Source organism: Leptodactylus fuscus, chromosome 1 (assembly GCF_031893055.1).
Source record: "Leptodactylus fuscus isolate aLepFus1 chromosome 1, aLepFus1.hap2, whole genome shotgun sequence".
Lineage (NCBI taxonomy): Eukaryota > Metazoa > Chordata > Amphibia > Anura > Leptodactylidae > Leptodactylus > Leptodactylus fuscus.
In genome coordinates this window covers 339434736-339707235 of record NC_134265.1, presented here as the reverse complement: position 1 = coordinate 339707235, position 272500 = coordinate 339434736, and the positions used below count along the sequence as shown (strand labels likewise).

Sequence of the window (272500 nt, the reverse complement as noted above, 5' to 3'; positions counted from 1 at the left end):
GTTTGGGGCTTTCTTTGCCTTCCTCACGGCGCCTCCTCCCTTCTCCGGTCTGGCGCGGCCCCATCTCGTGCTACTGCGGGGGGGAGAGATGGTGGGGCAGCGTATCTGTTCTCGGCGCTGCGGCGCCACTCGTCCGGCTGCTGGGGAGGAACTGTAGATGCAGTTCCTTGTTTCGCCGCGGGCACTACTTGCGGTGCTCCGCGGACTTCCTCTCTTCCCGCGCATGCGCGGGAATCCGGTTCGCGCATGCGCGGACCGTCGTCCCCGCTCGGCCGGACTTTGGGGGCGCTGGAGCAGTGCTCCCACCCCGCTTTGAACTAGATTTAAGGGGATAGTGTCCCCCTCCGCTCCATCCTCCTAGCCAGCTTAGGCTAGGAATAAAATGGTGCCCCCAAGCCTGGCTCTGGCCGAGGCGCTGGAAGGGGGCGGAGCTAAGGTTCGCCCCGCCCCCGTTTCTCCCTATTTCTTCCTGGTCTGCCCAGAGTAGGTTGCCTGTCTGCTTAGCTTGCAGGTTCCTACTCTCCCTGGGCAACCAGAAGGTAGAAGAAATTTCCTGACTCTACAGGTGCTCTGAAATTCCTTTCAAAAGGTGATGTATGCCCCCTGGTGGGCCCTCAGGGTAGAGGCTGCAAAGGTAAGGGAAATAATGAGTAATATGTTTTTCCTTAGATGTCATCCTCCTCTTCAGTGGCGGATAACCCTAAAAGGAAGGCTTCCAGTAAGCGTCGCCACCTTGCCTGCGCCAAATGCGAAGTCCCCTTACCTGATGGCTACGCTTATCAATGTTGTCGCGGGTGTCGGGGTCCCCCCTCAGAAGACACTTCTGTCCGTGACGTGGTCGGTTGGGTAAGGGAATTCGTCGAGGAGTCGATGAAAGAGATGAAATTCTCAATCTCTCAATTGGCCAAGAGACCACGGCTGGATTCGCCTCCTTCTCTCCCACCGATGGAGGGTCTCCAGATCTTGGACGAGGTATCCTCGGGAGAGGACAACCTGGACCCATCTAAGCCGGTATTCTCGGTGGATAGGATGCCCAAACTGCTAAGAGTGGTTCGGGCTAAGGAGTTGGAGGAGGCGGCTGAGGAGGCTCCATCTACCTCTCTCAGAGCCTTCAGGGCGGACCCAGACTTGGTAAGAAGGCTGGAGGCTGAATGGCGGTTCCCTGAACGCCCATTCATTGCGTCTAGACGCTTTAAGTCTCTTTTTCCTCTATCCGAGGCACAATCCAGCTCCTGGGGCCCTCCGCCCAAGGTTGACATAGCCGTCTCCAAACTGTCAAAGCGCACGGTAGTACCAGCGGAGGATGGCTCTAACCTCCAAGATGTGATGGATCGCAGGGCGGAGGGGTCCCTGAGGCGTGTATACGCCTCTTCCTCGGCACAGGCCTCAGTGGGCATTGCGGCTAGCGAGGTGGTCGCTAAACTGCGGTCAGACATCTCTAAGCTGGAGAGAGATATTGACTCCGGGGTCCATCGGGACGACTTGCTGTCGGCCATGACAAATATTTCCCTCATGTCTGACTATCTCTCGGAGGCGGCCTTCTACCAGGTCAAGCTGGCCGCAAGATCCATGGCATTGTCCACCGCCGCAAGGCGCCCCCTCTGGCTTAAGCCCTGGAGGGCAGATAATGCCTCCAAGTTTAATTTATGCGCCTTGCCATTCGAGCCCGGCAGGCTATTTGGCACCGAACTCGACCGGATAATGGAGGGTCTGGCCGATTCTAAGGGTAAGAACCTGCCCCAGTCCACAGGATCCAGGCAACGATCCTTTCGGGGCTACGCCCCCTCCAGAGGCATGTCTAGAGGCCAGTTCCGTAGGCGCCCCTCGGGCCCAAGAGGCGGTCGAGGTTCCTCCCGTGGTGGTGAGAAAAAATCCACCTTCTGACTGTCACGACCCCCTTGCCTGCAGGGCCAAGGTGGGGGGTCGTCTCTCCTTACATTTAACCGCCTGGCACCATCATATCCAGGATCCTTGGGTTCTCCAACTTATACGGGAAGGCTACAAAATAAACTTCCTTTCCCTTCCTCCAGACAGATGCAGGAGGACCCGCCCTCTTCAGGGCACCAAACAACTTCATCTGCAAAGATCTGTGTTGGAGTATATCGACAAGGCTGCATTGGAACCCGTCCCTCTAAACGAACAAGGGCAAGGCGTCTATTCACCCGTGTTTCTAGTGCCAAAATCGACCGGAGGGTGGCGCATGATTATCGACCTAAGGTATGTAAATCAATTTATCCGCAAGGTCCGGTTCCGGATGGAGACCATAAGGTCGGTTCTCCCTTTCCTGCAGCCAGGAGATCTATTCGTCACCTTGGATTTGAGGGACGCATACCTCCATATTCCTATCTATCCTCCACACAGAAAATATTTACGGATTGCCACTTATCTAAACGGAAGATTACATCACTTCCAGTTTACAGCTCTCCCGTTTGGTATAACCTCAGCCCCCCACACCTTTACAAAGGTAGTGGCCCCGGTCATAGCCGCCCTGCGCCTCCAGGGGATATTTATTGTCCCATATCTAGACAATTGGCTAATAAAAGCTCAGTCAAGGGAGCTCCTCGCCACGCAGTTGAGCATCACAGTGGCATTCATAAGCGAACTGGGCTGGCTAGTAAACTGGCAAAAGTCAGTAGTGGTTCCATCTACCCGGATTCAATTCCTAGGGTTCAACCTGGATTCTCTCAGTATGACGATCTCCCTGCCCTCTCCTCGAAAGGAGAAGATTGGTCGAGCGGTTCACTACCTATCCCGAACCAGGAAGGTTACAATCAGGACAGCGATGAAGGTCCTAGGTCTCATGTCCGCGACCATCGAGGCAGTTCCCTGGGCTCTATGGCATATGCGCCCGTTACAACTCGAGATCCTGAGAGTATGGAACCACAGTCCCATGGGACTTCAGAAGCCTATTCAGCTTTCCATCAGTGCCCGTCGATCACTACAATGGTGGTCCCAACTCAAAGACGGGAGGTCCACGGTCCAGACCTCCTGGACCCTGTTGACCACAGATGCCTCCCTAAAAGGCTGGGGAGCGCATCTGGGGGAGACCCTAATACGGGGAACATGGAACCCGCAGGAGAGAACTCGCTCCTCCAATTGGCGAGAACTTACGGCAGTTTTTCTGGCACTACGGACTTTGACTCCCCATCTCCAAGGGAAGGCTGTCAGAGTAAGAACAGACAATTCTACAGCCGTCCAATATATCAACAAGCAAGGGGGCACCAGGTCCCCCTCCTTGATGCGGGTGACCGACCTGATATTTTCATGGGCGGAGAAGAATTTGTCCCGGCTGTCAGCGGTGCATATCAAAGGCCACCTCAACGTCCTGGCAGATCAACTAAGCAGGGGACTAGTGACAACAGCCGAATGGTCCCTGTCCCCGGAAATTTTCCAACAGCTTACCAGGATATGGGGTCTCCCCGAGGTGGATCTGATGGCCACCCAACACAACGCCAAGGTGGGACGGTTTTGCTCCCTGTACCGGGACGGCAATCCCTTGGCGATCGATGCCCTGTCAATACCCTGGAGCTTCAAACTAGTATACGTTTTTCCTCCCATTCCAATGATTCCCAGGGTGTTGGCAAAACTCAGGCAGGACCAGACATCGGCCATTCTCATCATGCCGTTCTGGCCGAAAAGGGCATGGTTTACCCACCTCATGTTAATGAGTCGAGGGACCTACTGGAGGCTTCCGTGTGTCCAAAACCTGGTAACTCTAAACAGTCAGCTCTGCCAGGATCTGGACAGGTTCAACCTCACTGCCTGGAGGTTGACCGCACCGTACGTGGAGACAGAGGATTGTCCCAGGCCGTTTTAAGAACACTGGCCCACTCTAGAGCGGACTCAACCAATCGTAGTTACCAGAGGATCGCCCAAGTATTTAACGATTGGGGAGCCAGGAGGCAGTGCGATACAACATCTATCGAATCAGTCCTGGAGTTTTTACAAGAAGGGTTGGACAAGGGATTGTCCCCAGCCACCTTGAGAGTACATGTCTCGGCGTTATCCGCTCTATTGGGGACTAGACTGTCTCAGAATCCTCTTATAAGGCAATTCCAGAAAGGGGCCTCCAGGCTCCGACCCCCGGTTCGGCCCCCGGCTCCCCAATGGGACTTAGCTGCGGTCCTGCAAGGGCTATGTGGCCCTCCATTTGAACCTTTAGCTGAAGTGGACTTCAAGTACCTCTCTTGGAAGGTGACCTTTTTGCTGGCAATCACATCTGCCAAGCGAGTGGGTGAGCTCCAGGCCTTGGCGGCATCAGAGCCATACACAGTCTTTTTTCCAGACAGAGTCCAGCTTAGGTTTGTTCAAGGTTTTCTGCCCAAGGTTCCGTCAGTGGAAAATATAAACCAGACTATAACCTTGCCCACCTTTTTCCCCTCTCCTTCCTCGGAGTGGGAGGAGAAGATGCACAGTCTGGATCTTGTGCGAACATTGCAAATATACCTGGACCGAACAGGCCCATTTCGTAAGTCAGAAAACCTGCTCATCAATTTTTTTTGGTCACAACAGAGGGGTTAAGGCGTCCAAACCTACTCTGTCAAGGTGGATCAGAGAAGCCATCTCAGTGGCCTTGCAGACACAAGGGCTGCAGGTTCCGGAATTTTTGCGAGCCCACGCTACCAGGTCGGTGGCTGCATCATGGGCAGAGAGGCAGTCCCTCTCAGTAGACCAAATCTGTGCGGCTGCATCTTGGTCTTCCCACTTGACGTTCGCCAGACACTATAGGTTAGACTGGCATGTTTCCAAGGCAAAATCTTTTGGTTATTCTATCCTGACCTCTGCTTGTCAGGATCGCCCTCCCTAGAAGGGGTATTACTTGTTAAGTCCCCATCTTGTGCTGCTGTTTGGGCGTAGGGGGAATGGAAGATTATGTAGATAATCTGTTTTCCCTTAGCCCAAACAGCAGCACAAAGCTCCCTCCCTTTCTTGTTAAAGGATAAATTATTATAGTCGGTATGGTACTTGGAGACTAACACAGGGAGGGGGAGGTCTCCTGGACCTTTTATGGGAGGGTAACTAGTTAGTTTATTAAAAGTTCCACCTGTCCTAACAGTACACAGGGGCAGGAATACCCCATCTTGTGCTGCTGTTTGGGCTAAGGGAAAACAGATTATCTACATAATCTTCCATTCTAAAGGCTATTCTGACGTCTTATCCACAAAAAAAGAGGTTTTAATGGTAGAATTCCTGTAAAGTTAGTCTGTTGGGACCAAAATCAATAGTGTCAAGTAGGGGTCTCTAATAGTAGTTAAACATAGTGAACACAAGCCAAAGAAGTCATTATATATAAAAAAAAAATTAAAAAAATAATGGTTTTAATGGTAGAATCCCGAATCGGAAACTCAAATTTCCGACATATATCATGGTCAGTCTGTCAGGCAAGGGGAGGAACCGTTCCTTATTAAAGGGATTATCCGCGTTTTGGTTTTCTTTTTACAGCCTATCCTCAGGATAAGCCATAAATATATGATCAGTAGGGCCCGATAAATGGCCCCCGGACTGATCCTCTGTACAGAGCCGCTTCCAGTCCCTGTCTAGTACGCAATACTGGGCCAGAGACAGAAAACTCTATCCGCTGTACAGCGGCCCAACACCTTAGCTGTCAGTGGGAGCTGAACTGCAATGAACGTCGTGAGGTCTCTATACAATGGATGGAATTTCTGCTCCGCTAACTTTTCATAAAAGAGACAAGTTTTGTTTGTTTTTTTATAAACACAGTCTTGTAGAAAAAATTGTGACACACTTCTTGATGAATTCCATGTGCTTTTAGCCTTCCCAGGTCTACATTTATAGGCATTTAGAATTGTCCCCCCCTTTATAGTAGTATCACACTTTCTACAGTGGCATCTAAACCCCTTTTAAAGGGGAACTCTATTAAACACCAAAGACTTCCATGTGATGTGTACTTTTGATCACTAAATCCAGCACTTTCTTCTGGTTTCCTGCATAGCAAAATATCTGCCGGCTGCATAGCGTTCCATGCATACATCTTGTGCCAACGGCAGAACTGTATCATCCTGTGTGATCTGCTCTTGTCTCTGAAAGATCCTCCAGGCTACTTCATTTCTCTCGTACATGAAGGATGGCTATTTCTATACAGTCATCTGTCTTCCCCCTTCTTTATAGCTGCAGCTATGTGCCAAGTAGTGATGCAGCCCACTGCTGTGGAGGACCAATGTGAGTTGAGATTAGTAAGGGCTCGTTCACATCTGCGCCCGGTCTCCGTTCTGCAGGTTTCCGTTTCCTGCACAAAACAGAGCAGGAGACGGAAACCTGCAGGACTCTTTCATACCCATTCATTTGAATGGGTGAGAAAGATGTCCGGCCGTGAGCAGCCAGTGTCCATTTAGTCTCGTTTTATGCTCTCCGCCGTGAAACCGGGTTTTTTAATCCGGACACAGAGTCGGACATGCAGTACTCTGTGTCCGGATTAAAAAAAACAGTTTTGCGGCGGAGAGCATAAAACGAGACTAAATGGACACTGGCGCAGACAGTGGAGCACCGGGGACAGGTGAAGCCGCTTTTTATGTAATTTTTTTTTATTTGACACCTCCCACCCGGCACATGAGTTTCTCCAATTCCTAGACAAATCTTTAAAAGATTTATCCTTCTTTATAATATTGATGGTCTGTCCCTGGGATAGGCCATCAATATTACATCTGTGATGATACAACAGCCAGGACCTCTGCAGATCAGCTCTTCCAGGACAGCGCGGCTATAGGTAATGGTAACATTTCTAGGAGCCATGCTGATCACTTTCCATATAGTGTGTAGCAGTAGGCTTAGGTAGTGCGTTGTTGCACATAATATGGCGGGTGAGCAGCATGGCTCCAGACATGTTATTACCTTTAGCCTCCCTGTGTCGGTATCGCTGGTCTGCAGGGGTCCTGATGGTGGGCCCCTAGAAACAATTCCACTGGTGGGCCCTAGACACCCTAGTCCAACACTGTGTGTGTGTCTGTCTCTCAGTAACCTAGGGGCAGAAATGGAAGGGGAACATGAAACGGGGGCAGATGGAGGGGGGGACATGAAACTGAGGGCAGATGTAGGGGGGAACATGAAAATGGGGGCAGATGGAGGTGGGAACATGAAACTGGGGGCAGATGGAGGGGGGAACATGAAACTGAGGGCAGATGGAGAGGGGGACATGAAACTGGGGGCAGATGGAGGGGTGGACATGAAATGGGGCAGATGAAGAAGGATGTGAAACTGGGGGAGAAATGGAGGGGGGGGACATAGATGAAGGGGGACACAAACTGGGGGAGATTAAAATGGGGACAACTGGAGGGGGCATGAAACTGTGGAGGTATTTGGAGGCAGACCTGTCTGCCTCAAGTTGCCCCCAGTTTAATGTCACCCTCCAGCTACCCCTACGGTTTAATGTCCCCCTCTAGTTGCCCCCAGTATAATGTCCTGCTCTAGCTGCCATTACTTTATTGTCCCCCTCCAACTACCCCACTGTTTAATGTCCTACTTCAGCTGCCAATAATTTATTGCCCCCTCCAACTACCCCCACTGTTAATGTCCCCCTCCAGCTAGTTTCCACCAATTTAAACTGTGGCACCAGGAGAGGGACTTAATACTGTGGGGCAGTTGGAGGGGAACATTATAATGTGGGGACATATAATGTATGGGTGACTGTAGGAGGATTATACTGTGTGTGGGGTACATGAAAAATGAATGAGAATGGGCGGGGGCAACATAAAAGTGGGCGGAGCCAAATTTGCCACAGCACGCTAAGTTGGGAGGTATGGGAACGGCTCCTCCCTGTCCTCCTGTCTTCTAGTAGTGGTTGGAATAGGTTAGCCATGGAGACAGGGAGAGTGGGAGGGGCTAACAATGGGCGGGATCGATAGACTTAGTGAGATAGTGAGGGTGGGAGGGGCTAGTAATGGGCAGGATCCCTAGTCAGTGAGAGTGACCCCTGAGTATAATAATGATGTTTGGGGGGCAGTAGATAGCCTAATTAGCATAATGGGTGGTAAACCTAAAAGCACTGATTTTTTTTTTTTAGGAATAGCAGAGGTTAGAGCCAAAATACAACTGCCCCAGAATCACTGGAGCGCTACCTATTGAAAGATGGCCAATGCTGGAGTTGGTGAAAGTGATGAAAGGTCTTCTTCAATGCTGGCTCTAGACACTGGACAGTTGGACAAATGTTTCGATGACAGCTATAGTATATCACTACTTATTGTCCAAACTACCTCTAGATAGAGATTAGTAGGCACCCGACACCTAGGATTAGACAGATGGAAAGTCAGTGGATACAAGATTGTTGTTGGATTGTCCCAACAATCTGGATCCTCTGAATAAAATCTCACATGTAGGAGAAGACCCTGGTGCCAGATATAAGTGTGGTATTACAGCCAAGCATATTTGGGTTCTTCGGATCAGTGTTCATTCAGTCTTATTACCCAGGCCGATGCAGAGCTCACTCAGAAGGAACAATTGCTTTAGCAGATAGTTTTGTCCATACTGCCATAATAGTACTAGCGGATGTCAGTACAGCCCTTATTAGACTGGACAATGTGCTACCAAGGAAATGCAGATTTATCGAGAGATTATCGGCATTATTAGACAAGATGACTATCGGGAACGGGCGCTTGTATGAGTATCATTCCCGATAATTACCTGGTAAATTGCCCTTTCTAATAGGTCCTTAAAGCAAAGCTTTTATCAACATGCGGCATTATCAAAAGCTTGTAAGAAATTTAAAGTGACTATTCATTTAAGAGCGCAATAACAATATGTAAGTCAGGACATACAAAGGATTGTTACCTGCTTTTTCTTTAATTTGCACCTATTTTGCCACTTGGCTGCTTTGTAGCTCCATTAAGGCAGAGCTGTGACTACAACCTGGCTACGGTGGCTACAGGGAGACTGAGACAGTCTGATACCCCCCCCCCCCCTTCCCGTCTCCTGATTGGTTCAGATCTCTGCGCCTCCCCCCAGCCCTGCCGCTCTGCCCCTTCACATTGGCTGCTGTGTATAAAGTCAATCACTGGCAAATTGATTTCCAATGCAGAATGAGTATAAAGTACAGATTACTAAGCCATCCTGTAGGAGAAGATCATTAGGCAGTGTGACCACCGTACTTTCATTTTAAGGAGTTGCCTTCCGCACCTATACCACATCGAAACTATAACTACCCCTCGTTTACAAGTGGTATGTGCTGTCAGAATGATAAATGACAGTACGGTTATAAGATCTACAGATGTATGCACCATCATAGATCCACTCGCCGGATAAAAGGTTGAGCGAGATTGAATTCCTTTAAATAGGTGCACATTACTGAATGCCACCCATCCCCCGAATCTCCATTACCTATTTATCTATCTGTAATCAATCTATCCATCCATCTGTGCATCAATACATCTTACAATTCCTCCTGACTAGATATAAAAGTGGACGATCATTTATGCAGATGCATTCATTATACAGATAATGTCAATGAAAGGCATCAGCGTTACAAATGAAATGTGTTAATTCCTTTATCTGATTCTTCTACACAAAGGATGTGGTAGAAACATTGTATCTGTATTTCCAAGAAAGTAATTTTCAATCTCTTTACAGAACACCAGAACTGACATGTAACTAATCATATCTATGGTAATGTTCCTTCAAAATAGAATCCACTGGGGAGACTTTTTTTCTGCATTGATTTGCAAATACTCTTTAATTCCCGGATGATTATATTGAGTGACATGCAAAACGCACTGGAAAATAACACAGTACTTTTATTATTAGTGCATCTTAAAGAAACCTTCCACCTTAGAGATATGGTCTTTCAGGCCTAATCTCCCCCTTCCCTAGTCAGCCGTCTATTGTGCTACAAATTCTCTGCAGCATAGCAGCCATTTTCTTCTATACAATGCAGGGATAGAGCTGGTATCTGGGGTGATCTCACTTTAAGGAGAGTGCACACTAATGTTGTCAATGTCCACTGCTGTTTTCCATCATAGGATGACAACCAGCACCGCACCTCTCATGAGGCGACCTGAAGCGACCGCTTCAGGCGGCGCTATTCCGGGGCCCCAGGGGGGGCGGCATTTTTACTGACCTAAGCGTCACCGTTACTGGCTTAGCGTCACCGTCTCGGCAGCTCGGCAGGGGAAGCGAGCGGTGGATTGGGGCCCTGTGGACGCAGCGCTGCTTTAACTCATCTATTAGCAGCGCTGCTCCAGCGGTCGCCCCTCACGCTTAGCAGAGAGCAGGTCCTCTCCCTGCCTGCTCTCTGCCTGCTAACGCCGCCCCCTCCGCTCCTCCCCACACGCCGGGTGACATGGCCACGTAATCAGGCCTGCATCCGAAGTGTGCCTGCGTCCTACGCGGGCTGGGGGGTGGGGGGGGCGGGGAGTTGCGGGGGGGGGGGGGCGGCTTTCTGTCGTCCGCCTCAGGCAGCAAAAGGGCTAGGTTCACCCCTGATGACAACATGCATGCCTTTATCTTCCATTACTAAAGTAAATAAATATGGGGAAACGGATGTCATGAAAAAAATAAAAAAATAAAAAATTTAAAAACAAAATCCCATCTGTCGATACTTGGGGATGTCCCATTTGGACCACCGGCTAGCATGACTGTTCAATGTGGCCGCCATCATGCATGGTGAGCATGGTCATCCTATGCAGAACATGCTCAACGCTTGCGTGTAACGTCTCTGGTGAGATGCTGCGCACTTCCAACATGATGCGATCTTTGAGGTCAGGCAGGGTTTCCACATTCCCCCGATAAACACGCTCCTTTAAGTGTCGCCACAACCAGAAATCACAAGGAGTGAGATCCGGAGAGCGCAGTGGCCACGCTGTAGGGAATGAGTGGCTCAAAATCCTGTCACCGTTCCATTCAGGTAAAAATGCGCTTCGTCGCTCCCAGGATATTCCATGGCCAATTGGTATCCACTTACACTCTGGCCAGAAACATTAATGCAAATGTCATGCGGGTGTCATTGTCACGAGGAAGCGGTTGGTGATGATTTTTAGTTTTTTTTTTTTTTCATGCCGTCCGTTTCCCCATGCTTTGATTAGCATACATACAAATTTTCAGACAATTCCGTCCATTGGGTCAGCCTGCACACGACTCCAAACACCTGAGGTTATATTATGGCCACCCTGTATATTTGTCACATGGCCGACGTCTAGTTCAGTCCCATTCAAGAGAATACAGCTGAGTTCTGATACGGGGGCTCTTCCCATGCATTACATGGTAAAGTTATGGCATTTCAAATTCTTGTTATTGTGTCATTATTGGGTGTCAATTTGCATCTTCGTTACCTTGCAAGATTACTGACTATGGTTTATGGTAGTGGCTTTCCACATTTAAAATACCAGTCATTGCATTTATATTGCCCCTATTGCAGTGAATTGTGTCAGTATATACCATACGTACCTGAATGCTGCTCCATTTGTATGTGTTTTTTCCTTCTTTCCTTTTTTTCTATTGGATATTTGTGTTTTAACATTTTTGTTAATAAAATTTGGACAGATTTGTAATATTCTTTGTGGTAGTCTTGCCTTTTTGTTGGCAAAAGAACGAGTAGTTTATCATTGGTCTACTCTATTACATGCCCTATGTTTATACGTTTTGTGTGTAAGCGTATACAATGTTTGGCACTGTGATTGGTGAACAGTGAAGAGACCAGGCTGTAGGCTTGTCAAACAGATAACAGGGGTGCTGGGTGTCGGGCCGCTACTGATCTAATATAGCTGACCTATACTAAATTTAGATATCAATATCCTAGTGTAGACAACTACGTTCACTATATACACTTTACTGTAGATTTGTTATCATCTTATGGTGTGAAACCGCAAAGAATAGTCAAATCTCACTGGCACATTCTATTGCCTATAAAGCCATACTGCTGCAGGTAGTTTTGGTCTTGTTCAACCCCTTCCAGTAGAATATAACCTCTCCCCTTAACTATTTGGCTTCAAGTTATCGCATAGGTTGAGTTTAGTCCAGGATCTGCTAGTTTCATTTACCATACACAGTATTCTCAAGGGTCTTCCCAAAATTCCCAAGGTATCTACCCTTGCCCCCCTTAGTTTTCCCGTCTACAAAAAGTAAAAGAAATAACCTGGAAAATATGATCCTTGTTTTCAGAGACACATCATTATATTTTCTGGATCTTTTATCTTTGCTTTGCCGAGTGCCAGTCTGTATCATACCTCTTGAAAGCTAGATCTTTTGATGTTAATAATTGATCTAAGTAGACAGAAGATGTCTACTTCATCTAGGTCTTCACCATCAACTTTAAAGTTAGATTTCTTCCCGTTGTCATAACCTTTGTTTTCTTTTTATTCTTTCTGTTCCCTAGCTTTTATTGTAAGAAACTTTAGATCTTCTTTATTTCTGTAATCCTTTTCAAAGGACATATAGAATATCTGCTATGAAAATCCTGTTATATACTATTTACGATCCTTATACAGTTATTATCTATCTCCTATCTATCTATCTATCTATCTATCTATCTATCTATCTATCTATCTACTGTATCTAACTCCTATCTATCTATCTATCTATCTATCTATCTATCTATCTATCTCCTATCGATCGATCAATCGATCTATCTATCTACTATCTATCTACTGTATCTATCTATCTATCTATCTATCTATCTATCTATCTCCTATCTATCTATCTATCTATCTATCTCCTATCTATCTATCTCCTATCTATCTATCTATCTATCTATCTATCTATCTATCTCCTATCTATCTATCTATCTATCTATCTATCTATCTCCTATCTATCTATCTATCTATCTATCTATCTATCTATCTATCTCCTATCTATCTATCTATCTATCTATCTATCATCTATCTACTTATCCATCGTTTGAACAAAAAGTTTGTGAACTCTTTAGAATTACCTGAATTTCTGCATCAATTTCTAATGCGATGTGCCCTGGTTGTTATCTTAGTCACAATTACAGATAATCTATGACTAAGTTCAACTCTGTGTCGGCCTGTCTGTTGTTCTGGTCCATTGGATTTCATTTCATTGGTTCAGGTTTTGTTAATGCAGTTTTGGAAGCCCAAACCAGGAGCGGATTTAGGAAAGAGAATATTATCTTTCCTTTATAGGTTCTCACCCTTTATGATCCACACTGAGTTTTGGCTTCAATAACTGCACCAACCAAACATGAACGTATGACCCTATCCTGACTTTTTCTTGCAATTACATCTGCCTATTTGTCTGTCTAAATGGTTGTGTGTTAGATATATCTGGATTCTGGAGCTCTACATTGTACAACATGTGATTCCAGCCTTTACATAAAATTATAGTACAAGCTGCTCTGTATTGATTTATGGGATGGCATAGCGGCTGATGTGAAATGTGTTCAGAAACCTGCTGTCTTTTGGGAGAGGTTAAGTCTGCAGTAATCTATCTATTTATCTATCTGTGAGAACTGTGAGAACTGTCTGGCAAACCATTCATCCAAGATCTCTTCTATCTATCTATCTATCTATCTATCTATCTATCTATCTATCTATCTATCTATCTATCTATCCTGTATTTCTATCTATATAGGCTGATTCCAGCCCTTGCATAGGCCATGTTATAGGACAGGCTGCTATGTATTGATTTACGGATTAGTTTAGCAGCTGATGTAACATTAGTTCAGTGCCCTGCTCTCAGATGGGAGAGGTTAAATAGTCTGCCCAACGACATAAAATGTTTACACGAATATAAATTCGGTAAATGCACGGGTGTACTTAGATTTCTCAATGTAACTTTTATCCCAATTTCAGTCCCTTTTCTGGTCCCGGAGTCTACAAGGAAAAATCTAAGATATGTTTTTATTATACTATGAAATTATTATTATGCTATGAAATAAAAGTAGCAGTTGTCAGCCTTGCATATGTATTCTGTTGACATAGGGTTGTGAACCTACTGTGCCACCTAACCAGTTTGGCTTTGGGCCACCCCCAAGTATAAAGTTATAGTCTTCCCAGTATCCACCATTTAACCCAGTGTACATGAAGGCTACCTCTTGGATAGGTCCCCGTCAGTGGCGTAACTACCGTCATAGCAGCAGAGGCAGCTGCCACAGGGCTCGGGACATTAGGGGCCCTGTGACAGCTGCTACCGCTGCTATCATTATACTCGGAGGTCTTTTTGGACCCCCGAGTATAATTATTGGCGGCCCGGGAGAGGTAAGAAACATAAAAAACACTGTTACCTCTCCACGATCCTGCCAGGCCTCCTTCCTGACGTCTCTGACGTCACATGAACCCGGCCTGCGTCCCGGGTCATGTGATGTCCGACGTCATTGAACATGAGCAGCAGCGGAGAAGGCAGCGTAAGTTACAATAGATTTTTATGTTTTTATTCCCCCGGGTCTCCGATTATTATACTCTGGGGTCTGAAAAGACCCCAGAGTATAATAATTGTTTATGGGTGTCCACAGTGGGACATAATACTGTGTGCAGGGGCCACTATGGGGGATAATACTGTGTGCAGGGGCCACTATGGGGGATAATACTGTGTGCAGGGGCCACTATGGGGGATAATACTGTGTGCAGGGGCCACTATGGGGGATAATACTCTTTGCAGGGGCCACTAAGGGACATAATACTGTGTGCAGGGGCCACTATGGGGCATAATACTGTGTGCAGGGGCCACTATGGGGCATAATACTGTGTGCAGGGGCCACTAAGGGACATAATACTGTGTGCAGGGGCCACTAAGGGACATAATACTGTGTGCAGGGGCCACTAAGGGACATAATACTGTGTGCAGGGGCCACTATGGGGGATAATACTGTTTGCAGGGGCCAATATGGGGCATAATAGAACGCGCAGAAGGGTCAGGCAGAAATGTACACAGGGCAGGTGGCAGAGGTGTACAGATTAGGAATAAGGAAAAATCAGTGCCAATTTTAAACAGAACTGCATAAGCAGGCAGATATGGAGTTGGAAAAGAGGCCAATTGTTGATACATAGGAAACAGAATGCAGGACAAACCAGCAGATAAAGTTTGAACCTGTATTGCTCAGACACTTGGCTGGGGCTGAGCAGATGTATTGAGAGAGATTGTCAGGGACTGATTGGTGGCAGAATTCATGGTGCGTGCACTGGCCCTTTGAAGGGCTGAGAAATCTCACGCACAGCAGCCTATGAGCGGATGCGGCATAGGAGCGGACGGGCAGAGGGGAGATGCCATGAGGAGGAGAGAACAAATAGTAACTCAAGACCTGCAGTCAAAATCCGCTGCCAAAAACGGCTCCCATTGACTTCAATGGGAGCCACTCACTTCTTTTTTCCGCTAGCTAGTAGCGGAAAAAAGAAGCGGTATGCCCTATCTTGCCGCGGATTCCGCAGCTGACTAAGCTGTGGCGTCTGTGGCGCGAGACTCCCTCCCAATTAGGCCCATTCATTTGGTGCACTGCATCGGCATTCCGTCATGGCTAGCCACACATGGCAGCTATTTGACAGTGGATCGGTCTACATCGGCCAACTACTGTGACACAAGACGCCGGAGGCCTAATCCATGAGTGTGGCGGAGAAGTTACTTATAAGAACAGTCATGATGACCATTGGCTAATGTGTGTGAGTCCGAGTGACTGAATTTACTGGTTAACTTGTGCCTTATTCTAAGTGTACTTATTACTTGTCTTGTCAATGGTAATAAAGAAAAGTAAAGTTTGGTTTCGGTATTAGGAAGTGTCTGGTGGTTTTCCTTCTGACATGACTACACTACAATCCCAGTCTGTGTGGGTGTATCATCTCTAACGCAGAAGAATCACTGGGCTTGAATATTTGCTGAGGCTGCTGTAATCACACTCCTTTAGTAGCCGGTCCCATCTACAGTACAGACCAAAAGTTTGGACACAAATTATCATTCAAAGAGTTTTCTGTATTTTCCTGACTATGACAATTGTAGATTCCCACTGAAGGCATCAAAACTATGAATTAGCACATGTGGAATTATATACTTAACAAAAAAAGTGTGACACAACTGGAAATCTGTCTTATATTCTCGGTTCTTCAAAGTAGCCACCTTTTGCTTTGATTACTGCTTTGCACACTCTTGGCATTCTCTTGATGAGCTTCAAGAGGTAGTCACTGGAAATGGTCTTCCAACAGTCTTGAAGGAGTTCCCAGAGATGCTTAGCACTTGTTGGCCCTTTGGCCTTCACTCTGCGGTCCAGCTCACCCCAAACCATCTCGATTGGGTTCAGGTCTAGTGACTGTAGAGGCCAGGTCATCTGGCGTAGCACCCCATCACTCTCCTTCTTTGTCAAATAGCCCTTACACAGCCTGGAGGTGTTTGGGGTCATTGTCCTGTTGAAATATAAATGATGGTCCAACTAAACGCAAACCGGATAGAATAGCATACCACTGCAAGATGCTGTGGTAGCCATGCTGGTTCAGTATGCCTTCAATTTTGAATAAATCCCCAACAGTGTCACCAGCAAAGCCCCCCCCCACACCATCACACCTCCTCCTCCATGCTTCACGGTGGGAACCAGGCATGTAGAGTCCATCCGTTCACCTTTTCTGCGTCGCACAAAGACACTGTGGTTGGAACCAAAGATCTCAAATTTGGACTCATCAGACCAAAGCACAGATTTCCTCTGGTCTAATGTCCATTCCTTGTGTTCTTTAGCCCAAACAAGTCTCTTCTGCTTGTTGCCTGTCCTTAGCAGTGGTTTTCTAGCAGTTATTTTACCATGAAGGCCGGCTGCTGTACAAAGTCTCCTCTTACCAGTTATTGTAGAGATGTGTCTGCTGCTAGAACTCCGTGTGGCATTGACCTGGTCTCTAATCTGAGCTGCTGTTAACCTGCGATTTCTGAGGCTGGTGACTTGGATGAACTTATCCTCCGCAGCAGAGGTGACTCTTGGTCTTCCTTTCCTGGGGCGGTCCTCATGTGAGCCAGTTTCTTTGTAGCGCATGATGGTTTTTGCAACTGCACTTGGGGACACTTTCACAGTTTTCTTAATTTTTCAGACTGACTGACCTTCATTTATTAAAGTAATGGCGGTCACTTGTTTTTCTTTACTTAGCTGCTTTTTTCTTGCCATAATACAAATTCTAACAGTCTATTCAGTAGGACTATCAGCTGTGTATCCACCTGACTTCTGGACAACACAACTGATGGTCCCAACCCCATTTATTAGGCAAGAAATCCCACGTATTAATCCTGACAGGGCACACATGTGAAGTGAAAACCATTTCCGGTGACTACCTCATGAAGCTCATCAAGAGAATGCCAAGAGTGTGCAAAGCTGGAATCAAAGCAAAAGGTGGCTACTTTGAAGAACCAAGAATATAAGACAGATTTCCAGTTGTGTCACACTTTTTTGTTAAGTATATAATTCCACATGTGGTAATTCATAGTTTTGATGCCTTCAGTGTGAATCTACAATTGTCATAGTCATGTAAATACAGAAAACTCTTTGAATTAGAAAGTGTGTCCAAACTTTTGGTCTGTACTGTACGTAACTACAACAAGTAAACAAAGATACAAGATGCATAGAGAACCTTCTTTATTCTAGATGGAAAACTTGAAGTTAGAAAATGAGGTGTATAGCCTAAGAGATTTTTAAGTTTTTTTAGTGAATATTAACCTTAAATCTGGATTTGTAGAAAAATACATTTAGATAAAGAACTAGAATATGCTTCATAACTTCCAGACATTTCACTAACAGTTTGCTCACATTCACTGCTGTTGCTATGACTTCTAAGGCCTGGTTCATATCTGCAGATGGGTTTCCGTTCAGGGTATCTGCTTGGGGACCCCCCAGAATGGAAACCTAATCCACTTAAAAAAGCGGTTACCTTAGGAAACCTGCAGACCCCATAGACTATAATGGAGTCAGCACGGTTTACATTCGATTTCTGCCCGAAAAGGGTAAAGATAATATGTGTGACAGAACTGAATTTACTGTATCATAATAATAATCTATGATGACGGAAAGTTCTAGTGGACCCCGGAATACTGCCCTGTACTTCCAGCATCAGTATAGGACAGTAGACACACTGTCAGACTGGAACTTCCAGCAGCATAGATCACTAGACTGTAGTAAGTCATGTCACACCGACTATATTCACTGGACCATACACTGCCTGTGAATTTTCCCCTAAGGGCTCGTTCACATCTGCGCCCGGTCTCCGTTCTGTAGGTTTCCGTTTCCTGCACAAAACTGAGCAGGAGATGGAAACCTGCAGGACTCTTTCATACCCATTCATTTGAATGGGTTTGAAAGATGTCACGCCGGTGAGCGTTTTATGCTCTCCGCCGCGAAACCGTTTTTTTTTTAAATCGGACACAGAGTCGGACATGTAGTGACTCTGTGTCTGATTGAAAAAAAAACGGTTTCGCGGCGGAGAGCATAAAACGCTCACCGGCACTCATGGCCGGACCCGGTCTGACAGCTTTCCGTCTTCTGCAGAAGCTGAGAACGGACTCCCGGACTCCGGGAACCTAGCGTAACTGGTATTACATTTATTGTATTTTTCTTCTCCTTATTCTCCTTATTCAGGCTTTATATTTGGATATGAACAGAAGTTTTGATCAGGAATTTAATTCATTTTATTGCCCTATAGATATTATGGACAGACAGTTATGGAGTGTCTGTACCCTACATGCCCATTTATACCAATTTGGTACTTTTTTTAACTGCTTTGAATATGTAGTACTTGTCTATATTGTATATGTAATAAATCCTCTTGTGATTTTCTACCTTGTCTACACTTGTCTGGCGGTTTTTGCCATATCAAGTTTTAGCTGGTATACAGCACCCACACTTCTGTACAGACAATACAGGAAGGAAGTGTATGTCTCTAATATGGCCACCCAAAGGAAACGTATTAAAAATATTAAATAACTAGCTAGAGCATTAAAAAACAGCAAAAACCCCCCAAAACATTATTTCTTTTTTTACAGATTTGCAGCCATTAATAAAACTAAAATTACAGAAGTTACCTCTGATTTAGGATTGAATTTCATTTTTATTTGTGCTTACTGAATTGTCTTAAATAGTCTTAAGCATAGATAGATAGACAGATAGACGAATAGATAGATAGATAGACGGACAAATAGATAGATAGACAGACAGATAGATGGACTGAAAGATAGATAGATAGATAGATAGATAGATAGATAGATAGATAGATAGATAGGAGATGGATAGATAGATAGATAGATAGATAGATAGGAGATAGATAGATAGATAGATAGATAGATAGGAGATAGATAATAGATAGATAGATAGATAGATAGATAATAGATAGATAGATAGATAGATAGATAGGAGATAGATGGATAGATAGATAGATAGATAGATAGGAGATAGATAGATAGGAGATAGATATGAGATGGATAGATAGATAGATAGATAGATAGATAGATATGAGATAGATAGATAGGAGATAGATAGATAGATAGATAGATAGATAGATAGATAGGAGATAGATGGATAGATAGATAGATAGATAGATAGATAGATAGATAGATAGGAGATAGATAGATAGGAGATAGATAGGAGATAGATAGATAGATAGATAGATAGATAGATAGATAGATAGGAGATAGATAGATAGATAGATAGATATGAGATAGATGGATAGATAGATAGATAGCTAGATAGGAGATAGATAATGTGTTTGTATATATATATATATATATATATATATATATATTCTGTACATGTCACATTCGTTTAGCTCTGTCTCCGCAGTCACACACCCATTCCTTCCATACCTACTTGTATGTTTTTAGAGCACCTGGAAGTATAGGAGATGGCGTACATCCCATCTTCCCATTTCTTTGCGCTCCTTGGAGTGGCTGGTGCACCAGGTGTTTTACGAGGAGCCTGACTGTGTTGTGAGTGCGACCGATTTGTAATCCTATAAACTGCTTTGTTGATACGCCGGATTAAGTTAATATTGAATTCTGTGCTTAAATGAAATTTGGTAGAATGATATCATAAAAGATGAGAGTGACTTCGGCTTGTTATGGTGATAAAACTTCATGAGTGATTTCATTGTAAGCTATAAACACTTAATTGGAAGATCCAGGACTTTTAGCAAATGCTAATAAGTTGCTGTTTTCGGTGTAGGTAGTGAAAGCAGAAAAGACAAAGCATGAAATCACAACATATCTATAAATGGAATGAGAACAGTACGGCAAGATGCTGATGTCGGTGTGACTAACACCCCTGGTGCTGCATCGAGGAGCCTTGTCTTTCCCATGGAAATCTTCATTATAATGCCGTCTATTAGGATAAGGAATTGGCCTATCAGTCATACCATAATCATAGATGGGAAGGTCTCCAAGTAGGCCGAATGAAAGAGCAGCTCCTCATATACAGGACCAAGTCCAGAAACCGATCCGTTTTTTTATAGAAAAATAAATGTTGATGTACACCAGCGGTCCCCAACCACCAGTCCGCGGACCAGGACCAGGCCTCTGGTTTTTTTTTGCTGATCCGCAATGTGTCGGGCTGGCCTCATACTTCGCGCTAGCCCACATTGTTATGGTAATGTGTTAACTTATGGGTAGTGTGTGGACATTGCGAATCACTAGACACCGTGGCTGTATATTTGGCGCTAGGCCACATTGCTATGGTGACGTGTAAAGTTTACAAGTATCTAGCTTCGGTGGCTAGCAATTCGCCATGTTGACTCAGATCCTCGTGTCACGCCCGTCTGCCACGCAGAGCATCTCGGTGGAGAGACTTCCCGTCCACACTCCTCCCCGATAACCACTGATGTAAAGAGATGGACATCCATTTGCATCTGTTTACATTTGTTACACAGATGTAAAATAAGTGATCTGAATAAAGACTTGGACAATTTTTTTTGTTGCAAATTATACCCGAATTCTGGTGCGTTTTGCTTATTGACTCTCCCCATTCTGCTTCCTATTTAAAGGGATTTTCCAACCTTAAAGTGTAACTAAACTTTCAGACAACTATTGATTTTCTGGCAGTATTTGAGTCATTAAGACATTTTATAATATATACTCGAGTATAAGCCGATTTGTTCAGCACAGTTTTCGTGCTGAAAAAGCCTCCCTCGGCTTATACTCGAGTCAAGCAAAAAAAAAAAGTTTATTTATTTTTATTTATTTATTTATTTATTTATTTATTTTGGGGGGGGGGGTCTATGACCAGTCACAATAGTAATGTATAGAATCTCCCATAAAATAGTGAAAAAAAAGAAGCTTTAAAAAAATATAATAAAAAAATAAAGTAAGTAATAGTTGTAAATCCCTCCTTTCCCTAGAATACATAGAAAAGTAGAAAATGACTATGAAACACAAACACATTAGGTATCCCTGTGTCTACTGAATATAGGGGATCTGCAGTGCTCCTGTTCTGTTAGGAAGGGGTTAATAGGAGCACTGCAGATCCCCTATAGTCAGCCAGACTGAATTCCAAGTGGGGGGAAAACTCAGTCCTCAAGCTCAGGGAAGGGGCAGACAGACAACCAAAACACCCCCTCCCCTTCCCCAGCACCCAGCACCTACTGCACCCAAAAACACCGACCATTTTAATTTTTGAAATTTTCCAGTAGCTGCTGCATTTCCCCCCCCCCCATCGGCTTATACTCGAGTCAATAAGTTTTCCCAGTTTTTTGTGGTAAAATTAGGGGCCTCGGCTTATATTCAAGTAGGCTTATACTCGAGTATATACGGTACTTTAGTAACACATTTTGTCTCCTATTCCTGAAATCCTGCATCCTTGCTTCTGTATTGAGAGCTGTCAGAAAATCAAAAGTTGTCGGAAAGTTTGGTTATGCTTTAAAAATGGTAAAATCCCCACCAAGCATGTCATGACTAGAGATGAGCGAGTACTGTTCGGATCAGCCGATCCGAACAGCACGCACGCATTGAAATGAATGGATGCACCTGGTACTTCCGCTTTGATGCCGGCCGGCCGCTTAACCCCCCGCGTGCCGGCTATGTCCATTCATTTCAATGCGTGCGTGCTGTTCGGATCGGCAGATCCGAACAGTACTCGCTCATCTCTAGTCATGACGTCTGGTCCGTGATTGGAGATGATATAAATCCACAGACTAAGAGACAGCCAAAAGAGCAGCATATCATAGCCATGTGAATCCCCTGTTGTACTGCCGCCTTTTGATTCTGGTGTCAACTAAGTTTTGCGAGATCCGAAGCCGATAGTATTTTACTTGTACAAGTGGCATAGGTGTTAGCTGAACTGCTGGGAGACGCGTTCGCTCCATTTACTGTTTCATGTTCTGCAAAATGGATCCTTAATTGCTTTAGCAACATAAAACTTTGGTGTAATGCAGATTAAATGGGCTAGTTCTGCACATCGAATTAGCTGTTGTCTTTGTGCTTTAGCTTAGTCGGTGGCAGAAATATTATTATATAAAATACTTTGGTTAACTCTGGCACTGACAGTAATTACATGTATAATTACTATAGGCGTAAAGAGCGAGATGCTGAGCGTGTTAATTATTTGCAGGTAACCTATGATAGCTGCGCTTTGTCTAATGGGTTCTCTTACAAGGCCGGCCGGTAATGATAGGTATGAGAGCTGTCTGTGCTACTCTGCCGGTTATATAGACACGGATTCTCAAATGAATGTACCGCCGCTTTTATAGTTTTGTCTTTTGACACTATAATTTAGCTTTTTGTATTGGAAAGTTGGAGCGGCTTTGTAATATGTCATAGGCTACATATATGGATATACTTTTCTGTGGATTTGACCTTATCCTGTGCAGTTGGCTTAAATCGTACCTACAGTTATAAAAAAAACAAAACAAAAAACTTTCACAAGTGAATAGTACAGGTAAATAGAAGAAACTTTATAATATGTCTTATTAAAGAAATATGTTGTCTTCACTGCTTTTCAAGCAGTTACTTTATCCATATTAGTCTATGAAGAAGGGAGGGATTTAGAAAAGACACTCAAATAATTGCTGCTTTTATACTCTGCTAGTCATTGCTTTTCGAACACTGCTATGCTTGTAGAGAAGAGGCTACTAGTGCACAGAATGAGTCAACAAATCCATATAATATAACCGTTTAGTAGGTGCAACACAAGCCCCTACAATGATATGTGTGCATTTTACAGTTCTGGATATGTATGAGCTGCCGATTGATAGCGTTCTATCTATGCATAGCAATATGCATATACTCATAAATAGGCCTGTGGAAGCAGTAGCACCTAACCACCAACTACTCTATATTTCCAAAATCCGATTCCACCTCCCGCATCGATTGCTTCATAAATGGCTGCAGCCATAGTCAGTCAGAAATAGTAAAAATCCTCTAATTCAAAAAAAAAATCTGAATGATTGAATTTCTATGAAAGTAGATATGCCACAAACTATACATACTGTATAACTGGGTTCACATCTGAAACATTGGAAACTCCATTCAGAATTTCCATCTGGATAAAAAATCCTACACTACTTTTTTGTCCAGGGATTTCAGGACAGACACGGAACGAACCCCATAATAGTCAATGGGGTCTCATAGGCGTGCTTTGTGTCCGTCATTGAGCAGGTCCGTTCTGACTCTGTGATGGACCTAATGAATTGTAACAACTAGGTGTGAACCCAGTGTTATTATACAGTATCAATCATTTATAATTTACCGTATATACTCGAGTATAAGCCGATCCGAATATAAGCCGAGGCCCCTAATTTTACCACAAAAAACTGGGAAAACTTATTGACTCGAGTATAAGCCGAAGGGGGGGGAAATGCAGCAGCTACTGGAAAATTTCAAAAATGAAAATGGTCGGAGTTTTTGGGTGCAGTAGGTGCTGGGGAAGGGGAGGGGGTGTTTTGGTTGTCTGTCTGCCCCTTCCCTGAGCTTGAGGACTGTTTTTTTTTCCCCCACTTGGAATTCAGCCTGGCTGAATATAGGGGATCTGCAGTGCTCCTATTAACCCCTTCCTGACGGACCAGGAGCACTGCAGATCCCCTATATTCAGTAGACCGGGCACTGTCCGACACAGGGATACCTAATGTGTTTGAGTTTCACTGTCATTCTCTACTTTTATATGTATCTAGGGAAAGGAGGGATTTACAACTTATTTTTATAGCTTCTTTTTTTCCCACTATTTTATGGGAGATTCTATACTTTGATATTGCAGCTGGTCATAGACCCCCTTTGTGCTAGAAAACTGCAAAAAAAACAAAACGCATCACTAGAAAATATCAGCACAAAACAAATTCAATGAAAATCTTGAAATTCATGGCATATCTTACATAAGAGGAATTAGTTATGATGTAAAATGAATGAAATTTATTAAAGTTTAGTAAGTTTTGCTTTTGATAAACTACCTATAGGCTAGATTTGAGATCGCATAAAAACATATATATTTCCCCTATATCCATGGAGGAGAACCGAAGAACCCCTGTCCAGATGAGTATCACTGAAATCAGTGAATAGGGAAAGTTGATTGAGTGGGGAAAAGGAAGATAAGAATGAAATCGACATTTTAAAGAGAATGTAAAAAAGATTGGAAAAATTATATCGTTTTCTAGAAAGAGCCTATAGGTTATAGCTGGTATTACAACATATCCCAATTTACTTGAATGAGGCTAACCTGCAATACCACAAAGAGCCAGTGCACAACTGTGGCGCTGTTTCTGGTACAAAGCAGCCATTTTTTCTAATCTCATACTACTGCTTTAAAGGGATTCTACCATTGAAATGAATTTTTTTTTGGCGATCACACGTCGGCATAGCCTTTAGAAAGGCTATTCGTCTCTTACCTTTAGATGTGATCTCCGCTGCGCCGTTCCTTAGATCCTCCCCTTCTTTCTTCAGCAGTGTCCCTCTGTCGGCTCTTACACTAGTAGAGCCGACTACGCATGCTCGCAATTGCAGCCTCGGAGCAAGGCCGCGCATGCGCAGTCGGCTCTACTAGTGTAAGAGCCGACAGAGGGATGCTGCTGAAGAAAGAAGGGGAGGATCCAGCAGAAGACAGAGCCAGCGCTGGATCCTGTTCTTAGGAAGCGGTGGGGACGCCCTCATCGCATTTTCAGCACTGGGGCCCGCCCCCATCGCTGCCAGAGAACTAATTTACATACCGCTAAAAAACGGTATTACTAAGGAACGGCGTGGCAGAGATCCCATCTAAAGGTAGGAGACGAATAGCCTTTCTAAAGGCTATTCCGACGTGTTAACCACAGAAGAGTTTTTTAATGGTAGAATCCCTTTAAGAAAGGCTATTCTTCTCCTACCTGTAGATGTCGTCTCCGCACCGCCGTTCGTTTGAAATCCCGTTTTTTGTCGGTATGCAAATAGGTTCTCTTGCAGCACTGGGGGTGGGCCTCAGCGCTCAAACAGCACTGGGGGCATCCCCAATGCTGCAAGAGAACTCTCCAGTGCGGGCTCCATCTTCTTCAGGATTGGCCTCTTCAAGCGTCTTCTTCCGGCGCAGGTTTCTAGGCCTCAGGCAGAGCAAACTGCGCATGCCCACAGGCCACAAGAAAGTAGCCGCTTCCATAGTATTGTAAGCAGCCATTTCAAGCGAACGGTGGCGTGGCTTAGACAAAGAAAGGTAGGAGAAGAATAGCCTTTCTTAAGGCTATTCCGACGTGTTACTCAGGAAAAAAAGCGTTTGTCTGATAGGATCCCTTTAAGTATTTGAGAAGGGTTTACGATATTAAGATGAGAGTTACAAATAACTGGCTACATGGCGTGCTGTGATACAGAGAATATATGTCCTGTAATGCTCGGCATTAGTAAGGCGGATGACGTTTTCTGCCTCGCTGCGGTCGCTTCCTTATATAAATCAAATATTTGCAAACATCATAAATGAGTAAAAGCGTAAGAATGGATTTTATGGTTTGTTCTCCGTGTCACCAGACCTTCACATCCATTTTATGCTTAGGCTTATATTTGCTTGTCATAGTATCAAAGAAGAAATCTGGAGCTAATGTACAGAATATGTAAAGTGTATGTTTTCCAATGCAGATCGTATAAAGGAAGCCAAGTGCAAGGGAAAGCAATTACTTCTATACATCGCATCTGACACATTTACATACAAATGCTTTTACATGTAAATATGTCTGTGAGATAAATTTATGTACAGAGCCCTTTTATATACAGTATGGGGCTCACTGAGGGTATATAGTACAGGAATATGAGCTCACTGGGTAGAAACGCGAAGAAGGACCTTTGTAAAGGGCAACTTCAGTCACTAATATTAACAACCAATGATAAATGGGACGTGTCGAGATACATCTATAGTATAAGGCTTTGTCTATGATATTGTATGTATTCTCGGTTTTGTTACTATCAAGCTTTCCGATGGAACAATAGGAGATATTTTCCTGAGCTCTCTCTTAAAAGGGTTGTCCAAGAATTACAGATTTTCACCAGGAGTCTGGAAAAGGTAAAAACATAATACTCACCTGTTCCCGATTCTTCAGTGTTGCTGTCCAGTCCACCACCACCTTTCGACTTGCTCTGGTCCTCACCTCACATGATTGCTCAGTGGCCTAAGGAAAGGGCCCTGGCCTGGTTCTTTTCCTTAGGTCACCTACGGCGAGGAATTCCTACAGAACAACATTGCAGCGCCAGGGACAGGTACGTTTTTTGGGGGAAGGGGGAAAAAAAATCTGTAATTCCTGGACAACCCCTTTAATTATAAAACTTTATATGACCTGTCCAGAAGAGAGTTAAAGGGGTTGTCTATCAAACGGTTATCATAAAGAAACTGAGTAACACTCACCTATTTGGAGTCTATGGGAAGAATATGCAAATCTGTCTTCCATGATGTAATTAGGAAGTCAGGTGCCTCAGTGTTGCAAACCAATAGAGGGCGCTCACTGGAATGTGCAAGCCTGTCTTCCCTGATGTAATTAGGAAGACAGGATCTCAGTGATATGGCCTAATAAAGGCTGCTCCCTTTAACATCATGCTCAACCTTCCGAGACGCCTTTGTTTTGCAATGATGCTGGGATTATTACCAGGTATAGTCTCTCAATCAAGGATGGCCATTTCGATGGAGAAACTATACCTGGTAATAATCCCAGCATCATTGCAAAACAAAGGCCTCTCGGAAGGTCGAACATGATGTTAAAGGGAGCAGCCTTTATTGGGCTATTTTCACTGAGATCCTGTCTTCCTAATTACATCAGGGAAGACAGGCTTGCACATTCCAGTGAGCGCCCTCTATTGGTTTGCAACACTGAGGCACCTGACTTCCTAATTACATCATGGAAGACCGATTTGCATATTCATCCCATAGTCCCGTGCAAAGTGGAGTGCTAAAGGCTTAATAAGTCTCCACACACCTATATGGTGGTCTCTCCCCAAGGAGTGATGATATCCCCCTTACCCTATTTGGAGTCTACATTGCAGTGTCCATCAGAAATAGTTGGATGAAAAAGTCCTGCAAGCCCAACTTTTTCATCTGGCGATTTCAGGAACCTAAACGGACACCCAGCAGACGCCGTTATACTCAATTTGGCATGGGACCAAGAAGCAGCGAAAAAGTGGCTGGGATTAATAAGGTGAGTGTTACTCACTTTGTTATGTTACATCATTGCAAGATTTTTGTAAAAAAAAATAAATCAAGGCGATGGGCAACAATGTCTTTGCCTCCACATAGTAGTTTACCTTATCCTTCTATTTCACTACTGGCCTGATAAACTATCACTATGTACTGTGAGGGCAAGAACATGAATATGTAAATACAGATGGGTATAAGGATATTGTTTTCTGTTTTTTGTGTATTTTCTTTTTTTTTGTATTCAAATCTGAATAAACAAAAAAAAAAAAGGAAAAATTAAAGGTAGAAATTTTTTAGAATTAGAATTTTCCATTTTTTTGTGTTTTTTTTTGCATTCAAATCTGAATAAATAATTAAAAAGAAAAAAATAAAGGTAGACTTTTTTTAGAATTATAATTTTCCATTTTTTTGTGTATTTTTTTTTTGCATTCAAATCTGAATTAATAAAAAAAAAAGAAAGAAAAAATTAAGGATATTATTTTCTGACTGTAAGTTCTCTTAAAGGGATTGTCACCTCCTTAACAGCATCACCCACCTGTTGGACAAGGCGCAGAAATTGTTAGAAAGTATCTAAAACACAAAAAAATGAGGTGTAAGGCATGTACCCCAGTTTTCTGGGGCAAATTGCGCTAGATTTTTGGATCATTTTTATTTATTGATGTGCCTCTATGTATGAAGCAGGAAGCAGACTGCTCTGTACCCAGGGGCGTAACTACTGCTGCCACAGGGCCCAGGACATTACGGAGCCTGGCAGTAGCCATTACCGTTAGCCATTATTTTTATTTTTTAATAGACTATTTACTTACTGATCCTGGCTCCTGATCATGGTCGCTGGCGCTTCCCCTTCTTTGGAGGTGGCTGTGAGCAGGAGCCCGGATTGGTAAGTAAGGTTGCAGGCCCGCCAACTCCACAAACACTATCATTCTACTCGGGGGGTTCTTTTCAGACCCCCGAGTATAATGATCAGAGGGCTAGGAGAGGTGAGTTTAACATAAAAAACAGTTACTTACCTCTTCTGGCCTACTTAGGAAGGGAGGGCCCATGTCAAATCCTTTTAATAAAAGTTGACACACCTCTATACACAATACAGTCACCCGGTCCAGCCAAAATTGACAGGTTTGGCCAACTTTGCTCTTAGTGTAGCGTATGGGCACCGTTACTTAGGACGTGACACTTTTCTTTGTGTCATTTTTGATCCTTTCTATTCTTATACGGAGTACTATTATTTGTCTTTTGTATTTAAAAGTGCCTTTACTTTGTGACAAATACATTACTTAGAGTTGAAAGAACTGAATTGAGGTTTCTTGAAGAAAGCGCTTACGATTTGGTGCATGTAGATTTTCTTGCTGTTAATACATGTCATTGTTAATTATGCAAATCAATAAGCCCATAAGCAATTAACTTTACATTGCGGTGAAAGCTTGTGTTTCTTGTCAGACTGAATAACGGGTAATTCTGTTCCTTAATGAGGGAATGGGCCCATGCCGTCTTTTTTCTTTCCCGGTGCTTTTGTAATGTTTTCGTTACTATTTTTGTTCTGTTTTTTTTTTTTGCAGAGAGCCGAATGATTCTCGATGCCTTTGCCCAGCAGTGTAGCAGAGTACTCAACCTGTTGAACTGTGGGGGGAAACTTTTGGACTCCAAGCCTTCCCAGTCTCTGGTGTCATGTGTGAAACAGGAAAATAACGGTTACAGTGAGAGGTCAGAGCAATGTCAGTTTAGTAAAGCCTTTCACAGCCAATCGCCAGACAAACCGGAAGTAGAAATGCAGTACGTTCAAAAAAAGCAACAGACCTCGGCATTTTTGAGGGTCTTCACAGATTCACTCCAAAACTACCTATTGGCTGGCAGCTTCCCTGCTCGTAATACCTCATCTTCAAGTGATTATGGTCACTTGGCAGACATGGATGTTCTTTCGTCTTCTCCAGTGCACACGATGGGTGGATGGGCATCTCCTGCAACCTCTGAATCCCATGGCCACCCATCTTCCTCAACACTTCCAGAAGAGGAAGAGGACGAAGAAGAAGAAGGATACTGTCCAAGGTGTCAAGAGCTAGAACAAGAAGTCATCTGTCTACAGCAAGAGAACGAGGAGCTCCGAAGGAAATTAGAAAGTATACCAGGTATATTATTTATTTCTATAGCCTTTACTATGATGGCTATCTCTGTGTAGTAGGGTCTACTCAATGTCCTAATGCTATATGGTATATTTTGGATTTTCAGGTCTTAAAAGTTTTTGTTGTAAGTTAACAAAATCAGTTTGTCTTAGATCTAAAAACATGGATGACCATTCCCGGGATGACTCTTTCACTGTATATATGTTATTGTTTTGTGGAAGAACTAGAAACATGCCCTCATAAGGAAGTAAGATACACATAGCATTGTAAAGGAATACCAACTCCATAGTTACATAGTAGATGAGGTTGGATGAAGCCATCAGTCCATCAAGTTCAACCTATAGTCCTACAATCCCTTACAGTGTTGATCCAGAGGAAGGCAAAAAACCCCATGAGGCTCATGCCAATGGCCCCATTTCAGGAGAAAAAATTATTTTCCGATTCCAATTCTCCAGTCTTGCCAACGCATTTCTCATTGTGGGACCATAGTGATCTGCTCTAGTCTGACCAATGTGTAAATGCTTAAAGGGGTTGTCCCACGTCACATACTCACCAGTCTTCGCTGCAGTAAATTCTTCCGGCTTTGTTGCGTCATTGGTGGGCGGGGTTACATATGCAAAGTCAGCGGCGAGAAGTCGTCGCTTCTATGCTGCTGGCCCTGCGTGTGCGCTCCCGATGCTTAGGCATTGGACGTACAGCTTTCACAATGTAATAACAGACCCGGCATCCGCTGTAATAGAGAGGCTGATGACGGGGAGTGTAGACGCCGACACAATTGAAGCCAGCAGTGGCAGGAGCGATGCTGCTATTCCGCTCCTCCCCTCCAGAATATCAGCATCGCTCCTGCAGCTGCTGGCTTCACCTGTGCCGGCGTCTACACTCCCCGGCATCCGTCTCTCTATTACAGCGGATGCCGGGTCTGTATTGGTGGCCCCTCCCCCCCTCCCAAAGTGTAAACTACCCCCCCCCCATGCTCGCTCCCGTGCACTTAGCTCCTCCTCCCTCCCCCCTGAGAGTCGGCAGATACATCACTTGACTTATGACCAGATAAGTCAAGGGATGTGTCAACAGAGAAATGAATAAAGTAAGATAGTGGACAAACAAAGCAGTTTTGCTGAAGCAGTGTATTTAGGAAAAGTCTTACATTCACATTAACAAGCAGTATAGATAGGATCCTTGTGATGGGACAACCCCTTTAATATAAAGCATTAGAGGACATCCAATCAAAATATTAGCGGTCCATTTATTTCTTTTACGAATATTCTTCGGAGATGAGGGCAACTTTGGAGACAGCCTTAAGCTTAAAGGGGTACCATCCTTCATGGAATGTTATTATAGGAACTCAAATTTTGAAAGAGGACATTGAAAGAGGACATCTTATACTGCGCCCAGGTCTGGGCACCTGGTGGATCAATTAACTGTGATAATCCAGGGATGTTCCATAATGGAGTCTCATCAAGGATGCCAATATACTCGGATACGTGTTTGGCTTGCCTCCTTTTTGGTTATGCTATGTAGTAGGAAGCAGTCTTCCCCTGAACACGTGGGAATTTTCAAGGACCGAAAGCGATTGAATTAAACTCAAATAGTATACCAAGTGGGCTTCAGAAAAAAGCCATTGTCTTAGATATCAAAGTTGGCCACAGCTTGGATCTCGAACTTCCCCAACAAAGGAGATTAATAGCGAATCCATCTGTTTAAAGAACTTAAGTGGGACCTGCAACTGTAGAATGTTGCAGGGCATATAAAGGGTATCTCCATCTTTAAAGGTTATTCCCATATTGGTCAACCGCAGTCGTGACGGATATAGCTTGTTGCAGGTTCTGACCACCAGGGCAGGTTTCCATAAGTCCCAAGAAGGTGAACTGTTTCCGTAAGCCGCATATTGGTGGAATGGACTTCCATCTTGGCCATGGTTGGTGGGTTCCATACCCATCGGGCATTTATAGTATTTTTATGGAATATTTTGTGGATGTGTCACAAATAAGATGCTTGAGATGGGAATACCTCTGTAACCGAATAGTTAAAGGGATATTACAGGATCTTATTATTGATGGCCAATCATGGCGGCTCCTTTGAACACCTGATGGTGGGGGTAAGTTTCTGCAACAGTAAGGAACTGTGCTAGTTCTAGTGTATTGCGGCTCCTTTGAACGGCGGAGATTCCAGATGTCAGACTCCCACCAATTTGATATTGATGGCCTATACTTAGGATACAGTAGGTTATTATATTAATGTTCCAGAATACCTCTTTAACCAAGAATTTTATCTGAGTTGACGAAGTACAAATTTTTTCCTTGTAAAGACGGATTTCGATAAGGATATAAATTTACGGCGGGAGATCATACACAGTTATCCTGCAGCTCTGTTGTCATTTGATCTTACAAATAATATCCCCGGTTTGTTATTTAGCTAGCCCGTATTCTCCTGTTACCTATGGATTTTCCTTCTGTTGCTTCTCTCAGATGTTCATGAAATTGATGAGTGGAATATTCCAGATTTTATATTGAACTCTGATAGCCCTGCAATGCTCTATCGATCGTCACATGCATAAAGCACTGAAATTTGTCATGTCACCAGGGAAAAGTAGGGCACATCAGCAGACATCTGTAATTTCAGCAAATAACAGTATACCCTTACATTTTCATGATCTTTGATCAGGGTTGTGTTCCAAATGGCAGATCGCAATTCTCTTGCTTCCATCTTGACTGCCTTGCAGAAAAAAAAAAGTCTAAGGCAATATTGTACGCTCTTGGTTATTGTTATTTTTTAATAAGCAATGGATTTAATCTGTCATCCAGTGAGCGTGAAATGTGTATTAATGGGCTCGAAGGTTCAATTGTCAGCGTAGCCCTTATTATAAGTTCCCTGGCCAAGTCAAAGTGGCCTGTTAGTGCCCCCTTGGCACCCTGCAGTCTGACCTTGGTCTGGAGAAATTGATGATCTGACTTGAGCAGAAGACTAAAGGGGTTATCCATGACTATGTCATGGAGATCAATTTCCTCTTCAAAGGCAGAGACACCATGTTCATTGGTCACATGTCCATGTTGTAGCTCTTTCCACTCAAATAAAAGAAGATGGGCTGCAATGCCAAGCACAGCCACTATACAGTATATAGCGCTGTGCTCAGCAAGATGCAAGGAGGCCACTGCAATGAACTTATTCCCGGATAACCCCTCGTTGCCATATTGTTATTAAATGTTATGATGGCTCAAGGTCCCTTCAAAGTAGCCCTGAACAACCATTTTATGTTTCTATGTAAGAAGACCTTCCTCTCATGTGTCTTTTCTTGTTGTGCAGTGAACTTATATAGGTTATTCCTTTTATGACAATTGCCAGACCTTTCTAAGTCTCATAACTCATGGAGCCATTTTTGTCAAATACTCGTATTGACTAAAAAATATGCAAATCTATTCTCCAGGATGTAATTAGGAGAACAGTGCACTCTGTATGCCACTCTCTAGAGGGCAGCATCCTTAACATCATGCATGACTCAGTTAATAAGCCTACTGACATGATGCGGATTTAATTGCCAAATTAGTATTTCTATTCCAAAAGGAACAGATTCCCAGCTATGGACACCGCTGTTTTGGCCTTTTGGGCCTCCTCAGCATAGCGTAGGGATACTGATTTGGCAGAGTGAGAGACTATAGACCAGGGTCAGGGGATAATCGTACACATCAGGGAGAGTGTGTGCCTACATAGGCAGTATGGAGACTTACAAGTCATTCCTGCTCCACTAGGGATTCTGGGTAAAAATTATGCAAATCTATTCTCCAGGATGTAATTAGGAGAACAGTGCACTCTGTATGCCGCCCTCTAGAGGGCAGCAACCTTAACATCATGCATGACTCAGTTAAAAAGTCTACTATCATGATGCGGATTTAATTGCCAAATTAGTATTTCTATTCCAAAAGGAACAGATTTCTAGCTATGGACATTGCTGTTTCGGCCTATTGGGCCTCCTCAGCATAGCGCATTGATACTGAATCCCTAGCAGAGCAGGAGTGACTTGTAAGTCTCCGTACTGCCTATGTAGGCACACATTTTCCCTAATGTGTATGATTATCCCCTGACCCTCGTATTGACTAGACATTTACCAGATTGCTCATTCCTTGTTCTCATATGTTTCAACCAAACCTTTGGCTTCCATTATAGCTCACGTTGAGATCCTGAATGTGAAATTTGAAAGTTGTGTAGTTTTGCACCCACTATTATAAGCCGATTTACCATTAGGGTAAATAGTGAGACTCCAAGAGTAATGGTGGCCATTGGTTGTTATCACTTTTCAAAAACTAAGGAATATCTGAATGAAGTGAATATTTTCCAAGCCACCAAGTATGACCCCCTGGGGCACAGTCAAGGCACCCCAAAACAAATGATCTACTATACACCTACCAAGACAGATATAAGGTGTGTGTCAGGTATACAGGTGTCCAGATATCTGGATGGTGGCCAATGTCAACAGCATGGGCTAGGACGGAAGTCATTGGAAACAGGTTTCATCAACTCGTCCCTTTGTGACTGATCCACTTTAATTGGAAACCCCTTATTTTATCGTAATGTAGAGGCCTGTGTAATGTCTATAGTGTTAAAATATTCATGGATGATATGAAATAATGTGTGAATATCATTATAAGAAAGTTTAGCACTTTTTTGACTTTCCTACAATCGCATTTTGTGAATTATTAACATTGTTGGCGAATCTCATGGTGGCCTTAAAAGAAACTTCCACTTGTCGTGAAACCATGGAAATATGTCGCTAAGGTCAGCTTTGAGAGTGACTTTAACTTCATGCTCGATCTCCAAACATTAACCATCTGGAATGAATCTAATTAAGGTTATAATGGCCTCATTTGCATTTCATTAGAAAACGAGAATAAAAATGAAATGTGGACTTTTAACGGGAATTAAATTTGTTTAAGATTGCCTCCGTTACTTTAAGGGAGATCGCCTCCTAGACAGTGTTCTCCAAGAAAATTGCGGAATTTTTTACGATCTTTGTTGGTTTATATCGTAGCTTGTGACTTTATTTGGTGTGTTTTTGACTTCTTTGTCTTTTACAGTGCCCTGCCAGACAGTATTAGACTATTTGAAGACTGTTCTTCATCATCACAATCAGTTGGTTATACCACAACCTATAGAGCAACCTTCTGAGGTAACGTACCAAAAATATTCTATGTATAGGTAACTGTCTATTAAAAAAGTGTCCTTTTGGCTCGCTACTTTTCTTCATGATAACCAAAGCGTATGCAAAGACGGGTATTGGGATATCCATTCTCTTTCTGTTCGATATGGCATGATCTAGTAGAGTGGGACATTCAACGGTTCATCCTCTCAACTTTTTTCCCCCTGCTTAGGTCGTCCAAGCTTACTTGTGTTATGAATGGGCAGAAGGGAGTAGGCCAGTGGCAAAGTTTTCCAATGGCGCCTTATCTTCTATGATAAGAAGGCTCAGGCAACTCAAATTTACAATCAGAGGAAAATAGAGACATCCCCATACATATTAGATGGTCAACCAGGATGGGGAAGACCATGGAACCATTTAACTAGTCTCCCTAGACTTAACAAGTCTTCCTAGCTTTATGGTTTGGCTAAGTGACTGGGCTTTCCTTACAGTGCTCCCTCTACATCTTTATGCATGCTTTAAAGACAAAGAATACATTTGATATGGAAAATATGAATTTTACATATGTTCGTTGTTACCATGAAAAAATTGCACTAAATTTCAGACTCAACCTGTAAACTTAAAGGGGTATTCCCGTCACGCTTGTTCACCAACCTGCAGGCTGTGTGCTCTCTTCACTTCCTGGTTTTCTCAGCACATTGGTGGGTGGGGTTTCACTTGCTCTGCTATCTGCTATGTTTGCAGTCAGTAATGAGGGATTGGTTGTAAATGAATTACCACAATATGAAGCTGATGTAGAGGCTGATGTAGCAGAGCTGGATTTGAGTCAGTTTGTAATACATACAGAGGTACTGGACTCCCTATCTCAGCCCTTATCAGCCAAATTCAATTAAACCGACTGATAAGTGGAAGAGCAGGAGATAAGAGCTCAGAAATCCTGGAGCTCACACCTCCCCCCTCCCCTATCTGAGGAGCTCCGTTGCTTGTCTGTGGCAGAGACATACACAGCTCAGAGCTGCTCCCAGCACTCAGACCCTGCCTCCCCCCCTGAGAGCAGGCAGATACGTCACTTGGGGACTGAGCAGATAAGCCCGTGGTCTGGGGCCTGTGGTCATAGAAACGCATGTAAACATTGAAGTGAATAAATTAAGATAGCGGCCAAACAAAGCAATTTTGATAAAGCAATGTATTTAGAAAGTCTTATATTCACATAAATTAGCAGTATAGATAGGATCCTTGTTATGGGACAACCCCTTTAATTTATTTTTATACCCCTGAGATACATTTTGCATCCTGCTCTTCATCATATGGAGATGTCCTTCCTACCAATACATGCTGAATGTGAGGTTTGTGTGTCCAGGATTCTGCTGCCTTTACTGGCTCTTATGTACATATCACCATATCATTCCTGTACAGATTTTTTCTTGTATAGTTTTATGGGAAATCTCATCTTCCTTGTGCTGACACTTCCTATGTGTTCACCCTACTCAACCTTCACACTGGCTTGCATTCAACCTTCTTAGTCTCTACTACCATCTCCACAGCAGCAGTGAAAGTGCTGACTCATCCAATAGCAGTATCCTGTTAGAGCTATGTCACATTCAGCAGGACAGCCAACTAGGTGAAGGAGTTATTCAGACTCTCCATCAGCAAAACATATGAAATTTTAAATGAACATGAAAAATGAAAAAAAAAGGTTGATTTTGCATTAAGGAAGTAAATGAACAGTTAAAAAAAACTATGGCAAGTGTGTCCTTAGCACGTACTGTTACTTTGTCTACTTGATAAATGTGTTGAATATATTTTATTACTACATTCAGTTTATGATAGTTGGAATTTTAGTGGAGTTACTGTTCTCATTAAATTCCAAGTAACTGTCAGACCAGAACTAGGATCAATATACTGTCGTTGCGGAGCCAAAAAGTTAAGGAACCCACAGACATTAGATATTTGCTCTTGAGCTTGTATAGTAGTTGGTAAATTACAGTGGTGTTTCTAAAGAGATTAGACATGTTTTTTCTGTCTTTCTCTCTCAATTCTTAACAGAAAAGTTGCACCAGAGGTTTTTGCTTTCTCCGTTGACTTTACAAGTTTGGCTGCATCCACTGCCCATGTTAATGGGGGCATTGCCAGTTTTAATCGTCAATTCAATCGGCATTGGCCAACAATGATTTATGCATTTGGCTACCTTACCTTGGCTATTGATTTATTAATAAATGTCAAATTAAACGACAAATTATAAGTAATGCAGACAGAAAATGCACCATACTGCAACTTGGATGTGTGAACCTTAATAACTCCGTTCCACCAAGTCTTATAAGGAACCTTTGAAGGTTAGATATCCTCTCTAATACTGACCTACCTGTAATTTTTTGAAAAGACTTTCCCTCCTTCTCTTTTTTGTACCTACAATATGGTAATAACATTATTTGTTCACAAGCAATGATGTGCATTTATATAAGCAAGTTATCTCCACAATTCCCCGAAGTCTCCGGGATTTATTGAAGGTAGAGGGCACTGTAGCCTCCTGCAAAGTATCCAACTCTCCTATCACTTTGATGGAAGGTGTCTTGATATGTTAATTGAAGATTACGTCTTATCTTTTGCATAGCTTTTATGGCTAACCACACTTTTTCTCAAATCTCATAGGACATCGCATGCATTATTATGTGTGGAGTCAAGATTCATTTTAAATAACTGTTGACTTAGATACTTCAGTTCTTTAGGAACAAAATGGATGTGTTCCCAATATTAACTATAAATATCTTGTAATAAAAATGAATATTTACTAGGTTACAGTAACCGCATACGATATTAAATAAGCTGAATACGACATGAAATAAGGCTTTGCCGCTGTAATGAGAATATTTTAGAATCATTAGAAAGTCGTCAACTAATTCCTGCATTTATTGATGTAAGTCCAACGTAGATGTCAGTACTGAGCGGAGTAGAGAAGTGACAGGACCAACACATTGATAAAATAGAAGAGGGCAGATTCACTAAGAATCTGTGTCATTGTTTGCATTCAAAATTTTGCAAACTGTTGGTTCTCTACCAGCGTCCCCCGCTCCAATGCCAAACTCACTAAGGCCTGGTTCACATCTGCAATGTTCCTTTTAAATAGAAAACAGGCTTTAGACCCACTAAAGCCCATCTGTGTTCAGTATTCTGTTTGGGGATCCATTTGGGGACCCCCCCAACGGAATACTGAACACATTGTCAAGTGGTGAGCTTATGAAAGCACATGGACCCTATAGACAAGGGGTCCTCGAACTGCGGCCCACGGGCTATATGCGGCCCACCAAGCACTTCTGTCTGGCCCCGTCGACAACGCCGGCAGGCGTGCATTTATAATGAAGCTCCTGGGGAGCTCGGGCCAGGCCATGGAGCGCACTTCACTTTACCTATTGGAGGGCACCGCTCCCGATGTCTGCGCGACCTGCTCTGCCTCCGGCCCACTGTTTAAAAAGTTTGAGGACCCCTGCTATAGACTATAATGCAGTCCATGTGTTTTCCGTGTGGTGTCCACACGGAACATGCGGAGAGAAAAGTACTTTATGAACTACTTTCCTCTCCGCATGACTCATGCAGACACCGCGTGGAAAGTACAAGGACCCCATTATAGTCTATGGGGTCCATGTGTTTTTATTGCTCATCGCTTGTCAATACGTTCGGTATTCCATTCGGGGGATCCACAAGCGGATTCCCAAATGGAACACCAAACGCAGACGTGAACCAGGCCTAACAATCATACCACTTATGGCTCAAATGTCATATGTGCATAGGCCAGTGTAGGATAAATCTGGTGAATCTTCTGCTGTCACACAGATCATTCTGACCGGCATACAATACACTGGTCTTGATAATTCCAACCGTGCATTTTACCATAATACACGTGTATAGAATACACGTGTAAAAATAGCAGTCCCATTGACTTCAATGGAATTTTTTACACGCGTCAAAAACGCGTCGCATTTTTTGGTGTGTTTTTTACACGTGTAAAAATTTCCATTCAGTGATTCCATTCCATTCCATTCCTTAGTTTGCCCATACTTTTTAGATAGTTGTCAGCTGAGTGCTCATTCACTAGCTGTTTCTCCCAAATTGCCCATTTACATGCATGTCCAGATCGGCCATGTTTTTACAATGGGTTGAATGTATTCCACCCCACTGACCATTTGTTTTGGTAAGGCATATCTCCTGCGGTTACAAAGTTTCAAGCATTTTGAAAGCCACTATACACAATCCTTCTTACCCATGACATCTGCCATCATGGAACAATTGGGTGGTCAATCCCATTAATATTGGCATGTTTGGCCAATCTTCATGTAATGTCTGTGTGCACCTTTAGGCCTCATTCACACATGACCAATAGTAGATTCTATTTTGCACTTCTGACCTTATGTAAATTTAGCCTTATAAAAATATTAATTGTAAAGTCATTCACATTACTTGTTAACAATTGAAATGTCCCCTCCAGTCAAATTCCATTTGTTGTATACAAATTAGGTTACATTAGTGTAAATTTAGGCTGGATGGACAGATTATATCAATTAAAGAGAACCTCTTCTTATCATAGAAACCGTGGATTTGGGTGATTTTATGTTATATGTATCTCCAGTGTTGTATACAGTGTTGGCCAAAAGTATTGGCACCCCTGCAATTCTGTCAGATAATACTCAGTTTCTTCCAGAAAATGATTGCAATCACAAACTCTTTGGTATTAAAATCTTCATTTATTTTGCTTGCAATGAAAAAACACAAAAGAGAATGAAAAAAAAAGTCAAATCATTGATCATTTTACACAAAACTCCAAAAATGGGCCGGACAAAAGTATTGGCCCCCTCAGCCTAATACAGTTCTTTGGTCTTCTTTCTTTTCTCCATGCTCAATGTGGTCACACAAGGACACAGGACAAAGGTTGAGTCAATTTTAATCCATTTCAACTGGTTGCAAGTGTGATTTAGTTATTGCCACCACCTGTTAGGTGCCTCAGGTAAGTAACAGGTGCTGTTAATTACACAAATTAGAGAAGCATCATATGATTTTTCAAACAGTGCCAATACTTTTGTCCACCCCCTTTTTTAGGTTTGGTGTGGAATTATATCCAATTTGGCTTTTGACAATTCTTTTTGTGGTTTTCCATTGAAGACAAATTAAATGAAGATAATAATACCAAAGAATGTGTGCTTGCAATCATTTTCTGGAAGAAAATGAGTATTATCTGACAGAATTGCAGGGGTGCCAATATTTTTGGCCAACACTGTATTACAGGTTTGTATAATCCATGAGGCTCCAACTCTGTAACAAAGATGAATATGTTCCTATAACACAACAGAAAAACAGGAAGAAAGCAGCAGATATGTGAACTCAGCATTACAAAATATATTATAAGGCTACATGTACATGACCGTAGTCATGGGTGGATCCGTGAAAAACATCAGGCGGCACATAGATGACATACATGTGCAGTTCTTGACTCTATCAATGGAATAGATGAGACCAAGCCACAAAGACAGATAGGAATAGAACCCGCTCCATATTTGCAGCTTGGTCCTATGAACAGATCCATAAAAAATATGGCTTTGTGCATGGGGCCATAAAAATTAATGGGACCATATGCTATCCATTATTACAGATCCGTGGTAATGGATAGCACACACACAGACCAAAAATATGATCTTGTGCATGAGGCTTATAGTTGTAGAATTCAGTACGGAAGGCTTCACCGAGATAAACAGTTTATAAGGTAGACAAAATATTCCTGAAAAGAAGCCGTAATGGATTGAAGATATGATTGATCGGTCCTCTGGTCTATGACAATGACAGGATCTGTTCAGTACCAGCTGCACATTTCATCTGTTCTTACTGACATAGATTGCCTGATCAATTTCACTGCTATTAATCTTGTGGTCTGCTGCAAAGATTCTGTCGATCAATGATGTTGGAGAGTTCAAACCTATATTTTAGACATATGTATAATCAATAGGCACGGTGCACATAGGCAGTGCTGTCAGGGAAGGAGGATATGGGGAGAGAATGGGATCCTGCTTACTATGTCTTTTATTGCCATTAAGCTGTGATTTGCCATGTATTTTTCCCTTTGTCATAGCAATAGTGCCGCTTGACTTATCTAGTAGTTACCTAGAAAAAAAAATTGCAGATTCGGGCTTCTAGTCACCCTAGGCCCATTGATGTGACCTGATCCTGACACCGTTGCATTTACTGAACTGAATTGTGTCATCTGTGCCTTGTATAGATATATATCAAAGAACATCTTGCACCAAAGCAGCTCTGACCCATACAAGTCTGGACCACTATTTTGGTAGAATATCCTTTATAGAGTTCATTTGGATTTTGACAAAATCAACAATATCTTAGTAGTGGAGCCATCAGTTCACTGTTTGGTTCAGGTGACCCTAAACTACACTATGTGATCAAAAGTATCCAGACACCCCCAAAAACATACATTTTTCATATAAGGTGCATTGTGCTGCCCCCTACTGCCAGGTACTCCATATCAGCGACCTCAGTAGACATTAGACATCGTGAGAGAACAGAATGGGGCACTCCGCGGAACTCACGGACTTCGAACGTGGTCAGGTGATTGGGTGGCACACATCACGCAGATCAATGCCAAACGACACCTCGCTTGGTGTAAGGAGCGTAAACATTGGACAATTGTACAGTGGAAAAACGTTGTGTGGAGTGACGAATCACGGTACACAATGTGGCGATCCGATGGCAGGGTGTGGGTATGGCGAATGCCCGGTGAACGTCATCTGCCAGCGTGTGTAGTACCAACAGTAAAATTCGGAGGCAGTGGTGTTATGGTGTGGTCGTGTTTTTCATGGAGGGGGCTTGCACCCCTTGTTGTTTTCCCCATTCCCCAAGAAACCTTCCAGCACCTGATTGAACGTCTGCCTGCGAGAGTGGAAGCCGTCATCAAGGCTAAGGGTGGGCCAACACCATATTGAATTCCAGCATTACCAATGGAGGGGGCCACCAACTTGTAAGTCATTTTCAGCCAGGTGTCTGGATACTTTTGATCACATAGTGTACTTATCTGTAAGGCTGGGTTCTGATGACAGACTCCTTTACAATCTTAAGATGGAAGATAGGGCATCTTCTTCAAGCACATTCCACAAATATTTGATAACATTGAAATCTTGGAGAATTCAGGAGCCAAGCCAACACCTTGAACCCAGTTCAAACCATTCCTGAACAACTATTGCATCTTGGTGCGATATCTTCCCCTAATAAGTTGCACACATGTACCTGGTCACCCACACGATACACATGTATATACATATGCATTAAATCATGCTTCATCAGACAATGACTAACATTTGTAATGTCCTTTTCTTATGTAGACTCACAGTGACACCTTTTCCCTGTCTTTATACTTCCTCATGAACCTTCAACTTCACATTTTATGGGAAATAGGGAATCATTCCTTCAATCTCTATAATAATTCAGGACATAAATTAAAAGGATATTCCAGTCCATTTATTTTGATGATCAGTGAAAGTCTGACACCTGGGACCCCCACAGATCGACTTGTGTCAGTGCTGTGACCCCTTCACTGTTTACATTGCACGGTGTCTGATTCATGGCAGCAGTGTGACGTGTTCCATACAAATTAATGGGCCGTGTCTGTTATTACATAGCACAGCTTCTTTGAATCAGATGGTGTGCAATGTAAATAGTAAAGGGGTCACAGCACTCACACGAATTCTGCAGTCCCTTCAAACATCTGATCAGCGAGGGTCCCGGGTGTCAGATCCCATCTGATTTTTCATTAATGACCGGTTCCTGAGTCATCAATAGAAAGGAATCTTTCCAAAGCATGCCCGGGTATGTAAAAGAAAAAAAAAATCAGTTAATATAAAAACAGCCTTGGTCAGGGCTATTATGGCAGTAAGACCGTGTGTGGACTCAGCAGTAATGGACTTATCCAGTGTCTATTTCTATGGCTTATAAACTCTAAGAGCACATTTGTTTCCTTAAGAAAAAAAACCCGTTGTAGCTGATGTTCAGGCAGATCGTAAAACTCCCCACAGAGTCCTATTTGATATCATCTGTGCATCATCTTCAGCTTTTACTGCAAAACCAAAGATTCGCTTTATTGTGTATTTTTACGCCCTAATCAGAAAAGCCAGATTTATTTTATAACATTATTTATCATTGATATCCTCCCCTTATCAGAAGGAAAGCTGAGCAAGCCGATCCTTGTCTTGTGTTCTAGCTGACATCTTGTGTCTGTAGATACCGATCACTACTGCCACTTTGCACTTTTATTTGACTTTTATGTTTTCTCTTTTGCTGTTGTTTTAGTTTCATTGGCTTTGGCCTTTCTGCAGTCACTCATGTGATAGCTAGGTGTTGGCCATCTTGTGTACCTGCAACGTACTGATATGGTGTGCATGCAATATGGATATTACTGTTATGGTTCCTGAGTCTTGCTGATCTACAGAGCTTAGAGCAGGGAGGGAAGGGGTTATTTTTAACATATATTCAGGGACATACACTGACTTTCCGGGTCTGGTATGGGAAGGGGGGGTCTATTATAGAATTTACTATAATGCACGCTATAATGCTCTCTTGGCTCTTCTTCTAAGTCCCCTATGTAGTATAATATATAACTCTTCCTATGAAATTTTATGGAGCTGGAACAACTTTTCTTAGAACTGTGTGTTACTTCTTCTGGTTTAATAAGAATAATTTTGGTATAGATGTCAATTGAGATTATCCTTTTTACACACAGACAATATTTTCACTAGTGACATGAGGACTGGGAGAACCACATATATATATATATATATATATATATATATATATATATATATATATATATATATATATATATTACATTCCAGTACAAAGGTATTCAGATGAACAGCACAATACAGACTCCTGAAAACAGTTCTCTAATGTATATGACACTGCATGGACAACACAGCACCCACAGGTGGAGTGACTCGCCAGCTCAACAGCACCCCTGCTGTCAGGCTAAACCATGGGGTTTTGGGCCACCCCAACCCACAGTCTATACATAAACCTATATATCACAGAGCTCAGCTTCTCTCCTCTATCATATAACCCTATATATCACAGAGCTCAGCTTCTCTCTCTCTATCATATAACCCTATATATCACAGAACTCAGCTTCTCTCCTCTATCATATAACCCTATATATCACAGAGCTCAGCTTCTCTCCTCTATCATATAACCCTATATATCACAGAGCTCAGCTTCTCTCCTCTATCATATAACCCTATATATCACAGAGCTCAGCTTCTCTCCTCTATCATATAACCCTATATATCACAGAGCTCAGCTTCTCTCCTCTATCATATAACCCTATATATCACAGAGCTCAGCTTCTCTCCTCTATCATATAACCCTATATATCACAGAGCTCAGCTTCTCTCCTCTATCATATAACCCTATATATCACAGAGCTCAGCTTCTCTCTCTCTATCATATAACCCTATATATCACAGAGCTCAGCTTCTCTCCTCTATCATATAACCCTATATATCACAGAGCTCAGCTTCTCTCCTCTATCATATAACCCTATATATCACAGAGCTCAGCTTCTCTCCTCTATCATATAACCCTATATATCACAGAGCTCAGCTTCTCTCCTCTATCATATAACCCTATATATCACAGAGCTCAGCTTCTCTCCTCTATCATATAACCCTATATATCACAGAGCTCAGCTTCTCTCCTCTATCATATAACCCTATATATCACAGAGCTCAGCTTCTCTCCTCTATCATATAACCCTATATATCACAGAGCTCAGCTTCTCTCTCTCTATCATATAACCCTATATATCACAGAACTCAGCTTCTCTCCTCTATCATATAACCCTATATATCACAGAGCTCAGCTTCTCTCCTCTATCATATAACCCTATATATCACAGAGCTCAGCTTCTCTCCTCTATCATATAACCCTATATATCACAGAGCTCAGCTTCTCTCCTCTATCATATAGCCCTATATATCACAGAGCTCAGCTTCTCTCCTCTATCATATAACCCTATATATCACAGAGCTCAGCTTCTCTCCTTCTATCATGTAGCCCTATATATCACAGAGCTCAGCTTATTTCCTCTAATATATACCCCTATATATCACAGAGCTCAGCTTCTCTCCTCTATCATATAATCCTATATATCACAGAGCTCAGCTTCTCTCCTCTATCATATAGCCCTATATATCACAGAGCTCAGCTTCTCTCCTCTATCATATAGCCCTATATATCACAGAGCTCAGCTTCTCTCCTCTATCATATAGCCCTATATATCACAGAGCTCAGCTTCTCTCCTCTATCATATAACCCTATATATCACAGAGCTCAGCTTCTCTCCCCCTATCATATAACCCTATATATCACAGAGCTCAGCTTCTCTCCTCTATCATATAGCCCTATATATCACAGAGCTCAGCTTCTCTCCTCTATCATATAACCCTATATATCACAGAGCTCAGCTTCTCTCCTCTATCATATAGCCCTATATATCACAGAGCTCAGCTTCTCTCCTCTGTCATATAACCCTATATATCACAGAGCTCAGCTTCTCTCCTCTATCATATAACCCTATATATCACAGAGCTCAGCTTCTCTCCCCCTATCATATAACCCTATATATCACAGAGCTCAGCTTCTCTTCCCCCTATCATATAACCCTATATATCACAGAGCTCAGCTTCTCTTCCCCCTATCATATAATCCTATATATCACAGAGCTCAGCTTCTCTCCTCTATCATATAGCCCTATATATCACACAGCTCAGCTTCTCTCCTCTATCATATAGCCCTATATATCACAGAGCTCAGCTTCTCTCATCTATCATATACACCTATACATCAAAGAGCTCAGCTTCTCTCCTCTATCATATAACCCTATATATCACAGAGCTCAGCTTCTCTCCTCTATCATATAACCCTATATATCACAGAGCTCAGCTTCTCTCCCCCTATCATATAACCCTATATATCACAGAGCTCAGCTTCTCTCCCCCCTATCATATAACCCTATATATCACAGAGCTCAGCTTCTTATCTCTTCCTATTATTTACTGATTTCAGATAGGGGAGCAGAATACAGCTGACAGCTTCTATTTGAGCTCACTTCATCTGTTCGACTTGCAGCCCTTTTTTCTCTGGCATAAACTCCCCAAACTCCAACGCAGATGTGACCCCAGCCTTATTCTGATGAGCGCGATGAAATATGTTACTATTTAACATGGCACCAATTATAGAAACTTCATTTTACCATATAAACTTAACAATTAAAATTCAGTTCTGCATTTTAACATACATATGCTCACCTTACTGTATATGTTATAAAACATAAGGTATATCTCATTACTATGAATTAATTAAAATATGTGCTAATTATATTGGCAACTTAATACAACACCTTAATCCTAATCATTGTAATGAATGTTTAATGTCACGGTATTGTGTTCGTGTTCCTAATCTTTGTAAATTCTGTTGCGTTAATGTAGGTAAAATGGTTGTAATATCTCACTTATAGTACACGCTAAGTACCTATAATTGTGATGCAATTAACTGTTGATTGATATCTGTTTGACAGATTCAGGGAGATAGCTGAAGGCGTATATACTCTGTAGGTACACACACAAGCAATAAAACCGTATACTGTGTAGATCCCCTTCATGTCACTAGAAGGACTCTGACCCATCCAGGCAAGGAATACACAAGACCTCGAAACATGGCCTGTGATATTTGCCACCAAAACAACAAAAAGAAACACATTTTTAAAACGTTTTTGATGATTTTATTTTTTTATTTTCCTTGTCAAAGGACTATATCCTACAATTTTCACCGTGGCCATTAATAGCAGCCTTACATTTGCTAATTCTTTAAGGGGTTTTATTGCATTCATACACTATGTGATCAAAAGTATCCGGCCACCTGGCTGAGAATGACTTACAAGTTGGTGGCGCCCTCCATCGGTAATGCTGGATACAATATGGTGTTGGCCCACCCTTAGCCTTGATGACGGCTTCCACTCTCGCAGGCAGACGTTCAATCAGGTGCTGGAAGGTTTCTTGGGGAATGGCGGCCCATTCTTCACGGAGTGCTGCACTGAGGAGAGGTATCCATGTAGGTCGGTGAGGCCTGGCACCAAGTCGGCGTTCCAAAACATCCCAAAGGTCTTCTATAGGATCCAAGTCAGGACTGTGTGCAGGCCAGTCCATTACAGAGATGTTATTGTGGTGTAACCACTCCGCCACAGGCCGTGCAGTATGAACAGGTGCTCCATCGTGGTGTAAGATGCAATCGCCATCCCCGAATTGCTCTTCAACAGTGGGAAGCAAGAAGGTGTTTAATACATCAATGTACGCCTGTGCTGTGATAGTGCCACGCAAAACAACAAGGGGTGCAAGCCCCCTCCATGAAAAACATGAACACACCATAACACCACCGCCTCCGAATTTTACTGTTGGCACTACACACGTTGGCAGATGACGTTCACTGGGCATTCGCCATACCCACACCCTGCCATTGGATCGCCACATTGTGTCCCGTGATTCGTCACTCCACACGTTTTTCCACTGTTCAGTCAACCAATGTTTACGCTCCTTACACCAAACGAGGCGTCGTTTGGCATTGACCTGTGTGATGTGTGGCACCCAATCACCTGACCACGTTCGAAGTCCGTGAGTTCTGCGGAGCGCCCCATTCTGCTCTCTCACGTTGTCTAATGTCTACTGAGGTCGCTGATATGGAGTACCTGGCAGTAGGGGGCAGCACAATGCACCTAATAGGAAAAACGTATGTTTTGGGGGTGTCTGGATACTTTTGATCACATAGTGTATCATTTACATCACAAACAAGACAGACAAGATCACAATAGAAGTTCATACTTATAAAGAGAACACCGATAGTGACCCATCATTACATCCACCACTGACAATAGATGATGTTACAGCTTCTTGACTCACTCTCTGCACTCTCTACTACACTCTCTACTCACTCTCTGCACTCTCTACTCTCTACTACACTCTCTACTCTCTACTCACTCTCTGCACTCTCTACTACACTCTCTACTCTCTACTCACTCTCTGCACTCTCTACTCACTCTCTGCACTCTCTACTCACTCTCTGCACTCTCTACTACACTCTCTACTACACTCTGTACTCACTCTCTGCACTACCTACTGAACTCTGTACTCATTCTCTGCACACAGCATGTCTAGATAACTTTCCCATAAACCTCAATGATTTGGCTCCAAACTATGGCTGCCTATGGCCATGACTGTACTGTAAAACGTATCACTAACTAGTGTTTACAGAGCAGAGGAGAAGCTGAGGCAAGATGGCCACCCCATAATCATGTACAGAAAAGAATTTAAAAAAAATCTAAAATCAGCAAATAAAAGCCTAATAATAATAATAATAATAATTTGCTTTTAATAAATAAAAAAATGGCAATACTTTTATTTTAAGTTTTTAAGTTGCTCCATGAATTTGAAGGACAAGTCACTTCCTTGAAATACTATATATATATATGTGCCCTTTTCAAACCATTTCTAAATTATTTCTACATTGTAAAAGCGTGCATTATTTTGCAGAAAGATCCTTATATTTGAGATATAAAGAGGACCCGTCACCAACTCCACCCCTTGCATATTTCAATAGATGCCACACTTGGAATTTTTTCCTTAGACCCTACCATTCCTGGTAGCAATCACTGCTGTTAGTTTTGACAATAGATGATGTTACAGCTTCTTGACTCACTCTCTGCACTCTCTACTACACTCTCTACTCTCTACTACACTCTCTACTCACTCTCTGCACTCTCTACTACACTCTCTACTCTCTACTACACTCTCTACTCTCTACTCACTCTCTGCACTCTCTACTACACTCTCTACTCACTCTCTGCACTCTCTACTACACTCTCTACTCACTCTCTGCACTCTCTACTACACTCTCTACTCTCTACTACACTCTCTACTCACTCTCTGCACTCTCTACTACACTCTCTACTCTCTACTACACTCTCTACTCTCTACTCACTCTCTGCACTCTCTACTACACTCTCTACTCTCTACTACACTCTCTACTCTCTACTCACTCTCTGCACTCTCTACCATTTCTAAATTATTTCTACATTGTAAAAGCGTGCATTATTTTGCAGAAAGATCCTTATATTTGAGATATAAAGAGGACCCGTCACCAACTCCACCCCTTGCATCTTTCAATAGATGCCACACTTGGAATTTTTTCCTTAGACCCTACCATTCCTGGTAGCAATCACTGCTGTTAGTTTTGGTACAATTGGGCTGTCTATTGTCAGGTGGGCGGTGGGCATTATTGATTCTTCCAAGGTATCATTTGATCACTTTCTGCCTAGCATAGTGTTCCACAGATACCATTGTATCAGGATAATAATTGTTATTCTCTGGACCTGAATGCCGCCATATTGCCCTTTCCTTCCAGTTCGTGGCTGGGTTCGCCATCACCTTATAAGATGGGAATAATCCTTTATTAGCGAGGATCTCCATATAATAGAGATGTGATGAATGGGGATTATTGACACATGGTCTGTATAAGTGCTATGTGGGTCATACACATCCCAGTAATTAGTCCCAATGCTTCCAGTTAGCCCTGGAGTTTTACAGCTCATGTAAATTATGAGAAGGATTGCAGCTTGACACGGTGACATTTATTTAATGCCGTAAACTGGAAGGAAGATTCTTTGCCTTTACATGAGGCTTTTTAGCTGTCTTAATGCTGCCGTTTTATAGGTTGGAGCTGTTTGTTTTTTATTCCTCCGTTAGATTTAGCAGCACATTTCCCACTACTTAATGGTAATTTAGGGAGCTGATGATAAAGCCTCATCTGCACAGTATACTGTCACCCGTCATAAAGACGACTCCTTCATCAGACACATCCTGGGCACCTGACATGTTAATAGAGGAAGAGGAAGGTTACGGGTTATATTTAAATGATGTTCTCAGTCACTGGATCATTGACACTTTGGCTCCTACCTGCTAAAGTGCAAATTATAAATAACTGCTTTCTCAAAGGTGTTCATTATACCTCATTGGGTCTGGTTATGGAAAATGCAAATGTAATTTAAAAGTGTCAGCCCTTAGAATGAGCAATTACTTGTTCATTTCGGAGCATGTTTTATTGTCAGTGTAATAGTGTGCTTGTTTTTTTTTTCCAGGGAATGACTTGACTACATTTCTTTGTGCGTTGCAATCAGGGCTGTGCCAACATTGTGTTGTGAAGGAACGTTCATGTAATCAGGCGTTAGGACGGATGAATAGAGTACTGATCTATACAAGTGTCTGCAGCGTAGGGAGGGAACCGTGCACTGCAACATATTGTATAGGAGGCTATGAAACACAAGCACTTAATACAATCTACCTAATCTATCTATCTATCCATATCTATCTATCTATCTATCTATCTATCTATCTGATCTATCCATCATCTATCTCCTATCTATCTATCTATCTATCTATCTATCTATCTATCTATCCATCTATCTATCTCCTATCTATCTATCTCCTATCTATCTATCTATCTATCTATCTATCTCCTATCTATCTATCTATCTATCTATCTATCTATCTATCTCCTATCTATCTATCTATCTATCTATCTATCTCCTATCTATCTATCTCCTATCTATCTATCTATCTATCTATCTATCTATCTCCTATCTATCTATCTATCTATCTATCTATCTATCTCCTATCTATCTATCTATCTATCTATCTATCTATCTCCTATCTATCTATCTATCTATCTATCTCCTATCTATCTATCTATCTATCTATCTATCTATCTCCTATCTATCTATCTATCTATCTATCTATCTCCTATCTATCTATCTATCTATCTATCTATCTATCCATCTATCTATCTCCTATCTATCTATCTCCTATCTATCTATCTATCTATCTATCTATCTATCTATCTATCTCCTATCTATCTATCTATCTATCTATCTATCTATCTATCTCCTATCTATCTATCTATCTATCTATCTATCTCCTATCTATCTATCTATCTATCTATCTATCTATCTCCTATCTATCTATCTATCTATCTATCTATCTCCTATCTATCTATCTATCTATCTATCTATCTCCTATCTATCTATCTATCTATCTATCTATCCATCTATCTATCTATCTATCTATCTATCTATCTCCTATCTATCTATCTATCTATCTATCTCCTATCTATCTATCTATCTATCTATCTATCTATCTATCTCCTATCTATCTATCTATCTATCTATCTATCTATCTATCTATCTCCTATCTATCTATCTATCTATCTATCTATCTATCTATCTCCTATTTATCTATCTATCTATCTATCTATCTATCTCCTATCTATCTATCTATCTATCTATCTATCTATCTATCTATCTCCTATCTATCTATCTATCTATCTATCTATCTATCTCCTATCTATCTATCTATCTATCTATCTATCTATCTATCTATCTCCTATCTATCTATCTATCTATCTATCTATCTATCTCCTATCTATCTATCTATCTATCTATCTATCTATCTCCTATCTATCTATCTATCTATCTATCTATCTATCTATCTATCTCCTATCTATCTATCTCCTATCTATCTATCTATCTATCTATCTATCTATCTATCTCCTATCTATCTATCTCCTATCTATCTATCTATCTATCTATCTATCTCCTATCTATCTATCTATCTATCTATCTATCTATCTATCTATCTCCTATCTATCTATCTATCTATCTATCTATCTATCTATCTATCTCCTATCTATCTCTCTATCTATCTATCTATCTATCTATCTCCTATCTATCTATCTATCTATCTATCTATCTCCTATCTATCTATCTATCTATCTATCTATCTATCTCCTATCTATCTATCTATCTATCTATCTATCTATCTATCTATCTATCTCCTATCTATCTATCTATCTATCTATCTATCTACCTATCCATTTCTGTCTAGCTAGCTAAATTATTGATTCTATTATTGATCTATCTATTGATCTATCTACTAGAATAGAAAAAAAAAGGAAATACAAGGCAGTCCTCCAAATATCCAAAAATTCCAAAAGTGTTTGTTTAGCCCATGGGCTATGGATTAAAGAAACATTTTTTGTAATATTTGAATATTTCTATTCATATAGGATCTGTTGCCAGGTACTCTTTAGCTGTGCACCCAGGATTTCGTTTTAATCCCCCTACCTACATGGCTATATATCTATGCTGTGCATTGCTTATCTATCCATCCATCTAAAGTCTATCATTGATCTGTGCTTCTAAATCTTCTATATTTCTATCTATTTATCATATAATAGGACAGGTTGCTCTGTATTGATTTATGGATCAGCTTAGAAGCCAATATAAAATGTGTCTAGTAACCTGCTTTGGGATAAGAAAGGTTAACCGTACGTGAACGGTGTATATTCTGCCTATCACTTTCTCTATGCACTAAATATCTGGAATATCTATCTCATCTTGGTATCATCTATATACAGTACTGTTCAAAACTTTTAGGCAGGGGTGGGAGACTCCTGCACATTAAGAATTCTTTCAGAAACAGAAGTATTAGTAGTTTATGTTTGTCAATTATCCAAAAGAAGTGAATAAACAAAAGAGAAATCTAAATCTCATTAATATTTGATGTGACCCTCCTTTAATAATATAATAATAATAAATTTTATTTATATAGCGCCAACATATTCCGCAGCGCTGTACAATTTGTAGGGTTCAAATACAGACAGAAAGATACATTACAAAGAAAGTCATTTCACACAATGGGACTGAGGGCCCTGCTCACAAGAGCTTACAATCTATGAGGTAGAGGGGGTGACACAAGAGGTAGCAGGGGCAGCATTGCTTATACAGAGGTCAGACACTTTTGTAATAGAGGTGACTGTCATTACACAAACAAAACTTTGAGCCAACACTAGTGGTGTCCTGTAACATGTGGATGGAGCTTGGACAAATAAAGTTAGCATGAAAAGACATCATATCATGTGGGGAAATGTGGGAGCGGGGACAGAGGAGGGTTGAGGGTTTACATTAGGAATTGTGATCGGCCTGTCTGAAAAGATGCGTCTTTAGTTTGCGTTTAAACTGTAGAAATTGGGAGTTAATCTGATTGTCCGGGGTAGAGCATTCCAGAGAAGTGGTGCAACTCGGGAGAAGTCTTGTATACGAGCGTGGGAGGTTCTGATAATAGAGGATGTAAGTGTTAGGTCATTGAGTGAACGGAGAGCACGGGTTGGGCGGTAGACAGAGATGAGGGAGGAAATGTATGGAGGTGCAGCATTATGGAGAGCCTTGTGGATGAGAGTGATAACTTTATATTTTATTCTATAATGAATAGGCAGACAATGTAGTGACTGGCACAGACCCGAGGCATCACTGTAGCGTCTAGCCTGATAGATGAGCTTGGCTGCTGCATTCAGAATAGATTGTAGAGGGGAGAGAGTCTTTGCCTTTATTAGTTCTTCTAGATACACTTGAAGACAGTTTTAGAAGGAACTCGGCAGGGAGGTTGTTCCCGCCATCTTGGACAACTAAGCACAGATCCAATCCTTCTGTCTCTTCATGTAATCCCAGACAGACTGGATGATGTGAGATCAGGGCTCTGCGGGGGCCGTATCATCACTTCCAGGACTCCTCCTCCAAAGGACAATGGTCACACCAAATATCGATGGGATTTAGATTTCTCTTTTCTTTATTCAATTCATTTTGTTAATTGACGAAAATCATCTATTTACTGAGCTTACTTTGCAGAATTTTTTCTGCACCTGCCTAAAAAATTTCCACAGTACTTTGTATACAACATATTTATTTCCATGTCTATTTTATCTCTATTATCTAATATCCAATTATCTATCTTTCTAGCTATATATTTTGTATCTATCTATCTATCTATCTATCTCCTATCTATCTATCTATCTATCTATCTATCTATCTATCTATCTCTCTATCTATCTCCTATCTATCTATCTCCTATCTATCTATCTATCTATCTATCTATCTATCTATCTATCTCTCTATCTATCTCCTATCTATCTATCTATCTATCTATCTCTCTATCTATCTCCTATCTATCTATCTATCTATCTATCTATCTCCTATCTATCTATCTATCTATCTATCTATCTATCTCCTATCTATCTATCTATCTATCTATCTATCTCTCTATCTATCTCCTATCTATCTATCTATCTATCTATCTATCTCCTATCTATCTATCTCCTATCTATCTATCTATCTATCTATCTATCTATCTATCTATCTATCTCTCTATCTATCTCCTATCTATCTATCTATCTATCTATCTATCTCCTATCTATCTATCTATCTATCTATCTCCTATCTATCTATCTATCTATCTATCTATCTATCTATCTCTATCACTGTCTATTTGTGGGATTTCTCAGCGAGCTAAATATAAAATGTACACAAAAAAATAAAAAAAAAACAACAAAAAATAGCTTAAAATGTTATAAAATAATATCAAACAACTCACCTCACCGATTCCTGCTGGTCTCTGTTCCTTTTGCTCACCACTGCAGCCAACAGACTCATGTGCATGCCAATACATCATTGCAAGAGCAGGAAGCGAGAACGGAGACTGGTGGGGGATCGGTAAGGTGAGAATTATTATATTCTATATTTTATTCAGATTTTTCCAAAATTTTAGGTCGCCGGTTAACCCCTTTTATCCTAAATTCACAGTATACCATCAGTAGGACGCTCACAATCATAAGAACAGGGTCAACGAGTGTCCCATGGGAATAGTACAGTGGTATGCATACCTGCTCATGGCAGCATTCACTTCTGGGGTACAGCTGAGATATCTTTTAGTTACCCCAATATCTCCATATTTTGGACTAGAGACTGGTTTATAATAAATTTTATTCTGATTTGGAGCGCGAGTGTTTATAAGACAGTGATGTCCACCCTGTGGCTTTGCAACTCCCAGTTTGAATATGATGGGAGTATTTTTGCAACACTTGCAAGTCCATAGTTTGGAGACCACTGTTATTAGGGTCTGACTGTGGCTATATACCCATGTGTATATGACTATCTCTTCTATTAGAGATGTATTCATGCCTATCAATGTCTATGTTCTTTACCTCCACAGGGCAGCAAACAGCTGTTGAACAACTACCCAGTATACATAACCAGTAAGCAATGGGATGAGGCAGTCAACTCCTCCAAGAAAGACGGAAGGCGGCTCCTCCGATACCTCATAAGATTTGTTTTCACAACAGATGAGCTAAAATATTCATGTGGCCTTGGGAAAAGGAAAAGGTCAGTGCAGACAGGAGACTCTGGTCCTGAAAGACGTCCCCTGGATCCTGTTAAAGTTACATGTCTCAGAGGTACTGCATCTTTTCACTCAGCGTAAATCTTGGCTTATCTCATCTCTGGTGCTTTCCTTTTCAGGCTTCACATGAAACGTCTTTTGTTCTGTTAATCTAGTTTTTGCAGTTTTCTATTTTGTCGTGAAATTGTATTGTTTACCCAAAAATTGCCAATGATATAAATCACATCAATGAATCATGAAGGAGGTTGAACAAGGGTCTAGTAACATTTTGTAGGCCATACATATGAGATAGGTGTCCTCCAATGCTTCTTCAGCCTGGCCCATAAGAAACAAGGAACCGCTTCTAGGAGTGGCCTTCTGTTCTACTTTTTAGAGGAAGGTCCTCAAGGGAAAGCCCTGTTGGTCCATATATCCCAATAGAGGACATGTCTTCATAAGACAGAAGATCTGTCGGGATGTTTGTTATTGAGCCTATGTATGGTGCGTACGGTAAGCGACATGGCTTTTCTGCCTTTCCGGAGGTGTGAAGAGTTTATTCACTACAAACTCATGACAACATATATGTTGGTGTGAAAAGACGTGCTGTGCTTGTCACTATAGTGTTATATCCTGTAGAGAGCGTATTGTGGACGGCTCATAACAACAGCAATAAGCCATGATTTCATGTGCTACACGGTGTATATGATACCTCTATGTTAGTCACTAATACTATGCTTAAAAAAAACAAAAAAAAAACAATGATCTGCCATCGATCAGTCAGGGAGTCCGAACACTGTAGTCCTATAAGGGGTAAAGTGCTGTGCTCCACGTGCTTGAAATTGGGTATATTTGATAAAGTCACGATGTGTGAACCCTGGCCTAAGCTGAATGTTCTTGTGCAAAAATCTGCACGAACCCCACAACAGTATCTCACTATCCATAGACGGCTGTCCTCTAATGTGGCTGAAGACCCTATAGGCATCAGGGTTCAGATGTGACTATAATCCCTGCACACGCTGCATAACTATAGGGGCTGCTGCGACCGGAGTGGATGAGTTTACCCTACGGATTAAACTTTGTGAATCTACTTCTGATTTTGTTTTATTACCCCTCCTTTCTGGTGCACTGCAAGGAGACATATGAAGGTGAATCATAATACACAGTATATACACATAATACACACTTTTGTTGTTAGAAAGGAGAAAATGAAGTGGTCAGCATAGCATATAAAGGGGGTACAATTACTATGTGAAGGGGGCACTGACTTGGTAGGAAGCTTGTGCACATAGACATATTGCATACAAGTCCTCATGGCTGTCTGGGTCCAAGTAGAAAATGAAAGGCAAATGCCACTAACGTATATACAGGATACAGCTGATGGTTGCAAGGGCAGATATACAGGGGACCCAAACTAAGCTTTTGCCCTAGGACCCCTGAACTTTTAGTTATGCCGCTGCTTGCAAAGTCACTGGAAAATTCATAGTGTGTGCACAATAGAAGGCAAATTGGGGCCACACGGTGGCTCAGTGGTTAGCACTGCAGCCTTGCAGCACTGGAGTCCTAGTTCAAATCCCGCCAAGGGTAAAAATCCATCTGCAAAGAGTTTGTATGTTTTCCCCGTGTTTGCATGGATTTCCATCCCATATTCCAAAAAAGACATACTGATAGGGAAAAAAATGTGCATTGTGAGCTCTATGTGGGGGGTCACAATCTACATTTAAAAAAGAAGGAAAATTAACTATAGTAATTTTTGGCTATTTTAGGTTTCTCTTTGGGCCTCTTGAGATTTCTAAGCAGCTCCTTCTAACTATGCAGCAGACTATGTTGAGTCATATGTCTGACATTTGTGATATTGTGACTTTTGAGAAATGATATTGTATGGTTAAATGATTAGAAAACCCCTGGCTGCTTTCTCTCAAAAACAGTGCCACAGCTGTCCATTGGTTTTGTCTGGTATTGCAGCTTGGCTTCATTAAAGAGAAAGGAATTAAGCTACAATATCACATATGGCTTGGAAACGCCTGTGTTTGGCATAAAAGACATAACAGGCATCTTTTTCTTACCCTGGACAATCCTGGTAGGAAATGGTTTTGAAATGTAATCCATGTAAAAGTTTAGGTTTTGCAAGTATATTACATTGTGTGCCTTGCACTTGGATTACAGTCACTATTGTAGTGCAAAGTCTCGACCATGATTTTGCAAGCTTCAGAGCTAGGATTTCTTGCTGGATCAATGTCTGCCAATGATTTGCATTTGTAGTGATGACAGCTGCCAGTGGACAGTAAACTGGTGAAAGACAGCCAGGCTGTGCCAATGTATTACAGAAGTTCTTGACAAGCAGAACTATGAATACAGCTCTGGATTATAACACAGCGAGTACTGCCCTCTCTAATAGCTCTGCCCCATAGGGGTGCCCAATAAGTTTTCTAGGCATAAGTTATGTGACAACATCCCATACATAGTATAGTATAGTCATACAACATTCATGCCATATAGTATATGTATGTTTCTGACATATGACTCCACCTTAAGTAGATAATAATTTTACAGGATATTCAGATCGTAAACTGTATATAAAACCACAAACGGCAGCAGAAACCACAGTGATCAGTAAAGCAGATACTGCACCTGCTGTTTAATGATACAGACATTACATTTGCTCTTTTTTAATCATCTAGATAGATATTCAATGCTATAAATGTGTAAGTAAGAGCGGTGATCTCTAAAGGAAACTAGAAATAGCAATTTATAGTGTTCAGAACATGCCTCAATAGCTAGAAACACAACTATATTCAATAACTGTATTCTAGAGCTGTATAAGAGCTGTGTATACAGCTATGTTCTACAGCTATAGACACAACTATATTCAATAACTATAGCTGTATTCTAGAGCTATACGCACAACTATATTCTAGAGCTCCAACCATATTCCATAGATATAGGCACAACTATATTCTAGAGCTCCAACCATATTCCATAGTTATAGGCACAACTATATTCTAGAGCTCCAATCATATTCCATAGCTATAGGCACAACTATATTCTAGAGCTACAACCATATTCCATAGCTATAGGCACAACTATATTCTAGAGCTACAACCATATTCCATAGCTATAGGCACAACTATATTCTAGAGCTACAACCATATTCCATAGCTATAGGCACAACTATATTCTAGAGCTACAACCATATTCCATAGCTATAGGCACAACTATATTCTAGAGCTCCAACCATATTCCATAGCTATAGGCACAACTATATTCTAGAGCTCCAACCATATTCCATAGCTATAGGCACAACTATATTCTAGAGCTACAACCATATTCCATAGCTATAGGCACAACTATATTCTAGAGCTACAACCATATTCCATAGCTATAGGCACAACTATATTCTAGAGCTACAACCATATTCCATAGCTATAGGCACAACTATATTCTAGAGCTACAACCATATTCCATAGCTATAGGCACAACTATATTCTAGAGCTCCAACCATATTCCATAGCTATAGGCACAACTATATTCTAGAGCTACAACCATATTCCATAGCTATAGGCACAACTATATTCTAGAGCTCCAACCATATTCCATAGCTATAGGCACAACTATATTCTAGAGCTACAACCATATTCCATAGCTATAGGCACAACTATATTCTAGAGCTACAACCATATTCCATAGCTATAGGCACAACTATATTCTAGAGCTACAACCATATTCCATAGCTATAGGCACAACTATATTCTAGAGCTACAACCATATTCCATAGCTATAGGCACAACTATATTCAATAACTATAACTGTATTCTAGAGCTATACGCACAACTATATTCTAGAGTTACAGCCATATTCCATAGCTACAGACACAACTATATTCAATAACTACAACTGTATTTTGTAGCTATAGACACAGCTATATTGTATAGCTACAACTAGATTCTACAGATTCAGCTATATTCCCTAGCTATAGACACAACCATATTCCATAGCTACAGACACAACTATATTCTACAGCTATAGACACAACTATCGTCAATAACTACAACTGTATTTCATAGCTATATACATCTCTATTCTATAGTTATAAACACAACTATATTCTAGAGCTATAGACAGAACCATATTGTGTAGCTACAGACACAACTATATTACTTACTGGATTTAGTTGCCTTTGTGCTGATGGACATTCCAGTTTTCTTTTCTGTATGATTATGAATGTGAATCCTGTAGCTTTGTATATTGGTGGCATACATAGAACAGAGGGGGCCATACTATACATTGGACCAGAAGTACTGCCACATCTGTATAGTGGTTGGACACCTGTACTGCAGCTCAACCCCATTAAAGTCTATACCTAGTCACTATGCAAGGACTGGAGCCAACTGCTTCCATCCCCTTGTTCTGTATAGTACAGATGCTGATTTGTGCGGGGACTGCATGTCGTTCCCCCCATGACCAGATATCACTAAAGTTCTCCTAGTAGCTATATGGTTTGTCTTTATAATATATACTTTATATAACCAAAGTGTTTATACAAGGAGTCTATGGATTACTACCTGCATAAGTCTATGCACTGTATTGCACATATATGGTGATGCTACCTGAAAAAAGCACAAATACTCCGTTACATTGTCATAAGTAAGAGCTCATTCTGTGACCACATTGGGGGCGTAATATTAATACTACTGGACCGGATAAATGCACTTTATCATTTCCAGACACTCCCATTTAATAATCCCATTCTTTACACATTATAGGAAATTTTGCCAAATATCTGTTTCCACATATATTTATGTTTCCTAATAGACAATTGTGTGTAAATGCAGAAGAATCAGGTTTTGTATTAGTTGTGTCTATTGGAAGATTTATACAGTGGTCTGTTAGTCACCAAAATCAGAAACAGACTGCAACATACAGGACATGGACATTGTCCCCGGACCCTTCTTAAGACAAACTCCTTCCATTATAGATGTCACCACGGACTGATTCTACAAACAGTCCTGCCCAGTCCTGAATGGACATTTCAGCGGTCTGCTGACGCGTACTATCTGGCGTCTCTTATTCCATCCATCAGGTGGGTTACAGCTCAAGTCATATGTGGCTCTAAAATGTTTTTCCGCCCAAATCTGCACCTGGGTGTCTGTTGTTCTGATCTGTCAGAGGACTGCTAAAACAGCGGACAACGGTGCCTGACAGACCTCATTGACTATAATGGAATCCATACATTTCCCCCCTCTGCTTATACTCGAGTCAATACGTTTTCCCAGTTTTTTGTGGTAAAATTAGGGGAGGTCGGCTTATATTTGGGTCGGCTTATACTCGAGTATATATGGTATTTAACTATTTAACATAGTGATGGGGTGCTCAGGGACTTTTATATTACTGGCTTATCATATCAGGTCGGGGGGCTCCTATATCCTGCACCCCACAAATCTGCTGACTATAGGGACAGAGGAACTAGTACAAGTGCTGCGGCCTCTTCACGGTATACCAGACACAGCGCTGTACATAGAGTAGCGAGTGTGCTCAGTATAGCATTACAGTTATATTCAGACTATATACTATATATAGCCTTGACCTCTATGCAGGTATAGAGCCCAGATATAGGGAGACTGGGTCTTGCAGCAATTGATTCATGGCTATAGGGTATGAAACTGATAGGGTGCATTCATACAGAGGAAAATGGCGCTGAATTTGGAGCGGAATCCGCGTGGGAAAAAAAAGCTTCCCATTGACTTCAATGGGTTCCTTTTTCTGCTAGCAGTCAATGGGAGGCGCTTTTTTTCAGCGCTGAATCTGACGCGTATTCCGCACCAGATTCCAATGGCAACCAGCAGAGTTTAGAAATCAGGTAGTATGTATGTATAGGACTATGCATAGAAACATATCTAAAGGTGGCTTTACAAAAACTTGTGTGGGGCTTTTGTATCCTTGCTGTGGAGCATCCCATACCGTACACCATGGAAATAAAGCTGTTTGCACATTTACATTTGATCTGTATTTTAATAGGACTTTTGTTCAGAACATTCTTTGCATGCTTTGATTTGAATAACTCTTTTTAATATCCATTTGCCAGACAAAAGGGCCGACTCCGAGATCATTAATTAAAATACAGACCGCCGTCAATGAACATTCAGACGAATCATATCATTCCATAAATACACATTAACAGATGTCTCTTTTGATCATTATATAAAGCCCCGCCAGATGTTACAGCTATATAAATGAAAGCAGTGGAGATTATGAAGTATAAACTAATAAAGTGGAATGTGCGGCGCCGCTCCTTGTCAGGCAGGAGGACGGACGGTATTATACGGAGGTAGTCGCTCCTATTTAATTAATATGATAGCGCTCTAATTGAGAAGATGTAATGTACACTTCATACCGCTTCAGATCCAGGCACTGCGGAGAATGGCATGCTAAATATCATACTAATAGAAAGGTCATCTAAAAAATGTACCTATGTGTTTATAACGGTACGGACATTCCTGTTCTGGGGTCTGCACTTACTAAAGTCAGCTTATACCATACTACAAATGAATGAGCAATCTTTAGAATTAGTCATTACTTGGAGATCAATGGGATCCCAACACTTCCATCAGCTGTGCTGTACACAGTATACAGAGCCCTATACTGTGTAGTGGCAGTTTCATTCATATGAAGGGTTTCTGAGCTGTAATAGCAGGGCTTGGCCACTGCATAGTGTGTGGCGCTGTCTGTTGTAGGCTTTGTATGCTGTGTGTAGGTTCCAGACAGACTAATGTGACCACTTTTCAGTACAGTATTTCATAATAGGTCATCATACCTGCCAGGTGAGGAACTGCTAGATGTGGTGTTCTTATGTTTTAGAATGGTGTCCTATGAAAACGGAGATTCTCAAGAACTGCTGTCTACAAAATTCTACAAAAATTCCCAACTTTGTTTTAACTATCCTATTAATATTATAAATGTGAAAGTTTGTGGGTTTGTGAGTTTGGATGTTCGGATGTTTGTTCCTCAATCACGGAAAAACCGCTCCACCGATTTGGCTGAAATTTTCCACAAACATAGTCACTACACCCGATTGCGCAATAGGCTACCTTTCGTCACAATAGCGCACATATGTTTGTGCCAGGACCCCCACAAAACCCAAACTCACACCACCATCTCTGCAATCTCACACACTTTGGACCATAGCAAGCCACAAAATTCATATTGCCCTCTGCAGCCTCGCCCCTAACCCCACACAATCACATATACATATACTTTACCACTTTGCCCCTCACCTTACCGATACTCCAGGAGGCTACCTCTTTAACGCTCCGGAGCAGCCATGTTTGCCAACCCCCACCGCTCTGACAATCCACGACACCGCCCACCCATGTCAATACCCCTAGGCGGTCTAATAAATGCAAAAAAAAAGTTTAAAAAAAAGTAAAAAAATATAAAAACAAATAAAAAGGATTACAAATTCAAATCACCCCCCTTTCCCTAGAACACATATAAAAGTAGTTAAAAACTGTGACACCCCTACATGTTAGGTATCCCCACGTCCGAAATCGCCCGCTCTACAAAGTTAAACAAACATTTTTCCTGTTCGGTAAACGCTGTAGCGGGAAAAATGGTCAAAAGTGCCAAACCACCGTTTTTTCACTGTTTTGATTCTGATAAAAATTTGAATAAAAAGTGATCAAAGCAATAACATTTCCCGAACATGGTAGAACTACAAAGTACACCCAGTCCCGCAAAAAAAAACGCCCTATACATCCCCGTACACGCACGTATACAAAAGTTACGGCTGTCGGAATATGGCGACTTTTCAAAAAAAAAAATTATTAACAAAGTTTTGGATTTTTTAAGGGGTCAAAATGTAAATAAAACCATATAAATTTAGTATCCCCGGAATCGTAACGAAACACAGAATACAGGGGACATGTCATTTTGGTTGCACAGTAACGCCGTAAAACCAAAGCCCGTAAGAAAGTCGCTGAAATGCATTTTTTCGTCAAATCCGCCCCATTCTGAATTTTTTCCCTGCTTCCCAGTACATTATATAGAATAAATAATGGTGGCATCATGAAGAAAAATTTGTCCCAGGAAAAATTAAGACCTCATATGACTCTGGGAGCAGAGAAATAAAAAAGTTATGGGGTTTAGAAGGAGGGGAGTCAAAAACGAAAATCAAAAAATGCCATCGGCGGGAAAGGGTTAACTTCAAATACTTCTGTCCCAAAGTCACTATGCAAAGTTTCTCACAACACTGTATATATAGCAGCTCAAATACAAATTAACTTCAACACAAAAGTCTCCCGTATTCTCTGAATTACAGCAAAAACAAGATACAAACTTACATTTCATATCCCATACCTTATACACAGTACGAAAACCTTACCCGCGCCTGTATATACCCACTGCTACAATCACCGCAGACGAAGTCGCGGGTACCAGCTAGTAGTTTATATGTAACACTCAGGAGGGCCAGGGCTGGTATCACGGGTGATATATCAGATGTGGCCGACTTTCAGGGGGGTCCCTGGGTCCCAAATGTGCACAAAATCTCCTATTTGATGTCCCCGACTACCCACCCCCACTCTGATATCCGACAATGACAACAGACAACCAGATTTCGGGGGTAGCCGTTGCTCTTTTACTAGCAGGACAAGGTAATACAAATGTACATATGGAGTAATTCTTCACATACAATACAGCAATTTTTGTAGGCAGTGTCCAATTGCGCAAGTGATAGAGTTTGGAGCAGGAATGCTTTGGATAGCTTAATTAGTAGTTGCTTGAGTAGCTAAACTTGTATATACTTGTAAAGATGGCCTGTATCCAGGGGGTTAGTCCTCAACAACTGGGTACACGTATGTAGAAGGGCGAATACAATTGCCAGCAGCGGCGGACCCTCGAATTCTGCCAGACTAGCTATGAGCTTCTTAAATATAGTTTTGTCCCAAAGACTTACTTGAATAGAGAGATACATGTAGAAGTCCCAGATGTATGGATAAAACAGGTCCGTCAACTTTTAGTGCTTGTAGGCTTGGAGCTTCAGAGGAAAACGCTCTCTGAGGAGAATCTTGAGTACAGAGGAAAAGCTATCTCTGCTTGCAGTGCTCTGAGGGTTGGCTGCCATTTTCAGCTTTCCATGTGTCTGTCCCTGCAGCTAGCTCCACACAAAAGAGAGAAAACACCAAAAGGTCCCCAACCCCCCTAGAGGAGGCTGTAACTCCTCCTCCAGGCCTTGATTGGTCCTGAAGGTCACCTGATCATAATGGACACTCCTTCACAATGACAACTCAAATTACAATGGCAAGTATAGGCAGGTGTAGTTCACAAAACCATCCACAAGATGGCGCATTAATAGACCCCCTGTGTGCTGGCTCTGGTAATATAGAATGAAGGGGGAGGAAACTCTTTACCTTATATGCAAATGTCCATACCATCTCGGTCTGCGAGGACTATTAAAGGGAATTGGACGAGCAGCACCGGGACATTACATATAGTTGTTTTTTGTAGCTAGAATTTCAGCCTTCATGTGATGCCAGAACCACTGTTCTAGGTGATATAAAACTGGACATACAGTTATTTGAAGAGAGCCCTCCCCTTTAGCAACTTCACCGTCTGTACATATGGTCAATTCAAATGTTTTTGACTTTTCCCCGCTCAGTTAGGCCTGGTTCACATTTGCGTTCGGTATTCCGTTCGGGAAGTCCATTTGAATGGAGTACCGAATGCATTAAAAAGCGGTGGGCAATGAAAGCACACAGACCCCATATACTATAATGGGGTCTGTGTGTTTTCCATGCGGCGTCCGCACAAATCAGGCAGAGAGGAAAGTAGTTCTACATATAGTCAATGAGGTCCATGTTTTTTCATTGCTCACCCCTTTTTAATGCGTTCGGTATTCCGTTTGGGGGTCCCCAAGCAGATTCTCCAAACAGAATACAGAATGCAGATGGGCTTTAGAGGGTCTAAAGCCTGTTTTCTATGTAAAAGGAAGAAAAATGGATTAATAAAGTATGTTACAAATGGCGGCTTATTTAGACTTAGGAGCCCTTTAGGTAAGACCTGGGCAATGTGCAGCCCCCGGGCCACATCCGGCCCTCTGACTGCTTCTATCTGGCCCGCATAGCTAGTGGAAGGTTTTTCAAGGACCTGTGATGATGTCATCACAGACTATCACAAGGATAGGCTATGACTCGTTAGTGGGCGGAGCCACACGGGACTGTGCTTGATGCAAGCTGCCGGCAATGGAGGCTGCTGGATGATAAAGAGAGAAGAGACAGCATGTGTGAGCAAGAGGGGGGAACTAGGGGCAGATGTAGGGGGGCAGTTACACTGAATGCACATGGAGGGGGGACATTAAACTAGGGGGCAGATGGAGAAGGATATTAAACTGGGGCAGCTGGAGGAGGATATTAAACCATGAAGGGTAGCTGGAGGGGGACATGTCTTCCTCTAGTTGCCCCCAGTTTAATGTCCCCCTCTATCTGCCCCAGTTTAATGTCTCTAGTTTCTGCTGGTTTATACTGGGGCACCAGGAGAGGGACTTAATACTTTGGGACATTTGGAGGGAAACGTTATAATGTGTGGGGGGGGGGGGGTATAATGTTAGGGTAACTGTAGGAGGATTTTACTTTGTGGGGCACATGGAAAAATGATTGAGAATGGGCGGAGTCAGCAGAGAAGTGGGTGGAGCTAAATTTACCGCGGCGCGCATGGCCCTCTAGAACCGTTACAATTTCTCATTTGGCCCCATGGGAAAATTAATTGCCCACCCCTGGTTTAGGTGGATCATTGATTGACAGCTGTCTCTGTATATACAGTCAGTTGGTAGTCTGTCCCCAGGTTCCCTTTGTTCACCTTCACAACTCTTATTTTAGAGTTCCAGTGCAAATAAAATGAAAAATGAAACAACTTTGCAAAATCTCCAATACAGACGCATGTTTCCAGGGTAACAGACAACAAACAATCCTTGTGTAGTCTGATTTTGCAGCCATATTGCTTTACTTCTTGGTAAGAATTAGGGGGCTGATAGAAGGGACTGATAGACTATATGGGGATTGTTTGTTCCCTGCTAGAATGAAAAATCAAATGCAAAATGATAGGAAATGATTTTCCAAGTTGCTTTTCTTCATACGCATTGTAACAGTCAATAAAATAGTTGTCGCTATAACCTTCAATTTTAGGCTTTCATCTTGTCTACCGCAAGGACTATATGACAGATGTGCTGAGGGCTGATGCATTGATGCTGAGGGGTGAGGCATTGATGCAGAGGGTGAAAGCAAAGTATACAAGAATCTACTTTCAGAGTTAGGACTCACCAGTACAGTAATAGAATTTGTGCGGTATTCTTGTGCGAGTCTTTTCTTATTGTCGCCGGCGTGTCCTTGTTAATTCTTGCTTCTATAGACAAAGTTCTCTTAACATTTTCCGAGAATAGTGAAATTTGTAAAGATCTTTAGAATCAGCAGGAAGCTGGGAGCTTACCGAGTATATTATGTAAATTTCTCAATAGTTACTTAAAATGCCACATTTTTCTTTAAAGACGACCTGTCAGCTTTCAGGCGGTGAGGCAATCAATAAGGAATGTCAGCTTACAATGTATGGTGACATTTCTTGTTCGATACCAGCACAGTAATGGCGGATAAGAAATTACCGATAAGGCGCGCTAATCTCCATTTCGATTAAATCTGAGAGGACTTCCATGGAAATGTATTTTCTGACCTGTCATGGAGACACAGAAAGGGTTCAGAGAGCGCAGACCTCCTCTAGTTACCAGTTGTGACGTTCTCAATCTGAGGCTGCTTGATAATTTTCTGTTTCTTGGAACATGATCCCAGACAATGCCATCAGCTACATGGAAGATATTGGCTCTTAGGTTTGTAAACTGGCCCTTCACCTTAGGTCCAGTTCACATCTGCGTTCTGTATTCTGTTTTGGAGAACGGAATACCGAACGCGTTAAAAAGCGGTTATCTAAGAAACCACACGGACCCCATGGACTATACTAACCGGGCCTTGGCTGTTGGACGCACACTTGTTGGGGTGACAAATATTCCTCTCATCCTCCGCCATACATATGAATGTGAGTTGGACTGTCCCCACTGTCCCCATACATACCATACTGGTCCCACCAAACTATCAATCACTCTATGCCAGAAAACTGATATTGCACATCTGGCGCAAGGTCGTTTCTTCCTCCAAAAACACACCACAACCCCCGTAGGCACCTCGCTTGCAACATTGTGTGAATGTGGGTGGAGCGGGCCTGGACACCATGGCCTAACTTATTCATTAACTGGCAGAAATCTCCATTCTGGTGCATGGATAAGTGACGAATCTATGAAGAAGGCAGAGCTTCTTCGTAACTCGCTCATCCCATGCATCAGGGTTGGCGACTCATTGAGTTTAGTAAATGTTGATCTGTTAATCTAATGTCTATGGTTAAGGCTGGTCTTACATGACCGTTGTTTGAGACCGCAAATGGTCCGCAATTGAGGGTTTTCAATTGCGGACACATTATCGTCTTACATCACCGGATATTTTATCCGTGGTGTGCCGGGCCGCAACCGAGGTCTGCACTTTATAAAACTTGGTAATTCACGGCACTGCACGGACTCGCCCATAGAACTCTATGGGCGAGTGCGGCAGTTTACGGGCATCTGCAGAGTCTATGTTGCTGATCAGCAACTTGCGGACCGTAAAAGCATTGCGGTCGTGTAAAACCAGCCTCACTTAAAGGGGTTTTCGGGATAAAGATACTGATAACCTATACTAAAAATGTCACTAAAATCAGATCTACGTGGGTTTTAATCCCAGTGCCCCAATGAGTAGCTGTTCTGAGCAGCTGATCTGCAGTACCTGATCTTGCCACTATGCAGAGATTGGAGCTGTCTGCTTCCTGCTCCATTCTCTGAGTATCAGCTACTGAGAACAGTACCAGAAGTTGGACCCTCATTAATCCAACCCTTAGGATAGGTCATCAGTAGGGGAAACATTACCCTGATACCTTGTGTATGACATGTTCCTGCTAATTTGATTTGCTTCCAACCCCCACTTGAAAAATATATATATCTCCAGATTCATACTTATTGACTTGCATCCTAATATTCGTCTGCTTTTTACCCTTCCAGAATTTATCAGGATGCATTGCACTTCCAACCCAGACTGGTGGATGCCATCCGAGGAGCAGATCAACAAGGTCTTCAGCGACGCAGTAGGACATGCTCGCCAAGGGCGTGCGGTGGGAACGTTCTTCCATAACGGAAACTCCTATTACGATGCTATAGACCACCAAGTATGTCACGAGGAGATATTTAACAGAATCTCCCACGATGGCTCTGGAGATTGATGAAGAAGGAGGACTAAGACGAAACGAGAGATTAAAAAAAATGTGAACGACAAAAGTTAGTCACAAAATGAAACCTTAGTGTAATAGTCCAATTAATGTGTCTTCAATGTTTTGTTGCTGTGCAAGGTGCCAGGGACACATAGTGGGCCCTACCAGCAATACCAGTCTGCCACTAAACCAGTCCAAAGTATACTACAAGTCTGTACAGTGTGTGTGCGTGTAAGAATTTTGTCATCTTGGTAAATGCTTCAGGGACTACCTGTGGACTGTATTACGTGACTGTTACTCACTCTCTTCTCCAGATAGAACACAACACAGATGAGACAAGACATTTGGGGACAGGAATGTGTTGCTGTGTTCTGTAGAATTAGCTTTAATAGAATTTGCATTTTCACCATCGGGTTAAATTATGCAAGAATTCAACTTGTTCATCCTGTGTTCATAAAATGTCGCCACTACTCCGACACTGAATACTCTCGTGCCTTTTTGTGTGGATTATTTCTGCCTCTTATAATATTTATGTATCTTTCTGCTTATGTTGCGTATATTTGATTCCTTCGGCTGCGGAGGCAAAACAGATGAGAGTAGTTTATTCCCTTTCGGAACAATCACATCTCCATCATAATCTCAGGTTTCTTTGTTATACGGCTTATCATGCGGAGTAATGTGCTCATGGAATCAGAAGTCATATCTTCTTTGATTATTCAAGTGTTCTTCTCACTGTGTTTTATTTGGTAACTCCTTTTTCATCAAATATTTTTCTTTTCCACTTCTTTATTCTGGTAGATTAATAAGTAACAACAGACACGGATTCAGCTTTGCATGTAGGGGTTCTCCAGGACTTGATGGCTCGGGACTGCGGCTCGTGCAGTTCACTTGAATGGAACTGACAGGCACATACACATGTAGTTGAGGTAAATCGAACTTCTGCAACTGGTTAAACCACTGTGGGGTAATATCTTATCACAGAAGACAAGAACAACAGCAAATTGTTATAAACATTTTTATTGTCTTCCATGATAAGATATTAGGCAGCTACAGTGTAACCAATTGCAGAAGTTCAGGTTAACGCTGCAACATCTGTATATGGTGCAACATGATCAGCAGGATCTCAGAGGTCAGACCTCCACTAGGGATTGAGATGATCTTGACTTTTCAGGATCGATTTTGAAATCCGATTTCCGATCATTTTTCATTTGAACCCGATCTCGATCCCAATTCCGAGCCCAATGCAAGTCAATGGGATTTTTTTACTAATCAGAGATCGGATTTTAAAAACAATCCTATTCACTATACAGAATGGAATCTAACAATTGAACGTTTTAATTGTTAGAATCCACGCTGTGTAGTGATTTTTTTTTTTAATCACTAAGTAGGATTTTTTTTTATCCTCTGGCTACTTAGTCCCCCCTGGTGTCTACTTACCTGCAGAGATGGCTGGTCGGGTGCCCGGTGTTCTCATTCTTCTTCGCCTCGATGCCCCCTGCCTCCCAGGTTAGGAGAGTGTGGGCGGGTACTGGGAGGGGAGACGTCACATCTCCCCACCCTGTACCCGCCCACACTCTCCTAAGCCACAAGCCCCGCCTTCTTCCTAGCTCTTTAACACTAACCTGGGAGGCAGGGGCAGCGAGGCGAAGAAGAACGAGAACACCGTGCACCGGACCAGCCATCTCTGCAGGTAAGTAGCTACTAGAGATGTTATCTAGTCTTCCATTAGAATGAATGGACGCAGCCGGCGCGCAGGGGGTTAAAGCTGTGTGCCGGCTGCTTCCATTCATTCCTAAGGAACCGCAGCGGAGCCTTCATACTGGAGTATACGCTCTGCTCAGAATGAGCGGAGCGTATACTCAGTGTGAAGGCTAACATTGTTAGCTTTTCCCACAATGCTTGGCCAGTAGCAAAGCATTGTGGGAAATAATCACCGATCTCGATCCCACCTAAAAAGATTGTGTCCGGAATTCCGATTGTGATCGTGAAATTTTCTCGATCGCCGATATGAATCCGATCTTTTCCAAACACGATCGCTCAACCCTAACCTCCACTCATCGATGTAAACAGAAGGATAGGCCATCAATGTTTTAACCCCAGGAGATCTCTTCAGATGGAACCTGTAATAGGCCTAGTTGGAACACTAACCCATCAGTCCATAAGAACACGCCGGTGATTTAGTGCTCCATGTCCATGGTCTGTCCATATATTCAGTATCAGGTATGCAAAAACTGTTATCATGTTCTACATACTATGACACAGGCGCAATGGAGCACATTGATTCAGTTTTGTACACTAATCTTAGACTACATGTACATTAATAGAAAAACGGCATAGATGCTGCTAGATATTATCTGTCTGTTCTCCATGTCTCCACGGGTCCATTAATTTCCTGTAGGGAGACCAGGCTGCAAATTGGACAGAAATAGGACTTGTCTTGGGTTTTTTCCCAAGTCTTATGGACCTGGGATAATACATAAGTGTGTTCATGACGTCATAGAAAATAATGGCTCTACCATTGCACCATGGGAAGAACATCCTTGCAGATGCTGTCCTTGGCTGGATTCAAACTTGGGACCCCAGTGCTACAAGGTGGCCACCATGCTAAGTATTTTTTTGCAGAAAGTGCCATAAGCAGTGCAGAAAGAACAAATGGCGCAGTTTATGGCACAGTTGTGGCATTCTTTTTTTTTATAACAACGGTTTTGGATCCATGAATGTGCCCCAGTAAGTCCATAAGGGGAGTCCATATATTGTGCAAATAATGGATCTTAAAGAATCAGTTTCAAGTGAATTGTTTGCACATGGGGTGTACCCCAAGTGGAGGAGGGGATACTACTAACACCAGATACAAGAACTAAAAAGGACCCGTCACTGCCTTCACCATCTCACACTCTTTGCATCCTTGTTATATAGGCGCTGCTGTACTGTTTTCCGTGTAGTTAGAATTATTTCTCTAGTCCTTATCATTCCCGAGCAAATAATTAGTTTCAGCACCCAATATGCTAATTAGATTCTCTATTGTCAGGTGGGTGGTCCTTGGATGGAGAAGATACTCCGGGACCGCCCACTTGATAGTACAGAGTCTAATTACCATATTGGGTGCCAAAAACCAACAGCACTGATTGCTCAGGAATAGTAAGGGCTAGAGAAAAGTTCCCTTTTTCACTATAAACAGAAGAGTGGGGTCTATTAAGGATACAAGCCTCTTTAGTAAGCATTATAGAAGCAGTGCTGGGGGAAGGAAAGTCAAACTCAACTCTATTGCCTGAGAACTATTTTGCAACATAAGCATCCTTTTCCTTGGCCCTATGGTCAGACAATACCTTCACATATATAAAGAGAGAGGGAGTAAGCAGTGATCTTGCAGCCATTCACTATTAAGTTTGACAAATGCACAGATGTTTTTGCTAATGTAATAGATGGCAGGAGCCAGAGGTGTAACTTGAGGCGGTGCAGAGGGTGCAGTTGCACCAGGAACCTTAAGGGGGCCACAAACTCTAGCATCGGTATGAGATTGCAGCTTCCATTTGGCCCATAGATCAAGGAGATCCACAGATTCCCCTAACCACACTAAGGTGGATTCAACTCCTTAGCACCCGTAACCATCACTATACAGAATTCACTGTAGGGATGAGGTAGGGGGCCCAGACAAAAGATTGCACCGGGCACCACAAGACTATAGTTACACCACTGGTAGGTCCTTGTATTAGCAATGTGAATCTCTGCTCAAGTGAGAGAAGTCTGATGTTGTCCCTAGTTTTCACCATGGTAGTCACTGGACATGTTACCACCAACTTTCATAAGATAAACTCAGCCAAGGCCGCCACTGCTGTCACACACCTGTATGAATGCGCCACCGGGCCTCTTTCCAATAAATCTGTGACCAGGCTCATTTCATTCATCCGCCATCCACCAGCCCAGGAGGAGGCGCAGAGTCTCAGCCAGCCTGCATCTGCTACATCGTATCAGAGGGGCTGCCCAATTCAGTGTAAGTGCCCGTGCCACTATCGCCCACATATCACAGTCTTTGAGTCCAGTCCTGCTTATCCTGTAACCTACCGGCCCCAGACACCCCCACTAGATAAGACCTGCATGTTAGTAGTGATACAATGTGGGTGGGTGGGTGGGTGGGAGTTCAGGAACAGGAGAGCTCCGGAAGCGACTGCCAGCCCCATTTATACCATCCTACAGAACCCAAGCCAGGTTACCCTCCCTGCATCCTCCCTTAATAGAGCCCCGGTGCCTCTGTAAAGTTGTGTTTTTTATTCTACATATCCTCTATACAAACTTCTGTCTACCCCATGCTATTGCCCCTTACCTACTACTTTGACTCTGACCCCTGAGTTCCTATCAGCTTGTGTTCCCTCCTTCCAGTTATGGCGTATATACAGTGTATACTGTACATATGCATCTAATGTATACCACTGTCCAGGAATACAATGGAATATGTCACCCATAGGCTCCCAAGTAAAATAGAAATATATGTCTGTGCCACATGGGTTACATGTTTTATTGTGGGAAGAATATGCAAATCTGTCTTCCATGATGTAATTAGGAAGTCAGCTGCTGCCTTAGTGTTGCAAACCAATAGAGGGCGCTCACTGGAATGTGCAAGCCTGTCTTCCCTGATGTAATTAGGAAGACAGAATCTCAGTGAAATAGCCCAGTAAAGGCTGCTCCCTTTAACATCAGGGAAGACAGGCTTGCACATTCCAGTGAGTGCCCTCTATTGGTTTGCAACACTGAGGCACCTGACTTCCTAATTACATCGTGGAAGACAGATTTGCATATTCTTCCCATAGTCCCTTGCAAAGTGGAGTGCTAAAGGCTTAATAAGTCTCCACACACCTATATGGAGGTCTCTCCCCAAGAAGTAATGATACCCCCCTTACCATGTTTTATTGTGTACATTATAATGGGCTATTCTTGTTATCCTTACCGAGAAATCTCTACGCTGTCATGTTTTTCTTCATGAGAAATAGGGACAGATGATTTGGCTATAGGGGGACCTGAAATGTCTGATATAAAATACATCGCCATGGGGTGATGGAATGTCATAGGATTCTGCAAAAGTGCTTGTGACATTGCAATGTATTTTCCCAGGCATGTACGAATATCACGTGATGAAAGATTCTGCAGCCCGTCCTTATAGGTCGGATTCATACACAGAGTTATGATGTATAAAATGGTATTAAAGAGAACCTTTGACGTCCTTAAAGGGGCTCTATCAGCAAAATTTTGCTGTATAAGCCCCACATATGCGTGAATAGCCTTTAAAATGTCTATTCAGGCAACGTAAATCTTATTTTAAACCCCCGTCCCGTTTTAAAATAAAACTATAAAAACATATATGTAAATCATACTTGAACGTGCACGGGGGGGGCGGTTGTGTACGATCCGACGTCATCTTCTGGCACGCCTACCTCTTCTTTCTTCTTGCAGCATCGCCCTCTGGTCCTGGCTCTTCCACGCCTTCAGCGTCCTCTTCTTCCGGCATGATGGCTTCAAATCCCGCGCCTGCGTAGGAGCGCTTCCCTCCGGAGTGCTACTGTGCAGGCTTCGGTGCCATTATTAGCAATGGCAGTACGCTCGTGAAGTTGTAAGGGGAACTGAGCATCCTGAGCGCTGGAGCCTGCGCAGTAGCACTCCAGAGGGAAGCACTTCTACGCAGGCGTGGGATTTGAAGCCATCACGTCGGAAGAAGAGAACGCTGAAGGCGTGGAAGAGCCAGGACTGGAGGGTGTCGCTGCAAGAAGAAAGAAGATGTAGGCGTGCCAGAAGATGACGTTGGATTGTGCACGACCGCCCAGGGTGCACGTTCAGGTATGATTTGCATATATGTTTTTATAGTTTTATTTGAAAACTGGAGCGGGGTTTAAAATAAGATTAGCGGTGCCTGAATAGCCTTTTAAAAGGCTATTCATGCATATGTGGGGCTCATATAGCAAAATTTTGCTGATAGAGCCCCTTTAATAGTGAGCGGTATTATAAATTGTAGAAAGCACTTCAGCACTGGGGCATATATCGGGAACGCTGATGGTGTGCTTAACTCCACGTACCTATCAGCTTTCTAGTGGTATATAACCAGGCACATCAATGGCGACATGAAAGGATCTCTTTAAATGAAAAGGCCACCAAAAAGTTCCTAAACCACAGATATAATGTATACTCTTAAGCATATAAACATTGCCCTATCAGTATTTATGTGGAGGGAAGTTGGAGTAACCCCCACATATACACAGCCAGAACACACAAGCTCCAGAAGTTGTTGTCCTATTGGTCCGATTAATACATAGGACACAAGCACTGCCAGACTAAGTAGTAACCACTGAGCCACCACAAATAAGACCCAATCTTCCTCTAATGTCGCCCATCACTTGGCCATAATTCATGCTCCATCCATAGTGATTCCTGCAACTGGGAAGTGATGTTGGAGACAAAAGGAAGACATTAAGAGAATAAGAGACAACTGTGTAAGAATTGAAGAAGGTTTCCGGCTATATTTAGCAGGGTGTACACCATGTACACGCTGCTTTCCTGACCTGGCCGCAGTCAGTACAAACCATATCCAAAGCCTTGTACTAGGAGACGCCTATCTGGAATCAGCTCACCAAACTGTTGGCAGTCATCGTAGGAAGTAAAAAGTGATGGACGTATCATACGAGGGTATAGGTCAGGGGTAGGGAAGCTTCGGCTCTCCAGCTGCTGTGAAACTACAACTCCCATCATGCTCCATTCATTTCCATGGGGGGGTCCAAGAAAAACAGAGCAAGTATGCATGCTGGGAATTGTAGTTTTGCAACAGCTGGAGAGCCAAGGTTCCCTACCCCTGGTATAGGTGATGAATGTGACCCAGAAGGAGCAGCTGAAGCTCAGGATGTCTAAAATAAAGAGAAATAATAAGTGAATAGACTGAATTTCTGGATATAATAACCACAACACTACTGTATAGGATGTAGACATTACTATTCAGTTACACTTAAACCTTGTTAGTTTCTAGGTCGGTGGATGCATCAGTGATGGTCTGTGGGTGCCACATCATGGAGGTCCATGTGAAACAAAGGTTCTAGAGTTGTAAGAGGGTGATGGATCCATTGTTCAACCCTCAGCAGAGTTGTAGCGCCGGAAAACATCATCCCTCCAATTATGTCGTGAAGATCTTATATAGACACCAGCACCATTGTTTACCCCTGTAACTACTGAATTCACTGACATCTCTGGCATCATGGAAACTATACTAACTATAGCCATATATAAATTCTAACAACTATATACCAGGCTATATGTCTTCTCTATTATACTGTAGATTGGACACCTACAGATTTATATGATAAAACTTTATTTTATAGGAATCAGACTTGTGTTTCACAAGACATTTAGTTGCAGAATGTGTTTTAACTAGATTGGTGTCTGCAGACTCTGATATATTAGGTCTTAGTTGTAGCCAAGCCTTGTAGTGTAAAGTATACTGGACATTACTGTGACTGTTTAACATCATCTCCCCAGAGGCGTAGTCAGGGGTTCAGCCCAGGGGGATTGCGAACATGTACAAGTGGGCCCCAACTTAGGTATACCAATATCATCAGTATACGGACACCCATATAACCCCCCATAACAAATAATACCCTCAAGTGTATCTTTATATTAATAACTTCCCTGTGTACCCCCCATAAATAGTGACCCTTATTAATAATGTCCCAGGTGTTTCCAAATTAAAAGGTAAAAATGAAATTAGTGAGGTTCCAATACCCGGGACCCCCAAGATCTGCTGTTTGAATGAACTGTGGTACCTGTGTAAGCGCCGTGACCCCTTCTCTGTCTACATAGTGTCATAAATCTCATCGCGGCCATGTCATAGCCCCTTTGTATAGCTGATCAGAGGGGGGGAGTCACTGATCTCTTATTGATGATCAATTCTGAGGACAGATTATCAATAAAATGAGCAGGAAATCTCCTTCTAGCAAATCCTATCCACACACTGAAGAAAAATACAGTAGGTGCAGCAGACAGTGTGATTTACAAAACCATTGCAGTTTTGGAAATCGCAGCATGTCAATTCTATCTATGGAAACACTGTTGGTTTCCCTATAAGTATAATGGAAGCTGAAAGTTCACAGAGGTCTCCTCCTGTGTAAAGCGATGCAGGAAAAATCGTGATACGTTACTGCCGCGGTTATTCCTGCAACAGTATTTTGGGGCCTTAGCCCTAATAAAGCCCAAGTGCCACCTTAATTAAATTAATTTCCCCCTTATATTATACCACAGATTCCCCCTGACATAAATACTGCGCCCCTAATGACCTCTTATATAAATGACCACCCCCTAGTGACCCCTTATATAAATGATGCCCCTAATGCCCCCTTGTATTCATAATGCCCCCTTATATAAATGACCCCACAATGGCGCTAAAAAACCCCAAATATATAAGTTATACTCACCTATCTGTAATCCTCATGGAATAGAGCAGCGCAGCCTCCTCTTCCTGACCTGTGCTGTACACTCAGCGTCTACGCACAGGACATCTGTATTTTAGCACATGAGTTGCGATACTATGGCGTCATCGCACCCGCCTGTGCCAAGAAGCAGACATATTCTGTGTGTGGTCTTGGTGTATTGTAAACCGCAGGTCTGAAGTGGCTTGTGTTTCACAAGACAGTTAGTTGAAGAATACGTTTTAACTAGATTGGTGTCTGCAGACTCTGATACAGTAAATAGTAAAGCATGCTTAAATGGTGGCCCCTGGCACAGCCACCTCTATGCCCAGCTACAGCAGTAAACCATGACCACTATAGGTATAAGACCACTCATAAATGAAACATTTCTAACATATTACAGTGAAAGAACACCAAAGAAACATCTCCTGTACACCCAGATATGTAGATGAGGGGCACTGCCCATTGAAAGCTATGGAGGTAAACATACAGTAATGTATCTGGATTATCTGGCCTTCCACACAACACATATTCTAAAATGCCAGCAGAGATTCTAGTGGACTATAGGCATCACTGCCAACCCAGACATAAAGTCACATCCTCTGCCCCATCATCAGATAATATAGCACTAGAAGAGCCAGCCATGAAGTTCTCCATTCCTCTGCACACTGGACTATAATTCATGATGCCCACATCCTATATGGCGGAGCTGGTACATGTAGTACTGGCAGGGAGGTGGCATCTTGTGACCTGCACACGACTAACTGACAGTCTCAACTGTCGACGGCAGAGATAGGACTGAACTACAGGATTACTTGAGACTCTACAGGAAATGGCGTCCACTGGACAAGGAGGAGAAGGCGAAAGGAAGAGAGAGGAGAAGAGGGAGAGAGAAGGGAGGAGAAAGGAAAAGAGGAAGAGAGGAGAAGAGGACGAGGAGAAGAGAGAAGAAAGGAAGAGAGAGGAAGAGAAGAGGATGAAAAGAATGAATCAAGGGAGATGAAGAGGAGAGAAGAAGAAGCCAGAATATTGGAGGATGACGGGCCAAGACCGGGCAGCAGCCGAGACCCTACAGCATCCAGTCCCTACCCTGACTTTTACATCAGTCGTCTCACCATCCATCAGGTGTTGGGTAGGGGAAGCTTTGGCAAAGTAAGTTTTATAACTTCTTATTTTTTGATAAAAGAAATAATTTTGTATTTCATTTATTGTTCACCTGCATGTAAGCTATTGTTTTCTGTTATCAGCCAATGAATGCATATCAGTCTAACTGTAGTTTTTACAAATTTCATGAATGTAAGGATGTCCAGAAATGTCCTGGCCCCCTGTTCCCCCCTTCATATCTCTTATCTCCAGTAACTTATATCCATATGGGCGACTGATATCAGCAGCCATGTCTATAGCGTCTATAGTCTAATAAGCCTCTATATTAGGTCTAGTCTGCTAGAAAGGGCTATCCAGTGTGATATACAAAGCTGCTCTCAGGGAATGAAGGGCCTGTTGCACATTTGCTAATATTTGGTCATTCTCATAAAGTCCCCAAGCGCAGACCCCACCTTATATTTGCTCACTTCTGCTGTAGGGTCTAGATGCCCCCTGTCTGACCGACCATGCAGTCCATCCCTCTCACAGGCAGCAGAATAGCCAGAAACCCCTGTAGATAATCCCTCAATGTAATAAATGTTATAGAATTTCCCTTGTAGCCATCTTTTTCTTCAGGTCTTCCTGGCATCATTACCCGGCAGAAACATCTTCATGGCCGTCAAGGTTGTCACCAAGACAGGACGCAACGCAGCAGTTTTAATGAGAGAGCGGCAGATGCCCCTGAAGGCCCCAGACTGCCCATTTGTTTGCCACCTGTATGCCGCACACCAGTCTCAGGATGCCGCGTATTTCATCATGGAGTATCTGTCTGGCAGGAACCTGGAGAAATTAATAAGAATGTGCGGCAGACTGAACATCAACAGCATAAGGCGAGTAAATGACATATCAGGAGACGGGGGACAAAGACTAAAAGTGGACTGAAGGGAGGAAAGTATATGGTGACGTGACAGATCAGGTATAGAAGAACGCAGTGACTGGAGGGAATACAAGCGGCCATATACAGCGCCTCCTCTATCCTGCTGGTGACTGACACTGTAATATTAATGTGATATTAAAGAATTACTAGAGAAGATTTCATGTCACTGACTCTATACTCTGTCCTCAGATTCTACACAGCAGAGATAGCATGTGGACCCCACTTCCTCCATAGATGCAACATCGTCCACAGGTAAGCAGAAACTTCCATTGTAATGGTGGAAATAATGTACCCGGCTTTTTCAGAGTTCTGATTGATACCTGGTTTTGCTATAGTACATGCCGCCACCGCCCATGTCACCATCTCCATAGATAGATTTGCCATTCACTTTTTTAATGTATCATCTGTCTTCTTTCATTCCAGAGATATAAAACCAGCAAATATCATGTTGGATGGAAATGGACACATCCGCCTCATTAACCCGAGGATTGCCCCCGATTGTGTCACCTCCACCAGTAAGATCCATGGAACTGCGGGCACACCAAGTTATCAGGCCCCCGAGGTGCTTCTCAGGCAGTTGACTGGTGGAGACTGGGGATTGTTGTTTCCAGGATGTCCATAGGATTCTCCCTATTTTACTATCATCACCAGAGATGAGTCAAAGTTTCCATCTTGGCTGGAGGCCGACCTAGAAGATCTGCTCTGGAACCTGCTGCAGATAAATCCTGAGAAGCGGTTGGATGTGAATAGTAAGATCAGAGACCATCCATTTTATAACATCATTTTCTGGGAGAATCTAGAGAAGAAGAGAGCACAGCCGCCATTCATACCATTCAAGGCCGTTATGGAGAATGGAGATCTGCCGTGGCCAGAGAACCAAACCCTTCACCCCGAGGATGAGTTCAACTATATGTCACCAAGTTGGACCCGGTAAGATCCTTCTCTAGGAATGATATCCATTAGTGCTTACATGTAATGGGGATCATTTCTGTTCCTCGGTCTTCTCCTTCCTGTACTTCATTCTCATTGCTCCTGCCAGTTACTATGTCTCTGCTTCTTCTTAGTGTGATGGAAAGATCTCCACTGTTCTCAAGTCTTCGACCATTGGTGAGTATTCACTACTTCCATCTATACATACATATCTATACACCTACTATATATAAACAGGAAATGTTCTTTATTATAAACTTTCCCAATTATGTAAAATTAATTTACAACATATGGATAAATACATTGTACAATCATTTTATATCATTGGGAAAGTTCATAATAAATAACATTTCTTCAAAAATAACAAAAGTCTTTTCCATCCCTTAGTCATATCTGCTATTGGTAAATCTGACAACCAATACAATACAGCCAACGTTTTGTACCCCAGACTTTTAAAACTTGCAATATAGACCCATTTTATTATTATTATTTTACAGATATTCACACTGTTATAAATGTGATCAGGATACAAGTCTCCTTATTACGGTTTCCCACTTGTCTATATTCTGAATATATAAAACTAACATTTCCATCTTGTGTCTTGCAGGATCAGCCCGTGCCAATGCCCAGAACTCTGTGCCTCCTCACCCATGCCTCTGCTGTTATATGAGACCTCGGCTGCCTACATCATCAGCTTTATCCCATCTTTATGCTGCAAATGTTCCACCACGTTGTTGCCGGCACCTTGACAATACATCCTTCAATATCTGGTTGGCATCTAACATCACCCTCTCCTGAACAGTCTCCACATAGCCAGGAGTGGCCTGTGCATATATTACACCTCTGCACAGGCCAGGTAAGTTATACACCTCACCTATATATTCACAGTACATACACATAGTATAGACACATACCTGTAGATAGATAGAAGTATAGAGATATGGATAGAAATATAGACACATAAATATATACATGTATAGCCACAATCACATAGATAGAACAGATAGACGTAGACGTCGGCTTTGATTCTGGAACTTGGGGTCAGAAAGGAATTTTTCCCCTTGAGGACAATTAGCTCATTCCTCAAGGAGGTTTTTAAGTCATTATTCATATAAAATAAATATAGAAAACATAGGTGTAGCTTTGTAAGATGTAGATCAGCAAAATATACAAAAAAAAATAAAATAAAAATGCCATACTAGTTACAATGTAGGTTAGGTACTGGGATATAGTTATACAGTTTAGATGAGGAAAAATATACAAAAAAAAAAAACATTCCATACTAGTTACAGTGTAGGTTAGGTACTGACATACTGTATATATATGTATAACACAGCAAATAAATATGATAGGTTAGGTATCGGCTTTTGATCCTGGGACTTGCTCTGATCGCCATATTTGGTGTCAGAAAGGAATTTTCCCCCTTTACAGGAGGACAATTGGCTCTTTCTCGAGGGTTTTTTGCCTTGCTCTGGATCAATCACAGTCATAGATTTAATTCTTAGATCTGTAAAGTATTTTGACTGTAGTTGTATTTATTATCTAACTATTTACATAAATAAAATAATATAATTAACATATATAATAATATAAATAAATATAAAAAAAAAGAAAAAAATTAAAAAAATATTTTTTTTCTTATATATTATCTAAATAGCAATATAAGTAATATAATATGAATATATAGAAGAAACAAATAGGCTTATCTTAAAAAAAAACTTAACATTTCTTAAAATAGTTGATTATTATTTTTTTTTATATTTTTTTACTAAACTCCTTTTATCTGTTCTTTTTATCTTTTCTTAGGTTTAGCTTCTTAAAGTATTAGATAATATCAATAAAATAAAATAAAACAAAACACTATTTCCGATACTATAGGTTAAGTACTGGCTATAACGCTGCCTTAACACCCCTCCCCTACTAACTAGAAATATAATGTTATTTTTACCGCCTACATCTTTGTGTCTGTGGCTTTATTTCTATTAGATGTCCATATATTATTCTGATAAAGGAGCAATCATCCCTAATATCGTCTTCTCCAAAACTCAAGATGTGCACGTCCTATACATCTAGGAGAGATTCTTCACCTATGTGTTAGGTTATATCTCACCTGTCCACCAGTCATTACATGATAGGAAATGTTCTGCATATTCGGTTGGCGGCCTTTATAGATATCCAGCACATGTGCACTATACTGTTCAAGATGGAGGCTGAAGAACATATTATAGAGTTCGGGGTCATTTGGCTATATGACCTTCTTACCTGAGAAGGTTGTGAATTTGTCACAACATCCCAATACCCATCTGAGGAGTGGCAGCAACCGAGTCTACGCCCACAAGGAACGTCTAAGCAAATAGGACTGGTGATGGATACAAGATTCAAGGAAAAAAGGACCAGTTGCGCTCACAGGTAGGTAGAAAATACAGAACATCTCTTTATTAATCATCCCAAAATCACAACGCGTTTTGGGGAAAGACTGCCCCTTTATTACGTGCATACAAATTATCTTCAATACACAACATAAACATAAACATTGAATCTTATAACCAATTTGTACCTATATATTATAATAAAAACATTTGCCACAAAATGCGCAGATACCAAGGTGCAGGACTCTCAGGTGCTCAGGTTAAACCATTCAATTCCAACTACATGTATTCACCCCTAGTCTGGCAATATACAGTCCTATGAAAAAGTTTGGGCACCCCTATTAATCTTAATCATTTTTAGTTCTAAATATTTTGGTATTTGCAACAGCCATTTCAGTTTGATATATCTAATAACTGATGGACACAGTAATATTTCAGGATTGAAATGAGGTTTATTGTACTAACAGAAAATGTGCAATATGCATTAAACCAAAATTTGACCGGTGCAAAAGTATGGGCACCTCAACAGAAAAGTGACATTAATATTTAGTAGATCCTCCTTTTGCAAAGATAACAGCCTCTAGTCGCTTCCTGTAGCTTTTAATCAGTTCCTGGATCCTGGATAAAGGTATTTTGGACAAACAATTCAAGTTCAGTTAAGTTAGATGGTCGCCGAGCATGGACAGCCCGCTTCAAATCATCCCACAGATGTTCAATGATATTCAGGTCTGGGGACTGGGATGGCCATTCCAGAACATTGTAATTGTTCCTCTGCATGAATGCCTGAGGATTTGGAGCGGTGTTTTGGATCATTGTCTTGCTGAAATATCCATCCCCGGCGTAACTTCAACTTCGTCACTGATTCTTGAACATTATTCTCAAGAATCTGCTGATACTGAGTGGAATCCATGCGACTCTCAACTTTAACAAGATTCCCGATGCCGACATTGGCTACACAGCCCCAAAGCATGATGGAACCTCCACCAAATTTTACAGTGGGTAGCATGTGTTTTTCTTGGAATGCTGTTTCTTTTTGGACGCCATGCATAATGCCTTTTTTTATAACCAAACAACTCAATTTTTGTTTCCAAAATGAAGCTGCCTTGTCCAAATGTGCTTTTTCATACCTCAGGCAACTCTATTTGTGGCGTACGTGCAGAAACGGCTTCTTTCTCATCACTCTCCCATACAGCTTCTATTTGTGCAAAGTGCGCTGTATTGCTGACCGATGCACAGTGACACCATCTGCAGCAAAATGATGCTGCAGCTCTTTGGAGGTGTCTGTGGATTGTCCTTGACTGTTCTCACCATTCTTCTTCTCTGCCTTTCTGATATTTTTCTTGGCCTGCCACTTCTGGGCTTAACAAGAACTGTCCCTGTGCTCTTCCATTTCCTTACTATGTTCCTCACAGTGGAAACTGACAGGTTAAATCTCTGAGACAACGTTTTGTATCCTTCCCCTGAACAACTATGTTGAACAATCTTTGTTTTCAGATCATTTGAGAGCGGGCTGTCCATGTTCGGCGACCATCAAACTTAACTGAACTTGAATTGTTTTGTAGAAAGAAATGGTCCAAAATACCTTCATCCAGGATCCAGGAACTGATTAAAAGCTACAGGAAGCGACTAGAGGCTGTTATCTTTGCAAAAGGAGGATGTACTAAATATTAATGTCACTTTTCTGTTGAGGTGCCCATATTTTTGCACCGGTCAAATTTTGGTTTAATGCATATTGCGCATTTTCTGTTAGTACAATAAACCTCATTTCAATCCTGAAATATTACTGTGTCCATCAGTTATTAGATATATCAAACTGAAATGGCTGTTGCAAACACCAAAATATTTAGAACTAAAAATGATTAAGATTAATAGGGGTGCCCAAACTTTTTCATAGGACTGTAATCATCAAATACAGCGATCTCTGCCATCCATAAATAATCCCCATTATATTCACCCATCACCAGCTGAAAAAACTGTGCAAACAGTTACAGATTAGGTGCAGATTCTAGTGCCCGAATACCAAGTACATAATGCATCCTTAGCTATATAGAGGTAGCACCTCATAGACCCTTTGACAGCCAGACCATTATCATATAGGTTGCAAGATCGCCCCTTGTGTGATTCAATAAACCACATCAGTAAGAACATCAGTAAGGGTGTGATCAAAAGAGGACGCCAGTAACTATCGGCGTCCTCCCGCTCTCTCCCTTATAAATGTTTCAGGGCAAGCCTGAACTCTGCGCTAAGGACTTCCGGTTAGCCAGCAAGTGTGAAGTGCCTGACTGCGCGTATGTGAGGATAACCCATCAAGCATGCGTGCTGACCACTGGTTCACTCCACTTAAAATGTGCTGGCGCCGCTCGTCCGTTTGCAGCCTGCCATAGATATCACTAGGAGTACTCACACTATGCATGTGTGACTACGCGCTACCTGCCAAGTATTTGGACACCCAGTAAAGGTCTGGGGGTGGCGTTATGGTCTGGGGGGTGTCTCCTGGTATGGACCCTTGGTCCCAGTGCATGGTAAACTCAACGCCGACACCTATTGCACTATTTTAGATATCAGTGTGCTTCCTACATTATGGCGGTTCTATGGGTCGGACCAATGTTACTTCCAGGATGACAACGCCAGCTATCATGTAGCAACGTCTACCATGGCTTGGTACAGTGACAATCAGGTTAACCGACTGGACTGGCCTGCCCAGAGCCCAGACTTGAACTCTATCGAGCCGAGCACCTCTGGGACGAGTTGGATCGCCGAACTAAGGGGTGCAGCAACCGTCCAGGTAAGTGAAAGAACTTACCTGTCTTCTCCAAGACGAATGGACTAAAATATTACTAGCCATCATACAAGGACTTGTGGAAAGCAGAGGGTTGAGGCTGTAATTGCTGCTCGGACCACAGGTGTCCAAATACTTATTGGTAGACAGTGTAGTATATTGGTGCTATACAAGCCCAAATACCCAGGGTCATATAGCCATAGCCTCCACTACAGTACTTGGACTGTGCTTGCTGCATAATAATCCATAAAGAATATTTAGTATATGAGGCAATATTAATACACAGTATTATGCGTTTATGAGTCACTACATGTAAATGAACTCTGCTTCTGTAGACCTTTGCTGTAATGGTAATTCAGGTCTATGGCTTTGATACAACGCACTCCTACTGATATTTTCACATAGAAATGTCCATCACCAGGCTCATTGACCCTATTGTATACAGTATTCATAGTGTGCACCAATATAATGATGTTGAGAGCAGCAAGCACATGAATATTCATCATGCGCCTTGCTTGTATCTTGCAGGTCTTGTGCATGCTTGGTGTTTATAATGTAATTATGCACGACCCTTAGTACACACAGAGACTCACATATTCTCACAATACAATGACCCTCGTGCACTCAGAGCAACGGAGGTCCTTCATTAGAATACAAGTTAGGATTCTTCCAGCAAAAGAAACAATGGAAGTGAAGGGAGACGTAGACAAAGTTATTCTGTATGGATACATGGCTATAAGGAACAGGTCTCTTATTGCCTACTAATAATTACTAAAAATTGATGAGTTCAGAGTTTCTTTGAGTATGGCTCTATATACTATATATATAGAGGGAGTATATATATATATATATATATATATATATATAGAGAGAGAGAGAGAGAGAGAGAGAGAGAGAGTATATCATTAACATATATATATATATATATATATATATATATATATATATATATATATCACATCTAATGAGCTATCACAAATTCTGGACTGTTTTAAGAGGACCTTTCACCACCTCCAACAAGTCCAGCTCTTTACATCATTTAATAGGTTCAACTACACTGATTCTGGCACATCTGGAATTTTTCCTCTAGCCCCCACCATTCCTGAGCAATCACTGCTGTTAGTTTTGGTTCCTGATTTGCTATTCAGCCTCTGTACTGTCAGGAGGGCGGTGTCAGGCAGGAGCAGACAAGGGGTGTGATTCTGAGCTCTGACACTGGCTGATCTGATTGGAGCTCTGAATCACACCCCATACCTGACATTACAGAGCTTACATAGCACATCAGACACCAAAACTACCTGCACTTGTTCCTCAGGAATGGTGGGGGGGGGGGGTAGAGAGAAAACTCCAACTGTGCTGGATCAGAGGTGCTGCACCTAGCTGGGATTTATCTGGCTCTTGGGATTCCCAACCAATCAATCATTCATTCATTCATTCATTCATTCAACGCAAGCAATCTGGGGTATAATCAATATGGAGTCTGGAAGTCTCTTCTCATGAGCCTCACCAGTCTCCCTCCCACTGCCCAGGTGGTTTTGGGGTTTTAGTACTTATCTCCATACTCTTCTGGCCTCCAGGGTTGACGTGAGACTATTTCCTCCACCAGTTTCAGTATTCAAAATCTGGACACCTGATTATACCACCATTATAATCCATTGGTCCATCGGACGCCGTTTGTTACCGCAGCTTTAGTGGTCCGCCTCTCCATTGTTTGGGTCCTCTGCTTTCTGCTTAATCCCAAGCAAAATCCATAACAGACAAAGACTTCACTCTCCTATTCAGAGGTGTCTACTGGTGACAAGTATTAACATGGATGGGAGAACAGGGTGACTCAGTGGTTAGCACTGTAGCCTTGCAGCGCTGCAGTCCTGGGTTCAAATCCCACCAGGAACGACATCTGCAAGGAGTTTGTATGTTCTCCCCGTGTTTGCCAGGATTTCCTCCCATTCTGGTCTGGGTAATATATTTAGAAAAGGATCAAAATGGCGGCAAAAACTGATACCCCACTGATACCCCTTGACCCATGATTAGCGGAGAAGTCATAGGGAGCAGGAAGTAGAGGTAGATCGGAGGTCAGCAAATCATCAAAATGGAATATCATGGGTATCAGTCAGCGGAGTACGATTTCTTTGTCCGCCATCTTGAACCTTTTCTAAATATTTTTTTATCAGATGGACATTCCCTTTAAATTGGACAGGTATCAATGCAGAAACGGGGCTGATTTCAGTGCTGGACAAACCATGTTAGTGGGATACTTGCAGGCATATAGGTTACAGTATGTTTCCTGAGGTGTTTCCAGCGATGATAATAGTGTGTGAAGTCTGATGAGGTAAATGACAAACAACATTTATTCACAATTAGAGAAGTGTTAGCTGTATTGTTCTGTACCCGGGGTGTGAAGGAGAAGGTTACAGCATGGAGGTGGTCGCTGAATGATTTGTTTCACTGTAATTGTAAAATCGCAGAGAGATAGGCCTAGGCTGTCTAGGCCTCGTCATATGGTAGAAATATCTTTATTTGGTTGTAATTCTGTCATTTCTGACAGAGGGATACCTAATGTGTATGCGCTTATTTTTATTTCATTTTTTTTTTTTAATTATTATTTCTTTTTTCTTTTTTTTTGTCAGACCCCATAGAGGACCTGAACCATACAGGATCTGATCATCACTATAATATACTGCAATACCAACGTATTGCAATACATGGTCAAATCCATTCAAGTGGCTTCTGGTAATCTTGGCTACAGGTCACCACCCATGGATCTCATTCAGGGGGTGGTGATTTTGTTAAAGGGGTTGTGCAGGACTTCAAAAAAAATGTCCGCTTTCTTCTAAGGAAGTGACATTATGTCCACTGGTCACATGGCCATGCTAAAGCTCAGTCTCATTCATTTTAATGGGATGGAGATGTGGTATAGCCCTGTGACCCACAGACGCGATGTCATTTCTTGGTACCCACTCAGTTCCCAAAGGGGCGACATCTTTAACCTCCTTAGCGACATACTGGACAGCAGCAGCAGAATTTGGAAACCCCCCTGCTGATTCATTGTGAACGTAAATCAGAAAATGCAAAGCGATGAACAAAAGAGAAATCTAAATGAAATCTGCATTTACTGTGACTGTCCTTTGTCTTCCAACTATTCTTGGTACACTTGCAGAACTCAGAATGGAGAAGGAACCAAAAATAATTTCAGAATATGAAGTGAATGAATAGAAGACAAATCTAAATCCCATTAATATTTGGTGTGGTCCCTCCTTTGTCTTCCATCAGTTCTTCTAGATACACTTGCACACAGTTTTTGTAGGAAATCCAAATCAAGGTTGTTCTAGACATCTTGGAGAACTCAGCACAGATCTTCTGTAAATGTAACCTTGCTCCAATCCTCCTGTCTCTTTGTGTAATCCCAGACAGACTGGATGATGTGAGATCAGGGCTCTGTGGGGGCCGTATCATCACTTCCGGGTCTCCTCCTCCATAGGGCCATCACAACAAACATTGATGGGATTTAGATTTTTCTTTTCTTCTTTTCTTTCACTATTTTATGGGAGATTCTATACATTACTATTGCGGTTGGTCATACCCCCCCCCCCCCCAAAAAAAAAAAAAAATATATATATATATATTTTTTTTTGCCTGACTCAAGTATAAGCCGAGGGGGGCTTTATCAGCACAAAAACTGTGCCGAAAAATTCGGCTTATACTCGAGTATATCCGGTAAATAGAATAAAGCCCCCTGCCTACAAGGTCATGGCAATGTCTACTGTCACCTATATCACTTCTGAAGTGACGTGCGTCATGTTTTCAAGAAGCTACGGAAGCTCCTCAAGGTAATGAAATGAAATTACCATCACTGAATGCAATAAATCTGAGCACAGGGCCCGGTATGTGCCAGACAAGTGATCAAACACTCTTAAAACATCCTTTTCATTAAAGCTAAATTTTCCATTTTTTTTTTTTTACTATAAACTGAAGAAAAGCGGTCTAATATTTAATGACATTGTTCAGAAAGCACAAAGAAATGTTCTTTTCCTCCAAGAGACCAAACAGGTCAAAGATCTGAAGACCATCAACTCTGAGCCGGTGCAAAATTGAAATTGTTCAGCAGGATAAAAAAAAAAATCCATGTTCTCTTACAGAAAGAGCAAAACACCCGTAATACAGGGCAGTGACACCCGGCATGTAATTAGTAGTAATGATCGCTACAAGGCCACTTGTCATTGTTCTAATGCCATTCGCCACTTTGTGCCCTAGCTCAATACTTAAAGGGAATGTGTCATCAGAAAATCACCTATTGGTCACATACAGTTTTTACATTGAACCTACTTTTTTAAAAAAAATCTTTTTTTTCTTATCTAATGTGCTGTCATTCTATCAAAAAGAAAATCCAAAAACCATGAAACAAATCCTGAAATTCTAAAAGACTGACCACTGGGCCTCACAATAGGCTGACACTTCCCGTTCTATAGAGATCGCTTCTCTGCAGTAATCTCATTATCATCACAGGCAGGGGGACTGTTAACAGCGACATACTATACATACCTCTATATACAGGTATCACAGGCGTATAAAATGCAGTATCCGGCCATGTAGTCTGCCCTTACCGAACATCTGTGAAAGAATGGGTCCTTACTAGGGTTGAGCGATCGGGATTGGAAAAGATCGGATTTTGATCAGTGATCGAGTAAATTTCACGATCGCGATCGGAATTCCGACCCGATCTTTTCCAGCGGGATCGAGATCGGAGGTTATCTCAAGATCGGCTCAACCCTAAAAGTGACTTTTCCCATAGAGAAGCATTGACTAGGGTTGAGGATCGGGTTCGGAAAGGATCGGATTCCGATTGGCGATCGAGCAAATTTCACGATCAGGATCGAGATCGGCTGGAATATGATTGGAAATCGGATTTTAAAATCGATCTTGAAATCTCAAGATCGGCTCAACCCTAGTCCTTACAGATGGTATTGATCGACACAATACTCCCGGATGCCTGGTGACACTCCTGGTGTATGTGAGCCATCGATTGGGTGCGGTTTCTCTGGCCAGCACCTGTCGGTCTCTATCTCCCAGTTTCAGGGCTCTGCCAACTTGGGGCACATTCTGACAATCACCGTTCACCTTCCACTTCGTAATCACATAGGCCACTGTCGATTTTGGGTAATTCAGTTCGCTTGCTACGTCCCTTAAGGATAGACCAATTCTCTGGTACCTGACAATTACCCCTTTCTCGAAATCGGACAACTCTGCACTTTGTGGCATCTTGCATGCGACTAATGCCAATGCGGTTTCCTATTTAACGGCGGAAGGCGTGACGTACATCACGACCACAAACTTCAATTACATGGGTGTCCAAATACTTATTGGTAGATGGTGTAATAAAAAGTGGAAGTGTTTAGAAACAAAAGCAACTCAGCCATGTAAACGGACTGCCAAAGGGTGAAGCACATTGGATGGAGCGGTGAATCACTCTTCTATATACGGCAGTCTCAAGGACAAGTGTGGGTTTGGCAGATGCCAGGATAGTGTTACATGTCTGATTGCATTTTGCAAGCTGTAACGTTTGGTGGTAGATGGACAATGTTAGGGGTTCTTCAGGGGTGGTCCTACAAAGTGAAGTCTATAGGTCGTTACAAATTCGACCTGAGCGCAGTGAAGCTGCACAGTACAGCACTCAACTATCTCTGGCACACCCATTGCAATGAATGGGAGTGCTGACTGCTCAGGTTCAATGTGGTGTGGGAGAACGGTCCTACAGATGTCACTTTGTGGGACAAACCCTTTAATTCTAGTGACGTGAAAGCTTAATGCATCAGCACACCAATAGATTTTGGACAACTGTATGCTCCAGCTTTGTGGGAACAGTTTGGGGAAGGCCTTTATCTGACCTAGCATGACTATGCACCAGTACTCTAAGCAATGTCTATAAAGGGACAGTTGACTCCAAGGTCTATGGTATAGACTCAAGGTCTATACCATGTTGCACCAGATATGGATGGTGCAACATGGTATGGTGTGAAAACACACTTCCATATAAGTCACGGAGGGGATTTGTGACAGCTTATTTGCACAAAAAGTAGAACCCTTTGCATTTTTACAGTGGGTGGTAAAGTTCCTGTGGTTAGACCATGCTGCTCATTTACCAGATTTATCAAATGTGACCTTTAAAGAAAAATGTCAAATCTCAGGTCAGGAGTTCAGGATACATGTGATAAATTAGGTGCAAATTACAGTAAATCAAATTGCAGAAACCTGCTTTTGTGATATATCTCTATCACTGAGTCATCTCTAGTGCCGCCATGTGGCTGCAGTAAAGCATATCTCTGAATGCTGTTAACAACTGTTCAGGCAAGATTTAATTTTACTTGATCCGTTCCCTTTAAATACTTGCACAACCAATGCCTCCACTACCTTGTAAACTGGAATAAACTGTCCATGTAGTTTATCAGGGTGTTACTGTGCAGAAGAAAAACCAAAGGCACCACAGTCCTTTCGTTTTTGGGAATGGTGGGAGTCCCATAAGTCAGAAATGTTTAACCCTTTCACTGCCAATCACATAGCTCTACGTCATCCCAGGGTGTCACTTGTCTAGCCAAGGATGTAGCTGCTATGTTCTTACTTCTAATGCCCATATCTCTGATCTCGTTTGGGCTATGAAAATAATTTTAGATTGATTTTAAAGATGAGAATCTCATCTTTAAAATGATACCAAGTTCTTCACGTTATCCTTTAATGTGCCAAAGCGATTCACTGTTGAAAACGCTATTGGGGATTGAGATCTCATTGAAGATCTCAGTTCCCAACAGCATTTTTGACAGCAAGTCGCTAAAAATCTATAAGGGCTACTATGAAGATATTGGTATCATTTGAAAGATGAGATTCTCATCTTTAAAATGAATCTAAAATTATCTTCATATGCCAAAAGAGTCCTGAGATACAGGACTTTAAATTGTCCACCCCATCTTCTGTCTCGGGAAGCATTAGTGAAACAGGAAGGGGGAGGAGGAGCAGCTGCAGCCTGCACACAGACACAGAGAAGCATTTTCTCTGTCTCTGTGCACAACCTGTACGTGACCCCAGGGGGGGGGAGAAGGGGCTTTAGTCCCTATTTCCCCCCTCCTGTCAGAGAGCATACTGTACTATTGTCACATACAGGTAAAATTCCCCCCTGAGCTTTGCTAGTGGGGTATTCTTATTTTATATACCCTGAACATAACCAGGAAGTTTATTGGCGCTGTGACCCAGACATTTACCATTGTCCAGGTCACAGCACCCCCCAAAAAAAGTCGCACCAAACACACAACATATACACAAAATCATTTTAGAAAGTATAATTTGTTGACAGAAAGGGATTGCTTGAGTCACACTTTAGTGGCAAATTTCAATTTTTGTGCAATTTTTGCTAGCAATCTCTTTGGTGCAACGTTGCATGAAGGTGGTTGTATATATGAAACATTAAGTTGTGATTTTATATATGGTATGCTGTGTAATCTGAAAAAAGTTAGATTTTGGTGTCACAGTCACAGTTTGGCAGGTGCAGTATAGATTTTTAACATATTAGTGAATAACAGCAAAATCCTGCCCGTCTTCTGTATTAGGGTTTTTGGGAGTCTGAGCTCTTGTTGTACAGTGTTGGCCAAAAGTATTGGCACCCCTGCAATTCTGTCAGATAATACTCATTTTCTTCCAGAAAATGATTGCAATCACAAATTCTTTGGTTTTATTGTCTTCATTTAATGTCTTCAATGGAAAACCACAAAAAGAATTGTCAAAAAGCCAAATTGGATATAATTCCACACCAAACATTAAAAAGGGGGTGGACAAAAGTATTGGCACTGTTTGAAAAATCATGTGATGCTTCTCTAATTTGTGTAATTAACAGCACCTGTTACTTACCTGAGGCACCTAACAGGTGGTGGCAATAACTAAATCACACTTGCAGCCAGTTGAAATGGATTAAAGTTGGCTCAACCTCTGTCCTGTGTCCTTGTGTGTACCACATTGAGCATGGAGAAAAGAAAGAAGACCAAAGAACTGTCTGAGGACTTGAGAAGCAAAATTGTGAGGAAGTATGAGCAATCTCAAGGCTACAAGACCATCTCCAAAGACCTGAGTTTTAGGTGCAAATATGTGTTTTAGTGCATTTTTTCAAATTATGTTTTGTGTTTGTCACAAAGTTGCATGAAGGTGGATGTGGCTATCGATGACCCATTGAGACATTTGTAATCTTCAGGTTGTCTACTTTAAAAAAAATATATAGGGTTTAGGGGTTGACTTACTTTTCATGGTGTGTAATCCCTACATTTTATAGGATGATACTTTTTTAACATTTCCAGCTTCAAAGCAGATTTTTATTCCTTCCAGTTCTGGTGATTTTCTGGACACGAGCTTGTGGGTGCAGGCTATAGTGATATGAATGAACTCTGCACAGGTTGAACTCTTATTTTTAGGAGGTTTGGTGCATTTAATTTATTGTTTGGTTTCCACTTTTAACAACTAATATACATTTGCATTTTTTCATAAAACATTCACTTTAAATCAAGATCGCATGAAGGTGCCTGTTCGTATAAAGTACCAAGTGGCATTCTGACAATGCTGCAGGTGTCTATGTTAAGAAAATATATAGGTATGGGGGGGGTTGGATGCTTTTTTAATGTTGCAATTTAACTTTGATTTATCCATCTCAAAACTGTGAAAATTGCTCCGGCTACTGGAGGTGCAAAATTTCCAGAGACCCTTGGCAGTGAAAGGGTTAAAGGCTATGTACACCTTTGCGGTCAATTAAAAAAAATTATTGCATTATATTTATCAAATTTAATTTTATTAACTTTTTTTTTTTTTTTTTTATTCTGTGTCATGTATTGCAGGTTGCAGTGTCTTCTTTTCCCATCCTTCCTGATGGTTTGTTCTTTGCCTGTTATCTCTGTTGTCCTAATTGCCCATAAACACTCATTTAGGCAGAATTGTTATCAGTTTGGAGGGGAAGGAACTGAAATTTCTGTCATTGCATTGGATGCCATTATGTAACCAATTTGAGCTCTGATGACAGGACATGGATGTAAAAATGGATAGAGACATGCAATGAATTTTATGCAGATGGTTTGTACTGTAAACATTTGCAGATTTGCTAACACAGATACTTTATCTAAATTAAATCTTCCTTCTAATTTTAGATTTCCCAGCAAAAATGTTTTAGTGCGAAGAATATTCTGCAATATCAGTGGATTAAAATAGATAAGGAAAAATAGATAACAGATTAGATAGGATATAATAGAAATGATTAGACAGATAGGAGAGCCTGATTATATATAGCGAAGGAAGTCGCCTTATCAGGGCAGATGGGCTCTCACAAGAACCTCGCATTGATGTACATAGATATTGCTTATAGCAGTAATGTAGTTTAAACTTCATATACTTACTGTTTGCATGTCTTAGCATCCTATACTTCAGCCATCGCTGCCTTCACTTGTGTACATTTATTTTTACTATGGACTGTCTTTGGCATTGTGCATGTTGGTGGTGACGGCTTCCTCCTTATTCTTTTTGCACTCCTCCCATCTGCCCATGGCTATTCTAAATAGATCCTACTTGCCCAGAGTTCATTTTGTAGGCCTAGAACCCAAGCCCAAGAGAATTATGTCTGTAGAGTGTAGATTCCCATCTGAATTATTATTATTATTTATTTATATAGCACCATTAATTCCATGGTGCTTTACATTTGGGGATAATGTTGTCAGGGCAAATGGGCTTTCACAACTTGATCAAATAATGTGCCAAGAACCTCTACTTTTATTTTATGGAATGACTATAGAAGTAATACAGCTTTAACTTCACCTACTTAAAGGGGTTTTCCAGCCCCAAATCGAATTGTCATACACAGGATAGCCCGACAACTGGACCCCAAAGACCATGTGTTCTAGCAGCCTCTGGTTACAAGAATCTTCAAGTGGACAGGCGGAAAGTGCTTATTCAAGTAAAAGGTGCGGCGCTGCAGTTCACTAGAACCACATATGCCGTGGCAGGGCTGTTGCACCGCTGCTATTACTTGTGTTGCTACATGTGCCGCCTGTCCACTAGAAGCTTTCAGCACCCAGAGACTAGAATATATGATCTATGTGGGATTTAGGGGTCAGACCCTGACAGATCACATACCTATAACCTAGCCTGTAGTTTGGTCATCAGTATAAAATTCGGTTTGGTATAAGGAAAGCACTTTTAACGTTTGTCCAGGTCTTGTGTCCTCTGCACAGTGCTGTTTGTTTAGAGGGGGGTATAGATTTTGCAGCAGGAAGCACAGACCTTATTTTTTTACTGCAGGGTAAATACAACCACCCTTTGTCTATAATTTCTCTCTTCTGTGTGTCGTGGCCCCTGGGAATGCGGTGAACAGCCAAATGCAGCGTTAGATTGATAAGAATATATTTGGACACGCACACCTCCACGCTGCAGTGATAAAATAATAATGGATATTAAATGTCACTGATGATAAGCTGTCACTCTTCCTCATAGAAAATTAGATAAATCCTGTGTTGAGGCAAAGTGCTAAATCTCATCATGAAATGTAACTACACAGAAAGTGGCAAGTTTTTTTATTTCATACATAAAACTCCACCAGTGAGCGCGGCGCTTCTATCCTTGCTTGTTAAAGGGGATCTATCATTGGGAAAAGTCATTTTTAGATGGGCTATTCCACACCTACCTTTTGTATGTAAATGACCTCAGTAGATTTGGAATAAGTCTGTTTTTATTCATATGGTAATGAGCTTCCACGGTGCACCGGAAGTGTCTGTGATCACAGTCTGCTCTATGTGAATGTATAGCACAGATGAATTATCAGCACAGCAGCCATTGCTATACATACACATAGAACAGACACTACCGGTGCACAGTCTAAGCTCATTCACATATGAATAAAAACAGACTTATTCAAAATCTACTGAGGCAATTTACATACAAAAGGTAGGTGTGAAATAGCCTAATGGCTAGGCAAGGATGTGCTTATCTAAAAAATGACTTTTCCCAATGATAGAGCCCCTTTAAGTGACCACCTTAAAGGGGTATTCCCATGTCCCTTGCTCACCAGTCTTCACTGCTGCAAAGACTTCTTTTTTCCTGGTTTTCGAGGTCAATTGGTGGGCGGGGTTTCATATGCAAAGCCATACTGTCTACCTCCAGTTTAGCTCCGCCCACCACATAGTGTGATCCTATGGGACGATTGAAGGGCCTGTGATGTCAAAGGTTCTATAATACTTGGATTTAGCTTGTTCTATATAGAGTTGGCTAAATCCTAGTGGGCTAAGGGACCAGGTCCTTCTATCCACTAGCTTTTAGCCTGCTCTGTATAAGAAAGCTCAATCCTATTGAGCAGAGGGACCAGGTCCTTTAGCCCACTAGGATTTAGACTGTTTTATATAAGAAAGCAGCACTCATTTCCCCCCTCCTTTATCTGAGAGCAGGAAGCTAGGTCACGTGTGGTACAGACACAGGAACAGCTACAGACACAGGCTCACTCCCGTGAACTTAGCCCCTCCCTCCTCCCTGAGAGCAGGAAGCTAGGTCACATGTGGTGTAGACACAGGAACAGCTACAGACACAGGCTCGCTCCCGTGCACTTAGCCGCTCCCCCCGAGAGCAGGAAGCTATGTCACTTGACATTTGAGCAGATAAGCCCAAGGGCCATAGAAACACAGTGTCAACAATGAAGTGAATAAATTAAGAGAGTGGACAAACAAAGCAATTTTGCTGAAGCAGTGTATTTAGGAAAAGTCTTACATCCACATTAACAAGCAGTATAGATAGGATCCTTGTTATGGGACAACCCCTTTAACACCACCGACATAAAACCAGTCACTATACCCCGTATAACGTCCATACAGTTTCTAATAATGTATACACGTTGGGTAAGGAAATAATCACTCTTTCTTTAATTTGCTGGTAACTGGAATAGGCACAATAACATAAGACTCTGTGTTCGGCACCTCACTTGACAGCTTTGCTGTATAGACTGGAACAGAATGAGCAGAGTCATCTCATTATCATTAGAGGCGGATTAAAGAGGACCTTTTATAGAGATGTGCCATATTGAATTCCATACACTGTCAGCTTTCCCCGTATGTGCCCTGGTGCTGCTGCTGAGGTTTATGCCATTATTTTCAGCACTGATATCTCTCCACTGTCAGAAAGGTGAGTCTTACAACTGTATGGGACGACCCCCCCCTGACAATACAAGTCTTGATGAATCCCACCGCCCCTCGAATTTTTGTTCTTTTTCTGCCATGCAACACACCAATGCAGGTAAAGAGGCCAAAATAGTTTTTAGAATTTTATTTGTTTTAAAATATTTTTTTAAATTTTTTTTTATAACTCCAGTATAATATCCAAGTAAATACACAAGTCAACAGTTCATTAAAAAAAAATGATCAGATTTCTCTCTCGACCCATGAGCTACAGTATGCTAACATTACAATGAAGATTACATATTCACATAGGTTATGTATGTCCATAGCAAATCAGCTACAATCAATGCGTACTCGCTGAATGCCGCCATATACCCGTCATCTACTGCCAAGTGAAATGTTATTAGCGATCCTATCAGTCCTCGCCCTTTATACGGCACTATTGCTGCGAGTCTGACGACAGCTATTACACTGTATTATAGGATGGATACTATATGGTATACGGGGATGATGTGAAACGGAACATACCAGCAACAAGGAGGCCGCAGGTACTTGTGCCATTGACTTCAACAGTCTAAGAAATCTAAAAGCAGTTCAGTCTCTTCATCTCTCGTTAGCGGATTCTCTCTAAGATCTAGCAATCGTACTCAGAGTTAAGTCAATTGAAACATAGAAGGTGAATAGATCCTCCTTGCACTTCAGATCATTTCATCAGAATTTAGCACTTCATACAAAAGTGAACCTCCACCTATAAATATGTCCAGAATGGTTTGTGATGATTTTTACAATGTAGCAGTCTGAGCTTCAGTTCTTGCTGATACAGAGTTCCAAATCCTCTGCATAGACAAGAAGCAATGAATCTATTATAAATCCTCTCATTTTTCTTTTGAACCTGCTTTGCCGAATCTTCCTCACCAGACTAGAATGCTAGAATTTTGACCGCCTGCAACCACCACTAGTTGGCGGTATACAAACACATTTTATACCTGCAACTCAATAACAAAACACTATGGGGCCGATTTATCATGCCCAGTACAGACGTTATCAGGCGTATGGGGCATTTTGCATAGACATGGCGACTTTTCCCATTATGTGCTCTATTTGCAGAGTCGGGCTTACATATTATATATATTCGACCTGAACACTGGCACAAATGATAGCCGAAATCCGCGCCGGTTCCAGACTAGTGTTCAAACACACGGGACCTCCAGCAATGTGTCTGGATGGAGGAGAGGAGCCTGATCATTGGAGAATGAAGCAATAATAATAATTTAAATAAAATATATAACAAAGTTCCTTTACGGTGATATACAGGTGCAAAAGTTTTAGGCAGGCGTGGGGTACAGTAAGAATGGTTTCAGAAATAGTGTTAATAGTCAATTAAAGTGAAATGAATGAAGAAAATAGAGATCTAAATAATATGAATATTTGGCGTGACCGCCCCTTGTCTTCATAACAGCGTCAATTCTCATTCTAAACATCTTAGAGAAGGCAGACCGGGTTCACACCAGCGTTGGCTCTCCGTCCGGGGATTCCATTCCCATCACCACTTGAAAAATACAGAGAGAGACGCCCCGCAAATCAGCGGTTTTTTCCTTCGCATTTCTCGTGTCCGCGGGTTTCCATGAGTAAGCGGTTTTTAAAGCAGATTAGGTTTAAATTTGGGGGTCTCCAAGCGGACCCCTTCCCCAATGGAAACCCGAATGCAGGTGTGAATCTAGCGTAAACACAAATCCTTTGTATATAAACTTGCTCAAATCCTTCTGTGTCTTCATTAGAGATGAGCGAGCACTGTTCGGATCAGCCGATCCGAACAGCACACTCCCATAGAAACGAATGGAAGCACCTGGCACGCTGACTTTGCCGGTCACAGGTGCTTCCATTCATTTCTATGGGAGTGTGCTGTTCGGATCGGCTGATCCGAACAGTGTTCGCTCATCTCTAGTCTTCATGTAATTGCAGACAGACTGAATTACATTGAGATCAGGGCTATATGTCACTTCCAGGACTCCTCCTTTAAGGGGCGGTGACACCAAATATTGATTTAATTCAGATTTTTCCTTTTTTTTTTAATTCAATGCTAGCACCTGTTTTTGAAAGCATTCTTAATTTGCAGCAATTACCACACATGCCTAAAACTTTTGCACAATAGTGTATGTTTGATGAAAAGCTATTGACCATTTAAGCTTTTCTGTCCATGTAGGAAATTTGGATCGTTTTATCAAGAAAACTACGGTAAGCATTATGTTCGGACGGGCAGGACAGAATGTTGGACCTAACAAATGACATGGGCTTAAGGATAGACATTCACTTTAAGGCAGAACCCTGAAAGATACTTAATCCAGTACCTGGGAAATATCAGTGCAGTCTGTGGTTTGTTTCAGCAGCGATGGTGTAGTCTGCTAATACACAGACATAGAAGTGGAAGTGTCCTACTGGCGGTACGGTGCCAATCTTTCAGCAGAATACAGGCTGTTGTGTTTGGACAGAACCTCTCTATTTGTAAAAAAAAAAAAAAAAAAACCCAAAAAACTCTTTTCCCACTGTAAAGGAGAGATCCTAATAGTAACAGCATACAAGGAACATTCCACCATGTCTCCTGTAACTCTTATATCCTACTATTTCTCTATATACACACAGGATTATCTACAGATCAATTGAAGTCAACTTAAAAGGATATTCCTAAAATAGGCAGCACCCCAGTTTGGAATGGAGAAGCAGAACAGACAGCACAAGTTGCTCCATTTATTTGAATGGGACCACCAGAGATAGCAGAGTGCTGTGTTTTGGCCATATCTGGTGGTCCCGATGAAATAAATGGAGTAGTTGTCCATTCAAAACTGGGGTGTAAAGCACCCTAATTCTTGAGGTCAGTGGGGGTTCCAGCAGTCAGACCCAAACTGATCAGCAACTTTCTCAGATTGGAATACCCCTTTAATTCTTCCACCCAAACAAACATAGCAGGCATATTGTACAAACAGAATTTAGACAGCTAGGAGATACACGCCCGCGGATCAATAAATAAAACAGTCCGAGATGGAAAAGGATATTTTAAAGGACATATTAAAGTGGGTATCCAGCTTTCAAAAATGATCTGCCAATACAAATCCTCACCGTCCCCTTGTGCACCCAGTTCTTTCTTTTACTTGCTGCTCCTTGTATCGCTGTTATTTACATACTGTGAATCTGTGAACAAACTACATATCCCATGATGCATCTGCCTACTCTCACTGTGTTTGTTGTAGGGAGGGGGGAGGGAGCGTGCAGACGAAACGTCACAGCATCATTTGACCTTCACACGTGGGAGTCATTTATTACCTGTGCTTTCATTGGAGGGGACAGTAGGCAGATGCATCATGGGAAACCGATGCACTGCATGTAAATAACAGCGATACAAGGAGTCTCAAGTAAAATAAAGCCAAGAAAAGGCTGCACTAAGGAACAGAGAGCGTGCACTGCTGTGGATGTACATGCAGATCATTTTTGGAGGTTGGATAACCCCCTTTAAACTTACAGGCAAAATTGAGGGAAAAAATATATTAATGATGTGGTATTAATAGGAGCTTGGGCACCTATAACGGATATTAGGGGGTGCTCAGTGTTATAAAATTGACCATTTTGTTCTAGAAACGGCACCAAACCGGTCCGTGTGAGATTGAAGATTAGCTACAATGATATTAATGTGATGTAAGGGAAGTGCAATACCAGACACAACCTGCGGCCAGCTGTGGCACTGTGTTAGAAAGAAAGCAGTTAAATTTTTCGAATCCTGGACAACCCCTTCATGTGTTACTCTGTAGCCCTTCCATGGGAGCTCCAGAGATGGGAACACCAGAAGTCTTTCAGGCTAGGATATGACATCTGCTGTACACATTAAGGTGACTTTATTGCTTGGGGTTGGGGGGGTACATAAAATTTTATAGGTACTGAGCGTGTGATGATTTAATGTGAAATAAGTAACAAGACGACACAGGTCTAGTGTCCCCCATTTGGAAGTGGCAGCAGTTACGTCCGTGTACCTCCACTCCATTGAGGGAGGGAATAGGTTTAGCGATCTGAAGACTCCATTGAATGTAAGCAAAGATCTTGAAGACAATGAAAAATTGTATCGCTTCTATTACAGAGAAAAATCGTTCTTTGCAGAGACTACAATAGTCTTCTCTTCAATGGAAGCTTCAGGTACAAAACACCCACTGAGATTGGTCAGCCAGCGAGATCAACGCCAAAGTCTCAAAAGCCATCAATGTTTCCAAACAAAAGTACAGAACTGTGCAAAAGGTTTAGGCAGGTGTGGGGAAAAAGGAAGCTTACTTTCAGAAATAGAAGTGTTAATAGTTTATATCTGTAAGTTAACAAAATGAAGTGAATGAAGAGAAATAAATCCCATCAGTATTTGCTGTGACCTCTATTCACTTGCCGTCAGTTTTTGCTGGAACTCGGCAGAGAAGTTGTTCCTGCCATCTTGGGGAACGAAGTTCAGATCTTCTATAGATGTAGGCTTGCTCCAATCCTTCTGACCCTTCATGTGATCCCAGACAGACTGAATAATGTAGAGTTCAGGACTCCGCGGGGGCCGTCCCTTCCAGGACTCCTCCCCCGAAGAGCAAAGGTCGCAGTAAATATTGATGGGATTTAGATTTCAGTTTTCTTCCATCACTTCATTTTGTGAATTGAAAAAAAAAAAATGAACTATTAACCCTTCCATTCTTTCTTTGCAGCATTTTTGCTGTAAAACGCGTTGATAAATGAAGAGATGAAATAAGATGGTAAACGTCAAGCAAACATAGGATATAAAGATGATGGTATATAAACCCCCTCGCTCGCTGGGAAGTGTAAGCTACGCCTGTCACCATGTAGCGTGGAGCCTTGTGGTTCTAGTTTATATAGCAGCTTTCACTCAGAGGTTTCGTAAGTTACGAAAGAACATTGTAACCACTTCCTCAAAACTCTATGTTCTAGCAGAACTCATGATTTATACGATGCGCATAAAAATATAGGATGACGGAATGGCCTCAATGGTTACTGGAGTGCAAAGGGTACTTAGTAAATATCCTATATAAAAAAACACTTCGTCAAAAACCCGAAAACTCAAACCTCCTATTCTTGCCAATGGAATGGAATAAAACAGTGTGGTTTACTGAATTCAGGCAGTTTTATAAATAAATAACATTCGCGTTCCTTTGTCCTGCGCAAAAAAAAACAACAAAAAAACGTACTAATGTTACAAGCGCGGACTGTAAGATGCTCTTGTAAACATGACTTATTATGCGAGGCATTTGCATTGCAGTGCGATCTGCACTCATTTACAATTTAGTCATGGAGCATGCACCCTGGAAAATGAAATGAAGCTTCTCCTACAGCCTTCTCCTCTCCTCTTCTTCTATGAATTGCATGAATAGGAAATTCTTCGCCTTCTATAAAATTTCCAAGTCGACGTGCCGAACGTCAGGATTGCGTTGCTGTAACAAAGGGAGAGATGTAATTAATGACACATAAGGAAACATTTGCATCCCGGCCACATTACTCTGTCTTCAGCGATAGAAAAATGGTCTCTGCTATAGATATCGCCTATGAAAGATAACAGTTGGGGAAGAAATGCCCCCTGCCTGCCGACGTGAGGACGTGCTCTGCAACCTCAATCTGTTCACATCATAAGCCAGGCTTAATGGTCATAATTATCTCCGGAAAGTCCGATTCTCCCCGCTCCCAGCCATGAGTACATGGAAGTTTTGGAGAAACAGACGGCGGAGCAGATGCCGACCGCGGCTCTCGCTCCTGACCGCTCTCTCAGGCTCTACCTATATCAGTAGGAGCTCCGAGTTTTCTCTAGATAGACCCATATGTATTCAAGTAGGTTGGCATACCAAGAATAAAACATTTTCTGACAGCTTCGTCCCCAGGCAGCAATACAGAAACGGGAGTGACTGTAGAACCTGACCGGGTCCTAGGGCTGTTTTCAGACTGAGTCATTCTAATAAAACTTGAAGAGGTTTTACCATCCGCCTATAGAAACTATAGGACATAGGTGTCTGAAGATTCCGATTTCCACTTGCAATGCTCCCATCTACTGTGCGGACTATTTTCTCCATTGTAGTTTAGGTCAAGCACTTCACTAATCCCATAAGCGACAATGGCCGCGTGTATGTACAGTCACCTCCTAACCTCATTTACTTCCTTCTGGAGTGCTGCCAATATTAGGGGCCATACAGTCCACCATTAACACTTACCTGCCCCAGCTACATTTGCCACTCCTCGTTTCTCTGACATGGTACTACAAGTCTACATTGTCTGTGTATACCTCCCAAGTGTCCTGCTTTTAGAGGAACAGTCCCTACTTTTGAAACAAGATGAACAAAAAGACCGGCACACAGATTCGTCCGTGCGTCTGGTTTGAAGGAACTGCACTCCCACCATGAGAGTTGAGATAACGGCTTTATTAACAGAAAAACTTGAACACGACGCGTTTCGGGAGTTATAAATCACCCTCCCTCTTAATCTGACCCAGTAGCGGAGAACTGTTACAGCTGTGGAAGGGCGATTTATAACACCCGAAACGCGTTGTGTTCAAGTTTTTCTGTTAATAAAGCCAATAACTCAACTTTCATGGTGGGAGTGCTGTTCCTTCAAACCAGACTCACGAACAAATCTGTGTGCCGGTCCTTTTGTTCATCCTGTCGACATCCGAGAGGTGTTTGGAACTTTGCAGGTTGACCCCATCCAGAGAAAGGGACCCTCTGGCCAATTTGGTCTCCATGTGTAGTGAGGAGTTGTGACCATCTTCACAACGCCACAAGGTGAGAGCCTCTCTTTTTTTCCTTCAGCGTTGTTTCTATCTTACACAATTACACTATGGGACGCTCAGGGTCCTCTTATTGAGCGTACTTTTGAAACAAGACCTTGAGTCCCTTTTTGCTTCTTAAATGTCCCTCTTTTTGATACACAAAATAGATGTGCTTTAACATATCTGGTCTGGCCCCTACCTGTATATTAGACCCCAACGTACGTAATATGATAGAATTTGGTGCATTTTAGACCTTAAAATATCAGTTATTGTGTATGGAAACAAATTTTTACACTTTCACCCAGTAAACTAAGAGTCCCTCTGACAGTCCAAAAAGCTACAAGTGGGTGGTTGGGGGATGCACAGAATGGCATTACAGGCCCCCAGCCCATCACTGCTGTAGGTAGACAAGGCGTGATAGCCTTCATATACATAGCCTATGACTCTAACTAATGTTCGGATACGATCAGATAATATCCATTTGTAAAATGTACTTTAATTTCCAAAATTTGGTGTACCGTATATACTCAAGTATAAGCCGACCTGAATATAAGCAGAGACCCCTAATTTTACCACAAAAAACTGGGAAAACTTATTGACTCGAGTATAAGCCGAGGGGGGAAATGCAGCAGCTACTGGAAAATTTCAAAAATTAAAATGGTCGGAGTTTTTGTTTGCAGTAGTTGCTGGGGAAGGGGAGGGGGTGTTTTGGTTGTCTGTCTGCCCCTTCCCTGAGCTTGAGGACTGGGTTTTTTTTTCCCCTCATTTGGAATTCAGTCTGGCTGAATATAGGGGATCTGCAGTGCTCCTATTAACCCCTTCCCGACAGAACAGGAGCACTGCAGATCCCCTATATTCAGTAGACACAGGGATACCTAATGTGTATGTGTGTCATAGTCATTTCCTACTTTTATATGTATTCTAGGGAAAGGAGGGATTTACAATTTTTTTATTTTTTTTTTAAAGCTTCTTTTTTCCCCCTCACTATTCTATGGGAGATTCTGTACATTACTATTGTGGTTGGTCATAGACACCCCACCCTAAAAAAAAATAATATATTTTTTTTGCTGACTCGAGTATAAGCCGAGGGGGACTTTTTCAGCACAAAAACTGTGCTGAAACATTCGACTTATACTCGAGTATATACGGTAAGATTTTTTTTTTTTTTACTGATGAGTGACGACCTATCCACAGGATTGCTGATGCGGCCGCTGGAAGTCATATACTAAGTATAAGTCCAGAAAGAGCCCTGTTCCTATTCAAGTGAATAAAAGTGAGGCTGCAGTCCCACCAATAATGTCCAGAGCTTCCAATCTGTATAGTATAGGGGTGGCGTCCGAAAAAGCAGCACTACCTCTATTCAGTTGAACAGGAGCAGGGCTGCTTCCAGCGGTATACTTGTTATATCTACATACTGTGACCTCCCCTCCTCATGTCCTCCAACCACATTCGGCTGTATTATTATTATTAACATCAATCCGCACAGAGAACTAAATGATCCTGCAGTGTGTCTGTGTTTCTTTCCTTTTTAGTTGCTCTGATTCCTAGGATTTCTCCATCTGCCATGAGCTTGTATGTGTTTCTCTCCTGTTATATACTACTGTACCATCTATGAAACTGTATCACTGAAATTTCCCCATTGTGGGACTATTAAAGGATTATCTTATCTTATATGGCTTCCAGCAGCTGCATCAGGTGATCAGTTTGAGTGTCAGACCCCGACCGATATCTATTCTGGGAAAAAATTATCAGTATCAAAAATCTTCAGATCCTGGAAACCCCTTTAGGTGTAACCATGTATGACCCATTTCCGACAGGAACAGTAATGCTCAAGCACAATAGACAAGTGATTTCAGTAGGTCAAGAATTTATAAAATATAGTTAATACAAAAAAAACCCAAAACTTGATAGTCTTCAGTAGTTGATACCTTTTTTAATGGCTAACTCATAATGATGACAGATTACGACGTTTCAGAACTCTAAAACAGTATCTGTTTTATAGCAGACATGATATTAGTACAGGCTGTAATAACATTGCCGGTCATTATAAAACATCCTGTTCGATGTAAATAGTGAACATTAATTGTACAAAAGTAACAAATGCAAAGACCTTTACCTTCAGTACAAGCTCTGTAAAGCCCCATTCACACGACTGTAATTTGTGGGTCCATAATTGTCCGCAATTGTGGATCCCCAGAGTTTTAAGGTTAAATTTTTGCAATAATTTATTGGGTTTTGGGTTGCAGTTTGGACACTCGGTCTCAAAAAGGTTCGCCATCACTGCTCTAGGTAGACAACTTCAATTAAGAAACCTCCGCTGGTAAATGCTGGGTACATTGATGTGAGCTACAGTATATGTCCGTCCATATGTAGATGGTTATACAGTACATCTACCTGACAGCCACCAACACTGTAATGACAGACATCGCTCCGGACAAACACTGTATTCCCTGGAAAATAAAAATCCCGGAAAAGATTTTCTTTAAATTTCTGTGATATACTGATCCTCTGTTACTCCTCCTGAATAAAATCACAATTTGGTACTTCCATCCATTTTGTGACAAGGCATGTCCTTACCCCGCAATGACTGGACACCCAGTGTCAACTTATTGATAAATTACTCGGAGGAATAAAAGAGGGACAATACAACAAAGTGTCCCTACATTTATGTATCTAATAAATCAGACATGTGGCGATACGAGGATGCAGAATTCCAGAATCATCAGACTGGAGAATATTAGTAAAGATTACAGATCAGCTCCTCAGTGATCAGCTCTATAGTCTTGATTTTAGTTCCTTCTTGGACGCGGGTTTCGCCGCTGTCCGAACTTCCATTAACATTGGGTGTGTGTGACTATAGAACATTATGGGAATAAAAAGGCAATAACTGAACTCCAGAGTTTGCAAGTTTCTGTATTCTACACACCTCAGACTTTCAATATAAAAATCTATCAGTGCTGCTCTTCTGAAAGCTACATTTAACATGGAAAATCATCCATCGGCTTAGAAAGACTATTTCACCTTCATATGTAGAGTGGTTATTAGTGAACGTGTGCCTGTGATAGATCTGCAAGGAATTCAGAGAAGGGAGCGAGAGCCATCCAGACAGCTTATACCAGACAGTGGAGACCAGGGGGATGTTTTACCCCAGGGGCAGAAAGATTTAGTAACGGTCACAGAGCCCAAACTCGCCCGAACCACACTATTTCTTTTAGTTAAGCACTAGACTTCCTCAGGTTCCCCAAACACATGCACATTCAACTTGGCTTTGAAGTTCTTAGTAGGATCAAAGGATCAAGCATGTTGACAGTGAACATGTCCAATCCTTCTTTCCCAAAATCTGCGGTCTGAATGTGTATGGTGGTGTCCAGTGGCGTAACTACCGCCATAGCAGCAGAGGCAGCTGCCACAGGGCCCGGGACATTAGGGGCCCGGCGACATCCGCTACCGCTGCTATCATTATACTCGGGGGTCTTTTCAGCCCCGCGAGTATAATGATCAGCGGCCCAGGAGAGGTAAGAAACATAAAAACACTGTTACTTACCTCTCCATGATCCGTGCAGACTTCGGCCTAGTCGTATGACGTCTCATGACCCCGGCCTGCGTCCCGGGTCATGTGACGTCTGACGTAATTTAAGATGGACTACTTCGGAGGCCAACAGCGTAGGAGCCAAGAGATAGGTGAGCAACAGAATTTTTTTTTTAAATGTTTTTCTCCCCCTGGGTCTCCGATTATTATACTCTGGGGTCTGAAAAGACCCCAGAGAATAATAATTGTTTATGGGGGTCCACGGGGCCTAAATCTGTGTAGGGGCCACTATGGGGTACAATACTGTGTGCAGGGGCCACTATGGGGTACAATACTGTGTGCAGGGGCCACTATGGTGTACAATACTGTGTGCAGGGGCCACTATGGGGTACAATACTGTGTGCAGGGGCCACTATGGGGAATAATACTGTGTGCAGGGGCCACTATGGGGGATAATACTGTGTGCAGGGGCCACTATGGGACATAATACTGTGTGCAGGGGCCACTATGGGGATAATACTGTGTGCAGGGGCCACTATGGGGCATAAAATAGCGTGCAGGAATGCATAGGAGGGGGTTGGCCAAGGCCTTTGGCATCTGTGTCGGTCGGGGAGGGGGGGGGGTAGGCGTCATTCCTAGTTACGCCAATGGTGGTGCCCCACTCTCCCTAATGGTCTGCTGGTCTCTCTGTCAAAATCTATAGTCACCTTGACAATCTGCATACATCAGATTTAACTTTGCACATACACGGCCTACCTATAGTGTACATTTGGTGAGTGCATTTTGCAAAGACTATAGTCCTGATAATGCAAATCACCAGAACAAGGGTATTCCAGAGACTCATCGTTATTTACCGTATTTTTCGGACTATAAGACGCACGTTTTTTCCTCCCAATATGGGAGGAAAATGTGTGTGCGTCTTATAGTCCGAATGCAGCGTGTGCAGCGTCTGTGTCCCGTCTGTGAGAATCAAAAGGAGAGCAGCACGGTGCCTGCCTGCTCTGCCCCTCCTTCCCTGTCTGTGTCGCGTGTTTGCAGGAGCGAGATATGAGAGGCAGGGAAGTAGGGGCGGGCCAGACAGGTGAAGGAAGCGTGGTTTCAAGCTTGCCGAGAAAACCACGCCTCCTTATCCCGTCTGGCCCGCCCCTCCTTCACTGCCTCTCAGATCTGGCTCCTGCAATGATGCCACACAGACAGGGAAGGAGGGGCGGGCCAAACGGGGGGGGAGGAGGCGTGGTTTTCTCGGCAAGCTTGAAACCACGCCTCCTTCACCCATCTGGCCCGCCCCTACTTCCCTGCCTGTGTGGCTTCATTGCAGGAGCAAGATCTGAGAGGCAGTGAAGGAGGGACGAGCCAGACGGGTGAAAGAGGCGTGTTTTCAAGTTTGCTTAGAAAACCACACCTCCTTCACCCGTCTGGCCCGCCCCTTTTTCTCTTCTTGCATAGCTTCACTGCAGGGTGTCTCTTTCCATCCATGGATGAGATTAGATAGATAGAGACAGACAGACAGACAGATAGATAGATTAGATAGATATGTTCAAATCACCCCCATATCCCTAGAATACATATAAAACAAAAACATTACTGTGAAACACATACACATTTGGTATCCCTGTGTCCGAAAGCCCCCGGTTCTATTTACATTGGTGAAATATTATATTATTAGGTTATTAAATATTTCACCAATGTTTTTTTCCTTAAAAATTTTTTTTCCCTATTTTCCTCCTCTAAAACCTTAGTGCGTCTTATGGTCCGGTGCGTCTTATAGTCCGAAAAATACGGTAGGTACTGCTTGTGTGTTGAACCCTGGGTCACATGATCAGAACCAGCACCTAGCTCCCTCCTCTTCACTTGTATTACATGTATAAAGGGTCTGGCAGACTCTATCAGTAAAGCCAGCCCCCCTATATACACAGAGAAGAGGGTGGCAAGTGCTAGTTCATATGACCCAGAGTTCAATAAATTAAGAACCCGGGCAGGGTATTACTTAGATTGCAATTGATAATAGCAACAAAGTGAGGTGCTGAATTGTATACAGACGTGCAAATCCTAGACGGCTTTAGAATCATGAAGGGGAGCCCGTCACCAGACCCCAGCCCTGCAGATAGATAGGTTAGGGTCACCTGAATGAGACTGCCTTCCCCTTGTGAATTGATAATCCCTGCCTCTGGAGAGATCGCCTCTTTCATCAACATGCAAATCAGAGCAACAAGGTGGCTGTTGTTGTTTGTCCCTTTGAGCAAAGGTAACACCATTAGATTCAGGTGATACTAACCTATCTATCTGCTAGGATGATATGGTTGGTTCTGCAGACAGTCTCACTTTAAAAAACAGATGCGTCGCAGGTGTATAGAGTATATGATGGAGAAAAAAAAAAAAAATCACTAGGATGATGTCTACATGCTTCGATAATTGGTCTATTGGGCAGCCGTGGCATACGGGCGGCACGTACAGACAGGGCGACAGCTGCTAAAGATAGTATCGGCCATTTGCATGAGCCGGAAATCATTTTATACAGGATAACCTTGTGTTGGAGCATTTCCCTCTAAATGCCTGTAAATAATAAGTCCCTGAGACGTCCTCATCTGTCAGGCTGTTACAAGTCTATTCACCAGGGTTTGTTTGTTTTTTGTGTTATGACCTTTTTGGGAAATTTGGGCGACAGCCAATATGATAATATCACTTCTGCACCTTTCTAGAGTCCTAAATGCCAAACTAACACTGCCGATACAATACAGGCGTCACCGGGAAAGCTGTGGACGTTGTGATGTCAGTCACGTGGTGCAAAATTCAGGGCTTTAAAGGGGACCGGTCACCTCTCCTGACATGGTATTTAAGTAAATACCTGCGTTCTCCATAGAATAATAAATCTGGAGCTTTTTATTTCCCTATAACTCGGGGTCGTGCCGCTCCTGTTATTCCTCCTAAATGGTTATAAATTAATAGACAACTATGGGTTACCTATAGCAAAGATATAGAGAGTCTAGAGTAAGGAACCACTACTAGGCCCTGAAGCCTGAGGCGGCCTCTCTACAACATAAGACAACACCAGTATTATAGATAGCAAATAGTAAGTGGGGGGCCCATTAAAGATTTGGGATTGGGGCCCAGAAACTTCCCGTTAAGCCCCTGTGGGACCCCAACTGTAGTTTGGAATTGCTACTCAGCTCCTCTGTTGTAAAAAGTATGTGCTGGTGAGAACTATGGAGGAGAAGAACAATGGCGGCTATCCTACAGTCTATGGTGACCTGATAAAATACAGGCATTTAGAAGATGTCTACAAGCCAAGTGCCATTGACCGTGCTCTAATAAGGCTAGGTTATATATGAAATATCGTGCCCTGCCCGGCCAATACATCATATGATTGCTACCATAATACCTGCCATAAAGTAAGTCCCACCGCCATGTCCTATAGCATGTAGCTTTGCTGTTCCCCTCCTGTGTTCTGTAATAAACAGGTACTGTAGCAGTAGCCGCCTGGCAATGTGTTTAGCATTGTGTACTGAACATAGCGCACTGTATTCTTACCTCATCTAATGATGCATAACTTAATGTGACAGATCTCATCTCTTCAGTACATGCATCAACAGACTTCCTGGGCCTGGATTATGCGCCACTATAAGACTACATCATAGAAGGTGCATACAACAGATAAGCAAACAAGCCACATTACTGCAAGCTCAGGAGAATAAATATGGTGACAACTACGAGACATAAGCGCCAGGAAATCTAAGAGATACCAAACACCACCTGCTTATTACAGGGGAATTAGCAATGCGGCGCAGCTTTACCCGATGGACCAACCTGTCTTAAAGGGACACACACATCACTGATGGGAAACACACACACAGTGTGTGTGTGTGTGTGTGTGTGTGTGTGTGTGTGTGTGTGTGTGTATATATATGTGTGTGTATATATATTTTCCCCCAAATTTAGCATTTTTGCTCTTCACCAATATCGCATCTTACAATTGTAGCAGTCAGTCTAATTAGATTAGAACACTAATCTCACTTTACAACCTGCTGCAAATGTAGAAATCTCCCCATACGCCATCTTTTAATGTACCGTATATACAGTACTCTGGTATAAGCCGAATTTTTCAGCACAGTTTTTGTGCTGAAAAAGCCCCCCATGGCTTATACTCGAGTCAAGCAGAAATTTTTTTAATTTTTTTGGGAGGGGGGGGGGGGGGGTGTCTACGACCAGCTGCAATAGTAATGTATAGAATCTCCCATAAAATAGTGAAAAAAAAGAAGCTTTAACCCCTTCCCAACATGCGGCGTAATAGTACGCCGCATGTCGGGTCTGCAACTATGGCGACCGCCTGGGAGCCGGGCGGCCACCATAGCCGCCGGGTGTCTACTGCTTTAAGAAGTAGACAACCGGCTCTAATGCCTCCGATCGGTCCCTGGACTGATCGGAGGCATTAACTCCTCCAGCGCCATGGTCAAAGGCACCAGAGGCGCCATTTTCTGCGCGGCGCATGGGCGCCACCATTTTGCCGGCTCCTGGAGCATGCTCCAGGGCCGACGTCACATTAGCATGACAGCCGGGAGCCTTTACAAGGCTGGTCTATGCAGCCTGCAAAAGAGGATGATTTTTTGCAATGCATTAGCATTAACACCCCTAGGGAGTCTAATAAATGCAAAAAAAAAATATATAAAAAGTATTAAAAATTCAAATCACCCCCCTTTCCCTAGAACACATAAAAGTAGTTAAAAACTGTGAAACACATACATGTTAGGTATCCCCGCGTCTGAAATCGCCCGCTCTACAAATCTATAAAAATATTTTTCCTGTTCGGTAAACGCCGTAGCGGGAAAAATAGTCAAAATTGCCAAACCGACGTTTTTTCACTGTTTTGATTCTGATAAAAATTTGAATAAAAAGTGATCAAAGCAATAACATTTCCCGAAAATGGTAGAACTAAAAAGTACACCCGGCCCCGCAAAAAAAGATGCCCTATACATCCCCGTACACGGACGTATAAAAAAGTTACGGCTGTCGGAATATGGCGACGTTTAGAAGAAAACTTTTTTAACACAGTTTTGGATTTTTTTTAAGGGGTCAAAATGTAAATAAAACCATATAAATTTGGTATCCTTGGAACCGTACTGAAACACAGAATACAGGGGACATGTCATTTTGGCTGCTTAGTGAACGCCGTAAAACCAAAGCCCGTAAGAAAGTCGCAGAAATGCATTTTTTCTTCAAATCCACCCCATTCTGAATTTTTTTCCTGCCTCCCAGTACATTATACAGAATAATTAATGGTGGCATCATGAAGAAAAATTTGTCCTGCAAAAATTAAGACCTCATATGGCTCTGGGAGCAGAGAAATAAAAAAAGTTATGGGGTTTAGAAGGAGGGGAGTCAAAAACGAAAATCAAAAAATGCCATTGCCAGGAAAGGGTTAAAGAAAATATAATAAAAAAAAAAAAAAAAAAGTTCTAAATCACTCAATCCTAAATATCCTATACTCAGCCAGGCTGAATTCCAAGTGGGGGGGAAAAAACCTCAGTGCTCAAGCTCAGGGAAGGGGCAGACAGACAACCAAAACACCCCCTCCCCTTTCCCAGCACCTACTGCACCCAAAAACTCCGACCATTGTAATTTTTTGAAATTTTCCAGTAGCTGCTGCATTTCCCCCTTCGGCTTATACTCGAGTCAATAAGTTTCGACAGTTTTTTGCGGTAAAATTAGGGGCCTCGGCTTATATTCGGGTCAGCTTATACTCGAGTATATACGGTATATTGTCCCTATGTAGATCTCATTTACTGACACATAGGACAATATTATTGGTGCTTGTATAATATATCTCATGTGGGTATTATGACATCTATGGGTCGACAGTGTCACCTGTGGGTCAATTATCTCTCTATAGTCCAACTTTAACATCTATAAAAGCCCCAAGAACGCTCCAGTCTAGATCCCTGGTTTATGAACACGGGACTGCGACTCAACAACATCTAAGCCCACGTGCACACAACAGAGTCTGCAGGACAGCTTGGTGGGGATGAGGGTGGATTTTATAGCAGAATGCAATGGGCACCGGAGTGCTTTCTGTCCTCCATTAATTTCAAGGCTCCAATGCCACAGAACAGGATAGGAGCTGCTCTATGGAACAAAGCATTGGAAGCCCCCTCGGACGGCACAGTCTGTTGTGTACATGGGGCCTAACATTTATAGTCCAGCAATCACCAGACTAAATCTTATCTGGACTGCTGGACCATTACTTGTTCATAATGGGTTTGGATAGGCTAGAGTGGTCTATTCATTCTTCTATATCAATTGTCCATTTTTATAATGTCACTTCTCAATTATTTAGGAGGAAAGGTGCTCAAGAAGTAAACACAGAAGAAATGAAAACTTCAATTTTGGGATTGAACGTCTGCCCTCCCTCGATGGCCAATGGCCGCGTAATTTCGGTGCAAATCTGGATCACGCACCACTGGCCACTACAAGAATGGAGACCACGGCCTGAAGAAGCTCTGCGAGAGGAGACAAAGGATGTAATAAGTCATGTGCCGAATTATTAGGTTTTTTGGACCTTAAAGTTAAAATCAGGAACTTTACAATCTTCATTAAAAATAAGACAATTAAAAGTTTGCAATTAAGTGCCAATTACAAGAGGTTTACATAACGAGGATACAGCCACCCACACACAACCATAGTACGCCTGCACTAACAACGGCACTGCCTTAAAGTGCACATGCTGATAACCATTTTAATAGCAAATTTATTAAAAGAGCAGAGCTCATATTTCATAAAATTATAAAGCATTTCAGTAATAATCACATAATTAATCTTTAATTATCGTTATGCCAAAACATGATATATTATTCTGGTAAACGGCAGACCAGCAAATTAATTATGTGCGGCTATTAAAGCTGAAATACAAAAGGTGAGTGCGAGGATCTAAAATTATTATTATATATTAAAGGGAAAGTGCCACTAAAATTTAGGAGACATAGACCGGTCCTTAGAGTCGGGTGCGTTAGGGGGCGGTCACACTACCGCTGCTGTCCGCCTCGGGGTTTCCATCCTAAACCCTGGAGAAACTGGACAGGGGGCGGCTTGTCAGCGGTCAGCTGAGTTTTTAAGGCTAACCGCCGATGTCCGTATGCCGCCTCTCCGCCTGGAAAACTTTTTTTTTTTTCACGGACACAAAGTCCTGCCTAGTTTCTTGCTTAAGAGTATTGCCGGAGTTCTGCTAGAGCGTGCCACCAATTTTTGATCAATCACGGGTGCTGCGGTACAGATTCAGTACTGCCGCCCCTACAAATATTCGCCCTGTACATCCGTTCTTCCACTTCAAATTCAGTGTCAAAATCTGTGTCGGTTCTTGTCAAGCAGAAAAAAAAAATAAAAATTCTGCTTCAAATTCCTGAACAGAAATCTTCTGCTTGACAAATTCAGCATCAAATGCCTACATGTGAACATGGCCTCACTCAGTAAGCAGAGGAAGGGGCTTAAAGATACAAACTCGTTCCTATAGGGCCGTGATGGCGAACCTATGGCACGAGTGCCAGAGGTGGCACTCAGAGCCATCTCTTTGGGCACCCATCCGTGGAACAGATTATACTGTGTGGGGGCCACAGTGCAGCAGATTATACTGTGGGGGTCACTGTGCAGCAGATTATACTGTGTGGGGGCCACTGTGCAGCAGATTATACTGTGAGGGGGCCACTGTGCAGCAGATTATACTGTGTGGGGGCCACTGTGCAGCAGATTATACTGTGAGGGGGTCACTGTGCAGCAGATTATACTGTGTGGGGGCCACTGTGCAGCAGATTATATTGTATGGGGGCCACTGTGCAGCAGATTGTACTGTGTGGGGGCCACTGTGCAGCAGATTATACTGTGTGGGGGCCACTGTGCAGCAGATTATACTGTGTGGGGGCCACTGTGTAGCAGATTATATTGTATGGGGACCACTGTGCAGCGGATTATATTGTATGGGGACCACTGTGCAGCGGATTATACTGTGTGGGGGCCACTGTGCAGCAGATTATACTGTGTGGGGGGCCACTGTGCAGCAGATTATACTGTGTAGGGGTCACAGTGGAGCAGAAAGCTCTATAAAGCCCCATTCATATGACCATATTTTGCAGGTCTGTAAGTGTGTGCAATTGTGGATCCGAACATTATTAAGGTTAAATTTCCGTGTTTACACTTTGTGATAAATTAGTGGGTTTCGGGTTGCAGTTTGGGCACTCAGGCAAGATGGAGCCCTCTATTTATGCACCCGGACAGAGAGCAAAAATATCTCCCTCCCATATCTTGTTAGTGGAATCAAAGGTTCGAGGGGACTCCTGTACAGAATGCATTATATCTATCAGATTATCCAAGGTACGGAGGCTCTATATATATCTATTCACTAGCTACACCACTAGGTTATAACTAAAGTAAGATAAACTCTACATATTCCTCTCCTATCCCTGGGTCAGTGACTATCCAGGGAGCTGTTAATAATAGATAGAGGATAGAACCTTCATCTATTCCTGACTCTATGCATTTCATCCCATAAAAAAAAAAAAATCAATAAGGGATTCATCAGAGAAGAATATTTCCTCTAGTAATGGTAGAGATCAGATAGGTTTGCAGCTAAAGCTATAGTTCACAGGGCCCTGATGGTGGGCGCCAGTACCTCAATAGCTGATCCGAATGTTCTAGCACTTCCAAGCAATGTTTCATAACATTTAAAGGGGTTTTCCAGTCCCAAAATAACTTTTCATACTGATGACCTATGCACAGGATAGGTCGTCAGTATATGACTTGTTAGGGTAACAACTGGACCCCTGATAGATCATCCATTCTAGCAGACTTGCTGGTAATGGACTGGGGAGGGATTATCGTGCAGCATCGGTCCTATTCAAGTAATAGTCACTGCAGGACTGCTATGCAGGATCGATTCTGTCCATTACCAGCTTTCAGTATCCAGGGGCTGCAGGAACAGATGATGTACAGTGGGGCAAAAAAGTATTTAGTCAGTCACCAATAGTGCAAGTTCCACCACTTAAAAAGATGAGAGGCGTCTGTAATTTACATCATAGGTAGTCCTCAACTATGAGAGACAAAATGAGAAAACAAATCCAGAAAATCATATTGTCTGATTTTGTAAGAATTTATTTGCAAATTATGGTGGAAAATAAGTATTTGGTCAGTAACAAAATTTCATCTCAATACTTTGTTATATATCCTTTGTTGGCAATGACAGAGGTCAAACGTTTTCTGTAAGTCTTCACAAGGTTGGCACACACTGTTGTTGGTATGTTGGCCCATTCCTCCATGCAGATCTCCTCTAGAGCAGTGATGTTTTGGGGCTGTCACTTGGCAACACGGACTTTCAACTCCCTCCAAAGGTTTTCTATAGGGTTGAGATCTGGAGACTGGCTAGGCCACTCCAGGACCTTGAAATGCTTCTTACAAAGCCACTCCTTCGTTGCCCTGGCGGTGTGCTTTGGATCATTGTCATGTTGAAAGACCCAGCCACGTTTCATCTTCAATGCCCTTGCTGATGGAAGGAGGTTTGCACTCAAAATCTCACGATACAAGGCCCCATTCATTCTTTCATGTACCCGGATCAGTTGTCCTGGCCCCTTTGCAGAGAAACAGCCCCAAAGCATGATGTTTCCACCCCCATGCTTTACAGTAGGTATGGTGTTTGATGGATGCAACTCAGTATTCTTTTTCCTCCAAACACAAAAAGTTGTGTTTCTACCAAACAGTTCCAGTTTGGTTTCATCAGACCATAGGACATTCTCCCAATACTCTTCTGGATCATCCAAATGCTCTCTAGCAAACTTCAGACGGGCCCGGACATGTACTGGCTTAAGCAGTGGGACACGTCTGGCACTGCAGGATCTGAGTCCCTGGCGGCGTAGTGTGTTACTGATGGTAGGCTTTGTTACATTGGTCCCAGCTCTCTGCAGTTCATTCACTAGGTCCCCCCGTGTGGTTCTGGGATTACTGCTCACCGTTCTTGTGATCATTTTGACCCCACGGGGTGAGATTTTGCGTGGAGCCCCAGATCGAGGGAGATTATCAGTGGTCTTGTAGGTCTTCCATTTTCTAATTATTGCTCCCACAGTTGATTTCTTCAATCCAAGCTGGTTGCCTATTGCAGATTCAGTCTTCCCAGCCTGGTGCAGGGCTACAATTTTGTTTCTGGTGTCCTTTGACAGCTCTTTGGTCTTCACCATAGTGGAGTTTGGAGTCTGACTGTTTGAGGGTGTGCACAGGTGTCTTTTTATACTGATAAGTTTAAACAGGTGCCATTACTACAGGTAATGAGTGGAGGAAAGAGGAGACTCTTAAAGAAGATGTTACAGGTCTGTGAGAGCCAGAAATCTTGATTGTTTGTAGGTGACCAAATACTTATTTTCCACCATAATTTGCAAATAAATTCTTACAAAATCAGACAATGTGATTTTCTGGATTTGCTTTCTCATTTTGTCTCTCATAGTTGAGGACTACCTATGATGTAAATTACAGACGCCTCTCATCTTTTTAAGTGGTGGAACTTGCACTATTGGTGACTGACTAAATACTTTTTTGCCCCACTGTATATGGTTTCTGGTTGTCAGACCATGACAGATCACATACAGATAACCTATCAGTTTGGGGACGGAAAATCCTTTACCTTACGCTAACCTTTTTTGGGGTAGAATGTATATTACAATGTTGATCTAATAGGGAAATGGCAACTCTGACCCATGTTAATCTATTAACTGATAAATTGACAATTGGGTGTTACCAGTGGGGCGGGGGTGTCCCTGCACACTCTGATACTGTCCTATAACTGCTGAAAGTATAAACACATCGTAATAATTTATCCATACATTTCTAGGATACATAACAGAGGAACAGCACAGTGCAGACAATGCTCTGGAATTGTTACTTTAAGACAGGGGTAGGGAACCTTCGGCTCTCCAGCTGCTGTGAAACTACAACTCCCAACATGCTCCATTCACTTCCATGGGAGTTCCAAGAACAGCAGAGCAAGTAAGCATGCTGGGAGTTGTAGTTTTGCAACAGCTGGAGAGCCGTACGTTCCCTACGCCTGCTTTAAGAGAAATACAATTCTTTAGTAATATAAGTAGTGGGGTTGAGCCGATCTTGACTTTTCAGGTTCAGATTTTGAAATCCGATTTCCGATCATTTTTCATTCGCTCCCAATGCAAATAAATGTTTTTTGTTTTTTTTTTACTAATCAGAGATCGGATTTTAAAAACAATCCTATTCACTATACAGCATGGAATCTAACAATTGAACGCTTTAATTGTTAGAATCCACGCTGTGTAGTGATTTTTTTTTAATCACTAAGTAGCCAGAGGATTTTTTTTTTAATCCTCTGGCTACTTAGTCCCCCCTGGTGTCCACTTACCTGCAGAGATGGCTGCTCCGGTGCCCGGTGTTCTCGTTCTTCTTCGCCTTGCTGCCCCCTGTCTCCCAAGTTAGGAGAGTGTGGGCCACAAGCCCCGCCTTCTTCCTAGCTCTTTAACACTAACCTGGGAGGCGGGGGGCAGCGAGACGAAGAAGAACAAGAACACCGGGCACCGGACCAGCCATCTCTGCAGGTAAGTAGCTACTAGAGATGTTAGCTAGTCTCCCATCAGAATGAATGGACGCGGGCGGCACGCAGGGGGTTAAGGCTGTGTGCCGGCTGCTTCCATTCATTCCTATGGAACCACAGCGGAGCCTTCACACGGAGTATACACTCCGCTCAGAATGAGCGGAGCGTATACTCAGTGTGAAGGCTAACATTGTTAGCTTTTCCCACAATGCTTGGCCAGTAGCTAAGTATTGTGGGAAATAATCACCAATCTCGATCCCACCTAAAAAGATCGTGTTCGGAATTCCAATCGCGAAATTTTCTCGATCAACGATCGGAATCCGATCTTTTCCGAACACGATTTGCTCAACCCTAATAGGTAGGCTACGAGGCTATGGCTTGAATGAAAACAAAAGATGACAGTATAAGCTCCATAAGAAGGGAATTAAAAACCAATAAAAAAAAAAGTCAGGATGTCAATTTTTTTGCTCATATTTTGCTAGCTGGCAAGCCCTAAGGTCATAAAGGGCTAAAAAGGGTGAATTTTAAGCTTGATATATGACGTATGGCCACTATACAGAGAACAGACCCATCTCCTTCTCGTTCCGTGCAGTGTATTAGTGTGGGAGTATGAAGTGGCCCCAAAAAACGGACCATTACAGAAGCTGCATGCTGGCGCCCACCTGCAAGGTATTCATATTGTAACCGAAAAATATGCCATAAACAAACATTCCTGGACAACCCCTTTAAATAAGATTAATAAATATTATTTTCAGTATTCACATTCAAATTTATTAGTCAATTAAGATCCATAATTTTTTTTTATTCTGATATAGATATAATAGATATACACACACACACATATATTTAGAGATTCGGAGGAAGCAAGTTTGCATTCTCATTTTGTCAAGCTAGCAAAGAAGATCCAAAAATTAATTTAGAAAGAAGCCCTAAATTTCGCAGGTTTCTCCAGGAGCACTGTGAGAGCACAGCATGGTAAAACACATGTACACAAAACTGAAAATAAACTCTCCGGGGAGCTGACAAGTTGAATAGTGAAGAAATTAGCAACTATAAATTAGCAGCAGCAAAGTCTGTTGTAGAAACATAGAAGTAAATGTCATAGAATAACTGGCTCATTTAGTCAGGGGTTCTCTGACTGTGGGCCCCGCGCCCCCCGACAGGCTGCATTTCCAAAGAACAGAGTGCATTAAATCAGCTGTACTTAGGAAATGTGAAGAGCAAATAACCAGAAATCTGACATTTAAGGAGATTACTAATGTTACAATATTGATGGCCTATCCTTTGTCCTTGAATGGGACAAAGCTGCAATGTGCGGGAAGCTACTGCTAACTCTAGAGACCAATGATATGGCTGCAGAACTCACCAAAGCATCAGGAGTGCAAGAGTCAAAACCCTGCAACCTAATATTGATGGCCTATACCAGGGATCAGTAACATTTGCTGATGTCACGCATGTGCAGTCGGCTCTGCCATTCGACAGAGCCGACCGTGCATGTCTGCAGCCATATGCACAGTACGCTCACGTAAGCGGCCACAAGAAAATGGCAGAGCCGACTGCGCATACATGATATTTAAATCCAGAAGAAACCATCGGAAGAAGACACCGCGGAGAGGCGTGCCAGAAGACGACAGAGGCCGATGCTGGAGATTTCTCTCGCAGCACAGGGGACGCCCCCAGTGCTGTTTGAGCGCTGGAGACCGCCCCCAGTGCTGCGAGAGAACTCCTTTGCATACCGAAGAAAACCGGGATATCTACGGAACGGTGATGCAGAGAAGAACATCTAAAGGTAGGAGAAGAATAGCCTTTCTTAAGGCTATTCCTACGTGTTAGAATCCCTTTAAGCCTGACCCCCACTATCTCAACAAGTCAAACCCCTTATCCCCAACCTCCATGTCTCAAACTGTTAATAATAGCTGTGAAGTATGCACCCCAGTTGTGGTGAAGTGTTCACCACAATTTTAGCGCATTTTCAATAGTAAATAGATTTCAATTCTTTCCTGAACTGTTCCCCATGTCTTACAAACAGGGCTGTGGAGTCCGAAGCTATTTTGGGTGATCAATTCCAGAACCAAAATAAAAATGCTGAGTTATTAATGATATTATACAACTATTAATATTGCATAATGAAATCTATACAGTATTTGTTACATATTTATTTCACACAAGAATCAATTACTGACTTTTTAATTAATTAGAGGATCTTTACTGCATTTTTTTCTTCTTCTTTTTTTTTTTAAATGTAGATTGTGACCCCCACATAGAGCTCACAATGTACATTTTTTCCCTATCAGTATGTCTTTGGAATATGGGATGGAAATTCATGCAAACACAGGAAGAACATACAAACTCCTTGCAGATGGTTTTATGCCCTTGGCGGGATTTGAGCACAAGGACTCCAGCGCTGCAAGGCTGCAGTGCTAACCACTGAGCCACCATGTGTCCCCGATCTTTACGGCTTCTGTCTCACCACAGCAGTCTGCCTGTAATGAAGGAGTCTGAGACAAAGCAGGAGTTGGAGTCAGACTGTGACACAATAGAGGAGTCAGAGTTGGTGGTTTGGCCTCCTGACTCTACAGCCCTGCCTATAATTTACATATCAAGGCATGTAAAATGTTAGGCCACGTCCTGCTACCGTCACAACAGGGAAAGGACAACATGAAGCAAGGAGACAAAGCTAAAGTGCGAGACCCCAGGGAAGCAATTATAATAAACACAGTGGGGGATTTACCAGCTGCGTGAAATTTTATGACATTTTTAATGACGTGTGCCTTCTTAATAATGTGTCTCAAATTGTGAAAACCTATTAAACAGGCGCACATTGCAGGATTCATTTTGTGTGAATCAATCGGCAATTTCCCGACCATAGTTTTCCTATATATATTTTTTTTAAATTACATTTCTTATGTTCTAAGGCAGTGGATGTTAGTGCAAATTTTTTTTTATGAAAAGGAGTTTGTTACAAAACAATAAAAAAAAAAAAATCCAAGAACCTCAACTCCATTTATAAAGGGGTTGTTCGGGGATATTATACTTACCTGGTCCCGGGAATGCTGATGACATCATCATTGCTCTGCCCCCACCTATCTGATCTCACAGGGTTGGCTTAAAATAGTAAAGCCAGCCCCCACAGCACAGGTACCATTTGTATCACATGACCCATAGGCCTGACATTGCCAGAATTCCAGGGTCCATCATTACTATCCCCAGAATCAGGCATTAACACTTTCCGGACAACCCCTTTAAGCCAAACCAACTTTCACCAAGAGAAATGCAAAACAACAAACGCTGTGTAAAAGCTTTGTTTTCTGGTGCAAGCAAAATATAAATCTGGTGAATCTTTGGAAATAGTTCCAAATGGTGCACAATAAAAACATTGCAAATGATTTAATCAGATTTATTTAAACTGACTTCCCAAAGTAACCAATCACAGCAAAGTCTTCATTTGTCCACTATGGCTTAACCACTTCCGGACCACCCACAGACTATAAACGTCCGGGAAGTGGTTGCCTTTTTTTCACAGGACGTGCCGGTATGTCCAATCAGAACACAGTAGCTGCACAAGATCATGCAGCTGCTTTTACTGGGAGCCGGCTGTAACTTCAGCTGGAGCTCCCAGAGAGATGGCAGGGAAGATTTATTACCTCCCCTGTCTTCTCGATCGCTGTGTATACAGCACTCAATGAGCGCTGTATACAAAGCTATGCGCGCCGCCATGATGTGGCCGCCCTCGGACCCAGCGGTCACGTGATCCGCCAGTGTCAGTGTCTTACACGAGCTGCTGGGTCCTACAGGATCCAGATCAGCTCTGTATACTGTGTATACAGTGTGCAGGAGTCTGTATTCCTCCTGCAACTGGGGATAAATGTACCAGCCTCAGTTATAGGGGAAATCAGCCTCAAGTACAAAAAAAAAAATAAGGATCAGATGTCCCCATGACCTTATGGGGACACCATCTGAAAAAAAAAAAATATAAAAAAGTTTTTAAAAAAGTCAATAGCACTTTGTTTTATTAAATAAAAAAATAAAATAAAATGTGAAAACCAGACAATTTCCCTCCTATTTTGTTTTTATTTTCAGGGATATAAAAAAAAAAAATTAAAACACACTCGAAAATAAAAACAACATAAAAATAAAGCCCTATGTGTCCCCGAAAAAAGACGCAGAAATTAGTTGAATGAGACATACGGGAAAAATGTTACAGACCTCAAAACCGCACCAATAAACCAAAAATGTGTCTCATCCTGGACCACAAAATGGCCCGGTACTGAAGTGGTTAAGGAATGAAAGCTGAGCTGTGATTGGCTGGTTCAGGCAACAAACTCTTCTTCAGGGCCTCACCTTGCAAAAAAAGCTAGTTTTTCTTGTAGATTTTGCTGCAGTTTCTTGAACCAAAGCCAATAGCGGATTAAAGGTATGTTCTCACAGAGATTTTTGAAAGTTGAACAAAATTTGCTTCAAGAATTAGGAAAGGTTTTCTACGGGATTTTTTTTTTTTTTTACATGGTGCGGTTTTTGTCGTTTTTCCTTTTGTCCAGCACACTGTATACACCTGGAAAACTCCCTTTAAAAAACGTTTGTGGTTTTTGATGCGGTTTCTGGAAAAACCATGTCACGTTTCAAGAACCGCATCATTATAAACAATGGGAGGCGGATTCCGATTCAGGGGCGAAATCCGCTGAGAATTCCTCCATGTGAACCCAGCCTAACAGAACACTTTACCTTGCTGCATATAGTAACCAATCACAGGACTGCTTTCGTTTTATAATGTAAACAAAAAAAAGCAACCAATCAGAGCTCAGTTTCCATTTCTTATGTGCTGGAAAAAATGAAAGTTGCAGAATGATTGATTTTTTGGGTAAAATTTTCGGGCCTTGTTTAGAAATAAAATTGAACGAAAGAAAAAAAAAAGAGAAATCCCATGTCACTTACTTTTAGTTCCTTTTCAAGTCTGTCTACTTCGGCTCCCAGCGTGTCTATGATGTATTCTCCATGTTTAAGCATAAAAGATTCCAAGTCTTCTGGAGTCTTCACCTGTCGAATTTCCTGCATAATAAACAAGAAAGTGAAATATCACTTCCTATGATCCATAATACTTCAGTAGTGCATGAATAATAAAAGCATTGCACCAACAAGCTCTATGCTGAGATTAAAGGGCACCTCCCATGAGGAAACCAGCCGCCTACCGAAGAGACAATAGTAGATACAGGCGGAGTGGTTGCTTAGGCAATGACATAATACTGGAAGACTCTTATACAGAGGAGCTTAGGAGAGGAGACTTCTGTGTCGTAGCTTAGACCCAGCACATATGGATGGTCCATTCATTAAAACTGAACATCGGTATGGCTGGCTGATTGTATAAGATCCAGAAGATCTTTTGCGACAGTACAGTAAAACACTTACCGTATATACTCGGGTAGAAGCGTCTGACAGTGCCCGGTCTACTGAATATAGGGGATCTGCAGTGCTCCTGTTCCAGGAAGGGGTTAATAGGAGCACTGCAGATCCCCTATATTTAGCCAGGCTGAATTCCAAGTGGGGGGAAAAAACTCAGTCCTCAAGCTCAGGGAAGGGGCAGACAGACAACAAAAAAAACCCTCCCCTTCCCCAGCACCTACTGCACCCAAAAACTCCGACCATTTTAATTTTTGAAATTTTCCTAGTAGCTGCTGCATTTCCCCCCCTCGGCTTATACTCGAGTCAATAAGTTTTCCCAGTTTTTTGTGGTAAAATTAGGGGCCTCGGCTTATACTCGGGTCGGCTTATACTCGAGTATAGACAGTACCCCTCAATATGCACACACATACAAGTTTAGGAGATGAAGGAGATTTCCTACGAAGCTGGTGAGATCACTCTTAGGCCTCATGTACACGACCAGGTGCATAGGCCAAGGGTGTGCTGATGACATTAGGATGTACCTTCTGTCCACCCCCACTCATGTCAATAGGATGCTCCTTTCCTTTATCTCACAACAGGATGGCACCTGCTCTATAGTCATCAGAAAGGAACTGAGCCTCGGATGCCTCAGACGAAACACTTGGTCGTGGTGCAGTACCCCTTAGGCTAAGTTCAGGCGACTGAATACGGAGAGGAGTTTGAGGTGGTGTTCCGCCTCACATTCCTCTCCAAATTCTGGTCCTGTGAATAGAAAGCTTTCTGCAGGGGCTTTGCTCCAGACACAAAAGGGTTACTTAACCTGCAGCTATATCAGTAATCCGCCCGTATATCCGGAATGGATATCACTAGAGACGTATTTTACTGTAGAAAGCTCAGGTATGGACAGGACAGGGTGAAATGTAAACTTTATTCATGACTATATGTTGTGTAAGTGTTTGGTGCGACTTTATTTTGGCGCTGCGACCTGGACAATGGTAAACGTCTGGGTCACAGCGCCAATAAACTTCCTGGTTATGTTTAGAGGGTATTACATAAGAATACCCCACTAGTAAAGCTCAGGGGGGAATTATATTATATCCATATGTGAGAATCAGACAGCAAATGTATAGTATGCTCTCTGATTGGCAGGAGAAGGGTTAATAGGGACAGAAGAGTCCCTGCCACCCCCCTCCTGGTGTCACATACAAGTTATGCACAGAGTCAGATTGTTTCTCTGTTTCTGTACACACTGCTGAGCTGCTCGTGCCCCCCTCCCTTTCCTGTTACAGTTCGCAAATTGCTTGCTTAGATGGGGGGGGACACTTTAGAGCCCTATATCTTTGGACTTAATGCACTAAATGCATTTTAAAGATGAGAATCTAATCTCCTCTTTAAAATGATACCAAGAACTTGATGATACAACTTACAGTTTTAGAGCAATTCACTGTTGAAACACTGTCGGGAATTGAGATCTGCAGTTGGATCTCAATGCCAAATAGTGTTTTCAACAGTGAATCTCTCCAAAACTGTAAGTTGTATCATCAAGTTCTTGGTATCATTTTAAAGAAGAGATTCTCCTCTTTAAAATGCATTTTAAAGCATCAAGATATGTTGATGCAGTCCAGAGATATCGGCATTAGTAGGGAGGACGTAGTAGCTACGTCCTCGGCTACTGATGTGCCACCTTGGGAGGACGTAAAGCTACGTGCTTGGCAGTGAAAGGGTTAATACACAGATTCAGAGGCAATAAACTTACATGTAACACCTGATCGATATCTTGCTTTTCTAAGTATGATCTGGTCACTACGCGTCCGTCAAAGTCAACCTCTGCTTTAAATCGTACTTTACTCATTCCCATATCTGTGGCTTTTACATCATGAATGGCCCTGAAAAGAGACAATAGGAGATATAGAGCGCCGGCAACCATGGAACATGTATCTTACATACAGAAGTCTACTGAACAGGTACATAACATATGATTTTGGCTGTCTGTATTTTTTTCTTTTTGTCAGTAAATGGATTGCAAAACCTGGGCACTACAATAAAGTGCTATGTCCCATTAGTGCAGATTAAATGACTATTAATATACATTTGCTGGTCCCTGGCTGCAATTACCACCATGCTGCAGATGAAATGTGTTCTGGATAAATAGGATACACATTAATCCTGGCCTCTGATGGCTTACGTCGCAGGACAATAACTGTCTGCAGGTTCGGCTGTAAATACAGTACAAGGCCCCCAATAAGACGCACCTTCATAAAAACAAGGTTTCCTATGGGTCTGTATATTCTGAGCTCTGCTGGCACACCGTACGTTGCAGAAGCTTCTGGATTCGAACAATAGACAGTGATTTACCACTACATAAGTTCAGCACATTTCCTAGTAATGATCTTAATGGAGGACTTTTACCTTACCTGCTATTTCTCAAAAGAAAAATTAAGGGGAAAAAAAATGTAAGAAAAAGACTGCATTTCAATAAGCTATTCACCTTATGTAACCCACATCTAAAAATATGAGAACGGGGAACTTATTTTTACAATGTTTTCATGGGGCGGGTAAAAAGCATGCAATCATAAAATAGCGACAGCACAAACAACCATTTCCATAATCTCTCCCTTTCATGGGGTTGTCTTGCAAAGAACAACCCTATTAGGATATACGGACATCCTACACGGAGACCCCTGCTCAGGGCCTCTCTATGAACCAGCATGAGAGACCCTCGACAAGACTTAAGTAAACCAGGTATTATATATTCAGACCCAGACCATATAATATTATATCCAAGTATTCCCTTTGCAATTGCTGAGCGTGCAGAGATTTTTGTTTCCATTTGGAATCTTTCTCACTGCAAAAATTATAGACTTCAAATTGTTAAGAAATGGTCTTCAGTTTTTTTTGTTGTTGGTCTGGAAGGTAAAACTAGGAATGAATCCAATGTAAGAGGAGTAGTATCATCCGTCCTATACACTTTCTCCCCTTTTAGGAGACACCTGTAGCTTTGGCTTCAAAAACAACAAGAAACCTGAGCCTGTAAACCAAGCCGATTTTGTTTGATGGAGGGTTTAGATTCTCCTAATATGTAGGATCAATGTCCTCCCAGCACATGACCACACTAGAGATGAATCCAGAAATGGAGAATAATGTGTACCCAGCCTTTAAATGGGTTTGGCCACATTCAGATCAATAGTGAGAAACAAATCTTATCGTTTGGGTAATAAAAAAGTTGTGCAATTTTCCAATGTACAGTACTTTCTGTACACGAGTACCCATCACGTGACCAGGGAGTGGCTATCCCGTGACCAGGGAGTGGCTATCCCGTGACCGTGGACTGGATATCCCGTGACCGTGGACTGGATATCCCGTGACCGTGGACTGGATATCCCGTGACCGTGGACTGGATATCCCGTGACCATGGACTGGCTATCACGTGACTGTGGACTGGCTATCACGTGACCGTGGACTGGATATCACGTGACCATGGACTGGTGATTTTTATCCACAAGGTGTAAGTAAAAGTGCAAGGAATTAATACAGAAGAAATATTAGTTAATTTGCTTAACTGAGAAATACAACAGAAGAATACTTGGAGAATAAGGCCCGGTTCACATCTGTGCATGTGTTTCTTTTTGGGGAGTCCGGTTGGTGGAGAATCCCAAATGGAAACCTATCTGCATTACAAAGCGGTTACCTTAAGAAACCCGCAGACCCCATAGACTATAATGGGGTCCATGTGGTTTCCACACGAAAAATGTTTGCAGGACTTTTCTCTCCACATATTTCATGCGGATAGGGGAACAAAATCCCCAAATGCAGTTGTGGACCGGGCATAAGCAGAACAAAGTGTATAGATAAGTTTGAGGTAAAGTATCCAAAATATTTTTTCAACATTTATTACTTTTACACAGTCCAGTCCTATTAATGTGACCACCACCTACTAATGATGTCAACGTTAAATAACCAATGGCAGAAGTCACATGTCATCAGCCATCTGGGTGCACTCATCATTGTGGAAGGCACGATGGATCAACACAAGTATGCATCTATCCTTGTGGACCATGTTCACCCCTACATGTGAATTGTTTTTCCTCAGGATGATGACATCTACCAGTAGGACAATGTGACGTGTCATAAAGCTCGCAGTGTACGTGCGTGGTTCGAGGAGCATCAGGATGAGTTTACCGTACTCCCTTGGCCAGCCAATTCCCCAATAGAGAATCTGTGGGACCACCTCGATCGGCCATGGATGTTCAACCATATAACCTAGCGGAGCTGGACACGGCACTGGAGTCGGCATGGCTCAACATCCCAGTGACATCATCACAACATCCCCTCTCTCCCTGCACGTCTCGCAGCGGTCCGCTCTGCCAAAGGTGGTTATTCTGGATTTTGACAGGTGACCACATTAATGTGACTGGACTGTGTATTAGTAAATTACTACTTTTTTTTTGTTATGTGGGTGATCATGTAAAACCAGCTTCTGCACACTGCCCATACCTCACAACAGGGTCACTTTCAAGGAGCTCAGTAAGACGCTGGACTTGCTCTGGTTGTATCGATCGTCCAATAAGGGCCTCGGTGTTGGTATAAATAAGGAATGCCGATACTGCTCCCAATAAAGTGCCCACACCCAGCGAGCCCACACTGTCATAGTAAGGATTCCCTAAAAGACACCAAGGTCACAATAACAGAATAGCAGAAATACTAAAACAAACTAAATCATAGAGAAAAAACAAACTAAATCATAGAGAAAAACCGCACAATCTTGACTCCTACATGTCTGACTTAAGGTAGGGCTCAGGTGGGTGTAAGAAGTAAGTGGCACAAGTTTATGGAGAAGCAAGAAGTCAGCAGAAAGTCATTGTAGGCAGCGCTGGAGATCAGCAGAGCGGATAAGAGTATTAGAAACCTTAAAATTGAACCTGTCTCTGTGACAGGTGACACACAATAAAACAAAGAGACGTGAGCCTGCACTTGGCAGAACTAACAGATGTGGCTGCCGAGATTTATGAGGTGAAAGAAAGCATTAAAAGTTCAGGAAATAGCAGTGTACACACATAATTCATGGAGATTTGCCTTGGGTGCCTGTGTCCAATCAACTAAATGTTTCCAGCAACTCTACCAAATACTGATTTATTATTCCATAGACTGACAGCAGACGCGGCGTATGGGAGATTCGGGCTAATCGTACACAGACATATGACAATGTCAGCCATTTACCTTTTCAGTGTGGATTTCAATAATGCAACAAGGGTACAACGCTGGATATGACATGCTGAGCTGTGACCAGGAAAGTCAAGTCACCTGTCATGTGCGCAGTGACATATAAGAGGATGGAAGAGGATCACTTATTTAGGACAGCGGACTAGTTCCAATTGTTCCTTTTCACTGACTTCTTCTAAGGGCTAGTTCACACGGGGACATGGAGGAGGATTTTGACAGCGGAATCCACGTCATAATCCTCCTCCATACAATGTTAGTCTATGTAGACTGCTAGCAGAGAAAAAGAAGCGACATGACCTTTCTTCAGGTGTTTTGCGCCTGAAGAAAGCAATAGAAGTGAATGAGAGGCGAAAACCGCGTGTTTTTTTGCAAAAAATTAGCCTTTTTTTTTTTTTTGCAATAAAACGTGGAAAAAAACACGACGTGGTTTTTTCAGCCCATTCACTTTACAGGAGGTGAAAACAGCCTGGCTTTTTTTTTTTTTTTTTAAAGCTGTTTTTACAAAAAAAAAAAAAAAAAAAAAAAAAAAAAAAGCTTCCTAATTTGTAAGCTTTTTTTTCCAGTGCCAAAATAAGCCACACGTTCTTTACGTGTGAACTAACCCTTAAGGATTTCTAATATTCTTTAGGTGCAGCTTACGCCGGGTTCACACCAGCGCCCGGTCTCCGTTCTCAGGTTTCCATCTTCTGCAGACAGAAGACGGAAACCTGACAGACCGCGTCCGGACGTGAGCCCCGGGGAGCGTTTTATGTTCTCCGCGGCGAAACCATTTTTTCAAACAGGACACAAAGTCCTGCATGTCTGACTGTGTCCGGTTAAAAAAAAAAAACGGTTTCGCCGCGGAGAACAGAAAATGCTCACCGCCGCTCATTTTTCAAACCCATTCAAATGAATGGGTTTGAACAATGCCTGCAGGTTTCCGACTCCTGCCCAGTTTCAGGCAAGAAACGGAAACCTGAAAGCGGAGACCCCGGGCGCAGATGTGAACGAGCCCTGATACTTGATTTTCTGTTTATGGTAGAATTTTATTTCTTATTTGTAATATATATTTTTAATTTATTAAATATTATTTAATAATTAATTTTTTACATTGTTTTTCTGCATTACTAAGGCGAGGTTCACACCTGTGCCTGATCTCCAGAGATTCCAAAATCCACTTGAAAATGCGGAGAGAAAAGACTCGCAAGCGGCGCTTTTCTCTCCACATGTTCAGACGGAAACCCGCCGGACCCCATTATAGTCTATTGAGTCTGCAGTTTCTGTGGGTAACCACTTTTTTAGTGGTGGATTAGGTTTTCCATTTTTTTTGGATCCCCAAGCTGACCTGACTAAAGGAAAGCGAATGCAGGTGTGAAGCTAGTGTCATATGCACATTGCTATGGGAAGAATATGCAAATCTGTCTTCCATGATGTAATTAGGAAGTAGCTGCTGCCTCAGTGTTGCAAACCAATAGAGGGCGCTCACTGGAACGTGCAAGCCTGTCTTCCCTGATGTAGTTAGGAAGACAGAATTTCAGTGAAATAACCCAATAAAGATTTACTCCCTTTAGCATCATGCTCGATCTTGCATGCACATTGCTACACATAGATCCTAGACACTGATCAGTATAAAGCAAAACTGGGAAACTTCTTACCTGTCAGAGAAGTCAGCCCCATACAGGAGGCCGCCATGATCACTCCCAAAACTGCTGCCGCATCCTCCATCAGGACAACATTAGTACTTGGATCCTTAGACTGGATCACTAGAAGAACAAGGTCAGAGTTTACCCTGCTGCAAAAATATGGAAAGAACGCCTAGATGAATGATTCCCTGCACTATGGATTATGTAAAAAAATAAAAATCTAAATACAGATCAAGCTAAAACAGATTTATGGGGTTTCAAGAGGAGCAAAATAAAAGTACAAAAGTATATATTATGTGCTCAGCTTTAATACTCAATGCCATAGACTTTGAATGGAGCAGCGAGGTGGAGGCCCAAACACTAGTCCATTCAAGCTAATCCCATTCTTTGGATCAGTGAGTGCCCATTTAAAATAAATCATATGAAATACGAAATAACATTTTGTTTTATTTTTTTTAGGTTTTTATTTTTCCTCTGCAGCGCCACTCTGGTCCACTGGCTGTACCTGGAATTGCAGTTATCGTGCACAATCTTATACAAGTGAGATAGTACGGGAGAGGAAAGCTGGTTATAGTGGGGCAAATCATCATATGCATACTTTGTATACAGACTGTATAAGGGGGAAACACCTAATTCCACTTCTGATCTTGTCTCACATCAATACTGCACTTAGGTTTTTTTTAAAAAAAATATGCTGTATGTGAAACCAGCCTAAACAGACCTCTCAGCACTTATTCCTAATCTACGGCTCGCAACCGCCAGCCTGATGGCTCAGTATAGAATACATCAGTCATAGCCACCATTTACAGTAATGATACCAAATTGACAATGATGCAACGACTAACCCAGTGCCAGCTTGGATGGCATAATACCCGCTTCCTAATGTGTGTACCATCTGTACCACAGTCTACCCTTTGGTCTCTAATTCTGAACAGCTGAAAGCCAGATATTTATTGGGTTGGCATGTGCAGAGTGCTAAATATCACACTAAATCATATATATACCTGAAAAACCTTGAATCCCTGTCATTACAGGTGACTAAACAGGGGTGTAGATGAGGCATAACATGATTTCTGGCGATTACATTACTAGTAAAGTGCGATTTCTCTGAGAAAGTGAGACAGCACACAAAGAAGAGGAGATACTGCTCCACTATCTCTCTGCTTATCCTCAGAAGCAGCAACAACAGCATGGAGGACATGAAACAGCGGTACACTAGTACTGGGGTGAGGTACAACACTCACTAGAAGCTGCAGTCATGTCTCTATGTTTCTCATCAGTCCCCTCCTACTCTCCCCATAGACTTCTATATAACTTATATTATTATTGAATGATCACTGAAGTGATTTTAGGGGCATAAGGAGCCTAATACGTGGAAAAACTGGCAAGTTTCCAATATTTGCTTGTACTATTGATCTATTCAAAGTTTATTTAAAAAATGATTGTTTTAAGTTTTGTTGATTTCCCATGTTTAATGCAGTCTATATCCTCCATTTGTGAGCTGAATGTAGCTCCTGCATGTGGGTAGGTCACCTCTGCTTCAGAGGTACAACCTATGGCCGGAGTGTTGGACGTACCGTAGTCATAAAAGGACATTCCTTTTACTCTTGCACTTTTCCGAATCTCATTGACAGCGACCAGCAGCGTAGCTAAATGGAACAGAGAAGAGGTTATTGTAGCAGAACGCGCACGTCCAAAGAGAGCCCAGTTGCACGCGGATATTGGCGTGTGGGCTGGTGACATCTGAGAGTCAGCAGATTAATGGAGCTTTATACATTCTATGGCACTACATGTATTACGTTTTCAGTTTTGGGATCATTCCGTGGAAGCCATATAACAATAGGACCTGTATAATGCTTACTCTTGGATACATCATAGCTAAAGCGCTGGCCTTTGCGTGCGCCATCCTGCCTATGTAAGAGCACACGCTGCACTGCGTCACCAACTAATAATAGTAATGATATAGGATAAAATAAAATACATTCCAACAAGAATCTTATGGCAGAACCGATAACAAGTATGCTTATTATTCTCTCTAATGCCAGTCTATAGTGAAATGTACAGACGCTACAGAAAGCGGAATACAATATGCAGACAATATTTCTTACCTCCTTCAGAAACTAATGATCCTGCCAGAATACAATATGCCTGCAATGAGTAACACAATTCTTTTACTTTCTCCAGGAAGGGGCTGTCTGTCAGAATTAGGTAAGGAAAGATACAAGGCTTACCCAAAGCAGAGACTCTATAGGCTGCGGATGAAGTAAGCCCATGATGCCATGGTACCAAGACAGTCCGGCACCCATCATAAAGATACCAACGCCGCTGATCAATGATGCAATGTAGCGCATGTTGGTAAAGCCATACCTGTGTATTGAGAACAAAAGGAAAAGAATAGGAAGTATGGCAATATTAGGAGTTCCATCTAAGGACTGGGAGACTGTCTGTACATCGGTGCAGTATATAAAGCCAAAGCATTTATCCAAGGGGATGGCCACTTCAACTGGCTGTATCTCCGGTTTTATACATCCTAGAAGAATAGCTATCAAAGAATTGGGGATAGCATTAATTAAAACAGGAATGAGATTTTATAGGCAGCATCAACTGTTGCATATTCAATTCCTGACTGTGGTAGGTATAAGACCGCAGATACATCACCATTTGATGTGACTATACACCCTTTGGTAAAGGTTTCACCTCTGCACATTCACAATACAAATGTGTACGAACTTTCGCTAGTATCAGCTCAGTTACAGGGTTGTCAGGGAGAATATTACAGCCTGTTTTATAATAAAAAGGACGTTAGATAGGATAATAAAAGTACATACAATATAAGCAAAAAAAGGGGGAGTTACACTTTAAGGATCAGACACATTGTTACATCTCGGCTTTCCAGATTGTATTTTTAAACTTTTGCTTTTGATGTACCGTATATACTCGAGTATAAGCCGACCCGAATATAAGCCGAGACCCCTAATTTTACCACAAAAAACTGGGAAAACTTATTGACTCGAGTATAAGCCGAGGGGGGGAATGCACCATTGCTGATAAAGTCTGATCATGTGCATTGCAGCTTAGTAACTCCATGGGGATCATAGTAATAGCAGTTAACCCCATCATGTCCCTCACATTAACCCCCTGTGTGCCTCACATAAGAGTTACTGATATGTGGGACATATGGAGGTAATAATTAGGTATCTTCATAATTAAGGTCCTTCATTAGTCCCCTCATGTGTCTCACATATTAGTAACCCTTATATGGGGCACACAGGGGTTAATAGGAGGAACATGAAGGGGTAACTTATTAATGTGAGGCACACGGAGTTACTGAAACTAAATGAATAACCCCAAATGCCTGACATTACTAGGCAGAGTAACTAAAGGAAGGTCCCTGTGTGTCACGTTACTGGAGCTTCCTCTCCTCCATACAACAGACATCTTCCATAAGACACAATGAATCCTGGCCACTCATCTGCAGGGGAGATGCTAAATCCTAGTGTGCTAAAGGACCTCTGATGACGTCATGACCATGTGATCGCACTCTGGTGTGGGCGGAGCTACTAGGATTTAGACTCCACCTTATCTGCAGATGTTACATACCAGTGGCTATAGGACCTTTGATGACATCACAGTCAGGTGACCTCATGACAAGCCAATCACAGAGCAGTAGCACTAAAGGACCTCCCCCTTCCAGGTCCTTCCAGTTTTCTGTGCTCCGTGGACCCTGACTCGTGTATAAGCCGAGGAGAGCTTTATCAGCATGAAAAATGTGCTGGAAAAGTCGGCTTATACTCGAGTATATACGGTAAGTGAATGAGGATTTTGCCTCCGCTCTGCATGACGTGTTGCACTTTCTATCTTATTTTACCATTTTAGGGTATGTATGCATTAGCCTTTCATTTTTATGAATTTTCTTTTTGCTCAAGTCCCCTATTGTCTATATAAATTTACCGCAGAATGCGGAATATATCAAAAAGAAAAATATAACCTAACGTTTCTTAAATCCTTTAAAATCTAACCATGGTTCAGCCTTTGATACATGAACCCCTAGGTTTTCGAGGATGGATCGGTCTAAGATATATAAGTTTTGCTGACAGTGAACCTAGATGCACCCAGTAAGTATCACTTTCTATTGGCTACGCCATGGAACTTATATATATTGCCTATGAAGTATATACTTCTACTCTCTCACTGTGGAAGTACCAAAGCCTACCATTAGGCAGCGCCACTGCAAATCCATATCAAGTGCAGTTGTGACGGAGACAATATGGGTGCTCTTAATATCCTGTTGTGCCTTCACAAACGCCTTATGGGGATAGACAACGCATAGATAGGTTTATATACTTCACAGACAATATATACAGGTTCTATGGAGTAATCAATAGAAAGTGATACTTACTAGGCCCTTCGTCCTTTAGACCCATCTCTACGGCAATACCCTGGTGATTATACCACTGAGAATTGCAGTCACCGCTACAATGGGGCGCCCTATCTTATAGAAATGATCTGATTCAAGTTCTCTCCTTTGCTGGTAGTTGCAGCAGGATCGCGACTATATGCTCAATTTTAGCACTGATTGTGGGCTATACGGACAGGAACCATATCATCACCATGACAGATATGTATGCGTCTGTGCAAGAACCGACAACCGCCCAAGACATTTTTAAGGTGGGTTTTGACAGAGCACTTGTAGCAGGGTCAAAGTAACTGTCAGGAGATAACTAACTCCATTCTATCCTGTTTTCGGACACCAATTTACAGTGGTCACTGCAACCGAGTCTCCAGACTATGTCTCCGATGCAAATGTGAACCAAGTCTTAGTAGTCATGGGAGTGGTTGTCAGGGGCATAACTACCAGGGCAGCAGCTGCGTTTTTTTTCCTTAATAGGCCTTTACCGACTGGAGTAACTCCAGCCGGTAACGGGCCCTATTTACATACCGATCCTGGCAGGGGCCGGGATCGGTAAGTGACGCCGCGGGCCCCACAAACACTATTATTATACTCGGGGGTCTTTTCAGATTCCCAAGTATAATGATCGAAGGCTCGGGAGAGGTTAACGGAACATAAAAAAACAGTGTTACTTACCTCTCCGGGCAGGCTTCGGGTCTACTTCAATGATGTCCCTGATGTCACATGACCGGGGCCTGTGACATCCCAGACGTCATTGAAGATGGCCGACACCACCGAGGAGTGCAGCAGAGGCAGGGATAGGTAAATAACAGAGTTTTTCATGTTGGTATCCCCTCTCTGTCTCTGATTATTATACTCTGGGGTCTGAAAAGACCCCAGAGTATAATAATTGTTCATGGGTGTCCACAATGGTGCATAATACTGTGTGCAGGGTCCACTATGGGGCATACTACTGTGTGCAGGGTCCACTATGGGGCATAATACTGTGTGCAGGGGCCACTATGGGGGATAATACTGTGTGCAGGGGCCACTATGGGGGATAATACTGTGTGCAGGGGCCACTATGGGGGATAATACTGTGTGCAGGGGCCACTATGGGGGATAATACTGTGTGCAGGGGCCACTATGGGGGATAATACTGTGTGCAGGGGCCACTATGGGGGATAATACTGTGTGCAGGGGCCACTATGGGGGATAATACTGTGTGCAGGGGCCACTATGGGGGATAATACTGTGTGCAGGGGCCACTATGGGGGATAATACTGTGTGCAGGAGCCACTATGGGGCATACTACTGTGTGCAGGGGCCACTATGGGGTATAATACTGTGTGCAGGGGCCACTATGGGGGATAATACTGTGTGCAGGGGCCACTATGGGGTATAATACTGTGTGCAGGGGCCACTATGGGGCATACTACTGTGTGCAGGGGTCACTATGGGGGATAATACTGTGTGCAGGGGTCACTATGGGGGATAATACTGTGTGCAGGGGCCACTATGGGGGATAATACTGTGTGCAGGGGCCACTATGGGGGATAATACTGTGTGCAGGGGCCACTATGGGGGATAATACTGTGTGCAGGAGCAACTATGGGGGATAATACTGTGTGCAGGGGCCACTATGGGGTATAATACTGTGTGCAGGGGCCACTATGGGACATAATACTGTGTGCAGGGGCCACTATGGGACATAATACTGTGTGCAGGGGCCACTATGGGACATAATACTGTGTGCAGGGGCCACTATGGGACATAATACTGTGTGCAGGGGCCACTATGGGGTATAATACTGTGTGCAGGGGCCACTATGGGGTATAATACTGTGTGCAGGGGCCACTATGGGGTATAATACTGTGTGCAGGGGCCACTATGGGGGATAATACTGTGTGCAGGGGCCACTATGGGGGATAATACTGTGTGGAGGGGCCACTATGGGGGATAATACTGTGTGCAGGGGCCACTATGGGGTATAATACTGTGTGCAGGGGCCACTATAGGGCATAATACTGTGTGCAAGGGCCACTATGGAGCATGATAGAGCATGCAGGAATGCTGGGGGGGCGGGGGGCGGTCAGGGAGGAGGGGGGGGGGGGCCATCATGTCAAAAGTTCGCCACGGACCCCCGCCATTCCTAGTTACGCCACTGGTGATTGTCATAATAAAGGGGTATCTGTGATAACACCACCAATGAAAATCCTTTTTTTTTGTGTTTTGGCTAGTGATCGGGGTGTCTATTGCAGCCCCTGCTGACTTATTGGAAGTGCTATAGCCACGGCAATATTTCTACCACTTTAGAACATAAAATGTAATATTAAGTACTGTAAAAGTACACAAATTAAGAGCGGGGCAGACGCATTTAATAGAGTATTATGTCTGCCTGCCCTTTCCAGTGTTTCAAAAAAAAAAAAAAGTAATTTCGCTCTGTATATTTTCTGTAATCCTTTGCCGGCATAGGCTATTTAGATCTAATCTTATTACTTTAATGTTATGCACCGCAGCTGCTGATGAAATTGATTTAATCCCCTTTTTTAATGCATTCAGATGTTTAATGAACAGGGGAGTGTTTAAACATTGGCCAAATCCCGTCCTGAATCTAATTCCTCTTGTCGTTCGCCGCTATTTCAGATATGTTTTGATACATGAAATACATTTTCAGATTTGTAATTTTACAGCATTTAGAAGTCCAAAAAGCTGGTAATTATTATATGGGAACAGGCCGATTGTGGGAGGGCGGCTGCATGGCAGGTGTACGGCGTAGAGGTGGATGACCTGTCCTCTGCAGAACATTGCACCGCACTAGCTAATGCAGTGCAAAAGGAGGGGGGAGAATAATAAAAATTATGGATATTAACAAGCTTAAAAATTGACAACTAAAAGCAGGACATGTTTGATAAAATCCTAAAATTAGTTTAGCAATTTTTTCTCCTAATCTTTGGTCATGGTCACTTTATCCTAAGGCTGGGGGAATACAGTCTGTAATAGCAGCGGGTCAGTGGGTTAGCCACAACGTGCTCGCAACCAGCCAACGCACCGTGTACAGTACCAGCATAGGGAATAAGGTTCCTACAAATCTCATCCACATGCTGCAGATTAACCCACAGCACAAACTGACCTGCCCTGCAAAGAGTTTTTTGGTTAGGATTTTGAGGCCGTATCCACCTCAAAATCCTGACCAAAAAGATGGCTCCCACTGAAATCAATGGGAGCCGCTCAGGTCTTTTTTCCGGGAGGTGCTCATACTTCAGGCCGTTTCGTCTTGCGATTCGGCCTGAAGACGCACCCTCTTCCAGACTAGGCCCATTCATCCGGGGCGGAGTGCCCGGCTGGATGCCGATGCAGTGCACCGGCTTTCAGTCACGGCTACCCAGTTTTTGGTCCGGAACCCGAGGCAGCCTCCACCTCAGGTTCCGGACCAAAAGAACTCTGTTTGAACTTAGCCTTAGAGATGCAGGAGTCCTGTTCCAATTTCAGTTGGTTATTCCTGCGGCGACTTTCCTGGTCACATGACCTTCGTCACTCCAGCGATTGTAAAACTAAACTTTCCAGCTTGCACACTTGCTCAGGTGTTGTCAGAACTCCCACAGAAGTGTCTGGAGCATGCTGGGAGTTGTAGCTTTACAACAGCTGGAGTGCCTAAGGTTGCTGATCCCTGGGTCTAGTATTAAAGGATAATTTAGTGAGTTTCTGAAAAACCTTCTTCATGTGTCTGGTATACCACAAGTAAAGGATGTGTCATCCCTGTAGTGGCCAAGTGTGGCACTGTGGTCACAATGTTACAGAAGCATGCTATGACTGGGTGCAGGGGTAACGTGATATGACATCACTGTAGCTCTTCTATGGTCAGAAGAGCGTCTCTGACACTCAGTCAGAGACGTCCTTCTTCACAGCACAGCCAATCGCGCTGTGCTGTGAGAGCCGGGAGGAACGCCCCCTCCCTCCCTGATAATGCTAGTCTATGGACGAGTACTGCGAGCAGAGGGAGGGGGCGTTCCTCCCAGCTCTCACAGCACAGCGCGATTGGCTGTGCTGTGAAGAAGGACGTCTCTGACTGAGTGTCAGAAACGCCCTTCTGACCATAGAAGAGCTACGGTACCGGACCGTAAGCTCTTCACACCGGGCCCAGATCGGGAAAGCCGACAGTGTGCTGAACTCAGCGCACTGTCAGCTTTCCGGCAGTATATAGAACTGCCTGTGGGCAAAATGGTGGAAGGTCCTCTTTAAACATTGAGGTGGAATGAAGGGGCTCATGACACTGGGGCAGACGAAGGGAGGGGGGAGAATGGCATGACACTGGGGCAGAAATGGAGGGACATGAATCTGGGGGCAGAGATGGGGGGACATGAATCTGGGGGCAGAGATGGGGGGACATGAATCTGGGGGCAGAGATGGGGGGACATGAATCTGGGGGCAGATGAAGGGTGTATATGTAACTGGGGGAAAGATGGAGGGGGGACATATAGTTTACGGGTGACTGTAGGAGGATTATACAGTGTGGGGGCACATGGAAAATGAATGGGCGGAGTCAACATAAAAGTGGGTGGAGCTAAATTTGCCGCGGTGCGGCCCGCCGACTGGCTGGGATCTTTGAGACCCCTGATATAGGAGAAGAGCAATCCATGAGTACAGTTAGTAAAGGAAGAGGCTGTAAGGAAAATCAGCCCCTCCCCTTTGCATTCACTGTGAGAACAGACCAGCAGACAACAGGCCTCCTTTCCATGGACCGTGATCTTTTTTTAACCTCTATGGAGAAGAAACTAGTCTAGCAACATGGAGTGAACTGTAAATTAGCTAGAAGGGAGACCCCTAGTGGCAGGAAATTGAGAGAGGTTTTTCAAGCAGAAAGCAGCCATATTTTTAATTGAAGTGCTTTACAATTTGGCCGAGAATCACAAGTTCTATGAAATAAGATTAAGTCGTCTGAAAAGTCAGTAACCATTTAAACTAGTTTTGTTCAATGTCAATGGCTATAATTTGGTAGAACGTAAATGGCTGTATACAATTAAATAACTGTTCTTACGGGTGTCCGGGATCCGGCGTCCGTGCAGACTGTGAAATACCTAACGCCAACAATGCCTGAAATACACAAGCAGAAAATCACATGATGACATTATAAGCATTCACTTAAAGGTAAGGTTTAATAGATTGTAAGCCTTCACGGGCAGGGCCCTCTACCCCACTGTGCCAGTCGGTCATTGTTAGTATTATATCTACCTGTATATTCTGTGTATTGTATGTAACCCCCAAATGTAAAGCACCCTGGAATTAAAGGTGCTATATAAATAAACAATAATAATATTATTATTATTATTATTATTAACAACCAGACACCTCTCCTGACTTGTCCGTTTTACAATGCATAAACCATCCCTGTTCACACTTGCCACATAAGGCACATATAAAAACATTGCCAGTTGTGGCTTTTATTTTGGTAAAACTCCCCCGGTCCGTGTTTGCTAAAACTGTAAAATCCCATTCACGGACAATTATCGGATTATCAAACATAACATCTAATCTGCTTTTGTTATTTCGTGTTGTAAATCCTGAAAGTCTCATCGCTGTGTTTTGGTTTTTCTTATTCAGTCAATTTTCCAGATAAAAGAACTTTGGAAATTCTGGCTTCACGAAGAAATGAATTTTCTGCATTAAAACTGCTGAAGATGAAAATATCCCATTGAAGCTACCTGTCTGTCCGGCATCATACTGTACCCAATCTGATTGAGAAAGGGAGACCTAGTCATGACTTTTAGCATTGACTGTACACCTTTAACCCTTTCCTCAAAGTTCCTGTCCCACACTTGCGCCCAGGCTCCGCTTTGCAGGTTTCCATTCTGCTCAAGCAAGCAAGCGAGCAGTCCCCGGGATACCACTGTGTATACAGACCACATATCATATTCCCTTATCAGCATGACCAATGGTAAGTAAATTTAATGTTTAGACTATGAGCTGACATATTTCCTTCTCGGATATAACTTGGCATGTGTACCATTTCTGTTGCACCCTTCACTTCTGCACGATACACCATGTAACAGTGTGATAGGCTGCAATTTCTCGTTGCTGACAGATTTGCTCATTTTGACATTTGTGAGAAGCCCAAGCAATGTAAAATTCCTCATGATCACTTTTCTATAAGACAGTAAGCAATTCTTACTCCCCTCCTAATATATCACGTACGCCTCACAGTATAGATGACTCTTTAGATAAGGTAAGCTCTATGTGCAAGTGTCATTGCACGCTCAGTAGCAAACCTATCAGGATCCCTTGACTGTACTGTGAAGGATGTAGAAATAACATCAGGGTAGATAAATAATAATAATAAAATAGTATAACTAGAACACATTGACAAGAGAAACAGCAATTTATACAATACTCGGGATGTTTCGCTCATCACTTGATGAAACGCAGCACCACCTAGTGGTAATATATAGAATATACATTTAGGGCCATGTTAATCGTTTAATAGTCCCACAGTGGGGAAATTTCAGCATAAAATATAATAAATACAGTTCAGCAAATAAATGTTACGCTAGGATCACACTATCATTTGCACTCTGTTGTTCGGTGGAGCCGAACAACAGAGGCGCAGACCACTAACAGCAGTTGCACACAGAGCCCGTCGGACCCCATTGATTTATATTGGGGTCCATCAGGTGTCGCCGTTTTTAAACTGAAAGCGGTGGACGAAAAAGTCCTCCATGCAGCGACACAAACTGCAACTTTGATGTGAACCTAGACTTCTACTTTATATACAATTTTTCAAAGTCATTTTGGGAGATCTCTGCAAAGTAAGCATGGCACAGAGTTCTAAATTTGTGGCACCCATCTGACATTTGTTCCGTTTTCCCATGGACTCCTTTCAGACTGACTTCAATGGGAGCAGAGATGTAGAAGCGGAGCCCAGTCACTATACAGGGAATGAAGCAAACTGCACCGTATAGTACACAGACTGGGCATATCCACAAATCAGGTAGGACCGGCTGTTGTTCCCTCATAATCAGATATTTATAGCTCATCCTATGGACAGGCCATAAATAAAGAAAAATCATGGACGACCCCTTTAGTTAGACTAGTGCTAGTTCCAGTCTTTTGCTTCTTACCTGGTTGCATGTGTCTGCTAAGGAGTGAATAGCTTCAGAAAACATACTAGCTGATCCGGTGTAGACCCAAGCCAAAAGCTTAAAGAAGAAGTTTAATCCATTTCTGCATGACAAGGAAATAAAAACATAGGGATATGTCATGTTCTTTACAGTAATGAGTGCTTGTATGAACAATGCCTTGTTACTGAAACAATACTTCTACAATAAAAGTAAAAAATATGCAAATCTATTCTCCAGGATGTAATTAGGAGAACAGTGCCTCTATACGCCGCCCTCTAGAGGGCGGCCTCCTTAACATCATGCATGACTCAATTAAAAAGTGCATTTAATCATGATGCGGATTTAATTGCCAAATTATTTCTATTCCAAAAGGAACAGATTCCCAGCTATGGACAGCGCTGTTTCGGCCTATTGGGCCTCCTCAGCATAGCGCAGGGATACTGATTTGGCAGATTGAGAGACCAGGGTCAGGGGATATTTTTTTACCCAGCGGAGCAGGAATGCATATTTTTTACCCAGAATCCCTAGCGGAACAGGAATGACTTGTAAGTCTCCGTACGCCTATGTAGGCACACACTCTCCCTGATGTGTATGATTATCCCCTGACCCTGGTCTATAGTCTCTCACTCTGCCAAATCAGTATCTCTACACTATGCTGAGGATGGCCCAATAGGCCAAAACAGCGCTGTCCATAGCTGGGAATCTGTTCCTTTTGGAATAGAAATACAATTAAATCCGCATCATGATTAAATAGACTTTTTAACTCATGCATGATGTTAAGGGGGCTGCCCCCTAGAGCATGGCATACAGAGTGCACTGTTCTCCTAATTACATCCTGGAGAATATATTTGCAAATTTTTTACCCAGAATCCCTAGCGGAGCAGGAATGACTTGTAAGTCTCCGTACGTCTATGTATGCACACACTCTCCCTGATGTGTATGATTATCCCCTGACAATAAAAGTAAAAAAACAAGCAGGGCTCCCTTCTTTGTAATATCTCCTTCCAGGGAGTCAATAGAGAGTAATACACAGCAATGTACCATAAAATCACTTTAAAGACTATGGACACCTATGATGTGCAAAAAAAAGTTTTTTTTTTTACATATAACAGTGGTTAGCATTACCCTTAGTTAAATTAAAAAAAAAAAAAAAAAAGTTGCGCAAAGTTTTTGGTTGCAATCTCCATTCCTTTGGTCATCTTCAGCAGTTTGCAGCCTGTACCTACTTGCAAGCTTTTGTCATGTGGACATGTAGCTCCCAGTAACACAGAGATGTGTGTCCTGGATTCTTCCGCCTTTACTAGCTCTCATACATCAGATCCATATTGATTTCTCCTAATCTACTCTCCCTTACGCTGACAGACACTGATGCTAAGGATTGTCTCATTGCCCTACTGACTGCAGAGTGTGTTATGGATGCTTTCTTTTCTCTCTATACTTTTACACAGCTTAGGGTGCTTCTCTTCCTCCTCCTGCAAATTACCTTGTACGTGCTTTCCTTCCTATCACATATTTACCCTCCCTGATAACCAAGATGTTTTCCTTTCTCTCCACACTCTGCCCTGTACAACATCCACCTACCCTACTGCTATTTCTAAGGGGAGCACAGATGATCCCGCACAGAGCACTCCTCTGTCACATGCACATCCCATTCAACAGGGTAGCCAGCTATGTGTAGAAATTACACAGACTCTGCAACAGCAAAACAGTAGGAAGATTTTTGAAACTTGGTTGTTTGAAGGGGTTGTCCAAGTTATGTCAAAGATTGAATAAATTAGGACAAAAAGGTTACTTGCTTATTGAGCGTGTCACGGTTTTAGCTCTATCACTCCTGTCCCTGTGAAAAGTGATGACGTCCTGCTCTAGCCAATTGGTGGCCTCAGTGATCACGTGCCATTTAGGTCTGACTGACTTCTGTGGTCACGTCATTCATTCACATGAGCTAAAGTGGTCACATGATGAAGAACAGGGTGCCATCACTTCTGGTTAGTAGGCAGATCACAAATTGGGGCTTTTTTAAAAAAAAATTAAAGCAATATTCCTACTTTCAGTCAATTTCAGAAAGAAGTTAAAAATATGTAGTCTTAGGAAGCAGATAAATAATAAATTGAAGGCAAAGAACAAGTCCTGCTCTTTTCTTCTTCCTAGCAAACATGGAACTTGAAATATACTTACATGCAAATAGCTACCATTACAACTTTGCCAGGGCCCTTTAAGAACATGGATGCTGTACTTAACCGGGGCTGAAAGTAAGAAAGAGAAAACCTCATGTCATGAATGTTCACGGTTATACTGTACTTCACATGGCATGCATACACTATGTAATGCTGCAATTTGGGGAAATTGTCCCTGTTTTTAAAGGAAGCTATAGATAGGGTTCTCCTGGTGTTGACAGACTTCCCAACCCCACAACCGGCACTACTGTCTCACATCGGATGCATGGACAGAGGTCTGCTCTTTATGGATTGAATCGGCCAAACCTTGATAAATGTAATAACGTCAAGTCTCCTTTAAAACTTCACTTCTAAGAGTACGAAAAAAAAGTGAAGACTTCCCAGCATTGCAAACTACAAATGAGTTTTACTTCTAGCAAATCAATAACGGTGATTTATGGCTTCATTATTACACAATATCTCAGGTCATTACCCTAAATTTCTATTACAAAAGAGATAGCGATACATTAGACATTTCATTTTGGCTCTAATAGCGTGCATTACCAGTGATACCAACTCTTAGAAGAAATCTGCAGCGGACGCACAGGTTACCATCAAGTTAATGCTGTAGAAAACCGGTATCCACAGAAAAGAGCCGAGCGGATACAAGAAGACGCAGATGGAGAAGGAAACAGCCAAGATTAATCCACACAATGGAAAAGCCTTGGATCAAACAGGGACTAATGCTCTAACGTCCCGGCCAAGTCTTCCCAGCCACACGACATGGGTCAGCATCATACATGGCAAAACCAAAATTATTTGAGCTCTACGGGGGGGGGGGGGGGGGGGGGGGGGGTCAAACCATTTACTCAGAGATTTCTCCTTAATGTCATTGTACCACAAGTTTCAAATTGTAGGGGCCACATGGTGGCTCAGTGGTTAGCACTGCAGCCTTGCAGCGCTGGAGTCCTGGTGTTCAAATCCCGCCAAGGGCATAAAACCATCTGCAAGGAGTTTGTATGTTCTCCCCGTGTTTGCTTGGATTTCCATCCCATATTCCAAGACATACTGATAGGGAAAAAATGTACATTGTGAGCTCTATGTGGGGCTCACGATCTACATTTAAAAAAAAAAAGTATTTGTATTTGTGCCATTAATACCTTTTATAATAAGCTTTATTAATGGTTTAGGACTCCTTTCCATGAAATCCACCCCGTCCCATTTCTGTATTAGCATTAGAAATCCTCACTGCTCCGGAGTTTGGGTGTCATTCAAAGAACCAGAGGCTATCAGGGGGTCACTTCAAAAACATGTAGGTCAGGAGTTATAAAATGTAGAACTATGGCTTTGGTGTCATACACTATGTGATCAAGAGTATGTGGACACCTGGCTGAAAATGCCTTACAAGTTGGTGGCGCCCTCCATGGTTAATACTGGATACAATATGGTGTTGGCCCACCCTTAGCCTTGATGACGGCTTCCACTCTCGCAGGCAGACGTTCAATCAGGTGCTGGAAGGTTTCTTGGGGAATGGCAGCCCATTCTTCACGGAGTGCTGCACGGAGGAGAGGTATCCATGTAGGTCGGTGAGGCCTGGCACCAAGTCGGCGTTCCAAAACATCCCAAAGGTGTTCTATAGGATACAAGTCAGGACTGTGTGCAGGCCAGTCCATTACAGAGATGTTATTGTGGTGTAACCACTCCGCCACAGGCCGTGCAGTATGAACAGGTGCTCCATCGTGCTGTAAGATGCAATCGCCATCCCCGAATTGCTCTTCAACAGTGGGAAGCAGGAAGGTGTTTAATACATCAATGTAGGCCTGTGCTGTGATAGCGCCGCGCAAAACAACAAGGGGTGCAAGCCCCCTCCATTACCGATAGAGGGCACCACCAACTTGTAAGTCATTTTCAGCCGGATGTCTGGGTACTTTTGATCACATAGTGTATGTAGATGTGATTCTCAATTTTCACATGGTACTGCAGTTTCCACTGTTTTATCTACAGATAGATCACCACTTGAAAAGATATTTGGGATATAGATTATTTATATATGTATGTAGCGCTCCTTTCATTTGCCACCAGAAACACCATTCTATGTTATATGATAACAGAAACATAGGCATTTTAATTGCACCCCCTGCCCAACTCAGCTTATCTGTATCATACCTATACCCCCTGTCCAAATCAATGAGGATTTCTAATGCGAATAGAGAAATGGGGGAGCAGAAAGACTTCAGTACAGTATTTTACAGAGAGGAGCCACACTGTGTTTATTAAGTGTATTACAAAATGTATTAATAGCACAAAAACTGCCAGAAAAATCTAAAATTGTTCGAAAGTTTACGTGCACTTTAAGCTAGCCAAAAACCAAAGACACAAAGTGATAAACTGGGCCCCAGAGCTTGTAATGTATGGCAAAAGAGCACAGCTTCGCTTATATCTGGCTTATGGGTTAGCTTAAGGCTGGATTCTTAAAAACTTTGTGCAAAAAGGTCGTGAAAAATATCCTATCTTGGAATTTTTTCTCTAGATTCCACTTTTCCTGAGCAATCAATGCTGTTAGTTTTAGTGCCCGATATGTTATTTAGGCTCTGTACTGTTAGGCTTAGTCGACACAAGAGCGGAATAGCGTATTTTGGTCCTGATTTTGACGCGGGAAGTCGCGTCAAAATCAGGACCAAAATACACTTGTCACGACTGTCAGTCGCGGCATCCGGCTCCAGAGTAGGCTCAAAATGAATGGGCCTAGTCCAGAGGGTGCTGCCGCGAGGCGGAATCCGCCTGAAGAAACGGCAGTTCGCTTCAATATGCCGCTTACAGAAGCAGAGATTTCTAGCGGCCTCCATAGACCACCATTGTGAGGGGGTGGATTAGGACGTGGATTCTGCGCCATAATCCGCCCCCTCTGTGCCCGTGTGAACGAGCCCTTAGGAGGGCGGTGTGTCAGGCAGGAGCAGGCAACGGGTTAGACTCTGAGTTCTGAATTACATCCCCTTCCCTGACACTGTCCATCTGAAAGTACAGAGCCTGAGTAGCATATCAGACACCAAATTGAACTACATTGATTATTAAGGAATGGTGAGGGCTAGAGAGCAATTCCTAATGCACTGGAATCGGTGGAGGGGCACTGCTAACAACTGCTAAGAACTGGATTTGGTGGAGGTGGTGAAACATCGTCTTTGAGGCAGGAATGGCATATGAGGTTTCTCAGGAATGGTTGCCAATTTTGGGGGGCTCTGCTGCAGTAATAAAGTTGTCAATCATAGGCATAAGCTAAATAGTGGACTCTCGTCACAAAACAATCACTCTAACCCCTTAAATAATTCATATGTATGAATGATAGTGGCCAGGGTTGAGATTAACACCAATTGCAGTCATTTAACCCCTCAGATGCTGCAGTCAATTATGAGTGCTCCATCTAAGAAGAACGCTCTATTGGCCCCCTACAATGAATAAATAAAAAAATAAAAAAAATAAGTCACAAAAACATTTCTCTCCATTAAAAAATTGCTCTAAGATGAAAAAAATACAACAAAAGAAACGCTCAAACCCCTTTAAATAAAAAGGAATGGAAACATACTTGATTGAAGGCTGCTGCGGATAAATCCCCGACTGGAGAGGATGCAAATGCACGATGATGGAACCGAAGAAAATAAGATATCCAGCGCCAGAAAAATTTTTTAAAAATTAAAACTTCACTTTTACTTCATGAAAGATAAAAAGATTACAAAAATGGATCCACTGAGTAATACAAAGATGATAGCTTACGCGTTTCGGGGCTTCATAATATGCCCCTTACTCATAGCTATGAGTAAGGGGCATATTATGAAGCCCCGAAACGCGTAAGCTATCATCTTTGTATTACTCAGTGGATCCATTTTTGTAATCTTTTTATCTTTCATGAAGTAAAAGTGAAGTTTTAATTTTTAAAAAATTTTTCTGGCGCTGGATATCTTATTTTCTTCGGTTCCATCATGAAAAAAATACCACTAAACATAAGTGTATTTCCCCTTCCATAATGACCCAAACCAAGTGCTCACAGCAGACACGATACTGTGTTTTTGGTTTACCCAGACTACCAAAAAAACAGAGGGATCAAACTATTTTCTGCACCTCAAGATGATACTAATGAACATAATCTATTTTATTTATTATGCTTACTTATATAGCGCCATCACATTACGCAGCGCTTTACAGACACTGACAGTCACTGTCCCATATAGGGCTCACAATCTACATTCCCTATCAGTATGTCTTTGGTGTGTGGGAGGAAACCGGAGTACCTGGAGGAAACCCACGCAAACACAGAACATATAAACTCCTTGCAGATGTTGTCCTTGGCAGGATTCAAACCTGGGACTCCAGTGCTGCAAGGCTGCAGTGCTAACCACTGAGCCACCGTGCTGCCCACGGTGGCTGATGTAGCTTCATTGCTAGAAATATAAAAATAAAATAAGAACTACCCCCAAAAAACAAGTGCTCATGCATCTACACTGACCGAAAAACCTAAAAAAGAAAAGTTTTGTTTTTGGAATGTAACAATGCAAAAACAGCAGCAAAAAGAGACAGTTTGCTCACCAAAGTCCAAAAATGCTCGGCCATTACAGGATTAAATCAGATTTTTGTTAAAAGAAAAACCCCAAACATCTTCCAAGAGCAACTCCAGTAAGTTATATGGCACATGGAGTACAGGACATAATAGGAGTTCAGTTCAGCTCTTCATGAAAAGTTGAGAAATTCTGAAAATATTGGGGCAAATTCACTACTGAAGATGAATCAGAATGTTGGTGCCTATAAACTTGCGTCCAGATTAAGAAATGATAACAAAGATAGTAATTAGAGATGAGCGAGTAGTATTCGATCGAGTAGGTATTCGGTTGAATACTACGGTATTCGAAATACTCGTACTCGATTGAATACTACTCGCTATTTGAATGGAAAAGTTCGATGCAGAACCAGCATTGATTGGCCGAATGCTATACAGTCGGCCAATCGACGCTGGTTCTTCTCCTACCTTTAGAAGTCTTCTCCGTGCAGCGTCCCCGCGGCGCTCTGAATTCACTCTGCCAGGCTTCGGGCCTGGGCAGAGCAGACTGCGCATGCCCGCTCTACAAGAAAATGGCCGTTTTGACTGTAAGCGGCCATTTTCTTATAGTGCAGGCATGCGCAGTCAGCTCTGCCCATGCCCGATGCCTGGTAGAGTGAATTCAGAGCCGGAAGACGCCGCAGGGACGCTGCGCGGAGAAGACTTCTCGGAGAACCCGGCCCGACCCTCACTCGTGGACTTGGTAGGTATAATTTGATCGAACGTTGCCTACCCCTGAAACCAGCATTTTTCCCCCATAGACTATAATAGGATTTGATATTCGATTCAAGTAGTCGAATATTGAGGGGCTACTCGAAACGAATATCGAACATTTTACTGTTCGCTCATCTCTAATAGTAATCACAACAAAACGAATATATCAAAACCGTCTAAACCCACTTTACCTCCATTGACATACACAGCTTGGTTTTTACAAACAGCAATACTTAAGAAAATAACACATTCGTACCTTAGTGTTTCCAAGAAATTCTTTGTATTCTTTTAATAATTTCTGATTTCTAAATAAATCTAAATAAATGAAAGGCACAAATAAGAATCCATTAATGTGTGTCATACAGACGAGCTATAGAGTAACATAAAAGGGTTTGCAGCGGCTTGTGTCAGCAGAGACACACACTTGATAACTATTAAGTGGTATCCGAGTCTCTGACACCGGGAGGGCACAACATAACGCACCATAATGACGTATTTCTGGAAAAAATTGAATTTTCACTTTTTACCATCAGCTGCACAATCATGTCTGGAAAATAAATTAAATAAACACTTGGGGGTAAAAATGTTCATTACACCCCTTGAAATTCCTTGAGGGGTGTAGTTTGCGAATTGGGTCATATGTCGGGATTCCACTTCTCTAGTATTTCAGGGGCTTTGAAAAAGTGGCATTGTATCAAAAAAAAAACAAAACAAAAAAAAAAAAAAACATCTAAATCTGTGCTTCAAAAACCAAACCGAGCTTGTTCCCTTACGTGCCCGGCTGTGTGCCCAAACAGTAGTATATACCCATACTAGTACCCACGACTTAGTCAGCGCCGCCCTCACTCCCTGCGCCAATCACCACGGACACAGGCAAACACTCCCCCGCGCACCCGTCCGCCTTCCCTGCACATGCGCGGCATCGCCGAGCCAGTTTCCTCACCGTACCGCACCCAAAGCCCGCCATTCCCATCCACGCACAGAATCCGGTACCCGGCCGCGGCACGCAACAACGTCCCCCGCCAGTGTTACACATACCAACTCCCCCGGGTGGCCTCACTACCTATTCCCTCCCCCCACCCCCATCCCCCCTAACACCCCCCTCCCAAAGCACCCCCCCCCCCCCCCCCCGACCCCCTGCCTAACCCCCACTTCACCCCCCAAACCACATCCCCCACCCCCCTTGACCTGCAAACATCCAAACTCACAAACTTTCACATTTATAATATTAGTAGGATATGACATTGTTAAATGAGTTATCCCGGGTACAACAATGATCTATATTTACTATTTGAGGATATAGCAGGGTGCAAATGTGAAAGAGCACTAGGTAACTTTTAGAGAATAGATTTAGATGTTTGGTCGTTGCATGCCATGCCACACCTGCAGAGCCCCCTGAGGTGCCAGGAAAGTAGAATCCCTTGAGAAATGACTCCTTATTGAAAACTGTACCCCCTAAGAGAATTTATCAAGGAGTGTAGGGAAAATTAGGTTTTCCCATATGTGAATGCAAAGGGGAATGATGTAAAGGGAATCTGTGAAATGTGCAGCAAACGCTGGATAAACCAAAATCCTCAGTACTTTTCTACTAGCACCTAAGGTGGGGGGGGAGGTAAGGCATTTTGGGGGTCAGTTCCATTATAATTTTTTCCTCAAACTCTAAACCTGGTGTGTACCCTGCTATACACTTACATTGTTTACACATTTTCCTTCTTGCTACAACCAGCCTTACTCTAAAGATGTGTCGAATTTTTATTTTATTTTTTGAGGGCTTGTTTTTCACAGGATGAGATGCACTTTTTAATGACACAATTTTGAGTTTGTATAACTTTGTGGCTAAATGGGAACTCAGCAACTTCGAAGGTTTTGGCTGCTATACAGAGCTTTCTACATCTAGCCCTGTATTGTGTACAGGACAGGTGCAATAAGCAACTCTGTACAGCTAACAGGTCTGGGGGCCGGCTTAAAGGGGTATTCCCATGACGCTTGTTCACCAACCTGCAGGCTGTTGTGCTCTATTCACTTCCTGCTTTTCTCGGCACATTGGTGGGCGGGGTTTCACTTGCACAGGATTGGTTGTAATTGAATTACCACAGAGTGAAGCTGATATAGCAGAGCTGGATTTGAGTCAGTTTGCATTACATACAGAGGTAACGGACTCCATATCTCAGCCCTTATCAGCCAAATTCAATTAAAGAGGACCTTTCACCATATCTGGGCACAGGCAGTGTTATATACTGCCAGAAAGCTGACAGTGCGCTGAATTCAGCGCACTGTCGGCTTTCCCGATCCATGCCCGGTGTAAAGCGCTATCGGTCCCGGTACCGTAGCGCTTTACAGTCAGAAGGGCATTTCTGACCATTAGCCAGAGACGTCCTTCTGCCTCGCGGCGTCAATCGCGCTGTGCTGTGGAGCCGGGAGGATGGGTGGAAGTTTCATCTCCTGAATTTACCTTTAAAAATGGTTCATTTAGAACTGACCGATAGAGCTATGACTAAGGGGCATTAAAAACCCCGAAACGCGTCAGACTCGCGGCATTATGTTTTTTCTCACTTTTTCTTCCTTTTGTTGCACTTTTTAATGGATTTATGTTTTGTCTGGAGGTCCCTTTGACCTATTTTAATTTGATGGAATAAAACAAGATTTTATACTTACCTCAGTGTTGCGGATCCATATCAAGTTCGTATTAGTATATAGAACTGCCTGTGCCCGTATATGGTGAAAGGTCCTCTTTAAACCGACTGATAAGAGCTCAGAAATCCCGGAGCTCTCACCTCCCCTATCTGAGAAGCGCCGCTACTTATCAGACACAAACAGCTCAGAGCTGCTCCCAGCCCCTCCCTCCCCCCCTGAGAGCAGGCAGCTACATCACTTGACAAATGAGCAGATAATCCCAAGCGCCATAGAAACGAAGTGTAAACAATGAAGTGAATAAATTAAATATAGCGGCCAAACAAAGCAGTTTTGATAAAGCAATGCATTTAGTAAAAGTCTTAAATCCACATAAACTAGCAGTATAGATAGGATCCTTGTGATGGGACAACGCCTTTAAAGATAGGCCATAAAATCCTTCAACCCAGACAACCCCTTTAAGTTTAAAATTGCACATCCTCTTAAAGCAACGCTTCACTATTTGCAAGTATATAAAAAGTTCATAATTCATTAGTAAATGTACAGTATTAAATAATACATGGCTGCAGTATAAACTGATATTTCAACTCACTTTCTTTGTAGGCAATCTCCTCTTCTTTCCTTAACTTTCGTTCCCTGAAAATGGCTTCAGGGCTCCCCCAGACCTCCAGAGCTCTGTGTAAAGAGTTACCTATTGTTATCTACAAATTATCATTCTGGAGACAGAGGGTCCATTCACTATCTCCTGAAAAGTGCAGAATACTGCCTAGTTACAATACATTTCTATACGTAGTCATTTAATGAGAACAGTGTACAACTGGCAGATGAGAGAGAGGATCAGTCACCTCTACTGACGTGTCCGAATTACCAAAGACTAGATCAAACTGTAAAACAACTTTTCATATTAACTCCTAAAGCTCTACTATATCGAGTAAGATAATGCTCTAACAATACACAGAATGAGATATTAAGGCCTCGTTCACACAGGGCACAGGACCGCGTATTTTGGTCCCGATTCTGATGCGGGAAGCTGCGTCAGAATAGGACCAAAATATGCCCACTCCGGAGAAGGCCCAAATGAATGGGCCTAGTCCAGAGGGTGCTGTCGTGAGGTGGACACCGGGGCTGACCCAGCCGCAGAATACGTCTGAAGAAAGGGCAGCTCGCTTCTTTTTTCCGTGAGCAGGAACATACCACTCACAGAAAAGAAGCTGCATAGAACTCTATTGTGAAGGGGCAGATTCTGAGGTGGATTCGGCGTCAGAATCCGCCACCCTCTTGCCCCGTGTGAACAAGCCCTAAATCAATTACTAGTGGGCTGTGACCTCCTGAGGCTGTCCAAGGAGGTGAACACCTTCTAAGGCATGTTATATTGTCTTTGCTATAGGTCTCAAAAGACTCCTATGTATTCAGCTAACCACAGATCCATACAATGTGGCAGGCATCCCCAAGCAGAACCATTTGCAGATATCACCTTGTCACGGAGCAAAGGTATACGTCTTCCTCCGGATGGTCTTTTGAATCAACAGGGACGCAAGAGGTCGGGAGACAACAGCAATTTATTGTAATCCACAAAGTTAGTAGCCGGCGGCGGTCACATCAACCGTAATAACAATAAGTCCACAGAAGTCACAATCCAATGATAACTTTGGTTCCTTGGTCCTGTAACTAAATTCTGGCTCTCTGCAGAGCTGTGCACAGGCCGGCTAACACATACTAACTGCTAGCTACAACTATATACTAAGACTGTTACTTCCTCTATCTGTGGGTGGGGAGGGCCGAGTCACAGATCCTTCCCCCCTCACCTATACCAAGGAGAGCAGACTCCCTGTCTCCTGTGGACAATGCACCGTCCAACATCTTCTTGGAGACACTGATCAGATTATCTCCACCCATTGTCCTCACTGGTCCTCACTAGTTAGAGGTATTTGCATACAATGTGCTAACACACTAGACCCTAATCAGCCAACTACACATTGATGTATATAACAGGTTAGAGAATACATTCCACATGAAATATATATTACACATTGCCTATTGCCGGACTCTAACTATCCCGTGACAACCCCTCCCCCTCTCAAAACATGTGCATGACACAATTGGCCTACACAGGTAAATTGGGGAATGCACATCAGTCTCTATAGCTCATATGTCCTCCTGCCGGGATAACCCATCTGCGTTCTGGTGTTGGTTCCCTCGGCGGTACTGAATGGTAAAGTTGTAGGTTTGAAGGGCTGGCATCTGGCAGAAAATCCGGTGGATCCATGTTGGCGTCTCTCTGAGCTTGGCTTCGGGTCACTGCTCCCACAAAGTGGCACTGTAGATTTCCAACATCGTTGCCTAACAGAACATCGGCCGGCAGCCCGCTCATCACACCAATTGTGCATCGTTTTGGTCCATAACCATAGTCGAGTTCCACGGTAGCTTTAGGAATACGTTTCCGAGTACCCCCTGCCAACTTGATAGAAATGCCAGGGCCCTCCTCTAGGGCCTCGGGTCGCACAACTCGGGGGTCCGCTACCGTTAGGAAAGCTTCCGAGTCCCGGAATCCAACAACTGTTCGGCCATCCAGTAGGACCTCCTGCAAGTGCTTCCTCTGAAGGTTTGCGGGATGTGTGGCGGAAGGCTGAATCCCATAGACCCCTGGAGGTGGAACAGATGTGTCATTCATGGAGTCATCTGGAAATGGGGCCAAACTTTCTGTCCTAGGAGTGGTTCCCAGGTAGTGAATAGGCCGGGATGCCACGGTGGCCCGTGCCCCCATGTTAACAGGGCAACTAGCTTGCAAATGTCCAGGCCGCCCGCACCCAAAACATCTGCGCTCTAGCATTCTTCCAGTAGGTCGTTGTCTAGGGACAGGGTTGTTCATAGCTGGAGGCCGATGGGCTGGGACAGGGGTAGAGGGGGAATTGTAATCCTGAGGCCGGGCACGAAAGGTAGTTGGCTGGCTGAAGGGTGTCTGGCGGACTGTGGTAGTTTTCCGCTCCTCTGCAAACAACCTCTTCCACTGCGGCTTGATGGTCAGGCCCTCATCTGCAAGGGAAGCAGCTTGCTCAACTGTGGCTGGGTTCCGTTCCAGCACCCACTCACGGATCTCAGCGGGGCACTGGGAAAAGAACTGTTCCTTAAGTATGACTTGGAGGACCTTATCGACTGTGACAGCCTCCTCTCCTTCTAGCCAGCGCTTGCATGCTTGCTTCAACTTGTGGGCGAACATGTGGAAGGAGCTTCCCCCATTGTAAGACAAAGAGCGGAACTGAACTCGGTAGGTCTCTGGAGTGACTGCATAATACTTCTGCACCGCTCTTTTAATGGCCTCATAGTCCCGCTGATCACTAGGGTCCATGGCTCTGAGAGCTTCCGCAGCCCCATCTCGTAGGTGCCCCACCAGATACCGGACCCAATCCTTCTCTGGGACTTCCATCAGGCGGCACTGGTGTTTGAAGTCCTGAAAATATCCATCAACATCCCCAGCCGCTTCATCAAAGGTCTTGAAGTGTTTATGGGAGACATATGGTGGTTCTCTCACTGTTGGGCTGGGGGTCGGCGTTTGATTATAATTCCGCATAGTTATCTCAGCCATTCGCATTTCATGCGCCATTCTTTCCTTTTCATGCGCCATTCTCTGTTCCTCCTTCTCCGTTTCCTGAGCCCTCTGTAATGCTCTACTCCTTTGCTCTGCAGTTGCTCCTAGCCCCAGCACTGCCAATTCCTCCTCATACAAAACAACCCATCTGCTCTTTTGGGTCTGTACCTGCCACTCCCGTATCTCTACTGTCTCCTGGGGGCAGCCCTCCTCATGGTCGCTTTGCAGGGTCATCTCCTCCAGTGCCTCGATCAGTTGCTCTTTCGTTCTTCCCTGGTAACTCAGGTTTAGTTCCCGGGCCCTTAATTTTAGACTTGCCATAGTCCAGTTCCTGTATTCTGAGGTTGTGGCTCCATTAATCGCTGGGCTGCTGTAGTCCATCTCGCTGTCCGCTGTTGATCCCACTGCTGCCACCAGTTGTCACAGAGCAAAGGTATACGTCTTCCTCCGGATGGTCTTTTGAATCAACAGGGACGCAAGAGGTCGGGAGACAACAGCAATTTATTGTAATCCACAAAGTTAGTAGCCGGCGGCGGTCACATCAACCGTAATAACAATAAGTCCACAGAAGTCACAATCCAATGATAACTTTGGTTCCTTGGTCCTGTAACTAAATTCTGGCTCTCTGCAGAGCTGTGCACAGGCCGGCTAACACATACTAACTGCTAGCTACAACTATATACTAAGACTGTTACTTCCTCTATCTGTGGGTGGGGAGGGCTGAGTCACAGATCCTTCCCCCCTCACCTATACCAAGGAGAGCAGACTCCCTGTCTCCTGTGGACAATGCACCGTCCAACATCTTCTTGGAGACACTGATCAGATTATCTCCACCCATTGTCCTCACTGGTCCTCACTAGTTAGAGGTATTTGCATACAATGTGCTAACACACTAGACCCTAATCAGCCAACTACACACTGATGTTTACAACAGGTTAGAGAATACATTCCACATGAAATATATATTACACATTGCCTATTGCCGGACTCTAACTATCCCGTGACACACCTCATGCAAATATACAGTTCTGATTTTTTTCTAAATTCTTTGCACACTCACCAACGGAGGTGAAAAGGCACAAAGCTTGGCTACACCGTCATAACCTTCTCTGCATTGTCTAGACATGCATTGTTTTCAAGAGAGAAAGAACGAATAGTCCTGTTTAGCTACTGAATTGTAAAGCAACACCACAGTGTGTTTTATTTTTAGCTCTGCAAGGGAGCTATGGGACCCCTGTTTAGTACCTACACCTCTGTCTAGTACCTACACCCCCGTCTAGTAGCTTCAGCCTGGTTTAATCTCTTTTTCTGCCAAACACTACAGCGCTAATACTCCAGGGGACTCCTGCTCTCAGGATCAGCCGAAGAACTTCCAGTTAACATTTAGGGCAAGCGGAAACGCAGGAAGGTAAAGTAGCAGACAAAACGGTGTATTGAGGGTCCTCTTCTGCCTATGGATGACACCGCCACACACCTAACCACATTGGACAAAAAGGAATTATTGCTCATCTGTCATGATCTTCTTTTAGGCTCATGTTACTTGTTTTGTAGAGGGGATACCTGCACAATGTCCTTATTATAATCATGACGTTATATGGGGGGACTCTATGGTACAAGAGTACAGACTGAGCACCTCGGAGGTGTACGTTCCCTCTGGGTTGCCATCTACCCTCCAATTTAGATTCTACAAACTATAATAAGCCAGGTTTCTAGTTTCTGGGATACATGCCATTACCTTCTACCAGGACGTCAGTCTTTTAGAGCAGGACTACTGACCTGCATTCACCCTACCACACCAACCTGTTTATCCTGTCCCTTTTCCTTAAAGAGATTCTACCATTAAAACGACTTTTTGTGGATAAGACGTCGGAATAGCCTTTAGAAAGGCTATTCGTCTCTTACCTTTAGACATGGTCTCCGTCGCGCCGTTCCTCAGAAATACCAGTTTTTACTAATAAGCAAATGAGTTCTCCCGCAGCGATGGTGGCGGGCCCCAGCGCTCAAACAGCGATGAGGGCGTCCCCACCACTGCCAGAGAAGTGTCTCCAAGCGCCGCCGCCGCCAGGCTCGTAACTTCTAGCAGAGCAGAGCAGACTGTGCAGGCACACAGGTCACGGGAAAATGGCTGCTTGCACAGTATTGTTAGTGGCCATTTTCCCGTGGCCTGTGCACCTATGCAGTCTGCTCTGCTAGGTTACAAACCTGCGCCGGAAGACATTGAACATGACGCAGCAGACGAAGAAGGAGGCGGCGCTTGGAGACGCTTCTCTGGCACCGATGCTGACGCCCTCATCGCAGTGAGAGAACTCATTTGCATACTGGTAAAAAACGGTATTTCTGAGGAACGGCGCAGCGGAGACCACGTCTAAAGGTAAGAGACGAATAGCCTTTCTAAAGGCTATTCCGACGTCTTATCCACAAAAAAAAAAAGTTTTAATGGTAGAATCCCTTTGAAAGTTATAAGTTGCAGATCCGGAGCAGTAGAAAGTAAGACACGCAAGGAAAAGTTTATTAAATCGGAGTTGCTTTAGTACACCACACACTTACTTTGATTCTACATCTGATCTCAGGAACACAGTAAATGATTCAGAGTCGTCATGTGGACTTCTTCGTCTAATCTTCCGCAGTGACTCCAGGTCGCTGATGTAAAAAAGGAAGAAATAACGGGGTTAATGCGGATAAACTGGATTTCACTTGCACAGAACATAATTAAAATGGAGGCTAATCTGTCCTTTACCGCCAATGTTATTTACACAGCTCTTCCGTTTCTTTTTGTACAATCCATTACACTCACAATAACACTCTCATTGTTGCTTCGAGCTTAGTCACTGTATGTCCAGCTGCTAATAGCACCAACGTATTCTGCTTCAATGTACAGAGAAAGCAATGTCTTACCCGATTTCAAATATACACTTAATTTCTTAAGTATAAGGAAAATGTTTGTTGTTGTACCGTGTTAGCCAGTGGGTAGGAAATATAAAAAAACTAAAAACTTGATAGTCTTCAGTAGTTGATACCTTTTTTAATGGCTAACTAATAATGATGACAGATTAAGTTTCGGACCTCTCGGGTCCTTTCTCAAGTAAATTTAAACAATTTCTGAAGGATGCATATTTATATACAGTACACAAAGGGCACATAGGGTGTTAGAGTTCCAGGAGGAAGGGGGGTAGAGTGCTGTTAGTAATTGGTAGAGACAATGTAAACACTTACAGGTCCTTATCAGTTCACAGGTTTCTGTAAAGTGACATAAAACCATGTGACAAATTTAACCCCCTCTCCAGTGTTTGAAGCAGGGTCATAAATTTACACTCATGAATGCGTCATTCTCTCTTTGATTTGAAATTCCCTTCCAAAACTTTCATGTAATCGGTCATATTATGATCCTCATTGCAAAAATGCTTTGATACAGGAAGGTCAAGGCGTACAGAATGTCAGTCTCAATAATCTCCCCCTTCCCCCATTGTTTTTGGTTGGATTATCACCAAGGCATTCAGTTCTCTATTCATATATCATTTTCTTTCCCACCATGACATGGGTTGTCCTGGATAGTAATGGCTTATTCCTTAGGATAGGTTACCCATAACAGATTGTTGGGGGTCCGACAACCGGCTTCAGCATGAAACAGCCCTGTATATATGTAGCTGGAAGAAGATGGCTCTGTACACTATGTATTGTCTGTACTATGGTATTTAGCGTACAGTCAGTTGAATGGGAACAGAGTTACTCCAAGCAGAGTGTATGGATCAGTCTTCCAGCTCTGTACATTGTGCAGATATCAGGTATTGGGTGAAAGTGCCAGATGTGGGACCCCCCATTGCTCTGATAAAGTGACAGGCCATTAATGTTTTATCCTGAATAGTCCCATTAAGTATATTCACTACAAGCCGGTATTACATGACAGGCGTCTATGGTGGCCTTCCACTCTACAAAGAACAGACATACATTTCTCTTGATCCATCACACACAGCCCCTTTTTGAGACATATGCGATACCTGGGTTTAAGGCAGAATTCATTCATTGCTCGTATTCCAGTGACAAAGTTATTCTTCATATATTTGCTTCCATATTCTCTCTTTTTCAGCACTGCTTTCACTGTAATACAGATACCAGCACAGGTTATGGTTTACATATTTATTCTGCTAGATTCACTTATGAAGTTTCGTAGTTGGGACACAGACTCCTTTCTGTACAATGAAAACTCTGTGTTACTATTACCAAATTAAAGGGAGAGGTAGCGTTGTCGTGAGGATACAGATACACATGTCAAACTGAAATAAGACTTGCAACTTTAAGCAAATTTTGCATACATTGTACAAAGTTTCCAATCCCTGATGATGCCATTGGAAACTGAATCCTACAGAGACCCTGTAGGGGGACAATATCATTTATTTTTTAGAATCAGGAATTGGTTAGTTTGGGGTGTTGAACGTCCTGCTTATAAAAATCATGTCGTACCAATAGGATAGGAATGGCAATGATTATCCAGTTAGACTACATATTAACCACTTCAGTACCAATTTGTGGTCCAGGACCAGACACATTTTAGGTTTATTTTGTATGTGCGGTTTTGAGGGCTGTAACATTTTTCCCGTATGTCTCAATCAACTAATTTTTGCGTCTTTTTTTTGGGGACACATACGGCTTTATTTTCATGTTATTTTTATTTTTAAATGTGTTTTATTTTTTTTTTATATCCAGGAAAATATAAACAAAATAGGAGGGAAATTGTGTCTGGTTTTCAATTTATTATTTTTTTTTTTATTTAATAACACAAAGTGTCACTGAAAAACTTTATAATATAGTTTTTCCTCTCCGTTACGGTAATTTTTATTTTGTATGGTGTCGGGGGTGGAGCTATAACCTTTAATAACGGCGTTTTATTAGCGTATTATTTATTTATTTTTTATTATTTTATTTACTTTTTTTTTTTTTTTTTTTTAAACTTTTTTATTATATTTTTATTTTATATTTTTTCCAGATTGTGTCCCCATAAGGTGATAAGAGACCTTTGGGGACATCTGATCACTTATTTTTTTGTACTTGAGGCTGATTTCTCCTATAACTGAGGCTGGTACATTTAACCCCAGTTGCAGGAGAAATACAGCCTCCTGCACGCTGTATACACAGTATGCAGAGCTGATCTGGGGTCATGTAGGACCCAGCAGCTCTGCTCCCAGCAGATCACGTGTCTGCCGGGTCAGAGGGCAGCTGAATTATAGCAGCGTCCATAGCTCATTGAGCGCTGTATACACAGCGATCGAGAAGGCAGGGGAGGTAATAAATCTGCCCTGTCTTCTCTCTGGGAGCTCCGGCTGAAGTTACAGCCAGCTCCCATTGAAAGCAGCTGCACGATCTACGTGCAGCTGCTGTGTTCTGACTGGACGTACAGGTACGTCCTGTCAGAACTAGGCAACCACTTCCCGGACGTATATAGTCTATGGGCGGTCCGGAAGTGGTTAAGAAGTGCCCCCCTCCCAAATGGCCGCGTGCACAGTATTGGAAGCGGCCATTTTCTCGTGGCCTGTGGGCATGCGCAGACTGCTCCACCCAAGGCCCGAGGCCTCAGAAGTTACAAGCCACCGCTAGAAGAATAAGAGGAAGATGACGCTGCTGAAAAAGAGAATTCGGCACTGGAGAGTTCTCTCACAGCATTGGGGCCGCCCCCAGTGCTGTCTGAGCACTGGGCCCCGCCCCCAGTGCTGCGAGACAGCTCATTAGCATACCGACAAGAACCGGGATTGTAGGCGAACGGCGGTGCGGAGAAGACGATGAAAGGTAGGAGACGAATAACCTTTCTTAAGGCTATTCCGACGTGGTACCTAGAAAAAATCATGTCTGAGTGATAGGATCCATTTAAAGTTCTGGTTACGTCCACTATTTTTGCCTGTAGAGGGACGAGAAGAAAGGATTCCAATGCAGGTGTGACTGTAGCGTAGCAGCCACACATAGCAGGGAAAATAACTCATGGTAAGTGGGAACCTACTTTAACCCCATTACAAATCCAGACAGGAATGCAATATTTATGGAGTAAAAAAATTTATTCCATTCTTTTAGGAGAGGTCAGCACCTTAAAGAACCATAGAGAAAGAAACAATAAGCTATGTACAGCCGACGGTTCCACTTCACACGGGCTTTAGAATAGCATCGTTTGCAATAGTATTACTGATGTCAAAACCACCAAAAATCTGATAGAAACCTGACGGATCCCATTAGGTGTCTACTGAATCTGTCTGGCTTTGCTTGAAAGCATCTCCGGCATAGCAGTCATGGCAAAGATAAGAAAGACACAGCACTGGTGTGCACAGAGTTAAAAACAGAAGTGATCACTAACCTTTTACTTGAATAGGGTCTGGGGGTAAAGTGCTTTTTTGATCAGATTTGCCAGGATCCAGTCCTGATGAAGACAAGAAATTTGTTAACAAACCTCCAAATCTCCAAAATATGCATCGGCATCACCATTTTCTCAGAATGAATCACATCTATTGTGGGTTTCTACATAAAACATCCATCTGTAGGTGATAGATACCACATATACAGCCATGTTTTACTAAAATCCTCACAACAGAATGAGATCACAATTAAAAGTGCAAATGACTAATGTGGTTAGCACTGCAGCCTTGCAGCGCTGGAGTCCTGGGTTCAAATCCTGTCAAGGGCAACATCTGCAAGGAGTTTGTATGTTCTCCCCGTGTTTGTGTGGGTTTCCTCCGGGTACTCCGGTTTCCTCCCACACACCAAAGACATACTGACAGGGAATGTAGATTGTGAGCCCTATTTGGGACAGTGACTGACAATATCTGTAAAGCGCTGCAGAATAGGATGGCGCTATATAAGTAAGCACAATAATAAATAAATTTACTGAAAAGTGATGTTTTTGTGTTTACAGTTGCTTCAATGTTTCAGCCATTAGGAGTCTTCCTTCCCTTTAATTTGCTGTTTATTACCTGTTATATGAAATCTGTCTCTAACCAGCAGAGACACTGAGACGGTTTAGAGGAAGTGGGGGGTAGGGCTTTGCTTTCAATGTCCCCAGAACCACTTCCCCCTCCTGTTGGTCTCCTCGCTCTTCAGAACGCACAGTATTGCCTCTAATATTAATCCTCTCCTTCCTCCCTTTCAAGCTACAGTAGGCTGGCTCTAGTTGTAATCACAACTATCCTGTGTGTCCAAGACATACAGGGCACTCTGTGCTGCCATTACTATTACTACCACCAACAGCATCACAGCAAAGCGATACTTTAAATAGTAGTGACTAGGGTTGAGCCAATCTTGACTTTTCAGGATCGATTTTGAAATCCGATTTCCGATCATTTTTCATTCGAACCCGATCTCGATCCCAATTCCAATCCCAATGCAAGTCAATGGGATTTTTTTTACTAATCGGAGATCAGATTTTTAAAAACGATTTTTTTTTTTTTAATCACTAAAGTAGCCAGAGGATTTATTTTTTTTTAATCCTCTGGCTACTTAGTCCCCCCTGGTGTCCACTTACCTGCAGAGATGGCTGGTCCGGTGCCCGGTGTTCTCGTTCTTCTTCACCTCGCTGCCCCCGCCTCCCAGGTTAGGAGAGTGTGGGCGGGTACTGGGAGGGAAGATGTGACGTCTCCCCGCTCTGTACCCGCCTACACTCTCCTAAGCCACAAGCCCTGCCTTCTTCCTAGGTCTTTAACACTAACCTGGGAGGTGGGGGCAGCGAGGCGAAGAAGAACGAGAACACCGGGCACCGCGCCAGCCATCTCTGCAGGTAAGTAGCTACTAGAGATGTTAGCTAGTCTCCCATGGAAAGCAATATGTTAAAAATCCGCCCATTGATTTCAATGGGGAGCGCACATATGCCGGCACCCATAGAAATCAATAGGATCTGTTTTAACGCCGCTCATTCTGAACGACATTACGCTCAGAATGAGCAGAGCATATACTCAGTGTGAAGGCTAACATTGTTAGCTTTTCCCACAATGCTTGGCCAGTGGCAAAGCATTGTGGGAAATAATCACCGATCTTGATCCCACCTAAAAAGATAGTGTTCGGAATTCCGATCGCAAAATTTTCTCGATCACCGATCGGAGTCTGATCTTTTCCGAACACGATCACTCAACCCTAGTAGTGACTAATGGCAGTACAATGTGAGGAGATTGAACCACTCACACAGGACAGTTGTGACTACAGAAAAAGCCAAATTGGGGTGTGCATTGCACAATGGGAAATCAGGCACAGGAAGATCCAGCACCAACACAGCAGACCCGCTCCCAGGAATGGAGAGGACGGCTAGCAGAAGCTTGCCAAGATTGGGAATCTATGAGTGGGATAAAGGCAGATGAGCAAAGAAAAACTAAGACACTATTTAAGTACAGTTTTAATTGCGCAAAAACTAAAGAACATAGGCAGAATTAAAATGAAATCTCTAACAATGCTCATTATAGCTAAATCAATATGACACTGATAGGGAAAATCGTGAAAGAGCTCAAGTCAGGAGCCTCCTTATTAGAAGTACCCTTGAATTACATGTCTGCCTATTACCCATGAGAGTGTTCAGATTTGCTGGCCTGATGGAAAAAATAAGCAGCAGCAACTGACCCTCACCTTGACATTGTGTACCATCACGGGGATGATATACGGTCTTCTGCATATTCTGTAATCTGCAATGACTTATAACATTCCAAATACACTGAACCTCACGCTAAAACGGTTTGCAATCCACAACTATGTATAGTTTTTATGACCCATTGAAATCAATGGGTTTTAAAACGAGCGGTTTGAAATCAGTTTTTGAGGATTTTGAGACTGTTTCAAAAACTGAATTTGTGCAGAGAACCAAAAACTGATGGGAACCGATGAAACTATTACTAATTATAATATGTCATTTCCATGGAAAGACAATTTCCGCCCCATAATGATCTGTTTTCTTGAATGATCACCTATCATGATCTTTACCCTAATTGGAACAAGGCCTATCCAAGCAGAACTTGTGATTTTCCTATAAACGTATACGTCACCCTTTCCGCTTCTGGTTTAGATGTTGATCTCGTATTACGGCTGGAACTGCTACGCCGGGCCTCGATCGCACTCCATCTACGTTTTCCAAGAAACCCCCTTCTGCTCTACCGCATTGGCGGCTAATCACACAATGAATTAATATCGGTTAATATGACAGCCGCAGAAGAATTGGCTCCATAAAATTTGGCTCTTTCTAAACCGAAGATTGAAAATTTGATTTTGTTTTTGTTTTTCTTCATAAAACTCAGGACAATACGACGCTGACAGAAAGCACACAATGAATAATTCTAAACACATACATTTATCACGAAGCATCGCAGGAAAAAGAACAAAACCTCCCCGAAAATGCAAAGAACTGATGGATTTCAGGGAAATTAATATCCGTTTGTTTTGCTAATGACGGCAGATGTTTTTGTCTTATAAATCTTATGCGGGGGAGATGGAGCTTGAAGTATTGCTGCTTAGATATTCAGGATCTGTAATAAGTGACTAGTTTGTTGCCTAAAACTACTTCTAGACGTGGTTGGAATGTAATGGCTTTAACCACTTTGTGGTCAGGCATAGACGAAAAATACTAAAAAATTGGATTTTGATGGACATGGCGATCCTATGGGTTTAGAATTAAAGGGCAATTCCCGTTGTATAAAGTTATTGTGTACGGATAGGATATGCCACCACTTATTGACCAGTGGGATACAACGAATAAGATTCTCTCGTCTTTCTTCGGCATCACCTCCGACGCCTGCGCAGTTGGCTCTGCCAGTGAGACACTAGTAGAGACGACTGCGCATGTCCACGGCCAGAGTTCCAACGCCGCAATTGCGCGCACGCGCAGTCAGCTCTACTAGTGTCTCACTGGCAGATCAAACTGCGCAGGTGTCAGAGGTGACACTGAAGAAAGACGAAGAAAGAAGAGGAGGATGCAGCCTAAGATAGAGGCATCGCTGGAGCCTGTTTTCGAGCAGTAGTGGGGACGCCCCCATCGTATTTCCAGCGCTGGGGCCCGCCCCCATCGCTGTGAGAGAACTAATTTGCATACCGGTAAAAAACGGTATTTCTAAGGAACGGTGCAGTGGAGATCACATCTAAAGGTAAGAGACTGACGTCTTATCTACAAAAAAAGGGTTTTAATGGTAGAATCCCTTTAAATGAAGATTATGAGCCCCACATAGAGCTTACAATGTACATTTTTCCCTATCAGTATGTCTTTGGAATATGGGATGGAAACCCATGCAAACACGTGGAGAACATACAAACTCCTTGCAGATGGTTTTTTGCCCTTGGGGGGATTTGAACACCAGGACTCCAGCGTTGCAAGGCTGCAGTGCTAACCACTGAGCCACCATGTGGCCCCTCCTGACCATAAAATGATGGCAGCCTAGAAACGTGCTTTTTGAACCCATCAACCTAAAGCCATAGACATTAATGTTATTACACTCCCTCTCGACCAATCGGGTCATCGACTTCAGTAGGTCTGTGCAGGTGCAGAAGGCATAGTGTAGCCCGCAGTACTCCAGTACTATACAGTGGATGGCTCCTTCTACTTCTGTCTCCCATAAATTGTCTATTTCCACAGGCTAGTTAGAGTAGCTGACCAATGTCGGGCCCGACTATCAGACTATCATCGACAATGATACTGCTGGATATCATTGTAAGTGCAAGAGTATGTGTTGGGATAATCCTGCCTAGTAGTTTAACTTGGACCAAACACATCCAAAACTGGAACTGCTAACATTATATTCTAATATTAATCTTATAATTAGTGGAGGTCCATAGAAGGTGATCAAATATAACAAACAGTGTTACTCCCCTCCCCTGTGCTCCACTGCTGGTCTTCATCCTCTACCGGACTCCTGAATGACGTCAGAAACCTCTGAGACCTGTGATTGGGCCTCACCAGTCATGTGGCGTCACGTGACTGCTAACGCTCAATCAGAGCTCTCAGTTGTGTCTGATGTCATTCAGGAGGCCAGAAGAGGTCTGAAGAAAATGAAGACCCATGCTGGAGCCCAGGAGAGATGAGTAAGGGTGAATTCACACTGAGTAAACGCTAGCTTATTCTGAACGTAAAACACGTTCAGAATAAGCGGCGTCTAAAGCAGCTCCATTCATTTCTATGGGAGCGGGGATACGAGCGCTCCCCATAGAAATGAATGGGCTGCTTCTTTCACTCCGTGCAGTCCCATTGAAGTGAATGGGGAGTGCCGGCGTATACGGCAAGCTCTGCTCATGCCGGAGCGTACACGCCGGCACTCCCCATTCACTTCAATGGGACTGCACGGAGTGAAAGAAGCAGCCCATTCATTTCTATGGGGAGCGCTCGTATCCCCGCTCCCATAGAAATGAATGGAGCTGCTTTAGACGCCGCTTATTCTGAACGTGTTTTACGTTCAGAATAAGCTAGCGTTTACTCAGTGTGAATGCACCCTAACACTGTTTTCTATGTTTCTGCACCTCCCATTGGCCTCTGCTAATAATGCTCTGGGGTCTAAAGAGACCCCAGACTACAAAAAAAAAAAAAAAAAAGCAGTCATGGTTTGGACATGTTCACTCCGAAGAAATCTACAGTCATGGACTAGCATATATTTTTTGTAAAAAAATTGCCATGTGAAATTAAGCACGTAAACGCTGCGGGAAAAATCGGGGTGTTTTACAATGCAAGCAAAAAAAACGCAGTGCGGACATGCTGCGATTTGCAAAGCCGTTGCGGCTTTGCAAATCGCTGAATGTCAATTATATCTACGGAAACGCCGGCGGCTTTCCCGTAGATATAATGGGAAGAGAAAGTCCGCAGAGGAAAACTCCGTCAACTTTCTCTGCAAAGCTCTGCGGAAAGAACCGCAATGCGATCACGCAGCAGTTCTTTTCGCAGCACTTTAGCGCTGCGATTATGGCCGTGGGGCCTTAGCCTAAATTAGTGTTCTAGGTTTATTAGGCCTGAGCTACAACTATTTGAAGAGACACTCCCGCTTCAGCTTCTCTGTGATATACAAGACTCGTACTCCTAGTGAAAGCAGATTTCTGTTCTCAATAATAAAACAATGAAAGCAATGAAGAAACGCAGAATTTCATAGAAAGAAGCCAGAATTTTTAAATAAAGTACTGTATATACTCGAGTATACGCGTCAATACGGTAATTGAAAATGTCACATGACTGGTCCGCAGTGAAACACATCTGTGGGAGGCCGCTGGAGCAGCGATAGGTGGTCGGTGAGGCAACTCTGCAACCAGGACCGCCCCAAGATGTTTCCAGAGCATCTTCTCTACCTTGGAAACATCTTAAAGGGATTCTACCACTAAAACACATTTTTTTCTAGTTACCACGTCGGAATAGCCTTTAAAAAGGCTATTCGTCTCTTACCTGTGGAAGTGCTCTCCGCCGCGCCGTTCGTTCAAAATACCGGTTTGTACCGGTATGCTAATTAGTTCTCTCGCAGCGATGGGGGAGTCTCCATTGCAGCTCGAAAACCGACCGCAGCGCCGCCTCTCTGGTCTTCGGTGTCCTCCCCTTGCTTCTTCAGCGTACTGTCGGACGCCTGCGCAGTACGCTCTGTTCGGCGAAGATTGCCGAACGTACTGCGCATGCACGAAATTGCGGTCCCAGCCATAGTGCGGGCACCGCAATTTCGCGCATGCGCAGTACGTTCGGCAATCTTCGCCGAACAGAGCGTACTGCGCAGGCGTCCGACAGACGCTGAAGAAGCAAGGGGAGGACACCGAAGACCAGAGAGGCGGCGCTGCGGTCGGTTTTCGAGCTGCAATGGAGACGCCCCCATCGCTGCGAGAGAACTAATTAGCATACCGGTACAAACCGGTATTTTGAACGAACGGCGCGGCGGAGAGCACTTCCACAGGTAAGAGACGAATAGCCTTTTTAAAGGCTATTCCGACGTGGTAACTAGAAAAAAATGTGTTTTAGTGGTAGAATCCCTTTAAGGTGGCCCTGGAGACAGCACTGCCTCACCGACCACCTATCGGCTGCAGTGCTGTTCCAGCGCCCTCCCACAGATGTCTTTTACGGCAGACCAGTGAAATTACCACTCGAGTCAATACGGTAATTGACTCGACCGTATTGATTCGCTGCAGCGGACCTCCGCTCCAGTCCCGGCCCTCTCCCCCGGCGGGTGACGTGGCCATGTTAGCTCAGGCCCGCACCCGGCGTATGTCGATGACGTCTTACAGCGTCTCATCACAGGCGGCGTCATCATGCCCCCTACGCTAAGACACAGGAGAAGATGAGCAGTGGCGACAGCGGGAGCAGCAGCGCGAGGTCGGTAAGTATGAGAACTTAATGTTTGTTTGTCCCCGGGCCTGCTCACTGCCGATCCCCGCGTCACCTTATACTATAGGCCGCGAAGGCCGGCAGTGAGTAGGCCCGAGCTCCAGCTGCGATCCCACTGCCACTATTATTATACTCGGGGGGGCCTTTTCAGACCCCCTAGTATAATAATCGGAGCCCCAGGGGAGGTGAGAGAAAATAATAAACAGTTTTACTCACCTCTCCGGGATCCGATGTTAATCCTAGCCGGCTTCAGGCCTATATGGTAATGCCCAGATGTCACGTGGTCTGGGATATTACCATATAGGCCCAAAGCCTGCGGTAGTAGTAATAGCCTGTTACTTCTAGCACAGGCTTTGGGCCTGTATGGCAACAGGCTGCTACTGCTACCATAAGGCTTTGGGCCTGTATCATAATGCCCCAAATAACACAAATACTGCTGAAAAATTAAAAATTGTTGAAAAGTTGAGCTATGTTTTACCGACTCCAATTTTAAATTTTAGTAAAATCTGTACTTTGTTTTACAAATGGACACAACTGGTAATAATTTTCTAGATGTCGTCACCTCTCTTTACATAACAATGACTTTCCATATCTGCACAGTCATTTATAATCCAGCACAGAGGTCAGAGTAATACTCTGGTGGCCGCAGCCATCGTGTTACCGATTTACTACTCGGCCTATTGACTTCAATGACAAAACAAACATGAAATAGCAATTGCAGCAAAATCAATACAGCGCTAACATGCATTGTACCAAGCCATGCCCCATATAGCAGCTGCACTGAAGTGCTAAATTTGAAGTGTGTCTAAAATGCTACATGTCTACTGGAACGCTCCCCATCTCCACCCGTTTTGGCATTGTGTTTGCAGGATCATTAAGGAAGTCACTGCAGTAACGTTAGAGGACGATCCGGCCCCTCTTCTGCTTTCTATTTTCTCATGCAAAATACGAAACAGATTCATAAATTCATCGTTTTTTTATGCTGATCATGGCCAGATCTGTTATTTCCCATCATTGAAAGTCTACTTTCCCCCTGTCCACCACAGATTGGCTACAAGAGATCCTGCCTATCGGGGAATGGAGGACCTGGTGGCGAATTAAAGGCAAGGGCGGCACACAGGGGAAAACCGGATATCCCCCTTGTGCCACACTTCCGCAGCTGCTTTCATTAAAGGGATAGAAGCCATGGAAGCACCGGCCGCAAAATAGGGCAGGAATGGGACCTGTTCTATATTTCGCGGCCACACACATGACCGTGTAATTCACAGGCCCATAGAAGTGAATGGGTCAGTGTGCTATCTGTGAAAAACAATATTATTGTTTTAAAGCTACCTCCACATATGAAACCACCTTTTATAATTGGATAGTACATGTACAATACATGTGTTTCCACTTATTAGGCTACTCTCCTCCTCACTCATACTGTTTATATGGTATCCAGCTCTGTATTCATTCACACACAGAAGTCTATGGAGAGGGGAGGGGAGGCGAGACTGTTAATTGATTTATTTATTTCTTGTCTGATTCTGTCTTATTTTTAAGATATAGCAGTGAAAAGAGAGCTTCTCACTCAAGGGGTTTATCTTCCTCCTCCCCCTCTCCATAGACTGCTTTGTAAAAAGTAGCCTGGTAAGTGGAAAAGGAAACCTATTTCTTTAATAAGATATACTACAAAGTTTCTTATACTGACCTTATCGACTCATTTATAAGTCAGTTTATAATTGGAGGTTCTCTTTAAGTCACAAAGAACCAGAATTTGTCCTTTTTTTGATATTTGAATATTATAATCCAAGTCAGAAACTTGCAAACGGAAAAAGTCCTAATGTACTCGACTATCCTAAGATCAGCAGCAGAAATTCACCACGGACATTGTCGTACATGCCAGATCTGAAATTCATATCCACACAAGCCCTGAGGATAGAAAAGTCTTTGTAGATCTATCATGGGATCACGTCTTTAACACAGTAATTCTTGGCAAAGTTATTGTGGACACGTTACGAGCCATTACAAGCAATGGGCCTTGCCAATGGTCGCACAATGTCGTAGGTAAAACCAGGGTATTACCTTCAAACTCATCCAGCCATGGGCCACTGAATGTGAGCGGGGTTTTGGTTATTTGGGGGCTGCAGCAGCAGTTTTCCCGCCATTTACATCTGTATTAGTTATCCAACTCTCTGCAGTCTTTACCTGCTGTAGATTTATCTGTCGGGCTCGTGGCACTGGCCTCACTTGGTCCACCTCCTTCCTTCAGCTCATTTGAAGAATAAAGCCGGATTTGTGCTTGTACTGGCAGGCGGCTAGATGGCATCAAACACAAAAGTCCTCTATTCTTCACAGAGTGCTGCCATCCTGGAGAAAAACACAGCCATGTAAATAGTGATAAAGACTAATATACTATATATTAACAGCATATACCGTATATACTCGAGTATAAGCCAACCCGAATATAAGCAGAGACCCCTAATTTTACTACAAAAAACTGGGAAAACTTATTGACTCGAGTATAAGCCGAGGGGGGAATCCACCATTACAGATAAAGTCTGGTCATGTGCATTGCAGCTTAGTAACTCCATGGGGATCATAGTAATAGCCCTTAACCCCATCATGTCCCTCACATTAACCCCCTGTGTGCCTCACATAAGAGTTACTGATATGTGGGACATATAGAGGTAATAATTAGGTATCTTCATAATTAAGGTCCTTCATTAGTCCCCTCATGTGTCTCACATATTAGTAACCCTTATATGGGGCACACAGGGGTTAATAGGAGGGACATGATGGGGTAACTTATTAATGTGAGGCACATGGAGTTACTGAAACTAAATGAATAACCCCAAATGCCTGACATTACTAGGCAGAGTAACTAAAGGAAGGTCCCTGTGTGTGTCACGTTACTGGAGCTTCCTCTCCTCCATACAACAGACATCTTCCATAAGACACAATGAATCCCGGCCACTCATCTGCAGGGGAGATGCTAAATCCTAGTGGGCTAAAGGACCTCTGATGACGTCATGACCATGTGATCAGACTGGTGTGGGCGGAGCTACTCAACCTTATCTGCAGATGTTCCATACCAGTTGCTACAGGACCTTTGATGCCATCACAGTCACGTGACCTCATGACAAGCCAATCACAGAGCAGTAGCACTAAAGGACCTCCCCCTTCCAGGTCCTTCCAGTTTTCTGTGCTCCGTGGACCCTGACTCGTGTATAAGCCGAGGAGAGCTTTATCAGCATGAAAAATGTGCTGGAAAACTCGGCTTATACTCGAGTACATACGGTATACAAATAAAAGCCAACCTACGGCAGATTGCTCCAAGCTGTATCTATGGAGTATAGAAGCTTTCAGATTGTTGGATTCCAAGCAAATATTAAAAATTTCTTAGCACGTTCCACTGGACTCCATTCACATGAAGCTGAGAGAGAAGACCTGTACAAGTATGGCAGCAGAGAGTGCACAGGCCATGTGCCAACAGCTCTGCATGTACACGATCATGTGATTCTTTCTACAACTTTCAGAATTGTGGCAAAGCCATGTTTGCAGGAAGATCAAAAGGTGGCTTATAGAAAAACTAAGAGGCTACTGGCCACAGTCGACCAGCTGAGCCCTCAGAACTGCAGATAGCACTAGACAGAGGACGTATTAAGGTGATAGGTCAGACTAGAAGACTACACGTCCGTCAGTGATCCGACAGCAACTACCTATGCTGATAGAGGAACTGCAGATGAGGTGGAAGCATTTGGTACATCCCATAGTCACATAAAGGGGTCATTTCCATGTACACCGACTGCACCCGGACAAGTTCCACAGCTACTGCCGCGTGACCATCCTGATGTTCAACCATCTGCTGTCAGACTAAGAAATTTTTATTTTTATTTTATTCTGCCTCAGTCACGCCAAAATGCTTTTCCGGGCATTCCCAAATTGTGAAATGTCCTGGGAGACCACTAGAGCCGAAACTCAGAAGGGGGTGAGGAAACCCTGTTTGGGAACATCGCGAGGATACCTTGGATCATGTTACGAAGCGTAATAAATAATTTTTCTTGGTCATGCAGCTACTATAACCATCCACTTAGATAACGTTTTATTTGTTTTACATGAAGGCGGGGAAGAGCGAGGACAGGAGGACGTCGCTGGAAGAAGAAAGAAGAGGAAGGCGTGACAGCAAGATGACGTCGGACCGTGGAGGACCGCCCACCGTGCACGATAGGCATGATTTACATATATGTTTTTATGGTTTTATTTTAAAACAGGGGGGAGGTTTAAAATAAGATTAGCTGTGCCTGAATAGCCTTTTTAAAGGCTATTCAGGCATATGTGGGGCTCATACAGCATAATTTTGCTGATAGAGCCCCTTTAAGTTACAGGTAAATCATAAAAAGTCATTTCTGAGATGATCCCTTTAAGGATCACATAGACGTCCTCCTCATGCAAGCAGCCATAGGTAATCTAATTTACAGGCCTAAAGACAAGGCCTTGCATACCAGTCTAATTTACAGCACTGAATAAAATTCATTTAAAGCCATAATTACCAGAAAATCCCAATATCCTGCAAGCCTTCCCCAGTAAGGAGTATATAGGCAAGTCACACGACCCCACATATTATAACAGGGTCACACCACCATCCCCGAGACTCCAAGTCATGGGAGTAAACTAGTCACCGATTCTGCAGCAGAACAGCCAAATCACTTTATATCAAGAGCGCCACAAAAAAACCCGAAACATACAGCTAAGACTACATGGAGACATGTCACATGACAAAAAGTTACACTAACACCGCCATCCATGCAACTTCCATTGAAGTCTATGGTTAAAAAATGAAAACGTGTTTGGATTTTCGGCGGCTGTCATGTCGCAGTCACACGTTACACTACATAACCATAGAGGAAAAGTTTATCGCACGACCTCTGTGCAATTCTTTGGCCCGCAAAGCCCTAGCGTTACACGAGACGATGCATTTTAGAATTCATCCCGGAACAAATAGCCATCACAAGGGATATTTAAAGGGGTTGTCCCATCACAAGGATCCTATCTATACTGCTTGTTAATGTGGATGTAAGACTTTTCCTAAATACAATGCTTCAGCAAAACTGCTTTGTTTGTCCACTATCTTACTTTATTCTTTTTTTTTTTTTTTTTTTTTTTTTTTTTTTATACATCCCTTGACTTATCTGGTCATAAGTCAAGTGATGTATCTGCTGCTCTGAGGGGGGGAGGGAGGAGGGGCTAAGTGCAAGGGAGCGAGCCTGGGGGGGGTAGTTTAGATTAGGGGGTTAGATGCCGGCAACATCGCAATGCTCCTGCCCTGCATGAAGGCAGCAGCGGCAGGGGTGATGCTGCTATTCCGGGGGGAGGGGCGGAGGAGCGGAATAACAGCATCGCTCCTGCCGCTGCTGGCTTCATGCAGGGCAGGAGCATTGCGATGTTGCAGGTACCTGTGCCGGCATCTAACCCTCCCCGGCATCCGCCTCTCTATTACAGCGGATGCCGGGTCTGTATTCGCATTGTGAAGGCTAGACTGGTCTCACCATCTATGAGCGTGCACGCAGGGCCAGCGGCATCTCGCCACTGGCTTTGCATATGTAACCCCGCCCACCAATGACACAACAAAGCAGGAAGAAAGAAGATTTTACAGCAACGAAGACTGGTGAGTATGCGACGTGGGAATACCCCTTTAAGGATATTGCGCCAGAACGGTAACATCATGAGGGGTACAATGAAATACCATGACATGTCAGGAGAGGTGACAGTAGATTTATGGAGAGATGAGCGAACACTGTTCGGATCAGCCGTTCCAAACAGCACGCTCCCATAGAAATGAATGGAAGCAGCTGGCACGTACACTTTGCCGGCGGCCGGTCGCTTAACCCCCCGCGTGCCCGCTACATCCATTCATTTCTATGGGAGTGTGCTGTTTGGAACGGCTGATCCGAACAGTGTTCGCTCATCTCTATAACCACACCCACAAAATTACAGCAGCCTCAACACCATGAAGACCTGGTAGTACAGGCAACGGGCACATGACTGCCTTAGACTTGGGAAATCAACCTTGTAGTTTGGAAATCTATAATAAAGACAACGCAGCACGCAACAGAGAGTACAATGAGTTCAGCGTGTAACAATACACCATCATAAAAGTCACTGAAAACCGCCCAAACCCTGACTTACTGGTTGTGACTGGTAGTCTCTTGTCCTTCGTGAAATGCTGCCTGGGCTTGTACATGGAAACTGCAGAACTGCATACAAGTTCCATATTGAATACTGTATATAGTATTTGAGAAATAAACGGAAGAAGCCAGATAGTCCCTACGTGGAGTAAGTGGAGGAGCCAGGTGTAGAACCACCATCTTGTGCTACAGGTTGGAAACACCTTACAAGTCACTATTAGAGATGAGCGAGTAGTATTCAATCGAATACCTCCCCTGCATACCGTATTTTTTGGACCATAAGACGCACTATAGTTTTAAAGGAGAAAAATAGGGAAAAAAACTTTTTCATTTGATTGCAAGTCCCATAGACTGCAATACAACTGTATTGCAGTCTATGGGAGATGCTCTATATTACTATTGAGGCTGGTCATAGACCAGCCTCAATACTAATATTCCTATGACAAGCCAAGGCTCCCACGTGGCACAGGAACGGGTCGGCTCCTGCGGGAGCTGGCCTGCTACAGTACAGGTATCAGGGGAGGCTTCTTAACTTTCTGGGGGAAGGGAAGGGGTTAACAAAGGTAGTAATGAGTGATGGAGGGCATTAGCTGTTAAGACTTGTGGCCGCTCTTGCAGAGCGATTGCCATAGCTATCGGGTCTCCTGTACAGTGGAGACACGACAGCTATGGCAACCGCTTTGCAGGAGCGGCCACCATCTTTAAGACCCGGCATCTACCGTATTGAAACGGCAGATGTCAAGAAAGGTCTGGAGTGTAGGGACTTGATAATTAAGTACAGGCGCCGCAGGCCTTCTTCTAACTTGCCTGCCCTGCCTGTAGCACTCCATCTCACGGTCCCTCCTTTGTCTGCTATTAGCTTACCTCCTTTGCTTCGCACCGACGGGACCAACTAGGAAGCAGACTATACTAGACTAGACTTGCGCCGCCTATACCCTACTTCCTACACTACATTTGGACTATAAGACGCACCCCCATTTTCCTCCCATATTTGGAGGAAAAAAGTGCATCTTATAGTCTGAAAAATACTGTAGTTATTGGTGTACCACGCGGTAAACGCAGTAAAAAAATTCGATTCCCCTCCCACCTTCCCTGGCATTTTTTTTTGTTTTTTTTTTTACACCAATAACTATGCAGGGGAGGTGTTCGATCGAATATCCTCGCTTATCTCTAGTCACTATCAGCAGGTCGCACAATATCTGCTATGTACACATCATTGCAGGAATTAGAAACTGATTTTTCCGCTTGCTCAAACTCCGCTTAAAAATCCACATCAAATTCCGCACCCACCAGGCGGTATTTCCTGCCTCTCATTCACCTGAATGGGACTTATCAGGCGGAACTAAATAGTTGAAAAAAATAAGCTAGAGGAAACATTTATGTCCCTACAAACAAAAGGACTGGGAAGCCAAAATCAATGTCCATGTACTGTGGGGGTAGGGAAAGGGACCCCATACACACTAATAACAGATCCTGCTGAAATAAGTGGGATCAGTCCACAAACATCTGATGTGTTTGGCCCCTTTATGTTACATCTGACATCACCTATCTGGTGAGTATGAGCAGGTTAAGAGCTTATCTTTTCAGCTACACAAATATTGGCGAGTGCAGATAATCCTTCTTTATATGGAATGAGTCTCAAGAAAACAATAAGAGTCAAAGTATCAACACGGGTTACTCAAGTTCTCTCTAGATGTTGTAAGTGCTCTTCAATAGTATATTGTGTGAGGAGTCAGCTCAACCCTGCCTGAGACGTTTCTGTTACCTTGACCTACCTACATAAGAGAAGAAGGAATGTTTAACCCCTTCCTGTTGCAGCCCTTTTGGTGATTTTTTTACCCTCCTTCCAAAAGCCAACATTCTTATTTTTCCATTCACAGAGCCATACGCGGGCCTAAGGTTTGTGGGATAAATTGTACTTTGTAATGGTACCATTTAATATTCTGTAAGATGTACTGGCAACCTGGAAAACAATTCAACATGGGGCAGAATTAAGAGAAAAGGTGCATTTGTGCGACTCTCTTACAAGATTTGCTTTTACAGTGCTCAATGTGCAGCCGCTATCTTCAATTTATTCACTTCATTGTTTATACTCTGTTTCTATGGCCAAGGGGCTTATCTGCTCAGTTCCCAAGAGATGTAGCTGCCTGCTCTCAGGGGGGCAGGAACGGGTCGAGTGCTGGGAGCAGCTCTGATCTGTGTATGTCTGACAAGCAAGGAAGCTCCTCAGATAGGCGAGGGGGGAGGTGAGAGCTCCGGGATTACTGTGCCGTCTATCTTCAGCTTTTCCACTTATCAGCCGGTTTAATTGAATTTGGCTGATAAGGGCTGAGATAAGGAGTCTGTATGTAATGCTGCTACATCAGCTTCATACTGTGGTAATGCATTTACAACCAAACCCTCATTACTGACTGCAAACATAGCAGATAGCAGAGCAAGTGAAACCCCGCCCACCAATGTGCCGAGAAATCCAGAAAGTGAAGAGAGCACAGAGCCTTCAGGCTGCAGAACAAGAGTTATAGGAATACCCCTTTAAAGAGATGCTATCATTAAAAAACTGTTTTTAAACTAAAACCACATAGGCATAGCCTTTAGAAAGGTTCTTCATCTCCTACCTTTATTTTGCGGGTCCGCGCCACTGTTTTTGAACTTTTCTTCATTATGGTAATTGTGCTCAGAAAGCATAAGAGGCGTTCCCCCTGTGCTCAGAGCACAGCCTTGTCATCCTGTCTTCTGCGCCCCCTCCTTTTCACTCTTATATGAGACTACTACAAAATGGCAACAGAACATGTGCATTCAGCTGTTCCATCGGCCATTTTGCGATGGACTCGTGTAAGAAGAGGTCTTCTGAGCACAATTACCATCATGAAGAGAACTTCAAAAACAGTGGCGCAGACCTTCAAAATAAAGGTAAGAGATGAATAGCCTTTCTGAAGGCTATTCTGATGTGCTTTTAGTTTGTTTATGATAGAATCCCTTTAAAGATGGCGGCCACCCGGGAGCTGAGCAGCCATTGCTGAATTATGCAGCAATGAGATTGCAGGCATTACCACTCAGTCAAAATGTGGATTGCCATTCCCCAGAACCGATCAATTACCGTGACAGCTTATTAACCACTTCCGGACCGCCCATAGACTATATATATATCTGGGAAGTGGTTGCCTTGCTCTGACAAAACGTGCCGGTACGTCCAATCAGAACACAGCTATTATACGAGATTGTGCAATTGCTGAAGCAGGGAGCCGGCTGTAACTTCAGCCGGAGCTCCCAGAGAGAAGACAGGGAAGGTTTTCATATCACCCCACAGAGTCCAGGTGCCTTCTAAATCGCTGTGTATACAGTACTCAATGAGCGCTGTATACACACCACCCGCACATGGCGTCCTGTAGCAAAAAAGCACTGCAGGAAAAAGCGTGTATAGGGTCTTATTTCATGTACAACAAAATGTACTTCCTATACATGTACATATAGATTTGTCTTTAAAGTTTATAAATTTTATTTTTGGGATACAGAAGAAATAAAACAGTTCTGACTTGACCTAATACAAGTGTATATATTGATAGTATGCTTTACTGTAGGACATTTCATCATCATCTTGTATACCAGATCTGTATGTACTAATAGGAAACTACTTGAGACTGTCTGAGACCTTAGATAGGTTTCTTGCCGTCTCTATTGTGATGGCAGACCCGACCACAAGGTTCAACACTCTCCATTACAAGGGTGCAACTCCTTTTGTACAATGCACCAATTGCAGCCCTGACCAAAAAGGGGGACCATGACCCCAAACATGACACACTGTAACACCTAGAAGGCATATGAGCAGGTCTTTATAACAAAGCACTATAAATGCAGTATTTGTACTATATTCATTCACCTATGTGATGTTATTGTGTCACATAAAGCCATTTCTGCCTCTGTAAACCTGACGGCATGAATTATACTCTATCCATGTGTCCCAGTATAAACTAGTAGAGCAAAAGGAGGACAGAAAGTCACATGCAAACCCAATACGCTGGAGCTGAATGAAATGTATGTGCACAGGGCAGCATTGTGCGCCTTTATATTCTGGAGAGCAGGCACAGTCCAGAATCAGCTGACCCCGGGGCTCATTCCAGAAGCTGCAGCTTTATTCCACTACAGCAGCGCTCAACATCACCGGATTAGAAGGAAAGTAACCTGTAAGTGATAAAGGGCAACCCTCCTCCCAATAATAAGAGGCTCTCATGGAGGAAACAACTCTGCGGGCTCAGACCCCGTCACCTACAGTAATTCAGCCCCAGAGCTGTGGGTCCTTCCCCACCCCCATGCCCTGATTATTACTTAACCCATGATCTGATGGATCCCATTAATGGGGCTTGCTGGGACAATGATATTGGTGGCTCAGAGGGTCGAGGGTTGTCTTCCTGTTTTGCACTGTTGAGAGTTACGAGTCAAGTGATGTCACATCACCATTCTGCAGCTCAGTATCATTCAAATAAATGGGACTGAGCTGCAATATCAAGCACAATCGCCATCTCCTATCCATAAGAACGGACATTAAGTTTAGATCGGCGAAGGACAAACAGTTGCTTCCCCGTTACCGGAAAAGTGGCAGGGTTGACTTGCCATACTTTTAAGGGAGCCTTCACACGGAGTTACACTGCGCTCATTCTGATCGTAAAAACACATTCAGAATGAGCGCGTAAAAAGCAGCTCCCATTGAAATCATTGGGAGGCTTTTTTCCCTATTGCTTTCAATGTGATACGCGCGTATGCCGGCACGCATAGAAATCAATGAGATCTGTTTTAACGCCGCTCACTCTGAACGAGTTTTAGGGCTAATTCACATGTAAAAACCTCCTGGCTTATTTTGGCCCTGAAAAAAACCGCTTCCTAATTAGCAAGCGGTTTTTTTGACCTTGAGGCGTTTTTTTGGAGCTTTTTCTGGAGCAGAAAAAAAAAAAAAAAAAGCTAGCAGTCTCCATAGACCAACATTGTATGGAGACGGATTTTGAGGCGAACTCTGCTGTCAAAATCTGCCTCATTGCCCCAGTGTGAACTAGCCCTTACGTTCAGAATGAGCGGAGCGTTTACTCCGTGTGAGGACTCCCTTAACCTGTTTCTCATCAATGACCAAGAAGAGAGTCGAAAAATACAGGAAAACAGAACATCAATCTGGGTAGCCAACGTGATTTTTTGTGCTCGCCCATCAGTTCAGTTATAACAATATTTGGGAGATTCTACTTTCAGTTTAATTCAAACCGAACACGTCCGAACCGGATCTACTCTTATTATTGGAGTGTCTTCACACCTGGGGACCATAGAAGGTGATCAAACCGAAAAAAAACCAAACAGCGATACCTTCCGTGAGCTCTGGCATGACACGCTGTTCCCTTTCAGGTCTCTTTTTCCTCACGGACCGCTGTGGCCAATCACATGACATCATAGCATCACACCGCCACATGACCACTGAGGTCGAAACACAGGCCAAACCAGTCAGAAGTCCAGAAGAACAGGGAGTCATGCCAGAGCCTAGAAAATGTGAATGACACTGTTTTATATGTTTGCTCACCTCCCATGGGCAGAAGAGTAGGAGTTCTGGTTCAGACGCATGAAACCACCAGACCAGCCTCACCCATCACATATTCTCCGCTGTAGACACCCGGACCCCACAACAGTAATCAACTGCATCAGCGGATGACGACACAGTAGATTGCAGGGACAGATTATAATGGGGGCTCTGGACTACAACCCATTTTTGCCTTATTATAATATGACCCTGGGGTGTGGCTTTTTATTTAAAAAAAAAAAAAAAGCACAGCCTAAATAATCGTTCATTAATTGTAATTGATTTAAAATGTCAAAATCACAATTTTTATTTACCGTATATACTCGAGTATAAGCCGAATTTTTCAGCACAGTTTTTGTGCTGTAAAAGCCCCCCTCGGCTTATACACGCGTCAAGCAATCGAAAAAAAAAAAAAAAAAAGGGGGGGGGGGTCTATGACCAGCCGCAATATCAATGTATAGAATCTCCCATAAAATAGTGGGGGGAAAAAGGAAGCTTTTTTTTAAAAAAAAAAAAAAAAAAAAATGATAAAAATAAAAGTTGTAAATCCCTCCTTTCCCTGGAATACATACAAGGGCTAGTTCACACGTAGGCAAAGAGGCGGATTTTGACAGCGGATTTCGCTTCAAAATCCGCCCCTTTACAATGGTGGTCTATGCAGACCACCGGGCTTTTTTTTTTTGACGCTAGCGGAGAAAAGAAAGGACATGCCCTTTCTTCAGGCGGAAGCCGCGCGGGCTCAGTCGCGCAGCTTCCACCCCCGGCAGCTCCCTCCTATGTCGGCTCATTCATTTGAGCCGACAGCGGAGGGGAAAGCCGTGACCGCGATGGTCGCGGCAGGCGGGTTTTGACGAGAGAGACGCGGCTCACCGTGTCTCTCTCGGTGTCAAAACCCGCGCGGGCAGTTCACGTGTGAACTGACCCTAAAAGTAGAAACTGACTGTGACACACAAACACATTAGGTATCCCTGTGTCTGACAGTGCCCGGTCTACTGAATATAGAGATCTGCAGTGCTCCTGTTCCATCGGGAAGGGGTTAAAGAGGACCTTTCATCAGATCGGGCACAGGCAGTTCTATAAACTGCTGGAAAGCTGACAGTGCTTTGAATTCAGCTTTCCCGATCTGTGCCCTGTGTAAAGTGCTATTGGTCCCGGTACCGTAGCGCTTTAGTGTCAGAAGGGCGTTTCTGACACTTAGCCAGGGACGCCCTTCTGCCTCGCGGCGCCAATCGCGCTGTAGAGTGTGAGCGGGGAGGAACGCCCCCTCCCTCTGCTCACACAGCTCGTCCATAGACGAGTATTATCAGGAGGGGAGGGGGCGTTCCTCCCCAGTCTTAGAGCACAGCGCGATAGGCGCTGCTGGGCAGAAAGGCGTCCCTGGCTAAGTGTCAGAAACGCCCTTCTGACTGTAAAGCGCTACGGTACTGGGACCAATAGCACTTTACACCGAGCACAGATCGGGAAAGCCGATAGTGCGCTGAATTCAGCACACTGTCAGCTTTCCAGCAGTATATAAAACTGCATGTGCCCGATCTGATGAAAGGTCCTCTTTAATAGGAGCACTGCAGATCCCCTATATTCAGCCAGACTGAATTTCAAGTGGGGGGGAAAAAATCCCACTCCTCAAGCTCAGGGAAGGGGCAGACAGACAACCAAAACACCCCCTCCCCCAGCACCTACTGCACCCAAAAACTTCGACCATTTTAATTTTTGAAATTTTCCAGTAGCTGCTGCATTTCCCCCCCTCGGCTTATACTCGAGTCAATAAGTTTTCCCAGTTTTTTGTGGTAAAATTAGGGGCCTCGGCTTATACTTGAGTATATACGGTAGGTCATAATTGCCCAGCCCTAGCTATGACGCATTCTATAATCTGCAAGTGTAGCTTCCCCTCCCTAACTCTTTCTCTCTCAGACACAGCATGGAAGTACTGATGTGAAAAAAAAAGTTAGGGCTCGTTCACATCTGCGCCCGGTCTCCGTACTTTAGGTTTCCGTTTCCTGCCTAAAACAGAGGCAGGAGACGGAAACCTGCAGGAGACTTTCTCACCCATTCATTTGAATGGGTGAGAAAGCTGTCCGGCCGTGCGCGGCAGTGAGCGTTTTGCGCTCTCCGCCGCGAAACCGGGTTTTATAATCTGGACACAGAGTCGGACATGCAGTACTCTGTGCCCGGATAAAAAAATCCGGTTTCGCTGCGGAGAGCCTAAAACGCTCACCGCCGCGCAGTGCCGGACCCGGTCTATGGTTTCCGTCTTCTGGCATGCAGAAGACGGAAACCATAGAACGGAGACCAGAACGCAGGTGTGAACCTAGCGTTACTAGTAGCTCAAGTAGAATCTGTCTGAACATTTCTGCTTCTTTGTCATTCCACCCCTCCCTTTTTCATACACTTCTATAGGGACATGTACTCTTATGCCTTGAGGACCAAAATGGATTTAGGCTATACTCCTCACATCTTAATCCATTTCAGAATCCAGTGATAATTACAGACAGAGTTTCTGAAGCAAGATTTTTCAACTGACAAGATGATTGATGCCATAACGGAATCTCCAGCGCCGCCTCCAACTACTTCTGGAACGCCCTGTCCCTGTGTCTTCTTCCGTCCTGGGTTTCAATCTTTGAGGCCTCGGGCAAAGCAGACTGCGCATGCCCGCAGCCACAAGAAAATGGCCGCTTACACCAGCTTACTGTGTAAGGGAGTACGGGGCCATGTAATATGTAGAGAAAACGAGGGGTGGGTAGTTCACCTCAATCAGTTACATCTTAGGCATTATAACACATAGAAACTTGGATAGGAGATTCTCTTCTTTCATATAACACTAGGTTGCGGTACTATCTATATTATTTCCAGAGATATCACTGCTTGAAAACACAGTTGGGCTTGGGATATTTATATGCAGCTGTATAATATATCTATGTATATCCAAATCCCAACTGTGTTTTCAACCAGTGATATCACTGGAAATAATTTAGATAGCATTGTAACCTTATTGAGAATCTCCTCTTTCATATGACACCGAAAGCAAGTTTCTATGTTTTATAATATTTTATAATGATAAGATATAACAGTTTTAAGTTCCCTTCTCTTCCCCCCCCCCCCCCCCTACATCTTACACAGCCCTTACTCCAGCGCATACACAGTCACATTCAGTGAGAGGCACGGACAGCTCTCAATACAGAATCAGGGAGAAGAATAAAGAGATGTAGGATTTCACAAAGAATCCAAAATGTGTTACTAAAGTATATTACAAGATTTATTCATGACCCAAACACTTACAGAAAATCAAAAGTTGTCTGAAAGTTAAAGGGGTATTCCCATGTACATAATCATATCTATATTTGTAGATAATTAAAAAATAAACATTTTTGCAAATATAAGTAATTAAAAATTCTGCAGAGGTCCTGGGGTAGCACAGCATAAGGGATAGCAGACAGGTCATGTGACATCTCATACAATGCAAGTCAATGGAGCCCTAACCTGCAAGTCACACAGGTTATACAGTCCTAGCACACAGTATATATACAATAATAGACTCTACTAACATGGCCTCATTGCATTAAAAGTTCTAAGTGATGACCAATGAAGTAAACTCCATGCATGGCCTCCTCCAACTCACTGCACAGATGCGGCTACTCACCATGACAGGCCCGGCCGCAGCTCGGCGCTACCACATGAACACGCAGGTAAAGCCTACAGAGTGAGGACCAGCCCCGGCTCCGGGCAGACACCCCCGCCATAGTGCAATCTTGCTCCTTTCCGGCGGCAGACACAGCTCATCCAGCTGTCTGTGTACCTGTCAGTAATCCTGTCACTAGAGGCAGAACAACCCTGCTGAGGTGTGTCCGTACTGTGACGCCATTTTGTTGTAGACACCGCCTTTGTTTGCAATGCAAATTTCCTACTAGAAAATGGCGCCTAGACCCGACTACTCAGCTGTGTTACTAGTTGGGTTTGTGTTCATGTTATGTGACACAGAATAGGAGCGACACGCTGCACGCTGGCGCCATCTATCGGAGAACATGAGCGCCGCTGTTTGACTACAGCACAACTTTATTTACAACAGAACAGAAAAAAACAGTGTGGTGTCGGGGCTGCACAGAAGTTCACATTTTGGCACTGGAAAAAAAAGCTTCCTAATTAGGAAGCTTTTTTCCGAGCTTTTTTTTTATTAAAAAAAAAAAAAACAGCTTTAAAAAAGCCAGGCTGTTTTCCCCTCCTGTAAAGTGAATGGGCTGAAAAAACAGCGTCGCGTTTTTATCCGCGCGTTTTATTTGCAAAAAAAAGTGCGTCACTTATTTTTGTAAAAGGCCGCGTGGAAAAAAAACGCGTGGTTTTCGCCTCCCATTCACTTCTATTGCTTTCTTCAGGCGGAAAACGCCTAGTAGCAAACTTGGCAACACTACTGGATTGTCCAGGAGGCTCCCAAAAAATAGGGGTGACCTCCCAGACCCCTGGGAAAGCTTTCAAGTCTCCCAGTCTGTGTAATGCACTTGTATCCGCCAAGTCAGCAGTCAATTTATAGGTGACTTGGGCACATTATGTGTATGTCATGTCCAAAAAGGTAATGAAGAAAGCTCATTTAACGCTCCCATCACAAGGGACAGGGCAATGGGTACTATTCCGTTATCGGGCCAGCAGCAGCGCATTTCAGCACCAGCTTTCGGGACAGCAGTTCAGTTCAGCAGCGGGAATTACAATGACATCCGAGGACTGCTGGCCCGATGCTTGTGCCCAGTAGCCAGTACATCAATGACCCCCCCTCCATCTCCTCCTCCTTCCAGTGCTGCCCCCCAGCTCTCCTTACATCTACCCCGTACCCTCTCCCCGCCACATGACTAAGCCGATGCTGGCCCGATGATAGAGGCTGTGCTTGTGTGTAGTAGGCAGTACATCGATCGATGCCCTCATCCTCCTCTTCCTTCCAGTGCTGCCCCCCAGCTCTTCTTACATCTGCCCCGTACCCTCTCCCTGTAATAGGCCTCACCGTAAATCTTGAGCAATGAATGCTACTAGATAGCCGCCGGACGCTGCAGAAAGTTTGTCCCTCCGGCTCGCTGTAGCTCACCGTTCCTATAGTCGGCGTGTTTCTTGTCAGGGCCTGGATTGAGCCCCGGTGTCTTTCCTTTCGGTCTCGGTACTAGCGCTGAGGTGAGGCCTAGTCGTGTGGCGGGGAGAGGGTACGGGGAAGATGTAAGGAGAGCTGGGGGGCAGCACTGGCAGGAGGAGAAGGATGGGGGAGGGGGGTCATCGATGTACTGGTTACTGGGCACAAGCATCGGGCCAGCAGTCCTCGGATGTCATTGTAATTCCCGCTGCTGAACTGCTGCCCCGAAAGCTGCTGCTGAACTGCGCTGCTGCTGGCCCGATAACGGAATAGTACCGGGCAATGTCCTAAAGGGTAGGACAGGGCCTCACTGAAAAACTTTGCTGTGTGTTGTTCTCCCAGTCCAAATATTGGCAAGTTTGTGTAAGAGACTGCAGAAAGCTGCTATTAAAGAGGACCTTTCACCACCTCTAACAAGTCCAACTCTTATAACATTCTGATTCTGGGATAGTTGGAATTTTTTTCTCTAGCTCCCACCGTTCCTGAGCAATCAATGCTGTTAGTTTTGGTGCCTGATATACTGTCAGGAGGCGGTGTCAGGCAGGAGCAGGCAAAGGGTGTGATTCTGAGCTCTGACACTGGTTGTCTCTATTGGAGTTCTGAATCACACCCCTGGTCTGACACCAACCTTCTGACATTACAGGGTGTAAATAGCACATCAGGCACCAAAACTATCTGTTCTTGTTGCTCAGGAATGGTGGAGGCTGGAGAGAAAATTCGAACTGTGCTGGAATCAGTGCAGCAGTGCCTATTAACAGAGGCTAAGAACTTAAATTGGTGAAGGTGTGAAACGTCTTCTTTAAATTGATAGGGCCTCTTTATCTACTGTGCTCCTGTGCATGTGCTCAATTTGCACCAATGGTTTGTCTGTCCTGCCACTGTTTTTAAGGGTGTAATCACATTCCTTTTTACCCGCAGCAGACTGCTACATTTTTGTACCAAAAATACAACAATGTTGTTAAGATTCTAAAAGTCACTTAAAAAACAAAAAAAACAAAACTCATGTAAATACCGTACAACATCATACACAACGACTGGACTGAGTGCGAGCTGTAAATATCTATATTAAGTGAGCTCCCCCTAGTGGTGATTGCAGGAAAACATGAGAAGTACATCACTGAGGACCCTCCTCTTACAACAGATTCCAGATCGCAGAGGGATTTAGGCCAAAAGTAGGGACTGTCCCTGCAAAAGAGACACTTGGGATGTAACTGGACAAAGAAAGTGTCGCTCTTTTAACATTGCACTGAGTGGGGGTGGATGCAATGTCTGTGATTCTGACAGAACAACAAATTGACAAGGGTGAACCTCGCCTTACTTATACAGTACTGGAATGACTGCTTAACCGTATACATAAATACTATTATCATACATACACAACTTTAATTGCAGTCTCAATACACTTTTTAACAAACTTTTTAATTCCAACCCCCCCCCCCCCCCCCCCCCCAAAAAAAAGACACAAATTAAAATGGAACGGCACTGATATCTTCCTACTGTTTCATAATATAATAACATAACATAATATCCTATTAATATTATAAATGTGAAATGTTTGCGTGTTTGGATGTTTGTTCCTCAATCACGCAAAACCCGCTCCATCAATTTGGCTGAAATTTTCCACAAACATAGTTAATACACACGATTGCGCAATAGGCTACTTTTGAACACAATAACCCACATACGTTTTCCACACGAACCCCACAAAAAACAAACTCACATCACCATCTCTGCAATCTCACACACTTTGGACCATAGCAAGCCCCTAAACTTCACATTACCCCCTACAGCCTAGCCCCTAACCCCACACAATCACATTCACATATACTTTCCCACTTTCACCCTCACCTTCACCATACTGCAGGAGCCTACCTCTGTCACTCTCTGGACCAGCCATCTTTGCTAACCCCCACCGTTGGGAGGATCCGCGCCACCGCCCACCACACTACTCCGCTAGCTTCACAGGAGCATGCGCACTTTGCACACATAAACAACGTGTTACTAGCACGCCACCATTTTTCGCCTCCACCTCAGACCGCAGCACACGAAATCCTACCTCCAGCCCGCAACACTACCCGACACCGCTATCACCTCCCTGCTGTTTCCTCTGCACGATCCATCCACCAGCCTGACACTGGTAAGTGCACGTACCACTCTAACACTGCCAGGACCTCTGCCCTCTCTACTCCGCTGTACCAACACCTTACGCTCCATAATAACCTTACCCCTCTCCCTCAGTGCCCAATCCTTCCACTTCTACTCCGCAAACACACCTCACAGTCACTTGCACCTCACTTCACCCCCCTTGCTACGGCCCATGCCACTGTTGTTCCTATAGCAACCGGCCGCCATAGCCGATGGTTCCTTGCACACCACCGCTCACACTGCCTCTGCTCTCGGCCGCCATACCCCCTTGTACTACGGCGCATTCCGGCACTTTCCATCTGCCAGGTGGCCGGTAGCCGTACGCCCACCATAGTCCTTCCCTTACACAATCGTGCATACACTGTGCTACCCCCGTCATGTCTCCGGTTCCTGCCAACTTTGCATCCTCCGCCGCCTTCTCTTACCTGTCCCACGGCTCCCGTCTGTCCCTCGCTGCGCGGACACATCCTCCTGCTCATCTCCGCCGCCTACACTGGGCTAGGCTGCCGCCGCGAAGGTTCCTATAGCAGCCGCTAGCTCTCCCACGCCTCACACACAGCTCAGTGTGTCCAGGCTGCTGCAGGCTATGCTACGTAGCCTGCAATAGCACTGGCACGATTATGCAATACATAGCAATACATTACGATTGCAATGCACTGCATTCTTCAGGACACCCCCTGCTGGTGTACAATGGTATTGTTTTGCAAGCTGCTGGATGCAGCCTGCAAACCTCATTAGCATTAAAATAAATAAATAAATAAACAATACTGTGAAACACACACATTACCTATCCCCGCCTCCGAAATCCCCCACTCTAGTAACTGAACTAAACATTACGCCTGCATACACTCACACTATTAGACAATAGTCACATACACTCACCGGCCACTTTATTAGGTACACCTGTCCAACTGCTCGTTAACACTTAATTTCTAATCAGCCAATCACATGGCGGCAACTCAGTGCATTTAGGCATGTAGACATGGTCAAGACAATCTCCTGCAGGTCAAACCGAGCATCAGTATGGGGAAGAAAGGTGATTTGAGTGCCTTTGAACGTGGCATGGTTGTTGGTGCCAGAAGGGCTGGTCTGAGTATTTCAGAAACTGCTGATCTACTGGGATTTTCACGCACAACCATCTCTAGGGTTTACAGAGAATGGTCCGAAAAAGAAAAAACATCCAGTGAGCGGCAGTTCTGTGGGCGGAAATGCGTTGTTGATGCCAGAGGTCAGAGGAGAATGGCCAGACTGGTTCGAGCTGATAGAAAGGCAACAGTGACTCAAATAGCCACCCGTTACAACCAAGGTAGCCAGAAGAGCATCTCTGAACGCACAGTACGTCCAACTTTGAGGCAGATGGGCTACAGCAGCAGAAGACCACACCGGGTGCCACTCCTTTCAGCTAAGAACAGGAAACTGAGGCTACAATCTGCACAAGCTCATCGAAATTGGACAATTGAAGATTGGAAAAACGTTGCCTGGTCTGATGAGTCTCGATTTCTGCTGCGACATTCGGATGGTAGGGTCAGAATTTGGCCTCAACAACATGAAAGCATGGATCCATCCTGCCTTGTATCAACGGTTCAGGCTGGTGGTGGTGGTGTCATGGTGTGGGGAATATTTTCTTGGCACTCTTTGGGCCCCTTGGTACCAATTGAGCATCGTTGCAACGCCAAAGCCTACCTGAGTATTGTTGCTGACCATGTCCATCCCTTTATGACCACAATGTACCCAACATCTGATGGCTACTTTCAGCAGGATAATGCAATGCCATGTCATAAAGCTGGAATCATCTCAGACTGGTTTCTTGAACATGACAATGAGTTCACTGTACTCCAATGGCCTCCACAGTCACCAGATCTCAATCCAATAGAGGAGCATCTTTGGGATGTGGTGGAACGGGAGATTCGCATCATGGATGTGCAGCCGACAAATCTGCGGCAACTGTGTGATGCCATCATGTCAATATGGACCAAAATCTCTGAGGAATGCTTCCAGCACCTTGTTGTATCTATGCCATGAAGAATCGAGGCAGTTCTGAAGGCAAAAGGGGGTCCAACCCGTTACTAGCATGGTGTACCTAATAAAGTGGCCGGTGAGTGTATATACTCAATGAAACTGAAAAAAAGTATGAAAATGGCAGGAGGCAATTATACTCAGGACTAGAGATGAGCGAACAGCGTTCGATCGAGTACATGTTCCATCGGATATCAGGCTGTTCGGGATATTCGATTTGAGTCGAACACCAGGTGGCAAACTCACTAAAAATTCGATTCCACTCCCACCTTCCCTGGAGCTTTTTTTGCACCAATATCTGCGCAGGGGAGGTGGGACAGGAACTAAGACAACGGAGGCATCGGAAAGAAAAAAATCGGAAAAAGTAATTGGCTGGCCAATTAAGGTGACCTCCAATTTATGCGAACAGTGGATTTAAGATTCGGTTCATATGAGACTGTGAGGCAAGGATAGATGTACAGGCAGGGTTAGCTAGGGATTACCTTTATTTAGGTGGGAATGTCACTCACCCAGCTCTTTGGGGCTCTATCTGGTCGGGATCCCTGTCAGCTTGCGATATGCGGCAGCTGACTTTTTCCCATAGGAATTCATTGACCAGCATTGATTGGCCGAATGCCATACAGTGTACAGCATTTGGCCAATCAACGCTGGTTCTGCCGGAGGCTCGTCTGTGAGGAGGCGGAGTCTAAAATCGTACCAGAATGGAGACTGCTGTGGACCGATCTTAGACTCTGCCTCCTCCAGCAGAACCAGTGTTGATTGGCCGAATGCTGTACTCTATATGGCATTCGGCCAATCAATGCTGGTCAATGCATTCCTATGCCGAGATGTAGCAGTACTGGCCGTGCACTCAGCTTGGCTACACCGGAGAAGCAGTCGAGCTGAGCGCACGGCCAGCACTGCTCCCCCGGAGATATGAACCCTGCTGCACACTCAGCTCTGCTGCATCAGAGATGCGCTGAACCCTGCTGCACACTCAACTCTGCTGCATCAGAGATGCACTGAACCCTGCTGCACACTCAGCTCTGTTGCATCAGAGATGTAGCAGAGCTGAGTGTGCACTGAACCCTGCTGCATACTCAGCTTTGCTGCATCAGAGATGCGCTGAACCCTGCTGCACACTCAGCTCTGCTGCATCAGAGATGTGCTGAACCCTGCTGCACACTTGGTCCACAGCAGTCTCCATTCTGGTCTGATTTTAGACTCCGCCTCCTCACAAACGAGCCTGCAGCAGAACCAGCGCTGATTGGCCGAATGCTGTACTCTGTATGGCATTTGGCCAATCAACGCTGGTCAATGCATTCCTATGGGAAAAAGTCAGCTCACACATATCGCAAGCTGACAGGGATCCCGATGTAATACAGTGACTTTGGCTTGTTAGATGCCCCCAATGCTTCCCCTGCTGTCCCAGTTGCATTCCAGGGTGTTGGCATCATTTCCTGGGGTGTCATAGTGGACTTCGTGACCCTCCTGAGTCGAATAGTGGTTTCCCCCTAAATGAGTATTTATTCACCATAGACTATATATAATGGGGTTCGATCGAACAGTCAAGTATTGAGCGGCTACTCGAATCGAACTTCGAACATTTCACTGTTCGCTCATCTCTACTCAGGACATATAGCATGAGAAGAGGAGGTACAGTAGAAGTTACACACAGACGCCTTCCTCCGACACCTCTGAAGTTCCTCTTCTCATGCCACGCCATATGTCCTGAGTGTAATTTACTGTCTGCCTGTTGTATTTCTCATTTTGTCCACATCTTATGTTTTACTGTGTATGTTCATTCTCATTGATACCAGCAATGCCAGAATCACCTTTGATTTCTTCAGGCGACCCTATGACCTCCAGGGTGTGGGGCTACCGCCATTTTCAAACATTTTTTCAAAGTTCCATTATATATATATATATATATATATATATATATATATATATATATATATTAATTTTATGTGCATCATGTACACACTTGAAAAAGGGTAGTCAACCCGAAACGCGTTGTGTGTTAGAATACAGAATTAACTTGGGCCAGCGCGCCTCCTACCGTCTTCTTTGCTTCTCCTTGGATATCCTAGACGCCGTCACCAGTGGTTCGGTGTTACAGAGGTTTGGCTGCTGCTTCTGGAGTCCATTGTTTTAGAGGGGTCCCGTCATCTGTTGGAGGCCCCCAGCTATATGTCTACATAGTGGTTGTGAGCTATTATCACACCAACACAAGGTGAGACTTCCTGCTTTAGCTTACTTTATTCATTGCCACCACAGTATCACACGATAAGCGCTTGGCGCTGTGTTTTTTCCTCTTCTCAGTACATAGATTAGTCAGAGAGGTCACCTGTAAGTCACAAAATGTAACAGTAATGCATTCATCTAAATCGTCTTCAGGGTCCTGTGTAGAGCCAATATATACCACTATATGGTCACCATATAGTGATATCGGTATACCTAAGTTGTAGGCCCACTTGGACATGTTTGTGCCCCCCCCCCTTCCCCCCATACTGAACCCCTAGCTACACCTCTGGCCAGGCATTTTGGTTCAAGCCACTATGGGACATTATGCATACCTCCCAACTTTTGAAGGGCAGAAAGAGGGATAAAATGTGCGGCGCGGTGCAGCAAATTTGGCTCCGCCCACTTTTATGTTGACTCCGCCCATTCTCATTCATTTTTCATGTGCTCCCACACAGTATAATCCTCCTAGAGTCACATGTAAATTATATGCCCCCCCTCCATCTCTCCTCCAGTTTCATATCTCCCCAATTTCATGTCCCTCCATCTCTGCCCAGTTTCATGCCGTTCTCCCCCCCTTCATCTGCCCACAGTTTCATGCCCCCCCATCTCTGCCCCAGTGTCATGCCGTTCTTCCCCCCTTCATTTGCCCCAGTGTCATGCTGTTCTCCCCCCCTTCATCTGCCCCAGTGTCATGCCATTCTCCCCCCCCTTCATCTGCCCCAGTGTCATGCCATTCCCCCCCCCTTTATCTGCCCCAGTGTCATGCCGTTCTCCAACCCCCCTTCATCTGCTCCAGCGTCATGCCGTTCTCCCCCCTTTCATCTTCCCCAGTGTCATGCCGTTCCCCCCCTTCATCTGCTCCAGTGTCATGCCGTTCTCCCCCCCTTCATCTGCCCCAGTGGCATGCCGTTTCCCCCCCCCTTCATCTGCCCCCAGTTTCATGGGCCCCCTACATTATGTTCCACATTAATGTTTAACACAAACAAACACACTCACATTCCCTCGCTCCCCCGCCGCTCTCTCCCTCATACACATAGTTGTAGGCGCGATGTGATGTCATCACATCGCGGCTACAAATGCCGGAGCGATGGTCCGGGGCACAGGCAGTTCTATATACAGGAACGTCCTTCTCCACAGCAGCGCCTATTGCGCTGTACAGTGTGAGCAGGGAGGAACGCCCCCTCCCCTCTTGATAATACTCGTCTATGGACGAGGACTGTGAGCAGAGGGAGGGGGCGTTCCTCCCCGCTCACTCTGTACAGCGTGATACACGCTGTTGTGGAGAAGGACGTACCTGACTGACTGTCAGGAACACCCGTCTGACTGTAAAGAGCTACGGTACCGGGACCACTAGCTCTTTACTCGGGGCAAAGATCGGGAAAGCCAACAGTGTGCTGAATTCAGCGCACTGTCAGCTTTCCAGCAGTATATAGAAGTGCATGTGCCCCGGACCATGAAAGGTCCTCTTTGTCTATGTATTCATCTCATCGGGACATACCTCCTGCCGACCGGGACCGCGGGAAAGGACACTGAAATCGTGAGTGTCCTGCGGAAATCGGGACAGTTGGGAGGTATGCATTATGCCTTGTAGAGGGGCCGCTATGGGACATTATACCTTGTTAAGAGACTGCTGTGAGACATTGTGCCGTGTGGAGGGGCTGCTATGGTACATTATACTGTTTGAAAAGGCCACTATGGGACATTACAATATGTTTAAATGGGGCGCTATACTGTGTGGTGGCCAGGAAAGGGGGTGCAATGTCATTGGGGGACCCAAATCAAGAGTATGCTATGGGGCCGGGTCTTTTCTAGTTATGTCCTGTATATATTTATTGTACCCATTAACAGTTCATTGCAGTGTTAACTGATGTCTGAACAGGTTCTATCTACTTGCATGGAATGGACTGTATTACAGTCAACTCCAGTAGGTCTGCCTCAGCAAAAAACACCCAATTTCGTTTTTTTGGGGGGTTTTTGCCGCAGTGCACATGGGATGCTCCAAAAAGGACCCACTGATGTTCTATCGTCCAAGGGCCCACAAAAACCTGGAGCCGGCCCTAGATTCTAGTATAGCTAGTATCTCAATTTCAGCTTTCTTGTTATTTCAGAACCAGTTTTCTAGGTGTATAAAACCAGAGATACAGCCCTTTAAAGTAACAATCCCCTCTCTGGTAAATGCTTAGTGTCTACATACTGCCAAGTTATATCATTGCTCCTGTTTTCTAATAAAATGAAGTCTGTGTTTAATCAAGGTTTATTGAAGGGTTTTTGAATACAGTGAAAGGGGAAAACAAGGAAGGAAACCAAATAAAAGTAATCAAGGGTGAGGCTCGCAGGCCTCGCAATAACAGGGGCCGACCGGAGCTCCCCAATCAGCCAGATACAACATATTATAAAATATCTGCATCAGACAAGGCACTCAAAGAGTGAAAAACTCAGGGATAATGTGGGACACAACAAGACGAAAGGGATATAGAGAAGGGGCGAGCAAAAATGGAGAGGGGGTATGACACAGACGGAGAGACAAGGACAGGTGACATGGGAGAGAAAGACAAGGAACGGGGGGAGGAGGACCAGTACGGATAAAATTATGAGAAAGCGGCAGAGAATTCGGAAGAGTCTTGAAACACGACCCAGGGCCGCCAGGTATTGTCAAGCCCGGAGGGATCCGGAGAGTCCTCCGCAACCAGGGCCTCCATTCTCCTAATAAGAAGAAGCTCCTGCACAAATTCCAGCATAGAAGGTGGAGCAATACTGCGCCAATGCCTAGGGATGACAGTCCTGGCGGCCGTAAGAAAGTGTCGCAAGAGGTCCTTAATCTTAGAAAACTTACCGGGAAGGACCGAAAGGAGAGCCACCTGGGGAGACGGAGCAATACGGCAATCACACACTTTAGAATGACAATGCACTCCCACCATATATGGAGCATAGTACCTCTCTCGGTACCACAGCGCCATCACCGATCAGAAACAGACAGATAGCTCTTGTGAAGAAGGTCCGGACACCTATACCAACGGGTTAGAATTAGAGATGAGCGAGTACTGTTCGGATCAGCCGATCCGAACAGCACGCTCGCATAGAAATGAATGGATGTAGCCGGCACGCGGGAGGTTAAGCGGCCGGCCGCCATCAAAGCGGAAGTACCAGGTGCATCCATTCATTTCTATGGAGCGTGCTGTTCAGATCGGCTGATGCGAACAGTACTCGCTCATCTCTAGTTAGAATTTTAGAATTTCTCTCCTGCGCACTACAGGGCAAGGCCATTTTATGGGTCAGTACGATGGATTTGTTCCAGTCGGGAGGTGACAGACTAGACGTGAGTTCAGAGTTCCAGGACCCCACATAAGGAGGAAGCCCGGGAGTGGCATCCTCGAGGTGGACATCATACAATAAAGAAAGGACACGCGGAGTAGGATCCGCGCGAGAGAGAGTAGACTCCAGGGTGGACAGAGAGAAGGGGTGGTAGTGAGAACTTCCTCAGGAGGGAAGACAACTGGCCATATTCCAACCAAGAAAGGCGAAGGTCTGGGTGTGATGAACTGGAGAAGAGGGGGATTCCTGGCAACCTGATGAAGACAGACATCATCACCCCTACGCCAGCAGAGAAATCTATCTACTGAGCAGCCTGGGGGGAAAATAGGGTTGTCAAAAAGAGGTGACAAAGGCCCAGGTACACGAGCCAGTCTCCCATTGGAACACACCAGATCCCAGGTCTTAAGAAAGTGATGAGATAGAACCGAGTGACCCGAGGACTGAGGGCGGTAGTGCGGTGGGATCCACGGAAGCAAGTGGAGCGCAGGCATAAAATGAAGTTTGATAGGTTAATAAAGTCTATTACCACTATGCTCACCAAACATCCCTGGCACAGCAGCAAAAATAAATAAATAAATAAATAAAATGGAGGTTACACTTTAATACTAGTATCTAAATGACTCCCCACAAGAATCAGATTCAAACATATTTATTTATTTCACTAAGGGGGCGTTCACACTAGCGTCTGCCGTTTGTCCAGGGTTTTTCATCCTAATTCCTGGACAAACTGGAAACCCATGCAAATATGGAGAGAACATACAAATTCCTTGCAGATGTTGTCCTTGATAGGATTTTTTTTTTTATTTATGTAGATTGCAAGCCCCATATAGAGATCACAATGTACATTTTTTTCCCTATCAGTATGTCTTTGTAGAATGGGAGGAAATCCATGCAAACACGGGGAGAACATGCAAACTCCTTGCAGATGTTGTTCCTGGCGGGATTCAAACCCAGGACTCCAGTGCTGCAAGGCTGCAGTGCTAACCACTGAGCCAAAAATGTTGCCCCCAAAAATGTTTTTTTTTTTTTTTTTTTTGAGGACAAAGCAGGGATCGAACTAACAACCTGATGCAAACAGACATACAAAGTCATCACCATACTAACCGAGCCACAGGAACTCCTAGTACTTGATTGGATTTGTGTGTGATATTGGCATGTCTGGTATCTTCAACTTTTGACGGTGCTGCAGTGCTTGTGCTGTGACCCCTTCACTTTTTACTTTGCATGAAATTTGTTTTATAGTGACCCTGTGACAAAAGCATAGCGTTGTCGCATTCACTTCTATGAGATGAGACTTTGAAACAGACGGCGTGCAACGTATACGGAGAAAGAGTTATGCCGCTTTCCGGAGTATAGTAGCGGCCCCTTACAATAGCTGATCAGTGGAAATCCCGAGCGTTGGACCCTTGCCGATCTTTTACCTGTCCTGAGGATTGGTCATCAATAAAAAAAAATGCACTGGACAAACATGTAGAGACCAGGTTCACATCTGCGTTGGAGTCTTCGTATGGATCTAAAATTGGCAGAGAGAAAAGTCCTGCACCGAGGACTATTATAATCTATGGGGACCGCGGGTAACTGTTTGTTTAGCGGACGAAGTTTCTGTCATTTGGCTCCCCATGCGAACCTGAACAATGGAGAGTCCAACGTTAGTGTGAGCTTTGTGACCATTATGATTTATGTTGCGTGTCAGGATTACGCAACCCTTAAATTCATTTACGCACTGGTATGGAGAATTTGTGATAGTCTACAATGTGATATTGTGAATTATTGCTGTATTAACTTATGCAGAGGGTAACCGAACGTCACGAACGGCAATAGTGTGATGGAAATATTGTCTATCGGAAAAGTCAATTAAACAATTCACATTATATAAAATATATATATATATTTTAACTTGTCAGCATTAACTTTTTACATAGATAAAAACCTCAGTAAATAAATCTCAATAAAGTCACCCCAAATATGAGGCGAAATCACATTAAGCAGTTTCATTTTCTCGGCATCAATAAATCTTGCGTACAACTGCCCAGCAGAGAAAGCGAGCAATTGAATTTGTCTTGAAATATTATTTACCATACAAAGCAAATGCTGCGAAAAAGGGCAACTCCAAATTGCAAGTAAAGCCGTTGTTTACCTCAATCACGCTAGAAAGCCCCTGATATTTCCAATTTTGTACCGTCAAATGCATCATTTTTGCTGATTTAAGCACAACGCTCCACAGATATGGATCCCTGAACTTACGTTGCCGGCTAGTGGTATGGATAATTTACTGCTCTGATCCAATTTTACAATCAGTGGGGACCAGTAAATCGCTGCAAAAAAGAAAAGTCGAATGAGGTCCTTTTTCTTTAGTGTCAGCAACCTGTGATTATTATGTTTATTAGATTTCACTGAATGGGCTTCACATTTTCTCAAATATGCAGGAGAGTTTTATTTCCCCTGGAGTCTTACATTAGCATTTTTGTGCCTCAGTCCCTGAATGGAAAACTACAATAAGTGTTTCTATTTATTTGTGCAGGCTGACGGTGGTTTCGGAGCGCCTGGCAGAATGGCACAGCTGGGGAATCGGAGGAAGGGCTATCCCTAGGCCCTAACCAATCTGCATCAAGGCCCCGCAGCTGGTTTCTGAGGTTCCTCGAAAGGAAGAAATTCAGTATGTTCTATAGGGAAATATTTTTTGGAGCCAGGTATATGTTAAAATCTTAAAGGGGTCCAGGACACTGGGTATAAAAGAAGACATACTCACCTATTCCTGCAATGCTGTTGTCCAATTCCTTTTCCCTCCTGTAACAAGGCTTACCACACCAGCTTACATGACCGCTGAGACCACCAATCAGTGGTCGCTGGTAAGGAATCGGAGACGTATGTGAATGATGTCACTGGTCCTTCTCCACTGATTGGTGTCAGTGATCATGGGAGCCTCTTTGCTTCCAGCGCGGTGAGTCTACAGGCGGCAAAGGTGACCGGGACTGGACAAAAGTGCCTCTGAATTTCCTCTAAGGCTGGTCTTACACGACCGTAGTAAGTCTGCAAATGGTCCACAATTGGGGGTTTTCAATTGCGGACACATACTCAATGCGGCCTCTTACACCACTGGATATTTTATGCATGGTGTGCCGGGCCGCAACCGAGGTCCGCACTTTTTAGAACATGTGCGTAATGGCCAGAATTCACGGCACTACACGGACTCGCCCATAGAACTCTATGGGCGAGTGCGGCAGGTCACGTACATCCGCGGAGTGTAAGTTGATGATCAGCAACTTGCGGACCGTAAAAGCATTACGGTCGTGTAAGACCAGCTAAATCCTGGAAAACTCCTGGCTCCACATTGCATAAACGCAGCTTTTTTTTGTTGCGGTTTTTTTTTTTTTTTTTCAGCCAAAGCCAAGAATAGCTACAAACGGAATGGGACATATATAGGAAGCCACTCCTGGCTTTGCCTAAAAAAAAAAGTAACAAAATCTGCAATAAAAACTGTTTCCACAAAGTGGGGCATTAGCCTTAGGCTGAAGCCCCACATTGCGGAAATGCAGCTTTTTTTTGTTGCAGTGTTTTGAGTCAAAGTTAGGAGTGGATTGAGCAGAGGGAAGGAGTATAAGAACTTCTATATATTTACCATTCCTTTTGTAGCCACTGCTAAGTTTAGCTCAAAATAAAAACGCAGAGAAATCTGCAACAAAAGAAGCTGCGTTTCCGCAATGTGGGGCCTTAGCCTAAGCCAGGAGTGGATTGAGCAGAAGGTAGAAGTATATGAACTTCCTTCATATTTTTCATTCTTTTTGTATCCATTCTTGGCTTTGGCTCAAAAAAACACAACAAAATCTGCAATTAAAAAAAAAAAATTAAAAATCTGCGTTTCCGCAACGTGGCACGTCAAATAAATATCTTTAATGTTGCCTACTATGTGTTTTAATAAAATGACGCTGAAGGCTCAATTTTAGTAATTCGGTTCTCTTCATTGACTTCCTTTCCAGGCAATGATACTGAACTAAGGAGGTGTGTTAAAGACTCCCTTGTAAGCAGTGCACACTGGACCAGTGATCCTAGAAGCCAGGAGCCCACAAGTTACCCTCAACCTGTATACACTTTTCTTTGATTTCCTTCTTTCTAGTGTCCTTTGTTGGCTGGCAATCCATGCATGGTAAATTTATTGCCCCTGCCCTCTGGTGCACTGAAGTGAAAAGATTTATGATAAATTATTTTCTCCTTTCTGACAGAGGAAGGCTAACTCTTTAATGGAAGAAATAAATAAATAGTAGTTGGCCAGTATATATATATATATATATATATATATATATCCATATCCAAGGAGGGATTCTTTTGGGGAGTGCTGTGGCACAAAAGGGGGGCATGATTACTATGTGGGGAGCACCGACAATGGATGGGAATAATGGGAAGCCTGTGTGCACAGATATGTTGTGAAAAAGTCATCAAGGTGGTTTGGCCCAGAAAGAGAAGTTAATGGAAATGTAAGCGCTGTTAAAATGTACGGATGGGAAGCTGTGAACAGTAGGGTTGAGCGACCGGGATCGGAAAAGATCGGATTCCGATCGGCGATCGAGTAAATTTCCCGATCTTTTTAGGCGGGATCGAGGTCGGAGGTTATTTCCCACAATGCTTTCCTACTGGCCAAGCATTGTGGGAAAGGCTAACAATGTTAGCTAGGTCCCATAGGAATGAATGGATGCAGCCAGCACACAGCCTGTGCTGGCGTCCGGCCGCTTAACCCCCTGCGCCCATTCATTCTAATGGGAGGCTAGCTAACATCTCTAGTAGCTAACAGTTACCTGCACAGATCGCTGGTCCGGTCCCCGCTGTCCTCGGTCCTCTTCTCCCCGCCCTGTACCCACCCACTCTCCTAAGCCACAAGCCCCACCTTCTTCCTAGGTCTGAAACACTAACGTGGGAGGCGGGGGCAGCGAGGCCAGAAGAGGACCGAGAACAGCAGGGACCGGACCAGCGATCTGTGCAGGTAAGTGGACAGCAGGGGGGACTAAGTAGCCAGAGGATTTTTTTTTTTTTTAATCACTACACAGCCTGGATTTAAAAAATTAAAGCGTTCAATTTTTAGACTCCACGCTGTATAGTGAATAGGATCGTTTTTAAAATCCGATCTCCGATTATTAAAAAAAATCTCATTAACTTGCATTGGGATCGGAATCAGGTTCGAATGGAAAATGATCAGAAATCGGATTTTAAAAACGATCCTGAAATCTCAAGATTGGCTCAAACCTAGTGAACAGTTGTGAGGAAAAGTTTCCTAGGTGAACCACAGCGGAGCCTTTTCACCGGGCTGGTGAGCCTTAAAGGCGTTGTGCTAATAAGTACACTTATCCCCTATTCACAAGACAAGGATGAGGAGAAGAAGGGATCAAATCCCTTAAAGCCTCCTTGTGAATGGAGCACCAGTCCACTTGCGTGCACTCTCTATAATTTTATAGGGCTGCGGTCTGAGATTACCATTGCAGAAGCCCCATAGCATTGAATGGGTGGCCAATTACACAGTACACTGGTACTCCATGCACAAGGTGACTTTAGCTGCACTTTCCAACACTCATGCTCTGTCCTGTGAATATGAAATAAACGTCCATTGCAACACGACCCCTTTACATTATAGCCCTGGCGGTGGAGCCACACTGTAGTCACAGATCACAGCTCTGCCCTAATAGAGGACAGCTAAAAGCAGCCAAGACCAAGGAAAATAGATAACAGGGAGTCATCCATTGTACATACGGACTTACACTAGAGTCTCCTATTACTAGATTTCACATCCACCATGTCAGGTCTCTTGCATAGAACAGATCTCATTTAAAGAGGACCTTTCATCAGATTGGGCACAGGCAGTGTTATATACTGCTGGAAAGCCGACAGTGCGCTGAATTCAGCGCACTGTTGGCTTTCCCGATCTGTACCCCGGGTAAAGCGCTATCGGTCCTGGTACCGTAGCGCTTTACAGTTAGAAGGGTGTTTCTGACAGTCTGTCAGGAACGTCCTTCTCCACAGCAGCGCCTATCGCGCTGTACAGTGTGAGCGGGGAGGAACGTCCCCTCCCCTCCTGGTAACACTCGTCTATGGACAAGCACTGTGAGCAGTGGGAGGAGGTGTTCCTCCCCGCTCACACTGTACAACGCCATAGGCGCTGCTGTGGAGAAGGACATTCCTGACTGACTGTCAGGAACGCCCTTCTGACTGTAAAGCGCTACGGTACCGCTAGCTCTTTACCCGGGGCACAGATTGGAAAAGCCGATCAGTGCGCTGCATTCAGCGCACTGTCGGCTTTCCAGAAGTATATAGAACTGCCTGCGCCCAATCTGATGAAAGGTCCTCTAACACTGAAACATCATGGAATTGTAGCATACAAGGAGAGAAAGCAGGATGAAATCTAAAATTCAGGATGACGTCTGTTTTCCCACTGGAGTCACATGACATACAATACACTACAAAGCAGTATTTGGTTGTATTGGTGCAGGTATGAATTTTATTGCATCTTTTGTATGTGTACAACTTTGGAAAAAAAAAACAAAAAAAACAAGAGTCTGACATTTCCAGAACCTACATACCTCAAAAATGCTCTAAAATCACGTTGTAAATTAGATTATCCTATGTACATCTCATTAATCTTCATACAAAGGAGCTCATAGAATCAGAAAGAAATATCTCAGAACCATAAAGTAACATTTCTTTAATTGTACAATGGTAACTACTCTGTTCTTGGAAAGCTGAATCTAGAACATTTATTTCCTCTTACAAATCAGTTTGTTCTTGGACAAACTTTGTGCATCTTTTGTAGTTTACGTATTAAAAACCCCCATGCTGCAACCGTCTAAGGCGATCACTGGAAAGGAGATTCCTGACAGTACAAGTATGTACAAACTAGGTTCATGTCAAAGGGTGTAGCATTCAGGCTTACATTCGCCTATGGGGAACAAGTCACAGGGATCACGCTAAGAAATTGTAACAAGTGATGTATAAAAAGGCATAAGAGAATTCAGCATTGTTTACATGGACCTGTGCGGATGCCATCATCATTGTAAACCATCTGGGTAGAGCAGAAATACCAGCTGCTAATGCTCATTTACATACACATTGTATAATTTAATTAAGAATAACTTATGCGACGGTTGGGGCTAGTCGGCTTATAAAGGCAATGCTGCTAAGACACAATCTTCTGACAAAGTCTGGACATGCTGGTTTCATTACAAGGTGCTCCAAGATAATCCTCAGCTCCGTGAACAAAGTCCTGCAATACAGGAGATTAAACATACTTTGTATTAAGTGACTGCAATTTGAATGCTTACTAAAATCGTACATTGCTGTATATAGGAATATAGAAAATCTGGGCTACAAGTGGCATAGACTGGAGGGCAGCAGGTGGCCTAGCGCATGATGAATTGCAGCGTGTCTGTCGGCATCTGCACACACTAACAAATGATACAACACATCCCAAACTTCCATGAGAAAACAATTGTCAACCTACGCCATGTAAGGCTGTGATCATGCATGTGTTGTTTAGTTGTAGGAACAGAAGAACGGACCTGTGTATCTTAGGGAGAGTTCACACGGTGTAACGTGCCGCGTGATGTGGCACGTGTACGCCGCGGGAGCCTTTGCGGGCCGTACACGCTCCCATTGATTTCAATGGGAGCGGGGATCGTATGCGCCGCGCTAGTTTGCGGCCGCAAAGTCACAATCGCAAACTAGCGCGGCGCATACGATCCCCGCTCCCATTGAAATCAATGGGAGCGTGTACGGCCCGCAAAGGCTCCCGCGGCGTACACGTGCCACATCACGCGGCACGTTACACCATGTGAACCCTCCCTTAGAACTACATAGTTAGTATGGTTGAAAGAAAGACATATGTCCATCAAGTTCAAACAGGGGCTGGAAAAGGGCATGACATTCTATACGTTTCCATAACCGTCAATGCTATTTTGATCTAAAAAGTCATCTAGGGGTATGTTCACACGGCGGAAACCTTTTCCTCGCGGGCTCGCTGCGACAGGATGCTGATGCAGTGCACCGGCATCCCGCTCCTGATTAGGCCCGAATGAAAGAAAAGAAAAACGCGGCTCCCATTAAAATGAATGAAAGCCTTTTTTGCAGGAGGATTTTGAGGGAGATTCTGTGTCAAAATCAGTCTACAAAAAAAGTCTGTGAGAACTAGCCCTAAGCCTTTCCTGAAGCTGTGAGCAGATACTTGGGTAGGCTATTCTACAAAGTCACTGCCATACAGTGATGAAGACTTGTTAGCTATTGAGATTAAACCTTTTTTTCTCCAGACAGAGGGAGCGCCTCAATGTCTTTTAGGGGATTCAGCTCACTGTCAGCTTTCCCGATCTGTGCCCCAGGTAAAGCGCTATCGGTCTCGGTACCGTAGCTCTTTACAGTCAGAAGGGCGTTTATGACAGTCGGTCAGGAATGTCCTTCTCCACAGCAGCGCCTATCGCGCTGTGCGGAGGAACGGTCCTTCCCCCCTGATAATACTCGTCTATGGACTAGTACTGTGAGCAGAGGGAGGGGGCGTTCCTCCCCGCTCAAACTGTACAGCGCGATAGGTGCTGCTGTGGAGAAGGACGTACCTGACAGGAATGCCCTTCTGACTGTAAAGAGCTATGGTACCGGGACCGATAACGCTTTACCTGGGGCACAGATCGGCAAAGCCGACAGTGTGCTGAATTCAGAGCACTGTCAGCTTTCCAGCAGTATATGGAACTGCCTGTGCTCCGAACCATGAAAGGTCCTCTTTAACTCCTTTAGCTTCTCCTCATAACTGCAGTCCCCATTCCCCTTATGAGTTTTGTGGCCGCCATTGCACCTTTTCCAACTCTAGGACATCCTTTCCTACAGTTGGAAAAGAGTTACCCAGAAGTGAACTGATAATGCAGATGGGACCGCACCAATGACTTTTAGAGTCGGATTACATCCCTGTCCCTAGAGTCCACACCCCTGGCAGATAACGGATCCCATAGGAATATTTTGGATGATTTCAGATTTTAACATAGCCTTAGGGTCCCATTCACAAAGAGGAAAATGGTGAAGAATTTCAGCACTGGAAAAAAAAAAAAAAAGCCTCCCATTGACTTCAATGCTAGCAGAAAAAGGAACCCACTGAAGTCAATGGGAGGCTTTTTTTTCAGTGGTGAAATTCCAAACCAAATACCTCCGTGTGACTGGACCCTTAGACCCGATACAGGCAGCAGGATAGAGCAATCATTGCTGTTTGCAATAATCCGAAATTCACAGAAAAAAATACCATATTCCTTACCGACAGACAGTTGTAAAAAAAACAATAATTGAAAAAAAAAAACTAAAGCTTAGCCCTCCATCTGTCTTTCATGCGTTTCCATTCATTGTAGTGGAGACTAGATATTTTATATTTGTCTCTTGTCCTCAATGTTGTACTGTTGTTTATTGTCTCCTTGATTAATCTTTGTATTTTTGTGAAATATTAATACATTTACATTGTTTGTATAGGTCTGCCCATAGCATTTATTTTGTTTTTGGTTTAGTTGTAAAAATCAACCAGTTTTATAAATGTGTCCCAATGTGATGGCCTATATGGCACAAGGGCCAAAACTTCACACGATGGCATTTGGTATAGGCTTGAATATCGGCAAAAGTGTGTCCGAAGTGCTTGGAAGAATCCCACCACTGATCTTACTGCAAATTATGCTGCAGAGTCACCACAAATTTCCCCCCTTCTACATTGAAAATAAGGAACTCTACAGTGGAGGTCTGACACTTCCAGAACGGGATCCGCAGCATTCTTATTTTTCTGAGTAGAAAATGTCTGCAGCAATCGGATGAGATTTGTACCACCGCTTGCCTTGTACTATGGTCTACTGTATATAAAACATTGCTTGGTGATGATTTGCATTGGCCTTTACCGGATGCAAACAACGAGGGAAGAGAATTACCGATACTGTGATCTTTCACCCCCCCCCCTATACATTAAACTGGTCGCTGGTCGGCAGCGCATCTTTCTGTATAAACAAGGTATGTGCGAGCATTTATGCCAGAATCTGTTCTTGTGAATATTTGCAAATTGTTGGCCCAAGTAAACCAGCTATGAGGTCTGATGCTCACTGACTTCAGAACGTTGCATGCCATTTTGGAAATGTTGCCAACTCCAAGTAGTAGCAGAAAAGGGGCTCTATGGAACATGGCATAATTTTATTTTTTAAGAATTGTCAAATACCCAGTAGTATGTAGAATGTTAAAAGATAAATTTTAAAGGGATTCTACCATTAAAACCTTTTTTTTTTTTTGTGGATAAGACGTCGGCATAGCCTTTAGAAAGGCTATTCATCTCTTACCTTTAGACGTGGTCTCCGCTGCGCCGTTCCTTAGAAATACCGGATTTTACCGGTATGCAAATGAGTTCTCTTGCAGCGATGGGGGCGGGCCCCAGCGCTCAAACAGTGATGGGGGGTCCCCACCGCTGCCAGAGAAGGGTCTCCAAGCGCCGCCTCCTTCTTCGTCTGCAGCATCATCTTCAATGTCTTCTTCCGGCGCAAGCTCGTAACTTCTAGGCCTCGGGCCTTGGGCAGAGCAGACTGCGCAGGCGCACAGGTCACGGGAAAATGGCCGCTTGCACAGTATTATTAACGGCCATTTTCCCTTGGCCTGTGCACCTGCGCAGTCTGCTCTGCTAGAAGTTACGAGCCTGCGCCGGAAGATATGGAAGATGACACGGCGAACAAACAAGGAGGCAGTGCTTGGAGACACTTCTCTGGCAGCAGTAGGGACGCCCCCATCGCGGTTTGAGCGCTAGGGCCCGCCCCCATCGCTGCGAGAGAACTCATTTGCATACCGGTAAAAACTGGTATTTCTAAGGAACGGCGCAGCAGAGACCACGTCTAAAGGTAAGAGACGAATAACCTTTCTATAGGCTATTCTGACATCTTATCCACAGAAAAAAAAAAGGCTTTAATGGTAGAATCCCTTTAAGTTTTAAAGAAGGAAAATTTCAGCCCCTTACCGGCAATAAGGATTTCTTCTGGAGGAATAACGCAGGGTCAGGAATCTGTAGTAAATAAAAGGCTGCAGCAAGCTTCCCTGACCACTATGAAATAAATGTAAAGAATATCCATGTTATTAGAATGTAATCTAACCAGAGAGAGCACAGGATGAGGCAGAAGCAGATGACAAGGTCACCGTCATCATGTAGCGGCTCCTCTTACAACATACATGTTATGCAAAAAAATATTCCATGTTATTTGTGTCTTGTTTGTTTTATTCATAGTGAAAAAGAATAAAAGACCTGTATATCGTATTCAGTTACTTCTCTTACTTTGCATACAGCTGACTATGCATTTCTTAATAGATGTGATGGGGAAGGGAGGTAACGTCAAGTGTATGGGCAGAATATGGTGCAACAGGAGCCGTGGCTGACCATACGTAAAAGCGTTCATATTTATTTTAAATAGGAAAATATAGCATAAGGCACGCTGAAGTTTAACATGCTCAATCCTCGTTTTCCCTAAGGGCAGACAGCAAGTTGCCCAATATGTACAAGGGTTATCAAATGTGTATGGACAGCATAAAACCAACTTTTATTCTGCAGAAACCAGTATAAGGCCTGGTTCACATCTGCATTCGGTATTCTGTCTGGGGAATCCACTTGGGGACCCCCCCGAACGGATAATACTGAACGCATTAACAAGCGGTTAGCAAAGAAAGCTATAGACTATAGTTATAGACTAGAATGGGGTCCGTGTGGTTTCCCCACAAATCATGCTGCTTAAAGTACTTTCCTCTCCGCGTGACTCATGCAGACACCGCGCAGATAACACACAGACCCCATTATAGCCTATGCGGTCCGTGTGCTTTCTTTGCTAACCACTTTTGAATGGGTTCAGGGGGTCCCCAAGTGGACTACCCGAACAGAATATCAAACGGAGATGTGAACCAGGCCTTAAAAAGAAGAAAAACACTGAAAAATGGTCTGTTCACAAGTATAATTGGGACCTGTGTTGTCATCCTTGAAGGGAGTCTACCACCACCGTAGTCACTTTCTGTAGAGGTGGTCTGTGACATTTTTTTTGTCAAAGTGCCATTTTGTTGCAGGGAATAATCAACTTTTAATCCATATTCAAATCTGTTCAGTGCACACACATTGGCCATGGTATTAGTTTTTACTGATCACTACTAGAGATGAGCGAGTGTATTCGATCGAATACCTCCCCTCCATAGACATTGGTGTTATAGGGATTTTTTTTTGTGTGGATAAGGCGTGGGAATAGCCTTTAGAAAGGCTATTCGTCTCTTACCCTTAGACGTGGTCTCCTCTGCGGCGTTCCTCAGAAATATCGATTTTTACCAGTATGTAAATGAGTTCTCTGACCGCGATGGGGGCGGTCCCCAGTGCTCAAACAGCAATGAGGGCGTCCCCACCGCTGCCAGAGAAGTGTCTCCAAGCGCCGCCTCCTTCTTCGTCCGCCGCGTCATGTTCAAAGTCTTCTTCCGGCGCAGGCTCGTAACTTCTAGCAGAGCAGAGCGCGCAGGTCACGGGAAAATGGCCGCTAGCACAGTATTGATAGTGGCCATTTTCCTGTGGCCTGCGCAGTCTGCTCTGCTAGGTTACAAGCCTGCGCCAGAAGAAGACTTTGAACATGAGGCGGCAGACGAAGGAGGAGGCGCTTGGAGACACTTCTCTGGCAGCGGTGGGGACGCCCTCATTGCTGCGGGAGAACTCATTTGCATACTGGTAAAAAAACGATATTTCTAAGGAACGACATGGCGGAGACCATGTCTAAAGGTAAGAGACGAATAGCTTTTCTAAAGGCTATTCCGACGTCTTATCCACAAAAAAAAAAAAAAATGTTTTAACGGTAGAATCCCTTTAAAAAACAAACAAAAAAAAAACAAAACAAAAAAAAGGTGCCGTGGGGTTGGAGGGGAAACGAATATTTCTCGCCTTTACGCGTGGTATTCGACAGAGTATACCAATAACTATGCCAATGGAGGTTTTTGATCGAATACTACTATTCGATCGAATACTATTCGCTCATCTCTGATCACTACACATCATGACCTATCAATCTTTATGCTTGGAGTGAAAAGACAAAAACTGCTGTTTTCATGCCCTGTGTACACAGGACAGCTCATTTGTATATAATAAAAATACAGTGAAATTGCATAGTGAACATAAAACATACATGTTGGTGACCTAAAATTTTGCTAACCAACCCTTTAACAGCCTATATGGAGTTCAGAAGTGAATCTTGTGGAGTTAGATTGGCGTACAACACATGAAAAATTTAAGCGTTTTACGCCCAAAAAAAATAAATAATTTTTTTCCCCTACTGTTATGACATGCTTGTCACTTTTCAAAAAAGTGGGGGGAGGGTGTAGAGGTGGGCTGGGGTAGGTTGCCTCAGCCCTAAAGATTTACTATAACTTGCGCCAAAATTACTAAGAGGCCAAAGTGTTACAAATTCTTACGCATCTGCCATCAGCCTTGGTAATATCAAGACATTAAAATTTTTTAGAATCAATAGAATTTTTTTTTAAAGTTCTAACCAAATGGATAAACTTGCTGTCATGTTGCAGTTTTACAGCCACTCGCAGTGACATCATGATGGGGTAAGAACCTACCATACACAGAGATCTTAAGTCAGCATTCCTATTAGCGATTCCTACCTGAGTAGCATGAAGACTGTCGCTGGCATTAAAAAGATCTCATTGCAAGCAATGAACTTCAGAATATTTTGCTGATTTGCGTTCAGTTTATCCAGAAGAGACCTGACAAATGGCATACTGTTGGCTCCCTTGGCCTGAATTGGGGAGGAAAACACATAAAAACAATCGAAACTTAGGTTACCGGGTTTACAATCGCACACAAGAACTCCCCGTCCACCTCGCCTGCTGGGGCCACTGGGAGAGGAGATGCAGCAGGTTGGCTATATCCTTTAGGTTAAAGGGTGAGGGTGGTTACAAACTGGACGTACCCCCACCCAAGTTACATTGTGGCCACCCTTGTAATAGTCGCTGAATTGTGATGGATGAAGATTACAACAATGTTATGTCTTGTTTCATATAAATTGTTTAAGCATTGTTCCAATATAGAATATAATGAAAAAAAAGAACCAGGGTGCCGCTACTACAGAGACCACATGGATGGTACCTTATATTGTGATCAGGAGACATGCCTGTATATTATAGAAGACAATGCAATGTAACTGATGCCTGTGACGCCCCATAGTCACATCTAACCACAGAATACTTACATCCAGGACCTTCTTAGTGTATGTGGCCGCATGAAGCAACGAAAACAGCAAAACAGGGAATATGCTCACTGAGAAATAGATTAAGGAATGAAAAGGAAACATTACTCCGTATGTCATTGCCTGATACACGGAACCATTGGTGTAATCTGATTTGTTAACTGTCCTCTACATAGACATGATTCCCAATAACCTTCCACATAACCATCTGACGTCAGTTGTGATCCCTGTTTTCATATGCATTGACCTCACTTGTAAAGACTATGGAGTCAGAAGGCCAAACCACTAACTCTAAATACCTTATTATTCTACAGCCAAACTATGGACTCCTTCATAAATGGCTGACAACCACACTCAGAAGCAGTAAGGCGCCTCTAATTTAGGGAAAAAGTGCGTGATTGATTCCCATGAACCCAAATAGGTAACAAACTATGTATAAAATTATACAATATTAATAAAAGTACTTACTCTAATAATTACTCTTTTTTTATTTGAAGTTTCTAACTTTTATTCCGACTGTAACTCCACCCAAAACCAGCCCCAACTCTGACTCACCAACCCTGCCCAGTCTTCAACCAAAATAGTGATCGGTGGGAGCCCCAGCAATATTTGTGTGTGTACACATACTATACCGTATATACTCGAGTATAAGCCAATTTTTTCAGCACAGTTTTTGTGCTAAGAAAGCCCCCCCCCCTCAGCTTATACTCGAGTCAAGCAAAAAAAAAAAAAATATTTTTTTTTGGGGGGGAGGGGGTGTCTATGACCAGCCGCAATAGTAATGTATAGAATCTCCCATAAAATAGTGAAAAAAAAGAAGCTTTAAAAAAATATATATAATAAAAAAATAAAGTAAATAAAAGTTGTAAATCCCTCCTTTCCCTAGAATACATATAAAAGTAGGAAATGGCTGTGACACACAAACACATTAGGTATCCCTGTGTCTACTGAATATAGGGGATCTGCAGTGCTCCTGTTCCGTCGGGAAGGGGTTAATAGGAGCACTGCAGATCCCCTATAGTCAGCCAGGCTGAATTCCAAGTGGGGGAAGAAAAACCTCAGCCCTCAAGCTCAGGGAAGGGGCAGACAGACAACCAAAACACCCCCTCCCCTTCCCCTTCCTCAGCAACTACTGCACCCAAAAACTCCGACCATTTTAATTTTTGAAATTTTCCAGTAGCTGCTGCATTTCCCCCCCTCGGCTTATACTCGAGTCAATAAGTTTTCCCAGTTTTTTGTGGTAAAATTAGGGGCCTTGGCTTATATTCGGGTCGGCTTATACTCGAGTATATACGATATAGATTATAATTATAATATATAAGATAATCCTTTAATAGTCCCACACACACACTCCCCCTTTACTTCACAACGTTCAGAGGCTTCATGTAACCATGATAAGGTAAATAGCAAAAAGGATACTTGTAACCGGGTAGGAATTGACAAAGATGAGGGAATACAATAGGTAGTGACAGCTGTCCTCTAAAAGAGCCTGACTCAAAAATGCCCTACTAAGCTGGAAGTGAGGTAACCTCTGGTGTAGCCGCAGGGCACTGGTGAGGGCATTGGCCAGCAAGGCACGCTGATAAAAACTGGCAGCTTCATGTAAGCTGTAGAGGAAAATACAAATAGAATTACCAGTGAAATAAGAAATTCTCAGATACATTATTAAGATTAATTACATCTAGAAAATGGAAAAAGAAAAATTCTGAAAACATGCACAAAAATTCAAGAAAATGGATAGATTGATAGACACACTCTAATGCATCACAGCATAAACATAACCTACCCTAAAATAGGAAGAATAAATAACGCCGAGCAGTATACTGTGAACCATCGAGACAGCCACATAGCCGTGTCCAGTTTATTTGCCATCAGGAATTGCTAAAAGAAAAAAAAAAAAAGAAAATACGTTAAGGTCCAAATAATTATTCTACAGCAGATTATTTTCGTTTTTCCCACCATTTTGGATTATACAGATAATATATACGGTATATATACTGAATAAAGCACAGCTTGTATCTTTAATAGATCTTGCCACGCACATTGCTTTTGGACGGCTGTAACATGGTTGTCCAATCGATGATGGTGTTGTCCACACAAATGATGCCACAAGCAACATTTATTAAGATGCCCCATCGGGGGACAGTTTAGTTGTTAAAATTAGTTACATATACTGCCATTGCAAATGGATATCTGTGGTATTTTCATGGCTGATGACAATCTAACATCAATAACTGGTGTTATTCTAAAGTGTGGAGGAGTAAGACACGCAGCAAATTTATTAGGCCATGGAAAGCTCCGTCAGTCCTGCCAAGATCCACCCGTTCTTATAATTGCTCTTAAAACATGGAGAGAGTAACATAAAGGGATATATTTTGTGAAAGAAATTACGTATACCAACATATTTGACTATTTTATACCATATAACTGTTGCAAAGCCCTTGATAAGTCTCATCCCCTCAATACTAAACAAGTTAAAGTGATAACATTCTTCCTACCTACAGCCACCACTAGGGGGAGAACAACAGCCGATTGCAGACACTGTATATACTGAACACAATAGTAAAACAATATGTACTTAGATCTGCCAAATGGTGGCAAATCTGTTCCAATGGAATGGGAGAGTTTCAGGGTGATTCCGCTTCAAAAATCTGCTTGCAAAAAAAAAAAAAAAAAAAAAAAAAAAAAAAAAAAAAACTGTGAACTTACCCTAACTGAGCAGATGCCAGGAAAAATCTGCACACACGTTTTGCCAGCATGTAGTGCTCTAGCGTATTCCAAAGGGGGGCTGTTACTTCAAATGGGTGCATGTAAAATCACATTCCCCACTGGGTTTTTAGATGTAATCAGTTTTTATTGAAAATCTTTATAACAAACAAAGATTGTCAAAAGCCAAAAAAATAAAATAAAATAATAAACAAGGTGAAGGCTGGAACCCAATAGTGTCCAAACCGACAGTATAGAGACCCTCAAACACAGAAACGGAAGAAATCAAAACAAATAAAGAAAACTTGGAGAAGGATAAAATGAAAACAGGGAAAGGGGACATAAAAGAATGAAGACAAGACACAAAGGGAAGAGGGGTGAGGGACCAGGGCAGGCAAGAGCTGAAAGACAGACGGAGTGCTCCTAAAGGCCGAACAGAGAGAAGCAAATTCCGGAGTTTCCTGAAATACGACCCACGGCCGCCACAGGGTTTCAAATTTAGAGGGATCCGTAGAGTCTTCAGCAACTAGAGCCTCCATTCGCCCACTGGATTTTTAACTAGTGATATCTTTAGTCATTTTTTATTTTTTTTCGTTAGCTATAGTGGCATATCATAAGTAAGAACACCAGAACCATTTTTCTAGGTGGTATAACCAGAGATACAGCCATTTGGTAATTGCTCCTGCTCTATGTACTACATTGAGTACAGGTGTACGGACAGAATCTCCCTGGCATTGCTAATGGAAACTTTACAGCCTATTTTTCTATTAAATGGAAGTTTGATAGGTTAATAAAGTATATCACAAATGTTTACCAATTTTTTCACGTCAATTTTTTCAGTTCGGTTATTACAATATATGCAGTTTAATTCGGAACAAAGAAACTGAAACTGCGATTATTATTCAGATCCCAGAGTATGATGATCGGAGGTCCCAGGAAAGTGATCAAATATAGAAAACATGGTTACTCCACTCTCCTAGGCTCCAGCGTGGCTCCCTGTTGTCTTCAGTGCTTCTGCCTGTAGTTATTGACAGCTGACGCCCAATCACAGGCCTCGATAGTCCCTGACATTAATCAGAAGTGCCGAAGACAATAGGGAGTCACACCAGAGCCCAGGAGAGGCAAGTAGCACTATTTTTTAGGTTTCGTCACCTCCCCTGGGCCTCTGCTCTCTCCAGACCACAGAGTAGAATAAGCGGAGGCCCAGGAGAGGTGAGCATCACTGTGTTTTATGTTTCCTCACCTCCCCTGGGCCTCCGCTCATTATACTCTGGGGTCTGAAGAGAGTCCAGGGTATAATAGCAGTTTCGGTTCTGCTATTTGGTTTGGCCGAGTTTGGTCTGAACAAAAGTGCCAAGTGAACTTAACAGAACAAATCACAGAAGGTTCACAACACTGTAAAAGGAGCGTGGTTTAGAACGGGTGTGACCTAAATAATCTCCATTAATCTTAATCAAGGTAAAATGCCTAATTTCGATTTAGGTCACCATCGCCCAGCCCTGACCCGAAGCTACAACTTTTTCCACAGTGGTTCTCAAACAATAGCACAAACACCAGCCAATGCACCCTTGCTCTAGATTACTAAATCAGTAACTAGACACTATTACCGTATATACTCGAGTATAAGCCGACCCGAATATAAGCCGAGGCCCCTAATTTTACCACAAAAATCTGGGAAAACGTATTGACTCGAGTATAAGCCGAGGGGGGGAAAATGCAGCAGCTACTGGAAAATTTCAAAAATTAAAATGGTCGGCGTTTTTGGGTGCAGTAGGTGCTGGAGAAGGGGAGGGGGTGTTCTGGTTGTCTGTCTGCCCCTTCCCTGAGCTTGAGGACTGGTTTTTTTTTCCCCCACTTGGAATTCAGCCTCGCTAAATATAGGGGATCTGCAGTGCTCCTATTAACTCCTTCTTGACGAAACAGGAGCACTGCAGATCCCCTATATTCAGTAGACCGGGCACTGTCAGACACAGGGATACCTAATGTGTTTGTGTTTCACAGTCATTTTCTACCAAAAAAAAAAATAAAAAATTCTTTTTTGCTTGACTTGAGCATAAGCCGAGGGGGGCTTTTTCAGCACAAAAACTGTGCTGAAAAATTTGGCTTATACTCGAGTATATACGGTAAATCAGTTGTATCTCACCAATGTAGTCACTGCATAAAACCACCTATATAGTCTGAAAATGTATAAGACATGTATGGAAACTCTTACAAAAAGCAAATCAGCTACTAAAACAAGGACATAATAAAATCTATTAGTACGAGTTTTAATATGTTTAACCAGTCGGCTCGCAAAATACGGTATTACACAAGTCTATGTAGTGCTGATCGCATGCAAGAGATAAGCATAGGAATGAGTAAAAATAAAATGCTTGCAGCTACTGGAGAACAGTAGGGTTAATAATAAACCATGGCTGGACTATGGCAGGGAGAATCCTAGGACTGAAAGAGTTAATATATAATCAGCTTTAATTGACAATTCTCACTATCTAAGGCGATAGCAAGTAAAGGTCACGAAACAGAAGTGTCGCACACCCTCCAGATTTAGAGCAGATCAGTCGCCAGATGCTATGTACCAGATCCCAATGGAAAGATTTATCATGAGGAATATTCTAAAGTCAGTTTTGCTGCATTGCCGTCACATGCGCCCAGTTTATCGAATGTCGCGTGATGTACCCTCCAAGTCTTCTCGGAAGCTGCTAGTCACCAGGCGGTATATGATATGCCGCTCCTATTTAAGTAATTGAAGTGGCACTGCAGTTTACCAGAACCATAGCTATGCAGTGCACGAGGCTGCTGCACTATTCATATTACCAACAGATCACACACTGATTATCAATATCCACAGATATCCTATAGATAGGTCATCACTATGCAAATTTGAGAAAACTACCTTAAAATGATACAAATAATAAGTTCCTCCCATTGAGTTCTATGGTAGAGTATTGTGGGCATGCTCCATGGCCTGTGCCGAGGTCAGTGTATAGGGAGGAGAGGTAGTGAGCTGTGTCACATCACCTACTGTGAATGGTGTGACCCTGGATTTTATATCAGGGGATAATCATACTCATTAGGGAGAGTGTGCACCTACACAGGCGTACGGAGACTTACAAGCCATTTCTGCTCCGCTGGGGATTATGGGTAAAATATGCAAATCTATTCTCCAGGATGTAATTAGAAGAACAGTGCCTCTGCTTGCTGCCCTCTAGAGGGCAGCCCCCTTAACATCATGCATGACTCGCTTAATGATCCTAATAACATAATGCAGAGATTATTGCCAAACTAGTATTTCTATTTCGAAAGGAACAGATTCAACGCTATGGACGTTTCGATCTGTCGGATCTCCTCAGCATAGCGTAGGGATACTAGTTTGGCAGAGTGACCTGGATATACATATATATATATATATATATATATATATATATATATATATATATACACACACACACACACACACACATACATATATTATTACTGATATTGATTCCTCTCTATGACCATGACAAGCCAATAGCTGTAATGAAGGGTACAAAACGTGATAAATCTACTCACCACTGCTCCCCCCTGAGGGGCACTGTTAGGGACTGAGTCCGCCATGTCTGCCAAGTCTGAAAGACACAGAAAAGAAACAAGCTCTTACATTGGGATTATGGGAAATGTGACCATTACCATTACGTCGGAATAGCCTTTAGAAAGGCTATTTGTCTCCTACCTTTGGAAATGCTCTCCGCTGCGCCGTTCGTTCGAAATACCGGTTTGTACCGGTATGCTAATTAGTTCTCTCGCAGCGATGGGGGCGTCCCCCAGCGCAGGAGATGCGATGGGGGTGTCCCCATTGCTGCTCGAAAACCGACTCCAGCACCGCCTCTATGTTCTTCTGTATCCTCCCCTTCCTTCTTCAGCTCGATGTCGGACGCCTGCGCAGTACGCTCTGTTCGGCAAAGACTTTGAGGAACGTACTGCGCATGCGCGAAATTGCGGTGTCGGCACTATGGCCGCGGGCATGCGCAGTATGTTCGGCAAAGTTCGCCGAACAGAGCGCACTGCGCAGGCGTCCGACATCAAGCTGAAGAAGGAAGGGGAGGATACAGAAGAACATAGAGGCGGTGCTGGAGTCGGTTTTCGAGCAGCAATGGGGACACCCCCATCGCATGTCCTGCGCTGGGGGACGCCCCCATCGCTGTGAGAGAACTAATTAGCATACCGGTACAAACCGGTATTTCGAACGAACGGCGCGGCGGAGAGCACTTCCAAAGGTAGGAGACGAATAGCCTTTCTAAAGGCTATTCTGACGTGTTACCTAGAAAAAATAGTTTTTTAATGGTAGAATCCCTTTAAAGGGGTTATCCAGGTTTCTAAGATTGATGGCCTATCATTACGATAGTCTTCAGTAGTTGATACCTTTTTAATGGCTAACTAATAATGATGACAGATTACAACGTTTCGGAACTCTCGGCTCCTTTCTCAAGTAAATTTAAAAACCATTTCTGAAGGATGAATATTTATATACAAAAGGGCACATAGGGATAGAATTCTAGGAGGCAGGGGGGAAGAGAGTTATTGGTAGAAACAATGTAAACAATTCCAGGTTCTTATCAGTTCTCAGGTCAGTGATTTCTGTAAGAGGTCATAAAACCATGTGACAGATTTAACCCCTTCTCCAGTGTTTGAAGCAGGGTCATAAGTTTATACTCATAAATCCGTCGCCCTTTCTTTGATTTAAAATTCCTTCTTAAAACGAGAACAAATATTTTCCTTATACTATCCTTACGATAGGTCAGTTAGATCTGCAGATCACTGGTACCAAGGCATTGCGAGAGATCCATGCTGCTCACTTGCTGTACAAAGTTTAGTCTATGGATAGGCCATCAAACTTCGAAACCTAATAAACCCTTTAATCTGATACGTCTTCTCTAATTCCCAGTCCTCTCTTCCTTTTTGTGAAATGGCTACTGGCACCTCAGACTACACATTGCACTCTGTGCTTTGGTGGTCTGAGAAAGCCCCTTGTTCTGTAATGGTCCATCCGACAGCAGGGAGGATCTTCCAAAGCACAGTGTGCAGAGTAGTCTGAGGTGCTGGTGGCCAGTTAGAAAAATGGGAGATACAGATTAAGAAATTTAAGATGCATTTTTATAAACCAGTCTGTCTGTCTGGGGTTCTTGTGTTCTACTGACTTAGCCCTGGTTCACATCTGCTTGGCGACCCCCGAACGCATTAAAAAGCAGTGAGCAATGAAAGCACACCGATCACATAGAGTATAAGATCTACTTTCCTCTCCGCATAATTCATGCGGACACCGCAAGGAAAACACATGGACCCCATTATAGTCTACAGGGTCCGTGTGTGCTTTCATTGTTCACCGCTTTTTAATGCGTTCCAGTATGCCGTTCAGGTAGGTCCCCAAGCGGTGTAACGGAATATACGGAACGCAGATGTGAACCAGACCTTATCTAGTAACATACAGGACTTTATCTTATCAGTTCAGAAAATGCGTTCAATGACCTGAAAAAGTAAACACCCGAACATGATCATTCACTAGTAATATAATAGAAATCCAAGGAGCGGTTTCAAAAAAAAAAAAAAAAATAGATCACTGTTCCAACAGGGACATGAGGAGATGATGGATTCCAATGCTGGAGTGGTGGGTGATAAAGAGACAAGCAACAATTCAAGTATGATATCAGTTAAAGGGGTATTCTGAGACTTAGGATATATAAGTAATATCAGATCAGTGAGGGTCCAACACCCAACAATTATCTGGTTGAGGACAGTGCATTGGTCAGAAGAGTACTTCCAAAAATGAACTGCAGATACCTCCACAGCAGTGCCGAATCCTCACTGTTCCCTTGTCGTGCAGCCTTTGCTTGGCGTTATTTCACTCCATCGCTGACTTTTTCAGCGCCTAATCTACTATCCATCCTTGTATTATTGCCAATGTCAATGTTTACCCTTATGTTTGCTGTCCACTAATAAATGACAAGTGCACTGGATTTCCTCGGAGATATGGTAATGATCTGTCCCAAGTACAGTTCAGAAGTATTTGGAATACAAGAAAGCCTTTTGAGGCTGAGGCCCCACATTGCAGAAACACAGCTTTTTTTGTTGCAGATTTTGCTGCGATTTTTTGAGCCAAATTCACTCCTGGCTTGAGCAAAATGTGGAAATATAAGCGCTTCCCATATATTTCCCATTCCTTTTGTAGCCATTCTTGGCTTTGGCTCAAAAAAACTGCTACAAAATCTGTAACAAAAAAAGCTGTTTCTGCAACGCATTGTGGTTCTTCCGGCAGCGTTCATGGAGTTTTCCTCTGTGGACTTTCTGTTACAATTATACTATGTGGAAACCGCCGACATTTCCATAGGTATAACTGACATGCTGCGATTTCCGAAACCGTGACAGTTTTGGAAATTGCGACATGTCCTTCCACTTACTGGCATCATTGGTCAAGGTGACCACTGAGGCCAATCACCAGCCTTAGGAATGCTGATTGGCCTCACCGGTCACATGCAGCGGGGGCTTCCACCAGAAGACAACGGACTAGTAAGAAGAGTATGATTTTTTTTTTTCTCACCTCCTCCACCTGTTTAAAGATAACATTTTTGCATGGACAACCCCTTTAAGGCTAAGGTCCCATGTTGCTGAAATTTTTATTTTTTTTTCATATTTTGCTGAATTTTTTTCAGCCAAACCCAGGAGGTTACAGAAGGGTCATTCAGTCTCAAGTGATCCAAATATGAATATTTTTTTTACCTGACGTCTTTAGATTTTTTTTGTTGTTTTTATTTTCATGAAGTACAACTTAAGTTAATTACAAATTAAAAGTTTTGAATTTTTCTTCATCAGCTAAATTTTTTGCAGACTTCTAAAGTTTTGAAAGAGCAAATTTTGGCCTGGTACTGGTTTTACATTTTTTTTTACTATATCTCGGGATAGAAGTAAGATAAAGAGATGGGAGAGGCATCATTTTTCTCAGAACGGTACCGGCTTTCATTTGATATGTCACAAGACTATATTTCTTTAGATTTTATTTTGGATAAATCAAATTCAAAATTTTGACATGCAATTGTGAAATATGACATATCTGGTGAAAGCCTGGACAGTCCTGAGTAGATTGGTGCTTATTTTGTTTCTCTATCTTTTTTCTAGCCTGAGTTATGAGGAGAAATGTAAAGGCAGGAAACACAGAAATTCACACTTTTTCTGAACTTTGAAAATCAATTAAAAAAAAAAAAATTCTAGAATTTTTTTTTCCTTCACATCTTACATTTTCTGACACACTATTATCAAATAACTGAATCTCAAAAGAATTAAAAATAGAGAGGTAAAAATCATTGGCTCACTTGACATGGAATGACCCAGAAACAATGAGAAATATATACCGTATTTTTCGGACTATAAGACGCACTTTTTTCCCCCAAAATTTCGGAGGAAAATGAGGGTGCGTCTTATAGTCTGAATGTCGGTGGAGGAGTGGGTTTGCAGCATGGCCGCGCTACTGTCACCGCTGGTTTTCTTCAGCGGCAGTAGCGCGGCAATCTGCAGGCCCCGGCAGCTAAGACAGTCCCCGGCATCTGCTGTAATAGACCGGCGGATGCCGGGGAGTGTCTTAGCTGCCGGGGCCTGCAGATTGCCGCGCTACTGTCACCGCTGGTTTTCTGCAGCGGCAGGAGTGTGACAATACTGCAGGCCCCGGCAGCTAAAACACTTCCCGGCATCCGCCGGTCTATTACAGCAGATGCCGAGGACTGTCTTAGCTGCCGGGGCCTGCAGATTGCCGCGCTACTGCAGCTGAAGCAAACCAGCGGTGGCAGTAGCGCGGCCATGCTGCAAACCCACTCCTCCTCCACAGGTCCCGGCAGTCGGTTAGCCCCGGGGCCGGTCCCCACCGGCCCCATACCTTTAGTGATGCAGGCCGGCTCCTGCACGGCGAGGCCGCAGGAGCCGACCTGTTCCGATGACAGCCGGGAGCTAATGAAGGCTCCCAGGCCTGTCATAGATATATATTACTATCGCGGCTGGTCTATGACCCTCCGCGATAGTAATGTATAGAATCTCCCATAGACGGCAATACACTTGTATTGCCATCTATGGGACTTGCAATCAAATGATTGCAGGTTCAAGCCCCCTAGGCGGGGGATAATAAAATAGTAAAAAAAAAAAAAAAAAAAACACTTAAAAAAAAATATAATAAAAAATTAAATAAATAAAAGTTCACCTCCTTTCCCTAGAATACATATAAAAGTATAACATTACTGTGAAACATACACATTAGGTATCCCTGTGTCTGAAAATGCCCGGTCTACTAATATTTTTATGTACAGTGAACGTCAAAATCAAAAGTGCTAAACTGCCGGGTTTTTCTCTCTGTTTTGCCTCTGAATTAAATAAAAGGTGATCTAAGCAATAAACATTTCCCAAAATGGTATATCTAAAAAGTACAGCTGGCCCCACAAAAAAAAAGCCCTATACACCCCCGTACAGCTGCAGGGTCACCTGTCAATGTGGCCTTGCAGCTGTTCCAAAACTACAACTCCCATATATTAAATATTTTACCATTTTTTGCCTGAAAATTTTTTTCCCCTATTTTTCTCCTCTAAAACCTGAGTGCGTCTTATAGTCCGAAAAATACGGTAGTAGGAAGTTCTTATACTTCTACTTTTTGCGCAATCCACTCCTGACTTTGGCTCAAAAAACTGCAGCAAAATATGCAAAAAAAAAAAAAAAAAAGCTGCTTTTCCTCAGCATGAGACCTTAGCCTAAGATTACCGTATATACTTGAGTATAAGCCGACCCGAATATAAGCCGAGGCCCCTAATTTTACTACAAAAACCTGGGAAAAAACTTATTGACTCGAGTATAAGCTGAGGGGGAGGGGGGGGGGGGGGGAATGCAGCAGCTACTGGAAAATTTCAAAAAATAAAATGGTCGGCGTTTTTGGGTGCAGTAGTTGCTGGGGAAGGGGAGGGGGTGTTTTGGTTGTCTAACTGCCCCTTCCCTGATCTTGAGGACTGGGTTTTACCCCCCAGCCTGGCTGACTATAGGGGATCTGCAGTGCTCCCATTAACCCCTTCCCGACGGAACAGGAGCACTGCAGATCTCCTATATTCAGTAGACACAGGGATACCTAATGTGTGTGTGTTTCACAGTCATTTTCTACTTTTATATGTATTCTATTTACAACTTTTATTTTTTTTTTTAAAGTTTTTTTTTTTTTCTTTTCACTATTTTATGGGAGATTCTATACATTACTATTGCGGCTGGTCATAGACACCCCCTGAAAAAAAAAAAATATTTTTTTTTTTTTTTTGCTTGACTCGAGTATAAGCCGAGGGGGGCTTTTTAAGCTAAAAAACAGTGCTGAAAAACTCTGCTTATACTCACGTATATACGGTATATAACAATGTATAACAGGTGTATGAAGAGAATACATTGAACAATACACTGAATGATGATGCGTTATACATACATAGGTCACTACTGTAACTTCTGACCTTATAGTATGATTAATACAATGTTTTTGTGATAAATGGAAATATATACGGCAGACAAGTATTTTTAACACATGTATTATCTGTCTATATTTCATCACACCATTCTAAGGAGTGACTGCCCAGACAAATGCCAAGCAGGTTCTGTAGATTGCAACACACCAGAAAGACTGGAAATCTCAAGCCAGAGACAGTGTTGCAACATCTGTCACCTTTCCTGTGGCTATGCGATAAATGTATATGACCTCTGGGGTCCCCTCACTCAGACCTAATGGGTTATGCACTGTGTGAATCAAGCATTAGTTTGCATGTGTGACCACGGCACTCCCTCCACTCTATAGAGATGGCCTGAATGGTGGTTACATAAGGACACTACCATTCCACCCACACAGGGCATTTAAGGACAACCAGCAATTATACATTTACCGCCTAGTGTGTGGATAATAATTGTTGTTACTGGGAAAACCACTGTAAAGCTAAAGCCCCATATAGCAGGCGGCAGCAAGAAAGCGCTGCTTGAAAAACCACAGCGGCCGCGCATCGCCTATAACACACCTAGCAGGATTTCCGCAGGTACATTTGCTATGCAACCGCAACAGTTTTGGAAATCTCATCGTATCCACTGTGAGTATTTTTCCGTAAGGTGGGGATGGTATTCGCTAGGATCCAATTTACTTGCAGTGACTGTAAAACGCCACTTATTTTCCTTTGGCGTTTGTGCTTGCAGGGTACCAGCCTAAAAAGGAGTGGCAAAGAATCTCAATTTTTCATGCAGAGAGGGGAACGGAATGGCCCAAACACAGATGTGAATAGGGCCTGACTCAATCTTGCTTCAGAGTCAATGCTATTCTCCAGCATTCTGCCATGTGGAATCAGCAGGTGGAAAGTGAAGAATCTGAAGCTGGTGTCAAATTGGCAACGGATCAAGACAAAAGACTGTCACCACTAAGATGGTTGGAGAAGATCTTTAAAATTCTACAAAACTATTAATTACTTGTACAATATTTGCAAAAATGTCTACATTTTCAACTGAGTATGCTGACATTGAAAAAAAACCCGGCTGTACCTAGCATTGCAGCTCAGTCCAGTCATTTGAATAGGACTGAGCTGCAAACAGATCATGTGACATCGCATGGTTATAAGCGGAGCAGAGCGTCGCTGTCCGCAGGAGTCCTGGGTGTCGGACCACCACAGTTCTTCTATACTTGCCCCATCTTTTAGACAGGTCATCAATGTAATAAGCCTAGGAGACCCCATCAGTCACTCCAGGGAGAGATGGTTGCCTTATGATGTATGGCTTGGTCCTTACATAAGTCATGTGACTGCTGTAGCCAATCATCAGTTGTCTAGATGGCATTGGAGCGTCATGGTTGCAGTAGGGAGGGCAGAGCCCAACACGCTGCTTATTGTAATATTTGTGTTTTAAAAAAAAATCCCTTTTTTTTTGGGGGGGGGCTCTAATTTTATAATATATATATATATATATATATATATATATATATATATATATTTTTTTTTTTTTTTTTTGGGGGGGGGCTCTAATTTTATAATATATATATATATATATATATATATATATATATATATATATTATTTTTTTATTATTTTTTTTTTTTGGGGGGGGGGGACTAGCCCTCTTATTCTAATGTGGGTGACATGACTATCTCCAATGTAACCTACCAGACAATATCACATACTGGGTTACTAAGAGGGATACATTGTATCAGAAGTGACAGCCCAGGCCTCCTGTATCATGGCTACCAAGTCCATTCATTCTCCATGATGCCACCGTGCCATCCCCAGCCACCTCGTGCCCGGTTACTAACTCCCCTACAACACCCTCCAGTCAGCCCGCTGAGCCCTCCCCATCCCCGGGAGCCGTCACCGCTTCTCACCGCACACAAGTCCCCGTACCGGCCAGACTCTTCCTCCAGCAGCGAAAGCGAGCCAATGACGTCACTCAGCAGCTTCGCCAATGACTATAGAAGAAGCCGAGAACTGGGCGTGGTCCCACAGCAGCAATAGGGCGGGACCTGTCGCGAAACTAAGGACGTCATGGTGATTGGCGGACTAAGGAGCCAATGAGAGAGGCGGAAGTAATGACAGTTCTAGAATGTTCTGGATGCGGTCACGTGAGGCAGCACCGCCGGGATGGGTTATATGGCTGATGACTAGCGGTGCAGGGCTCCTGTGCTGTGTGTGTGTGTGTGTGGGGGTGTCACCATACGGGAAGGGAAGAGGATACAGCGCGGCTCTAGCGCTTCCGGGAAGTGGCCATTCATTCATAAGCTCGTGGCAGGAGGCTGCTGTATATACATAGAGACAGCGGTGCAATAGTATAGGACAACCGAGCGGGGGCGTAATGAGGGAGAATAGGGGCCATAGCAGGTCCTGCCACAGGCTCTACTGGGTATGGAAAGCGTTTAGGTAGTTCTTGTCATCCTAATGCCCAATATACTGAAGAGAGCCATGTCATAGTACTAGGATAATGTACACAGTGATGTCATTCATATAGATGTAATGTACACAGTGACGTCATTCATATACATGTGATGTCATTCGTATAGATGTAACGCACACAGTGATGTCATTAATACAGATGTAATGTACACAGTGATGTCATACTACAGGAGTAATAGACACAACGATGCCACAATACTAGGTTAATGCACACAGTGATACCCTACTACAGCAATAATGGGCACAGCGATATCCCAATACAAGAATATAGTACACAGTGGTTTCACAGCAATGATATAATGCACACAGTGATGTCACAGTGCAGGGAGAATATACACAGTGATATCACAGTCCTGGTATTCTGGACACAGTCATTTTGCAGTACAGAGATAATGAACTCAGAGATTTCACATCACAGGAATAATGTACACAGTGATGTCATAATACAGGGACAATGTTCAAAACTCCTTTGGTGGTGGTCTTCTCCTCTCCTCGCTTGTTACAGTTGTCTTACTGGCAAATACTTTCTTTACTATGTTGCAACATGTGGGCTGGTCTTCTTTACCTGAGACAGTCTCACGGCTCCGGCTGAAGCTTTATTGCTACTCTGTTGTTCAATCTAAGTCTAGGATCACATCTGCGCCAGTGTCTCCTCCAAAGAAACCGCTAGAAATCAGTTTCAGTATAAAAGCGGTGTAAACCCAACGGACACTCGGCAGACCCCAGTATAATCTATGGGGTCTGCGCGTAGCGGCTGTTTTTGAGGTCTGGCTCTCCAAATGACAGACCCGTGTGGAGATGTCCCAGTACTGTCAGGAGGGGCGTTCCTCACAGCCCAACTAGACTGTCAGGAACGCCCTTCTGACAGTGGGCAGAGGTAGGTGCTGAAACTAACAATACCGATATCTCCATCCCCGGGGCACATAATGGGAAAGCAGACAGTGCACTGAATTCAGCAATTTCCAGCAGTATATAAAACCGCATGTGCCTGAGGACATGAAAGATTCTCTTTTATAAGATACCAACTGAGTATAAATCTCCTCTACTGTAAAAACACATGAAGGTAACTGTAAAGAGAATTTGTCCATGGAGAAGCGCTCATACCGCCGCTGATAATAGGATATCTATCGTCTGTGGGTGTTTTGCTTCCCTCGATATAAATTAGCCATCTGCTTAGATCAATGAGGTGGCCATAGAAACACAGATAACCAGACCAATGACTGCCCATTACATTCACTGTTAGATATTCTTCTGCTTTTGTAAGGTTTCCAGGGTTTTTTGTTGTATATGATATGCTGTGACTTCTGTACTGTGATTTCAGGCTGGGGTCTCCAGAGTCTGTAAAATCTTTGGAGTCTTATTATCTTGTGCCCTGGTTACAGCTTTAATGAAGGTGATGTCAGCTGTGACACTACACCCTGCGTAGGTCTCATGGATCCTTGTGTGGAATGAGTCTGATTTACCAGGCTTGGTACAGATTTTTTTTTTTATTATTCCATATTCTTGGCTTTAACTCAAAAAATTGCAACAAAAAAAATGCTGCTTTTCCACAACTTGGGATCTCAGCCTTAAAGGGTTTTTCCCATGAACTTAGCCATAATTACAATGTAAAGTTTTTACATTTTTCTGCAAATATAAATGCTTCAAAATTTAGCAGTTTTTCTCTAACCACCTTAGGCTAGGCTCACATCAGTGTATGGGTCTCTTTTGTTCGGGCGTGTGGGGGACCTGAATGACAAAAGGACGGACCACTAAAACAGCAGTTATGCGCAGACACCTGTGGGTTATAATAGGGTCTTCTGGGTGACCCCCATTTTTATACAGCGGTTCCTGTAGCGGAGACTCTGGCACAGAGTGAACCTAGCCTCAGTATTGGCCGTCTGTTGTCTTGAGTATTTTCCCTGTGGATATGACAATGAGTTCAGGAACTTTCTATGATCCTGTCAGAAAACCAGCCGTGAGGTTTTTTTTTTATTGTGGATGGGTTATCTGGCAGGGCACTACCTATATGAGAACTGTCCACCATCAGATCATGTTCGGATTTCTGATAGAAGTCCTAAACCAGGGGTCTAGGACTTCTGTGTGAAGGGGACACTATAGGATATTATACTGTATGAAGGGGCTGCTATGGGACATTATACTGTGTGAAGGGACCCCCCCCTTCCAAACGGAAACCTAATCTTCTTAAAAAAGTGATTACTACTGCAAACTGCGGACCCCATAGACTATATTGGGGTCTGCATTTTTAATGTGGAGAGGAGAACAGAATCCCCGTACAGACTACAAGCACTGGTGTGTACCCAGGGTCAGGGGCGATTCACATCACTTTTTGATCATTGTTCAGATACATAAAACTGATGTTAAAAACACTTGAAACTTAAGACCAGTTGTTGCGCTAGGTTCACACTAGAGTTGACCTGTTCTTATCTACAATGGGATCCATTGGGTGTCCATTCGTTTAAACTGAAACCTTTTATCCTGCGGTTTTCGACACACACTGCACAAATGGAGACTCCAACAAGAACGTAGCCTTCCATAGAGACCAATAACAATGAATCAGTTAAAAAAAGTAAACGGATAGAAACTAATCCATTTTTGCTTAACATTAACTCTAAACCGATGATCATCAGTCTCCATCCTTTTTCTATCTGTAAAACTGACCACTGTCAGGGTCTGAGGTTGCTAGATGGGGTGGCATAGACACACAAATCCAGATTTTTAGTCCAAGCAGGTAGAGTTTTATTTTTACTCCACAAGAAACAGTGCAGCAACACAAAAAGGAAAAAAAAAAAAAACATACAAAATAAATCCCTGCCCGGCTAGGCTCTAACTACACACATCAATAGGTTACCTCACCTATGATAGCAGATTCAATAGCAAAATTGAAGGTTACAAGACACAGCTCCCACAGTGTAACCTTGCAGCCCAGCTCTGTCCAAAATCTTGCTGACCTTTAAACCTCACTGATGAGGACAATCCACAACAGCTGACACACTGCAGAAACATCCACAATGTGTGGACTGGAGGGGGGGTGGAATGACAGGTCCCACTGCCAATCCTACCTGCCATTCCTAAAAAATCCAGCCCAATACTCTGCATGTAACAAAATGCTCAGCAGACAAAAGCTGTCTGCTGAGAACAAGTCATCCCTGGACTTTCTCTCCTCTTGCCCACCTGAGTAGTCTGGGCGAGATGTACACCCCCTCCATTATTTTGCCGGCCATCGGCTTACACCAGTTAAACTGTCGATTAGAATGTGATGTGAACTGCCCCTTAGATGGTCTGAGAAAATCTTTAAAACTCTGCAAATGTATAATTACTTATATTTGCAAAAAAATGTAACTTTTAATTCTTTAGAAATGTAAATGTCGTTACATTCATGGAAATCCCCCTTAACATTTCGTCCAGGAGCCATTGGACGACGGTAAATATATTCCAAATATTCCTATTCTTACCTATTCCAAGAATATTATAAGTCCCTCCCAGTTCAAGAACAACCCTTTGAGGAGAGTTTGTTACCAGAAAATTACCTATTTGTAAACCAAGTTTTTAATATGTTTATATTTTTATGATAGTTTGACACTTGCTGCCGCAACGCGTTGGAGGGAACCCGGAGGGTGGAAGTAGCAATAGTAGAATTTGAACTCAAACATATCCTCCACCTCTCCTCCTGGGCTGGTGTAGAGCTGTGGTGGACCTGATGGTGGTGGTAGACTTCACCCAGGTCATGTCCTAATGATCTTCAGCCGCCCTCCTGAGCCAGATGGGATCCACAGTGCTTATGATGGTGTAGGAATTAAGACTCGGGAGACTTGTTGTTGCAAGGAACAGATCACACATAACTTTACTGGATATTAGATGCAATAAGGCAAACAACAAGTTCTACAATAATGAAAGTACAGCTCTTAATCGGAGGTCCACTGTAGTTATGTGGTGATCTTGGTGTATGGTGGTGTAAGCTCTCTCAATAGGTGCTAATCTATTTCCTCTCTTTCTACCCAGGATGCCCTTTCCGTCCTGAGGATGGGCAGGGTCAATGCATTTGTTAGAAATGTCCTTAGACTCCACTAGAAAGCACTTGGCTAACCTCAAAGCTTTTCTGTTTGGCTAAAGGCAGCTCTCATATCCCTTTCTCATGGCAGTTGCAGTAGTTCCATGTCACAGATAAGCTCACACACACCCTCCTTCTATGGAAAAGACCCCGACTATCCTCCCACTTGCTGGATGGAAACTAACACTAGCTTAGTTGCTTCCCATTCTCAGTTGACCATTACCTCATATACATCACAGGCAGGGTTACAATAGAAGATAGCACATCTATGGGCAACACCACTGAGGCCTCACTCACATGTCTACTCCCACAACGTGATATATACACGTGTGAATAATACATCCAATACTGACAATGGATGAGGTCACAGCCTATCCACTCTCCCTCTCTACATAGAAAACTCCCATAGATCTCAATGAGTTGGCCAGTCACTGTTAACAGAGAAGAAGAGAAGCTCACGCTAGGTTTACACTGGCATTGGCCTATCCATCCTTCTGGTCCTTCAAAGGAACAGAAAACAGATGACGGACTACTACAACAGCAGACACATACAGAGCTTGACACACCCCATTAACTGTAATGGGATCCATCGGGTGTCTGTTGTATTAAACTGAAATCTTTCTTCTACGCACACAGCAATGGAGACTCCAACACAGGTGGGAACATAGCCTTAGTAGCTTTTTATGTATTAAAGGGAACCTGTATTTTTCCCACCGTAAATGGCATGTGCAGGATCAAGTAATTCCCTTTCCATTACTGCCCCTCTGTAGCTTTTGCCTTGCCATGCTGTCCCATTCTCCTGGGTGTGTTTGACATCTCCCTCACAGTCCCCGTACTCGCTGTCAATCATACCCAGGAGGTGTTTGGTTAGCAAGGGGACAGTGTGACTACGCTGAACCGCTCTCCGCCCCCATGACTATTTAGGGTCATTTCCATAAGACTTTTCAAACATTTATAACTTCACTTTCCTGCCACAGAAAGTTAAAGAGCGACAACAACAAAAAGGGAATTATTTCATCCTGCCCATGACGGGGTCAGTATATGGTATACTAGCTTTTACCCGCGACTGCGTCCACGGAACCCTGACCCCCTGCGGGACCCACCTGGAGTGGTGCGCAGGCTTGTTCCTTTGCCTTGTGTCCACAGCAGGCCCTTCCTACAACTTTGGGTCCATGGACCCTAGGGCCCACCCTGCGGCCCGCTGGAACTGTTTACCTCCTCTCCCTCCTGGTGGCCGCCACTCCCCTTTGTCCCTACCCGCTTCCCCATGTGGTCACTCCTTCCTCCTACCCCATTCCCTCTTCCCCCGTCTTACCTACCCCTTGCCCCCTTTTCCCCCCACCAGACCCTGCCGACCGTGTCTCCCCTTTCCTCCTACCAACCTGTGGCCCTGGCCTCACCACAGCCTGGGCTTCCCGTGCACCGATGTTCCGACATGTAGTGTCCAGAGATGGCAGACACTGCGGGACAGCTGGCCGAACCGGCGTTCCAGAGTGCGGCGCAGGCGACCCCCTGTCCGGCTGCGGCAGAGTACTGCGGTCCCGTGGTGAGGCCACACAGGTGGGGCAGTGTATGGACTTGTCGCTGGCTCAGAGTAGAGGCCCTTGTGTGTGTACGGCGGCCGAACGATAACTCCGCCCACATAGAGAAGCAGCACCCAATCAGGTGAGCTGCTGAAGGGGCTGGGATGACGTCATCCCAGGTCCTACAGCGTGCCAGGTTCTGCAGCGATTTGAACCGTGAGAAGCACCGGGCACGGGAGTGAATTGCGGTGGTGTACGGGAATTCCATGTAGCCTATCGTTCAATCCGGGACCCAAGGTATGTATGTGGGCATTTTCAGACAAATCCATTCGCCCGTGTAGGTGTGATTGAGGAACAAACATCCAAACACACAAACTTTCACCTTTATAATATTAGTAGGATGGTGGGAAAGCCACCTGACGGGTTCCCTTTAAGAGTGCCTGTCGTGTGAAGGTTGGAGTTTTCAGTGGAGATATATCAGACATGTAAGCAAAGGCACATACTGTATTCAACAGTGAGTCCATGTCTTAGGCATTGCTCAGAGATGTCCGATGACTCCGGGGCCATTTACATACATGCAGGTATTATTTCAACATTTTAGGGAGCGTTCACAGTACTGTCGGTGTCCGACATGTAGTGTCCGCTCCTAGTGTCCGCTCAAAATCTGTCACGGACATTAGCAGCGGACACTAGATGTGTCTGTGACACCTGTCATTCATTTCAATGGGCATCGGGTGCGTTCTTTTGCACTCCGTGCCCGTCCTTCCTTGTCCACAAGTGAAGATGTCCGACTTCTCAAGCGGACAGAAGAACCCCGCTATCTTCACTTGCGGACACGAATGGACGGGCACGGAGTGCAAAAGAACGCACCTGATGCCCATTGATATGAATGACAGGTGTCACGGACACAGCTAGTGTCCGCTCCTAATGTCCGTGACAGATTTTGAGCGGACACTAGGAGCGGACACTACCTGTCGGACACCGATGGTAGTGTGAACGCTCCCTTATTCCTGAAAGCATCCCTGCCTTGCAGATTTACAAAGAACACGATTTATCTCTGTGCCATGTGACCTGCAGAACCAAGCCCTTGGATTAATGTGACAAAAGTTGATGACAGGTTCCCTTTAAACTTTTTCTTCTATCTCAAGCTAATGTAAACGTATTACTGTAAGTACTGGCAAAATGATTACTTTGCATATAGCTTGCTAGAAAATAGTTTACAGTCTCCATCAATCGTATATCAATCGTTTCTTTATATGCCTTCCTCATCTCCGAGTGCATTGGTCGTCTAACCTGAGGCCGTAATCATGTTTGTCAATCATTAACACATGATGGACGAGGCCGTATTTACAACAGAACCCTTTTATGTAGAGACGAAACGCCATTTATTTCCTGCATTGTTTATGTATAACCGAGGGGTACACAGCCATGTTATCAGACAAATGGATGACCAGTGAAAAGCTCAGCATGTCTATAGTGAATGATGTGTGCTCGACCTCTCCGCCTTCCTACAAGAGGACTGAATGACCCATAACTGTGTGGATACAACCAGAATAGGAAATGACAAAAAAAATCGATGGCTTTCGGAGGACAGATTTTGATGGAATAGTTGTTGTGTGACACGTCTCATGTACAGAGCCCCTAATGTACCAGTACCATAGAAACATCCAAAATCCACCCTATTTTGGAAACTGTACCCCTCAACAAATGTATCAAGGGTGCAATTTGACCTTGCAGATGTTTCATAGAATTTAACATGGTGCCATGAAAATGAATAATTCAATTTTTTGTAATAAAATTTCCCTTTAGCCCCAAATTTACATTTTTGTACATGGGGTTAAAGAATGTGTAAACCAATTTCTCTCAAGCACCAAAATACCCCACATGTTGGATAAAACTGCTGTTTGGGCACAGAAGGCGAGGAGCACCATTAGGCTTTTGGAGGGCAGAATCATTTTCAGGGGCATTTGCAGAGCCCCTAAGGAGCCTAGGCAGTGGGGATTTGAACCTGTGATGTTTTGATCCCTGGTTCAGTAATATACACTACAATATGTAATGCAACGTATACAGGTTGTCACGCTATCCAGAAACATAAGATGGCGGTGAGAGGAAGGCCCAGGGTCACTAATCAGACCCCGTCTGCTGTTAAAACACATTGGTATCCCTCAAATCCACTGTAGAGGGGTGGGAGTTGAGGGCAATTGGGGAGGCATTAGTTCCAGCAACCCATTTGATTGGACGTGGCTGTTAGCGAGGGTTGGCAGATATATGTAACAGCTCCCAAAATCTATGTATGGCACCAGCTCAGCTACTGAGCAGGCGCCATGCTTCCACCATACTATTATGGCAGATTGCTTCGAACCCTTGACGACTGCATTGTACTATTATGGTGCTTGTCACCAAGGGGTTAATCTCTGCGAGACTGCAGAATACATGAAAGAAGCCTGGATAGTATCAGACGCTCAGATGAAGGGTGCAAGTATAGAAAAATGTGTTTTTTGCTTCTTTAATACAAACATACCTTTGTATTAAAGCGATCCAGCACCCATTTTTATTTTGTGTTTGCCACCCAGTGTTACCCCTAAATCAGAAGGTCCATAGACAGCAAATTGCAGTCACCCTAAAAAAAAAATGATGCTCTTGCAGTTGTGCAGTGGAACGAAAACTGATCTTGTCTGCAGCAAAATTGCACTTAATCCCAGAAAATCCCGTTAAGACTGGGTCCCCATGTGGAGTAAATGTCATGGGAAAAAAATGCGGCATTTTATAGTACCTGGAAAGTGGATTCTAGTGAATCCCATCCAGTTATTGGTGAAAAATATGCGCAGCAATTTTCAAAAACTTTATGGGTTTGGAAATCTCAGCATGTCATTTATACCTACGGGAACATCGGCGGTTTCCCTATAGGTATAATCAAAGCAGAAAATCTTCAGAGGAAAGCCTTCTGGACTCTCTGTGGGAATAAAACGTGAGGTGTTGCCGCCATGTGTTTTCCTGCTGCGCTTAATAGCTGCAGTCCACTACGTGGTCCCTTAGACTAACATGGATTAAAACAAGGTAGAAGAGTTGAAATTTCATTATGCAACCAAAATACCCCTTTAAAGCTGTTGAACACTATATTAACTTTAGACTAATATGTGTGTACTAGCTATAACCCGCGACTTCGTCTGCTGTCCCCTCACCCTTGCGCGAACCACCTGCAGCGCAGCCCTTGGCCCTCCACGGCCACTTCGATGCGGCCGGTGCGGGTCCCCCCCCCCCACAGAGCATCGTGGGCCAGGACCCCACGGCACCGCTGCTCCACTTCGGCCCTCCCGTCTCCCCCCAACCGCGACTCCCGGACCTCCCATTAACCAACCCACCCTCACCCCCGGCCCCCATCCCCCCTTTAGAGATTACAGTTATCTCGTACCTCTACCGCTTCCCCCCACCACCACCCACCCGTGACCCCAGTTACCCTCCCCCCCTTTCCACATGTGCAATCTGGCCCCCCTCCTCCCTACTTACCTTCTGCCCTCTGGCTCTAACCCCCCCCCCGGCCCCCTACATAACCCCCACCATCTCCCCCAAACCACCAATCCCCCCCCGGCCCCTACTCATCACCTGTTGTCCCCGCCTCCTCCATTAAGCAACCCGCCGACCCCTGTACCCGCAGCACTCACCGTGCAGATGCTAGGGTGGTGTGTGTCTCGTGGCAAGCATGTGTGGTCCTTCCCGAGCCGTGTGTGTGTCCGGCCACACAGTTCGCGGGTACATGCAGTTGGCCTTGTTCTGGCCGGGTGCGCTGCTGCATGCTACGCTGGCCTGAGGCAATGTGTGGCCGGCCGGCATGTCAGCGACGTTCGGAACCATGCAGGCAGCCACCATGTTGAGTAAAGGGTCCCCGTGCGCTGGCCATGCCCACAATTCGGTGCAAACCTATGGGGCCGCTGTGCTGGCTCCCTATCTCACCCATACACTGCCATGCACCAATAGGAGTGGCGTGTAACTACCTGTGCTGACGTCATGGCCGGGCCGACAGCGGAGCAGGAGACAACTTTTGAGGGTTGCGGTGGCGATTTGGGGGTGAGTGAGACACTTTCAAAGTAGCCTATTTATCCTTCCTGGACAATATGTAGGTGTGTGTGAAATTTCTATGAAATCCATTCAGCCGTGCGGGTGTGATTGAGGAACAAACATCCAAACACACAAACTTTCACATTTATAATATTAATAGGATGTCAGTAGTATCCTTCACTTACTATGTGGCACCCTTGACCCCTCTGCGCCATTGTCTTTATGGCTGAAATTGTCTTGTCCCCATTATTCCTGCTCCCTGGGTTGTATGGCCGGTGCTCACATCCATAGCATGGTGACTGGCGGAGAAGCATGTGTCCATTACATCTCACAGCTCCTCTAGCCGCCATGTTATAGACAGGAATGCCATTCACACAACTCGGGGAGCCAACAAAACGAGAATGGGACCACTTCACCTCTATAGAAAACAGCCCAGAAGTGCCAAGAGCGCCACATAGAAGGCGGCAGATCTTATTCATACACAGACAACCCCTTTAAGCACACTGAAGAGCTATAGTCGGGTGGGAAGTTGTTGAATTTTATGAGAGAGCTTTGTTGTTTCCGCAATGAATAGCACATGACTGTAGAACTTCAATGAGGTCTACTTTATTAGAAACCTTTTGATACAATTTCCCCGATAACATCCTGCTAGTACAGTTATTATGGGAACTAGTAGATACAGACTGTTTGCATCATTCCAGAATTGATTAAGTTAGTCTAGATTGTGCTGCGAACTATATATCATTACTAGAAGATTATGGCGTGTGAAACACAGCTCTGTATATAGAGAGCTGCTGAGACAGAGATTTCAGAAAATAACTCTCCGAGAAATGATTGCATTACTCCGCGACTGCAATATCATTCTGGTACAGGAGATGGTTTTACTGGATGTCTTACAATCAGGTATTGTAATTGTGATTTGGCCTTCCTGTTACTCAAGCCCACTTGGTGCCTTGTCGATAGCTGTTAAATGGCTGTAGATAGATCTTATTACGCACTGCAATAATGTGTTTTTTCATTATTTAGTTGTCTTCTTCAATCTAATGTTGTATTTATCAGGAGATTGGAAACCTCTTTATGTGTGGTGCAGATTCTCCGCAGACATCTGTAAGTGTAGCCGTCATTTATTGCACTGTCAGTTCACATTCCGCCAATCTTCTCTTTCAGTAAAACACAGCGCTGAGTATCGTATTCATTAAAAGTGTGCACTGCCTAAATGCTAAACCAGCGTTTCAATTTCAGAAAGTGCTTGCGTTTCACAAGGGTGGCACCTTCGGTGGGCCGCAGCCAAAAAGTAGTGCGGAAAAATCGTGGCCGAAACACATCACGTTTTTTTCCTGCAGTGCTTTACATAGAAAAAGCTTGAATCATACTTATAAAGAAACCGCCATCTTTCCATAGGTATAATTGACATGTTGTGATTTCCAAAAATAGATTAATTTGGAAATTGCAGCATTTCTTGTGCCCATTGATTGCTGCAATGTGACGATGGGATGGGATTGGGACAAGCAGGGAGACAGTGCTACAGTGGATATAGTGATAGCCTCTACAGCTTCCCAGATTAGAAAGTAACATAACTAGGGTTGAGCCGATCTTGACTTTTCAGGATCGATTTTAAAATCCGATTTCCGATCATTTTTCATTCGAACCCGATCTCGATCCCAATTCCAACCCCAATGCAAGTCAATGGGATTTTTTTTTATTAATCGGAGATCAGATTTTAAAAACAATCCTATTCACTATACAGCATGGAATCTAACAATTGAATGCTTTAATTGTTAGAATCCACGCTGTGTAGTGAATCACTAAGTAGCCAGAGGATTTTTTTTTAATCCTCTGGCTACTTAGTCCCCCCTGGTGTCCACTAACCTGCAGAGATGGCTGATCCGGTGCCCGGTGTTCTTCTTCGCCTCGCTGCCGCTCCACGCTGCTCTTCTTCGCCTCACTGCCCCCGCCTCCCAGGTTAGGAGAGTGTGGGCGGGTACTGGGAGGGGAGACGTCACATCTCCCTGCCCTGTACCCGCCCACACTCTCCTAAGCCACAAGCCCCGCCTTCCTAGCTCTTTAAACACTAACCTGGGAGGCGGCAGCAGCGAGGCGAGAAGAGCAGCAGCGAGGCAAAGAAGAAGGAGAACTCCGGGCACCGGAGCAGCCATCTCTGGAGGTAAGTAGCTACTAGAGATGTTAGTTTAGTCTCCCATTAGAATGAATGGGGGGGTTAAGGCTGTGTGCCGGCTGCTTCCATTCATTCCTATGGACCCACAGTGGAGCCTTCACACTGAGTATACACTCCACAAAGAATGAGCGGAGCATATACTCAGTGTGAAGGCTAAGCAAAGCATTGTGGGAAATAGTACCGATCTCGATCCCACCTAAAAAGATCGTGTTCGGAATTTTCTCGATCGCCGATCAGAATCCGATCTTTTCCGAACACGATCGCTCAACCCTAAACATAACTATCTAAATGTTCATGTCCTTGCTCTAATGCAGGGGTCGGGATCCAATTTGGCTAGGAGAGCCATGAACGCCACATATTTCAAAATGTAATTCCGTGAGAACCATACAAAATGCTGTTGCTAACCAATGATGGATGAAAGTAGTGTACCTGGATATGCAAGGGGAAGGAGTATCCAAGGTTCTGTTGCTGCTATGGTGTCCTGTGTCGCAGGAGAGTATGTAGACCATGCCAATTGTCCAAGTAATGCTGAGCAGGACCGTGGCAGCGAGGGGGGAGGGGTCTTCCTCGGGAAGTCGCTACTATGCCTCTATCCAGAGACCTCCAAGGCTGCTGTCGCTTGGTGGAAGAGTTGATGCATGCAGGCAGGGGCCCAGATGTAGAGCAGTGTCACCTACCGCCAGAGAAAAGCAGGCCGCAACATGGCGGCTCCTACCTCCAGAGCGGCATCAGAAGTTCTCAGAGTCTGCTACGTGAAGAGGATGCAGGACAGAGCTCTGGTAACACGCTTCCTGCCTCCATACTGTGTACATTGTCTGCGAGCCAGATGCAGCCATCAAAAGAGCCACATCTGACTCGCGAGCCATAGGTTCCTGGCCCCTGCTCTAATGCGACTGTAAAGTTTGCATACCAAAGTTTGGAAAGCTAGGTGGTTTCACTCATGCAAGCTAATGTTATGGTTATTCACATCTTGGCAAGTCACTGCTGAGAAAGAGATAACTTCTCTCTAGCAAGAACCAAGGGCGAGACTTATGGGTTGTGGCGGTCTATGCTGTTCCCATAACTCCTATAGAGAAAAATGGGAGCTATGGAAACAGCATAGCAGAGCTTCAAAGTGATAGAAACAATGTCGCTAAATGCGCTACACTGTTTCTGTAGCTCCTGCTCCTGTTGGAAACAGTGTATGGCTATTTTTATAAGTGCCAACCTTGGGTTTGGGATGAAGTGCAGTTATTCTCATACTGGCAGCGATTTGTCAAGATGAGAATACCTCCGTAAGGCTGTGGTCACACAGCGAGGCCACATTGCTGAATTTCAATCAGGGAAATTATGCAACTTATTCTTCTCCGAGCATTTCCTCTGTGTGTGTTAGAAACAAGGAAACGCTATATTAGAACCTTGACATTTACTCCTTTTCAGTATGTCTTATTCCCATTGAAAAATCCCTTTAAGGCCAGGGCTCCAAGTAGCATAAACGATTTTGCCAAGGTGGAAACAAGGTGGAGAAAAACACAGTACCTGCAAAATGGATGGGGTTCTGGCTAATCCACACATTGCAGATAAATATCCGCAGAGGACTTCATTACATTTTGGAGTTACGATGTCTAGAGTATTTCGGAATTTAGAGTTGTTTTTTTGACTGTGTAATTCTCTCATTTCTTCAGTAATATCTGGTATTGCAGGTCAGACATAGTGAGATATGATGGAGTAAACGCCCAAAATAGCCGGATCACGACTGTACTATACAGCTTTAGGGTGCATTCACACTACGTAACGCCAGCATGTATCACAGCCGTACACGCTGGCGCTACAGCAGGGCTGCCGAACACTTCCCATTCATTTCTATGGGAGCCGGCATGCGAGCGCTCCCCATAGAAATGAATGGAAAAAAGCAGTCCATTCATTTCTATGGGGAGCGCTCGCATGCCAGCTCCCATAGAAATGAATGGGAAGTGTTCGGCAGCCCTGCTGTAATGCCGGCGTGTACGGCTGTGATACACGCTGGCGTTACGTAGTGTGAATGCACCTATGGCGTTCAGGAGCGATCTGCACCATATCACACTATGATGTAGTGAGTTCCATGGAAATATGGACCGTGTTTGCAGAACTGAATGCAGTCATGTGCAGGAGGCCTTACAAATGTCTTCTGTTCTCTGTCTGTTTTTCCCTATCAAACTCAATACAAAGTGTTGCATTTTTTTCTAACAATGGTTGTTCTGATTTTCACCTATATATAGATATGACTGAAAAATCAAAATGTCCATGTGCTATCAGTGCAAAATACCATCATGACGTTTACGTAAGAATCAACATAAGCCTAGGGCCTGAAATGTGGTCGTGTGAATCTGTCCTCACGCTGTAGCTCCTTCTCTGTCCATTTCGTAATCTATTTGTCATGTGATTTCCATAAGGGAGGACCCGTTGATAGTAATGTATAACTAATTCCTCTAAATTCCTTTCATGCTGCATTCTACCTCCTGACCTGCTCACATTCTCCTTCCCGTATTGTGCTGCTCTATTCTTTGAATTCATGTTTGTCTTTTCCTTTCCCTAACCTTTGACCGGCTTATTGTCCTCCACCTTGTCCTCTAGTAGTGTGGCCCTGCTTCTTGTCTCTACATGTGACATTAATATGTCATATATTAAGGGTGCTGCTCATTATTACCTAGTATCACAGTTGTCAACCTCAGTTTCTTTGTGGTTTTTTTTTTTTTGCAGGCCAAGAAATTATAGACATAAAGGCCCACATGTACTAGGGCTTGGGGGCCATCAACATCACGTTTTTAACAGATCTGTGTAACAGATGCAAAAATGGGCACTATCACTGATTTTGTGGAAAGGTGATAAGTATAAAACTTGCTTGGTGAATAGGTTAGGTATGTTTGAAAGCTCTGAAACATATAAACCATCGCTCTCCATGGGTGACTGCATAGATTCTGTGGAGAAGTTATATGAAGACTGGCATATTCAAAGCCAGTCCTGATATCCCTTGCACTGGTGGAGTGTGGTCCTCATTTATTCACAGCTCGGTGTACCCTTTGCCTAGCTGGGCACCTGCACACTTAATAAACCTAATGCCTACACCATGCTCCTGTCCATGAAAGTGCAGCATACAAGGCACTTGTGGAGAAGGTAGCTCTGTAGAAGCAGTGGTGCGGACACAACTAGTCTGAGACAGGGACACAGATCTTGCAGCAAAGCAGTTTATTTAAGAAAAACAGCAAAATAAATAAACCTTTACGTCAGGCAAAATAACATCAAACAAAATCCTGCTTGTCTGAGCACTAACTAAATAGAAAATACTAACTGTACATGTGGCTTACTACCAGCCACATAAATCAACTAAAAAACATCATACGGTAACACAAGGTTCTCATTGTCAGGACAGACCCAGCCACTTTCTCTCCTTCAAGGATCTGCCCTGAAGTGCAGGCTCTGGACCCTATTTATTCACAGCTCGGTGTACCCTTTGCCTAGCTGGGCACCTGCACACTTAATAAACCTAATGCCCATGTGGGTCATAGGCCCAGTAATGAGCCTATGACCCACACCTGGGCTGCAGCTTATCCAAGATCCACCCTGGACCACACATATGTCAGGAATCTGGGGGAGATATACCATGATTCTAGTACTCTGCCTGTCATGTTTTCACATCTTATATGTTTGTATGGATTATATATTTTAATGGTTTAGTAATAAAATGTTGACCTTTTAACACCTTCCTGCTGGTGCTATTTTTCAATTTCAAGTTTTTGACCCCACCTTCCACACTGTTTACGGGACAGATTGTTCTTCATGATGCTACCATTTATTATTCTTTACAATGTACTGGGAAGCTGGAACAAAATTCAGAATGGGGTGAAATTGGAGAAAAAGTGCAATTGCACGACTTTCTTATGGGCTTTATTGTTATGGTATTCACTGTGCACCCAAAATGACATGTCACCTGTATTCTATGTTTCAGTACAATTCCGGGATACCAAATTTATATAGTTTTATTTACATTTTAACCCTTTAACAAAAATCCAAAACTTTGCAAAAAAATGTCTCGAAGTCTCCATATTCTGCATAGGATGTCTTTTTTTTTTTGCAGGGCCAGATGTACTTTTAAGTTATAACATTTTGGGCAATGTTTATTGTTTTGATCACTTTCTATTAAAAAATTTTATCAGAAGCAAAACAGCAAAAAACAATTTTTATAAGTTTGTAGACCGGGCATTTTCGGACACAGGGATATCTGATGTGTATGTTTTTTATAGTAACTTAAGTGGTCTGATAACTAGTGCAATGCATTACAATGCTAATTCATTGCAAAATACCAGCATTTGTATGACAGGCTGTATAAAGCAGCCTGCCATAAAACTGAATACCATACAAGCCTGGAAGCCTGTCAGGGCAATGGGTCGTTGGCCCGAATCTCATTCCGGGTGCCAGTAATCCACCCCAAAATGGTGGCGTCCGTGCACCGTCGGGTGCCTTAATGCCAGAGATCAGGGCATTAGCGCTGGGTCTTTGCTTTGCTTTCAGGTGAGCTGACCGCTTCTTTGCATCCTTTTGATAAATTTGTTTCCCAGTCAGAAAATCTATGAGTAGATGGAAGTCCATGATTTGCCCCATTTTATGGATTTCTGCTAAATTAACTTGACTAAGGTTAAGGCCCCACCTTGCAGAAAACTGCTTGCCAAAGTCAAGAGTGGACTGAGCAAAAGGGTAAAGTATAAGTGCTTACTTTATATTTCCCATTTGTTCTGTAGCCTCTACTAGATCTGATGAAAAGAAAAATGCAGCAAAACCTGCAACAAAAATGTGGGGCCTTGGGCTATATTTCGATTCACACGACAGTTGTGCAAGACAGTTGTGAAAACCATCCATACTTCACGGCCTTGTGATCCCTCATACATCCGTGAAAACTGGCAAAAATAGAGCATGACCTATATTTTGACAGTCCTTAGAGATGAGCGAGTACTATTCGAAACTCACGTTTCGTATAGCACGCACCCATAGGAATGAATGGACACAGCTCTTGGGTCAAAACCTGCCTGCCACAGTCGTGGCTTCCCCCTCCGGAGTCAGCTCAAAGGAATGGGCCGACACCGGAGGTTGCTGCCACCAGGGCAACATGCTGATAGCGGAAAAAAGAACGCTAGTGCTCTCCATAGACTACCATTGTATGGAGGCGAATTTTGAGGCGAAATCCGCTGTCAAAATCCGCCTCCTTGCCCCTATGTGAACTAGCCCTAATAAATGTGGCCAGAATTTGTATGTTCACAGTGCTTTGCTTTTATCCTATACTCCCAAAATACATAGGTTATGTCTTTCAATAAGTCTATATCAATAGGTTTTGACTATTGGAATAATGCAAAACTATGGAACTTTCTAATATCGTTTGAGTTCTATCAAGATACAGATAATTGGTAGCTGTCTAGAGGCCGAAAACTGGCTTACTACAATTCATAAAAACTTCCAAAAATTTTAGAACACCAGTCAGGTTATGGGCAAAGCTTTCCTTCTAAGCCCACCATAGATGAACTTGAAAATGGTTTTCTTTATGATTAGGGTTGAGCCGTTCTTGACTTTTCAGGATTGATTTTGAAATCCAATTTCTGATAATTTTTCATTCGACCCCGATCTCGATCCCAATTCCGATCCCAATGCAAGTCAATGGGATTTTTTTACTTATCGGAGATCGGATTTTAAAAACAATCCCATTCACTATACAGCATGGAATCTAACAATTGAACGCTTTAATTCTTAGACTCCACGCTTTGTAGTGATTTTTTTTTAATTACTAAGTAGCCAAAGGATTTTTTTTTTAATCCTCTGGCTACTTAGCCCCCCCTGGTGTCCACTTACCTGCAGAGATGGCTGGTCCGGTGCCCAGTGTTCTTGTTCTTCTTTGCCTCACTGCCCAGGTTAGGAGAGTGTGGGCGGGTTAGGAGAGTGTGGGCGGGTACTGGGAGGGGAGATGTTATGTCTCCCCTCCCAGTACCCACCCACACTCTCCTAAGCCACAAGCCCCGCCTTCTTCCTAGCTCTTTAACACTAACCTGGGAGGCGGGGGCAGCGAGGCGAAGAAGAACGAGAACATCGGGCACTGGACCAGCCATCTCTGCAGGTAAGTAGCTACTAGAGATGTTATTTAGTCTCCCATTAGAATGAATGAACGCAGCCGGTGCGCAGGGGATTAAGGCTGTGTGCCGGCAGCTTCCATTCATTCCTATGGAACCGCAGCGGAGCCTTCACACTGAGTATACACTCCGCTCAGAATGAGTGGAGTGTATATTCAGTGTGAAGGCTAACATTGTTAGCTTTTCCCACAATGCTTGGCCAGTAGCAAAGCATTGTGGGCAATAATCACCGATCTCGATCCCACCTAAAAAGATCGTGTTCGGAATTCCGATCTTTTCCGAACACTATCGCTCAACCCTATTTATGGTCAAATGTCACATTGCAACATTATTTTCTTGAACCGCCTATTTGTATTGGAAGATACTGTTATCTTCTATTTTTGTTCTAAAATTGCAAAAATCATCACAAATTTAACCTTTAAAAATTAAGAATAAGCTTTACATCTGTAATTTCTCAAGACTTATCTGTATTCTTGTTCTAAAGTGTGATGAGTTTTATAGGGAATGTCTTCTGGCTTTGTTCTTAGAGGAAGAAGACGCTTTAGGGTCAAAAAAAAAATGAGACAACACTCATCATAGAGACCCTGGACGTGCAATAACCCAAAGAATGTGTCATGTCAGTGCATAACAAAAGAGACACTGCTCCGGCCATCCTACCACACAAGTTGCTTTATCCCTCCTCTGGGACCACATTAAAAAACTCTTAGTCATGACCATGCTGTACTTAAGTGACTGATGGCTGTCAGACCGAGAAAATAACTGCAAACCTTGGCTAAAAAGCGGTGTGCAGAGGGCATTTCCCTTTGACCTTTTTGCTACTGCTTTGGCATGTCCAACACCAAATCCCTATTCTCTCAATGACATGAAAGGTCATGTCCCGACTGCATCTCATGACCGTAAGTCATTATGGTCAAAGGAAGAAAATATTTGATATGATCGCTTTACCAACCACCCAAATTCTCCATTGAAAGTTCCACATACTAGTTTTGAGTTGTCATGCAAGTTAATGTTGGCTCTGAAAGATGTCAGAACACAGTGCATAAATGGTGCTGCATGTTGGGCATTGGAGAAACACAGAAGACTGATGGCAGAAAGATGCCTTAGATCAGGGCAGCCGCCATTTTGCCAGTAATCGCCAGTGCCTGGAGCAAGCTCAATGGCCGACGTCACATTGGCATGACAGCTGGGAGCCTTGTTAAAGGCTCCCGGCCGGTCTGCAATATCTTTCTTTTGCAGGCTGGTCTATGCAGCCTGCAAAAGAAATGATGATTTTTTTGCAATGCATTAGCATTGTAATGCATTGTATTAGTGATCAGACCCCCTGGGGTTCAGCACCCCTAGGGGGTCTAATAAATGCAAAAAAAATAAAAAAATAAAAAAGTTTAAAAAAAATATACAAATTTTTAAAAATTCAAATCACCCCCCTTTCCCTAGAACACATATAAAAGTAGTTAAATACTGTGAAACACATACATGTTAGGTATCCCTGTGTCCGAAAAAGCCTGCTCTACAAATCTATAAAAAAAATTTCCTGTACGGTACATGCCGTAGTTGGAAAAAAAAGTCAAAAGAGCCAAACCGCCATTTTTTCACTCTTTTGCCTCTGATAAAAATTTTAATAAAAAATGATCAAAGCAAAAGCAATTCCCCAAAATGGTAGAATTAAAATGTACACCCAGCCCCGCAAAAAAAAGACACCCTATACATCCCCGTACATGGAAGTATAAAAAAGTTACGGGTGTCAGAATATGACTTTTAGAAAAAAAAAAAATTGGGAAAAACCTGATGCGGCCCAGCCTCACCCAGACTTTACCTCTAGCGGCCCCCGGGGTAAATTGAGTTTGAGACCCCTGCCTTAGATGATGATATTACTCATTACTACTGTAGCTGTGCCCTTACCTTTGTTTTCCTCTTTCCTATGGCAATCCGGTCTGACGAAGGCTTGTAAGAAAGAGCCGAAAAACATTTCACCTATTGTGGATTGCATATTTTACAATGTTGAATGGAATTAAAACAAATTTTGCATGTAAACTTGAGTGCCTGAAATATTTTACTAAGTGAGTGGGGTGAAACCCTATAAGAGCACCTTGGAACCAATAGGAGTGCCGTGAATTTCTCCACAAATTGGCAGTTATCTGTCTCTGATGGGGTGTTCTCTTCCCCCAGTATTGCTGAGCGATAACTGTGGTGGATACACTGGCAGCAGGGTGAGATTTTGGTAGCTGTTATAAGATAATAGCCGGGGTGTAAGGAGCACACACGCCTGAGATGACTCTCCTATCCCCTGGAAGTCAATGGAATGGACCTTAGTCCAGCCGTCTGATGATGACAGGGCAACTGTAGGACACGGTTCTAGTGGGTGCAAGTCTGCAATACATTTAGTGCGAGTGGGAACTCTGGCTTCATTGCCAAACCCTAGCACCAACTCTACTAACTGAGCTAAGATGGCCACCATTCATAAAGCATTCTCAGCGGGAAGCAGGAGAGTTGCCCTGCCCCCAGATCCTGTCAGTTTGCTACATGTCAGCAAAAAACGTCTCAGCGATATTTTTGACGCCACCTTCATTCAGTCCTTTCGTGACATAAGATTAGTTTGGAGTGATCTGTCCTCAGTGAAGCCATGCTGTTTTGAATCCAACAAGTTGCTGTTTTTAGGTAGTCACAATCCTCTTTTTCAGGAGCGTTTCCATAATTTTTACTACTATGAAGGTCAAGTTTAGGAGGCGTTCACACTAGTGTCTGCTGTCCGCCCAGGGGTTTCCATCCCAATCCCTTGAGAAACTGGATAGGGGATGGCTTGCCAGTGGTCAGTTTTAAAACCCATTCATTTGCATGTCCGTATGCAGCCTCTCTGTGGGGAAATGGAGTTTTTTGGATGGAAACAAAGTTCTGCATGTCCGACTTTGTGTCCGTGCAAAAAAAAAAAAAAATGGTTTCCCTGCGGAGAGACTGCATACGGACTCCAGCGGTTTGCTTTAAAAACCCATTCCCAATCTCAAACCCATCCAAATCTGGACTAGACTGAATGAGATTGTCTAATATGAACCATCTTGCTAAAGTTGATGCTGAGAAGTTTCTGATTTGTAAAATGTGCAGAGCTGTGAATGAGCTATAGATTGTAATAGAGGCCAATAAGACGAATCTACAGCAGCATTATGTGAACATTGAATACTGGATATGGATTACTCGGATTTACATTACTGTTGAATTTATTGTACATATAATAAGCACACATTATGATGACGTTTTATGAGCGCATCTGCCCTTAGAAGCCGACCTCTTACAGATGTGGCCCTTCACTATAGGGGCTCCGCTGTCTCAGGACAGGAACTAGTTGGATTGTATAAAGGACCTTCCATGTCCTCTAATGCAGGGCGTCTTACAAAGATGTCCAGGCTCTGACGTCAGCGCACTTTTAGTATTTGTAGGTCTCCTGCTAGTCTCGGCGACTGATATCACTGTATTGTCTGGGCTTTACAGGGTCGTTGTTAGTAGGAAATTCCCACCTGACATTTATATAACGTAAAGCCTGTCCCTGAACAGTACAGAGAAACTAATGGCACCAATATTTCTGTAACGGGGGAATTTACAAACAAAACAGAATTCTCTGCATGGACAGTTTTTCAATAGTATATAGAATATGCCCTGTCAGTGGCGTAACTAGGAATGGCGGGGCCCTGTGGCGAAATTTTGAAGACCTCGAACACCGAAGACCTTGAACAACCCCTCCTACTCATTCCTGCGCGCTCTATTATCCCCCATAGTGTCCCCTACACACAGTATTATCCCCCATAGTGTCCCCTGCACACAGTATTATCCCCCATAGTACCCCCGGCACACAGTATTATCCCCCATAGTGGCCCCTCCACACAGTATTATCCCCCATAGTGGCCCCTGCACACAGTATTATATCCCATAGTGGCCCCTGCAAACAGTATTATCCCCCATAGTGTCCCCTGCACACAGTATTATCCCCCACAGTGGCTCCTGCACACAGTGTTATGTCCCATAGTGGCCCCTGCACACAGTATTATGTCCCATAGTGGCCCCTGCACACAGTATTATCCCCCATAGTGGCCCCTCCACACAGTATTATGTCCCATAGTGGCCCCTGCAAACAGTATTATCCCCCATAGTGTCGCCTCCACACAATATTATCCCCCATACTGGCCCCTGCACACAGTATTATCCCCCATAGTGTCCCCTGCACACAGTATTATGTCCCATAGTGGCCCCTGCACACAGTATTATGCTACATAGTGGTCCCTGCACACAGTATTATCCCCAATAGTGGCCCCTGCACACAGTATTATGCTACATAGTGGTCCCTGCACACAGTATTATCCCCCATAGTGGCCCCTGCACACAGTATTATGCCCCATAGTGGCTCCTGCACACAGTATTATGCCCCATAGTCGCTCCTGCACACAGTATTATCCCCCATAGTGGCTCCTGCACACAGTATTATCCCCCATAGTGGTCCCTGCACACAGTATTATGCCCCATAGTGGCCCCTGCACACAGTATTATGTCCCTCAGTGGCTCCTGCACACAGTATTATGTCCCTCAGTGGCCCCTGCACACAGTATTATCCCCCATAGTGGTCCCTGCACACAGTATTATGTCCCACTGTGGACACCTATAAACAATTATTATACTCTGGGGTCTTTTCAGACCCCAGAGTATAATAATCGGAGACCCAGGGGGAGAAAAACAGAAAAAAACCTCTGTTACTCACCTATCTCCCGTCTCCTACGCTGTCGGCCTCCGAAGTAGTCCATCTTCAATGACGTCAGACGTCACATGACCCGGGACGCAGGCCGGGGTCATGAGACATCAGACGACTAGGCCGAAGCCTGCCCGGATCGTGGAGAGGTAAGTAACAATGTTTTTTATGTTTCTTACCTCTCCCGGGCCGCCGATCATTATACTCGGGAGTCCGAAAAGACCCCTGAGTATAATGACAGCTGCGGTAGTGGTTGTCACTGGGCCCCTAATGTCCCGGGCCCTGTGGCAGCTGCTTCTGCTGCTACGGTGTGCCCTGTATTAGAGGACATGAAAGGTCCTCTTTCAAAGTATCCTTGGACTGTTGAGCAGAGTGTGTAACTGAGGTGGTATGTTGGCCAAGATCTAATGGCTCTGCTGGTAGAATGGCTCCGCACTCTGGAATGGCGGAAGGAATCAGGAAGACCCAGAAGAGAAAACAGTAGAACTTTACTCACAAGGAGGCAAAATGCTTGACACTTCCAGTATACTCAGATGACACAACTAGAGCTGTGATTTTCAGGACAGTCCTACAAGAAGCAACAGGTTGGCTGAACCTACAATTCTTGCAGCACAGTACTGGCACATATGAGCGCCTGACCTGACGGGACCTGCTCTCGTTTTTTGTACTTGAGAAAGGGCCAGTGTAAGGCCTGAAATGTGTCGTGCTATATGCTGTATTTTTAACTATCCAATAAACCCTATGTGATTGGACCCTGGTTTACCATCTTCCTAAACTTACCAGTGTGCGCGGTTCTCCCTCAACGGACCTTTGGTCCCCTTTTTCCTCTTCAGTACTGGCACATACACCTCCTTAGTCTGGGTCAGTCTCTGGTAATATTGGTCATCTATAGTAACCGGAGTGGTCATATCTGCCCTCTCCTTCAGTATCGTGCACTTTCACCTCTACCTCTTTCAAGACATCAAAGTCCCCTTATGGTGGCAATCATAAAGAGCAATTTGGAGCTGATTTTGAGGTAGATTCTAACTCAAAATCAGTTGCAGATTCTGACTCAAATCTGCCTTGTATTATTTTCAATGAGAGGCAAGGTCAAATGCTTTGTTTTTCAGAACACTGCTCGATCTTCCCGTGGAATCCACCGCTGATTCAGCACAGAATACGCAGCGCGAGGCTCAGTCCTGTTACTCCATTATGTCTGGAGCTAAGCAGCAAGCAGAGAACTGTTTCAAATTGTTCTTGACTTTCTGCCATGTGAACCTCGGTCCACATGAGAACCCCCCCGAACGGAATACTGAACACAACTGCAAGCGGTGGGCCAGTGAATGCACACAGACCCCATAGACTATAATGGGGTCCGGGAAGCTTCGGCTTCTCTGATGTTTGTGATGTCACTAATAAGATGCCTTACATTGTGGAAGAAACAAGGAAAGATCACGTATAATCTTATTATAGGATGTGATCACAAGAACAAGGAGGAGATCTCATGACCACCAGTGTAATAAGTGAATTGGAGAGCTGTTATAAAGGGGATTACATTAGTAATTTACCGATCTGGATGGAGATCACTTGGTAGAATCAGGATTTCTCACAATAAAAAAAAAAGCCTGGCAGGGGGCCACACGGTGGCTCAGTGGTTAGCACTGCAGCCCTGCAACACTGGGGTCCTGGTGTTCAAAACCCACCAAGGGCAAAAATAACCCATCTGCAAAGAGTTTGTATGTTCTCCTCATGTTCTCCTCATGTTTGCCTGGGTTTCCTGCCATATATATACTGCTAGCTAAATTTGCTTCCCATACAAACAGCTGACCCTTGTGACTTTTGGGAATCAGCCCATATGGCAGCCACTAACTCCATAATCCTCCCTGCACTTTGAGTCTCTGTCAGAAAAGCCCATGCAATACAAACGTTTGTCATACAAGACAGCGAAAAAGCCAAGGGTCCCCAGAAAACAATACACTATTATGATGTGAATCCATTTCAATAGACTTTTTAGGTTACTTTTTGATTTTTACAAAGTTACATTAAAAAAGATAGCTTATAACCAAGTAGCCTGTGAAAGGGATATCTGTAGGAATGTAGTACCCCACACCTACCACTAGATGCTATGTAACTACATAAAATCATAGAAAATGTTCTATGTGGTTCAGGTACCAGCACATAGCATACAGCCAAGCACTAATAGGGGTCGTTCACACGGAGTAAACTGGCGTGTGTTTTGGTGTGTAATTTTACACGTGTAAAATAAGACTCCTATTGACTTCAATAACATTTTACGTGTGTATTTTGATGTGTATTTTGTGTTTTTTTTACACGTGTAAAAAAATGTCATTGAAGTCAATGGGAGTCTTATTTTACACGTCAAAATACACGCCAGTTTACTCCGTGTGAACTACCCCATATAGTATATTTGGCATTGACGATGATGTTGATGACTCTGTGTACAATCTTTTATATTATTAATTTATCTAAAAAAAAAACAAAAAAAAACCAATTGTCACACCTTTATCAATATATCTCATATTAGATATAAAGGAGTGTTCCCAGCTCATAAAGTAATGGATATTGATAGGACCCAATCAATTCTGAGAATGAAGGGGTGTAGTAACGGTGTAGTGTCATGTCCCTCTCATTGTATTTCCCTTCTTATAGGTTGTGAATGTTTCACCAGTTTTTTTTTAATTCCCTAATGTTCACATAAAAATTGCCAAAAAACCCTCCTGATATTGTCACTTTTTTATTGTAATTGACGCATAACTCCAGTGCCTTATGTATATTTTAACCCTTTAGCGATCTAACACATTTTAGCCTTAAATCAGTAAGATTTTATCCCTCTCTGCATTTTCTTGTTCATCAATAGCATATAAAATAGCACTACATGGCCAGTCCTGATTGTAATAAAAACACGCACGTATAGAAAATATTGACAGACATCCCATTTTTTTTGAGCCATTCAATTCTCCAGGGTCAATAGAGCATACCTCCTTACTATACCAATGTAATATTAACCGCTAGTCCATGTTCTCATGGTATCTATGTCCATAGTCTTCTCAAATACTATGAGGCCAAGGGCTTTCTCCAACACAAAGGGGTAACAACCCCAGGACACTGTAACTGGAAAACTACTGTATTTTCCGGCATATAAGACGACTTTTGAACCCCTAAAAATCATCTTAAAAGGACGGGGTCGTCTGATATGTCGAGTATACAGGGGAGGGGGGCCAGAGGAGCGGGATCACAACATCACCACGCTCCTGCTGCCACTGGCTTTCTGCAGCAGCAGAAGTGTGGCGATGCTGCGGGAACTGGCACTTGCTAAAACGCTCCCCGGCATCCACCGGGCTACTACAGCGGATGCCGGATCTGTAAAGATAATGGCGGCTGCTCTGCTGCAGAGCAGTCACCATATCAACCGGGTCTCCGCTGTAATGTACGGCGGAGACACCGGAGCTAATGCCCGCAATCAGGGCAGACAACGGCGGTAATGTGAACTCTCCTTTACAGAAAAGATGGTTCGGGACTGGAAAGCAAATAAAAAAAAAAAAACATTTAAGAGTATGCCAAGGGGTAAGTACAGGGGTGAATCTGCCTTTTCGCCACCCGGGGGCGGAGCGGAGGGGGTGTGGCGGAGCGAAGGGGGCAGGGTGAAGCGAAGGGGACGGGGCTTAGCAACGTTCGCAGGCAGGGAGAAGACCTGCTCTCTGCCTGAGCATGAGGGGAGGCCGCTGGAGCAGCGCTGCTCCAGCGGCCTCCCCAATCCACCGCTCGGTGCTAAGCCAGTCCAGGACAGCTTGTCCTGGACTGGCTTAGGTAAGCAAAGATGCCGCCCTCCCTGGGGCCCTGGCATAGCGCCGCCTGAAGCGGTCGCTTCAGGTCGCCTCATGGGAGGTGCGGCGCTGCATCTAGAAGAGGTGTCCCACAGAAGAGGGGTAGTCTTATACGACGAGTATATCCCAAACTCTATATTTCAACTGAAAAACTTGGGGGTCGTCTTATACCGCCAGTCATCTTATACACCGGAAAATACGGTAATCTTGGTTTATTTGCTGGAATCCACCATTCAAAAAAAAATATACAAAAAAAATATCCTTTTTGAATAGCATAGTCTATTTTATTATTCTTGATATATCAATGACATGAGCCCTGGCTAAAACCATGGGATCCATCAGGATTTGTTGGGATTCATTTGAGAATGGATCCATCATACCTGTCATAGCGCAGTTAATAATGGAAGCCGCCGACATTGGTGTTAGCAAAGCCAAATACGTCAAAACACCCGTGTATAGTACTTTATTTTTGTGTGGTGATAGAGCGACATACTCAGAAGTCTGCAGTTCCTTGTACGAGTGTCTCCATGACAAGTCCTGAGGAAGTAGAGGCCTAGAAACACGGGTGAACCTTGTCAGGAATGGCGGGCACGACAAAGCTCCAAGCGCACAAGAGGACGTCATTTAGTGTCGAGGGTCAAACCCGCAAAGGTCTGATATTCACGATCTAGGTCATCAATATTTTTAGCAACGAAAAATCCCTTCAAATATTTCTTTTTACTTTCAAATAAAATGTATTAATATAATGATTTGCTCATATTTTCTTTTAATGTAGATTATGAGCCCCACATAGAGCCCACAATGTATATTTTTCCCTATCAGTATGTCTTTGGAATATGGGATGGAAATCCATGCAAACACGGGGAGAACATACAAACTCCTTGCAGGTGGTTTTTTGCCCTTGATGGGATTTGAACACCAGGACTCCAGCGCTGCAAGGCTGCAGTGCTAACCACTGAGCCACCGTGTGGTCCTTTGATTTGCTCATATTTTCTGTCTTATAAAAGTGGACCATTTGGGCCAGAACTTGTGGCATTTGCTTTTCTTGTTACTATTGCTGGGTGGTGGGATTAGATAGTGGTGGAGCCACTGAAAATCTGTTCCACCGATTTACAATAGTTTGTGTCAGAAATTGATATAAATTGTAGAACGGATTTCGATCTCTGTCGCACTGACAGAGAGAGGTAAAGATGCACCTGACTTGTAAAGAGTCTTAAAAAAAAAAACTTTCATGTCCTCAGAGATGGACGGTATTATATACCGCTAGACAGCTGACAGTGCTCTAAATTCAGTGAACTGTCAGCTTTACCGGTATGCGCCTGGGTGCAGGAGATATCAGTGCCATTAGCTTCAGCACCAATATTCCTCCACTGTCAGAAAGGCTGTAAGGCCTGCCCTTCTGACAGTGGAGGGTTTTTGGAAGCTAACGGTACTGGGGTGCACACCGGCAATTAATTCAGCTTTCTAGAGGAATATACACTGCCTGGCCAAAAAAAAGTCGCCTTGTACAACAAGGTACCGTTCCACCCCTGATATAATTCTGAACTGTTCATGACAGGATTTTGCATATATTCTTGAATATATATAATTGAGCTGTAGCCTGTCAAGTGCAGATCATAATTAAAGGTGTGAAGCGATGTCTACCAACGGAAGAGCTAACAGAGGATGAGATGTTAGTGCCTTCAAGAAGGGGCAAGTCATTGGATTGCATCAGGCCAACAAATCGACCAAGGAGATAGCCAAAGTAACTGGTATCGGACAGAGAACTGTTCAGCGTATCATACGGGCATGGCGAGATGGTGGAGAACCCCCCTCTAACCGTGGAAAGTGTGGGCATAATACTATACTCGAGGTCGTAGGTCCCTAAAGCGACTGGTGAAGAATAACCGCCGGAAAACCAGCTTTGAGCTCACACAGATGTTCAACTCGATGAACCAACACATTTCGGAGCAAACAATGCGACGAGAACTCAAAGGAATGGGTTTAAACAGTTGTGTCGCCAGACGAAAGCCATTGGTGACGGAGACCAACAGACGTCGGCGCCTGTCATTTGCAAGAGACCACAAGGATTGGACCCTAGAGCAATGGAGAAAGGTCATGTGGTCAGATGAATCACGTTTCACATTGTTCCAGAGTGATGGTCGTGTCCGGGTGCGACGAGAAGCACAGGAAACACTGGAATGTGCTGGAAAGGAACCTGCGCTGTCACTCACCACCCCCAACGAATCTGCGTAACCTGGGCTCCCTGATACTCGAGAATTGGATCAAGATCCCTGAGTCTACCCTACAGAACATTATAGACTGCATGCCGGGATGGATGCGTGCTGTTTTTCGTGCTCATGGTGGCCCAACTAAATATTAACACTCGCGACTTTTTTTACCGCCCATCTCCGAGGACATGATAGGTTCTCTTTAGTAAATTTGGTGCATTGCACTACAGCATACATTTGGTTTAGGAGTTACGTATGAAACTCCGATGTTAGTAAATTTTATGCCAAAATCTTTTGCCGCTACTGACTAAAGAGTTGAAGATTTTCCCTCAATCTATGTAAAAGAGGAACGTTTGGTATAATCTTTGTTGAGTTTAACCCCTGGTAATGTAAATTCACTAGCTTATTCCTGGCACACACGTATGCCCGCGGTAATTCTATAGAGTACCTGCTATGATTAATGAGCCGAGGCCTGGTACACATCTAGAGCTGCAGTCTCACCGGTGACATTGAATCCAGATGGTTATTAGAATATCTTCTCCTCATTATACATTCAGATGGTGTATAGCAACTTTCAATTACAATCCAATGAAAGCTATGTGGACCACTCAAACAGTTATCCCCTGCTTAGGATGCCATTAAGTCTGTTTCTATCTATCAATTCAGATGTAACTTCAAATGGATTTCGCTAATGGTTATGTAACTCGGAATATATGTCATTAAAAGATATGTATATATGTCATTTACTGACATGTAATGTGAAATCATCATTCACTTATAGGTGACTGGAGATGTAGGTCACTCAGTATGTAGTTACGACTGTGTAGATTATGTATAGTAAAACATACCTAGCTCTAAATGAATACCAATGGCAATTTCAATGAGTCTTGTCTATTGTGATGAATGCATTAAATGTGGCTTCCTCCGGTGTGTGTGCACATCCTATACATCCAATTGTGTCAATAAGCATTTATTATATAGCTACATGAAGACCTAACAGTTTGGGAATCCAATACGAATCTAGCAATATTCACACGTTCTCTGGAACTGGATCATTTTGACATTTGGCTCTTTGGTAAAAGAGGAACCCGTATAAAATAAGGAATAACATAAGTTCTGACGCTCTATCACCTCCCCTCTGGTTCTTTAGATTGGAGTCAGAGGCTTAAGCTCCTGGGCTGCAATGCAGAATTTTTATTGAGTCCCTCACCTAGCTTATGCTGTTAGAACAGTGGTATACTTTATGTAGCAGCTGCAACCATTGCAGCCCCAATGTCTATGCCCCTGCTGAGTTTTGGGGATATTATCACTCCTTAAGGAGAGATCACCTTCACAGGTGTATGGAGACTTACAAAAGCCGTTTTCGCTCCACTGGGGGATTATTGGAAAAATATGGAAATCTATTTTCCAAGATGTAAATAGGAAAACAGTTCCTTTAGGGACAGCCCCCTTAAACATCATGCACGACTTTTTCAACAAGCCTTGATGCTATGATACGAGGTTTAGCCAAACCAGTAGATCTATTCTTGGCTAAGCCTCGCATCATAGCATCAAGGCTTGTTGAAAAATTCATGCATGATGTTTAAGGGGGCTACCCTTAGAGGGAAGCAAATAGGGGAACAGTTTCCCTATTTACATCTTGGAAAACAGATTTGCATATTTTTCCTGATGAGTTTGTCAAAGTGCAATTTTGTTGCAGTGTTACAAAATGGACTGGAATAGAGTACATCAAGTGGGACTGAAATAGCCCTTGGACACGACCGAGACCTATCCATGAGAAATGCTCCATGTTTGGGCTGTAGTACTCGGCTGAGTTCAATCAAGGTTCTACTGCTGACACTGTTTCTTCAGTATGTATTGGGACCTTATAGAGCGATGTGCCCCTACTAAGTGCTGGCCTAATTCCTAAACGGTAACTACAAGTATACAAAGAAATTGCTTTGCTTTTTTATTTTTCTACTGCTTGCATGTGCTGCCAATTTATATAAAGCAGAAAGTACCGTAAAGTATAATTATTTGGGCAGTTCAGTGTTAGCCAGAACTTCATTTATTTATTCACTTTGTTGCTTACATAGTGCTATTGTATTCCACAGCGCTTTACAAATAATGTGAACACTAGGGCTCACAATCTAAATGCCCCATCAGCCGATGTTCTCCTTGGCTGGATTTGAACCCAGGACTCCAGCGCTGCTAACCACTGAGCCACCCTCTTACCCCTCATTCACATCTGCGTTGGTATTCCATCCGGGGGAGGCCGCATGGGGACCACCAGAACGGAATACCAAACGCAATTGCAAGCGCTGTGCAGTAACATCAAACGGACCCCATAGACTATAAGGGGGTCCGTGTTTTTTGCCGCATGCTGCCTGCACGAATAATGGGACAGGAAATTAAACTGTAAACTACTTTCTTGTCCGCATGTTCTGTGTGGAGATCTCGCGGCAAGCACATGGACCCCATTATAGTCTATGGGGATCCCAGTGCTTTTACTGCACACCGCTTGCAATTGCGTTTGGTATTCCGTTCGGGGGGTCCCCATGCGGACTCACCCGGATAGAATACCGACGCAGATGTGAACTAACCTTTACCCACTTAAGAAGTGAATGCTAAAGGTGTTCATGATATCAGACAGCTTCAAACATGCAAAAATAATCAGCAGTGCCGAACAATAAGAAATATGAAATGCAAACATAAAAAATTGTAACTGCACCCTCCTAACACCAAGAGCATTACTGCTATGACTACTGTATATAGAAGTACATGAACATTAGGTTCTTAGCACACATTTTGATCAAATTGTGTAAGCCCATCTGCCAGCAACAAGACTTCCTCTTTAGATGGAACCCTACGTCACAAGGGCTTTCTTTTATGGTCTACAGTAGGTAAAGAAAGTAGAATTCTTAACTGTATACCTATATCCTGCTGTATAGAGCGCCGGTGTGACCACATCTGTAATACTGTGTCCAGTTCTGGAGACCCCAACTACAAAAACACATTGATAAAACAGAATGTATGCGAAGTCTGAAGCGTAGAACATATCAGGAGAGGACTAAAGAAATGCATCAGCCTTGAGGAACGAAGGGAAAAGGTGGACATGATCGAAAATGTTAAATATGTTAAAAGTATAGCTGAGGTACAGGAGCAAAGTGTTTTAAAAGGCCTCTATCACTAGATATACGTGTTATGAACTAAAGATATGCCTGAATAGCCTTTAAAAAGGCCATTCAGGTGCTGCTATTAGTTTGTAAAAAGACCCCCCCCCCGTTTGTGTTTCTTACCTCAGAAATCGATATGCAAATGACTTGATTGTGCATGGTGGACGCTTCTTGCACTCCTTAGCATCATAGCTTCTGGACGCCCACTGCTCTTCCTTGTACCTCCAAGCCCCTTCTCCTCCTGCTTCTTCACCGCCTCCGTAGTCGGCAGTTTCTATTGAAATAACGCGCGTGCGCGGTAGCGCTCCCTCCGGCACGCTACTGTGCATGCTCCAGCGCCATTTTCCCGTAGAGAACATTGTGAGCTGGCGCTGGAGCATGCGCAGTAGTGCGCCGGAGGGAGCACGTTATTTCAATAGAAACCGCCGACGATGGAGGCGGTGAAGAAGCAGGAGGATGGGGTCTTGGAGGCACAAGGAATAGTGATGGGCATCCAGAAGCTTTGGCACTAAGGGGTGCACGGAATGCCCATCGTGCACAATCAAGCTCATTTGCATATCGATTTCCGAGGTAAGAAACAAAAAGGGGGGGGGGATCTTTTTACAAACCAATAGCAGCACCTGAATGGCCTTCTTAAAGGCTATTCAGGCATATCTTTAGCTCATAACATGTATATCTAGTGATAGAGCCCCTTTAATAAATAAACTAAACACAATAACAAGGGGGACAGAATCTGAAATTTGTTGGGCTGAAGATCAGAACTAATATTATGGAATATTATATCACTGAAAGCGTAGTTGAGGCTTGTAACAAAGTTCCAGCAAATTTGGTGGCGAAATCTACAGTAAGTGAATGTAAGCATGCCAGAGATAAACATATACACACGTGGACAAAATTGTTGGTACTCTTCGTTTAATAAAAGAAAAACCCACAATGGTCACAGAAATAACTTGAATATGACAAAAGTAATAATAAATAAAAATTGTTGACAAGCCACACAGCTTCTGGGAGAATGTCCTATAGACAGATGAGACAAAAATTAAAATTTTTGGCAAGGCACATCAGTTCTATATTCCCAGATGGAAAAATGAAGCATATCTTGAAAAGATCACTGTCCCTACTGTGATACATGGAGGAGGCTCTGTTATGTTCTGGGGCTGCTTTGCTTTATCTGGCACAGGGTGTCTTGAATCTGTGCAGGGTACAATGAAATCTTAAGACTATCAAGGGATTCTAGAGAGAAATGTGCTGCCCAGTGTCAGAAAGCTTGGTCTCAGTCACAGGTCATGGGTCTTATAATAGGATAATGACCCAAAACACACAGCTAAAAACACCCAAGAATGGCCAAGAGGAAAACATTGGGCTATTCTGAAGTGGCCTTCTATGAGCCCTGACCTAAAAACTATTGAGCATCTTTGGAAGGAGCTGAAACATGTCGTCTGGAAAAGATAAAAAAGAAATAATCTAAGGGCAGCCTACATTTCTCAGATGCAATAAGTCCATTAGACCAGAGGGTCTTCTTTTGCTTTCTGTTTTGCTATGTTTTGTGCAGCATGCATTGGTTTATATTGACATGTTGTTGAGAGACTTTTGTATTGTATGGACTTAGCATGGCGTTGTCTGGGTGTACCAGTACCTAAATAGTTAGTTCTTTGTTGTATATCACACATTATACATATGTTTGAGACTTTGTATCGACTGTTAACATTATGGTAAATAAAACAGAGTTTCTGTAATTTTTATTTCAGATGCACTGGAGAAAGACATTGGTTGCTACAGTGTATACAGTTTGTATATTGTCTATTATATAGTAGTGATGACCCGCGGTATCTCGGTACTGGTTCTGCCTAGTTGGCTGCTTAGCCGGTGCTGATAGTGGCTATTGCTGATGTTCTCTTCGCACTATACTTAATGAATTTTACAAATCCAGACATCGGCCAGTCTGCAGGACATTAGCTGGACGTTTTAGGTAAGTTACTGAAGAGCAGATGTAGAAGAAACACAAAGTTGCTGCTTTTGAATATATTTTGCTGTAAGAGATGAAGTGAGATCATTGTATGAACTCGGGAGGACATATAAGTTTATGAAACTTTCACAATCTTTGAACTGTGTCCATTTGTGGACATAAAACTAAGATAAATTGTTGACTGTTGCCTGGAAACTGGCACACAAAACTGGCAGAGGTCTATTCCAGAGATTGATGGTGTCATTCCACTAGACCAGGACATGTGCAATTTTAAAGGGATTACCATTGATGCCATCTTAAAGAGAAAGCAATTTATAAAATTGTACAAGACGTGTCCTGCAGCCTTTCAGCATGATCCATACACCACAGGCTACAATCTCTTTTGTAGAAATCTATCATGTAGACAATGTTTCTTAACAAAGGCATCTATTAGACCTTATAGATGCCCTCAACAAGGGCACTGCCCTAATGGCACCCATGTGGATTGGAGACTTACTATACTTATCAAGTGATTTTGCTGCCTTACCTACTTGAGAGAAGGATATGATGGAAAGACGCAGAATCCTGTTATACTGAGAGACATTGCGAGTCCTGCTGACCCCGGCCACACACAATGATTGACAGCTCTCATTGTATCAGTGGGTGTACACAGAAGGTTGTCAATCATTGTCTGTGGGCAGAGTAAGAAGGACTCTCACTGACTGTCCTCAGAGTCATCGATTTATAAGATTTGGAGCAGAATTTCTGAATAAAAAGCAGCGCTCTTAGGAGAGATGGGTGCACTTTAATTGCCTCAAAAGTTCACGGCGTAAAATAAAGTAATACTCTAAATAATTCATGTTGCAGTCACTACACACAGACCTCCCCAGCATATACAAGGTGAGTGCTGGGGGGTTCCGTGATCGCCAGTTTCCTTAGTGGGGGGGGGTATACAAGAGTTGGTGTGTAGGGGGCTGGGGGGGGATACGTGGTGGGTAGGAGGCAGAGGGGGCTGGGGTTGGTGGTTTGGGGTTGGGACCAGAGGGCCGAGGGTGAGTAGGAGGGAGGCCGATTGCACAGGTTGAAGGGAGAGGCGGGAGGGTGACTGGGGTCACGGGTGGGTGGTGTTGGGGGCAGGGGGGAGATGTGGAAGGTCACTGTAGGCTCTAAAGGGAGGGGGTGCAGGTGGGAGGTAAGGGGAGAGCTGGGGGTGTGGGTGGGTGCTAGGGGGGGAGCCGGGGCCACAGCAGCGGGGCTGTGGGGTCCCGCAACACGAGGATGTGGGAGGGACCCGCAGCGGCCACAAGAAAAGGGGCGTGAGGGCCAACGGGCCACGCTGCACATGGTTCGCGCAAGGATGGGGGGTTCGCGGACCAAGTCGTGGGTACAGCTAGTAGAACATAAAGGTGAACAGGGAAATGCCAAACTCTTCATAGTGGTTGTGGGTATCTGCCAACAGAACATAGGCTGCCCTTCATAGCCATCTAGATCTAGAAATTAGGTAAAAGGCATGTGCTGGCCCCATTGCAGCTTCTCAGGTGGCTCTTGTGACTAGTAACACAATGTCAACAGCAATATAGTTGCCAGATCATGATTTACTCCATTGTCATCTATAGTTGGCGTCTCCCGGTTGTGTCACCATAAAAACCTGCTTTTTTATTTGAAGCCAACCCAACTGATCATGGTGGTTTATCTTTAGAAATCAAGTATTACTGGAATATTCTGTTTGGAAAGCTCTAGATGTCCATGTACATTACCTACAGATGATACGTATAAAGACAAGTGACCTGAAAATCGTGAGTTAAATTATTTTTTGTAATTTATTCTATTTACATCACCATTATTATTATTATTTCATTTGGATCCCATTATTTCATTTGGAAAAATAGGCCTTTGCTATGGCACCATTTCATAAGGTAAAATTCACACATTGTAGATTTGTTGCTTTCTCTTGGCTCTTAATAGGGCTTGTATAAATCGCTTGTATAAATCATATACTTGCTGCAAAGACAACTCAGTTCAGATGAATGACACTGATTTTCAGTCACATAACTTTCTGTAACAAATTTCCATGTGTTTGCAACAGTTGACATGCAAGGTTTATTAACTTGACTGTAGGCTTTCCCCAATACCAGAGTCATGTAGGCATTCTTGTATTACAAAGAAGTTTGTCCCCATATAGTGTGGCCCTGCAATAGATTCACAGCAAGGTGCAAGAGTACAATGTTGTATAATGTATTGCATTCTACTAGGTGACGACATATGATACAGACCAAAGCCTCCAAACTGGAGTGGCCAATGGCTGAAGAAAGTTGCGAGGAATTCTGATATTTTACCTGCAACAGTGTGTGTCCATTGCCAACTGCGGGTGGGAAGTGCATCAAATCTGGAAGCCAATGGAGAGCTGGTGGCATTGGGTATCCTCATCATAAAGATTTAAGCTTATTTATCTAAATCCGTTCTAGGATATTAACTGTTTGCATCAATTGATTGTCCTCTTCTAATAGTCATACTTGAGTATATACTTGAGTATAAGCCTAGCTTTTCAGCACAGTTTTTGTGCTGAAAAAGCCCCCCTCGGCTTATACTCGAGTCAAGCAAAAATAATATTTATTTTTTGGGGGCGGGGGGGGGGGGGGGGTTCTATGACCAGCCGCTATAGTAATGTATAGAATCTCCCATAAAATAGTAAAAAAAAAAAAAAGGAAGCTTTAAAAAATATATAATAAAAAATTAAATAAATAACAGTTGTAAATCCCTCCTTTCCCTAGAATACATATAAAAGTAGAAAATGACTGTGACACACAAACACATTAGGTATCCCTGTGTCTACTGAATATAGGGGATCTGCAGTGCTCCTGTTCCATAAGGAAGGGGTTAATAGGAGCACTGCAGATACCCTATATTCAGCCAGACTGAGTTCCAAGTGGGGGGAAAAAATAGTCCTCAGGCTCAGGGAAGGGGCAGACAGACAACCAAAACACCCCCTCCCCTTCTCCAGCAACTACTGCACCCAAAAACTCAGACCATTTTAATTTTTGAAATTTTCCAGTAGTTGCTGCATTTCCCCCCCTCGGCTTATACTCGAGTCAATAAGTTTTCCCAGTTTTTTGTGGTAAAATTAGGGGCCTCGGCTTATATTCAGGTCGGCTTATACTCGAGTATATACGGTACTTAAGAATTTCATCTAAGGTATTGTCTATACAGGATAGATGATAAGTGGGGTTACAAGCGATGGGAACCCTACTGATCCCAAGACCAGAAGTTCCCAGTCCCCTGTTTGAATTGAGTGGTAGACAAGCATGCACAATGCCACTCTATTAACCCCTATGAGACTGCCGGGGGTAGGTGAGTGCTGTACTCTGCTACCTTCACAAGTCCCTTAGGCTTTGAATAGAGCAGCAGTGTGCATGTTTAACCACCATTTCATTCAAACGGGGGGAACAGGGGACCCCTATACCTGTGATTGGTGGGGGTGATATGTTGTGATCCTGAGGAAACCCCTTTAGCCCGGGGCCCCACGGGCCAGAAACGGCATGATTTAGCAATTAAAAATTGCGGCGTTTTACAGTAACTGCAAAGTGGATGGGATTTTTGCGAATCCCAAGCCCACTTTGCATTAAAAACTGCAGCGCAGACACGCTGCAATTTCCAAAACCGGCGCGGTTTTGGAAATCGCAAAATGTCAATTATATCTACGGAAACACCAATGGCTTCCCCGTAGATATAATTGTAATAGAAAGTCTGCGGAGGAAAACTCTGTGAACTTTCTGTTTAAAGCGCTGCGGGATGAACCGCAATGCGTTCCCATGGGGCCTTAGCCTTAAATTGTATAATCTATATAAAAAATCAAAACATTGTGAACGAGTTCTATGGATACTCAGTTACAGCCTTTGCGATAGTTGAGAGAAACATTCACAATAATGCTAGCTGCTACTGGAATCTGCAAATAGCTTGCTGACATATATTTCTCTGCAGAGTTCCTGCAGTTTAGATACAACCAGATTACAGAAGAGGAGGATAGAGAAGCCGTGTCATGCCATTATAATGTATTGCAGCAGTGGTGGAGGCCATTATACTGTTTGGGGACGGTGATAGGGGCCATTATAGTATATGCGGACAATGTTGGGGCCATTCAATACATTGTACAGGGAACAGTGATGCAAATCAGATGTTCCAGGACAACATCGCTGCCAGGATCCACAATGCTCATTCACGGTACAACATTTGGCAGTGGGTATAGGTACTGCAGCAGATCATTATCAATAGCTATGCTGTTGTAAAACAGATGATCTGCAGAGGTCCTGGCTGCCCACCGCAGATGTTATATTGATGTCCTAAGGAGAGGCCATCAATATTAGCTGGATAACCTATTTAATATACAGGGACATCATGTATATAAGGGGGACAGGGAACACTCTAGGTGACAAGAGCTTCTGTGAAGGGTTCCAAAAGGTGGCATGGCTTTGTTTTAAAAGTTTTAATAGCACCCTGGGTGGTCATCGTGTGCATCTACCCCATGGCTGTCTATCTCCTTCCTTACCTTTCCTCTTGGATGCTCGTGTCCGTATATATGTGTCACAAGATGATTTTTTATTGATCTTGTATCACTGATATTTTAATAATAATAATAACAGTAATATATTACAGAAGGAGACAGACATAAACTCAGAGTAGAAGATAGGAGAAATACTAGGAGTCATAGAAGCTAAAGAAAAAGAAGACTTCAGGATCATTTAGTTCTCAGTGCGGATGGCTCTCTGGACCCCATATCTAATACTTGTACCTAGGTCTAGTACCTGTACCCATATCTATTTCTTGTTTCTGCAAAATACTGTATACCATCCAGGGCCTTAGATGTCACCACAGGTCCTGGAAGCTGCGTCGACTGCTGCTGGTAACAATGAGGAAGGTAATGTAGCAATGGTGACCTGAATATGAGAGAACGGATCTATTGCCAGTATGTGAGGGAGGAGGGTTATAGGGAGCATATCATGCAAGAGAGGAGGCTACAGAGAAGATTATGTGAGGGTAGAAGAACATGGAGAAGAACTGTGATGATACTGAGTTTTCTTGGTAGTTCCCAGTAGTATCTGCAGGGAGCAGAGAAAGAGAGACCTCCATTTGCACAGCAACCCATGCTAGAAAAAAAACAGCTCACCACTTATCTGTGATTATGTGATTAATTGATGAAGGTGAACTTTACTGAAAGCATCTCATTCTTAGCTAGAAGACCAACTGCTTTCATTTCTGAAGTTCAGCCGCCATCATGAGAACCACTCCTGCCCGGAGCTTGCATGTTCTCCCCATATTTGCATGGGTGTCTTCTCACACTCCAAGGACATACTGATAGCAAATTGAGATTGTGAGCCCTACTTGGGTCAGTGAGTGATGACAATGTCTGTATAGTACTGGGATATATGTTGGCGCTATATATATATATATATATATATATATATATATATATATATATACAGTCCTATGAAAAAGTTTGGGCACCCCTATTAATCTTAATCATTTTTAGTTCTAAATATTTTGGTGTTTATAACAGCCATTTCAGTTTGATATATCTAATAACTGATGGACACAGTAATATTTCAGGATTGAAATGAGGTTTATTGTACTAACAGAAAATGTGCAATATGCATTAAACCAAAATTTGACCGGTGCAAAAGTATCGGCACCTCAACAGAAAAGTGACATTAATATTTAGTAGATCCTCCTTTTGCAAAGATAACAGCCTCTAGTCGCTTCCTGTAGCTTTTAATCAGTTCCTGGATCCTGGATAAAGGTATTTTGGACAAACAATTCAAGTTCAGTTAAGTTAGATGGTCGCCGAGCATGGACAGCCCGCTTCAAATCATCCCACAGATGTTCAATGATATTCAGGTCTGGGGACTGGGATGGCCATTCCAGAACATTGTAATTGTTCCTCTGCATGAATGCCTGAGGATTTGGAGCGGTGTTTTGGATCATTGTCTTGCTGAAATATCCATCCCCGGCGTAACTTCAACTTCGTCACTGATTCTTGAACATTATTCTCAAGAATCTGCTGATACTGAGTGGAATCCATGCGACTCTCAACTTTAACAAGATTCCCGATGCCGGCATTGGCCACACAGCCCCAAAGCATGATGGAACCTCCACCAAATTTTACAGTGGGTAGCATGTGTTTTTCTTGGAATGCTGTTTCTTTTTGGACGCCATGCATAACGCCTTTTTTTATAACCAAACAACTCAATTTTTGTTTCCAAAATGAAGCTGCCTTGTCCAAATGTGCTTTTTCATACCTCAGGGAACTCTATTTGTGGCGTACGTGCAGAAACGGCTTCTTTCTCATCACTCTCCCATACAGCTTCTATTTGTGCAAAGTGCGCTGTATAGTTGAACCATGCACAGTGACACCATCTGCAGCAAGATGATGCTGCAGCTCTTTGGAGGTGGTCTGTGGATTGTCCTTGACTGTTCTCACCATTCTTCTTCTCTGCCTTTCTGATATTTTTCTTGGCCTGCCACTTCTGGGCTTAACAAGAACTGTCCCTGTGGTCTTCCATTTCCTTACTATGTTCCTCACAGTGGAAACTGACAGGTTAAATCTCTGAGACAACTTTTTGTATCCTTCCCCTGAACAACTATGTTGAACAATCTTTGTTTTCAGATCATTTGAGAGTTGTTTTGAGTAGCCCATGATGCCACTCTTCAGAGGAGATTCAAATAGGAGATCAACTTGCAATTGGCCACCTTAAATACCTTTTCTTATGATTGGATACATATGGCTATGAAGTTCAAAGCTCACTGAGGTTACAAAACCAATTTTGTGCTTCAGTAAGTCAGTAAAAAGTAGTTAGGGGAATTCAAATCAATAAAATGATAAGGGTGCCCATACTTTTGCACCGGTCAAATTTTGGTTTAATGCATATTGCACATTTTCTGTTAGTACAATAAACCTCATTTCAATCCTGAAATATTACTGTGTCCATCAGTTATTAGATATATCAAACTGAAATGGCTGTTGCAAACACCAAAATATTTAGAACAAAAAATGATTAAGATTAATAGGGGTTCCCAAACTTTTTCATAGGACTGTATATATATAGGCCAATATCTGTGCGCACCTATATTGAGCCAATGCCGACCCAAGCAGTATGTCTGTAGGGAATTTTTTTTTTTTTTGCAAATGCACTTGCCCATAAAATAACAATGCAATTCTAGCAAATGCAGAAAAATACCAACCCCTATACAAGTGTAGGTACACTAATGACACTTTTCATGCTGGCATCTCATCTTATACATGGGACTATACAGTGTGTGTATGGCGTAAACAGCCTCTTTGCATGGCTGTAACATCTAAGGCCTACATCAAACGTCTGCTTTGCTATCAGCTACAGTACATGTTCTTTAGCCTATACAAAAGCCTTAAAACCCAGAGAACATAGCGGAGGCAGATCAGTCAGAAGCCTCTTTTTACTCTTGTCATTTGCCATGCTCATTGCTTGTCCTTCTCCTCCTATTGTCTTACATTGCTTTGGGGACAGAATGAAATGTGAATGGTGCCGTGATAGCTCCCCCTTCTCATGGTGGACATCTAAATCGCAGAAGAAAGCATTCTGTCAATTAAGCTGGTTGATGGCAGCGTTTCGGCAGGCCTGGCTGAATAGGATGAAACATGCAGGAAGGCGGGCGAATGTTTGGGACCAGTCAATGGAGGTGACAGTAATTGTGCACATTAAACTTTACGTCCACGTGCACGCACAATGGAGACAGATGTGGAGACCTGAACATTCAGCACTTAATAGTTTGTGTAATCTTAAGAATTTTATTTATTGCCTTGTAAGACAGAATTAGTCCAATGGTCCGTCTTCATTCAAAACATTGGAGCCTTTACTTTATACTTACCAACATCACATGCAACAATTATAACTGTGGGGTCTATTATACATATGGATGTAACCTACCCAAATGTGCATTGCATTACTTATCTCGTGTCAAAGCTGGGATCACAATCAAAGCTCTATTCACATGTTGGTGGTTGTTGGAAACAGTCAGCAAGCCTGCCAATGTAGTTTCCGCTAAAAACTTGTGCACCTAAAGGAATTTTTACTTGATAATTTTTTTTATTTATGTCCTAGCCTTCCTTAGCTGGAAGCAGTCAGGTTTGTGCTGTGTCAGTGGCTGTGCACCGTCCTTGCAGCTCAGCTTTCATTGACTTCAATGGGCCACTATACAAGGACCAGAGGTAACTGCTTTAGGCTCCATGCTGGCCCAATCATCTGAACCATGTTGTGAGCCCCCCTGATCACAAAATGATGACCTATCCTAAATTATGGCAAATCCCTTTAAATTCTAGTTTACTGTGCAGTGTCCAAATTTCACAGAATACAAATGCCCCAGGCAAGATATGTGCAGAGACCTAGTGAGCAAGGAATGCTGGGAGAGTTCAGCTCTGATGTGTGTAGAACAGTTAATTCAGCTTTGGACTATAATACAGACTGTAACTCAGGATATATTATGTACAAGTGTTTATGCTTATTATTTTATATGTATATACCGTATATACTCGAGTATAAGCCGACCCGAATATAAGCCGAGGCCCCTAATTTTACCACAAAAAAACGGGAAAACTTATTGACTCGAGTATAAGCCGAGGGGGGAAATGCAGCAGCTACTGGAAAATTTCAAAAATTAAAATGGGTTTTGGGTGCAGTAGTTGCTGGGGAAGGGGAGGGGGTGTTTTGGTTGTCTGTCTGTCCCTTCCCTGAGCTTGAGGACTGGGCTTTTTCCCCCCACTTGGAACTCAGCCTGGCTGAATATACGGGATCTGCAGTGCTCCTATTAACCCCTTCCTGATGGAACAGGAGCACTGCAGATCCCCTATATTCAGTAGACCGGGCACTGCAGACACAGGGATACCTAATGTGTACAATATCTATGCTTTAACCACTCTTACCAAATTATTATTTTGATCTTTCCCTTATTTCATATTTTCATGTAGCAGTTTAGGACATAAGGTAAAACTTTTTTCTTTGTTATTGTCAGACTTATTTGTGAGACTCCGGGGAGTAAATTGGCTGAACCATGGCTGCACAAGAAGACTCCTTACAAGTGGTCTACTGGCCAGAAAAGTTTGGAAGAAAATGTCAACTCCAAAGCAAAAACCTTTGCTCCTGCGCTCCCCAGGCCTGCTGATATAAAGAATCACTGTAACTACGTGCAACATGAAAGTTGTGCACCCCACAGAGACCTATTGGTAGCTCCACAGGGAGAGTATTGGAGAAGCCAGCCCTCCTCTCTAACTCAAGATCCAAGACAAATTGTCTCACTAATCCTTCACCTTGGTGTCACAATATTGTCTTCCTGCTGGTTTTTAATTCATTTGTTATTTCAAAGGATTTCTATTCTAAATGTTATGATTTAAAGGACCTGTAACCACATGGAAACCAAAGGCAGTGAAGTTACTACTGTGACGTAGGTCGTACATGGGGGTGAATGGGAATTGGAGTGTTGAGAGCCGGCATTCTTTTTCCTATGTGAGCGTGTGGATGGTCCAAGCACAAGAGGGTCAAGATTAAAACTTTCATTTGGTTTTGTAATGCAGGTTTCCATAAGAGGATTTCTTTTGACTTATTAAGCTTTTTTAGAGATTTAAATTTCTCAATTTTGGGTTTTTATTGGGATCAGAATGCAAAATCCCAAACATAAAAAATAGATATATTTTATATTTAGAGACAAAATTCTGGAAACTGGAATAGATGGGGGCACATGCTTACTTATGTACTTTGCACTTATTGGGGAGATTTATCAATTCCTCTATTCCAGAAGAGGAAGATATTATGGTGCACATATGGTGCAAGGCTTTTTCTTGTGCCAAAGTTGGACCATAACCCCAGTACTGCACATTGCTGGCCACGTTGTGTGAATTTCTAGCATGAGTTAGAATTGAACTCTACACTATTTCCTAATATATTGTAAACATGGAATTAAGAGTCTTTTTTTTTTTAACTTTTTTGCAACTTTGGAAATCCTGGAGTACAGCATTTTTTTGTTATTATTGCTGAAAGAGCTTTTTTACTGGGGTCTTATTCAGTATGCACCCACCTATCTGTAGTATACAGCACTGCTCTGGACTTTGTGCTGTATATAGGTATGTAGATAGATATATAGAGACTGAATATTAGATAGACAGATGTATAAATAGAGAGATATAAGATAGATGTGACAGTGATTTTATGTTATGGATATAGAGAGATATTAGGAATATAACATAAGTATGTAGGTAGATGTATAGAGAGAGAATGGATATTAGATAGACAGATGTATAAATAGGGAGATAGATAGATAGATAGGAGATAGATAGATAGATAGATAGATAGATAGATAGATAGATAGATAGTATAACATAGTTTTTATATAATGGATATAGATAGATTATAGACATATAAAAGACATGTAGGTAGATGTATAGAGAGAGGTTAAAAATTAGCTAGACAGATGTATAAATAGGGACATGATAGATAGATAGATAGATAGATAAGAGATAGATAGATAGATAGATAGATAGATAGATAGATAGATAGATAGATAGATAGATAGGAGATAGATAGATAGATAGATAGATAGATATGACATAAACTTGACATTAGATGGTAAATAGATTAGATGTTTAGATAAGATATTGCATGGATTTGGCATATATAGGTTACCACATATAGTTTTTTGATAGATAAGTATAACAGAAAACAATCCCTAATTGTCACCTCTGTTTTCATATTACCATGTGAATAAATAGGAATGCTAAGCATGGCTTCCAGAATGATAATCTGCTTTCCATATAGTTATTCCCTAATATAAACCTGAATCCCACCCCTGTTAACTATTTCAGTGATTTCTCTAATAATACCCTCCACATAATAACTATAGAAACAATAAGAGCAGTAAAAACTAAGCGCACCCGTCTGTACAATCCGCAGCCACGTCCAACAAGTGTAGTGCTTCCGAGCTGTCACCAGAGGGCGCACGTCTCCTTTCTATTTCCTTGGGTAACATAATTGCTCTAGTCAGCAATCCCATGTAATTAGTTTTTATGTATATATTATTTGATCATGGAAATATTCTCTTCTTAGCAAACAGCACATGAAGCCTGTGCTATGTGTTAAAAGAGTTAATTCTGTATTATCTCTTGGAGTGCATTCCCCATTCTTTCCTCCATTATTGTTGCAGCCACTGAAATGCAGGCAATGTAAGCAATGTTAAATCTAATTTTTCTGTGCAAAACCTAATTAGCCATTTAAAAAAAAGGTTAACGCCAGCGCCTGAGACGGTTTTTGTTTAATAATCCCATTACTGACGGCTCATCATGTATAAAATGCTGCAGTAGGATGCTAAAGCCCACTTCTTATAAGTGTATGTGGAAGAAATCTATAGAAAATAGCAGGGGCCAGCAGCACAGAAGACACAGGCTTACTCACCTGAACTGTAAGTACAAGCATCCTGCAGCTGCACAGGGCTCCTGAGGATTGGGGTCCCCCCTCTATAGACCGGGGTGCTGTGGGGAGAGGACCTGCATTACATCAATGTGGGTCCTGCTGACTGCACTCTTTCCATATACTTATCCCAGGAGACTAAACATATATCATGTGTAGGGTATATAGCTGGAGCACACTGCACTCACAGCACATACATAATAGGGCTCTGCACTGCAGGCAGATATATACCATTGTGTATATACCATTGTGTGCCCACGGGGTGAAATATTACAGTATCCACATATAGTGTATAATACAACCTTGTGTACCTACTGTGTGAAATATAACTGTATCAATATATAGTGTATGGTATAGTATAGCCCTACAATCCAGGCAGATATACAACACTGTGCACAGTGTGACCTATTATATTGCCTATTATATGGCACTTTATGAAGATATTATGCATAGGGTATAGTTCTTTAGACTACTATGTATGATGTATAGCTCTGTACTTAGGACATATATAGAATATTACATGTGATATATAACACTACGTCAGACATATATAACACCATCTGTACAGGGTGATCCATTATATTGTTACTATATTACTGTATATACAAGTATATAGCACTTCATGATGATAGTATACTATGTGTGATGTATAGCGCTTTAGACTACTATGTGTGAAGTTTAGTCTGCACTCCAGACAGATATATAATACTACATGTGATGTATAGCACTACACCAGGCATATATAGAACATTGTGTACTGTGTAATCTATTACTTTGTTACTATATTATATATAAGAATATGGCACTTTAAGACGATAGAATACTACCGTATATGTGATGTATAATTCTATAGAATACTGTGTCATATATAGCTCTGCACTCAGGACAGATATAGTATATTACATGTTATATATTACACTACACCAGGCATATATAGAACATTGTGTATAGTGAGATCTATGACATGTTACTTTATTATGTATATGATCTAGCACAATATAGTACTATGTGTGATGTATATCTCTGCTTTTCAGGCAGTTATAACATTGTGTACAGTGTAACCCATTATATTGTTATTATATTATAACGATAATATAGTACTAAATACTATGTACGGTATATAGCTCTGCACTCCAGACAGATATAGGATACTGCAGTGTGTATGATGTATAGCTCTGCACTGTAGGTAGATGTACATCACTGTATATGATCTATAGCACTGCACTTCATATAAGCATATGTATAATAGTACAGTCTGCATTGCAGGCACATATACTAGGTATGATGTATAGCACTGCATTTCAGGAAGATATTGAATTATATGTATGATGTATAGCACTGCAATCCAGGAGGATAGAAAACACTATGATTTATAGCTCTGCACACCCGGAAGATATAGTACACTATATATTATACGTACAATATTGCATACATACATATTGCAAACATAGAACAATTACTTTTATACTATTGTAGCACTGTATTGCATGGATTATATTGTAGACACTTATATAATACTATATGTGTATACCTGTAAACCGTGGATTGCAGTGTATGATAATAATAATAATTATATCATGGTGATATGGTAATATAGTCTTTAGTAAGTGCTCTGATAATTTTAACACTAACGATAATTTTAATAAGATTCAGTCAATAATTTACTGGTCAAAATGTATAATAATAATAATAATAATAATAATAATAATAACAACAACAACAACCATTATAATTTTTCAGAGTGGATGGTCCGTTAATAAATAGTCTGCAATATTCCTGATTATAATAAAAGTAAGAATATTGTATAAGTAACTAAATGATGCTAGTGAGTAGTGTATACTAATTATATATATATATATATATATATATATATATATATATATATATATATATATATATAATTCTTATCAGAGCTCAAAATTGGTCAGCAGTGGAGCATTATTTATTGCCACTACTTATGTATCAATAATAATTATTATAGTAATAACCATAATATATCGAATAATGATTAAATCATTAGTGAGAATTTTAAACATTAATTATATAGAGTAGAAATAAAAATATTATTCAGGGAGAAAAATTAGTGTAGGAACAACGATTGTTATTACTCCGGAATTTTAGTGTACAGTACACAATACACACACACACACACACACACACACACACAATATAA

At 43.2% G+C, this 272500-nt stretch overlaps 3 protein-coding genes across 3 annotated transcripts in view; 1 reads left to right on the top strand and 2 right to left on the bottom strand.

Annotated features, from left to right (window-relative positions):
* BEND4 (BEN domain containing 4) overlaps positions 1-68853 on the top strand; it is an 88926-nt gene extending 20073 nt beyond the window's left edge. The window contains exons 2-5 of the mRNA XM_075261614.1: positions 29020-29586; positions 34647-34738; positions 54895-55135; positions 68177-68853. Of these exons, the coding sequence (XP_075117715.1) occupies positions 29020-29586; positions 34647-34738; positions 54895-55135; positions 68177-68394 (1118 nt within the window). The 3' untranslated portion in view covers positions 68395-68853. The remainder of the gene's footprint in view (positions 1-29019; positions 29587-34646; positions 34739-54894; positions 55136-68176) is intronic.
* A 27851-nt stretch (positions 68854-96704) lies between these two features.
* SLC30A9 (solute carrier family 30 member 9) lies at positions 96705-185155 on the bottom strand. The gene is made up of 18 exons (XM_075261613.1): positions 185000-185155; positions 171832-171993; positions 162700-162762; positions 160361-160460; positions 158913-159005; positions 153372-153454; positions 150405-150463; positions 144872-144939; positions 142697-142799; positions 140620-140675; positions 133423-133558; positions 133300-133339; positions 132769-132840; positions 131204-131311; positions 128844-129009; positions 126106-126235; positions 123906-124019; positions 96705-102544 (listed from the first exon to the last, which is right to left on the bottom strand). Exons 1-18 carry the CDS (start codon positions 185097-185099, stop codon positions 102500-102502), a joined length of 1698 nt encoding a protein of 565 aa, XP_075117714.1. The 5' UTR covers positions 185100-185155; the 3' UTR covers positions 96705-102499.
* Positions 185156-202589: 17434 nt separating this feature from the next.
* Positions 202590-224556, bottom strand: TMEM33 (transmembrane protein 33). The gene is made up of 8 exons (XM_075261623.1): positions 224489-224556; positions 216655-216710; positions 212183-212277; positions 211816-212003; positions 210400-210467; positions 209813-209946; positions 207150-207233; positions 202590-203408 (listed from the first exon to the last, which is right to left on the bottom strand). Exons 2-8 carry the CDS (start codon positions 216697-216699, stop codon positions 203279-203281), a joined length of 744 nt encoding a protein of 247 aa, XP_075117724.1. The 5' UTR covers positions 216700-216710; positions 224489-224556; the 3' UTR covers positions 202590-203278.
* Between the last annotated feature and the right edge of the window lie 47944 nt (positions 224557-272500).

Bases quoted from the DNA above. Each gene is read 5' to 3' on its own strand.
- SLC30A9 (XM_075261613.1), bottom strand. From the start codon at position 185,099: ATGGCGGGGGTGTCTGCCCGGAGCCGGGGCTGGTCCTCACTCTGTAGG. The intron at 133,559-140,619 runs GTAAGAACAGTT...CTCAATACACAG, and splicing joins ACGCCGGATCCCGGACACCC to GTATGGCTTTACCAACATGC. The intron at 102,545-123,905 runs GTAAGTGACATG...CCTTTGTTACAG, and splicing joins GACTTGAAAAGGAACTAAAA to CAACGCAATCCTGACGTTCG.
- TMEM33 (XM_075261623.1), bottom strand. From the start codon at position 216,699: ATGGCGGACTCAGTCCCTAACAGTGCCCCTCAGGGGGGAGCAGTG. The intron at 209,947-210,399 runs GTAAGTATTCTG...TCCCCAATTCAG, and splicing joins ACACTAAGAAGGTCCTGGAT to GCCAAGGGAGCCAACAGTAT. The intron at 203,409-207,149 runs GTAAGGGGCTGA...CCTGTATTGCAG, and splicing joins AGAAGAAATCCTTATTGCCG to GACTTTGTTCACGGAGCTGA.